Source organism: Vipera berus, assembly GCF_964194415.1.
Source record: "Vipera berus genome assembly, chromosome: 13".
NCBI lineage: Eukaryota > Metazoa > Chordata > Lepidosauria > Squamata > Viperidae > Vipera > Vipera berus.
Window position 1 is genome coordinate 16477713 of NC_138216.1, and position 228634 is coordinate 16706346.

At 46.3% G+C, this 228634-nt stretch overlaps 5 protein-coding genes across 10 annotated transcripts; 2 read left to right on the forward strand and 3 right to left on the reverse strand.

Moving 5' to 3' along the window:
- Positions 1–17660: 17660 nt before the first annotated feature.
- Positions 17661–39327, forward strand: CARHSP1 (calcium regulated heat stable protein 1). 5 transcript variants are annotated; one of them, XM_081337926.1, is made up of 4 exons: positions 17661–17755; positions 30140–30319; positions 34678–34800; positions 37986–39327. In XM_081337926.1, the coding sequence occupies exons 2-4, from the start codon at positions 30162–30164 to the stop codon at positions 38146–38148; spliced, it is 444 nt and encodes a 147-aa protein (XP_081194052.1). In that variant the 5' UTR covers positions 17661–17755; positions 30140–30161; the 3' UTR covers positions 38149–39327. The 5 variants fall into 5 exon arrangements, with proteins under 5 accessions (XP_081194052.1, XP_081194051.1, XP_081194054.1 ...); XM_081337925.1 differs by having other exon boundaries at positions 17700–17812; XM_081337928.1 differs by having other exon boundaries at positions 17749–17787.
- Positions 39328–47973: 8646 nt separating this feature from the next.
- PMM2 (phosphomannomutase 2) lies at positions 47974–64801 on the reverse strand. 2 transcript variants are annotated; one of them, XM_081338634.1, is made up of 8 exons: positions 64692–64801; positions 62747–62858; positions 60674–60750; positions 58749–58840; positions 56612–56711; positions 54391–54466; positions 50912–51027; positions 47974–48116 (listed from the first exon to the last, which is right to left on the reverse strand). In XM_081338634.1, the coding sequence occupies exons 1-8, from the start codon at positions 64761–64763 to the stop codon at positions 48081–48083; spliced, it is 681 nt and encodes a 226-aa protein (XP_081194760.1). In that variant the 5' UTR covers positions 64764–64801; the 3' UTR covers positions 47974–48080. The 2 variants fall into 2 exon arrangements, with proteins under 2 accessions (XP_081194760.1, XP_081194759.1); XM_081338633.1 differs by having other exon boundaries at positions 47974–49141.
- Positions 64802–65561: 760 nt separating this feature from the next.
- Positions 65562–69021, forward strand: TMEM186 (transmembrane protein 186). The gene is made up of 2 exons (XM_081337847.1): positions 65562–65619; positions 67425–69021. The coding sequence occupies exon 2, from the start codon at positions 67425–67427 to the stop codon at positions 68139–68141; it is 717 nt and encodes a 238-aa protein (XP_081193973.1). The 5' UTR covers positions 65562–65619; the 3' UTR covers positions 68142–69021.
- A 9770-nt stretch (positions 69022–78791) lies between these two features.
- On the reverse strand, positions 78792–121661 carry SLC5A11 (solute carrier family 5 member 11). Its single transcript, XM_081338121.1, has 16 exons — positions 121436–121661; positions 120400–120585; positions 117279–117350; positions 115879–115983; positions 114870–114929; positions 108975–109079; positions 103466–103571; positions 100917–100997; positions 100603–100808; positions 98740–98875; positions 97384–97491; positions 94454–94604; positions 93373–93541; positions 92617–92832; positions 87864–88029; positions 78792–80736 (listed from the first exon to the last, which is right to left on the reverse strand). Exons 2-16 carry the CDS (start codon positions 120532–120534, stop codon positions 80513–80515), a joined length of 2040 nt encoding a protein of 679 aa, XP_081194247.1. The 5' UTR covers positions 120535–120585; positions 121436–121661; the 3' UTR covers positions 78792–80512.
- An 11977-nt stretch (positions 121662–133638) lies between these two features.
- GRID2IP (Grid2 interacting protein) lies at positions 133639–215456 on the reverse strand (the record flags this gene model as incomplete). Its single annotated transcript, XM_081337978.1, has 22 exons — positions 133639–133710; positions 136050–136214; positions 137264–137385; positions 138154–138283; positions 141028–141114; positions 144926–145081; positions 145595–145791; positions 146530–146619; positions 148213–148300; positions 149132–149536; positions 153293–153600; positions 154669–154777; positions 154880–154977; positions 156263–156370; positions 161402–161574; positions 163434–163617; positions 165724–165818; positions 165990–166059; positions 167270–167355; positions 168007–168261; positions 193594–193748; positions 214872–215456. 22 exons carry the CDS (start codon positions 215454–215456, stop codon positions 133639–133641), a joined length of 3738 nt encoding a protein of 1245 aa, XP_081194104.1.
- Positions 215457–228634: the final 13178 nt, after the last annotated feature.

A 228634-nucleotide genomic window follows, 5' to 3' on the forward strand; every position in this document is an offset into this window, starting at 1 on the left:
CTGGAATGGATCAATCCAGGGGTGTCCAGCCTTGGCACCTTTTAAGACTTCAGTTCCCAGAATCCCCTAGCTAGCTAGGGAATTCTGGGAGTTGAAGTCCACAGGTCTTAAAATTTGCCAAGGTTGGACACCTGTGCCTCAGGTCATTGCAGGTAGTCCTCCACTTACCACCACAATTGAGCCCCAAATTTATGTTGTTATGTGAGGCATTTGTTAAGTGAGTTTTGTCCCATTTTACGAACTTTCTTGCCTCAGTTGTTAAGAGAATCACTGCAGTTGTTAAGCTAGTAACAAGGTTGTTAAGTGAATCTGGCTTCCCCGTTGACTTTGTTTGTCGGAAGGTCGCAAAAGGGGATCACGTGACACATACACACCCCCGGGACACTGCAACCGTCGTAAATATGAACCAGTTGCCAGGTGTCTGAATTTGGATCACATGACCATGGGGATGCTGCAACAGTCGGAAGTGTGGAAAACGGTCATGTCGCTTTTTCAGTGCCATTGTAACTTTGAACAGTCACTAAACAAACTGTTGTAAATCGAGGACTTACCTGTATTTGTTTATCGACCATTCAAACAACACGGAAAAAAGTGACCTTGCACTTATGACTGCTACATCATTATTATGTGATCAAACGTTGGGATCTTGGCAACTGGCATGAATGTGTGACAGCTGCAGCATCCCGGAGTGATGCTATTTGTGACCTTCCCAGCTGGCTTTTGACCAGCACAGTTAATGAGAGCTGTAGGATCCACTTAACAACTGGATGATTCACTTAGCAACTGAAGTGATGTGCTTAATAGCTGTTGCAAAAAAACCCAACGGCTGTAAATTGGGCATGGCTCACTTAGCAACCCACTTATCGATGGAAAGGCTGGTTGTGTTCGTCTGTCAAGGAGTGCCTGTAGGTCTGTTGCCTTAAGCTGCATAGAATAAAGGTGTGAAATAAAGCTAGGAAACCTAAGCCCTCGTTTTATTGACCTCAGAAGGATGGAAGGCTGAGTCAACCTTGAGCCAGTCAGAATTGAACTCCTCGCTGTGGGCAGAGTCAGCCTGCAATGCTGCATTCTAACAGGAAGGAAGGAAGGAAGGAAGGAAGGAAGGAAGGAAGGAAGGAAGGAAGGAAGGAAGGAAGGAAGGAAGGAAGGAAGGAAGGAAGGAAGGAAGGAAGGAAGGAAGGAAGGAAGGAAGATAGCAATAGCACTTAGCCTTATATACTGCCTCATACTACTTTTCAGCCCTCTATCAGCACTCGTATCGTGACCTTTTCCCCATTACCGGCAATGGGGTGGGTGCGGTTTCAGCATGACGCATCCAGCCCGTGAGCTGGGAGTTTGACATGCCTGCTCTAAGCGGTTAACAGTGTCAGCCTATTGCCCCGAACAATCTGGGTCCTCATTTTAACAACCTCGGAAGGATGGAAGGCTGAGTCCACCTTGAGCCAATCAGAATTGAACTGATCGCTGTGGGCAGAGTCAGCCTGCAATGCTGCATTCTAACCACCATGGGCCTCATGATAGCAGCCTTCCAGTATTTGAGGAGCTGCCACAAAGAAGATGGGGGTCAACCTGTTTTCCAAAGCACCAGAAGATAGGATGAGAAGCAATCAATGGAAACTGATCAAGAAGAGAAGCTACCTAGAAGCTACCTTATAAATTATAAGATACCTATCTGGACAATACCTAAACACGCAATAGAAAATATAAATGTGGGATTTAAACATGATGTGACTACATATAAGGAAATTTTAAGTTTAGAGAGGAATGTATGGCAATTAAAGCCATATAATATTTTAAAAGAAGAAAAGATTGTACAAACTTGGTTTCAGTATGGGCAATTACAGGCTAGATGGAAAGAGGACCAGAAAACTGGTTTTTCGATTACTGATGAAAACTTGGTAAAGCAAATTAGAGATCAAGGTCAAGCACATATAAAAAGGATATATATTTATGACAGTCACAGTGTCCCAGGGTGATGTGATCCCCTTTTGCAAAGTCAATGGGGGAAGCCAGATTCACTTAACCGTGTTATTAACTTAACAACTGGAGTGATTCACTTAATAGCTGTGGCAAGAAATGCTGTAAAATGGGGCAAAACTCACTTAACAAATGTCTGACTTAGCAACAAAAATTTGGGGCTCAATTGTGGTGGTAAGTTGAGGACCACCTGCAGATTGTTCACTAGGCAGAGAAGTCAAGGGATAAATTTCATTTCTTCTATCAGATGGTCTGCCCAATACAACATGTTCTCTATCCAAATGTTGCTTAGCAGCTATGAGAATACATGCTCAAGTTTAATTTACAGCAACAAAAATCATAATGAACACCCTAGGCATTTGCAACAGGCAGCTTTACGTGGAACAGCTACCGTAATATCCTGCCGTGATATCTTTAATACCATCAAACGACATCTGCCTGTCCCAGATCCTTGGGAAAGGCTCGACAGGTGGATGGAAGGGCCAAATCCAGTTTAAACACATGGCTGACTGTAGGATGAGCATAACCTAAACACCATCCACACTGACAAAATCATCATCGGTCAATTGCAAAAGGCGGCTTGACTCGGAACAGCTCACATCCCGAGTGTAAACGATCCCTTTAGCACCATCAAACAACAATATCTGCCTATCTCAGGTCCTTGGGAAGGACTCAGTCAGTAAACAAAATTGCAAAATCCATCTGGCTAACTGTGGGATGAATCAATGGCAATCACCACCACCGCTAAATTTGAAGTCCAGGTTGCAGAGGTGAAAATTGGTTTGGACCAAATTAATTAATAATTAACACCCTGACGTTACCTATTTGGTAATGAAACACTTGCAGGAAAATCACCAGTCAGAGACAATTCAAGCCTGAGCTACACATTTTCTCTTCTGCGGGTAGACCAAATTAAGTTATTGATAGTGAATTATTTAGTTAATGAAATTTTCTTCTCCCCTTTGGTGCTTCTGTCACTTCTCTTTTTATTTTACTGTTATTTTTTATTTTCTAGTATGTATTTTGGGTGAAGCGGTTGAAAGCAGTGAACAGGTAGAATACAGAACATAGGATAGTAGGGTGAGAAATGACCTTGGAGGTCATCTAGTCCAACCCACTGCTCAAGCAGGAAACCCTCTATCAATCTGGCCAAATTTATTTATTTATTATTTATTATTTAAACTTGTATACCACCCTATTCCCGTAGGACTCAGGGCGGTTTACAGGGAAAAATTAAAAATACATAACATACAAAGTTAAAATCGATTAAAACTAAGATTAAATTAAGTCCCTGAATTTAAACTAAAACCCCATTAATAAATAATTAAAACCCCTCAGTCTGGCTGTCCAGTGTCTTCTTGAAAACCTCCTGTGATGGAGCAGCCACAACTTCTGAAGTTGAGCAGTTGAGAGACTCTGAGTTCTAGTCCTGCCTTAGGCATGAGGCCAGCTGGGGGACTTGATGCCAGCCATTCTCTCTCTGTCCCAGGAAGGAGGCAATGGGAAACCACTTCCACATAAATCTTGCCAAAAATACTTCACGTACTTGTTCCTGTGGTCACCAGTAGTCAGGATTAATTTAATGAACCATAATAAAAACAGGATGTTTGTTGTATTTTTCTATGTCGTATCTGATTGTCACAGATTATAAATAAAAATATTGCTCTTATTAGCTGATGGGCCGTGACACAAAAATTGAGAGTGTATACCACCCTATTCCCGTAGGACTCAGGGCGGTTTACAGGGAAAAATTAAAAATACATAACATACAAAGTTAAAATCGATTAAAACTAAGATTAAATTAAGTCCCTGAATTTAAACTAAAACGGACGGATGTGTTCGGTGAAAGGCCGTGACCAGACGATCTGCCTGGACATCCCCTTTCCACACCCATGAAGCGTCTGCCAACGGGTATCCTTTCCATAACACGAGATACTGTATCTGGCCCCTCCGTACCCGAGAGTCCAGGATTGCCTGTATCTCGTACCGATCCCCGTGAACAGGCCCCGGAGCGATCCCACTCGTCCTCCCTGTTATCTCCATAGCGGGCTTTAGTAGGCTACAATGGAAGACGGGGTGGATCTTCCCTAGGAATTTAGGCAATCGTAAACGGACAGTCACGGGGTTGATTAAACCTGATTGCCATCTGAAACAGAGAATGCTTTTTTCTCGCAGAGCTTACACCCATCTTTAACGGCCACTTAGCAAATTTAGAAAAGCAAAATAACTGAGGTGTGGAGATTGGTGCTAATCTGCTCTGAAGCATCAGTTCATTTCAATCTGATGCAAAGACTGTAATTGAATCAGAGTTGATTCCTTTCAACCTTTCAAGGCGAAACATCATATCAGGTGGAGTTAATTCTGTTCTCCAAACTGGTTCGAAGCTATGTGAGGTTTTCAGTTCAGGAGAAAGAATGGATATAAATTTAGCTGATAAATATTCAGTTCCGACACAGTTCAGTTTGTTGAAGTTTCAAGCTAACTTCAATGGGAAAAGACTGTCAGGAAATCATACCAATGACAGGTAGTCCTCAGGTTACAACCATTCATTTAGTAGCCAAAGTTACAACAGTACTGAAGAAAGTGACTTAGAATCAGTTGTTAAACTTATGACCATCACAGCAACCCTGTGGTCACATAATCCAAATTCAGACATTTGGAAACCGGGACATGTTTGTGATGTTTGCAACATCCCGAGCAAACATGATCATCATTTGCAACCTTCTGACAAGCCAGTTCAATGCAGGGAGTTGGATTTGCTTAATCACCCCACTATTCACAACAACTGCAGTGATTCACGTAGTGACAGCGGCACAAAAGGTCATAGAACTGGGTGTGACTCACTTAACAACTTAACAACTTTCCACTGCTTTGCTTAGCAGTGGAAAGGGTGCTCATATATCAAAGATGACCGCTAGAACAGAATAGGAGCTGGAAGGGACCTTGGAGGTCTTCTAGTCCAGCCCCCCACTTGAGCAGGAGAACCTACACCATTTCAGATAAGTGACTGTCCAGTCTCTTCTTAAAAACCTCCAGTGATGGAGCACCCACAACTTCTGGAGGCAAGCTGTTCCCCTGGTTAATTGTCCTCACTATTAGTTTCTCCTTAATTCCAGGTTGCTTCTCTCTTTGGTCAGTTTCCAACCACTGTTTCTTGTCCTACCCTCTGGTGCTTTGGAGAATAATTTGACCCCCCTCTTCTTCGTGGCAGCCCCTCAAATACTGGAATACTGCTATCATGTCACCCCTGTTTCTTCTTTTCTTTAGACTAGCCAAACCTGCAGCCGTTCTTCATATGTTTCAGTCTCCAGGCTTTTGATCATCTTAGTTGCTTGTCCCTTGCATTGGATTTGATGCTAAGCCATAAATCAGTCCAGAAAGCCTCTTAGTTTCAGCAGGTTGATTGAAGGCTTTGAACAGCATCACCTGAATGAAACCATCATGAATTGTGGGCAAGTCAGGGCCAAAAGTGGGTGCCCTGAAGCGCTGATCACTCACCTCTCTATGTTGCTAAGAGCCTGAATCACCTCAGTCTGCTCTGAACAGTGATGAATCTCATTCTCTTACATATCAGCCTCCCCTGGATTATGAATGAGCCCTTAGAACAGGGGTGTCAGACTCAATTTCATTGAGAGCCGCATCAGCATTGCGGTTGCCCTCAGGGGGCTGGGTGGGTATGGCCAGGGTGGGCGTGGCCTACTGGGTAGGTGTGGCTAGAGTGCTATGGCCTACTGGGTGGGCGTGGCCAGCTCTACATCGTTCGCATCAAGGGTGCCTGTGGGGGCCTGGGCAGGAGTGGGACAGATCTGAGGGTCTCTGGCAGGAGGAGGGTCTCTGGGCCAGGGCCAAGGCAGTGGGGGCCGTTCCCTCACTGTTTCCAGAATGGCTTCGTGGGCCACATGAAACCACTTCGCAGGCTGCATCCGGCCCCCGGGCCTTGTGTTTGACATGTCTGCCTTAGAACCTCAAAAGGTCTTAGCTCTGATTTGGTCTTTGCCATTCATTTTGGGTGAGGTTCAGGGCATCACGGAGCCACCACTTCCTGGTCACTATCTTTGCAGAAAGGGGAGGAAGAACCAGATCTCTGGAAGGGACAGCAAGAAGGCAGAAGAAATTTACTGAATCTCAGTCTGAAAATCTAGCCTTCCCCAATCTGAGATTCTATCCCATGTGACCTCTGAAAACCAGTATGAAAACAAATATATCACAAAAACAAGGGACGGGAAAACTGGCTCCCCTCTTTAAAACAGGGCCTGGAAGTCCTTTAAGAAGGGCACAAACCAGAAGGAGGCACCAAGGATTTCAATATTTTTTTATATAAATGGGGCTTGATCTTGAAACACAGCAGCGGTTAGAACTCTTTCCTTATGGCTTCCTTGCTTTTCTTCAATAAAAGTTACTTATCAGGAGTTCTTGTCTTGAATTTTTGTGGATTTATCAAGTGGCTCCGGCCCTGCCTGTTGTTTGCATCTTGACACCCAAGCTGGTTATTGCCAAATGTCCATACTCATTAACTAATCAGAGCTGCCATCCAACATATTTTGGAAGATCAGGTTGGGGAAGGCTGGTTTTGTTTCTTTTAAACCAGAACAAGAAAACACTTCGCATTTCACCGAAGCAAAGAAGGATGCCCTTATAATAGATGGTACACCTCTTATTCTACCATATGTAGGCTGCCCAAGCCTACATGCATGCCTTTGTATTTATTAGTAAACTGATCGGCACTTTACTGATTATTTACAGAATCACCTCAATTGCCTGTTATTAAAAAAAATATTTGTAACATTTTTCTTACGCCTTTCTTTTTTCTTCTTACACCTCAACGATAAATTTATTTTATCACATTCTGAAATCACCCAGCTCCATCACAGAGGGACTCTGGGCGGTGTACAATTAGAAACAGAGTAAAACAAGTCCTAACTAGTTAAGGAAATCTGTAAACTATGATTCAGAGCATCCAGAAGACTCCAGGTTCTCTTCTCCTAGCTGAAATACCATTCAGAAATCATTCAGTCAGTCAAATGTTATCGAAGAGGGTCACAGGGTCAGAATCTCTCCCCTTGCTTGCCTTTACTTCTCAGAGAACCAGGGAGGGGTCCCTGTGAGATGTTCCCTCCATCCTTTTTGGCCTCCGGACTGAGTCCTCTCCTTTCTGGCCATTGTCTAGGCTGTGGCTCTTCCTGCTGCTCTCACACCCATTAGACAAAGCGGAGAGTTGCCTGAGAGAAATTAAGATGGCAGATGTTTGTTCCTGCCGTCATTTGGACACTTACACTTCTTTTGACTGAATTAGTGAGGCTAATGATAGAGCATGCAAAGCAAGCACACATCAAAAGGTAGATGAAATTAATGCTAAGGGCTTTTGCTGTTTGGTTGGCCATGCCAAGCAATAAAGGGTAATACTTATATAGGCGCCGGCAGAAAGGATGCAAAGCAAAGAGACAGGCAATTGTTTGTTTGGGATTAAAAGGTCAAACTAGCACAGGCTTACACTCATACAACAAGCTAAACCCTAATCCGTTTGGCTTGCTTGTAGCTTAGTATGTTGTGTGAACTCAGTCATCATGATTTGCTGTGTTGTTTTGGGCATCCAGCCATCATTCAACAAAAGAAACATAGTTAAGGAAGCCATGCTTTCATGCATCAAATGAATGAAGCTGGTCAATCCCAGATGGAACTGAGAATGTTGTCGCTTCTTCTGATCAAGAAAATGATTTACAGCGAAATTCTGCTTTTTAATCAGTTAGCCAAGGGGGGGGGGAATGAACTCCTTCTCTTCCAGCGGTCATGGGAGGAGGGGGTGGGCTAGCATTTGAAGGACAAACATTAGGCTGTTTTTAAAATTGAATAAATGTTTAATTGGGTCTAATGTTTCCTTTACATGCTCTAGTCATCCTTTGGCTATGGAGGCTTCTCCAAGGCTTGGGAAGGATCACTGGGAAGACCGTCTTCCCTCTTCCTGTGAGTGGGAGAATCGGCCAGATGCCCGCTGACCAAAAATGGGGCCCGTTTGGGAAGAGGCAGACACTCTCAGCCAGACTGCTCCACACCTTGCCTGATGTTTCTCCAGCTTGCCATGACTCAGCTGGGAGCTGCAAATGATCCTGTCCTCTGCAGTGAGCAGACACCTGGTGTGAGTCAGTCTTTGTGCCAGTGGGATGAATCAACCTGGCCCTCTATGACTAGGCAGGATCTGTTTCACAAACTGATCCAGATAAGCCAGCAGCAGCAGCTGGGTGGGCTTCCGGGTCCCTTCTAGCCGGGAGATGACCAGACATCAAGATGGAGGAGCAGCAGAAGTCAGGCGAGGAGGTTAGGGTATTGTCCTCAAATTTGTCTGGGACCCCCAAATGTCCTGCTGAAATGGTAGCACTGGCTCCTAGCAACAGGCACCCTATGCTTTAGCTACCCCCCAAGACTGTTGGGCCTCTGGTTTTCCCTCTTTGTATGTTCTTTCCCCAATCGTTTATTTTTCTGAGTTTCAGATAGTTTCCAAAATAAACCACATTTAATGAGTTCCAAGAATAAATGACAGCTGTTTCTCCCAAATTGAAAGACAGACTCAGTGCACACAGGCTAAGCCATGGTTTGTTGAAGAAACTGGAATGGCTGGACTCCTTGCAGGCAACCCATTTCGGAGATCACTGAGGTAAGCCATAAACTCTGGGTTACAAACCATAAGAACTGGGGCTGTTGTGAGCCCAAACCAACAATCCGCCACATGGCTTAATAGGCTGTAGGATCACAACCGACTACAATGGGGGCTATGGCTATGGCAAGTCTATGGTGGAGGTGGGGGGAAAGCAGATCGGGAAGCATGTCATAGCAGAGGTGATTGGTTTCCGTTTAAAATGTCCCTTTGCCTATACAGTCACACCCAACGTACAGCTGATTTCTCTACGACTTTGATTGTGTCTCAATAGAAAAGGAAGAAATTATTTTAATGGGGAAGATTGTAATCAGGTGAATCACAATCCGGTGATTCCTTCCGGTCTGATGCACAACAGGGCTGGTGTCACTAATCCGTGTGTGTGTGCGCGCGCGTGCGCCTATGTATGTAGATTGTGGGCTTCAAGCCTCTTTCTGCCTCTACCACCCTCTGCTCTTCCAATTGTCTCTTCTTGGTTTCTGGTTTATAAGAAGCCAAAGACTCCATAAACCACGGTTGAGGCATTTGCTCTTGATTTTCTGATAAGGCTTATTGCTGAGGTTGGATGTCTCAAGAGGGATTTGAGAATCGCCTCCTTTCCAGGACAAGCCACTATCTGATTATTTTTTTAACTTTCAACATGAAGGATAAACACCCCAACGTGAACGCTGCACAGTCCACGCCAGTCAAGGATGGCTAAGCCTTCGCATCCTGAAATATGTGGCTAAGATCCAAGTTTTTACGGACCTTCAGAAGCTCAGGAAGACAGAGGAAGGGCGGGGCTCAGGGATAAACTATCCCGGAGAAGCTGGAGTATCGCCAAGAAGGCTCATCTCCCATATCTCATAGATGACATTCTCTCAAAGAAGACCTGCTCTTTCTCACTGGGCAGGTAAATTCAATCCAGAGAAGGAGACAGAGGAATTCAGGTGCTGCTCCATGAAGAACTGTAAAAATGAGAACTAGTTTGAATTGCACCAGAAGCCAACTGGCAGCAAATTAGCAATGCCACAAACTTTTACCATCCCTGTTGTGAATTTTGACATCCCCACAAGAACGTGGAAGCTACTTTGATGTGGGGAGAGGAGTGGCATCTGTTATTGTGTAAAATATTGCATGCATTAATGTTGCTGGTTTTGTGACTTCTGTTCTGGAGTTGTCCAGGAAAGAGTCTGATCACATCTCAGCAGGGGGAGACATCTAAGTCATTAAGAAGTCCTAGTTTTTAGAACTTAGAATAACAGACCTGGAAGGGACCTTGTAGGTCATCTAGTCCAGCCCCCCCCCCAGCCGAGCAGGAGACCCTACACCAATTCTGACAGATGGCATTCCAGTCTCTTCTGAAAGCTTCTGGTGATGAAGCTCCCACAACATCTGAAGGCAATCTGTTCCACTGGTTGATTGTTCTCCCTGTCAGGAAATTTCTCCCTACTTCTAGGTTGAAGGGTAGGCTAGTATGCTAGATAGGGAAGTATAAAGAAGAATTCCTGGGGAAAGCAAGGGCAGATCACTCCTATGCTGCATGGGAGAACAACGGCAGGTGCATGGAGCTGAGCACTGCTCCAGGGAGACCGTAACTATTCTGCAAAAATGCAAGAGGGGCCCTCCCTGGAGTTCTTAGTGCTCTCTGAGCTTGCAAGCAAACGATCATGCTTAGAAGATACCAAGAACTCCACAATTCAACTCAGAGCTGCAGATATTCTCTTCTCTTCGGACCTTCTTTATTATTCTCTATTGAACCTTAGCACTGAAGATGATGTAACTTTCCACCCAAAGTGAATGTCCTGGGCTGGACTGCATGTTGCTGCCATCTACAGATCTTGAAAAATGTCTCAATCTGATTTTAGAAGCACAGGAGTGTCCGGAAGAGGGCAGAACTCGGGGGGGGGGCTTATTCTGCCCCACCTGACTGACTCTTGACCATTTCTAATTTCTCAGGATTTAATATATGGGTGGTATACACAGATATTTATTATGCTACGTTTAAAATTAAATGGTGAACATCTCTCTCTCTCTCCCTCCCCCCCTTCCTATTTCCCTTTTAGTGTTCTGGAGGCTACTAAAGACAGAGCTTCTTCTGGCTTTCTAGAATTTATTTTACTTTGAACTGCTTACTTTGATTTAATTATTGATATTGTTTTATTTGATCTTGTTCTGATTTTTTTTCTTTTTCATTATTGATTTTATTACAAATTCACCTTGTTGCAAGATTGATTAGTTAAATTTTTCTATTTGCTATGGACATTGTAACTGTTAGGGATGTTTTGGGAAGGGAGAGAGGGAGGAGGGGAATGAAGAAAGGAAGAAGGGAGGGAGGAAGAGGGGAAGAAAAGAAGGAGGCGGGGAGGAGGAAGAGGAAAGGGAGGGAGGGAGGGAGGGAGAAAAGGTAAGATGGGAGGAAAGGAAAGGAAAGACATAACATTTTGGGGGAGTTTTGCAGTGTAATAAAATGAAGACTAAAATGTATCAATGACAACTTAAACTGTATGACTATGAGAAGAGAGACCAAGTCCATCCTTAGCCTGGACGTTGGTGCTCTCAGCATGAACTCTCAGCCCAGCCTACCTTGCAAGATGCTTGTTGTGTAGGAAGTTGGACAAGGAGCTGGGAGACCATCAGTTCTAGGGCCGCCTTGGGCACGAAGCCAACTGACCATCTTGGCCCACTCATTCTCTCTCGGCCTTGGGAAGAACAAACCAGCAAGCATTCCCAAACACTGTGCCAAATGTTTGTAGTCGCCAGGAATCAGGGGTGACCCAATGGACTTATACCAACAACAATGCAGGGAAATTCCACCGGCAACTTAAGTAGCAAAAAGTGCTGGGCAGTCAGTCCCTTTTGCAGGCCGAAACCTCGCTCTCTTTTTAATCCTCAGTTTGCCAAGGGCTTTGCCAGACCCCTCGGCACAAGGGGAACAATAAAAGGATATCAACAAACAAAGCAGAACAGAGGTCACTGGGAGCAATTGAAACAAGGCTCTTCTCCCATTTGTGCTGACACCGGGGCTCCCCGGAAGCCAAACAAGGCATTAGGGGAGGGGGTGGGTGGGGAGGGAGGGAGGGAGGGGGCACACATCTGGCAGGTCTTGGGGATCAGTATATGAAGGGCTGGTCCATGAAGTATGATCGGGAGGGAGAAGGACAAAAAAACAGAGCCCCACATTTAACAGAGTAACAGAGTTGGAAGATCTTCTAGTCCAACCCCTGCTTGAGCAGGAGACCTTACACCATTCCGGACAAACGGCTGCCCAATCTTTGCTTGAAAGCCTCCAGTGATGGAGCACCCACAACTTCTGAAGGCAAGCCGTTCCACCGATTAATTGTTCTCACTGTCAGGAAATTCCTTCTTACTTCTAGGTTGCTTCTCTCCCTGATTAGTTTTCCATCCATTGCTTCTTCTTTTGCCTTCAGGCGCTTTGGAGAATAGCTTGACCCCCTCTTTTTGGGGGCAGCCCCTCAAATATTGGAACACCGCTATCATGTCATTCTTAGTCCTTCTTTTCCCTAGACTAGACAAACCCAGTTTCTGCAACCGTTCTTCACGTTAAGTTGTTAAGCAAATTTGGCTTCCTCCATTGACTTTACTTGTCAGAAGCTGGCTGGGAAGTTCACAATCGGAGGGATCATGTGACCCCAGGACAGTACAACTGTCATAAATACATGCCAGTTGCCAAGCATCTGAATTTTGATCACATGACCCTGGGGATGCTGCAGCAGTCATAAATCTGAAAAAATATTTTTTCCAGTGCCCTTGTAATTTTGAACATTCACTAAATGAACTGTTGTAAGTCGAGGACTAATAAGTAAATAAATAAATCCTGTCCCTTTCTAGTACTTCTAAAAAAATTATTCAACTGATTTTATCTCCCTTTTCTGCTTTTATGCAGATATTTCATTTCCTACATTTTCCCTTCCAGTTTCCATTTAATAAAAGCCACATTAATTTAACCCAGCCTTCTTTTTCCCTTTTCCATGGCATCGGGCACTTTGTTTGGGCTCCTTCTAAAATCACAGGTTTCTTTGATTTCCCTGGTACACTGCAGAGATGCTTTGGATAAATTTTCTAGAATTTGCTTCTAAAGATGTCTGGGAGAAGCCCTGCAAACAAACAGGCGGAGATGTTCAAAACAACATGTTTTTTTTTCTTTCTGCAAAGGGACAGACTGTTTAGTTTGTGGAACTGGCCTGAACTAGCCCCACTGGCTGTTTGAACAAGGGGTTCACAATCAGAAATGGATTCTGGTGCGGTGATAGAATCCAGATGAAAGATTTAATTACATCGGAACATTTGCAGAGTAGAACCAAAAGCTCTGATTCTCTGCACTGCTAAATTTCATTCTGATGGATAAATTGAAGAGCACAGTGTGGTTGTCTAGCAGACAGCCCCTAGCTGCACTTTGCAGGATCAGTCTGTTTTTGAAAGGCAGATGTTTCTTGCCCTTTTAAGGAATACTTCTGAAGAATTAAGCCTGCATTAATCAAGCTCATGATAGACATTCCTTCCTTCCTTCCTTCCTTCCTTTGTTCTTTTTCCTTCCTCCTTTCCCTTTCCCCCACTCTTTGCCCCTCCTCCCCTCTCCCTCCCCCTCCCCTCCCAACTGAAGCAGTCCAGCTTTTCCATCCATTGTGTGATACACTGCCTTTGAACAAGAGGCTCCACTTAGCACAGGACTACTAACTATTAATTAAGTTTTTCACCTCACGAATGTCCACTTTCCCCTTTGATGTCCTCTAAGTGGTTACAGCTACATCTTTCAGTGGATATGAAAGATGCACAGCAAAACAAACCCAACAGTTTGAACTGAGTTTTTATCAAGTCAGTTTCACAGCAAGGTTGAGAGCTCAGGGGAAAACATTTCTCTCTGCTTTTCCAATACAATGTATAATCTATTTTTATACAAAATTCCTAAAATGCCATTCCTTGTATAGAAAATACAAGGAGAAGAGGAGCTAGGCTAAACGAAGTGGGCTGCGATCCGTCAATGCTGATGTGATGATAATCTTTTATTTTTTTGAGGGAAGTCATCCCCACCAGAGAAGGAAATATTAAAAGGGCAGAATATTATATTTCCTCAAAGGATCTTAAAGAGGCAGAAAAGCATGCCCAGTTTTTTCTTAATAGCCCCAAGTCTCTCTTCCCCCAAGCAGAAACCAGCTCTGTAGAAATGCAGAGGTGATAATCCATTCAGGAAGGTTGGAGCCCTCCAGCTAGAATCTTAGGAAGACAAAGACACCTAAAATCTACACACCCCACCCAAACTCTAAGGCAGGACATAACCCACAGATGCCAAAGGACACACCCAGACTCAGGTCAGAATACATGACACAGGAAATACAAAGCCTCAAACAGGAACAGGAAACAACTCCAAACAAAAGCCCAAGAGGGTGTAAAAACCCTACTAAATGTGCTCTCACTCTTTTCTTCCAGAGCCATCTTCCTGTCTGGCTCTCTTCTTCAATAAACTGCAACCTTCTTTCTAAAGCAGTCACCATGCTGTTTATTCCTGGCTTGGACTGAACCATGATGAAGATTTTTCCTTCAACAGTTTATAATCTGTTATTGTTAGCACCAGAAAACACAACTGTTTTAGCTTTCCTGCCTGACCCTTGTACTTTCTCCAGCAAATTCAGGATTGTATTTTAGCTTCTCAGCAACGGTGTGAAGCAGGGTGGGGATAAACCTCTGAGAGATCCACACCATAATCCAGGACCAATTAGGGTTAATATTTCAGATGATTTTGGACTGAAGCTGTGGTAAATTTCCTAGGAGTTGATTACAATAAGAGTTTGTTAATAGAGAGTTTTGGAATTTCAATCTTGTCTTTCTCTGATTATTGTTCACAATTTTTATTATTTTTATGCTTTTATATATCTGTTATTGCTCTTACTGTTACCTGTTTTGTTATTAATATAGTTTATAGATAACAGGCTAACAATTTGTAAGTAGATTTAGTGGTGTAATAGTTTAAAATTCTTTGGGTCTGGTTTGCAAGAGATAAGAAACTAACATTATATATGATGATTATTATATTAATCAGCATTCAACTTTTTCTTAAACATTTTTTCTTTTTAATGATTTTTGTTGGGTTTCTTTTTATTCTTTTGTCCTTTTTGAATATTTTGTATTTTAACCTTGAGTAAACTAAAGATCTAAATTTTAAAAAAAGAGACCCATTCCGTGGACAAGGTTATTCAAAAGGGCTGGTGAAAATTTAAGTTCTGTCTACATCATGAGTTTTGCGGAGCAATTAGAAATGTTTTTCTCTCTCTTTCTCTCTTTGTTTGCAAGGCTGACCCTGTTAATCGGGTGATGGCTGACCGCTATGCTTTGCAGACTAAGGTTTATGCAACATGCTGAGTTATCAATCATGCTTTAGAAATCAGGATAGCCGGCTTCACAAACAATGTTATACAAAACCACCCCATCCGGTGGCTGTGGGCACAGCAAGGCCTGCAGCTGATCTGTCCCAGCACACAGCGGACTAAGAATATGTTCCTCTGTGTGGATCACGTCAGATGCAATATGTACAACCAACCGTTGGCTTTGATTTGTCTCCCTTCTTCCTATCCTCTGACTACACAAACTTTTGTGAAAGCAAGAACGTGTGAAAAAGGAACGATGCTTTAACTACTGAGCACAGATCAAGTGTGTTTCACTTTCAAATACACAATACACAAGCAGTTTCCCCAGGATCAACCTATTCTCCAAAGCACCTGAAGGCAGGACAAGAAGCAATGGATGGAAACTAATCAAGCAGAGAAGCAACCTAGAACTAAGGGGAAATTTCCTGACAGTGAGAACAACTAACCAGTGGAACAACCTGCCTCCAGAAGTTGTGGATGCTTCATTACTGGAGGCTTTCAAGAAGAGACTGGACAGCCACTTGTCTGGAATGGTGTAGGGAAGGGGTCTTCAAATTTGGCCCTTTTATGACTTGTGGACTTCAACTCCCAGAATTCCTCAGCCAGGCACAAGTCATAAAAGGGCCAAGTTTGAATACCCCTGATTTAGGGTTTACTGCCTGAGCAGGGGATTGGACTAGACCACCACCAAAGTCCCTTCCAGATGTAGTTAAGAAAATTCAGATGTAGTTAAGAACATTTATCAAACAAATTTGAAGGGAGGTAAAAGAGTCAACCTGCTATAAACGACTACTGGGAAGGCCAGATCTATTTGCAAAAGGATGGAGGGCCACTTGGCAAGAGCAGAGAGACAGAGGATCTGTTTGTTTACTGCCATCTAGAGGTCATCTAGTGCACTGTAGGTCTGAGAAGGACATGGCCCATTTTTCTCAGGGCATTTAGCAGTGAGTAAAATGGACCTTCCAGAAAAATCGACTATGTTAAAGCCTTTGATTGTGTGGATCACAACAAACTGTGGCAAGTTCTTAAAGAGATGGGAGTACCAGACCATCTTATTTGTCTCTTGAGAAACCTATATGCAGGTCAAGAAGCAACAGTGAGAACTGGACACGGAACCACTGACTGGTTCAAAATTGGGAAAGGAGTCCGGCAAGGCTGTATACTGTCGCCTTGCCTATTTAACTTATATGCAGAGCACATCATGAGAAAGGCAGGGCTAGATGAATCAAAAGTTGGAATTAAGATTGCCGGAAGAAATATCAACAACCTAAGATATGCAGATGATACCACTCTAATGGCAGAAAGTGAAGAGGAACTGAAGAGCCTCTTGTTGCGAGTGAAGAAGGAGAGTGCAAAAGTTGGGTTGAAACTAAACATTAAGAAAACCAAGATCATGGCATCCGGCCCTCTCAATTCCTGGCAAATAGATGGGGAAGAAATGGAGGTAGTGACAGATTTTATTTTCCTGGGCTCCAAGATCACTGCAGATGGGGACTGTAGCCAAGAAATTAAAAGACGCTTGCTCCTGGGGAGGAAAGCCATGACAAATCTAGACAGCACACTAAAAAGCAGAGACATCACCCTGTCAACAAAAGTGCGTATAGTCAAGGCTATGGTCTTCCCAGTTGCAATGTATGGCAGTGAAAGTTGGACCATAAGAAAGGCTGAGCGCCAAAGAATTGAGGCCTTTGAACTATGGTGCTGGAGAAGACTCCTGCGAGTCCCTTGGACTGCAAGGCGATCAAACCGGTCAGTCCTAGAGGAGATCAACCCTGACTGCTCTTTAGAAGGCCAGATCCTGAAGCTAAAAGTCAAATACTTTGGCCACCTAATGAGAAGGAAGGACTCACTGGAGAAGAGCCTCATGCTGGGAAAGATCGAGGGCAATAGAAGAAGGGGACGACAGAGAATGAGGTGGCTGGATGGAGTCACTGAAGCACGAGGCGTGAGCTTAAATGGACTCCAGAAGATGGTAGAGGACAGGAAGGCCTGGAGGAACGTGGTCAACGTGGTCGCGATGGGTCGGACATGACATTGCAACTAACAAAACATGAATGAATAAATATACGTATGAATATTAGGGGCTCTTGATTGGAGAATGAGCTTATTTAGCCACATCACCAGCGTGCAGCAAACATTCTGCTTACAAGTATTAGGAGCCCAGAGGCACTTCTAACCTCACGGTCTCCCAGCCTCGGCACGCTTTCCTCCCAACCCTTCCTCTGCCACCAACCCTAACCCCCCCCCCCCAATAGCCCAGCCCGAAGACGCTTCACTTTGCAACTGTCTCTGCAGATTCTCGATCATACCAGTTTTCCAAAGGTGCTTTTTTCACGATGCAGCCGGACTTTCTTGTCTTTCTTTGAAGACGTTTTGCTTCTCACCCAAGAAGCTTCTTCAGCTCTTCAGTTCTGGTGGAATTCCCCACCATCCAGTCAGAAACTGAATAAGCCTCTTGGATGAGAAGCGAAGCGTCTTCAAGAAAGTCCGGTTGCCCCGTGGGGGGGGGGGGGAAACACCTTTGGATTCGCTTTGCAACCTCGATGGCTCCAGTCCCAGCAACGTCCTCGGGGCGGAGCCTCCTTCAGGCGCCTCGCGCCCTCTGCCGGCCGAGGCCGGGCTTTCCCTGCAAGCTCCACCCACTGGCGGGGGGCGGAGCTTGGACGGGGAGGGCAGGGCGGCGCAGCAGCGGCAGCGAGAGTCGTCTGGGCGGAGGGAGTCGGGGCTGCTCTTCTTGGCGACCCGGGAGCCCCTCGAGCAGGACTCGGTGAGCTGTCGGGGCTCCTTGCTCCGGCGAAGGTCCTGTCGGGCCGCAGCTGCAGAGGCAAGGGCGCGGGGAGGGGAGAGGAAAGGGGCGCTCCTCTGCTCGGAAGCTCAGGCTTCGGGTTGCGGGAGGCGGCGGCGGGTCGTCCAGGCAAACTTGCGGGAGCGGACCAAGGAAGCGGAGGGGAGGGGGCTAAAGTTTGCAAAAGGGGGAGAACGAGAACCCCCCCCACACCCGCAGCCCCCGAGTTGAACAGCGTGGCAGCCGGAGACAAAGAATCGAGGGGCGCGGAGTTCGTGGGTGGCGAGGCGCTGGGGGGGGAATGGTTGGAATTCCTCGTGGGGCTGGGACCCCCCCTCGCCCTGGGCAGCGAGGAACTCCGTCGCCCGCTGGCTTTGACACACACACACCCCCCCGCAGTTCCCTTTCTGGGAGGGGGGTGGGCTGGCCTGGCCCGGCTTCCTTTCCGCCCCCCCCTGGAGAAGAGGGGGAAACGGGGGGCGGCCTTGGGGCGGCCACCCCCGGCTGGCTCTAGGGCAGCGTTTCCCAACCTTAGGAACTTGAAGATGCGTGGACTTCAACTCCCAGAATTCCCCAGCCAGCTATGCTGGCTGGGGAATTCTGGGAGTTGAAGTCCACGCATCTTCAAGTTCCTAAGGTTGGGAAACGCTGCTCTAGGGGTCCCTGGCCTTGGGGGGGGGGGCACCGGGATGCTTTGCAAGAGGGAGCATCATCTAGAAAAGTGGGGCACCCGGAGATTTGTTCCTTTGCGGATGTCTGCCCTCTCCCGGAGTCCGGCAGCCCCTTTTCTCCAGTCATGTGCCCACCACAGCCCTGCAAGGTAGGCTGGCAAGTTAGTCATAAAATGCAGACCCTTGGCAATTGACTCATATTTATGACGGTTGCAGTGTCCCGGGGTCACATGAGCCCCTTTCTGTGACTAACTTAACAACTGCAGCGATTCACTTAGCGACTGTGGAAAGAAAGCTCGTAAAATGGGGCCAAATTCACTTAATAAGTGTTTCACTTAGCAACATAAATTTTGGACTCAGTTGTGGTCATAAGGCAAGAACTAACTATTATCCTTGTAAGTTATCATTCTTATTATTTAAGGCAGCAGACGTAAATATCAGGGAAAAGAATGGACGTCTTGATTAAAACCACCTGTGAAGTGGGGGGTTGGGGGGGAGTAGACAGGTTTACTTACAAAACCTCGTGGGGGGGGGAGGTTCATTTTGCGACGAGCCCCCATTTGCCCAGCAGTTGGCAAAGTGCCCTGAGCTTGCTTTATGACAGGTCTATCCAATCTTGGCAACTACTGTAAGACCGTGAGACTTCAACTCCCAGAATACCCCAGCCAGCATAGCTGGGAGTTGAAGTCCACAGCACAGCTGTGCTACGGAATTCTGGGAGTTGAAGTCCACAGGTCTTAAAGTTGGACAGATCTGATTTACAGGCTTCTTCCTTAAGCACCTCTTCTCTTCTTCTCCTGGTGGGGCTCCAAGCAACCATGCAGACCCAGGCCCTCTTCGACAAAGGGTTTGTGTGTTTGTGTGTGTGCGCACAAAACTCCAGCTCTTTTTCTAAGGCAACTTAAAAACCTGGGGGCGGGGGGGAGTTGGCTTTTCAGCTGGCAACAAGTTGCTTTTTTATTCCCCCCCCCCCCCCCGTCTTTTCTTGTCCGTCTGTCTGGCCTGGCTGCGTGCATGTGGGGTGGAGGAGGGCTTGTCTTCTGGATTGCAGCTGGCAGACGGAGGGGGTGGAGTTGCAATGGCTGTTTGGAGGAATAAGGCAGGATCTTGGCTTGGCTTCTCCGTGGGAGGAAGAGGAAGAGGCCCGCCTTGCCTTTCCGCCCCAACTTTCTTTTCTCCCCAGAGGTTTACGGTTTGGTGCTGGGGTTATTTCGGGGGCTCTTCTAAGAGCTAAAATTTTAACTTTTCCCTGCCTGGAATGGGACAGCTTGGGAGGCTCCATCTGCTGCCTTTCTGCCCTGTGGGTGGGGTGGGGTGGGGGAGGGGGGAGGAGACTACAATCTACAGGTAGTCCTTGAGTTACGACAACAATCGAGCCTGACATTTCTGTTGTTAAGTGTGACATTTGTTTAGTGACTTTGGCCCCATTTTGCGAACTTTCTTGCTGGAGTTGTTAAGTGAATCACTGAAGCTGTTAAGTTACTAAGCCGGTTGTTAAGTGAATCTGGCTTTCCCCATTGACTCTGATAGTCAGAAGGTCACACAGGGGATCGTGTGACCCCAGGACCCTGCAATCGTCATAAATATGAGTCGGTTGCCAGACATCCTAATTTTGATCATGTGGCCACAGGGATGCTGCAACGGTCATAAGTGTGAAAACTGTCATAAGTCGCTTTCTTCAATCCCGTTGTAACTTGGAATGGTCACTAAATGAACTGTTGTAAGTCGGGGACTAGCTGTATTGCATTGTAGTGTTTTCCGAGCAACCTCATATGATGGCTCTCCTCCTCGCCCCCTTCCCCCCCCCCGCAGGGCTGTCTGATGCTTTGGATGTGATGACAAAATTCATTTATTGGATTGTTAAATTGATTTGCTGCCTATCTCGCTGTACATGTGGAGCATCTGCACCAGAGACAAATTTCCTGTGTGTATAATCACACTTGGCCAATAAACCTATCCCTCTCCTATCCCTTTCCACATCGATATGATAATCAAAAACTTGTTGGGGGGGAGGGGGAGGTGAAATCTGCCATCAGTCTAGCGTCCACCTCCAGCGGGGGCTTTGGAGCCGTGAAAGCAGACGTGGAGCCCTGCTTGCTACTCTTTAAAGCAGCCGTGTCTTTTCCAGCAGGAAAAGCGGTAGCTGCTTTAAGCAGCTGCAGATGGGTGAAGCACGTTGGCTGCGTGGTTTTGCTCTGTGCCACACAGCCTTGGGACCTTGGTGGCCTTCCCCAGTTCCTGCAACAACCTTAGGTCCGGTAGTAACTTAAGTCAGCTTTGCCAGGAGCCTGCAGTGTCGACCAATATGCTCACATGCAGACCGGAGGAAGGTATGAGAGACAGAAGAGAGAGCTTGCTAGAGATTTTTGAAATTTGCCCCGGAGTGATTTTTTTTAAAAAATGAATTCTTTCTTTCCCTGCAAGGATTTAAGGACAGTTAGCAGAGGTTTTTTGTTTTGTTTTTAAACTCCTTTTGAGTTTATTGTCATTTAAGCAAAGGAGGCTAAGATGATATGTACTGTCACGTATAGCACATATAGATAAAGTTCTGGACTTATGATCACAGTGGGGACCAGAATTTCTGTCACTTAAGCAAGGTGGTAGCTAAGTGGATCGTGCCCCATTTTACAACCTTTTACCGCTGTAATTAAGTACATCATTGTAGCTGTTAATTTCCCCATTGATTTTGCTTGTCAGGAGCCGGGAGGACACTGCAACCATCGTAAACACATGCTGGTTGCCAGCCGAAATTTTAATTATGGAGGAGATGCTGTGGAACTACCGTGATGGTTGTAAGGGCGAGGACCACCAGTCACTTTTTCAGTGCCATTGTAACTTTGAATGGCCACTAAATGAATGATTGTAAATAGAGGATTACCTGTATGGAGAATATACACTATAGCTGTCAAGATGTATAGTTGATCTTATACTATACTCCAGTATGCTGGCTGGGGAATTCTGGGAGTTGAAGTCTACACATCTTAAAGTTGACAAGGTTGAGAAACACTGGTATACAATGTATTACATTTTACAAGGTATGTAATATTGTGCAGGATATTGCACATCAGGTATCAAGCTGCAGCTTGTTGAATGAAGCAAGAAAATCTGGTTGTAGTTGGTTCTCTTTCTCGTAACAGTTTTTGTATTGCAAGATCCAGTCTGGGTCAGTCACACACAGTAAACCCCTGATCCTGGTGACCGACCCAGATTGGATCTTGCAACATTATCCAGTGGGAGACATAGATTTGCCTTCATGTGTGAGTTTTTGTATTCTTATTACTGTTGAGGGTAAATCATTTGCCCCAGCTTTCAGCACATAACTTTCAAAATTAACATTTAAAAACAAATATCCGTAATTAAACTTCAGATCAAATCCTTTATGCAGATCAGCAAAGCAGACTAAATAAAACTGACTAAATAAAACCTGCAAAGTGGAGCCACAAAATAGAACAGACAAAATAAGGCATACAAGATTAATATATGTGTGTATACACAACAGAGAGGCAATCGTATTTGCAGGGCTTTGCGATCATTAATATAAAAACCATTTGCAGCCAATCAATAATGATAGGCAGTAAAATCAGGTTGGCAGCCCTGAGAGTTTGCTCAAAAGAAGCAGTTTTAAGAAAGTTTGCTTTGAGAGATTGAATCTTTTGAGGAGTGTCTAATGCAGTTGGTGGTTGATACAGAGAAGGCCGAGTCATCAGCTGGAAATAGGAGTATTCAGGTCCGTCTCCTCCTGGCTGAACTTAGAATTATAAAATATGCGAGCTGGAACGGATCTTAGAGATCATCTAGTCCAACCCGCTGCTCTATGCTGGAAACCTTTGAGAGGGGGCCAACCAACTCCTGCTTGATATTCTCCAGAAAATACTCATCAGTGGTACTCCTGACTCATTGTTCAGTGCTTTAAAGCTCTTTTTCCCCCTTTTTGTTTGACTGTTAGACTTCGCTTTTAACAAGAGGATCAAGATGTGTTTGACATGAGCTGGGTATCATTAAATATGTCTTAATTGTCAGGGGGGAAAAATCCCAGGACAGCTTCTTTGATTCGTGGCTGATGAATCACTGATAAGCATATTCCCCCAGAAAGGCAGGGAGCAGTGCCAAGCTTGTTTTGATGGAGAGAGGACCAAAATTAAGATGTTGAGGGGTGTGTTACGGGTTCTGGGAATTGCCTCTCCTTGCAAGTAGAAAGCGAATCTCTCAGGACAGCTCTGCCTTTCTGGGCAGTGATGGAAGTAACCGTGACTGGGAACCGACAGAATCAGAGTTCTTTCGCTGTCCCCTCTCGTGTGGACTGCAGTTGCCCAGTCTGTCCAAGGTTAGATTGTCCAGCCCTGGCCTGCCAAAACCGACAGTGGGGAAATGAGTGGGAAATCGAAAAGAGGGATTGTGAGGTTAAGAAACACAAAGCTGGAGTTTTGTCCTGCTTGGTGTGACCTGAATGGTGACTTTTCCTTCTTTCTTGAACTGCCCAAAAATTGAAATTGAACGATGGAGATGAGAAGATCAGAGAGTATTCAGTTAGGACCAGAGAGGTCTTCATAACAACCCTGTAAGGCAGGCCAGGTCGAGGAAGAATGGCTGAGCTCTTGTTATCTTGGTCCAGCCTTAAGGGTGGTGCTGAGCATCACCTGGGAAAGAGAACAGACACACAGCTCTATTTTTAAAAACTACCTTGCTTGACAAACTTCATAGTTGGGATTATGAACTGGTCCACCACATTTCTAATTCAGTTACTCTATCAATACTTATCTAATCTGTATATATCATCTGTATATCTATTCCCCATGCTGGCTGGGGAATTCTGGGAGTTGAGGTCCACACATCTTAAAAGTAGCCAATGTTGAGAAACACAGGTTTACATGGTGGTTTCCTCACATTGGCAGCTTTAAGATGTGTGGATTCAACTGATGTAAACTATGTCTAATTATGTCATTCATATCTGTGTCTATATCTAATCTATATATCATCTCTCTCTCTGTGTGTGTATATAATATTATATATTATTTATATATAATTTATATACCATCTGTATCCATTCCTATATCAATATTTCTTTCTCTTTTCTCTGTCTTGTGCTGGACTTGAGCAAAAACCAAAACCACAGTTTCTTGAGCAAGCTATTGATTGCACATCATACTGAGCCATAAACCAGGATTTATAAACCACATATCACCCTTCACCCCAAACTCAGCATATCACTAGTGTAAACTTTGCAATTCAGATCTCACTCCGACGTGTTGGTTTTTTGCCCCTGAAAAGAAGAGGAAAAAATGGAAAGCAAGCAAATATTGAAATGAGAAGACGGCTTTTTCACACTGTGGTTTAATAAGCCATGATTATGCCATGACTTTAACTGATGGCTGAAGCAGTTGTAATAGCCTTGTTTTCTCCTCTTTTCCGGAAAGAGGTTGATGCCAGCATTTAAAGGCTGCTATTTCAGTTCATCAGATAAATAAAGTGGGTGGAGGAATCATTTAACAACAGAATTGTATTCCGCTCCATGTAATTGATCTCTCCTGCAGCTCTGATGCTGCCAGATTCTTATTTACTTAAATAAAACTCTTGAACTTCATGGAAAGATCAACATTTTTGTTCAGAGGTGCCCATGTTTGTCCTGACTCAGACTTTGGATTTTTTTGTTTTTAGTAGAGATCCTGAGCAGCATCAGCAAGCAGAATAACCTGTTTAAAATAATTTTATGGTTTTGTTTAGTGGGTTGTCATTATTTCTCAAAATATAACTAAAACACTTAGGGTTTTATGGGTTCACCCAATTTAAATTGCTTGTTTATTTAAATAGCTATTGCTTTTCTTCCTGGCCTTTCCCAACAATTATAAACCTGCACAATTAAGGAGGTAGAATCAAATTGCTCTCTCTTTATTTTTTTAAACATGCAATTAAGCTTCTAGCTCTTATGGTTAGGCAATATGCTGGAAAATCTCTGCGAAACACACAAAAACACTGGGTGAAAATTCTTGAAATTAAAGAAAAAATGATTTATTTCTTTAATATGTTTTTCTGTACTCATCTGTGTTGGAAAAATTCCTAATCTCTGATTCCCCCAACTTTATCCAGGGTAAAATCTGGAGTTTTGTCATCATTTTGAAACTGTTTTCTTTGGGGTTTCAAGAAACTACGTAGTTCTGGTGCCATTTCTCTGCAATTTCCTTTTCCAGTGCTGAGGAACAGATTGCAACATAAATTTGAGCCTGGAAGGAGCGGAAGACAGCAAGATCTTTCAGTATTTCCATGACAAAACTCTTTCTCTCCTCGGTTGCGCAGAGACCATTGGCTTGCCAGAAACCCCGAGGGGATTTGCAAGGCACAGCTGCCTTTCCCAGGCTTGCCCTGGGTTTACCCGTGGGGTGATTAAGGCCTTGGGGCAGTGAAATAGGGGAGGGCAATCGGCAGGGCAACTGAACCCCAGTGGAACAGCTTGCCTCCCAGAGTTAGAACACAGAACACAGAACACAGAATAAAAGAGTTGGAAGGGACCTCGGAGGTCTTCTAGTCCAACCCCCTGCTCGAGCAGCAGACCCTATACCATTTCAGACAAGTGACTGCCTAGTCCCTTCTTAAAACCCTCCAGTGATGGAGCACCCCCAACTTCTGAAGGCAAGCCCTTCCACTGGTTAATTGCTCTCACCATTAGGAAATTTCTCCTTCGTTCTAGGTTGCTTCTCTCCTTAATTAGTCTCCATCCATTGCTTCTTGTCTTGCCTTTTGGTGCTTTGGGAAATGGTCTGAACCCCTCGTCTTTCTAGGAGCTCCTCAAATATTGGAGCACTGCTATCATGTCCCCCCTAGTCCTTTTCATTAAACTAGCTATACCCAATTCCTGCAAGCCTGCTTGATGTGTTTCAGCCTCCAGTCCCCTAACCATCTTTGTTGCTCTTCTCTGCACTCTTTCTAGAGTTTCAACAAGTGATGGGTGCTCCATCATTTGAGGTGTTCAAGAAGAGACTGGACAACCATTTGTCTAGGATTGTGTAAGGACTCTTGCCTTGAGCAGGGGTTGCAGTAGAAGACCTCCGAGGACCTTTCCAGGGCTATGATTCTATGATTCATCCTGGCTTAAAAGGTGTCGATATAATCTTGGATCATAGAGAAGCTGCTTAAAATAGGTCGGGTGCATATATTATTTTAGACCTATGTACATCTCTTCAACAAATTCTTCTTGTTTTTTTTAAATAAACACATTAAAGGAAAGGCCAAGTATCCTGTTTTAATAGGCTGCCTTTTTTCCCCAGGCCTGGCCTCTGCTACTGACCCAGTATTGTATATGTTTGTTTCCTGGCACGCCTCTTCCTCTTGTGGCGTAATATGACAACCTCGTTTTCTCACCACAAGGTTCATAAGAGCGGAAGGGGCAGATTTGCCTAACAGCCAGGCTGCTTCCAGAATTACAGGGCTGGCTCTTCTGTTCAAAGGAGTTCTCTTTATGGTAGTAGCAGCACGTAGTAGCAGAGTGAGATTGATCTCCCTGCAAGTAGAAAGCTAGCTCAGCATGGAGAAGCAGCTTTTTCCCCCCTGTGAACGTTTTACTTGCACGCGCTGTAACTGTATAATGTGTCTACGTGTGATGTACACATTGCATAAAACACACATTATGCAATTTATGTTCCAAAATAAAGCAGTATCCCACCTTCAGTTTGAAATGGTGCCGTCTGTTAGGACGGTTCATTTGACTGCTTCAAGAGATTTAGCAGCTGGAATTTTATTTAAAGGAGGTGGGATGGAAACTTGGCAGACAATGCAAGTGACATAGGGGCAATTTTGTCTTGCAGGCCGATGCACTCTAGGAAAAGCAGACCTTCCTTATTGTCCAGGCCACTGTTTGCTACATCCACAAAATCAGAGACTCCAGAAGGCTTGAGAACCTGTAGCAATAGCACACAGACTTATATACCGCTTCACAGTGCTTTACAGCCTCTCTAAGCATTTTACAGGGTCAGCCTGTTGCCCCCAACAATTTGGGTCCTCCTTTTACTGACCTCAAAAGGATGGAAGGCTGAGTCAACCTTGAGCCGGTCAGGATCAAACTCCAGGCAGTGGGCAGAGTTAGTCTGCAGTACTGCATTCTAATGACTGTGACACCATGGCTTGCTTGCTTGCTTGCTTGCTTGCTTGCTTGCTTGCTTGCTTCCTTATAGCACACAGACTTATATACTACTTCATAATGCTTTACAGCCCCTCTCTAAGCAATTTACAGAGTCAGCCTGTTGCCCCCAACAATCTCGGTCCTCATTTTACCAACCTCGGAAGGACAGAAGGCTGAGTCAACCTTGAGCTGGTGAGAATCGAACTGCAGGCATTTGGTAGTCAGCAGAATTAGCCTGCAATACTACATTCTAACCACTGCGCCACCACGGCTCATCCTAAAAAGGGAGGGCCAATATTGATTCCGAATTGCAGGGGTGGCTTGCAGGCATTCAAAAAAGTCAAGATGGCAGCCACTGCCTGTTTATGGTCTTTTTTTACAGGCAGTGTCATTTTAAAGGCAACAGAAGGAGGGTTCCTATTCAATATACTGTAGGAACGGCCTTCTGCTTTTATGGAATGTAAATCACACACAGTACACATACATATGTACACATACAGTGCCACTGAATTTCCACAAAAGATGAAATATAAGGAAATAAATGAAAGGACTAGTGAGAGAAAAGTGCAAGGAAGGGAAATAGAAAAAGGAACTTCCAACCTCCTTTGATACAGTTACAAATATATGTTTTTTAAAAAACTACCTTTCTATAATCATAAACACTCCTCATTGTCAAATTCCAATTCTTCCATTGGAGGAGAGCTGACATTTGGTTTAGTTTTGACCTGCCTGTTATTTTGAGCACCCAGCCAAAAAACGACCACGTGGCTCTTTGGCTCAGAAAAGGCCCGGTGGGTGGGTGGGTTCACATAGCGTGCTGGGCCCAGTCAAACCAGCAGTGCCTGCAGTGACCACACAGCCTTTCTTGGTTCAGATATTTCATTTTCTAAGTCTTTTAAATAGATTTTTCCATTTGTTTTCGATACAACCTCTTCCTTCCTTGATGCTCCTGGGTATTGGTCAAGAGTTGCCAGCTGAGCTTCTACCCACGGGGGGGGGGGAGTGTCAGACGGAGAATGTTGGCTTCAAGTTGGCTTCACGGTGTAGAAAAAGATGTCGAGACTCTAGAAAGGGTACAGAGAAGAGCAACAAAGATGATCAGGGGACTGGAGGCTAAAATATATCAGGAACGGTTGCTGGAATTGGGTATGTCTAGTCTAATGAAGAGAACGATGAGGGGTGACATGATAGCAGTCTTCCAGTATCTCAGGGGCTGCCCCAAAGAAGAGGGAGTCAAGCTATTCTCCAAAGCGCCTGAAGGCAGGACAAGAAGCAACGGATGGAAACTAGTCAAGGAGAGAAGCAACCTAGAACTAAGGAGAAACTTCCTGACAGTTAGAACAATTAACCGGTGGAACAACCTGCCTCCAGAAGCGGTGAATGCTCCAACACTGGAGGTTTTTAAAAAGAGACTGGACACTCATTTGTCTGAAATGGTATAGGGTTTCCTGCCTGAGCAGGGGGTTGGACTAGATGACCTCCAAGGTCTCTATCATCATCATCATTATTATTATTATTATTATTATTATTATTATTATTATTATTATTATTATTATTATTATTATTATTATTATTATTATTATTATTATTATTATTTTGCTTTGTGCCATTTGCCCAAATCCTTGGGTGGGAATGACGGCTTAGTTTCGTTCCACAGATTGGGGCTTGTAACTTGACAGAACAGAGGGCTACAGTTAACACACACCTCCTGAGTCGTTTTCTGCCCGTCCGCCCACAATGGTTGGAGGGAAGTAGTTTTCTCCTGTGGAAAAGTCTGACTGATCCCCTGTATCAGGGTTTCTGAACCTCAGCAACTTTCAGATGTGCAGACGTCAACTCCCAGAGTTCCCCATCCAACATGGCTGGCTGGGAATTTCTGGGAATCGAATTCTGCCCATCTTAAAGTTGCCGAGGTTGAGAGACATTCTCTGGATAGAGCAAAAGACTCCAGGACAGGGATTGCCTTAAATGCTACTTTTTCACTCTTGAAAACAGAATGGAAAATTTTCACATGCCTCCCCTTCCTTTCTTCTTTTGACTTACTGAGATGCCATGGAAAACATTGCGTCAATAATGGGTTTCTGTGTACATCATGGGAAGAATGGAGAGGGTGCAACACTTTTCTTTTGTGAGGATTTGACATTTTCTGATTGTCTTGATTCATGTTCAGTTTTAAACAGGTTTTTTTTTTACACACACACACCCCAAAGAAAGAATCCTGGCAAGAGTCTTACTATTCTCTGTTGGTTTTTGAAAGAATGGCTTGCATAACGCTGTAAGCTGTGGTTGGTTAAACCAGGGCTCTCCAAACTTGGCAACTTTAAAACTTGTGGACTTCAACTCCCAGAATTCCCTAGCCAACATGGGGACCTTACTTTTCTCCGTAAGGTCCCCATGAATTTCATTTTGTAATTTAAAACAGTAAACACTAAACAATGACATGGCTGGCTGAGGGATTCTGGGAGTTGAAGTCCACAAGACTGAAAGTTGCCAAGTTTGGAGATCCCTGGTTTACATCAACATTGCTGGCTGGGGAATTCTGGGAATTGAAGTCCACACATCTTAAAAGAGGCCCAGGTGGAGAAATCTTGACCCCCTCCCTAAAGCTCTTGGGGTACAGTACTCCCACTCCTTTGTTTTTCAGGAATGCCATGTGTCCAGAAACATCCCTGAAACCAAGACAATGTTGGTTGCTATCTGGCTTTGCATCAGATTGTTTCATTTTTACTTTTAATTTTAGTGCAAAAGACCCCTCGGCTCCTACTGACACAGGAGTTGCCTGTTCTTTGCTCTGGATGATGTTCACATCATTGGTTTGACTCAAGTGTACTCAAAAAGGGCATTTTCTGTAGCTAGGAAAGTGAGATAAAATGCACCAGTAAGAAGTTACTAATAGTTTTATATACAATTTCTTTGTTGCAATTTTAGATGTTATTATAGTTACTGTAATTTTAATGTTTACAGTTTTACTTTTTTATATTATACTGTAATTTAATATAGCCTGTATCTTGGACCTCACTTATAGATGTTAGATTGTTTTACAACTTAATTCCGTCTTAAACTTTATTTTGCTTATTATCTGAACTGGTCTATGACCATAACTTGAATTGAATTGATTTAACCTGGGTGCAAATTGTGCCTCTTGAGCCGAAAGCCTATTTTGTTTTCATTACATTTTTGGACGGTGAGGCCTTCATTTAACCAGTGAAAATTTGATTTTCTCCTTCAGAGAAAGGCAGGTTCCTTCAAGAGCAGCAGGTTGCAATGGGGTCCCCAGGAGCGGGGTTGCCAAGGGCTGTCCGTGAATTTTGCAGAGAAATTTTGCTAGGGAGCCTACGAAAAAGTATGATTTTCTTGAGAGACACTCTAGTTTCTTTGCTGGCTTCAGCAGCTGAAGGCTATCCTGCCTTTGTGTGACCAAAGGTTCCATATTTTTTACAACTGCTGAGAAAATGAATGTATAGCTCTTTTCTGGTGTTCTCATCTGGTGCAGAATCCTGCTTGGGGCCAAGCAACCTCAACAAGAGAGCAAAGTGTCATGGAATGGATTCAGGTGGCCTAACGTGTTGTCTTCTTTCTTTTCAGCTTCCCACTGGCTGTCCCCAAAATGTCTTCAGAGTCATCTTCAGCCCACCAACGGTCCCCATCTCCAAAGACACTCCGTCTACCAGAAGGGCGCCGGACCAGAGAACGTTCTCCTTCCCCCATGAGAGGTTATCTTATCCCAAGCCCACTTCCCACTCGGAGGAACCGCACGTTTTCAGCGTGAGTAGGGAGGCGAGGAGGGGAGATCATGGGTGGGGAGCATGAGGAAGTATCTAGGGAGTCCTTGCCCATCGCGAAATAGTATAGTTTGTCAGAAGTATAATTTGGGGTTCCAACGCGAGACAGGGCGGTGCAAGAATAAATAAAAACGAGGTCCAGACAGCTGTGAGGAAAGAAGAAGTATTTGTTCTTAAAAGCAAAACAAGTTTGTCTTTAGGGGCAGCTGCAGACTTTTATAGGGGGAGCTTGTGCAGAGTATAGACGTGTCTACTACGTGCTGATTCTAGGGTGACACTTGAGGGGCGTCTGTGTATGTGTAAGTGTGTATTCTTGTGAACGTGCAGTTCCTCTGGAAAACCTAATTTAATTAACTCTATTTGTGTTTGCAGCCATTCTCTTTTGATATGTGGATTAGGTCTGGGTAATTTATTTGGGGGTTTGAGGAAGTTTGAGTAAGAGCTATTTTTACTTGATTAATTTAGTTTCAGCTTGATTTATCAATTATCTAGTGGAGATGCTGATTCTCAGACCGTTGTGGATTCTGTTAATGTTTTAAGGGAAGATGGAAACAGGATAAAATATATTTTGATATAAAACTTCTCACACGTTTCAGTGGGCACCGTATTTTCCTAACAACTGAAGTACACCCTGGATGCTCTTCCGTTGAAGGGCTCCGCAGATATGACGTGCATTAAGGAGGGCACCTTAAGAACGATGAGTTTGTGGCCTGCAGTTTGAAATTAAAAGGCTGTTCTTTCATATTAAACTGGACACCATCTAGAACAGGGGTGTCAAACTGCCGGCCCACGGGCCGGATGCGTCATGCCAAAATTGCACCCACCCCATTGCTGGCAATGAAAAAAAAGTCACAATATATTGCGACCGGTCACGTGACGTTGCGAGTTTGACACCCCTGATCTACAATGTTTCACAAAGGATGGACAAATGATTGTTGATGCTCGTGTTGCAAGAAATTGGAGAGGTGTTTAACATCTGTTGTGGTCATGTTCTTTCTTGGACCCCTTTTGGAGAGCGGGTAATCCTCGACTTACAACAGTATGTTTAGTGACGGTTCAAAGTTACAATGGCACTGAAAAAGTGACTTATGACATTTTTTCACAGTTACAACCATTGCAGAATCCCCACTGTCATGTGATCAAAATTTAGATGATTGGCAATTGATTCGTATTTATGAGAGTCGCAGCATCCCGGGGTCATGTGATTGCCTTTTGTGTCCTTCTGACGTGCAAAGTCAATGGAGAAGACTTAACAGCTGTGTTACTAACTCAACAACTGCAGTGATTCACGTAACTGTGGCAAGAAAAGTCATAAAATGGACAAAATTCACTTAACTATCTCATTTAACAACAGAAATTTTGGGCTTAATTGTGATCTTAAGTTGAAGACTACCTGTATTATTATGCAATATCTTGACAAAAACAGTGAAAAAAACCCTGGTTTTTAAAGAGAGACAAATTGTCCTGGATACCGACTGCTTGGAATTTAACATCTTCACAATAAAGATGGATTTTTCATGATACAACAATAGCAAAAAAAAACCCAATCCTTAAGAGATGGAAAAATACTATAATTCTAAATATAAAAGATTGATCTGCAGAGATGGGTGATTTTGCCATTTTTGAGAACTTTATATATTTGGTTAATCAAAAAAATGTCACATCTCTCCATTTGGAAAAGATTTGTGAACAAACTTGGTTAAGGCGAAAGGTTATTTTTTCTTTTTAAAGACTTACAAAATCGGGTGAAGTTGGGAAATTGTTGTAATTACAGTTTTTGTAGTTTATTTTATGCATATTCTTGTGTAATGTTCCTTTTGTATATGATAAGTTGTCCACTTTTATATTATTTTAGGCATTTAAAAATGAATTAATAAAACCTACTTAGTTTTGGGTGGGAGGGGCTTGCATTTTCAACTTCGGGAGGGGTCCATCCTGTGTCTACCTGATGTCTTGAGGGTGGGGCATTTAGGGGCATTCTGACATTGCAGAATGGGTGTGGTTAAAATTGGCAGAGTCAGTGGGGAATAGATAGGATGAGGTGTCACTAACAGCTGACTTTGACACCCACCGAATGCCATGTTCTTCCTGAAATGTCTTAAACGTGGACCATAAATTCTGGTCCACCTAACTCAATGCACTTGAAGAGGAGGAATCAGAAGCTGGAAGGCGACTGCTGGTGGGGAATTCTGGGAGTTGAAGTCCACACGTCTTACAGTAGCCAAGATAGAGAAACCCTATTGTACTCCCTTTTGCACCATTTTGGTTGGTCCAAATCAAGGCATCATCTTATGTCCAACCTAGTTACGATTCATTTGCTAGTGCTCCGAAAGGGATTAGCACCCACCAGTGACTGTGACATCAGACCAGGTGAGAAGCACACATGACTCAGCCACAGGTGGTTGTGTCACAATTGCATCCAGGCCAGAAGCTCAAAAGATGTGCAAGGGAGAGAGGTGGCGAGCAGGAGGGAAGGAGAAGGACATGGGAGTCAAGCTGTTCCCAGCTTCTCCCACTCCTAGTTGGTAGGAAAGGTGTGCAACCACCCTGGAAATCTCCATGGCATCAGAACCACTTCGGTCCAGTAAGTCAAGGTGAGAGAGAAGCTCAGCCAAGTGTAGCCACAAGTCCAAACGAGAGCTCGTAACTCAAAGTTCCCCCTTGTTTCCCCCTTAATCAGTGGAACAGCTTGCCTCCAGAAGTTGTGGGTGCTTCATTACTGGAGGGTTTTAAGAAGACAGCCACTTGTCTGGAATGGTAGAGGGTCTCCTGCTTGAGCAGAGTGTTGGACTAGAAGACCTCCAAGGTCCCTTCTAAGTCTGTTATTCTGTTAATTCTGAATGATGAGCCAACAGTTGCCAGCCAGCTTCTGATTCTTTCTTTTCAAGCTGCATTGAGTTAGGTAGACCAGAATTTGTAGTCCACGTATGCAACATTTCAGGAAGAACATGGAACTCGGTGGGCGTCAAAGCCAGATGTTAGTGACAAAGAATGGATTGGACAATTGATTCTAAGTTTTTTTCCCCTTTCTCATTTTCTGATTTTAATGCTTTAAATTTAAATTTAAATGCTATACATTTAATTTGAGATATTTTTTAAGGTTGCAATAATGTTTGCAGGCTTTTCTTCACATTTCTATACTGTGTTTATGCTCAAGTTTTATTTATTTACATATTTATTAAACAAATTTATAGAGCTGTCAACTCATGGCCAGGAGGTCTGGATGGTACAGCATTAAAATCCAGTTAAATACCCACAATTTAAAACCCACCATATCTCTTTACTTCTGGCTTCCATTAAAAAACGGCCCATAGAAACAATGGGTTCACTTAACAAACATGGTGTCCAGTTAATGACTGCCACAAAAAAGGTTGCAAAATGAGCAACATGACTTACGACTGTAACTACCGGGCCTGTCAGCTGAGGATTACGTCTATCTGCCCTACTGTGAGAATCTCTGAACTGGTTTTGTGATGGAACACACCTTTGCTCTTCTATGTCATCCATGCAAGCCCCTTATAAAAGTGTGTGTTTCTGCCTTAAAACCCCAAAAACCCAAATCTTTTTTCAGTCTAAACCAGGGGTCAGCAACCTGAAACAGTGAAAGAGCCACTCGGAACCGGTTCCCTCACAAAAGGAAAAACTGGGAGCCGCAAAAAAATGTGTGGACATGCACGTACATGCGCACATGCGCAGAACAGGGTTTGACTGAAGAGTGGAGCCAAGGCGAGATATGCACCTACCCTGCATATTTGAATTGATTGGTTGAACTTTTTTAGTCCCACTTTTTTTTTGGACTACACATAGCAGAAGACTGGGAGCCGCAGGAGATGGCTGAAAGAGCCGCATGCGGCTCCGGAGCCGCGGGTTGCAGACCTGTGGTCTAAACTTATCTGGAACCAGCTTCTCTATCATTCAGTATACAAAATCTGGCTTCTGCAGCCCATTTTTAGAATTCTTCCTCCTCGGGTAGAATTCTCTTCCTTGGCTAAATCCCGCAGAAGTCCATGTTGTGCCTCCTGTCTCTCTGTTGATCTTCAGGGTTTCTGCCTGCCCATTTTCAAGGCCAAGGATGAGATACTTGACTTTTAAAAAACAATTCCCCAGACATTTAGGAAGCCAGCTTTTGCCCTTGTAAAAGCCACTGAATGGGGATGGCTTTTATCTAAAACTAAAGCTAAATTTCGGAGAGCAGAAGTTTTGAAACTGGTAGGAAGGAAGCCTAGCCAGCTTAGAACAAAACGATGGGGTTAGAACTTCCTTTAAACAAAATATGATCTCCCCACCCCAAGCTGATTGCTCTTTTCCGATTTTCTGAACAAAGTTTGTCTTTCTCTGTAGGACGACACGAGCCGCTGAAGGGCCCACCTACAGTGGGGTGTGTAAGTGCTTCTGCCGATCCAAGGGCCACGGTTTCATCACCCCTGGCGATGGAGGACCAGAGATCTTCGTCCATATTTCTGAGTAAGCAAACCTCCTTTAGGAAACAGGGTGTTAGTCCTCTTGCTTTCTAGCTGTTGCATAATTCAAATGCAGGTAGTCTTCAACTTAGGTAAAGAAAGGTAAAGGAGTCGCTGCAGATTTTACTCCACTAATCGTCGCCTATAGGGGCGCTGCTAATCTCCAGTCTTTAAGGCCATTGAGCCAGACCTGGCCAGAGTGTCAGAATCCAGTTATATTTCATTTCTATCTATCTTCTCTTATATAAAAACCAATTCTTACTATCTCCTGGATTCCATCATACTACTAAGGGGGAGGGGGATATGCATGGAGGTTTTAGTACTTTCACTTCCTCTATTCACTACAAAGTAACCTTTTGTTGATTCACTTCGGGTCTGCTAACCATAACAATGTGGCCATCTGCCTTTCATCCTATGCCCCTTTGAAATTCTCCTCTTTACCGACAGTGAGGGAAAAAGGGAGGGGGAAAGATGCAACAACTGGGATCTGGGTAAAAGAGGATTGAACAATTGTGCCCAAGGAGCAGGACTGATGTTATCTTTCCTGAAGTTAACACCTAGAAATCTGCCGGTTTGAATCACCCGGAAGAACTACGGGGTGTGGGGGCTTGCTTGGGAACACTTTAAAACATCGAATGGTGGGGGGATCCCTCAGATCCTGTCTAGCATGCCTACAATTTCTCTTAATAAAAATTCCTGTTGGAAGAGACCATTTCCAAGAGTTCTGTTTTTCTTAAGATGTAGATTGAAGTGGGTCCTTACATTAGACAGGAACTGAGGGATCCCCGCACCATTCAGTGTTTCCACAGCATGATGTCACAGAGCTCTGTTTCCTTCCCACTGAAGTGGTACCTATTTATCTACTCGCATTTGCATTCTTTTGAACTGCTAAGTGGGCAGGAGCTGGAATGAGGACAGGAACTCGGCCCATTTTGTGGTGCTCGGGTCTTGAACCTGGGCTGCCAGCTTTCCGTCTTCGCCACTGGACCACCGTGCTGCCCTTCAACTTAGGACCATTTCTTTAATTACCATTCAAAGTTATGATGATGATTTTAAAAAGTGACCTACAACTAATCCTCACTCTTTACAGCCATTGCAGCATCTTGTGGTCACGTGATGGCCATTTGTGACTTCTCCGGGGGGGGGGCTTCCAACAAGCGAAGTCAATGGTGGAAGCCAGATTCGCTTAACAACCATGGCCCAAAAAGATTGTAAAATTGGGTGTGACTCACTTAATGGCCACATCACTTAACGATGGAAGTTTTGATCCTAAATGTGGCCGTAGGGAAACTTAGTTGGAAAAGAGCAATGATACCAGAGGGATGGATTGGTGGGCTTCAAACTCAGTATGTTTTCATTTCATTGGTGGAATCTGAGCTGTTGGGAACAATCAGGATTCAGTCTTGAAATCACATTGAAGAGGTCAGTGCAAAAGTCATCCAAGGTAAAGTTAGGAAGTGGGTTGAAAATAAACCGCCTTTCTCTAAATCTCATCACGTGCCCCTAGAAGGAATACAGAGGATAATTTGGGTTGTTTCTCCAGCAAAACAAGGAGAAATGAGGGAAGAGAAGAAAAAAGAAGCAATCAAAATAATAAGCAGGTTCAGAGCAGATCCTCTGTGGAAAAAAGTGCTGGTGCTTTGTAATTTACATCAAAAGTACAAGGGAGTTAAAGATAAATAAATCTACGCACACAGTAGGACACGTGGATAGAAATGTATTCCCTGTTCCAGTGTTAGAACAACATGCTTGGCTGCTGGAAATCATTTTGGGAGCCAATAAAAGGAAGTTGTTCCCTACGAGGGTCCAAGTCAAGAGCAAATGTGCTGTCAGCAAGACAGTTTTTAAAAAGGTCAAGAAATGGCCAGGAAGAAGGCTTGGTGGCTGTTCCCGATTAGCATGCAAGGGACTTTGAGTGCCAGTCTCTGAGGGTATGTTTTGCCAAGTGTCAGGGCAGCAATCAGGTGCCCAGCCAATTACTTCTTTTGGCTCCAGAAACAACGAACCCTCCAGCAAACAAAGGGATTTTGAACTTCATTATTAGCTGAAGCAAACCATTGAAAATCATAGTATGTATGTTACAATACCCAAATCTCTTACAAGCTGCCAGGAGCTCCTTAATAACAAGAGCAGAAATATGCCATGGATGATCAGTTTCCACAGCACCTAATGCTAGGTTCCTTGTAGATGCTCTCACTACTAACAACAACCCTGCAATTTTTTTTAATCAAAACCTGGCACCGGGATTTCATGGTCCAAGGTCTGATCAGCAGACTGCAAAACCTGATCTTGACTTGCTGGCTCATGAGTCTGGAATGGGAATCAAAAGTGTGAGACTTCCTCAGTGAGAAAAACTTTGAAGCTATGTGAAGATTCCCCCTCCCCCTCTTTTATTCAGGGAGCAAAAGTGAAAAACAAGCAGAGTAGCTCAAAATTAGCTCTAAAAGTCTTTACTTTTCATCAAATGAAGGGGAAATCTAAACATGTCACTATGTTCCTTGAAATAACAATAGTTTCCTCATTGCCACTACAGGGCAACAGTGAATAAAATAATCATATTCCCGTCAATGTTTCTGGGGTTTCTGAATAACCCTGGTTGATCACTTCAAGGCAAAGAATGAGGCGTAGGCTATTTGGGATCCTCCAAAAGTTTGGATCACAACTTCCACACTTCTTTGTCATTGACTATGTGGGCTGGGCTAGCTGGGAAAACCCAAAACTTCTGTGGACACCAAGTTGCCTATCCTTGGAGCAGTTGGTCTTATGGCCTTAACCCAGCTTCAGAGCTCTTCATATTCTGGTGTTCAGATTGGGCCAGAAGATTGATCTTAGTTAGTGGTACATTGCGTGGATTGGATGGTGGATGAGACAAAGCTAAACCTAATGGAGGTGTCCCAACGGTGCTTTTCAAGGGGCAACTGGACTTGTTTTTCCTTGAAGACATTTCACTTCTCATCCAAGAAGCTTCTTCAGTTCTCTTTCAGTCAGAACAGAAGAAGCTTCTTGGATGAGAAGCAGAACATCTTTAAGGAAAAACAAAGAAAGTCCAATTGCCTCTTAAAAAAACACCTTTGGGACAACCATGACCTGGATGACTGAGAATCTCCTTGGACCTGATGGAGGTGGTGGATTGGGACAGCTGATTCCCTCCCATTAAAGTAGTTACAATCTTCTTTCCTTTTCTTACAGTATTGAAGGAGAATATGTCCCGGTAGCTGGTGATGAGGTCACCTACAAGGTGTGCACAATTCCGCCAAAAAATGAGAAGCTCCAAGCTGTAGAGGTCAACATCACTCACCTAGCTCCGGGCACGAAACATGAGACGTGGTCGGGACACGTGGTCAACTCCTAGAGGGAGTTCTAAAGCCATGTTGACTGAAGAGGACTATTGGATCGTGTTCAACAACTTAAGAGTAGCCAAGCCCGATGAGTTTTCTGCAGATTGTGTAATTGAAAACAGGGTTCCAAAGTGGCCAGATTAAACCTTTTTTAAAAAAATAATAATAGCACCATGATTTTCAAAGTATACAAATTAGTAAGTGGAAAAGTCGTAGTGTTTGGGCTAGCAAGAAAGCAGATGTTTAGGTCTTGATTTACAATTTGATTTTTTTTTATTGAGTGGGATACTCAAAGTTTCTTAGATCTCATCAAAAGAGGAAGAAGTCGGAATTGGTCCATCTCCTCAAAAGAGGGGACCCTCTGGGTGGTCCTTCCTCAATCTGAAACCCCTCAGAACTTGAACTTCCCACTCAGAAGGCTTGGCCGGCTGTGCAGCATCGTGTTTGAAGTCCCAACACATCTGAATAGATAGATTGAAGAAGGCAGCAGCCAATTAGTTAAAGAGGTTTAGGGGCAAACAATTTAGGAGAATGTTTTTTTGCTTTATAGCAGAAAATTACTGATTTTGCTGGTTATTTTTTTGCCTTGCTTTTGGAATGACGGAAGCCAAGGTCTTAGCTTGAGGAAATACCTCCAGAGGATTTGTGTCCTATAATTTGATGTTCTTCTCCATTGTTTTTAGAGTAGCTAAAAAAGCAACAAAAAGCTGCCTTTTCACATAGAAATTTTTACTACATGGATGTAGTCCCTGATGCTTGGGTTGAATATTTGTGTGTGTAGTTGCTTTTATTTTTATTTTTTCCAAAAATATACACGTCAGCATTTTTTGGCAGTGGCTTGCTTGCATGTACTCTAACCTCACACCCCCAGCCCTGACTCACACTTTGAAATCATTGTCGGCTTCCTCAGCTGACAATCTCTGCTCTTACAACTGTTGTATGCACACAGAGGTTTAAAGGTTTGAGGTTTGTAGTTTGCAGCCAATTTTGTGTTCATATTTGTCTCAAACGCTTCTGATCTTTGTCCAGCAAAAAAAATGTCTTGAACAGTATTTAACTTAGAAACTTTTAGGGAGAGTGGAGGAAAATAAGATGTTTGGAATGAATTCCCTTTGGGGGTGGGAATGGTGTGTGAAAGTATTACAGTCACTGACAAATGACAGATAAAATATGACAAATAAAATACTTGCAGTTGAACTGTCCATGCTGTTTCTTGAACAAAACTCATTACGTTTAGTGCAATGTTGCAAAATTATCTCTTAATTTTCTCCTGCCATTTCTCAGTTTGAAGGGGAGGGGGAAATCTCTTGTCAGATTTTGTTTCAGAGGTAAGCGCATTTCGGCCTTTCAGAGGTGGACTGGGCCATGTCTGGATTGATTTAATTGGAGGGTGCCTGGGAGGGGTGTGAGATGCAGGTGATTCTTGACACAACAACAACGACGATGATGATGATGATGATGTTGGAAGGGACCTTGCAGGTCATCTTGTCCAACCCCCTGCTCAAGCAGGAAACCCTATACCAGTGGTGGCGAACCTATGGCACGGGTGCCACAGGTGGCACGCAGAGACCTCTCTGTGGGCACGCATGCCGTCACCCCAGTCTTAGGCCTTCAGCTGGGTTTTATAAAACCTTTTTGCTTTAGGCCTCTGCTGCCATGTACCCCCCAAAAAGGTTCTATTAATCAATTTCAACTTCTCCTGGGGAAAAAAAGTTCTTGCAAAGTTGGAATTGATTGATTGAACTTTTTAGTCCCACCCAGTCTGCAGTTACCACTGCAGCCACGCCCACCCAATGGGCCACGCCCACCCAGCACCCGATGATACATAAGTGGGTTTTGGGTTGCAGTTTGGGTACTCGGTCTCTAAAAGGTTTGCCATCACTGCCCTATACCATTTCAGACAAATGGCAGTCAAGTCTCTTCTTTAAAACTCCCAGTGTTGGAGCATTCACCACCTCTGGAGGCAGGTTGTTCCACCGGTTAATTGTTCTAACTGTCAGGAAGTTTCTCCTTAGTTCTAGGTTGCTTCTCTCCTTGACTAGTTTCCATCCGTTGCTTCTTGTCCTGCCTTCAGGGGCTTTGGACAATAGCTTGACTCCCTCTTCTTTGGGGCAGCCCCTGAGATATTGGAACACTGCTATCATGTCACCCCTCACCCTTCTCTTCATTAAACTACACATACCCAATTCCAGCAACCGTTCCTTATATGTTTTAGCCTCCAGTCCCCTAATCATCTTTGTTGCTGTTCTCTGTACCCTTTCTAGAGTCTTGACATCTTTTTTACATCGTGGTGACCAAAACTGGATGCAATATTCCAGGTGTGGCCTTACCCAAGGCATTTTAAAGTGGTATTAGTACTTGACTTGATCTTGATTCTATCCCTCTGTTAATGCAGCCCAGCACGGTGTTGGCTTTTTTGGCAGCTGCAACACACGGCTGGCTCATATTTAAGTGATTGTCCACTAGGACTCCGAAATCCCCCTCACAGTTACTACTATACTAGACCTGTGCATTTGGTTTTTCCTGCCTAAATGTAGAACCTTGCTTTTTTCACCATTGAATTTCATTTTACAACCATTTGTTTTCAAAGTTACAATGGCACTGAAAAAAGTGGCCAGTCCACACACTTATGACCATTGCAGTATCGCCAGTCATGAGATCAGACTTTGGGCTCTTGGCAACCAGCATGTACGGGTAGTCCTTGACTTAAAACGTCATTTAGTGACTGTTCAAAGTTACAAAGGCACTGAAAAAAGTGACTTATGACCGTTTTTCACACTTACGACCATTGCACCATCCCCATGGTCATGTGATCAAAATTCAGACACCTGGCAACTGGCACATATTTATGACGGCTGCAGCATCCCGGAGTCACGTGATCCCCTTTTGTGACCTTCTGACAAGCAAAGTTAATGGGGAAGCTGGATTCACTTAACAATTGCAGTGATTCTGTCAGAATCCATTTATATTTCATTTCTAACAGTGCAAATCTAAATCTCACCCCTTTACTGGATTCTGCCATTTTCCAAGGAGGGGAAGAGAAGGCAGGATGTTAACTGGCCATCTCTATCCCTTGGATGCAAGGTTTGTGTATTCAGCCTGCCTGGAGGCCATCACAAAAGACCAGGGAAGAAACCCTTTGAACTAAGAAGAACAAAAAAAGGGGGTGGGGGATGGGGATTCTGGTTTGTATCTTGGACTGGAATGTGAAGGGGAGGAAGTACTAATGTTGCAAATGTACTGGTGTTTCTCTTTTCCCACTAGGGTTTTGACACCTGAAACTTGACTGATCCGGGACTGACCAAATGGACTGAGGAGAGGGGTTTTACTCGGGGACACTTTAAAGCAGTGGTGGCGAATCTATGGCACGTGTGCCAGAGGCAGCATTCAGAGCCCTCTCTGTGGGCACACACGCCGTTGCCCCAGCAGAGTTCACCAGAGTAGCAAGTATGTGGTGTTTGGAAGAGAGGGGGCAGGAAGTCAGCGGCGTTGGCCCCCTGAGGATGCCATGGAGATGGCAAGGGATTGGCCCCCACCACCCTAGTCCCGGCCCACCCACCCCGGCCACACCCACCCACTCTGCCGTGAAGACCGCAGCTGTGACCACCGCAGCTATGCCCACCGGCAGCCATCCCCCCCCCCGCTGTCCCTGAGAGCACCACAATGCTGATGCAGCCCTGGCACTTTGCAATAAATAAATGGGTTTTGGGTTGCAGTTTGGGCACTTGGTCTCTAAAAGGTTCGCCATCTCTGCTTTAAAGTATCGACCTGCGAGACAGTTTCCAGATCCTGTCTAGATTATCCACTATCAACCATGTTTTAGTAAAAGTTCCTGTTTGGACAATCCTGTCTCCAAGAGTTCTTCTTTCCTAAGATGTGGATTGGGGTGGGTCCTGACAGATTCACTTAATAACTGTGGCCAGAAAAGTTGTAAAATGGGGCAAAACTCACTTAACAAATGTCTCACTTGCAAAAGAAATTTTGGGCTCAGTTGTGGTCTTAATTTCAGGGTTATCTATATTTACAACAGTTGTAGGATGATGTGGTCATGTGATCGCCACTTGTGTCCTTCCCAGCTGGCTTCAGACAAGCAGAGTTAGTGGGAGAAGATGCATTCATTTAATGACCACATGATTCACTTATTGACTATACTGATCCACTTAACAATCATGGCAAAAAAAAATCTTAAAATGAGGTGTAACTCACTTAAGTTGAACCTTAATTTGCTTAACTCACTCACTTCCTTGCTTAGCAATGGAAATTCTGCTTCGGATTGTGTCTTTTGTACAGTATTGAATCCAGTTTTGGTCATCACAATATAAAAAAGATGTTGAGACCCTGGAAAGAGCGCAGAGAAGACCAGCAAAGATGATCAGGAGGCTGAAACATAGGAAGAACGGTTGCAGGAATTGGACACATCCAGCCTAATGAAGAGAAGGATGAGGGGGGACATGATAGCAGTCTTCCAATATCTGAGGGGCTCCTACAAAGGTGAGGGGGTCGAGCTATTCTCCAAAGCACCTGAAGGCAGGACAAGAAACAATGGATGGAAACAGTGAGAACAATCAACCAGTTGTGGGTGCTCCAACACTGGAGGTTTTTAAGAAGAGAGTGGACAGCCACTTGTCTGGAATGGTAAAAGAGTTGAACTAGAAGACCTCCAAGGTCTCTTCCAAATCTTATTCTGTCATAAGTCGAGGACTGCCTGTGCTGTTTTCCGATGGCCCCATCTTTCCAGCCTCCCTGGCTTAGTCCTTGAATTGAATCTCAAGGAAAAGTATTCAAAGTTTTTTTTTTCAGATTAGCAAGTGTGGAACCCAGAAGGAATGCAAAGTTGTGTCACAGGAAACACAACAGTTACACCCTCAGCATCTCCAACAAAGTCTGGTAAAAAATGCTGCCAAGAAAAATTCTCAGGCATCCTTGAGAAGGTAGAAAAATAGAAAGCCTCTTTCGCAAGGCAGAGCAGGGTGGATAAATTGCCCAGGTGGATTTGGGCATAGCTTTCATTGCAGCTGATAATTTCAAGTTCAATTAGCAGCAAAAGCCCCTGGATGCCAAGCATGCTGCTTCTTGGCAGGGAGGGCAGTGTGATCTTTGCACAGATCAGGAACACATTTACACACTGAGGTGCTCTCGAGTTTGAATTTGGTGACGAACCCTCACCCGACTGGATGGCTTTGTTCTTCATCTTGATATTCCTGAGTTTTTGCTTGGTCATTCAGGTTCTGTTCAGGAATTTCCAGGACAGGTTGCAATAAAAATGCTGCTTAAAATAGCACCACCCAAAGCCACATTAATTTTTATTTGTATGTATACTGTATGTGTATAGTCCCGAGAAGGGTGTGGGGGAGAGTTTTCTTTAAATTGAGTCAATTAATTAATGGAAGTCTGAAAGCCCTTGGGAGACTATGAAAATCAAAGTGAAAAGCACTTTATGAATTCAGTATCCTGGTTAGCTCCTGCTGCTGATCCAAAACTGGAAGCCTGAATCTTGCAAAGCCAAGCTACAAACTTCAAGGGTTTTTTTTCCCTTTCCCATGGAGACTGTATCCAGTTGTTTTTAATAATTTACTAATCTTATCATTCCAGCCCACCTTTGCAGCTCTCTGCTAGCTCTGCTGTTTACTTTCATGCATACATACTACAACCCAGAAATCTGCCAGAATCAGTGAGCATAGAAATTGCAGCATAGAAATTTAATAAATCATTACTATAGGTGGTCACAATTGGCCAGATGTTTAGACTGAATTTGGCATTTTCACCTAGGGAGTCTTTCCCAAGGACTTGGGATAGGCAGATCTTGTTGTTTGGTGGTGTTACAGATATTGTTGCAAGATGTAACATGTTCCATGTGAAATTTACTTTTGCAATTGACTGATTGGGATTTTGTCAATGCTGGTGTTGTTCAAGGGATACTCCAGATGTTTTGGGATTGCACCCATGGCACCTATGACTATCAGGACTACCTTTGCTTTCTTTTGCCAAAGTTGTCCTATTTCGGTTTGCAGGACTTTGTATTTTGTCATTTTCTCTGGTTTTTTCTCTTCTTTTGTCTTGGGGCACTACCACATCCACTATCCAGCTGTTTTGTCTTTCTTATTGATAATTGTTGAGTCTAGGGTGTTTATTATTCTTATTAGGGTCTTAAGTACTCCAAGAATAACACATTTCAGGTGTCAATAAGAAATTGAACTTCCTATTCTGTAACCGTAAAAAGTTGCATTTTCACTACAAGTCCTTTGAGAATGAAGCTCCCAAATTCCTCCTTGGAGCACCCAACTGCTAGGGATAACAGAGTTGGAAGGAAACTTGGAGGACTTCTAGTCCAACCCCCTGCCTAAACAGGAGACCCTAGACAATTCCAGACAAATGGTTCTCCAGTTTCTTTTTTTAAAACTTCTGTGATGGAGCATTCACAACTTCTGAAGGCAAGCCATTCCACTGTCAGGAAATTTCTCCTTAGTTCTAGGTTACTGTTCTCCTTGATTAGTTTCCATCGTATCTTGTCTTGCTTTCTGGTGCTTTGGACAATAGGTTAACCCCCTCCTCTTTGCGGCAGCCCCTCAAATATTGGAACACTGCTATTCCTAGTCCTTCTTTTCAATATACTAGACATACCCAGTTCCGTTCTTCATATATTTTAGCCTCCAGTCCCCTAATCATCTTTGTTGCTCTTCTCTGCACTCTTTCCAGAGTCTCAACATCTTTTTTTGTATTGTGGTGACCAGAACTGGATGAAGTGTTCCAGTTGTGGTCTTAATAAGGCGCTGTAAAGTGGTACTAGAACTTCATGTGATCTTGATTCTATCCCTCTGTTAATTGGCTTTTTTGGCTCCTGCCACACATTGCTGGCTCATATTTAAGTGATGGTCCGCTGGAATTCCAAGATCCCTCTTGCAGTCACTGCTTTTGATGGATTGTGAGAGCCTTTGACGTAACTGAGCCTTTGTTTCCCTTATTATCTGTGGCAGTTTGCAAAAAGAGGAAATTAAAATCTCTTCTGGCTCATTATACCTCCGAAGCAAGTGGAGATGATATCCCTGAGTATTTTTTTCCTTATTTCCAATTTTTACAATTGGTGCCATGTTGGTGCTGGCAGACAGAACCAGTAAACAAATAAAATTGTGAATGAACCACATCTGATTTTAAACCTCTTCAGACTGGGTTTTAAATGCCTGTTGGGGTTTAGTATCTTCCTAATTTACCCTCACAACTGGCCAGTGGGACATTAATGTCCAAAATTAATAGGCAGAAGGGGAAGAATTTTAGCAAACCCTCCTGCTAAAATAGACCAGCCCCCCCTTTTACACCCATTTTCAATTTGGCAATAAATGGTTCATTTGGTCATCAGCAAATAAAGTAGTGGAGCTTCCCAGTTTTTAAAATCTCAGCCAATTTGGCATTTGCATGGTAGGAAATGTCTAAGCTTAGGGAAATAATAATAATGATGGTGATGATGATGGTGATGATGATGATGCCACCAAATTGCAAACAAGATCATATAGAAAGATTTAAATGACACACCAAACCAGGAAGAAAAGAATAGAAATAGAAAACAGCAACGACAGGGAAATACTGAAAGTTTAAATCTTGTAAGGTTCCAGTAGATTCACAAATGGGAGGTGATTTTGCACCTCAGTCCTGAAGCCATCATGCTGGTCTTTGAGTTACAATTCGTTTACTAACCATCTGAAGTAACAACAGCACTGAAAAAAGTGACTTCCGACCGTCTTTCACACTTAGGACCGTTGCAGCATCCTTGTGGTCATGCGATCAAAATTGGACGCTTGGCACTGGGCTCGTATTTACGATGGTGACAGTGTCGTGACTCATATCTGTGACCGTTGCTGTGTCCCAAACTCACGGGATCCCCTTTTGCGACCTTTCAACAAGCCAAGTCAATGGGGGGGGGGGAAGCCAGATTCACTTAACAGCCACATTACTAACTTAGCTGCAGGGATTCACTTAACAATTGTGGCAATAAAGGTCATGAAATGGGGCAAAACTCACTTAACAACTGTCCTGCTTAGCAAGGGCTCAATTGTGGTCGTAGGTCCAGGACTACCTTTTTAAGTCCTCTTTAACACCTTTGCAACTTCAGAGGTTTATTAGTGGAAGAACAATTCCATATTTCTGGTAACTCTGTGCTGTTTATTCCTCTTTTGCCGCTCTCCTCCTTTAACTGGCAGGAAATACATTCCATGGACTTGCTGGCTGGTTTAAGAAAACAACTGTGGGAGTTCACAACTTCCCACTTCTCTCTATGCAATGCTGAAATATTTTATTTATGGTATCTCTTGGCTTACATTTCCTTCTTCCTGAATTGGGGACATTCTTGCTACATTCCTCTACTTTGCCTAATTGAGATTAATTACACGCTCCTGGAAATGGGAAGGATGCAGAAGCCCACCCCACCCACTCCCCAACTTCTACACCCTGAGATTTTAGTAAGGAGTTTTCTGCAAGGAGTCACAAAGATGCCATTTTGACATTACGTATTTTTAAAAAATGCTCAAGTGTAGTGCAGTTCACCAACAGTTTTGCTTTTTGATAAAATGTGTTTCTCAACCTTCACGGCTTTAAGATGGGTGGACTTCAACTCTGCCAAAATTCTGGGAGTTGAAGTCCACCCATTTTAAAGGTGCCAATTTGAGAAAGAGAGGTTCCCGGTGTTAAAAGAGACTCCTGGTTTTTGCTACTAACCTGGCTCTCCTCCCACAACAGTTAAATATTTCAAGTAAAGATTGAAAAGTAAGTTGTAAGTTTACCAGGTATTCCTGTATCTTAATTACAGAGCTATGATTACGGTAAATCATGCTTACAGTATATGCTTCCTGAGGCATAACTGTGCTGCAGGATGCTAGAAACCTAAAACTACAACTTTAAATTGATAAAATCTGAACGTGTATTGTAAATCAGTGGTTTCCAACATTTCGACACCAGGGACCAGTTTTGTTGAAAAGTTTTTCCACAAACCAGTTTGTGTGTGTGTGTGTGTGTGTGTGTGTGTGTAGGGGGGAATGGTTTCATGTGCAACTTAGATCCCAGACATGTGCAGATGAAGCTTTGCTCGTTTGTGTGGCCCGGTTCCTAACAGGCCATGGACCGGTACCGGTCTTAGACTTATATACCGCCCCATAAATAAGATCATATTTATGTTTCTGCAGGAAGGTATAGAGCAGGGGTAGGAAACCTTGGCTCTTTTATGACTCATGGACTTCAATTCCCACGAGTCATAAAAGAGCCAAAGTTGCCTACCCTTGCTATTGAGACTGCCTAAAAATATGAGAATGATGACAGCACAATAGGGCAAAATTAATGATTTTTCCTGGCACACGTGGCTTTTTAAAAAATGGTCTTTTGTTTTATATATAAAGCAAATATTTTGTGACTGGGAAGGAAGGAGCACCATTTAGTTTCCCTTGAGATCCTGAACTAAACCGATATCACAGAAGTTTGAACGAACCAAATCCTAGTTTGCTCCCAACAAGGGAACAAATCCAACTTCCTGTGGTTTATTCAGGAACCGTCAATGTTTTGAGTGTGATGAATTTGGTTCTCCTCCTTTCAAAGGGTCAGTTAGGTTAATTAAGTAGGGTCTTAATTTTAAAGCCAACTTTGCATAAAAGTTTTCCCCCTTCCAGTTTGATTAAAAGGCAGACTCCAAACCTCTCAAAAGGCAGCATAATGCCGATCCTAATTTTTAAAGTCAGGTTCAAGAGTTTTTCAGGGTCCTCATGGTTCCAGTCATCTCAAAACCTCAGGAAGTGCAACATCTGTTTCTGGATTCAGGGGTGGAAAGAGAAGCCCCTGGAGATCAAACACTGGGCAGAAAATGCAAACGATTCACAGAGATTTTAATGAGAGAGGATCCAGCTTGATCCAGAAATGCAGTACAGTACAGTTTCCAGAAATCTCATTGCAGATCAACCTTGCTGATTTTTTAGACTCGAAAACCTTCCAGTCTTTGTCCAGTGCACTAAATTCAAAAAACATAAAAGGGAGGTATCGAACACTGTCCCGGATTCAAGAAGGGTTCAGAACGAAGGTGGACTCAGGGAAAAGTAAGGGCACCTTTCTAAACCTGGCTTCCCAAGTGACATTCTCCAGATGTTTTGGACTACTTTTCCAAAAAAAAAAAGGCTATGCAAAAAAAAGGCATGGCATGAGAATGGAAGGCATAAGCCTAGGGTCAGCCAGATTCGTTCAGAAGGCATCATTGGAACAAGAATATTCTTTTTCTGTAGGAATAAAACTGAATCATGACCCAACAGTAGAGTTTAAGAATTACTCAGCAGTAGAAAGTCATAACACCCTGGATTGCGTATTTTTGGCCAGTGGAGTATTTCTTACCCAACAGGCACATGTGAAGCTGTGCAAGTCACAAATAGATGGGGGGATGAGGACCATCTGAAGAAAGGGGCCTTGGGAGACAGAGCAAATCCTGCAGGTGCGTCCACGCTGAGAAAAAGTCTCTGTGATTAGGACTTGTCCCCCCAAGACTCCCAAACAAGATTCTGAGTGACTTTGCTCATAAAACGTCCCCTCCTTTCCACGGGGAAAACGGCTGTTTCCTTCTCAAGACGGAACTGATCCACAAACTGCACTAAGCCATCAAACTGGCTGTTTTATTCTGAGGAATCAAGTTTGTGCAAAGATGAATTAGGAATCCTGGTTTAGGGCGGATTGCATGGTTGCGTCCCTTCCTTAAATGGAGGGAAAGAAAGCGTAGCCTTGTGCAATGGCTCAGAGCAGCCAAGGGGACGAAGGGGATAACGGGAGCTCCCCACAACCCCATTTCTGAAGCTGCCCTAACCTTCCCCCGATTTCCATGATTTGGATTCAAATCGTGGTCCTGAACCCGGCTTGCGTCCCTTCGGTGCAAAGGCAGTCCGTGATCTACTTGAAAAACAAGGCTTCGCATATCTCTCTCGTCTGCTCGGGCGAAGAGACGCTGTGCCCGAGGGTTCTGGGGTCCGTGTAAATTTCATAGTCGTTCCCACCCTGCGAAGGAGACCAACAATGGAAGAAATTGATCCCAAGAAATGGCCGAAGAAGCCCTCTTTGCCCAGGAAATGTGCTTCTCTGTTGCCCTTGAACAAGCAGCCCAGGAATATTGCTGTTAAAAATTCCGCTGATTTTCAGCAGCTATGTTCCAGAGGGAAAAGTTCTATACAAGTAGTCCTCAGCTTACAACCTTTAGATTAGTGACCATCTGAAGTTAAAACAGCACTGAAAAAGTGACTTCTGACCGTTTTCCACACTTATGACCCTGATGATCACCTGATCAAAATTCACACGCTTGGCAGCTGACGGTCGCAGTGTCCTGGGGTCACGTGACCCCCTTCTTATAAGCAAAGTCAATGGGGAAGCCAGATTCTGTTTGATTAACTGCAGTGATTCACTTAACAACTGGGGCAAGAAACGTTGGAAAATGGGGCAACACTCCCCCGACAACTTTCTCGCTTAGCAACAGAAATTTTGGGCTCAATTGTGGTTGTAAGTCAAGGATCATCAGTGCAAGTAGTCCTTGACTTACAGCGCTATGTTTAGCAACTGTTCAAAGTTACAACAGTGCTGAAAAAGGGGCAAGACCGGTCCTCACACTTTTGACCATCAAAGTTACATGATCCAAATCTGAGCACCTGACATCCGTCACAGGTTTACGCTCATTGCGGTGTCCCCGGATCAAGTGTTCACATTTGCGACCTTCCCAGCTGGCTTCCGAGGAATCTGGATTTGCTCAATGGCCACGTGATTCATCTCATCTGCACTGATTTGCTTAACCGTGGGAAAAGGTCTAAAATGGGTTGCAATTCACTTAACAACCACCTAGCTTAGCGACTGAAATCCTGGCCCCAATTGTGGTTGGCAAGTAGAGGACTAGGTGTGGAAGAGAAGTTTTCCCCCTTTGATGGGCTCATAAAAGATTGCAGTGGTTTACTTGCAAAAAAAAACCCCACCAGGTTTCCTTTTCATTATTTCAAAAGTTTCATCGGAATAAGGAGGCCATCCCTTGCCACTCTGCTTAACTGCCGCCATTTGTAATCAGTTCAGTTTGCAAAAAGAGAGAGAGAAGGCTGTACATTTAGGTCTGGCCGTGGCTGACGTTAAGAAGCTAGACAAGGCCTGGATGGCAGGAGAACTCACGTCTGAAGGGTAGATTTGGAAACTGGAAGCCGCCCCCCCCCCGCCCCCCAGATGCTGTGGCACCAAAGCAGCACAAGGCTGTGCAATAGCAATAGCACTTAGACTTATATACCTCCCCATAATGCTTTACAGCCCTCTGTAAGCAGTTTACACCAGAGTCAGCCTTTTGCCTCCCAATAATCTGGGTCCTCACTTTACTGACCTCAGAAGGATGGAAGGCTGAGTCCACCTTGAGTGGTCAGGATCGAACTTCTGACTGTGGTCAGAGTCAGCCTGCAATATTGCATTCTAACAGGAAGGAAGGAAGGAAGGAAGGAAGGAAGGAAGGAAGGAAGGAAGGAAGGAAGGAAGGAAGGAAGGAAGGAGGGAGGGAGGAAGGAAGGAAGGAAGGAAGGAAGGAAGGAAGGGCCTTAGCACTTAGACTTATATACTGCTTTACAGTGGTTTACAGCCCTCTCCAAGCAGTTTACAGAGTCAGCCTTTTGCCCCCAACAATCTGGCTCCTCATTTTACTGACCTCCGAAGGATGGAAGGCTGAGTCAACCTTGAGCCGGTCAGGATTGAGCTGCCGGCAGTCAGCAGCCTGCAATGCTGCATTCTAACCTCTTATGGTCCCTTACTCACCGGCATGGTCTTATCTCCAAAGAAATAGATCTGCTCGAACTTGTCCTGGGCAACAATTCCTAAGCAGTACCGCTTGTCCCAACCATTGGGGAAGACATCAAAGCTGATCTGCCCTCCTGCAGAGACAAGAGAGGAGAGGAGTGCGATGGGATGGGTGGGCCGAGCAACAGAAGTGACGGAGCTGATCTGAGCAAGGGTACCGTGAATGGAACAAAAATCCGAAGATGCAGAATGCAGGAACCCAAGAGAATGTTCAGTCCCAACCATAAATAGTGGCATCCCTGGTTCAAATGTCCCTCCAATGGGGCAATGCTAGCTCTAATGGGGGGAATTCCAGGGTTTCAAAACTCCAAGAAGAAACCCTCAGTGGGACATCTCTGGTCAGTTATGAAGCTGTGGTAGATTATAGGTAGCCCTTGATTTACGATCATTTGTTTAGCGACCATTCGTAGTTACAACAGCACTGAAAAAGGGACTTGTTGCACTTACAACCGCTGCAGCCCCCCCTCCCCCCACACAGCCAGGGGACCAAAATTAGGGCACTTGGCCACTGGCATGCACCTATGACGGCTGCAGGGTCCCGGGCTCACGGGGTCATTTGTGATCTTCCCAGACAGCTTCCCACAAGCAGAGTTAATGGGGGGAAGCCAGATTCACTTCATGACCATGTGATTCACTTAACAACTGCAGTGATTCACTTAACAGCCGTGCATAAAAGGCTGTAAAATTAGGTGAGACTCACTTAAACAATCACTTTGCTTAGCAATGTAAATTGTGGCCATAAATCAAGGTGTCCCAAAGATGTTTTTTCAGGAGGCAACTGGACTTTCTTGTTCCTCTTTGAAGACATTTCGCTTCTCATCCAAGAAGCTTCTTCAGCTCTGACTGGAGGGTGGGGATTGGAGCTTCAGTCAGATGAGAAGCGAAACGTCTTCAAAGAGGAACAAGGAAGTCCAGTTGCCTCCCAAAAAGCATCTTTGGGACAACTGTGACCTGGATGACGGAGAATCTCCCGTGTCATAAATCAAGGGCTACCTTTATATATATTTCTGGGCACGTCTCTGGGGAACCTCTGCACCTCACAGTAAACCTGATCAATTATGGGGTGCTGGTGTGTTGCTTCACCCTCTTATGTAAACTTTTCAGCTGTGAAAGAGCCCACCTGGAAGGCTAGCAATGGGGTCTGTGTGTGTGTGTGATACCAGATTGACGCTGGAGCTTCAGTGGAGGAGGCCCAATGGGGAAATGCCACCAGCTCTCAGCTTGTCAATTAAATGTGCTGCTTTAAGGTCAGCATTTGTTCAGTGCTTTCTGAGCTAAATTTATCGGATAGTTGAAACTCCGCTGTTCTATTTTGTGCTACATATTGTTAAAGGAGAATAACAACAACATCTGCTTATCCCAAGTCTTTGGGAAGGACTTGGTAGGTGGGCAAAAATGCCATATCCAGTCTGAACAGCTGGCTGGCTGTTACAACTACAACAATGTTACACCTGAATATCCTGACTTTGCAAAAAAACACCTTACTCAGAACTGCCTATGTACTCAGAAGCTACTTTAACAGCTGTTAGGTCCTTGGTTAGGACTTGAACTGTTAAATTTTTACCAGTCCCAGATTTTGAATCAAACTGAAAATTAAATCTTAAATAATAATTAATTTCTACACAATTGCAGGCTAAGACCGCAGTCCTTTGGTGGATGGGGGGGGGGTGTCATCATCTCTGCAACTCTTGAGTTGTCACATCCCTCAACAATCTTAGTTTTAATCAGCAAATCCACAGCAAATATTAGTTGCATCTTCCAAAACTCAGCATCTCAGTTGACACCAACACTTTTTTGTTTTGTTTGCGAAAGAGGCAACAATTTGCATTCTGCTAGAGGTGCTCCTCACTTACCGACCATTAGTATAGCAACTGTTCAATGTTACGATGACACTGAACAAAGAGACTTACAAACAGTCCTTGAAGTTCCATCCACTGCAACATCCCTGTCGTCACATGAAAATATTCAGGAGCTTGGCAACCAGTTCTTCTGGCTGGTTGCAGCATCCAATGGTTACATGATTCACCCTTTTGTGATCTTCCCTGCCAGCTTCCCACAAGCAAAGTCATTGGGGAGGCCGGCAGGAAAGGTCCCATGTCACTTGATTTAAGTCTCCCCCAGGCCTTACCGGGCTCATCCTCTGCCTCCCTGGGCAGGTGCAAATTCAGCTGCCACCACTTTTCCAGCCACTGGCCTGCTTGCAAAGCTGCCTGGCACCTGAAACTTTTTCAATCAGAATAGAGCTGGAAGGGACCTTGGAGGTCTTCTAGTCCAGCCCCCTGCTCGAGCAGGAGAACCTATACCATTTCAGACAAATGGCTGTCCAGTCTCTTCTTAAAAACCTCCAGTGATGGAGCGCCCACGATTTCTGGAGGCAAGTTGTTCCACTGGTTAATTGTTCTCACTGTTAGGAATTTTCTCCTTAATTCCAGGTTGCTTCTCTCTCTGGTCAGTATCCAACCATTGTTTCTCGTCCTGCCCTCTGGTGCTTTGGAGAATAATTTGATGCCCTTTTCTCTGTGGCAGCCCCTCAGGTAGTGGAATACCGCTATCATGTCACCCCTATTTCTTCTTTAGACCAGCCAAACCCAAGTCCTGCAGCCGTTCTTTAGTCTCCAAGCGTTTAATCATCTTAGTTGCTCTTCTTTGCACTTTTTCCAAAGTCTCAACATCTTTTTTGTAATGTGGTGATCAAACCGGGGTACAGTATTCAAGATGTGGCCTTACTAAGATGTGGTACGTGATTTTGATTCTATGCCTCTGTTTATACAACCGAGGATTGTATTAACTTTTTTAGCTGCTGACTCGTGTTTAAATAATCGTCCACTAGGACTCCACGGTCCCTCTCACAGTTACTGTTTACGAGCCAGGTTTTGCCTAATCCGTACTTGTACCTTTGGTTTTTCCTGCCCAGGTGCTGGCCCCCCCTCACTGACTTTGCTTGTTGAAAGCAACAGGACCTTGTGAGGAGGTCCTCACTGTATGGCCCACAATGCTTGCCGACATATAAAAAGGAGGAGGCAGCAACGTAGACTGCAGGGATTGCTACTGCTAAGCAATGTGGTCATGTGACATTATGCTTTTCAACCACATTGTCTGTGAATGGAAATTCTGGCCCCCAATTGCCGTCGTAAGTTGAGGACCACCTGCACTGCCAAGTCAGCCTGGTTTTATGCAACTCGGTGACCTCCACCTGAAATGGGTTTTAAATCCCAGCAGGATTCTGAGCACCCTGGAAAACAGCAAATGGTAGAAAAGAGACAGGCTGTTGTTCCCTTCCGACTGGCTGGGAAACAATGGAGCTTTTTCCTCCGAAAACAGACCATCCACTAGGCTGGCACAGAAGAGAAGAAGGTCTTCCCTTAATATTTTTTGGATCTTCAGGCAATTAGGATACTTTCTGAATGCAGCTGTTTCTGTTCTTTAAAAAGTGGTACCTATGGAAAACGTAAGGCCTCTTCCTGCAAAGTCACGCCGTAAATCAGCGACAAATCTCTCCCGGATCTGTTCCCTCTGTTCAAGAAATTAAAAAAGAAAATCCATCAGTTTAGGAAAAACGATGATTTCCCAATAGCCTGGTGCCACAATCACAAAATAATTTACACCGAGATAACTTTCTATGTCATTGTAGAGCAGCGGCCCCCAACCTTTTCTATACCCCACGCCCCTAGAATGCTTCTGATATATTCTTGCACCCCTTACAAAGGTGCGAAATAACGGCAACCAATTATGTATAGACACTATAATTTTGAAAACCCATTTTCGAACCCCCTGGAATATCATCTCGCACCCCCAGGAGGGGCGAGCACCCCCATTTGAGAACCCCTGTTGAAGAGAGCAAAGAAGGTGGCCTTGATGGAAATATGCAAAAACTCTTTCCTAGGCAAAGGGGCAAAACATTTTTTAAATCAGAACAAGGAGATAACATTTGTGGCTCAGACGAAGGCCTTCCTGATTCATGGGTTTCTCATCCTCAGCCACTAGACTTCAAATCCCAGAATGTCTGGCTGGGGAATTCTGGGAAGTGAAGTCCACCCATCTTCAAGTGGCTGAGGCTGAAACACAGTGGACTGAAATATATAAAAAGGAGGAGGCAGGGCAACACGGACTGGCAAGATACTGTTATTTCAGCCAACCTCAATAAATATAAATTTTAGCCTTCTTGTGGAACTGATTTCCTAGTCTAGTCTGGTGGAACGAGTTGGTGGGACTGACAATCATCAACATAACTAATAAATAGCTAGCACAAATGTAGTTACTTTAGTGTAATTCAACCGAATTCAAAGGAAACTACTTCTGAGCACACAAGATTTGCACTGTAATCCCACAATTCCATGTCTGTGCCCCACAGACCAGCTTCAGAAATGGTACTATGAGGCCCTCAACCTATAGACAGTCCTTGTCTTATGACCATAATCAAGCGCAAAATTTCTGTCGTTAAGTGAGACAATTGTTAAGTGAGTTTTTACGACCTTTCTGGCCACAGTTGTTAAGTGAATCACTGCAGTTGTTAAGTGAGTAACACGGTCGCAAAGTGAATAGGGCTCCCCCATTGATTTTATTTGTCAAAAGGTTGCAAAAGGTGATCACATGATCCCGGGACACATAAGTGTCACGTGACTCAGAATTTTGATCATGTGGGGATACTACAATGATTGTAAGTGCGAGTCACTTTTTTCAGTGTTGTTGTAACTTCGAACGGTCATTAAACATACTGTTGTAAATCAAGGACCACCTGTATTTGCAGTTCCCAGAAAAGTCTAGTCAATTTCTAGGAGTTTGGGTAGATGTTTGAATGGTGAAATAACTGATTTTGTCCACCCATCACATCTCTTAAAATACCCCAATACAGGCAATCCTCAACTTATGACTGTTCGCTTAGTGACTGTTTGAAATTCCAATGGACCTACCTGGTGGATACTTGTGACCCAGATCTGAAGTCCCAATGGCTGGGCACCCTGCGGTCACATGACAGAAGTTCAGGGCTTTGGCAATCAATCAGGCAATCACGTGACCTCATTTTACAAGTTATTTTTTTTCAACTTATGGTTTTCGGTGAAACTGCAGTGGGCTAATGCCTCCCTAAGTAACACCAGCTGCCTGCAATTAGTGCAGGTTCGAGTCCCACCAGGCTCAAGGTTGACTCAGCCTTTCATCCTTCCGAGGTAGGTAAAATGAGGACCCAGATTGTTGGGGGCAATTAAGCTGACTTTGTAATAATGCCGCTTGGGGGGTGTGTGTGAAAGCCCTAATAAGCAGGCATATAGATAGAATGAAGGCTACTGCTAAGCTTGTAAGCCGCCCTGAGTCTTCGGAGAAGGGCGGGATATAAATGGAATAAAAATAAAAATAAATAAAATAAAATAATAAACCATTGGTTCACTTAAGAATGGCAGCATTTGCTTAACAACTGTGGATTCGCTTAATGACTGCCACAAAAATGTCGTAAAATTGGGTGAGTCACCGCCCCACTCTACAACCATCACGAGTTCCAATCATGATGGGCGGGTCCCATTACGGTTGTAACACAAGGACTTCCTGCTTAGCTACGGTTCAGTGAAACCTAAAACCTGACTCAATTCCTGCCTCCTCTCCCTTGAAACACTCCAGATCAGTAAGAAGGCACCGGAAGGATCAGACACGAGCCCCATCACCTGCCTTATCGAGCTCAAAAAACTCCATCCGTTCCACTTGGCTACAGCTTCTGCCGACGGGGGAAACGTTCAGCATCCCATTTCGGAATTCAATGAAAGTGCCCCTAAAAAGTGGGGGGAAACCCATGTATATGTAGTTGGAGAACAGAATAAACCAAGCCCACTGGGCGAGGGGACAGCAGAGATAAATGACTTTTTCCTGCCTTTATTACTTTTACAAATAATTCAAGGCAGTGAACACACACACACACATTTTTTCCCCTTCTCTTTCCTCCTATTTTCCACACAACAACCCTGTGAGGTGGCTTAGGCTGAGAGAGAGGGACTGGCCTAAATCCTCTGTGGTTGTTGGAACCACACGCCCAGGGCTTTCAGCTAGAATGATTTGATTTGAGCAACTAGGATGATTAAAGGCCTGGAGACAAAAATATATGAAGGGCGATTACAGGAACTGGGTATCGCCAGTTTAGAGAAAAGAAGGACTATGGGGGACATGATAGCAGTATTCCAGAATTTGAGGGGCTGCCACAAGAAGAGGGGCTCAATCTATTCTCCAAAGCACCTAAAGGCAGGAGAACAAGCAACGGATGGAAACTAGTCAAGGAGAGAAGCAACCTGGAACTAAGGAGAAACTTCCTGACAGTGAGAACAATTAACCAGTGGAACAACCTGCCTCCAGAAGCGGTGAATGCTCCAACACTGGAAGTTTTTAAGAGGAGACTGGACAGCCATTTGTCTGAAATGGTATAAGGGTTTCCTGCCTGAGCAGGGGGTTGGACTAGATGACCTCCAAGGTCTCTTCCAGCTCTGATTGATTCTGATTGAGCCACACTCCACCAGAGTAACTGCATAATAACCAAAGGGAAACTATCCATTTGTGGGGTGTTTCTACCACAAACTATAATGTTCAAGAGCCATATCGCACAAAAAGGACCAGGAAGGCAGTGTTCTCCTTGTTTATTGTAGCTGTAGGATTGCATTTTCTCCATACAGGTGCCTTGCAATAGAAAGCTAGCATTAAGGAAGTATTTATCGGGGTTCCTTCCCTATTTGCTAGTTTATTATATACTGGGAGGGGTTTTTTTACATAAATCCAGACTCACATGTTTATTCTGCATGGAGGAACACATCTGATATTGGTTAATTATTTTGTCAAGGAGCAGAAAGTGACACACTCTTTTCTTGACTCGCTGTGTAACAAAAGCCAGAGAAGGCTCTAACTTTCATGCTGTGGCTTGCCCAGGGTGCTGTGTTCAAAACACTGTGGTCTGATGTTGCAGAGTTCTCAGGAAATACTAAACAAAATAGTTACCATGCGCCTTCTCCAAGGAAGAATTGCATATGGGTAGTCTCAACTTACAATTGTAATGGAGCCTGACCATTACGGTCATATATTGTGACTGTTGCAAAGCAGAGACCCAATCTTATGACCTTTTCTGCAGTGTTTGTTAAGTGACCACCACAGTTGTAAAGCAAATCAATTGTTTCCTCTGGGCTGGTTTTGCTGAAAAACTGAAGTAAATGTCAATTTTCAGCAAAAACATTCTAAAATGCTGTTGTTATGTGACCATAGGATGCTGCAAATGGTTGTAAATAGTAAGGTTTTACCTGTAAATGACTTTTTTTAGTATTAATCATAACACAATGCATGTAATTGCTTTATATTTAATGTAATCCACTTTAAACCTGACTGCAAACATTAGATTTCTTTGTCAGTTGTCAAAGTCTGGAACATGTTACCCCATTCAGTTGTCTCAGCTACTAACTTTTGCAGTTTTAATTCTAATTTAACTTCTGCAGACCTCACATTTAAGATGTTCCTAATGGGGCACCCATAAGTAAGTGCACTGACATGCCTATTGCCCCTGTCACATTTTAATCACCCCTGTCACATTTTACAAATTCGTTTGAATTTGTAATTTTCATGTGACAAGTTAAAAAATTTAATTTAGATTTTTTTAAAAAATTAAATGCAGGCTAGTTGCCAAGTGCCCTAAATGCAGTGATACGACCATGCTGCTGCTATTGTAACTTTGGAATTGGTTCATAAGTACCCCTGGGGAGGTCAGTCGTAACTCTGAACTGCCACTAAGTGGCCAGTCATAAGCTGAGGACTATCTACAAAGCACAAATGCACATACCTTTTCCTGGGGAGCTTAATTTTTGCAATGTAGCTCAGGCAGTAGTTAATCAAATCCTGGAGCAGCTCTTCCCCCAGATGGTCTTGGATGCTCTGCCCAGAAGACGCAAAGAAGAATCACACCAGAGTCCCAAACCCCAAGAAGCAACTCTCAAGACATCAAAACACAGCAAAATACTTTCTGGGTTCTACTTCTCAAAGCTTTGAAGGCCTGTTTCTTCCTGAATCTGGAGGATTCTTACTGACCAGGCATGGATCAGATGGGAAAGGTCCCCACAGGGTGATTTTTACACGGGTTCAGCAGCCATGATTAGGCTAAAGGTCCTTGTTTCTCACCACAGCTAAACATCTTTTGTTTTCTTTTTTTTTTGCAAAAGAACAGTATACCTTTCACCATTCACCATTGTTGCCAAAGTAAGTGACAAATGGGGATGTCCAATACACCAAAACAGGCAATTAAGCTGTCAAATAAAGGCAAATTATCATAAATTAATTACGTTAAATTAACCTAAGGGGCAATCCAAAGAGCCCCTGTGAAGCCCAGAAAAGACCAAGGATGCTCCAGGTGGCCTTCAGGAGCGGGAGAGCTGAAGGATGAACAGACCGTTTCTTGGAAAGGCAAACAGAATATTCTCCATGCTGCAACCTTTCCTTCAGGTCCCCAATAAGTAGCCACTCACCCTCCGGGACTTAATTGATTTTAAATCCACCTATACGTGAGCCATTCTCACATCTTTGGGCCAACCATTTCACAGGTTAATTCTGCCCTGGTTGAAGAGGCATTTCTGTTGATGTGTTCTGTGGAGCAGGCCGTGAAGCAGAGCCAGAGTTAGAGATGTGCAAAAACCTTTCAAGGTTGACATGTTCTGAACCCCAAAAGAGGCTCTTCTGAGGCCAGAGTGACCCCTTGCCTTGTAGATTTGGAGAAGCCCCAAATGTGAGTCTGGACTGTTTCAATCCCAAAGTATTTTAGTTAGCTAGTTAGCTGTCCAATTTATCAGCCGCCCATCTCATCAAGCAAGTGACTGGTGCCGTACAACAAAGCTAAAGTCAAAAAATACCTAAATATTATAATTTATTAAAAACAGCTGTAGGTTGAAGACTAACTATAATTGAACAAATGAAGGAAACCTTCTTTCTGAGGGGCGTACAAAGCCTGTAATCTATAGGTGAAGGAGTGATAGAATTTGGGGGCAAAGTTAAAAGAGAAATCAGAATTCCCTTGACTCTTATCGAACCCCAAGCAAGGGCTAACCGCTAGTTAAGGAGATTCCTGCACGATTAGCCATAAATCAGTTTCAGCGGATTTTCACGTGACTGAAACAATCCCTGAAAATGGAACACTCCACTTCTTTTTCACACTGCACCAAGATTAATTTGAGAAAAACTACCAGAAAAGTAGGGTTTAGAGAAAAAGGAACGGAATGTTCTGGACTTCTCCAGAACATTCTGTTCCAAGAAAGATTTGTCCATCGTTTTCTTCCTTATCACTTTTAGAATCCCCCCCCCTTTTTTTTGATTTCAGGTCTCTGATATTTATCCTGGTAACAGACAATCTCTCAGTATGATATGCTGTACTCAGACATTATATCCTTCTCCATTTGAATTCCATGCATTTTTAAATGAAAATGAGGACTGGTTAAAGATTGTGAGAATTTATAAAATAAAATGTTCATTTGTACTCTCTTTTAGTCCTCTCTTTTTGTCTCTTTTGAGCTCTCTTTTAGTCCTTGACTTACAACCATTTATTCAGTGACTGAAGTTCTGGCAGTGCTGCAGGAAGGGTTTTATGATTAGTCTTCAAAGTTCAAGAAGTGGCTTTGGGTAATGAGGAAAAAGTTGGGAAGCACTGCTTAAGTTCTATCCTGCATTAATATCAAAATATCAGACATTACATGATATGTCAGTTGATCTTAACTTACAAACCTGTATATGAAGAAGTTTTCCATCTTTGTATGATACCAGGCCATTTTCTGGGAAAACATAGTCATATTTTCCAACCACTGCCCTCCAGAAAAAAAGAGGAAAAAAACAAAGGAGCTTTAATTTTTATTTATTCAGAGAAAATTTCCATAAAATTAACAGAAAATCTTCTTTCCTATTCCCTCCTCTGAATTCATAAAGTACCTGATTATTATTATTTTTTTTAAAAAGTCTATACAGCCACCTCAAACCAATTGGGTAAATTGATTACATGACGATGTGCAGTAAATATGCCCAAGAATAACTGACAATCTCTGTATCTCCAGATGACAAAAATTACATAGAGAACTGGTGTGTTACAAAGCAGAGTGACAGTTTCTAACATCATGTTTATTTACTGTACAAAAATGCCTCCGGGCCTGAAATAGACCAAACAGTATCTTTAAAAACGAAGCTGGCAGGGTGGGTGCCACCCCCTCTTTAGAATAGGTTCAAATCAATGTTCGCTTTGAGCTGGTCTGTATCTCTCAGCCAACCTCCCTCAAAGGGTTGCTGTGAAGACAAACTGTCTGGAGGAAAGGGGATGGGGCAGAGGGAGTTGTGCAGTAGCAAAAGTGAAGGCAAGAATGTGCTTTGTAGCCCTTAATATCAGCTATCAGCAGACCCTTAAACTAAACTAGACAATCCGTGCCCCACCGAGTCATGGTTTCAGAGATATTGTCTTACTTAAACAGGGAAACAGAATGACAAAGGATGGGCAAAAAAGCAAGAGGGACCTTCGACTTCCTGCTGTCTTCCCCACTGAGTTTCCTTGTGGAAATGTGATGGACAACATCAGAAATTTTCCTTCCTCCCTCCCTCCCTCCCTCCCCTTCGTAGTAGGCAGGCAAGTGCCTGCTGCTGGGTAAGGGAGGGGCAAGGGATTGCAAGACTGGCTGGGAAACTGTCACAGAAAGTTGGAAATGAAGATCACATGACCGTAGCAGCAGTTAGTAGCACTGAAGGACCGCAACTTCCCCAAATTTCATACCCTCAGGAGTCATGGGTCCCAGATTTTGGATACATTCTGTAAGTTTGAGACCTTGGCTCAAAAACTGTTCCCCTATGATTCACCGTTTTGCCCACGTAAAGGTCAGGGAAACAAGAATGTTAGTAGCGGATAGATACATCTTTTTCTCAGATTATATTGCCAATTCTGGTAAAAGGGATGGCTGTTTTAAGGAGTCTGCACCTTAAAATACCAAAGGATGATCTGAAGATTGTCTTCAAATCTAAAGCACTTGAAAGATTGAATAAATGTAATAAGCCACTAAACAAAGGAAGCTGAGGAACGTCCTCACTGGGGGTTCTTTTGGCACCCTTGTCCCCCCCCTCAAAACCAAACCTAACATCCAACTTGGTGCATTTTTGGCATTACGTCAAGAGGTTTCTCTTCTGCCAGGTATTTCTACAACTTGATTCTAAGTGCCATTTCTATATTGGAATAATGGATCCCCCTTCCAATGCCTTTTATTAATTGCATGTTATTTCTACTCTTCTTTTTGTAAAGCTGAAAACCATTTTTGAATACCTCTTTTAGACTCTGTATTCTGCTGATGGTGTAAATTTCTTCTCCTGGTTAGCGACAAGCCTTTGTAATAAAGTCACCATTAAATAATAATGACTCCCAAACTGTGACTTTGGGTGCAACACAAACTGTTTATCCAATCAGCAGCTCTGCTGTTTTCTCTTAAGGCTTCTTTCTCAGAAAGATAGTCTCTCTAAATTCACAGATGCTAATTAGCCATAGGGATGAAAAGTTGTGGAGAGATTTCCTGCCCTGATTTCAAGCCACATGGTTTTTCCAATCTGAAAGTAGGAATGGACTTTTAATTCAATTTAAGGCATGCCCACTGCCACGTGGCACGTTCTTCGATCTGCTTGGCTGACAGGCAAACATGGTATTTGAACCAGCTGACCTCAGAAGCGAATGCAATAAAGAAGGTGAGAACAGCTGCCCAACCCAGAATGGCGATTCATCAACTTTGCCACTCCTGGATCGGCTTCCCACACCTTCACCTTCTCCTTTCTACTTACCGTCCTCGCCCAGTTGTTCTTGAATCTTTTCGAAGTCTGAGCCTCCCACCACGCCGACTTTCACCTTTTGCCGCAAAGCCTGTAGGAAATCCGCCATCTCAGAAGTGATTTTCTGGATCGGTTGAAAAGAGAGAAATCAGCGGAGAAATCAGTGTGCCAATCCAATCAAGCAGGGATTATACTCACAAGCTCTCTTGGTGATCTCCCTTATTACTTCCACACCATTCATTCATAATGTGGATTTCTTTCCATCTTGTTCTGTGAGGTAGGAGGGGAGGCCGTGAAGTGATCCAACAGGGTTGAATGAGCACACCTTAAGCCCAACTTTCAAACTCTCTTAACAGAGTTAGAAGGGACCCAGGAGGTCTTTTACAAGGTAGGGCAGTGTATTTACAGTATATAATGAAAGTGAATCAATCAATCAAATTCTCACAGCCTACATAACTGCAGGTGAAGAAATGGAGAAACGGCTTTAATAACTTTTTCTACCTTGGCCACAAGGAAATAAAATGTCTAGCTTATCAAATCAGGAAGTGGCCTTGAATTAGAGACAATTTTGTCACCATAACTACATTTTTATTCTACTCTAATCATGGTCCTTATCATTAATTCCTTTTAAAAATGGTAACTTTCATCTGTGATGAAAGTAAGGTGAGGAGTTAAGAAATGAGTTAAGAAATCAGAACTGCTCACAAAAACCAAGGTGCTAGTAATCAAATGCCCCCAAACTACAAAGTTCAACAAACTCACAACTAAGTTGGGATAAATCACTCCAAGCAAGGAACCATCAAGAGTTAAACAAGAAACAGGGCTCCTCCATCTAGGCTGCCACGACTGAGGATGCTGTTTATTCATTCCCATCCAGGTTTACTTGCTTCTCATTACAAAGAGAGTATCAACCATTAATTGCAACTATCTATTAAAACTGTAGCCAGGACGCGGTGGCTCAGTGGGTTAGGACGCTGAGCTTGTCGATCAGAAGGACGGCAGTTTGGCGGGTCGAATCCCGAGCGCCGCGTAACAGAGTGAGCGCCTGTTACTTGTCCCAGCTTCTGCCCACCTAGCAGTTCGAAAGCACGTAAAAAATGCAAGTAGAAAAATAGGGACCACAACGGTGGGAAGGTAACAGCGTTCTGTGTGCCTTTGGCGCCTACTCATGCCGGCCACATGACCACGGAGACGTCCTCGGACAAGCGCTGGCTCTTCGGCTTTGAAACAGAGATGAGCACTGGCCCCTAGAGTCGGAAACGACTAGCACGCATGTGCGGGGGAACCTTTACCTTTACTATTAAAACTGTGATTAAAGATTAAATTCTGAAGAGGAGCAACCCAAGATGTAATGGAATACTATGTAATGCATTAAAAGCCTGGCCAGCAGGCAGCTTTCAGCTATTAATCAGAGAACAATTAATAATAATACAGGTAAGTCCTCCACTTACAACAATTTGTTTAGTGACTGCTCAAAGTTGCAATGTCACTGAAAAAAGTGATGACCGTTTGCAGCATCCCCACGGTCACGTGATCAAAATTCAGATACTGGTCACATAGCGTCTCGGAGTCACGTGATCCTTTCTTGTGACCTTCTGACAAGCAAAGTCAATGGGGAAGCCAGATCCACTTAGCAACTGTGTTACTAACTTAACAACTGCAGCGATCCGCTTAACAACTGGGGCAAGAAAGGTTGTAAAATGGGGCAAAACTCACTTAACGACTGTCTCGCTTAGCAACAGAAATGTAGTCGCAAGTCGAGGACCACCTGTAACTGCCACCACCTAATTGCCAGGCAGTTGTGTAAACGGCAAAGACAGCTGCACTACTCGCTTGTAGCAGTTTTTAGGCGAGGCACTGACTGCACAGCCCTCTTCCCTAACAGGTTGGTCCCGAACTTAAAGCACTCTGCCCACGCTCGGAGGCACCCTTCTGCTCGCCATCCCCCGAGTCCCACCTGCCGAGGCGCGGTCAAGGTGCCGTCCACGTCGAAGAGGCAGAGAACCGAGCCGCCGCCCTCGCCCTCCATGGCTCTGCCCGCCGCCAGCTCAGCGCCGCGGCTCCTTCGAACGGGATACGCGGAGCAAAAACTACAGGCCCCAGCATGCCTCTCGGCCGAGGCGACTCTACGCACGCGCGCCCCTCCCCTGCAAGCACGGCGGGAGGCCTACGCAGACGCGTAGAGATGGGAGGAGCGGGCGGCGCTCGTCGCTTCCGGTTTTCCTTCGGCTGCCGCCCAATGCGGGGCGGAAGAGTAGTGGGGGAAGCTACGTGGCTCGCCGGGATGTGTTAGGTGCGGTTAGGGCAGAGTTTCTGCATCCTCTGCAGCTTCAGGAAGGGGGGACTCCAACGGCCAGAATCCACGAGCCACCATGACTAGCCCCTCCCCCCCATTTGAAGTTAGAGGTTGAGAAGCGCCGATTTACCTCAAAGTAGCACCTGCAAGCTTAGCTCCTGGCACTCGAGGGGAGGATCCGAACGAAAAGAGAAAGACCCCCCCCCGGGTTCTTCCTCCAGACATTCCCCCATGCTAAGAACAGCTCCCACTTTTGCATTTTTTTGCATTACTAAAAAAGAGGAAAACCTCGTGCTTCTCCAGCCACACGCCTGAACGGCGGAGTGTACTTTGACAATAAAGATTCGTTCGTTACGTTTTGCTCCCAGCTCGCCTTTTTCCCTCGCGGACCAGACTCGGAGCACCGAAAGGGGCTGCAAACCCCGGGAGTTCTTTGCTGCCATCTGGTGGCTGCGCGAGGTCCGGCAGCCCCGGGAATCCCAGCCCGCAGGTGACGCGCGGACACCACAACTCCCAGCAGGCACTGCGCCGCCCCGCCTCCCGGGCTGTCTGCACGAGCTCCCGGCGCATTCGGAGCGTCCGCGGGAAGGTGATCGGCGCCTTGGACTGCGGGGCCCATCTTCCCCAGAGAGGAGGGGTGGTGGGCTTTATGGGATTGCCTTGCACGGGGGGGGGCGGGGGCGGCGGTCACGTGTGCAAAGCGAGGCTTCTTGCGTGGTGCATCGGGCGTGGGGTTGACTCCTGGCGGAGTGGAGACCACCCAGCGAGACCACTCGGGTGCGGGAAGGGCGGTCCTGGCAGATCTCCAAACAGCCAGGTTGGGTCTGGGGGCCGGTTTGGAGAGGAGACCACCAGGAATAGTGGGCACCTTGACCTCTTTATCACAGCATGTCGTTTTCTGTGACAATACAGGCAGTCCTCAACCTATGCCACAATGGAGCCCAACATTTCAGTTGCTAAGTGAGACATTTGTTTTGCCCCATTTTACAACCTTTCTTGTCCCAGTTGTTAAGTAAATCACTGCAGCTGTTAAATTAGCACGGTTGTTAAGTGAATCTGGCTTCCCCATTGACTTGGCTTGTCAGATGGTCCCAAAAGGGGATCACGTGACCCCCGGGGACACTGTGACCATCATAAATATGAACAGGTTGCCAAGCAATTTTGATCACATGGTCATAGGAATAATGGAAAGGTCGGAACTGTGAAAAGCAGTCGTAAGTCACTTTTTTCAGTGCTGTTGTATCTTTGAATGGTCACTAAACTGACCTGAATTGTTGTAAGCCGAGGGCTATCCATATGCTTCCATCAGGCACTGAATTGTAAGCTCTGTGTCTGGTTTTTGCTGCTGCTTCCTTCTAGGGTGTGCATGGGGCCTGCTAGTCTGGCTGGCACCCCTGGCATTTCTTGGTGGTCTCCCCTCCACAGACTCAGTTGGGCTGAGCCTGCTATGGCCGGCCTCAGCAGAACAAATGAACTCTCTTTTGACATGGAAACAATTTTCTTGTCCGTATAACAATTATACTTTGCCTCGGTTTCCTCCCAAAATGTTCCAGGTTTTGCACTCTTGCCTAAGCTCTGGGAGTTGCTAATGGACTCTCATCCAGGTCCTAACTGGGTTTGTTTGCTTACTTTCCAAATCCAAGCTTGCTGCTGAGAGGCTGTTAAAATGGCACCTTCCAATAGTCCCATGGGGATGATGGTGGTTGTAGTCCAACACATCAAAGAAGAGCAGCCTCAAGACCTACGGAAGAGGCTGGAGGCCATGCTTTGGATGCAGAAGGCTGGAAAAAATCCCATAATATTACTGAGTCATTTTGGCTAGGAAGCCATTTCTTATCTTGGACAGACCAGCAGCATGTTGGGGAACCTGAGAGTCAGTCCCCACTGGTCACCTTGGCCCACCTCACATGGTTGTTGTGAAGACAAAAGCTAGGCATGTCCATGGAGATTCCCAATCATCCAGGTGACGGTTGTTGCAAAGGTCTTTTCTTCCAAGAGGCATCTGAACTTTCTTGGTTGTTTTTTTTTTTTTTTTGCAGAAGTTTCGCTTCTTATCCAAGAACCTTCTTCAGTTCTGAAGAACTGAACTGAAGAAGCTTCTTGGACGAGGAGGGAAACGTTTTCAAAGAAAACAACCAAGAAAGCTCAGTTGCCTTTTGGGAAAAAACAACTTAGGGACAAAAGCTAGGAATGGGAAATATAAAGAATCAAATCCTTGTAGCTACCTGGAGGAAAAACAAAATAAGATATTCTAGCCTTTAATTAAATTATAGCTTCTATTTTTTAATTTATGAGCCTGGTCACAAATGTGCTGCTTTCTGAAAAGACACACAATTGCTGTGAAAGTTCTACTCTGCTTTACAACTGGGTGAAAACCTATCTCTTTCATTCCAGATGAAGACCCTTGTTGGTTGCGCCCGTCGGTGTTTGGTCCTCTTCAGGCCCTGTTGTCTTCCAAACAGCTTTGTTCCTCGGTTGTGGAAAAGAGGCCACCAGGTGCTCCATTCTTTTCGAAGTTCTACAATTCTGCAACAGGGAGGTAGCCGGATGCCCATCCTTCGCTGTGGGCAGCCCCGCTGGCTGGGTAGCCTTGACTTGTCTCCACACGATCCGAAGCCACAGTCTAGCTTTGAAAGCTCAGAGAAATTTACCTTGATGTACCGATTCCCCGGCATCAGGTTGGTGAAACTCTTCTCGAGGCTGAAGGTGGTGCAGACGGGCCTCGCGCTGGTGGTCCTCCCTCCGCTCTGCTATCTCCACTGGATAAACCAGGTTACTTTGGCTGAGGACTTCTACGCCACAGGCCTCTTCTCCTTCACCCTCGTCTTCCTGTACGCCATCAGCTTCTTTCTGCAACGGGTCATCGGCTTCATGTATCTGAGCGAAAGCGGGACTCTCTTGAAAATCTCCCACTTGACATTTTGGGGGAAGAGGAGGGATTTCTGCTGTCCGGTCGAGTCTGTTGTGACCTTGGGAGACGGGGAGAGCAACAGGCACCTCCTGGAGTTCAGACAGCAGGACCAGAAAAAAGTCTTGTATTTTTCACTTCTTTGGGGGCAGGTTGTGAATCACGAAGCCTTTGGCAAAGTGTTTGGTGTTATTCCTAAGTGAGGGGGAGGGGGGAAGAGAAATTTTAACATCCACAATGTCCCAAAGATGCTTTTTCACGAGGCAACCGGACTTTCTTGCTTTTCCTTTGAAGATGTTTCGCTTTCCATCCAAGAAGTTTCTTCAGTTCTGACTGTGTGGTGGGGAATGGAAGGATCCACCATCCACTCAGAGCTGAAGAAGCTTCTTGGATGAGAAGAGAAACGTCTTCAGAGAATAAAACAAGAAAGTCCGGTTGCCTCGTGACAAAAGCACCTTGGGGACCACCACGATCTGGATGATGGAGAAACTCCATAGACATTTAATATCCAGAATATGTTGCACTGAGGATTCATAACCTTGTTAGCTAAAATATAAGTAGTCCTCAACTTACATGGGTGCCCAAAATTTATGTTGCTAAGTGAGACATTTGTTAAGTGAGTTTTGCCTCATTTAACCACCTTTCTTACCACAGTTGCCAAGTCTGCAATTGGCATTAAACCCCTCCAGTTACTTTCAGTTGTGAGAAATCAACAATTGCCACCCTACTCTGCCTTCTAGTGTTTTGTTTCTTACATCTGCTGGAGAATTTCAGCACTTCTACGCCGGAATAAATTCTCTGCTGCTGCAAAAACTGAATGTGGTGGCGTTCTTCATTCTCAGTGTCCATTTCTTGTGTTGTAAGAAATGCCAGACTCTAAAATCCAATGCTGGTGTTTATTTATATATTTTCTGTGTTTAAAGTGTAAACTTACTAGGATTAGACAAAGATTTGAAGGGATGTTTCCATTTGATGAAGCTTTGATTATTTCGTGATAAAGAGTCATGAATTAAACTATGTGAACATTAAGAATCAACATGAGCTTGATGGCTGGTAATTTATCAAGATAAGAAACAGTAAATAATTACAAAATACGTTTCAGAGGTCATTCTGGAGACAGTATCTAAGTGTTTGTGGGGTGTATATAACATGAGTAAGTCCTTTGGAACCGGGCCACAGAAGTGGCAGGCGAGTGCACGCCCACATCCCCACTTGCACAAGCAGCAGGCAAGTACATAGGCGCATGCTCCATTTGCGTGACCGGTGTGTGTGTGTGCCCACTGCTCGTGCAAATGGAGCTGTGTGCACTTGCCATCCCCTCCACACACACACACCCTATGGCCGGTCTGCAAAGCCGGAAAAATGGGGGAACTCTGCTTTAGGGTATTTGTGTCCTATATTTCAATACAGAACTAGTTACCATAATATATATTATAATTGATGATATGGAGTATCCTTTAATCAGATATATAAAGGTGAACACACACACAGTATTTTCTTTTTAATCTAACTTATTTCAGTATGAATTAATTTGAGAAATTCCCTTAAAACTCCTAGGATATTAAAGAATTCAGTTTGGCTTGCATTTAAACTAGTTATCAGGCTATAATGACTGCCCCAAGGTAAACTTTGATACTTGGTGGATGGACGTGACACAAAAAGGGAGAACCCTGGACGACTGAAAGGAAATCTTTCCAATAAGAAAGTGCACCTCATAAAGGCATTTTCAGCTATGCAAGATTGATATAAATTTCCGGTCCGTGGCTTTCTGCAGCTCTTCTTCCAGCCATTTTGTTTTTGTGGGAAGACTCTGAAGATGTCAAAATACATTAAGAGTGAGAAATATATATCAGCTACCCCACCACTCATACCGGGCTTCTACACCTCTTACAAGGACAAGAGATCAGGCCCACCCAAAGTGGAACACAATTCCTTTCTAAAAACTAATCAGTCAGGTATGAAACTCCTTTGTATTTTATGGCAATGCACACTCAACAGACTGCTTATCCAAGTAGGAAATTTTACGTAATGTCATTCAGAGCTTTTCAACCTGTGGTACATGTACCACCAGTGGTACTTTAGCACCTGGCTGGTGGTACGCAAGCCCTAGCTAATTGTAGTGGGGGAGGGAACCAGTTAAAGCGGAGCCACACAGACCTGGAGCAGATCAGCTGGAGCTGCAGAGCTGGCAGAATCCCCAGGATTTGCCGGATGGCGACATGCCAATTGGAGCTTCTGGCGCACCCAGAAGAGAGAAGGAGGAGGAGGGCGGAGAGAAGGTATAAAAGGGGCAGACTGAGAACAGGAGACACTTTTCTTACCAAAGCAGTGAAGAGAGACAGAGCAGGCTTCCAGTTTGCCAAGTCAGCCGGCATAGATGTGTGGAGGACGGCTCTCATCTTCCATGTCCAGTTTGGCATTGCTGGGGGGGGGGTCCTAAAAGGGCCAAAGAGTCTCCTTGGAGGGGCGACCAGATAGAAGGGGCTTTTGCAGAAATGCGGGGGAGCCGCAACCCCCCCGTTAGTGCCTGCATTCCCTTTGTACCGGCAGACGAAAGACTGGCCATAGTAATATGGCCAGGCTGCAGACAGCCAAAGTCAAACTTACCATCAGGCAACATTAAAGCAGTGTGGAAGAGACAGGGGTAAGATTCCTCTTTTATACCTTAATCTTCTTCTTTTCACCTATATAAGCTGCTAAGTATCTTCCCCCCTGTGGAGAGGGAGGGGGGAATTCAACCCTCCCTTCAAATAAGCAGCAAGCAAGCCCAGTGGTGTTTTTTTTTAAAAAGTTGAAAAAAACGGACTAAAAGAAAAGAATTTTCAACTACTTGGGGGACACCCAGTGGTTAAACCTGAAATTGCAATCTGACTTTCTCTTTAAAAAAATCAAGTAAATGTTTAAGAAAAACAAGATAAGATTAACCTTGAACACCAGATGTGAAACTTCACTATGGAAGAGTTTCAAAAACAAATCTATGCTATTGGGAAATATCTTACCAAACTTATAAGTTCCTTTCTTCAGCTGGCGATGAAATAAGAGCTTTTGGAAAAGAACTAGAAAGCATCTCGAAGAAACAAACTCAAACTGTGACTACAACTAATATTTTATTGGGACAGAACTTAACAGAAGAAATTGAACAATCAAATACATTGGCAGAAGAATTAAATATTCAACAAATACAGACTTTTGAAGATTATAATGGAAAAAAGGTGGGGAAAAAAATCTATTCAGACCAGGACAATTATATCAAGAGGCGAAAATAATGAGAAGATTTGGTGCTGTTAACAGACTCCTCAATCCTTCAAAAGTGGAGACTGGAGGGCCACTTCAATATGATATAACAACACAAGAATGCTTTGATGATCCTGAGGCAAAGAAGCGAAAAATGACATGGCAAAGGAAGAAAGAAAGAATAAGATTGAAGAAATATGGACATTCTTAAGAGGGCTGAAATAGATAATACCAAAATAGACAGGATTGTACTTGGATTACAAGAGATTGTTTTGATGAGTAGATAAAAATACTAATTAAAAAAAATAAAAATAAAACACAGATGTATGAATACTAACATTGAAATATTGAGTTCCTTAAATGATATGGATTAAGATGTATATATGTTAAAAATGATAGAATCTAACTAATATACTTGGATGTAGTGACATGAGAGGATGTATTAAATGTTGAAATGGAAGAAATTTTGGTTAATTTTTAATATGTGGAAACTATAAATGAGAAACAAGAATATTATATTGTCCTCCTCCTCTTTCTCCTCCTTTCAATTGGTATTCTAATGACTACTATTCTAATAAGGTAAAGGTTCCCCCGCACATGCGTGCTAGTCATTTCCAACTCTCATCTCTCATCTCCGTTTCAAAGCCGAAGAGCCAGCGCTTGTCCAAGGACGTCTCCGTGGTCATCATGTGGCCGGCATGACTAGACGCCAAAGGCGCACGGAACGCTGTTACCTTCCCACCGTAGTGATCCCTATTTTTCTACTTGCATTTTTACGTGCTTTCAAACTGCTAGGTTGGCAGAAGCTGGGACAAGTAACAGGCACTTACTCTGCTACGCGGCACTCGGGATTCGACCCGCCAAACTGCCGACCTTCTGATTGACAAGCTCACCGCATCCCTACTATTCTAATATTGTACTACTAATATTGATATGGAAATGAGATAAATAAGAAGTATATTACATTACTACGTATTGGAGAAAATTGTGTAAAGGGAAAGGAGATTATTTAGCAATATGAAAATGAGAAATTTTAAATGTTTAATTTTAATATCAATGTAAAATTAAAGCTAAAAAAATATATAAGGCATTTGATGTTTTAAAGATGGAATGTTAAAATATAAAATATACTAAAGTATTGATAAATATAAGAAAACTATTAAATGACTGATGGATAGCAATGAGAATATGTTAATTTAGATAAGAGATAGTATGTATTAAAGGAAAAGAGAGAGAGGAAGTATTGGTTACAAGAATTTGGAGATTTGTAATAATATGTTTTTGTCTGAAATGGAACTATTGTAACCCAGACACCACGTTGCTTTTTAAAGATATTATTGTAATATTGGAAAACTAAGAGAGAGAGAGAGAGAGAGAGAGAGAGAGAGCAAGCGGCCTGTTTTCAGAGGAATAGTGAGCGAGTGCCTGTTTTCAGAGGAAGGGTGAATGAGCGAGCAGCATGTTTTTGGGGGAAGGGCAACCAAGCAAGCAAGCGGTGTGTTTATCAAGCATGTGTTTTCAGGCAAAAGTTGAGTTAGTGAGTGAGCTGGGCAGGAGCCCAGGAGAGCAGCTACAGCTGATCTGCGCTTCTGCGGAGCCACCCAGAAGTGCAGATCAGCTGTAGCCCAGCACTGATCCTGGAGCTTCTGCTAAATTAGCAAGCAGCATGTTTTCCGGCGTGAGCAAGTGAGCTGGGCAGGAGCCCAGGATTGGTGCGCACAGCTACAGCTGGAAATTAGCTGAAGCATCAGACATGCATTTGCACAGCAGATGCCTTAGTTGTTTTGGTACAGCAATTAAGTCAGACAGGTACAGTGTCAAGACTGACTTCTGCTTTCACCTGTATTCCACTTTGCTCACAGCTTGACAAAGAAAAGAGAGGTGAGATGGAATGCAAGGGTGGGGGGATTTGCGTCAGAGCATTGCCAGTTCCCATCAGACCATGCTCCCCCCCCCTCAAGGACACATCGAGCAGGTGGGCTAGCTTGGTTCGCTGGCTTCCCATAACAAACGAACAGAAGTAATTGGTGGACATAATGGATTGCAGGTGTCCCACAAGGAAAGGGGGGAATTAACTATGCTAGGTTTTGCATGAGAAACCCAGAGCTGGTTTTGCTTCATCTATGCCAGGGGTCGGCAACCTGAAACACTGAAAGAGCCACTTGGACCCGTTTCCCTCACAAAAGAAAAAACTGGGAGCCACAAAATGCGTGTGTGCATGTGCGCATGCGCGGAATGGGGTTTGATTGAAGAGTGGAGCCTAAGGTGAGACATGCACCGGCCCTGCCCCCGTTCAGCTCTGGTATGGACGGCTCTGCCGTCCTGGCTTCTCCTCCCCTCGGAAAAGACTGCTCTCCCCCCACCCCGCGCTCTCCCTCCCTGGGACTTTCTCTGGGAGGAATTGGAGTGTGAGGAATTTTTCTTCACAGCTCGCACCTCCTTCTTCAGGAAATCCTTTGGCAAGCCAAGCCTGCAAGTAAGCACGCCCTATTGTTGCGGCCAAAATATGGATGCTCTAATATCAATAGTACTCTTATTACTCCTTGCAGTGGGACTTCTTTGCAGCTCAACACGACATAAGACCTCTCCAAAGTCACTGCATCTGAGGTCGAAGAGTTGCCTCTGGCTTAGCATCTTCTGCGACTTCACATGCACAACCACTTGCTCTTTCACGCCCTGCCACCGCCCAGCAACCGGGGCAACCAAGGTGGGAATCTCCCTGGTATTTTGGTGTTCGCCTGCCTCCCCTCCCTTGCCTGCAAACTCCCGCCACCCCTGCCTCTCCTTCAGGTAACACCTGCCAGCCCCCAGATGCCTTGTGAGTCACCCTCCTGACTCGGTCCACTCAGGAATGGTGCAAACCCGCTGCTCCTCTCTCGGTCCCCTTTTCGCTGCTCTCCTCCCAGCTATCGCTTCGGCACGTGCCCAGCCTGCCCAGCTCCCTTTTCCACAGCGCTCACTTTGTTCCCCGATGAACTTCCAACTCCGCCCACGCCAGACTCTTGGGGCACCGCTCGCAGCAGAGCAGCCGCCTGGCACCTCTTGCCAGGGGGTGCCTCCGGACAGTGGTACCCCAGGATCGTGACCTTTTGGTAGCGCACGAACAGCATTGCCCAGCAGCAGCTCCAAGGCCAGCCGTACTCAGGGGGAGAAGAGTAGTAGTATGGAGGGGGAGAGGAAAGGGTTACCACAAGACGGGCGGGCCAAGCAATAAATAGCCCGCCCGAGTATTTTATTTATTTATTTATTTTATTGGATTTATATACCGCCCTTTCCCGAAGGACTCAGGGCAGTTTACAGGATATTTAAAACAGGAATACAAAAGTTAAAAACAATTTAAAAAATTACATCAATCCCTAAAAAAATAAAAACCCCAATTAAAATTAAAAATAAAATTCTCAGCCTGGGCCAGAGAGCTCGAAGAGCCAGGTCTTCAGGTCCCGGCGAAATGAACGGAGGTCGGGGGCAGCCCTAAGCTCCACGGGCAGCTGGTTCCAGAGGGCAGGTGCACCCACAGAGAAGGCCCTCCCCCTGGGTGTTATCCGCCGGCAATCCTTTACCGGCGGCACCCTGAGAAGACCCTCCCTGTGGGAGCGCACTGGACGAAGGGAACTTGATGTCGGCAGCAGGTGTTCCCTCAAATATCCCGGACCCAAGCCATTTAGGGCTTTATAGGTCATCACCAGCACCTTGAATCTCACCCGGAGGGCAACTGGAAGCCAATGCAGCTTGCGGAGCAGAGGTGTTACATGGGAGTATCGGGAAACCCCCATCACAACTCGCGCGGCCGCATTCTGCACCAGCTGAAGCCTCCGAGTGGTCCTCAAGGGCAGCCCCATGTAGAGAGCGTTGCAGTAGTCTAAACAGGAGGTCACGAGCGCATGAGTGACTGTGCGTAGGGCATCTCGGTCCAGGTAGGGTCGCAACTGGCGCACCAGGCGAACCTGGGCAAAAGCCCCCCTGGTCACGGCTCCTATATGGTCTTCAAAATTGAGCCGTGAATCCAGGAGGACGCCCAAGTTGCGAGCCCTATCATAGAGCTGGGGACACCACAACTACAAACGCCCATGTGACCAAAACACTGGCCTAGAGCCGTCGCTTCTGATTGGCCCAGGGCAGAGAGGCACGTGCACTTTGCGGACTTCTCCATTCCATTCATGAAAAGTACGAGTGGCTAGGATGGAGCATGTGGGTTCGAAACATACAACTGCGTGTAAGTGCACGCCCTGGGTGCCTGGCTGCCCTTTATTTTGCTTCTCAGGTGGAGGAAAAGGCCTCAGAAGTGTTTTTGCTAAGCTTGGTTCCTCTTGTGGCTTCGATTACGGTACCGTGCACAAATGTCCTGCTTGGGCGTGAACATCGCTGAACGTATGTGAAATTTAATTCCCAAATAAAAACAACATCTCTCAAGTAATGAAAGTCCCTCTCTGGGAAGAATCGGAGTGCGAGGAGTTTTTCTTCACAGCTCGCACCTCCTTCTTCAGGAAATCCTTCGGCAAGCCAAGCCTGCAAGTAGGCAATTGTTGGCATCCCTCGAGGTTGCTCCCGGGGTGCCAGCTGGGCAGGAATCTTCGGGCCAAGGCCTGCACCCTACCCTGGCCTGACCCATTGCAGGCTGCGCCTACGTCTGCAGTCCCACTTGCTCTTTCCAGCTCCAGAGCTAGAACTTATCTCACCCAGAGCTCCCACGTTTCCCTTCCTCCGTACATAAATTCTACCAAGGATCCATGTGAACCAGGAGTCTTGGAAGACCCAAGTGCAGAAGAGGTAGTGAGATAACTGGAGGGTTTTTTTGCCCAGCAGAGCTGGCAAGGAGAAAGAGGTCAGTGGGCCAGGCAGGCACCACGGAGGAATCTCTCAGAAGAGGCCCCAGAGATCCGCCGCCCACAGGACGGCTGAAAGGCAGGGACTGAGAGGGGAAGCTTCCGAGACCCCCAGCGACCCCCCCCCGGGCTAGCAGAGGCAGCGGTGGAGCAGGGCAAGGGGAGACCCGCTAGGCAGGGAAGAGGCGGGCCGGGGGCACCCCGAGACTGGCCACCCCCAGCAGCACAGCAGGTAGAAAAAGGGTCCACACACCTTTCCAGTCCTCCCGTCTCTTCCACTGCTGCCACCACGTGCAGTCCGAAGAAGCAAAGAGGTTTATGGGCAATCCCACAAACCAAAGAAGTTCAACCACTCAATTCAAACTTCGCGAGGTGTTTTTTTTTCATGAGAAGTTTGAAAATTGATTGGTTGAACTTTTTTAGTCCCGCTTTTATTTGGACTTCACATGGCGGAGGAGGACTAGGAGCTGCAGGAGACGGCTGAAAGAGCCGCATGCGGCTCCGGAGCTGCGGGTTGCCGACCCGTGGTCTATGCCAATATGGTTTATTCAGTAAAGTTTATAGTCTTGGTAAAATAATGTCCAAAGAGTTTCTTTTTCTGTAACTACCAACTGGACAGTTGACATACCGACTCCAATGCATAGTTAAGAGTGCAGGAAAAACAATTGCCACCAGCCTGCTTTTCATTGAAGACCTGGATATTGTGCGGGTCAGAAAGAGGGTTGAGAAAATATCTACAAACCCCTCACATCCTGGACATAAACTGCTGCAACTCCTTCGCTTGGGACACCACTATGGAGCATTGATTGCCAAAACAACTAAACACAAGGACAGTTTTTTCTCCCTTGCCATCACTCCGCTAAAGACTTAATTCCCACAGCACTGTCTCATGCCTAAGGATATTTACCCATGTACAGTAAGGCTGTATTGCTGTTGGTATCTTATGACACTCACTTTGTTGCTTGTACCTTATGCTTTATGATTGTACCTTATGATTTATTTTATCACTTTGTTGCTTGTATGTATACTGAGTGTTTATGCACCAGGAACAAATTCCTCATGTGTCCAATGATATTTGGCCAATAAAGAATATTCTGTCTATAAGGAAGCTATTCTGTTAGGATCCCAAAGGTGCTTTTCCAAAAGACTGTTGGACTTTCTTTGTATTTTTCCTTGAAAACGTTTCTTCAGTTCTTGGATGAGAAGAGAAACATCTTCAAGGAAAAACCAAGAAAATCCAGTTGACTTTTAGAAAAGCACCTTTGGGACAACCATTAATTTAATTTAATTATTTAATTTAATTTAATTTAATTTAATTTAATTTAATTTAATTTAATTTAATTTAATTTAATAATTTGATTTAATATGATCACCATGATCCGGATGATGGAGAATCTCCATGGACATTTATTTGCTTAGGAAGCAGCCAGCACTGTTGCGTAGTCACATGATAGTCATTTCCAGCCAGAGTCCTTCTGTATGTGACGAACTTCAACTCCCATCATTCTCAGCCATTGTGGCCTCTGGATTAGTCCTCTGGTAAGGAATGATGGAAGTTGCTGCAGCCAACTCATGGGGGGGGGCACCAGATTTGGAAAGAGTCTTGTTGAAATTGAGGGTACAGGACATGCTTTTCAGGACTATCTTGGGGAAAACCAATACAGATACAGAAATGAGAGCTCTGGAAGATTGGGGGGGGAACCCAGTGTTTTCGAAGAACTGAGATCTCTGGGCTATCCGAATGTTCCTTTCAAGACTAAAATAAGATCCAGAACCATGGGAAACATTAGTGCTTTTACTGGATCCTTAACTTTGTTCCTGTGATGCACGGGGCACCCAACTTCTGTGTGTTTGTGGTTCCTTTAGGGAATGCTTGTGTAAGAAGCCACTTTTACATCACCTACTGATATTTAAAGGAAGTGACATGGAATAAACCCTTCACTCAGAAAGCGGCATGCAGACATCCCCAAGCTACCAGAACAAAGTTATTGCCGGTCAGTTTCTTTCTGTGAAAACTCACACGAGAATCACACTGTTGAAATGCATATATTTATTGTTAAAGAGCTCCTCCTGCAACAGCCAGAGGAAAAAGGATGGCATCCAGAGGCCTGCAAAGCTCAGACAGGCTATTTTCCAGGCAGTCTTTGTGCAGGACATCCAATCTGGTAAACATAGACTTAAAGTAGGCTTATTGGTGCCTCAAGAAGAAAACGGACCCCAGGAGAACCAGATCCCAGGGACAGAGCGGGCTGTTGGCAGAGGCCCCTCACTCTGTTCAGAATAATAAATAGCAACACATGTGTTGGTCTTTTTTAAACATTATGAAAAACGTCATTACTTACAAAGTACTCTGAAAACAATACAGTCTGCATTTTAGAATAGAATAGAATAGAATAGAATAGAATAGAATAGAATAGAATAGAATAGAATAGAATAGAATAGAATAGAATAGAATAGAATAGAATAGAATAGAATAGAATAGAATATGGAATGGAATGGAATGGAATAGAAAATGGAATGGAATAGAATAGAATAGAATAGAATAGAATAGAATAGAATAGAATAGAATAGAATAGAATAGAATAGAATAGAATAGAATAGAATAGAATAGAATAGAATATGGAATGGAATGGAATGGAATAGAAAATGGAATGGAATAGAATAGAATAGAATAGAATAGAATAGAATAGAATAGAATAGAATAGAATAGAATAGAATAGAATAGAATAGAATAGAATAGAATAGAATAGAATAGAATAGAAAATATGGAATGGAATGGAAGGGAATGGAATGGAATAGAGCTGGAAGGGACCTTGGAGGTCTTCTAGTCTAACCCCCTGCTCAAGCAGGAGAACCTATACCATCTCAGACTAGACTATCTAGTCTTTTCTTTAAAATCCCCAGTGATGGAGCGCCCACAATTTCTGGAGACAACTTCTGTTCCACTGGTTAATTGTCCTCACTGTTAGGACCTTTCTCCTTAATTCCAGGTTGTTTCTCTCTTTGGTCAGTTTCCATCCAATGTTTCTTGTCACCGATCCTCTGCTGAACACGAGGGAACCACCATCCTTTCTGGTGCTGCCGGCAGAAATGTGGTGGTGGAGAAGCTCTTCGGGTTTCTCAGCCTCCCTCCCGTAGCTTCGTTTTTCCGGTTAAAGATCCAGCTTCTCCCGCATATTCCTAAGTGATATTTTTATCAGGGCCTAGTACTGTTTGTCATCAGCATGACATCCTTCCCCTGACAAAATGTCTTTGCATCAAACACAAATGAAGTGATGTTTGGTCCTTCTTGTGACCAAGAGCCTCAAAGCCGGGTGCGCGGCCAGACTCATTGGACCAAGGAAAGCTGCTGTTCTCAACACTTTTGCACTTAGCCACAAACCATGGTTTATGTGTCTGGATTTGGAAAGCCCAAATTAATCACACTCTATTGGGCCTGGCCCCGATGATCATTGCAACCATGCTACAATTAACATGTGGGTTTAAGCAGTCCAGTCCAGTGGTTGAAAGGACTGAGGTCCATAAATATGGAATGGGATTTCCTGCCCAAGGTGGGACCTTCAGATGGCCGGCCCTGGGAGAGGCTCTTAGGTCGCTGAACTGTAGGGAGTGCTGCAGGCCAATGTGCTGGCAGCTGAGTGCCGGGGGATACTCCGCCTAACGGAGCAAGGGGTCTTCATGTCAATTGCACCAGCCCAGCAAAATGTCGTCAGGATATAGTTGCACCTACAAATCCCTTTCCTTTGGGGTTTTGAGATTCCTCAAAGTGTCCTCAGAGAAGATGTCCATGAAGAGAACTGGCCTAAGAAACAGATCCCAACCTGACACTGCAACAATGTTGTCCTCCATATTAGAGGGAGGTGAGGAGTGACTTGCATCTTTTCCTTGCTCCTACACAACAGGCAGCCTCTGAAGACCCACCAAATGGCAAAACAGTAGACACAGAGCTTCAAAACAGAATTAGGGCAAAATTCATCACTAAGCCCATGTTACTGTAAGGAAAAACTTAGCAACAACACTGGCATTCTTAAAATAACATTCTGCCATCAAGCCAACTTGCAGAAGAATTTTGCATGCAATTCCATCCAGATCAGATTTTATCAAATATTTTTCCGTATTCCAAGAAGACAAAGGCAAGTTGACTAAAATACGCTGCTGCTGTCACCACTGGCTTTTTTTTTGTCTGAGCTCCATAAATCCCGGAATGCTCTTTGTTTATGATTCTGGTCCAAGAGCATCCACAGGGGAATAAAACAGTCAAAAGTGCAAAGTCCTGCTGGGTTTTTTTTCATATGCGCTGAATGTGCAACGTTTATAATGAAGGGCTTCAGTTTTTCTTTGCTACCCTGGTCCAGCCAAAACTGAATTCTTCACATAATTCTACCATTTTTCCTATGGAATACAAAAAATATATAACATCATCTTATCTTTGATGCTCTTCGTTCTGGTTGGCATCCCCAGGTGTGGAAGCACGGAAGCAATAAGAGTGTCTCTGCAATGGCTGGCCTGGTCCAATGCTATGCAAAGTAGGCCCAGAGGAAGACCCCAGCGCTCATGCACAAGACCAGGTTGATGTTGAGGATGTGCTTCACCAGAGGTGGTTCATCAAGTGAAGCCGTGACTCCAGCTTTGGGTTCAGCAGGCATCGCAGGTGAGTCCTTATCTCTGCTCTCCATCCCACAGACCCACAAAAACAGGCTCATTAATTTAGACTCCTCCTTCTTCTTTGTGTCCAAGGGACCTGCAGGCAAGACAATCAGCGGTAAGAACGCCATGAGGCACTCAAAATCTCCCCATTTGGACCTCTGGAATTTGCTGGCATGTTCTGGGACCAATCCAGACAGTCGCTAGGAGTCAACGCTGACTCAAAGGCACCAAAACCAAAAGCAGATTAGCTGCCGGTCCCAGAATTTGTCATTATAAATCTTAAATCTCAGATGAGTAAGATTTATTTTCCTAATTTGACTTTTACAACTTTTGTAAGCCGCCCTGAGTCTTCGGAGAAGGGCGGGATATAAATGGAATTAAAATAAAATAAATAAATAAATCTCCTGGGCTTTGCCAAGGTTCGCCTCTAGGGGTCACTACAAGACCGTGAAATCCCCTTCCTCCCTTGGGAGAAAAAGGCAGCCCTGGGATTCTCCTCTGGGTATCTCAGATGTTGGGGCTTCTAACATCAGTATGATTTTCCAACCTCTTTGCTGCTGGGGTGGGGAGCGCACCCAGGATTTTGTAGCCCGGATGTGGGATGCCCAGAATTGCTTTGGAGCCAAGTAATTGCTTCATCCCCAGAAAACTGCATCTCAGCCTCCCTTAAAGCAATGGAAATGCCCCACCCCCACCCCGTCTAAGGGTTTGGAGACCTGTTAGACAACTGAGCAAACAGGAGAATCTTCCTGGACGAGAAGCAAAATGTTTTCAAGGAAAAACCCAAGGAATTCCAGTTGCCTTTTGGAAAAAGCACCTTTGCCATAACCACGACCTGGATGAATCTCCTTAGACAACAGAGCAAACCAGCTCTGGTGGCCACAGGGGATTCTGCTCCTGCCCAGCCTGCGTTCACAAGTCCTCCTGGCTTCCTGATTCACATGCAAGAAACCCGCCCCCCCAATCAGAATTTGGGAGACAGAAACTCAGCTGATCAAGGCTACTTGGGGTTGGGAGGGAGGAGATACGTTTGAACCCTCCCCTTTTCACTGTATTAGGATCAATGTTTTTTCTCTTCCCTTTCATTGTGGACAATGAGGGGGGCACAGTGCTAACCCCCCCCCTCAGAGATTAGAATGGCCCCAATCCTGATTGTTAGGCATATGGTGTTAGCCTACAATGTTGGGTTGAAAATATATTAACCATAATGCTATGTCTTTAAGAAGTTAATTGGCCAATGGGTGTGTAAGTGTTCTCATGGCCATAAGAGGAAGCTAGTAACGTAGCTTCTCTCTCTCTCTGAATTCACTGATCTCTACTATTACTGTTTTTGCTCTGCTGTTGGTTTACTACTGTTGTAACCTGAACTGTGTATTTGACCTCTGGACCGGTAAGAAGACTTTGTAGCTTGGACTGTTTATTTTTGACTGTGCATTTTTGTTTTTACACCACCTCAAAAGTAAAATACTTTTTGCTTTTTATAACTCAGTGTATTCTTGTGTGACTTTACTGCTCTCAGTACCATTCCTTGTCTGTGCAAACTCTTTGGTAGCACAAGGAGACCTCTGCACAAACTAAATTCCTTAACACTGGTTATGGGCCCAGGCCTGTACTGAGAGTTAGTACACACAGTATTCCTAGCTGAGTTTGTATTTGGTGTAAAATGGCACAAGAACAGTTGTCAGGCAGCTCCTGGATAACCCGGTTGGATGGGACAAACTATGTTTCCTGGTCCACAAAATGCTGCTTGCTTTTGCGCAAGGAAGGACTATGGGCTGTTGTAAATAACCCACCAGATACTACTGCTTGGGATCCAGATGACGAAGAGGATGTAAAGAAGTTAGACAACTTTAAACGTAGCAACGAGAAAGCTCTTTGCATTATTGGACTAACACTGAATGACCAGCAGCTTGTCCATATTCGTGGTGAGGAGTCTGCTGCTAGGTGTTGGGGCGTTTTGCGAAGGCTTTATGTTCGAGACAGTGTGGGTGCACATATACACCTTACACGTAAGCTGTTTAGGGCTCGTCTGCAGAAGAATGGAGATATGCTGACCCATTTAAATTACATGAAGGCAGTTTTTCAAGAGCTTCATGAAAAGGAGCTGATTTTTTCAGAGTTGCATCAGGTCTACATTATTCTGTCATCTTTGGATGAGAGTTATGATGGGTATGTTTCTTCTTTGGAAGTCCTGACCAGAGAGGAACTGACATTGACTAACATTACTGGGAGACTGCTGGAAGAGTCCAGAAGGAGGCGTGACAGAGACCAGCTGAGAGAGACACAGCCACGAGAGGAGCAGCAATTTACTACTGCTTACAACATCAAGAAATGTTATTCTTGTGGGGCTAGAGGGCATATAGCCAAATTCTGTAGAAAGGGTAGAAAACAGAATGTGAATAGCAGTGGGAAGGCAAAGAAGGGCGTTGGTTTGGCTGTTTCTGGTGAATCAACATCCAGAAATAATGAATTGTGGGTTGTTGATAGTGGGGCTTCACAATGCATTACTAAAGTGAAAGAGAGGTTTGTTAATATGAAAAACAGCAACCAACATGTTTCACTGGCAAACGGTTGGAAGATGAAGGCCTCTGGTGAAGGTAATTCCTATTGTCCATGCATTGATGAACAGTTACCTATGTTATATATACCTAAACTAAGATTCAACTTGTTATCTGTAAGGGAATTGGTTAAGGTTGGGTTTGTGGTAACATTCAGAGGGGAGCAATGCACTATTGAGAGGAATGGAACCTGTGTAACTGCTAATTTGAAAAATGGTTTATTCGTTCTCACAAGTAACCAGGTTAGTACAGTTAAAGCTAACTCGATATGTGAGAACAAGAAGCCACATGATGAATGTATACATTTATTGCATAGGCGGTTAGGGCATGTAAACTTTAACTCACTACGTAAAACAGTGGAATTAGTAGAAGGAGTTAAACTGAAGCCATGTAGTAAGTATTTGAATTGCAATGCCTGTAATCAGGAAAAGAGTAAGGCAAGTCCGGCAAACAGGGTAAACAGCTTCAAAACAACTGTTCCTTTGGAAGTTGTGTTTGCTGATTTAATTGGACCCATGAAACCAAGTTTAGGAGGGTCATGTTATATTTTAAGTATCCTTGACCACTACTCTCGTTATGGATTTTGTTATCTGCTTAAGTCAAAAGCAGACACTTTCCAACAATTTGCAAACTGGCTGAAGTTCGTGGAGAGAAAAACAAAGAGAAAGGTTCAGTGCATAATTACTGATAATGGTACTGAATTTACAAATAAGCATTTTGTTGATATGCTACAATCAGCTGGCATTGAGCATAAACGTTCAGCCCCTTATAGGCCACAACATAATGCATTTGTTGAGAGACGTGGGCAAACGTTACAAGCCATGATGAGAACCATGTTAAGAGATTCAGGCTTAACAGATAGACTGTGGGGGGAGGCAGCAAAATGTGCAAACCATGTTCTGAATTTAGTTGTTAATACTTCTACTGGTAAAATACCATACACAATATGGCATGGTAGAAGACCAAACCTTGATTACCTGCACACGTTTGGCACCCCAGCTTGGGTCCACATTCCTGCACAACTCAGGAGTAAAGGCCAACATAGGGCTAGGCAATTATACTTCGTAGGTTACGAAGCTAACCACAGATCCTATCGTTTCTGGGAACGAGGCACAACTAATGTATATAACAGTGCAAATGCAAAATTCCTTGAGCATGTTGGTTGGGATAGGTTAGAGCAAGTAACTGTTAATACTGATCCTCTAGTGTTTGAGGACTCCTCTGATAACGTAACTAGTAATGATAATACATCTCCTGTAAATATAAAAGATGAAGAGGAGATAGGGGAGATAATAGATGAATCAGAGGAAGGAAAGGAGACAGAAATTCAAAGCCCTGTAATTCCTTGGCGTTCAACGCGCATCAGACATCCACCTGATCGCTATGAAGCTAGTATAGTATGTCAAGTTAGTGTAGAGCCATCTAACTATGATGAGATCAGGATGTATCCTGAAAAGGAACAGGCATCATGGAAAGCTGCAATGAACAGGGAGTTGAAGTCTTTGCAGAATCTTAAGGTTTATGTAAAAGCTAAACTGCCACCTGGTGAGCAAGCTATAGGTTGTAAATGGATATATAAGTTAAAGAAGGGTGTAGACGGGACTGTAACCCATAAGGCACGTTTGGTTGCACAAGGTTTTGCCCAAACTACTGAGGATTATGACGAAGTGTTTGCACCCAGTCTAAGGGCAACTACTTTAAGAGCAGCTTTAGTATGGGCGGCTAAAAACCAATATATGGTTACCCATGTAGATGTTGAAACTGCATATTTACATGCTCCATTGCAACATACTATTTATTTAAGAATACCACCAGGATTGACCAGTGATAGAGACCATGATTGTTGGGAGTTAAAGAAAAGCCTCTATGGATTGAAACAATCAGGCTATGAGTGGAACAAATGTATAGTTAATGAGTTAAGTGCATTAGGTTTTGTAGCCAGTAATGCTGATCCTTGTTTGTTTAGAAGAGAACACAACGGAGCATTATCTTTTCTTTTATTATTCACAGATGATATTGCAATAATAACAAAAACTGAGTTAGAAGCACAAACTATCATTTCAAGATTGCAAAATAAATTCACAATTAGAAATCTTGGAGAAATTAGCCACTATTTGGGGTTAGATATTGTGAAAACGAATAGGGGTTTTAAGGTGTCGCAAGCCAGTAAAATATCTCAGTTATTAAAGAGATACAATATGGAAATGTGTAAACCAGCTAAAACTCCGATGGCTATGGATTTTAAGGACACTAATGTTGAGAGTCCTGTATTTGATAAGACTATGTACCAATCTTTGATAGGAAGTCTTATGTATCTGAGTAATTGGACTAGACCTGATATTTCTTACTGTGTAAATCAATTGGCTAGGTACAACAATAATCCAACTGTTAGACACTGGCAATCAGCTAAGCGAGTATTAAGGTATTTGAAGCAAACTATTCACTACTCGTTATATTTAGAGCCAAATCGTGAGTTAATCCTTACTGCATATGCAGATGCGAGTTTTGCCTCTGATACAAACACTCGTAAATCTACATCAGGGTTGGCTATAATGTTGGGTGATTCTTTAATTGGATGGAAGTCTATTAGACAAAAACACATAAGCTTATCTACAATGGAGGCTGAATTTTCATGTCTATCAGTGTTATGTACAGAACTGCTAGTGTACAAACAATTATTGTTAGATATGGGCTTAAATGTAAATGATCCATTCATTGTGTATGAGGACAATCAAGCTGCAATAAAGATGGCTTATAATGCTGCAGTAAGAACAAGATCTAAACATACTGATCTTCGTTATTTAAATGTTAGACAATGTGTCAAAGATAAATTAATACAGCTAGAGTATTGTTCATCTGATGTAAATATTGCAGACCATTTTACGAAGGTACAAAGTGCTGTGAAACACAATGCTAATTGTGAAAGAATGTGCATAAGATTGTAAGAGTTATATATTATTCTACCCAAAGGGGAGAATGTTAGGCATATGGTGTTAGCCTACAATGTTGGGTTGAAAATATATTAACCATAATGCTATGTCTTTAAGAAGTTAATTGGCCAATGGGTGTGTAAGTGTTCTCATGGCCATAAGAGGAAGCTAGTAACGTAGCTTCTCTCTCTCTCTGAATTCACTGATCTCTACTATTACTGTTTTTGCTCTGCTGTTGGTTTACTACTGTTGTAACCTGAACTGTGTATTTGACCTCTGGACCGGTAAGAAGACTTTGTAGCTTGGACTGTTTATTTTTGACTGTGCATTTTTGTTTTTACACCACCTCAAAAGTAAAATACTTTTTGCTTTTTATAACTCAGTGTATTCTTGTGTGACTTTACTGCTCTCAGTACCATTCCTTGTCTGTGCAAACTCTTTGGTAGCACAAGGAGACCTCTGCACAAACAAATTTCTTAACACTGATGACTTTTCATAAGGCTTTAAAAACTTCTGTGGAGCCGTGTATAGTCTCCGCATACGTTGTATGGGCCCTGTTGCTTGGACTTCACATTAACTACAGTAGTTAATTATCTCAGCTGCTGTGTATATTTATTTTGGATGATTTGGTGTTTTAAATGTTTTTATAGTTTTAGAATTGCCACCTAGGGTCATTGGTTGAGATGGGCAGCTACAGAAATTGAATGAATGAATGAATGAATGAATGAATGAATGAATGAATGAATGAATGAATGATAGAGATGATAGACATAGATGATAAATGGATGGATGGATGGATAGATAGATAGATAGAGAGAGAGAGATGGATGGATGGATGGATGGATGGACAGATGGATGGATGGATATATAGAGAGATAAAGAGATGATAGACATAAATGATGGATGGATGGATGGATGGATGGATAGATAATGATAGATGACAGAGAGATGATAGAGAGATAAAGAGATGATAGATAGATGATAGATAGATAGATAGATAGATAGATAGATAGATAGATAGATAGATAGATAGTGTCAGAATCCATTTATATCATATTCATAAATGGAATGTTTCAAACATTATTCCATGGATTCTGCCATCTCCCGAAGAGAAGAGGATAGATATGTATTGAACCAGTATTAGGCATTTCAAAGGAAAGGAGAAGCCTTTTGAACTGGGGAAACAAAAGGGGGGGCTAGCATCTGGCTTTTGTCACGGAAGACAGCAATAAACATGAAGGGTCCTAAGTTCCTTTTTCCCACGAGAGGGATGATACGAGATAAAGGATGGGGGACTGACCAAATGGGGTTAAGGGGGGTTAAACCGGGAACTCTTTATAAGGGTTTACTCCGTGGAATAATATTAAGTCCTGTCTCGTTTCCTACAACCAAGCATGTCATAGTAAAGATTCTTTTTGGAATAGATTTGACTCCAAGAATTTTGTCTTCCTAAGACGTGGTTTGGGGTGGGTCCTGACAGATAGATAGGCAGGCAGGCAGGCAGTAACTTGGGATTGTTATTTCAATCAGTCAGTTTGCTGCCCTGATTCAAAATGGTGGCTCCACCTGATCAGTTCAAAGACTGGAACCTACTTTAGACTGGGGGCTCCGGCCAATTTGTCCTCTGCTCCGTCCCTTTGAAGAAGGAGGTCAAGGCACAACCTCTCCACAGCCCAAACTCGTGGTCTACATCAGGGGAAAGGTTCTGCTCCTCTCCCAGATGGGCTGCTTACCTGAATGGTTTTTGCAAGTGTTTTCTGGACCATCCATGATTTCCAGTTGCCCCGGAGGAGAAGGAACAGCCTCGTGGTTTCCTTTGACCGGAACGGACAACGATGCAGTTGGAACATCATTTTTTCTTGGAACATCCTTGCGGGTGAACCAGGTGAGGCGGCTAACCTGTTTGGACAAAAAATCAGGGTTCAGCAGAATGGCTTCCTTTCTTTCGGAGATCCAATCCACACGCGAAGGGCACCACAATCGGAGTTCGGTGCCATTCTTAAGTAAGCCTGACAAGTTCATCATCGGCACAACTCCTGCTCCGAAAGACCAGCTCCACCAAGAGTTTTATAGGAGCAACCAGGCAAGGGAGCCTCCCATTGCCAGCAACTGGGACTGGCTCCATTATTGCCATTCCAAGCACCGGGCCTGGCAGTGTGGATGGCCGGCGTGGCTTGGATGGTGAGGTAAGCGTGCAGGTGGGGAAGAGTCCCAAGGGTCTTTACAGCCAAGCTAAAACGGAGAAAACCTAAACATTCTGCATACTTCCTGGCCTCTGCTAACATAGGTATCTGTGGAACTAGCAAGGTTGCACCATAGTTTTTGCCTCTCTATAGACAATCAACCAGTGGAACTGCTTTGCCCCCAGAAATGGTGGGCGCTCCATCACTGGAGGTTTTTAAGAAGAGACTAGACATTCACCTGTCTGAGATGGTATAGGTTCTCCTGCTTGAGCAGGGGGCTGGACTAGAAGACCTTCAAGGTCCCTTCCAGCTCTATTTCTCTTACTGTCTTTGGAAGAAGACCTCACTGCAAAACAGGCAACTCCAAACAACCTATTTCTGCTATTTAATGGAGCTTAATTCAGAAAAAAAAGTACAGCTAGTCTCAATTTACAACACTTCTTTTAGTGACTGTTCAAAGTTACAACCACACTGGAAAAAGTGACTCATGACTGTTTTTCACACTTACGACCACTGCAGCATCCCCAGGGTCACGTGATCAAAATTCAGATGCTTGGCCACTGACTCACATTTGTGACGGTTGCAATGTCCCCAGGGTCACGTGATCCCCTTTTGCGACCTTCTGATAAGCACAGTCAATGGGGAAGCCAGATTCACTTAACAACCGTGTCCCTAACTTAATGACTTCAGTGATTCACTTAACAACTGCAGCAAGTAAGGTCGTAAAATGGGGCAAAACTCATTAAACAAACGTCTCAGCAACAGAAATTTGGGGCTCAGTTGGGGTCATAAGCCAAGGACTGCCTGCATTTCTGTTGAGACGGGCATTTATTCTGGCCAGGCAGGGTCAGGGGCCTTCATCACAAGACCAACAAGAGGCCCCTGGTTAAGTTTCTAGTCAAGTTTTTTGTCGGGTTAGGGAGGGGGGCGGGAAAAGAATACGGTTGCTCGGGAAAGGCAGGCCTTCCAGCTACCATAACGCAGGCCAGGCCTACGACCATTCGCGATGGTGAAAAACGAGGACCAGTCACCGACAAAACCCAGTGGCGAACTGACGAACAGCCTATTCCCAGGATGGTGGGGAACGGCAAAAGGTGCACAAACAGAGGGCCGTATCGTCACCGGGAGTGTCATCTCCGCTCTGTACAAGCGGTGAGACGCTCCGACCCTCTGTACTTCCCCGGAGGACCCGGGAGCGAAGGTGTGCAGCCTCCTATGCTAAGGCTGGTCTACCTGAATGCCAGGTCCGTAGCTAACAAGGCTCACCTCGTTCGTGACCTAGTGGAGAGCGAGCATGCGGACCTGGCTTGCATCATGGAAACCTGGCTGGGCCCAGAGGGTGGTGTCCCTCTGGTTGACCTCTGCCCGCCAGGTTTCCAGGTGCTACACCAGCCTCGGACCCATGGGAGGGGCGGGGGAGTGGCAGTTATCATCAGGGAATCCCTTAGCCCGCGAGAGACCACCGTCCCTCAGATGGTCGGGTGTGAGTCTCTCCTACTGAGATATGGCCCGGGGGCGCAGTTGGGCCTGCTGCTGGCGTACCTACCACCTAATCGTACAGCGGCAGCCCTGCCCGAGCTACTCGATGTCCTCTCAGGGTTGGTGGTTGAATTCCCAAAACTCATGGTCTTGGGCGACTTTAACCTACCGTCCCTGGGAGGATCGTCCGAACTGGCTCGGGAGTTCATGGCTTCCATGGCGGCCATGGACCTGTCGCAAATAATCTCTGGACCGACTCATGAGAGAGGCCACACCCCAGACTTGGTGTTCTTGTCTGGACGGTGGCGTGATGATATCGGTGGGGGTGCCACGACTGTTACGCCCCTGTCATGGACCGATCATCACCTCCTACGGCTAGACTTCCCCTTTGCCACCCCTTTGCCAACCAGATGGTACCGCCCTAGGCGCCTAATGGACCCTGATAGGTTCCAGGCAGCGCTTGGGGACGCACATGCACTCCCTGCTCACAGCTCGGCGGATGCCTTAGTGGAAGCCTGGGAAAAGGCAGCCACGGAGGCTCTGGACCGAGTTGTACCCCTGCGGCCTCTGACCCGGCGCAGATCCCAGCGAGCCCCATGGTTCACCGCGGAGCTCCGGGAGATGAAGCGTCGGAGACGGGGCCTAGAGAGCCGTTGGAGATCCAGTCGATCCGAATCCGACCGATTGAGATTAAGAATCCTCACCAGGTCTTATCTCGCTGCGATAGGGTGGCAAAATCCAACTACTTTTCCACCCTCATCGCGTCCGCAGATAATCGCCCGGCTGCCTTGTTCAAGGTGACTCGCTCCCTACTGAACCAAGAGGTGAGGGAGGAACCCTTGCAGGGTCGAGCCGAGGAATTCGGTCAATATCTGCTGGATAAAATTGCTCGGATTCGAACCGGTCTGGACTCCAACTGGGCTGAGTTGGAAGAACAAGACATGGACAGTCTTGTCGACGTCATCTGGGAGGAATTTGATCCTGTGACTCCTAAGGAAGTGGACAGGATTATGAGGAGGTTGAGCTCCTCCACATGCTTACTGGACCCGTGCCCTTCCTGGCTGGCTTATGCAGCTCGAGAGGGGACACGAGGCTGGTTCCTGGCGGTCATCTCTGCTTCTCTGAGTGAGGGTCACTTCCCCACCGCCTTGAAGGAGGCGGTGGTGAGACCTCTCCTCAAGAAGCCCACCTTGGACCCATCCTCATTGAATAACTTTCGTCCAGTCTCCAATCTTCGCTTCCTTGCGAAGGTTGTTGAGAGCGTGGTGGCGCACCAACTTCCTCAGGTCCTGGATGAAGCGGTTTATCTAGACCCGTGCCAATCGGGCTTCAGGCCAGGCTACAGCACGGAGACGGCATTGGTCGCTCTGATGAATGATCTCTGGAGAGCCCGGGACAGGGGCCATTCCTCTGTCCTAGTCTTATTAGACCTTTCGGTGGCTTTCGATACCATCGACCATGGTATCTTGCTGCGACGCCTCAGGGGACTGGGAGTGGGAGGCACGGTTCTGCGTTGGTTCTCCTCCTTTCTCCAGGGTCGCTCGCAGTCGGTGCTGGCAGGGGGACAGAGGTCGACCCCGAGGCCTCTCGTTTGCGGAGTCCCTCAGGGGTCGGTCCTCTCGCCTCTCCTGTTCAACATCTACATGAAACCGCTGGGTGAGATCATTCGCAGCTTTGGAGTAGGGTACCATCAGTATGCTGATGACACCCAGCTTTTCATCTCAACTCCAAACAACATCAGTGATGCCATGACGTGATGTCCCGCTGCCTGAAAGCGGTCCGGGAATGGATGGGGAGGAACAGGCTTCAACTGAACCCGGACAAGACTGAATGGCTGTACGTACCGGCAAGCCAGGATACTCAGAGCATCCCATTCCTTAACATCGGGGATGAGTTACTACCCCCTGTTGATAGGGCCCGCAACCTGGGTGTCCTCCTAGACTCACAGCTCTCCCTGGAAGATCACATAGGAGCTGTGACCAAGGGGGCCTTCTCCCGGGTTCGACTGGTGCGCCAACTACGGCCTTATCTGGACCTGGATGCCTTACGTACAGTCACCCATGCCCTTGTGACCTCTCTACATGGGGCTGCCCTTGAGATCCACTCGGAAGCTTCAACTGGTGCAAAGTGCAGCGGCACGGACACTTTTGGGAGCCTCCCGATACTCCCATATCACACCTCTCCTCCGTGCGCTGCACTGGCTTCCGGTTGCCTTCCGAGTGAAGTTCAAGGTGCTAACAATGACATACAAAGCCCTACATGGCATGGGTCCGGACTACCTATGGGAGCACCTTCTGCCAATGTCAACACCCCACCGCCCTGTGCGCTCCCACAGAGAGGGCCTCCTCAGGGTGCCACCGCTCAAGGAATGTCGGCTGGTGGCCCCCAGGAGGAGGGCATTCTCAGTGGGTGCACCAGCCCTCTGGAACTGCTTACCAACTGAAATCCGGATGGCCCCCGACCTCCGCACCTTCCAGCGCGACTTAAAGACTTACCTATTCCAGCAGTCCGGCCTGGCCTGATAGCTCTGATAGCTCTAATTGGGGTCCCAGTTTGTTTTGTTTTGATTATTGTTTTCAATACTGTTTCATTATGTTGCCTATCTTACTCTGTACACCGCCCCGAGTCCCTCGGGAGAAGGGCGGTTTATAAAAACAAATAAATAAATAAATAAATAAATTTATTCTACCCATCTGGCCGACTGTCTTTCTCTATGCAACTCTTAAGTCAATTCCTTCTGACTGATTTTACTCCAGGTAGCCAGATCACCCTAAGCAGTTCATGAGAGTGAAAGCAGCCAGCGCCCCTCTCAATGTGCATATACCATTTCCTCCAGGGGGGGCTCCGTCAAGAGGCTGACAGCCACCACCACGATGAGCGTGATCACCCCCAGGATCATGGAGAAGTAGAGATAATGCACGTATTTCACCACAGCTGGACGGTCATCTGACTCTCCACAGCCTGGCTGCAGGTAGACGAAATCCAAAACCATCCGGATTAGGCCTATCACCATGCCAACTGAAAGACCACAAAATGCCCCCTGAAGGAAAATCAAGAAAAGAAACCAGGTTAGTTCCTGCCCCGAAACCAGCTGCCCTCTTTTTAGAATCACAAGAGTTTGCAGGCCTCCTGTCAGCTGCCACCTTACGTTTGCATGTGTGCTTTGCTACCATGCAGGGACAGCCTGCCATGAACTCTGAGGAAGGTGGATGGGAGGGGGAATGCTTGGGGGAAAGCAAAAGTAACCATTGTATCTCCCCAAGACGCTGCTTCAAGGTCAGCCAGCTGGAAGAAGAAGGCAGCTGCATACCAACAATGCTTGAACTGTCCGTTCTGAAAACATCTTGCCTGAATCCGATTAGTCATGGGGGTGGGGGGGTCAGTGATGGGAGGCAGTGAAGAGACGGAAAAGTTGAACTTTGGGGATTTTGGAGTGTGATTCTCAGTTCTGGTTATGCATTGCTGCAATACAATTAACTTCTAATAAAATTACACCTGTGTCAACAAATGGAGCCAAAGATTGTTTCTAGAGGTTTAAGTGGTGGCAGGTCTGACCCCACCCAAAAGTGCTCGGAGTTACCTTCTCGTTTGTCCGCTTCCAGAAGCATCCGAGGATAAACACGATGGCCACAGGAGGCTGCAGGTAAGAGCTGATGGTCTGGATGTAGATGAACAGCTGCCCACCCTGGCTGGCTTGCACCAGTGGGATCCACAAGATGGAAATGATTATAAGGAGCAGAACAAATACCCTGTGTGCAAAAGAAAGGCTGGGTCATTTGGATTTCAAGCTCTTCCAACTGGGGGTGAGCAGATCATGGCAGTGAGCGAAGCCCTTCCCATCGGGAGCTTTGGAATGGTGGATTTGAACTGAGCTCGGCTGGGAAAAGCGCTCTGGCCTTCCAGAAGCAAAGCCCTTATCTGCCGTTCATTAAAGGATCCTGAGCTTTTTCAGGCTTCTGGATGAGTCTGAGAAAAAGTTACGTCAGGCCTGCCATCTTCAGCATACCTTGCCTCGCTGGCATCCTGCCATAAAAGGGAAGGGGAGAGGAGGATGGGGAAATAGGGAATGGGCAAAAGGAGGAAGGGAAGGGATGACAGGATTGACAGAGGTATCGATCTGGAATGAGCCAACCGATCAAGGACGAACCATGAAAGTGGAATGCAAAAGTACACTAAAGAAGCACCAAATCTCAAAGCCATTCCCCAAACACCTAAGACGAATACGACTGGACCCTGATGGACTGGTCAAGGGAGAGGGAACCCAGAGACAGGAGAAAACACAGGCTTTGCATGGGATTATTCAGATCCAGCTTTGCTTATCCTGTAATCACTTGAACTTAGTAGAAGTGAAACTTTCTCTTCAATCATGGAGTCGAGGGTCTAACCTTCCTAAGGACCAAATCAGGACAATTCTGACAAGTTGCTTTTACAGAACCCACTCATGAACATTGAGATGCAAGTTGAATCCCTGGAAAAGGTCAGGCTCCTTGAATGACCATCAGAGAGGTGCCACGCGCACATACAAAGTCCAAAGCATTTCCTTCAAATGATCTTCAGAATAAGCTCAGCCCTTAAAGGTCTTCTTTGGTCATTTGTTTGGCTACTGCTTGCCTCCTAAGGGTACTCCTGGGGCTCTTCCTAGATGTGTCCCATGGGCTTACCTGCCAACGATCATGAGCTCCCATTCAGAAGACAGAGGTCGAAGATGTCGCCAAAGGTCCATGGTGAAAATGGTGCTTGCGCTATTGAAGATTGAAGTCAAAGAGGACATCAATGCTGCAATCATGACTGACATCATAAGCCCCCTTAGTCCTGGAAGCAAAAAGAGGGGCCGTTGGTGAGTCTGGATGAGAATATTCCTTACCAGTGTCCTCCTCAGGAATCAAAAGAAGTTTGCAGTTTACTCAGAAAGTTCTTACTATTTGCTAAGTCATAGCTTGCAATCCAACTTCAGAAAAAAAGAATAAAATCAGGAATTGTTTCCTTTGACAAAGAGAAAAAAATCTAATTTACTTTTCATAGAAGTATAGAATCACAGAATAGAATGGAACAGAACAGAAAAGGACAGGACAGCACAGAAAAGAACAGAATACTTTATTGGCCAAGTCTAATTTATCAAGGAATTTATCTCGTGTGCAGAAGCTCTGAGTGTACATACAAACAATAATCATAAATCATAAGATATAATCATAAATCATAAGATACAATTGATAAATCGTAATATACCAATAGGAGAAGGTAGTGGGAAAGATGACAGGTGAGAAAGATGAGAAGATGCTATTCCATCTAGTTTTATGTTATCTGCAAATGTAATTATTTCCTCCACCATTAATCTAAGTACTGAATGAAAAAAATAGCATACCAGACCCTCCTAAAGCAGCTCATTTGCTCTAGCAAGATAAGGAACTTTTGGACAGTACTCCTAGTACCCATTACAAGCCAGCTAAGGATCCATCTAACAGACAAGTAATCCAGCCCACATTTCAGCTTGCTAGCTAGATTGTCATGTGGTACTTTATTAAATGCATTACTAAAACCAAGATAAATTATAACCACAGCATTCCCCCAATCTACTAAAGAGATTTCCACATCAGGAAAATGAAATAAGATTTCACGGTTCATAAAACAGAAACCAATTTCCTATGAGGAACAGTAGAGGATTTCTTTGCATACAAAACGTTATCTGCGGGGAAAGAAAGTTGTAGTCTGAAAAGATGGCCAAAAAGAAGAATTAGTCTTACTTTCTATTGCCCAGAGAGGACAGGACCAGAATCAATGGGTTAAAACTACAATGAAAGAGATTCTCGGCTAGACATCAGAAGGATCGCTCTCGCTATATAAACTCTCTTCCACAACTGGCAGGCTGGAATGAAAAACTCTTCCAGAAGTTCTGCCTTTTCCATGCTTGTTATTCTTTAGCTATATTTCCCTAGCATGTGTATCATATTTTATCTACCTTTTTATTCTGAAGATAACATAGGAGCCCCTTTTGCTGTTCTTAGCATCCTTTGTCAACCCCAAATCATTCTGAGTAGCCAGCAAAGCTATGACTAGAAGCCAACTTGACTTTGTCCAAAACAGATCATGCCAAACAAATCTTATTGCATTCGTTGACAAAGTGACTAAATTAGTGGTCCGGCAAAATGCTGTGGATATAATTTACTTGGACTTCAGTAAGGCATTTGATAAAATAGATCAGGGCTTTTCAACCTTCTCACCCATTGTACCACTTTTAGGATATGGCAACATCCGAGTACCACCAGTCGCCTAGCAAGGTGTCAAAAACTTGATGACCAAAAAAAAAAAGGAAAAAAGTGATGAAGTACAGGTAGTCCTCGACTTACAACAGTTCGCTTAGTGACTGTTTGAAGTTACAATGGCACTGAAAAAACTGCCCCCCAAGCCACAGCTGAGCAAGACACCTGCCTGCCCGCCCGGCAGCGCTCTTTCTCCTGTCCGAGGTTTTCATTGTTGTGAGCATTTCTGTTGAGGATTGGCAGTGGGGATGGGGTGGGGGGTGTTTGGTTTTTATTCCCCCCCCCTCTGCTGGGTGGTTGCAGCAGGTTTTGCTCACTTCACATGACCCTGGGACACTGTGACCATCATAAATATGAATCAGTTGCCAAGTATCTGAATGTAAATCACAAGACCCTGGAGATGCTGCAACGTTCCAGCTGATCGGCGCTTCTTCTGGGCTCAGAAGCGCCAGGATCAGCACCGAGCTCCAGCTGGAGTCTGGCACTGATCCTGGCGCTTCCACTGAGTCCTGACAGCCCCAAAGAAGCGCTGATCCTAGAATTTTTGCTGAGCCCTGACAACCCTGCAGCTCCAGCCGTCTCTCACTCAGGCTTCTGCAGTGCTGCCACCGGTTCAGCTCATTCCCCTCCCCAGCTACCACTTTTCTAGGATGGTTGCGTACCACCTGCCAGGTGCCAATGTACCACAGGTGGTATCCGTACCCCTGGTTGAAAAGCCCTGAAGTAGATTGCAACCTGCTACTTGATAAGATAGAAAAAGTGGGATAAACACAGTGATGGGATTCAAATATGTGAACAACCGGTTCTCTGTGTGGATGCCACTTCCAGAAGTCCATTCTAGGCCTGGGCAACCAAAAATCAGCTACTGGTTCTGCCAAAGTGGTGCGAACTGGCTGAATCCCACCACTGGATAGACAGCATCACGCCAGATGGATCTCTAAGCGGCTGAAAACCCGCACTCAATGTGTAGTCCTCAGTGGAATTATATCTACATGGAGAGAAGCAAGCAGTAGGGTACCCCACATTTCTGTCTTAGGCCCAGTACTTTTCAACAACTTCATAAACAATTGAGATAAGGGAATAGAAGGAGAATTCATCAGATTTGCAGATGACACCAAGCTGGGGGGGGAATAGCCAACACCTCAGAAGCTAGGCTGAAGATTCTGAAGGCAGACTTGAACACTGGGCCCAATACAACAAAATACAATTCAGTTGTGAGAAAAGTAAAGCAATAGTCTGCTTATGAAGGCAAAAATGCCTTGGGCTCCCATCAGTCCTACTGCAATTCTGCCTGTCGGCCATGCCCCTCATCAGATTAATGAGAAGCCCCTTACCCAGTGGCAGAAGCTCAATGACAAGTTTGGGGTACGCAATATCTGAACATCCAGATGGGTTGCCACAGATCTCTTTACAGGATTTGGGATCAGCACAGGCCACTAGATCTGCAACAAAACAGAACCAAAAGAAGTTATGAAAGGTGAGAGAAAGGCTGGACAATTCGAAAAGTTTTTTTAAAAAAGGATTAGAAATCAGATTCAGGACCGCCATTTTGAAATCAGAATGGGGCCTGTAAGATGAAAGTCTAGGGGTCCCAACCTCAACTTCTGGAAGCCCTGCCCCCTCCTCGAATCGCTACCACACCTACCTTCCCAGAAGAATGTCACCTAGATTTCAGCATATTTGAAAGATCAATCGCAACAGAGATATATTGTGGAATGGAGAAGATGGATTGAATATATTCAGAATAAATATGGGACTAAAAAGTTTCATTTAGCATTTGAATAAGTAGTGGATTTTTATGACGTATAATTAGTTAGTAGTTATTTCGTTAATATTATGACTATGGAGAGTTAAAGTGCGATAGAATTTAATGTTTTATTTTTGTTGTTAGCATATTTTAGATTATGCTTGTTTGTATTATTATACCCTGTATTCAGCTCTGGGAAGTCGGGGAGGGGGAGGGGAGGGTAGGGGAGGGTTGGGGAGAGGAGAGGGGGAGGAGGGGGGTTTTTTGTATTCAAAAATGTATTGTAAAACTTTTCAATTAAAAAAAAAGAAAAAAAGAATGTCACCTGAATTTACCATATCAAATGCTGCTGTAAGGTCTATGAAAGCAGCAAACAGGATAACTATCACAACTGTGCAGAGAGGAATAGAAAATTGTTCACTTCCCAGAAAAAATAATTCTAAATTTTTTTAAAAAATCATGTAGAAAAGAAGAACCATACAGTATATATATTTGAGAACCACACTTCCCTTTGTATCCTGATTTGGTTTTGGTTTTAGCCCAGTCACGGTGAACTGAGAAAGAAAGAGTCTGAAAACACAGCCTTATTATATATTATTAAATAAAATATTAAATATTAAAATATTGTAATAATTTATTAAATACTATAATAATAATTATTAAATAATAATAAATAATAAGGCTGTCTTCTCAGACACTTTCTTTCTCAGTTCTTCCAGACTAAGCTAGAACCAAACCGAAGGGAAGCGTAATTCTCAAAAAAAAAGAAAGAAAGAGAGAGAGAGAAAGAAAGAAAGAAAAAAAGAAAGAAAGAAAGAAAGAAAGAAAGAAAGAAAGAAAGAAAGAAAGAAAGAAAGAAAGAAAGAAAGAAAGAAAGAAAGAAAGAAAGAAGAACTGGCTTCTTCTTTTCTAAATGATTTTTAGGCCACCACTCCACTCCTACCTGGAAAGAGGACACGGCTGATCATGCCAGGCAAGACCATCATGAAGAGAGGCAGGATCTTCAAGTAGGAGGCCAGCAGGGCACCGCCCTTGGCATGAGAGAGAGACTTTGCTGCCAGAGACCTTTGGACAATGACCTTCAAAGGAAAAAGGAGATGGACAGTGTTCATTTTCCCTTCTTCACCTAGAACAGCCTCCCACATCACCCCAACTTCAAACTCCAGGCAGGGCGTAGTCTATAAAGTCAAGATGAAGGTCACAATAGTCCAGTCAAAGTTTCAATCAAGTGTCATTGTCCTTGTCCCTCCCTCACTTTATCTTTGTGTGAATTGGGGGGAAGGGGGAGAGCTTGTCTGAGAATTTTTCTCACATTGTTTTCTCTGCAGGGGAACTCAAGGCTGGCTTATCTGACTGTTGCCTTGGAAGCAGCTCTTCCTTCTGTCTGTCAAGGCCATTTGCTCTGTCCTCTACACCAAATAGATAGTGGTTGTTGAGATGCTGGTGTGTGGTGCATTCTGAAGGCAGACGGTGCTGCCCTTGAACGTGGGAAGCCTGGATTGAAATCTTTGCATAGTGAGGAGAGAAAGGGGGTGTCCCCTCTCTCCAAATGCTGCTCATTCAGAACATCCACTAATGGTGGATCATAGTGAGGAGCCAACCATATGAGTTATTTATTTACCAAATTTATTTTCCAAATTACCAGAAGGCAAGACAAGAAGCAAGGGATGGAAACTAACCAAGGAGAGAAGCAACCTAGCACTAAGGAGAAATTTCCTGACAGTGAGAACAATTTACCAGTGGAACAACCTGCCTCCAGAAGTTGTGGGTTCACCATCACTGTAGGTTTTTAAGATGAGATTGGACAGCTGTCTAAAATGGTATAGGGTCTCCAGCTTGAGCAGGAGATTGGACTAGAAGACCAGGTCCCTTCCAACTCTATTATTCTATGTTCTATACAGTATAGTCGCTCATCTCACAAAATGTGACTCTGGGCACTCCCAAACATGTTTCATGATTATAGGTAATTCCCAGTTTAAGGATGAATTCTATACCCAAGGTCTGTCCTTAAGTCAAATTGTATGTAAGCCGGAACAATGTTATATAATACTGTACAAATAACATTGTGTAATGAACTTGAACCAGTGTGTATTTAACTTGAATCATTGTGTATTTCAATCAAATTTTGCAACAATAGACTCCATTCATAACCATGGGTCATCCTTAAATCAGGGCATTCTTAACCCAGAGACTTACTGTATTACCATGACAGCACATGATGATGTGGGCAGATTACAGTGTTGTTCTCATAATGCCAGACATTTCAGTTGCCACACTTGAGAAGTGATTCAGAGGAAGTTGTGTAAATTTTCTCAATCCACATCTTTTTCTACTCCTTTGTGTGAGCCATGCTGCAAGTTCTCCCTTAAAGCAATGCTATCACTTCCTGGCATACGGTGGCAATTTCTCTTCCTTTAAAACTCTCCCTCTTTAGAGGGCACAATGGCTGACTGGTTAAAGATGCTGAGCTTGTCAGCTGGAAGCTTACAGCCCGGGTTTGAGACCCAAGTGGCATGCAATGGGGTGAGTTCCTATTAGTTGCCCCAGCTCCTGCCCACCTAGCAGTTCGAAAACATGCAACTGCGAGTAGATTAATAGGTATCATTTCAGTGGGAAGGTAAACAGTATTTTGTGCATTTTGGCCACATGACCACAGAAAATGTCTTCAGACAACGCTGGCTCCCTCGGCTAAGAAACAGAGATGAACACCACCCCTTAGAATCGGATACAAATGGACAAGGGAAGCCTTTACCTTTTAAAACTCTTCCTCAGCCAGAAGACAAACACAACTGATGAGATAAATTACCTGGTCAGTGCACCAGTACCACAGAGATGGGATGGTCATTCCCACTATGATTCCTGGCCAAGGAAAGTCGGATGTGACAGGGTCCCGGAATATGTGGAAGGCATCCTCCCTTGGCAAGCCACAGCTGGTGTTTCCATGGTGGTTGCTTGCGATGGCCTTGAAGTATCTGTTCTTCAGGTCCTCAAGGCCTCCAACTTTGGCAAAGCCTAGAGAGGTTGAAATGGACCAGTTCAGCTGCCTCCCACAGACAGCAGGCTAAGGAACAGCAATTCTGAAACACACACACACACACACACACACCGCCCAGTACTCACTGAAGCCCATCAGGGTGAGGGCGCCAGCCAGCATGATGACCGTCTGCAGGGCGTCTGTGTAGATGACTGCTGCCAGGCCCCCTGTACAAAGCAGCAAGAGCTGGATTGGGGTCCAGTTTCCGCCCAAAAATCTGGACTAGCCTCAAAAAAGCCCTTTCCTGATATTGAAAGTGTATTACTGCTTTATTTGTTAAATTTGCAAGTCACCCCTCTCACTATCAAATGATTCTCGGTAGCTAAAGTTAACTTTATACCAAACAAATTAGAGATTTAAATCGTGCGCATATAAAGAGGATATATAATGTTTTAATTGAATTGGATTCGGAAACGGAATTAGTTAAAGATTGTATGATAAAGTGGGCACAAAACATACAGGAACCAATTCCGTTGGATATTTGGGAGGTAATCTGAGTCAGAAATGTTAAATTTACTCAGGCTCAAAATTTAAGAGAAAATTTTTATAAAATGTTTTATAGATGGCATTTGGATTCTAAAAAGTTGTCTAACGTATCCTAATTTACAGTCTAAATGCTGGAGATGCGGTAGTTTAGATGCTACTTATTTTCATATGTGGTGGACTTGTAGAAATATAAAAGCTTTTTGGATTAAAATTTGGTGGAACATTCAAAAGATTTTTAAGAGAAAGATAAAGTTCTCTCCACAATTGTTTTTATTGGGTATTGAAACCAATCTGATGTTGAATTTGATAACAGCAGCACGGTTACTGGTGGGACAATACTGGAAGAAGGATAGTTTGCCTACTATAGAAGAATGGGTACTTAAAGTATCGAATCTTGCAGAAATATCTAAGATTTCTGCTTATTTGAAGGATCAAATAAGTTCCACTTAGCTTATGAGTAGATTTTAGAGGGATATTGTTATTAATTTTAGTATTAGTATTGATTATATTTTTGTTTAAGTTATTATTATTAGGTTTTTAATAATTTGAATGTATCTATGTTAAAGGGGAGTTAAAGCACATTATGAATTTGGTTAATTTTATAATGGATAATTTTAGTTAGAATATGATTATTATATCTATAACCCTGTATTCAGCTCTGGGAAGTGTGGGGGGGAAGGGTGGGTGGGTGGGTGGGTTTTGGGGATATGTATTGTAATTTTTTTTTGTAAAACTCTTTAATAAAAAAAAGTTAACTTTATACCTATCAGAAAATTGATGTTTTAATTCAGGTGTGATGAAATATTGGGAGACTTCTTGGAAGGTTTGCTGTTGGCATTTCTAACTAGAAATCCAAGTAAAAAATACCATGCATCTGATTATTTGCATCCCAAGTACCTATCCTACGTTTGGTTTTGCTATTTTTAATATAACAAGACTTTCCCGACGGGGATGATGTGCCAGAGAAGAAACAATTTTGTGATGCTGGCTGAGATGGCAAAACTGACCTTTTGATTAGAGAAAAGAAACTGATTAATATGAAAATATGGCTGGAAAACCCTTCTCCATGAAACAGGAAAAAATAAATAAAATTGTGGCAAGTGTGTTTGATGATTAGAAAAAAAACAGTAGATTGGAGGAAAAATGAAATTGATGTAACTTTAGAGCAAGAGGTCAAATTTAAATTCATGCTTCTATCTGTTATAAAAGACAATCAAAAATCATTTTTCTGTCTTTTTCTCTTCTTTCTGCACTTTTGGCTTTGCTCTTTCTTTTTTTCTATCTGAACGATTAGTTGTTGTTAGTTTTTATATTTCTAGTTTAAACAATCTGGTAAAGTTATCACACAATTTTATTGCCTTTTGCATAGAGTGGAATGTGTGTGTGGAGTGTCTGCCCTTCCCATCATGACTGGCCTTTCCCCATGTGGTTTGATTCCCCTTGTTTTTCTCTTCCTTGTTAACAAGTAGTTCCCTGGGCAGTATACAAAAGTCTGCAGGTGAACACCACCGTGTCTTTTTAACGTTTTTCAAAAGTAGTTTAAAAAAGGAAGCTTTGAGGACATTATTTAACAGAAGTTCAAAGCAAAGGAAGATGAAAAGGGGTGAGATTTTCTAAAGAAAGCCAGGACGTGACAATCTTTGCTTTGGAAATTTCAAGCTGTTCCTTCTCTGTAGGTCAACATATCTAATATTTTCTTTCTTGCAAAGCACTTCTGTGTATCCAAGTTATTTTTTACAAAGCATGCAATGTGAGTGTTTACTTATTTGCAAATGCTACCCCCTCACTATATTTTTTCAGTTGGCAGTGGGGCAAAATGAGGTCTAAGAAAAAGCAACAAAAGTCAGGCAGCACCTGAAGCCCCAAGAAGTACTTGGTGGTCACAAAGCAGAAATTAACCAATGTTCCAGGTATCTTAGGGTGAGTTATGTAACCACATGCTACATATTCATCATGTAGACTTCCACAGGTCGCTAAATCTTCTAAGGAAACGTGCTTTCTCTCCATACACATTGGTGAAACCTCAACTGCCTGAAGCTGGATGATGGAACAGCCAAACAATCCCAGCTATTCTCTTAAATTCCTTCCCTGGAGCTCATGGTCCAGAAATAACTGCAAAAAGATCCACTCTTACAGCGTTAACATCTACCTGCCACAGTGTAAATTGCAGTGATGACCAGCAAACCGATGACCGCTATGTAGAGGTCCCAGTGCAGGGCCTGTTGGATGAAGAGAGCCCCAGCATACATGTCAACCTGGAGGAGAGAGAAACATCTAACATTGCAGCCTCAATAACCATCTTGTCTGGGCTGACTCAAATTAGAAGGCAGTTGGCCAAATGTTGTGTTGTATCCCCTACAGTACTAATGGTTGCATTTGGGTGTCTAGATAGATAGTAGTCTCTCTTAGAATCCTAGGGCTGAAGGGACCTTCAAAGTCTTCTAATCCAAACCTTATTGCATCCCAAAGAAATGAATGTCCAATTTTTTCTTGAAGACCTCCAGTGATGGAACACCCACAACTCCAGGAGCAAGTTGTTCCATTGATTAACTGTTGTCATTGTCAGGAAATTCCTCCTTATTTCTAGGTTGGATTTCCCTCTTGTGAGCTTCCACCCATTGCTTCTTGTCCTCCCTCAATCCTACCATGAGCACCATTTTGCTGAAAGGTGACGCCCCTCTTTGCTGTATGCAGACTTTATGCCAATTTTCTCCATAGGAAAATTGCTGCCTCTGGTCATGCCCTAAGAGCAAGATTAGGAAGAATTACCTGGCCCAACAGGCCTAGGGCTTAAAGCCTAACTAATGACTCTTCTCAATTATTGTCTAAAAGGGTATTATGTCTGACCTTTGTTTCAAGCACAGTAATTATTAATTGGCTGGTCAATATTTGAACTATTGATTAAGATAGCCCCCTTCTCTTTTTCTGCTTCAGCCTGGCAGTTGCAAATTAGAGGTAGTCCTTATGACCGTAATTGAGCCCAAAATTTCTGAGACATTTGTTAAGTGAGTTTTACGACTTTTCTTGCCACAGTTGCTAAGTGAATCACTGCAGTTAGTAACCCAGTTGTTAAGTGAATCTGGCTTACCCAGAAGGTCACACAAGGGAATCACATGATCTTGGGATGCAGCAACCTTCATAGATAGAGGCAGTTGCAAAGCATTTTAACTTTGATCAGGTGAACCATAGAGATGCTGCAAAGGTCGTAACTGTGAAAAACAGTCACAAGTCACATTTTTCAATGCCATTGTAACTTTGAACGGTCACTAAACAGACTGTTATAAGTCGAGGATTACCTGTATAAAGCTAAATGCCCAAACACACTTTAGATTTGCAAATACTTTTTCAAGGTATTAAAGGTAGTCCCTGCGGATTTTACTCTGCTAGTCTCTGCCGACTCTACAGGGTGCTGTTCGTCTCCGTTTTGAGGCCACTGAGGCAATGCTCTCCAAAGACATTTCCGCGGTCACGTGGCCAGCATGATGTCACGGGGTGCTGTTCCCTTCCCACCCAAGTGGCACCCATTTACTGTGTTTCCATGAAAATAAGACGCGGTCTTTTTTAAAAAAAAATGCCTCCAAAAGAGGCACCGCGCCTCTTTTTTTGGGGTGGTGGTGGTTTCTTTTCCACTCACCTCATTGCAGCAGCACCTACATCCCCGCCCAGCTGGCCCACGTCTTCTGCGGCTGAAGGAGCAGCTTCACTCTGCCACTGAGAATGGAGCTCCGGCCTGCATTTTGCCGTCAGAGGCCTTTCCGGAAAGGCCTCTGATGGTGAAATGCAGGCTGGGGGGCGCCGCAGAAGAAGTGGGCTGGTGAGGAGAGGCAGGTGTCAATTCATGGGAGGCCTGGTAAGCGGGTGCAGGGCACTCCTCCACTCCTGCACCCCCACCCTAGCTTAATTTCTAGGCCTGTGCCTTGCCCCAAAACTAGGGCTTATTTCGGGGGGAGGGCTTATATTAGGCCCACCCTCAAAAATCAAGCTAGGGCTTATCTTCTGGGTAGGTCTTACTTTCGGGGAAACATGGTATCTACTTGCATTTGCATGCTTTCAAACTGCTAGGCTGGCAGGAGGTGAGGTGAGGTGGGGAGCTCACCTGTCATGGGATGCTGGGTCTTGAACCTGGGCTGCTGGCTCTCCAGCATCCTAACCGTGAGCCACTCTGCCACCCACAGTTCCTATTAAACTTTTTAATACTACTGAATTGATTGCTGTTGTTACCAAAACTAAAAGATATTTCTACACTGATGCATTTAGAAGTGGCTTAAGCATTTGAACTTGTTTTTTTTTCCTTTTACATCACAACTAAGATAGATTTACATAGAAAGTTAAAAAAAATTCTTGAGATTCCTTGGTACATGAGTTGCAAACAATAAATTACAAGAAAAAACTTCCAGTTATTCAGCGTCCCATTATTTTCAAGCTGGGACTAAGAATGTGTGTGGGTGCAATTCAGTGGTACAAAACTGGCACAAAATATTGTCACTGGGTGAACAGAATAAGGCTAGATGTTTTTAAATGTTTCCTCTGAAGCTGATTAGAAATGTCTTAAACTCTTAACTATGTGAGTAGAAAATGGAGTCACAGTGCAGCAAAGCCGTTGAGGAGAATTATTTAAGGACATGGCGCCTGCCATTGAGCTTGGTCAAATAGAACTGGTAAAAAGCAGTTCAGAACTTTGGCACAGATTTGGGGTGAATGTAACAACCCTGATTTTATGGGGGGGGGGGAATCTTTTGCTGCCCTAGAATGACACAGCTGTCCTCTTTCAGTGGGTTTGTAGTCATTTACTCTTTTTTGTAATGTGGTGACCAGTTTGGGTCACCACATTACAAAAAGGATGTTGAGACTTTGGGGGGAAAATGTGCAGAGAAGAGCAACTAAGATGATTAAAGGCCTGGAGACTAAAACATACGAGGAACGGTTGCAGGAACTGGGTATGGCCAGTTTAGAGAAAAGAAGAACTAGGGGTGACATGACAGCAGCGTTCCAGTATCTGCAAAGAAGAGGGGGTCAACTTATTTTCCAAAGCACCAGAAGGCAGGACAAGAAACAATGGATGGAAACTAATCAAGGAGAGAAGCAACCTGGAATTAAGGAGAAACTTAATTAACAATTAACCAGTGGAACAACTTGCTTCCAGAAATTGTGGGTGCTCCATCACTGGAAGTTTTTAAAAAGAGACTGGACAGCCACTTGTCTGAAACGGTTAGTGTCTCCTGCTGGAGTAGGGGGTTGGACTAGAAGACCTCCAAGATCCCTTCCAGCTCTATTCTGAAAGCCCAGTTTGAAAAGACTGCATCCTCTTAACTATCAGAGTTTAAAACTTGGGCAGAAGTTGTAACATTTTGGATAGAAACCAAATGTTGGGATTCATACCCAACCCAGCTGAAGTAGCATCTTTCTCTTGATGGGATTGAGTGTCTTCTGTGGTTAATAAGTGACTGAAGTAAAAGGTTAGCCAGTTACTCATTAAATGTGAGTAGTCAAACACAAGAGTCAACGACTAGATGATAGAACTGGGCATCTTCTGTGCCTGCCTGTCCACACACGCAACACGTTCCATTGGCGTGAGCATTTCCCTTACATCTCTATCTGGGAAATAAATTTTCAGTTAAGAACAAAACAAATAGATGGATACCAGCACTAGAAAAGCAGCAACAAACAAATCAGATAAGGAGGGAGATTCTGGACTCGGGCCCACAAATTTGGACATCTCCTTAATATTAAAAGCTTTAACTCCGGTGCTTTGTGATTTTATTTTAAAGCAATGCTTTTAATCCATTTTTTTTCTTGAGTGGTTGTATGATGCTACTACACAAGCCAGCCAAAGTAATGGTGTGACTATTAGCATGCTTAGAGCTTCTCCCTGTGTTGTCTCCAGAGTCAGTTTTAGAACTCTTGGGAAACAGTTCTTGGTGGAAATGTTATGAGTGGTTCTACCCTCCCTGCAAACTTTCTGGAATGGATCTGTGATCCAAATCCTAGATTCCTTTCGTATCCTGATCAAGGACATGACTCTGGAAGACTTGTAAAACACGTAGTCCTCGACTTACAACACTTCATTTAGTGACCATTCAAAGTTACAACGGCACTGAAAAAAGTGACTGATGACCGCTTTTCACACTTATGACTGCTGAAGTGTCCCCAGGGTTACGTGATTAAAATTCATATGCTTTGACAACTGACTCATATTTAAGATGGTCGCAATGTCCCGGGATCATGTGATCCCCTTTTGCGACATTCTCACAAGCAAAGCCAATGGGGAAGGCAGATTCTCTTCACAACTGTGTTGCCAGCTGAACAACCACAGTGATTCACTTAGCAACTGTGGCAAGAAAGGTCATAAAAATGGGGCAAAATTCATTTAACAAATGTCTCATTTAGCAACAGAAAGTTTAGGCTCCACTGTGGCCGTAAATCGAGGACTACCTGTACTGAAATCCTTATGTTTGGTAATCAAAATGTTGCCCTGGGGAAGCATGTCTATATACATTAAAGTCATTTGTGGTACCTGTAGTTTGCCAGCGGTCCTCAACCAGTCTGCTTATTTCTAGCCTGCCACAAGACTGGCTCTCCTCTCCTAAATCCTAACTATATCTTAATAAAAGCAGCATAGCTTCAAACCTTGTCTCCCACTTTTGAAAATATGTATATATAATTAATAAAGTTCCAGTGTGCCACAGAACTACAGCTAGTCCTGGAACCAGGATTTCTGTGGTTAAGCGAGGCACACCTGATTTTACAACCTTTTTTTTCCTGCCAAGATGGTTGTTAAGTGAACCAGCCAGTCATGACATGTGAATCCAGCTCCCGCTGTTGACCTTGCCTGTCAGAAGTCGGCTGGGAAGCTCTCAAACCTCAATCACTTGAGCCAGGGATGCTGCAGCCCTCGTGAATACACAGGCTGGTGGCCAAATGCCTAAATCCTGATCACATGACCGCAGAGTTGCTACGACAGTTGTACGTGTGAGGACTGGTCACGAGTCACTTTTTTTTCAGCACTGATGTAACTTTGAACAGTTGCTAAACGAACGCTGCTACGGTTACTGTTGTGCCGGTCATTCAAAAAGGTTGAGAACCCCTGAAGTAGGCACAGCATGTCTTGCCAAAGCCACAAGGGAGGCAGCCAAAAATCTCCTCCCAGAAGCTGACCTTGCACTGGGGGGGGGAGAAGCTGGGGGGGCACCCCAGCTGCTTCAGAGTTGTAGGCAAGCTAATCGCCATGTTCAGAAACGTTTCTTCTAGGGATGTGCTGCATTTTGCATCTAAATTGCCAAAATGGGACTTTTGAGCAGGAGTGGGCGTGCGTTCCAGGGAGATCCATGTTTTGCTTAACAGGGAGGGCCATCAGGGCACCCCCACTCCCTCTGAAGCCCCTTGTTCTCTCGCCGACGTTTCCTTAGCTCACAGGCGCATTCCTGAGGATAGTGAGCCTGCGGAGTGAGCCTTCGGAAAGAAGCTGCCTACAGATGCGGCTTCCATGCCCACATCGGCCCTGGACGCAGCACCTCCCCAGTTCCCTCCTGTATCTGTTGGTTTGCCGCTCTACTGGCTGCCACAATGCACGAGAAACATCAAAAGTCACTTAGGAAGCCTATGTTGACCTACTCTTTCCAAGCCAGTTCTGTTCTGTCTCCTCTCGTCTCCTTACTTACTGAAATTTTGGTGAATATATAGATAAACAAGTAGAGAATTGCAAGGAAGATCTGAATCCTTTTGCCACCAAACCGTCTCTGCAAATACTCTGGCATGGTTGTAACCTGGGAAAGATGAAAAGGAGGAAGTCTTTACCAAACAAAAGCCTTGATGTTTTGGTGATTGCTGGAATTTATGCAAAACCGTCTGGGAGATTAATTATTTCACAGCCCTCACCCTTCACCTCTCCAATCTGCAACTTCCCCAGCAACAGAAGACCTCTTTAGCCCCTAGCGAGTGCCTGCTAAAGACCCTTTTATTCCCTACTACAAGCTTACTAAAGACCTCTTTAGCCTCTATTAAGAGCCATGGTGGCACAGTGGTTAGAATGCAGTATTGCAGGCAAACTCTGCCCACTGCTAGTAGTACAATCCTGACCGGCTCAAGATTGACTCAGCCTTCCAGCCTTTCCAGGTCGGTAAAATGAGGATGCAGATTGCTGGCGGCAATAGGCTGACGCTGTAAACCACTTTGAGTGGGCTGAAAAGCACTGTGCAGTGGTATATAAGTCTAAGTATTATTGCTATTTGGCTTGGCTTTTAATCTCTTGCTAGCTGCTCAGAGTCACTCTGGCAAGAAGATGGCCACTTAAATTGATTAAAATAATTACAGAAAGTCCTCGACTTGCAAAAGTTCAAAGTTACAACGGCGCTGAAAAAAGTGACCTTTGACATTTTTTCACATTTATGACAGTTGCAGCATCCCCAGGGTCACCTGATGAAAATGGCAATGCACGGCAACTGGCTCCTATTTATGACAATCGCAGGGTCTCCCAGGGTCACATGATCGATCCCCTTTTGCGACATTCTGGCAAGCAGAATCAGCGGGGAAGCCAAATTCACTTCACAAGCGTGTTACTAACTTAAGACTTGCAGGGACTCACTGAACAACCGTGGCAGGAAAGATTGTAAAATGAGGCAAAGCTCACTGAACAAATGCTTCACTTAGCAACATAAAGTTTGGGCTCCGTTGTGGTTGTAAGCCGAGGACTACCTGTAATTGAAGACCAGTCCCTATCAGGGGCTTCCTGGAGGTCTGGAAAAGAGAAAGTGTGTGTGTGTGTGGGGGGAAAAGTATGTTGTGGACGTGTTCCTAGTAGGCTTTCTATGCCACTGACTATGCCAGCCACTGCCCCTTCCCCCCCAGCCCCCCACCCCAGCTGCAAAGCAGCCTGCCGAAAACACAGTCCTATAAATCCAATCTAAGCCTCTTTATGCAAGGAGAAAGACCCCTTGTGAAATTAGGAGCTAACCCCCACCCCACCCCTCGGTTAGGCGCACAACTAGCAATTCTCAAATGAATTCAGGCTAAAAGGCTCTTCCTCTGTTTTGCAACCCATTTGCTCTCTGTAGGAAATTTGAAGTACCTATTTTTCCCTACCCCTTCATGGATTACTGCCTTGTCGTGGCGAAGGGGCTTGCGTAATTCAATGAAGCTATGAGCTATGCCGTGCAGGGCCACCCAAGACGGAAAGGTCATAGCAGAGAGTTCTGACAAAACGTGATCCACTGGAGAAGGAAATGGCAACCCACTCCAGTATCTTTGCCATGAAAACCCTATGGACAGTACCAAAAGGCAAAACGATATGACGCTGGAAGATGAGCCCCTCAGGTTGGAAGGCGTCCAATATGCTACTGGGGAAGAGCAGAGGACTAGTACTAGTAGCGCCAGAAAGAATGAAGCGACTGGGCCAAAGCCGAAAGGACGCTCAGCTGTGGATATGTCTGGTGGTGAAAGGAAAGTCCGATGCTGTAAAGATTTTTTCTCCATAGGAACCTGGAATGTAAGATCCATGAATCAAGGAAAGCTGGACGTGGTCAAACAAGAGATGACAAGACTAAACATCGACATCTTAGGTATCAGCGAACTAAAATGGACAGGAATGGGTGAATTTAATTCAGATGACCATCAGGTATACTACTGCGGGCAAGAATCCCTCAGAAGAAATGGAGTAGCCTTCATAGTCAATAAAAAAAATAGGAAAAGCAGTACTGGGATACAATCCTCAAAATGACAGAATGATCTCAGTTCGAATCCAAGGCAAACCATTCAATATCACAGTAGTCCAAGTCTATGCCCCAACCACCAGTGCTGAAGAGGATGAAATTGACCGGTTCTATGAAGCCCTACAGCACCTTATAGAACTAACACCCAAAAATGATGTCCTTATCATCATGGGGGATTGGAATGCTAAAGTAGGAAGCCAAAAGATAACGGGAATAACAGGCAAGTTTGGCCTTGGAGTACAAAATGAAGCAGGGCACAGGCTGATAGAATTTTGTCAAGAGAATACGATGGTCATAGCAAACACTCTTTTCCAACAACCCAAGAGACGGCTTTACACATGGACATCACCAGACGGTCAACACAGAAATCAGATTGACTATATGCTCTGCAGCCAAAGATGGAGAAGCTCTATACAGTCAGTAAAAACAAGACCAGGAGCTGACTGTGGCTCAGACCATGAGCTTCTTGTTGCAAAGTTTAGGCTTAAATTAAAGAAAGTAGGGAAAAGTGCTAGGCCAGTCAGGTATGAATTAAATCATATCCCTGTTGAATATACAGTAGAGGTGACAAATAGATTTAAGGAATTAGATCTGATAGACAGAGTGCCTGAAGAACTATGGACAGAGGTTTGCAACGTTGCACAACAGGTAGCAACCAAAACCATCCCAAAGAAAAAGAAATGCAAGAAAGCAAAATGGCTGTCTGAGGAAGCTTTGCAAATAGCTGAGGAAAGGAGGGAAGCGAAAGGCAAGGGAGAAAAAGAAAGATACGCCCAATTAAATGCAGAATTCCAAAGAATAGCTAGAAGAGATAAGAATGCCTTCTTAAATGAACAATGCAAAGAAATAGAAGAAAACAATAGAATAGGGAGGACCAGAGATCTTTTCAAGAAAATTGGAGAGATGAAAGGAACGTTTCATGCAAAAATCGGCATGATAAAGGACCAAAATGGCAGGGACCTAACAGAGGCAGAAGAGATTAAGAAGAGGTGGCAAAATTACACAGAAGAACTATACAAGAATGAGCTTAACGTCCCTGATAATCACAATGAGGTGGTCACTGACCTCGAGCCAGACATCCTAGAATGTGAAGTGAAGTGGGCCTTAGAAAAGCTGAGCAACAACAAAGCTAGTGGAGGTGACAGTATTCCAGCTGAGCTATTCAAAATCTTAAAAGACGATGCAGTAAAAGTGCTACACTCAATTTGCCAGCAAATTTGGAAAACTCAACAGTGGCCACAGGATTGGAAAAGATCAGTTTACATTCCAATTCCAAAGAAAGGCAGTGCCAAAGAATGTTCAAACTATCGCACCATTGCACTCATTTCTCACGCTAGTAAAGTTATGCTTAAAATTCTACAAGCTAGACTCCAGCAGTATGTGGATCGAGAACTACCAGAAGTACAGGCAGGATTTCGAAGAGGCAGAGGAACTAGAGATCAAATTGCTAACATACGCTGGATCATGGAGAAAGCTAGAGAGTTCCAGAAAAACATCTACTTCTGCTTCATTGACTATGCTAAAGCCTTTGATTGTGTGGATCATAACAAACTGTGGCAAGTCCTTAAAGAGATGGGCATACCAGACCATCTTATTTGTCTCTTGAGAAATCTATATGCGGGCCAAGAAGCAACAGTGAGAACTGGACACGGAACCACTGATTGGTTCAAAATTGGGAAAGGAGTCCGGCAAGGCTGTATACTGTCGCCTTGCCTATTTAACTTATATGTAGAGCACATCATGAGAAAGGCAGGGCTAGATGAATCAAATGTTGGAATTAAGATTGCCGGAAGAAACATCAACAACCTAAGATATGCAGATGATACCACTCTAATGGCAGAAAGTGAAGAAGAACTAAAGAGTCTCTTGTTGCAGGTGAAGAAGGAGAGTGCAAAAGTTGGGTTGAAACTAAACATTAAGAAAACCAAGATCATGGCATCCGGCCCTCTCAACTCCTGGCAAATAGATGGGGAAGAAATGGAGGTAGTGACAGATTTTATTTTCCTGGGCTCCAAGATCACTGCAGATGGGGACTGTAGCCAAGAAATTAAAAGACGCTTGCTCCTCGGGAGGAAAGCCATGGCAAATCTAGACAGCACACTAAAAAGCAGAGACATCACCCTGCCAACAAAAGTGCGTATAGTCAAGGCTATGGTCTTCCCAGTTGCAATGTATGGCAGTGAAAGTTGGACCATCAGAAAGGCTGAGCGCCAAAGAATTGAGGCCTTTGAACTATGGTGCTGGAGAAGACTCCTGCGAGTCCCTTGGACTGCAAGGCGATCAAACCGGTCAGTCCTAGAGGAGATCAACCCTGACTGCTCTTTAGAAGGCCAGATCCTGAAGCTAAAACTCAAATACTTTGGCCACCTAATGAGAAGGAAGGACTCACTGGAGAAGAGCCTAATGCTGGGAAAGATTGAGGGCAATAGAAGAAGGGGACGACAGAGAATGAGGTGGCTGGATGGAGTCACTGAAGCAGTAGGTGTGAGCCTAGATGGACTCCAGAAGATGGTAGAGGACAGGAAGGCCTGGAGGAACATTGTCCATAGGGTCGCGATGGGTCGGACACGACTTCGCAACTAACAACAACAACAACAACATTTTCCCCTCCTTGTGCACCGGCCCTCAGCACCCTCCAGCATTTAGCTCAGCTTTCCCAATCTAGTGAGAGGTTCACTGGGTTCTCCATCATCCCCAGTCCAGGTGTGAAGGATTGTAGTGCGAGAAGCCCCCCCCCCTCGCTTCCCTCTGGGCTAAGGCTTCTCAACGCTGGCAACTTTAAGCTGTATGAAGTTGAACTCCCACTTGGGGAATTCTGAGAGTTGAACTCCATACAGCTTAAAGTCGCCAAAGTTAAGAAACTCTGCTCTGGGCTACCATGAAACAATTCTGACTACACAAAGGCTACATCCACACGGCTGCTTTGCCAGTTTTCCTTCCCCTCCCCAAACCAGCAGGAAATTGCAAAATGCCCACCGCACACCCCCCCCCCCATATGCCACTATGGCATACTTGGAAGGGGTCTGCGCAGCACCGCCCTCCGTAGGGCTTTAAGGCACAACTTTCCACTGGCCGAGCTTGGGGATTGCCCCGACTGAAGTGCCAGCCGCCTCCAAGTGCCCAGCTCTGGGTAACTCCATGCCTGCAGCTCCTTTCTTTTCCTTTCCCATTGTACTTTTTTTTTTAAAAAAAATATCAAAGTCAACCACTTGATCATTTGACCTAATGACAGCCAGGAAATGAACATTTCTTGGCTGTCATCTAGCAAACTGTCTTGGCGCCATCTTTGCAGCCAGGACATCAATGCCCAGAGCCAGCCAGTTGGCCAGCAGGGTTTAGCTGTGGCTAGTTAGAAACTGCAGGAGGAGAGGAAGCCAGGCAGGCAGCAGCCACTGGGCCGGAGGGTCCCTGCCACACAGGCCCCAGGATTTCAGGGACTGAGGAATGAGGAGTGGGAGGGGGATGACAGAAACCATCAAATCCAGACCAGCAGCATGGACCAGCTCCACCTGCCCTCCGTTGCCTGCATGAGCATCTTGAAATAGGATACTATGGGATACAAGCCACCTTGGAGGCCTCTAAAGATGCTAAGACCCAGGGATGCTTGCAGATGGGCGCAACAGGGCAAAGAGAGAGAGAGACGGGCTTGCTCCAAGCGCTTCAAGAAAGGAAGGAAGGCATTTCTAGCCCCTTTGGAAAGGGAGCAAAATCCCAGAGGCTCTGCCATATGGCTGGGTTGCACATGGCCCTTCTCAGGTGAAGGTGAAGGTGGAAGAAAGCAGGTGTGATCAAGAAGGACGTGACTCTGCAGGAGAGCAGAGGAGGCATTCTGAGTGCTGACTTACTCACCCCACTTGCAAGGTAGATGGGAACAAACAGCCATGCCAGCACCAGGACACAAAACATTCCCTAGGAGAGACCACAGAGCCATTAGAAAAATGGAAGCCCCCTCCCCTCAAAAACCAGCAGACCTACGGGGCACCTCACCCACTATCCGTTGGCAGGGCAGGCCAACAGCTGCTGGCCGAGGGTTTCCACAAGCAAATTCAGCTTCATTTTACGTCTCCAGCTGTAGACTTCTAGCAGCCCCCCCCCCAATCAATGTGGTCCATTTTAGGAGGATTTGAAAAGGGAGCCAAAGATGACTCAGGTGACAGAGTCCCAAAAGCTCAACTGGATGCAACTGACCTACCAAACCCGACCCTGCTGGGATAGGCCTGCAAGCTCTCCAGGTGTGACTAAGTCAGAATAACAGAATAACAGAGTTGGAAGGGACCTTGGAGGTCTTCTAGTCCAACCTTTGACCCAAGCAGGAGACCCTACGCTGTTCTGGACAAATAGCTGTCCAGACATAGAACACAGAACATAGAATAATAGAGTGGGAAGGGACCTTGGAGATCCTCTAGTCCAGGGGTAGGCAACCTTGTCTCTGTTATGACTGGTGGACTTCAACTCCCAGAATTCCTGAGCCAGCCATGCTGAGGGGAAAGAGAGAGGTTTCCAAGCTGAGCCATGCTGGCTCAGGAATTCTGGGAGTTGAAGTCCACCAGTCATAAAAGAGCCAAGGTGGCCTACCCCTGGTCTAGTCCAACCCCTTGCTCAAGCAGAAGCAGTCTCTTCTTGGAAACCTCCAGTGATGGAGCACAGGGTACAACATTCACACCTCCTTTCCCCCCTCAACCCTAAGGAGCAGTACAGTTATAATCCTGCACTGGGATTGCAGAATAAACTGGAGAATAGAACCACTGTGGGGTGGGTGATGCAAAGCAACTGGTCAGAGGAAGAGGCCTTCCCTCACCCTGGGACTGCTGCTGTTAACACTCAATGCTGGCAGGAGGACCATAAAAGCGATACTCACATTCCATTCATAGGCCGTGGCAGCAATTCCAGAGGCCGCACCAGAGCCAGCCAAGCCAATGAAATGCCCGCTGCCAACATTACTGGCAAACAGGGAGGCCCCCACCTGTGAAAAGAAGCCAGGGATCAGTTCGGTGGGAATCTCAGGTACCATCTAAACCTGCCTTGAGTGCAAAGTCTGTCATCACATGGAGAGGACTGAAGGGTTTCTGGATCACTTGTCCTGACCCAAGTCCCAGTTTCTCCTTTGGGATGCTTCTCTTGACACTTTAACGACAAGGGTCTCCAAACTTGGCAACTTTAAGACTTGTGTCTGTGGAGGTGCTCAGTCAGTCCAGGTCAGGGTTGTCCCAAAGGTTTTTTTTCAGGAGACAACTGGACTTTCTTGTTTTTCTTTGAAGACGTTTCGCTTCTCATCCAAGAAGCTTCTTCAGCTCTGACTGGATGGTGGGGAATGGAAGGATATTTATACTCCTTGCAAGTCATTTGCATTCTTTTAGAAAGTCATTGAGGCCACTTGAAGGCTTGTCTGTCCTCAGGGTCACCTGAGTGGTGCAAATGTGTGTGGAGCCTTCTTGGCTGCAGGGTGTTCTCTGCCCTGGGTCCCTTCCCTGCTGAAGGCAGGCACAGGCAAATGGCCCCAATGACTCTCTAAACGAATGCAAATGACCAGCTGTCTGCAAGCAATATAAATCCCTCCACTTCCCACCATCTAGTAGTAGTCAGAGCTGAAGAAGCTTCTTGGATGAGAAGCGAAACATCTTCAAAGAAAAACAAGGAAGTCCAGTTGCCTCCTGAAAAAGCACCTTTAAGACTTGTGGACTTCAGCTCCCAGAATTCAAGTCTCAATTCTTAAAGTTGCCAGGTTTGGAGACTCCTGCTAGAGAAGCGGACACTCTGACCGCTCTTCCTGGTTTGTACAGGTTCAGACAACCTGGCCTTTAGCAACATCTGGTCTATCAGCTAGAGAGGCTTGTCCGGCTCCTTCAGACTTAGGTCTGGGTGTGGAAGTTGGTTCTCGGTGGCTCGAACCACAAACCAGTTGACACTTTCAAAGTAGAGAAAACAGGGAACGAAAGGACAGCTCTATCTCTTGTATCAGGAGTCACTTTGTTGTGGTGAAGGCAGCTGGCTAGAAACCGGGAGATGGTGAGTTCTAGTTCTGTCTCAGCTAGGTGACTTTGGGCCAGTCCCTCTCTCTCGGCCCTAGGCAGAAGAAGACAATGATAGGCAACCATTTCTGAAAATGTTGCCCAGAAAACTTCAGCAACTAGTCCAGGCAGGGGCCTCAGCAAAAGATTACACAAATGTTTTGTGTAATTCCCCCCCCCCCCCACACACACACACAAATCTCTCAGGAAGCAAAACATTTCGGACAAGCTGAAATTGGAGATAACCTACCGGCCACCAGGCCATCTCGCCCCCAGCTAGGAAGTAACCCTTAACGGTGCTTCGTTTTGTCTTCCACATTGACTGAAATATTAAAAGACAATGAGTTCATTTGCTGAGAATATGGACGGTGCCATAAATTACAATTCCCCCACCCATAAAAAACAGGCAAGTAGGAGTGAATATGGAAAGGGTCCCATTTGACTCTGGGGTAATTCCTGGGGCTTCCTGTTTCAGGATCTTGAAAGAGACACAAAGGAGGAAGAAAGCCTTCCCTCAGTCGAGGGAGGAACCTGTTTTAGACCTTCAGCTTGCTGCTTGAGCATTTCCAATGGAATCTTGGAATGGAATCTTGGAATGGAATCTTGGAATGGAATCTTGGAATGGAATCTTGGAATGGAATAGAATAGAATAGAATAGAATAGAATAGAATAGAATAGAATAGAATAGAATAGAATAGAATAGAATAGAATAGAATAGAATAGAATAGAATAGAGAATGGGATGGGAATAGAGTAGAGTAGAGTGGAATAGAATAGAATAGAATAGAATAGAATAGAATAGAATAGAATAGAATAGAATAGAATAGAATAGAATAGAATAGAATAGAATAGAATAGGATAGGATAGGATAGGATAGGATAGGATAGGATAGGATAGGATAGGATAGGATAGGATAGGATAGGATAGCATAGCATAGCATAGCATAGGATAGGATAGGATAGCATAGGAGCTGGAAGGGACTTGGAGGTCTTCTAGTCTAGCCCCCTGCTCAGGCAGGAGGACATATACCATTTCAGACAAATGATTATCCAGTCTCTTCTTCAAACCTTCTAGTGTTGGAGCAGTCACAACTTCTGGAGGCAAGCTATTCCACTGATTAATTGTTCTGTCAGGAAATTCCTCCTTAGTTCCAGGTTGCTTCTCTCCTTGGTTAGTTTGCATGTCAAGCACAATATCCAGTGTTGAGACTGGTGATTATAATTCATGGAAAAGCGCCCATCACAGAACCAGTTTGCCTTAGACGTTGGGCCCAGATGGGCCACAGAGCCACAGCTGAGAGGTAGGGAGGGGCGCCTGGCACTTTGCAGGTGTCCTTGCAGAGACAGTCAGAGTTCTTTGGAAGGGGAATCCCTTAGAATACATTTGAGGCAGGATGCAGCCCTCTTGGTAGGCCAGCTGTGCACCAAAGTGCCATGAAGTTGGCAGCTTAGCAGAGCCTGAACAGAGTAGCCTTGGCTTGGCCCGTTGTGCAAACAAGTGAGCCGGGAGCCATGAAACTATATGTCATAATCTGACTGCTGGCTTTGCATAGGCTCCAGGCCAAGGGGGTGGCACTCTGACCTGGCAGAGGGTGCCAGGAGAAAAGAAAGAGTTCCTGGATTCCATTGATCAAGGGCAAGGATCCTCTTTCACTTAACTTGGCAACATCTACAGTTGAACTACAAGGCTCGTCAGACGATGAACAATGCCACAAGAATGACAAAGCCTGCCTTTCACAGCAGGAATTGTGACATGTTTAGCAAGTGTTAATCTCTGCAAACCATGTGGGATGGGAAAAGGCTTTACTTGACCCAGGATCTGGCCACAAAACTTGTGAAGTGGGACACTAATGCATTTACAGAAGGTATTTTGCTTAATGGGATAGATATTTGTGGAATTTGGGTAATTCTAGTCACAGGTTAAGCCGCACTTTATTCTTGGCCTGATCCAGAAGAACAGCAGCTGTTGTGATGTGCCCTCCAGAACAGGAACAAACCACAGATTTAATCCCTGAGCTACGTGACGTTTGTCCACCATCATCTGCTCCAAAAAAGAGCCACCTCAGGTGAACATGTAGAAGAGGGAGGGACATCCCAGGGTGCACAGCTCTTCTGCAGACCTTAATGGCCCCAGAGGACTTTGGCCCCAGAGCTGGCACTAAAAGGGACAGAAGAGAAAGACTGCTAAGCACATTGAGAGCAATCCAACGAATTACACTCCGTTTAGTTGACTGAGAACTGAGATCAATTAATTTGCACTTCAATTTTGTCCTGCCTTGGCCCATCTCTGTGTTTGGAATGTTGCCTCTGCTCAATGTCAACAACAGCTCCAGAGCAAAGCTAGATTTGTTCCCCCAACTGAGGAGTAGGAACTGAGGCTTCTCTGGGGAGGTCAAAAAAGTCAAGCTGGCAGCTGCAGTTGCAGCTACCATCCACAAATGCCCCGAGTTGGGCAAAAAGAAATCCCCAGCTTAGGTGATGTTATGATGCCACTGCCTCCCACCCACCACAGGGCTGCACAGCCGAGAAAGGGCAAAGAAACAGTTGCAGGATTTGGGTACTGCCAGTTGAGAGAAAAGAAGGACCAAGGGTGACATGATAGCAGAACTACAGTATTTGAGGGGATGCCACAAAGAAGAATTGGGGGCGTCAACCTATTTTCCAAGCCACCAGAAGACAAGAAACAATGGATGGAAACTAATCAAGGAGAGAAGCAACCTAGAATTAAGGAGGAGTTTCCTGACAGTGAGAACAATTAACCAGTGGAACAGCTTGCCTCCAGAAGTTGTGAATATTCCAGCAATGGAGGGTTTTTAAGAAGAGATTGGACAACCATTTGTCTGAGATGGTGCAGGTTCTCCTGCTTGAGCAGGGGGCTGGACTAGAAGACCTCCAAGGTCCCTTCCAGCTTCTCTTCTCCTCTCCTCTCCTCTCCTCTCCTCTCCTCTCCTCTCCTCTCCTCTCCTATTCTATTCTATTCTATTCTATTCTATTCTATTCTATTCTATTCTATTCTATTCTATTCTATTCTATTCTATTCTATTCTATTCTATTCTATTCTATTCTATTCTATTCTATTCTATTCTATTCCCATGAAAAGGTTGCCCTGACTGTCGTTAGAAGACACAGCTGGGTTGGGTCTTAAGACAGGAGTGTTTGCTTTTGGATATCAGCTGAATTTATGACTAATAAAAACTGACCGAAACATTGGATGCTGTGTTCCCAGGAAGACCCTCCCCCCCCCGCTATGGCGCCTAAGGAGAACTAGTGATCACATTTGGAAGCTCTCCCTAAAAAACACTTGCAGAGTCCAACAGAGTCTTCAGCTTCGCTTGCCCAGCCGATCCCCCAGAGGCAGCCCTCCTTTGCTTACCCACAGGCCCACAGCCAAAACAAAGACGAAGTACAAAACCAGAACAACAATATCAACGGCCTCCAAGGTCTGCTGGGGGAAGGCAGTCCAGCTGTTGGAGGGGGGAGACGTTGGGCTGGTACCGCTAGGCTCCATCACTGCTGCTTGCCCTGGCTGCCAGCTGCCTCGTCTGCCCAGCACGTGGATCTGCGGGACAAAAAGGCGAGCGAAGTCAGGCCCACCCTTGCGGAGAGCCAACTCTGCCCATTAGTCCGGCACTCTTGCTCTGGGTTTGATCCAGCAGGAGTTCTGTTTATTCGCGACGGCAGGTAAAAAAAAGTTATTGTGACCAATTCTAAATTAGACCGACTGGCTAACATGATGCAAAGGTCAATTTATTTGCTTTTGGCCAACTTTATTTGCTTTTCAATTCTGCGAGAGAGAGAGAGAGAGAGAGAGAGAGCGGGAAAAAATAACAGCGCTGGGAGAATGGGCCAATTGTTGGCATGTTGAGACAGAATGCCTCGGTTCTAATGTTCATACTCCTGGAGCTCAGTTGCACTATATCAAATGCAATCTGTAGATCGAGCTATGTGGCAAGTAGCCGAGGCTACCGTATCTGCAGGAAGCCACAGAAACTTCTCTGCTCTGTCTCGACCGACAACCAAAACACAGTTAATCTTCTGAGTTAGCCAAGTCTTCGGAGTTGGCTTTTTAGATGCAATGAGCAGCTGGAACCTAGAACCCTCCCGTTGGATGGGGATCTAGAGTCCGTCAGGTGCAACCGCTTCTCAGGGCAGGAATTTAAACACCCCCCAACCTCCAATTCAAGGGACTTCATCCACTCACCCCTCTGGGCCATTGGCCCCTTTCTTGAATTGCTGTAACTAATAAGAAAGTAGGCAATAGTGGAGTAACAAACCCAGGTCTGTTTCTCAGGGATGACATCATACAAAGGAGTCCCAGGGCTTTGGTGCAGAGTCAGCCCTCAAACATTTGAAGCAATAACAAAAACTTCCTCCACAAATTTAGCACATTTCTTCTCTTACTGACTTACCTTAAATTAGGTACAGGAAAACAGGGATCCTTTCTCTAAAGTAAATAATTTGCAAAGATTTTGGGATCCAGTGAGAAGGTCTAGTTGTTGAGATACCTACTTTCCTTCTTTGTGCTGGAGTCTGGTGAAACTGCAGGAAGAGAGGTCCCACCACAAGCAGAGGTCTTATCTGCTGAGTCCAAGGCTGGGAACAGAGTCCCAGAAAATAAGTTTTTGGAGGCTACTCCTGTTCCCGTCACCTTGTGTTGTGTTGGGTTGGGTTGTGTGGGAGTTTTCTGAGAGCAGACAAACAAGTTTCTCTCTGTGGCTTAAGGAGGCACTTGGAGGTTGAGGCTGAGAGCCAACTCATCACCTTGCACGTTGACACAATTTTCTTTATCTCTCTGTGGCCTGCCTGGAACTGGAAGAAGTGCCAGCTCTGTTACTCTGGAAGATTCTGGAGGCTTTGCACTGCAGGGCTGATCTGGAAATATTCAGGAAGGGGGCCAAGGAACACCAGAGCGTCAGGCACACTGCCGGCTGCTATGACAGAGGACAGACAAATAGGTCCCTTTCACTTGGGTCCCACTGAGGAAAATTACTGGCACAACCCTTCAGGATGCAGCTTTCCTGGGGCCAGAGACTGGGACCAGCAAGGGGTGCCCCAGCTGTTGGGGGGAAAGACAGACTGATCTAGCTGGATCCTTTGAGAGGTTGGAATGGAATAATGCAAGATCATTGTTCTGTAAAATCATCTCGTATCCTCAAAAGTTTATGCCGCGTAACTTCAACAATAATAGAAAGCATTCTTCCATTCGAAGCTACTTTTAAGAATGAAGTTCTGCTATTTCACTGTTTTTCACCTCTGTCCAACAGCGATGTGTTTTAAAGGCTACGTCCTTGCCTGCAGCTGTTTTTGCAGCTATTTGGCAACGAAGAGGAAGGGAATGGGGCAGAGTGAAGCCACTCCTGCCTGGGATTCTAACACGAGGAAAAATGGATTTAACTCAGCCTTACAATTCGCAAAGATTAGCCCCGCTTGCCAACACCAACGGCAGTCAATTCCAGGGGAAGGGGGGGGTATTTCTGCAGCTGGAGGGGAATGGCGTTGGAGGGTGAGTGGCAATGCCTGTCCACCTGGCCCCACACCTGCCCTCTTGAAGAACATCTGGGCATCCTCCCTGTCCTTTGACTCAGCACAGAGGAAGTTGAGGAGGGCCCCAAGTTTGATCAGCCATTTCTTCTCCCATCTGCTGCCTAGACTGAGTCGCAGAGGGACACGCTGTGCGAGGGCCAACCAGGCATTGAAAGGAATCCCCTGGACTGAGAGAGCCAGCCGTCCCATGCGGCCGCTGTTCTTGCCACTCACTTTAGGCTTTCCTACCAGCGGCACCCCTGGGCCTGGCAGTCAGCCCCCCCGGGCCTTTTGAGATGCACCCCGAGTGTTCAAGTGCTCCCACAGATCCAAGCCAGGAGCGAAGACTTACCATGCTCCTCGGGGCTCCCTCCTGCCTCATGCTCCAGGCGACCAGCCTCCTGCCAGTCCGCAGGGTGGCTTCCAGATTCCAGCGGAGAGGATTCAATAAGGCTCTTTCACCAGTTCACAGGCGTGAAAGGGGGAATTTATATGCAGGGCTCTTGGATTCATTGGTCCTGCCTTTGATGCCGCTGAGGAGTCGGGCTGAGCTGCTTCCTTATCAGCCTTTCAGGGGTCAAACTCCAAAGTATCTTATCCCCCCCCCTCCAAATAATCATGACACAGAGACCCAAAGTGAGTGAGTAAGTGAGAGAGAGAAAGACAGAGAAACACAAACAGGGAGAATGGAAGTGTTGTAGAAACTCCAAAGACAAGGGAGGAACTTTCTCCCAACAGATGTCTGCATGATCTCAAGCAGGAAGGGAACTCCTATGGTTTGAGAGGATCACTTGTCCAGATCCTTGTGCTTAAAGCAGCAGTGAGTTACTTTGATTTCTGCTTGCAAGCCACTCAACCTCAAACTTCATTAGGTCATGCAAAAAAAAGGGGGGGGAAGGGGAAAGGAAGTTGTTACAGATCTCTATTCTGTCATTGCTAGCAAACTAGCAAGGACATAACAGCAGCTTTATCTTGGGTTGCTTAAATATTGCTTATAAAATGATTTGTTGCAGTAACAGCAGAAGTTTGTAATTGTATCTGGGTATTATGTAAGCTGCTCCTGCACTGAATGGCAGCTGGTTCCACCTTTTTGTAGACATCAGTCCAGTGCAAAGTCACATTCACATGGCCCAGTCCTTGACTGCACACTCAAATGGCTTGCACAACTCACCACCATGTTGGCATCTAAAGAATGGTGTGTTGGCCTCTTGCCAGCCACGCCCAGGCCTCCACTTTGAAGATTATTCTGCTCTAGACCCAGTTTTAAGTATGGAGGGGGTGTTATCAACTTCAGGAAGTTGTAGCATGGAACCTGTGGGCACCCACAGGACATGGCCAGAAAAGCCAAGATAGCAAAATCAAAACCTGGAGTGGTTTTTATGCAGATCGTGTGTGCAGCAGACATAAAAACCATGGCTCTTTGGCCACACCATTGCATCTGCCCTCATGAATATTGACCATACTCAGCCCAAAATGAGGAGAAAATGTGGCAAAAATACTTTCTGCGCAAAAATGGATACTTTGATTCCCACAATGGATGAATAGCTGCAGAAGTTGATGGCATTGGCAGAGATGGCTAAACTGACTGCTTTGATTAAAGAACAGAATACAATTAATTTTGTTTCTACTTGGAAACCGCTTCTGGATTTTGTGCTTGAGGTGGGAAAAAAATGAAACTTTGATTTGAGGGTTTGCTCAATAGATAGGCTTGTTGTTGTAGAAACGGCCAGTACATATGATCATTTAAAGTCAAAAGTTGAAGTTTTATGTTACTACCTTGTTCTACTGCACCAGAAGGAGTCGGAGGTCAACGCTTTTCTTTTTCTTTTCTCCTTGACCCTACACTTTCTCCTCTTCCCCTTTTCCTCCCCTGTTTTCCCATTATTTTCATTTTTCTTTGTATTTCTGTATTTTATGTTTTGGTAAACTAATAAAATATTTGAACCAGAAGATGCCGCTCCCGCTATAGTCTTATTTTCTGGATGCAGCTCTAGGGCTTTCAGCTCAGCAGCAATGAACTAAATGGAGGCAGCTTCTCGGTAGCCGCCAACGGCCCTTGAGCACGCTGGGGAAGAAGACGGCCCAGGGCCGCATGCCTTGGCAACCTGCACGGCTTCCTGTCCTTCCGTTTGCCTTGCTTATTTTAAGCATCAACTCGTAAGTGATGGAAAAAGACCGAGAGGGAACTCTGCCATCCTTTCAGTCATAAGATTTCGGCAAACATTGGCCAACCTTTCAGACATGCACTTGCAGTCGCAGAGATAAACACAGGCTTTGCCAGATGCTGAAAGTTTCAACATCTGCCTTTAACACACTGCCAACTGGGTCACCTTCGCAGATAGGTGGATTATAACAAACAACTCTACCCTGAGCCCACGTACAGCCTGGCCGTGGACCACCTGAAAAATAGGCCATAGATGCTGGTTAAGGCAAGAAAATGTGTTCTCACTTCACACTTAAGTTGTAAAGTGTGCTTTGCAAACTGCAATGGCAGGGGATGTGCGAAAGGCAAACAAATCACATTATACTTTAGCAAGAGGTGTAAGCACAGCCCATGTTTGTGCCACAACCTTCTTTATAGACAGGGGTGTCCAACCTCGGCAACTTTATGCCTGGCTGGGAAACTGTGGGAGTCCAGAGGTCTTAAAAGTTGCCCACGTTGGTTCCCATGTTTTAGATCAAACTTTCCATGTGAGGCGTAGGGCTGCCCACACATCCTGCCCACTAATGCACAGAGGCACCCCACTAACCATTGGATAGAGGCCATGACCTCACCTCGCTTCTTCAACGGCTGAGGTGACCCAAGTTACCTGGGGCTACCTGCATGAAAGTGGCGTTTTCCCCGTGCCATCAGGTTTGCCTGGAGGAGTCTCCGATGACCTAGCTAGGATGGCCGTCTCTCTGGTTTCTGTATACCCGGTGCCCCCAGGGCCCTATTGCTGCCTTGCAAGAGATCTGAGACGCCTGGCACCCACTGCCCATTTCTTCCGGTGAAGTTGGGAGACTAGAAGATGCTGCAGCTCTTACAGGAGATTCATATTCTCACTACTGGAGCAGAAGAAACGGGGAAAGAATGAGTGTCTTAAATGGCTCCAGAGGACTGGAATGTGTCAGCGGATTGTAAAGACACACACATACACAAACATGCACACACACACACACACACGAGCAAAAGAGAAGCCTCTGTTGTGATTCAGGGTCAGCCTGTGGGTTCGGCAGTTGGGTCGGACGACTCAGAGGAGGAGGAGGAGGGGGGTGTTGAAGAGCTTGCTGAGGGGGTTGGACAGCTTGATGAGAGCCCTCAGCCACGCCCCTCTCATCTGGTCACGACGCAGACCCAGCTGTGTGAGCCTGACAGCGTGGATGAAGATGACCCACAGCTGGCCCTGTTCAAGGACGCCCGACGCAGGAGGTAGTCAATCAGGAGTAAACAGAGGAAGGCAATGGGGCTCCTCGGAAGGAGGCAGAGAGAAGCCACGCCCTGAACTGTATTTAAGGGGGAATGCGTGGGAGGGCTGGTTTGCTGAAGGCAACCGCTTGAAAAGCTCCTGTTTCTTGGTTCGTGTCTTGTTCTATTTGTTTTTGTAGCAATAAATTTGGCAGGCGTAATTCCAGCCTCTTGCCTTCTTGTAAAAGGGGTTGTCCCTGCCTTTTCTGCAGGGCCGGTAGCAGGCTGGTACAGAACAGTTTGCCTTCAGCCTCCCACCCCTTACTAATATTATGGAGCAGCTACGTGCTGAGAATGCCCAGCTCACCCAGCAACTCACTTTGCTGGCAGCTCAGGTGGCTCAACTGCAAGCTCAGGTCCATGCTGCACCCCCACCATCACCCCCACCCAGGAGAAAATGCCAAGTTGCAATGCCGGATAAATTTACTGGCAATCCAGAACTGTTTCCTGCTTTCCTGGGACAATGCCAGCTCTTTATCAGCGTGAGAGCAGCTGATTTCCCCACTGACCGGGATAAGGTGGGGTTTGTGTTAAGCCTTCTTTCGGGTGATGCAGCTCGTTTGGGCACGCCTCTGCTGGCTCAACCTAGTCCATTGTTGGACAACTTTGTGGAGTTTTGTGATCATATGCGTCTGATGTATGAGGACCCTATAAAGTCGCAGACTGCTACTCGTCGCCTGAAAGCTCTGAGGCAGGGTCAACGCCCCCTACAGGGCTATATCAGTGATTTTCGGCTGCTTAGCCAGGATTCTGCCTGGAATGAGGCTGCACTCGTGGATGCATTCCAGGATGGATTGTCGGAGGAGATGTTGGATGAGCTGGCCCGTGTGGATATTCCCTCAGACCTGAATGGGCTGATCCATCTCTGCCTGCGGATCGATGCTCGGTTGCAGCAGCGAAGGAGTCGCCGTGCCACCCCACAGACCCCTGCAGCCCCTGTTGTGCGTGAGCCCCCAGTTCAAAGGAAGGAGCCAATGGAGCTGGGTGCCACCAGGTCTCGTCTATCGGTGACTGAAATGAACAGACGACGATCGGAGGGGTTGTGTTTTTACTGCGGGGACCCTGGACATTTGGCTGCTTTTTGCCCAAAGAAGCAACAGTGGGCATCAGTGACCGAGTCTGCCCCGAGAAAGTCCCCTACTTTTCTGTCGGGAAACGCCCCGAGCCTGATCTAGACGGTGTGATAGATCAGGCGTCCCACAACAACACTGAGCGACGTCTTTCCGATGCTGCCTGTGGACCTCCACGGCATCTGATATTGGAGGCACGTCTGATCCTTCCTGGCAAGCCAGAGGGGATTCCAGTCCATGCCTTAATTGACTCTGGGGCCACCACAAATTTTATGGACTCAGCATTTGTGGCCAAATGGGCTGTTCCCCAGTGCCCGGTGGATCCGCCCATGTTAGTGGAGACTATTGATGGTCGAGTGCTCCTGTCTGGGCCAATTACGGCCGCCACACAACCATTATGTATGGCCATCAGTTCCCATGTAGAGGCCATCCAGTTCTATATCACCTCGGATCTGCATTTCCCCGTGGTCTTGGGACTGGCGTGGCTCCAGGCGCATGACCCACAGATCTATTGGTCACAGAACGTGGCACCTTCCCAAGCTTGCAGTGCGTGGACCACTCCCGCCATATATGTGCCGGCCAGGTGGAGGGTTCCCCAGGGGTTTCCTTGCCTCCCGAACTGTCCGACTTTGCTGATGTGTTCAGCGAGACAGAGGCGGATCAATTACCCCCGCACAGGCCCTATGACTGCCCCATTGATTTAGTCCCTGATGCGCCTCTCGGGGCGTTTGTACTCCATGTCGGACCCCGAGTTGGCTGCATTGCGGGACTTTCTGGAGAAGAATTTGGCTCGCGGTTTCATCCAGCCCTCGTCCTCGCCAGTGTCTGCACCCGTGCTCTTCGTCAAAAAGAAGTCGGGCGAATTGCGGCTTTGCTGCGATTATAGGAAACTCAACGCCATCACGGTGCGCAATCGTTACCCGCTGCCCCTCATCCCCGAACTCTTGGACTGACTCCGGGAGGCTAAGATCTTCACGAAACTGGACCTGCGTGGAGCTTACAACCTCGTCAGGGTTCGGCCGGGTGATGAGTGGAAGACGGCATTTGGTACTCACTATGGACATTTTGAGTACACGGTGATGCCGTTTGGCCTGACCAACGCCCCCGCTGTGTTTCAGCATTTCATGAACGACATTTTCCGGGATTTGTTGGATCAGTTTGTCGTGATCTACTTGGATGACATCCTGATCTACTCCCCGTCGCGTGAGGTGCACCATCAGCATCTCCATCAGGTCCTGCAGTCACTCCGAGAACATCGGCTGTTTGCCAAGTTGGGGAAGTGCCAGTTCTACCGGGTGACCATCGATTTCCTGGGTCACCGCATTTCTCCTGAGGGCATCGCCATGGAGCCGAGTAAGGTTGAGTCTTTGCAGACTTGGCAACCCCCGCGTCGCGTGAAGGATGTTCAGCGACTTCTTGGGTTCGCCAACTATTACCGAACTTTCATCCCTGGGTTTGCTGCCTTGACAGCCCCCCTCACCCAGCTCCTGCAGAAGAAGACTCGGTTCCAGTGGAACGCTCCAGAACAACGGGCTTTCCAGACTTTGAAGGAAGCCTTCATGAAGGAGCCCATCTTGAAGCATCCTGACCCGCAATGGCCGTTTGTCGTGGAGGCGGACGCCTCCGACATTGCCATTGGGGCGGTGTTACTCCAGGCAACGACGCCCAGCGGTACCCTCTTCCCTTGCGCGTACCATTCACGAAAACTGAATCCTTCGGAGCGCAATTATACAATCTGGGAGAAGGAGCTGCTGGCCATCAAAGTGGTGTTCGAGGCCTGGAGGCATCATCTGGAGGGAGCGCGGCATCAAATCGAGGTCCGGACGGACCATAAGAATTTGGAAAGCCTGCAGACCGCTCGGAATTTGAACCAACGCCAGATCGGTGGTCTCTTTTCTTTGCGAGGTTCGACTTCCGAGTTCGGTACATACCTAGCGGGCACAATCAAAGAGCGGATGCTCTGTCCAGGAAGCCCGAATATTCCCGAGTGGAAGACAAGCTTCTGCCCAGGACAGTGATCCCCGTCGAGTCTTTTGCTGCGGTGCGGGAGCCGGTTGATATACGGGCTCGGATCCGGGAGGCACAGCAGCAGGAGGTGTGGGTGGCTCAGCGGAAGGAGGAGGTGGGGCCAGATTCTCCTTGGACGGTCACGAATGGACTCTTTTTTTTTTTTATTACATTTATATCCCGCCCTTCTCCAAAGACTCAGGGCGGCTTACAAGCTTAGCAGTAGCCTTCATTCTATGTATATGCCTGCTTGTTAGGGCTTTCACACACACCCCCAAGCGGCATTATTACAAAGTCAGCTTAATTGCCCCCAACAATCTGGGTCCTCATTTTACCTACCTCGGAAGGATGGAAGGCTGAGTCGACCTTGAGCCTGGTGGGATGCGAACCTGCACTAATTGCAGGCAGCTGGTGTTACTTAAGGAGGCATTAGCCCACTGCTCCACCAAGGCTTGTATTATCGTGACCGGCTCTACGTTCCGGGAGGGCCACTCAGGGGACTCATCCTCAGCCAGTGTCACGATAACCCGGCGGCAGGGCATTTTGGCATGTTCAAGACCCTGAACCTGGTCTCCCGTACCTTCTGGTGGCCCCGAGTCCGACACGACGTCCAGTCCTATGTCACTTCCTGCATCCCATGCAGGCAGGCCAAGTCAGCGACAGGGGCCCCGCCTGGATTACTGCAGCCCTTGCCGACACCCAAAAGACTCTGGGGGGCTGTGTCCATGGACTTTCTGACGGATTTACCCCCATCCTCTGGTTTTACAACAGTGTATGTGGTGGTGGACATGCTGACCAAGATGGCGCACTTCATTCCCTGTTGCGGCTTACCATCAGCCGGCGCCACTAGTCGTATGTTCATTCAGCAGGTGTTTCGGCTGCACGGCCTCCCTCATCGGTATCCTGGAACAATATCTGCGCTGCTACATTAATCTGCAGCAAAACAATTGGGTGGACTATCTGGCCATAGCTGAGTTTGCATTTAACAATTCACAGCACACCTCCACACAAATGACACCGTTCTTGGCCAATGTGGGATATCACCCCCGGTTTTTCCCCCTTTCTCCCGTGGACTCACCGGAGCCGGCAGCGAACAACTTCATGGCAGAGTTACAGGCGATCCATCGATTGGTGCGACGTCAGTTAGAGAAGGCCAAAGCCGATTACAAAAGGTTTGCTGATCGGTCAAGATGGGATACGCCTCCACTATCGGTGGGAGATCGGGTCTGGTTGTCCACCAGGAATCTACCGTCAACACGGCCGGTGAGAAAGTTAGATCACCGATATTTAGGACCGTTCCCAGTCGAGGCTGTCATCAATCTGGTCGCCTATCGCTTAACTCTGCCACGTTCCCTGCGCGTGCACCCAGTCTTTCATCGGTCTCTGTTGGTCCCCGAGCAACCGGCCTGTCCACTCCACCGAGCGGAACCTCCCCCATCAGGACCTCGTGATGGAGGCAGCACCCCCGAGTACGAGGTCACCAGCATCAGGGATTCCCATTGGCTGAAAGGTCGTTTCCAGTACCTGATTGAATGGAAAGGTTACGGACCAGAGGACTTCACCTGGGAAGACGCGACCGCCATTCATGCCCCTGCGTTGGTGACCGCTTTTCATGAACAATTTCCATCCCGACCACATCCGGATCGGCAGACCCGGGGGAAGGGCCCTGCGGTGCGGGATAGTGTTGTGATTCAGGGTCAGCCTGTGGGTTCGGCAGTTGGGTCGGACGACTCAGAGGAGGAGGAGGAGGGGGGTGTTGAAGAGCTTGCTGAGGGGGTTGGAGAGCTTGATGAGAGCCCTCAGCCAGGCCCCTCTCATCTGGTCACGACGCAGACCCAGCTGTGTGAGCCTGACAGCGTGGATGAAGATGACCCACAGCTGGCCCTGTTCAAGGACGCCCGACGCAGGAGGCAGTCAATCAGGAGTAAACAGAGGAAGGCAATGGGGCTCCTCGGAAGGAGGCAGAGAGAAGCCACACCCTGAACTGTATTTAAGGGGGAATGCGTGGGAGGGCTGGTTTGCTGAAGGCAACCGCTTGAAAAGCTCCTGTTTCTTGGTTCGTGTCTTGTTCTATTTGTTTTTGTAGCAATAAATTTGGCAGGCGTAATTCCAGCCTCTTGCCTTCTTGTAAAAGGGGTTGTCCCTGCCTTTTCTGCAGGGCCGGTAGCAGGCTGGTACAGAAAAGCCTCTTTGCCTGATCAAAAACTGTTTCACTGAGAAAAAAAATAATCCAGGAACATGGACAGCTCTCTAGTTTGAGCTTCTCTGATGCTTATTTCAAATCAGCTTTTTTTTTGGGGGGGGTTGTTTGACAAGAATATTAAAATTCCATTTTTCCCGCTGTTTCACAAGTGCTTCCATCTAGAGGTAGTTGGGATTACTTTAGGTTCAAACTTAAATATCTGAATCCCACCTTCAATTATCTGAGCATCTTCTAAATGCATTTTTAGCATTGTTTCATGATCTCCAGCATACGGTAAATAATATTAAAGCTAAATAAATAATAAATAAGCCTTGATCTCCTCCTCCTCCTCCTCCCCCCAGGCATATTTTTGGAAAATTGATAAATGGTTTGTTTTCCCACCAGTAGCTGTTACTGGGTGGCCTGGGAAAAGGTGGATGGGAATCCACCAGCCGGCAGTGCTATATTTTGTCTGAGGACAGCAACTCTGTCTGATGATGCTACAGAAGCACATCAAGATTGACTGCAGGGTAGTGCAATTTATGCCACAAGGACAGGAGAAAAGCACAACTGCGGCTAGAAGGAAGAGCCCATAAACCATCCTCTTATTCTGTAGATGGCTGGATTGGATCAGGTGTAAAAGGACATGATTGCCAAAGGGATGCCATTTTCATCTTACAGCTGTGGCTACCGAGAGAGTATTTCTTTATTACACGATAGCATCATAAAGATTTGTACAGAGACACGTTTCTCATGTCTATACACAATTCTCGGGGCAATCTCCAACCTTGGAAAAACATCACAAGAAAATAGTGCCCGGAAATGAACAGTTTTGCCCCTCCGCACGGCCTTGCAAAGTTACTAAGAAGAGCAGAAGGGGAACAATAATCGCCATCATTATCATAAAATAACCTTAAAATTGCAGCTCTTTGAGAATATGAGCTGAGCTCCCTACAGACCCCCCAGAACAAGACGGGCCAACGTGAGAGGGGCATCAAAATAAACTGCAAAGGAAGAGCCCTTATATCTACCTGCTCACGGAAGAGCACTCTGCAAGAAGTGGCTGGCTTGGGATTTTTCTTTGATCAAGAAGAGTGGTGGGTCAGAGACCACTAAGGCCCAGCATTATTGAGGGTCACAATTTTTCCCATGCCAGGCCAAAGTTGCTGCTACTGATCACAAGGGGAGGCAAGGGGGGGGGGGCTGGACATGGGGCTTCTGCCATGGTGGACAGGCAATTAGATGCTGGACTTATATCTGAGGAGGCCTTTTCTTCATTTCCAGTTCCAAGTTTCTCCACTAGGGGGCTAAGGGAAAGATTAGGCCAGGCGCCCCTGGTGGGGACCAAATGGACTGGAGCATCTCACTGGCTTGCTGGTTTCCTGGGGCAATGAGCTTGCTCTCTGCTAGGGAAGCTTGCCACAATGCAGATCTGATGGGCTCGGCTAGGACTGGGGAGATGCCGGGTCAAGTCCACCCTTTATCCATGAAGACTCATGGGCTTCTTGGAATCTGTCACTCTTCTACTCCACATCCATCTCAGGGTCACTGCTTGGGGATAAAAAGAATGGGGTTCCTCTTGCCTCAAACTCCTCAAGGCATTCCGAGATAGCAACCTAACAAATCCAGTAAGCAAAACACAAATACGAACTACTCTGCTCCCATATATTTGACCAAGCTCTGGAATGGGTACCAGAGCTTCTGCTGAGCAGGTGCTGGGCTGGGCAAAGAGGGGACTTCTCTGCTTTTGCTGCCCTTCAGCTCTAGAGAGGCGGCTTCAGCACCATCCCGCCAGCATGGATCACTCCCTTTAGGAATCTGTTTTCCCAAGGGAACCGACTGGAACGAAAGACTCGCTGGCTATGTTTGCAACCCCCGGAAAGGACGCCTGGAGAGCAGGGGGCAGAAGAGGGAGCAAATCAGTTCCTTTGGGGGCGAAGGGACCTTGTCACACCACCTTTCCTTTGGGGCACTAGGCAGCCCCTGAGCAGGAGGACTGTTCCCAAATGCCACCCGCAGACGTGGTAAGACCTCTCTGAAATAAAAAGAGTTCTCGGAAAGGCCATAAAAAGTGAGGAAAGCCAGGGCAGTTTGCCCATGCCTCTTTACCCCTCGGATTCTAGCACTCAGGTTTAGCAACCACAGAATATCCCTGTGAAAAAAGAAATGTCTCTGATGCGGAGAAGTCTGTAGAAATCTGCAGCGAGCCCCCCCTCTCTTTTTTTGAAGACAGTTTCCATAGCAATGGGCACAGACGTGTCCTCTGCAACGCCTCTTCCATGCTGAGAGACGACTGCTTTGCACCGACCGCCAGACTGGACCCAAAGCAGCCAAACTGTGGGCAAGAAAGCACCGTGCTGCAGTTTTCCTTGAACTCTCTGGTCACCAGGCAAGTGGGGGGATCATCTTCGGGCTGCACAGGGGCTCACTGGCCTGCACATCGTTGAAGGCCCGCTATGGAGAGAAGAGTATCACAGAATCATTAGGGCTGGAAGGGACCTTGGAGGCCTTCTAGCCCAACCCCTGCCCAAGATAGACAAGGGCATTCTAGGCCATTAATTTAAAATCTCAACGCCACCTTTCCAGGTCTTAAGGATGGGGAGGCCCAGAAGGAGACAACTCAACACACCCCAGTTCACTGCACAGCAGGTGTGTGCAGAGAAAACAGAGGCAATTTTGATGAGCAGCTTGAGCCACAGACAGCCCTCTGCTTCTGGGTTCTCCAGCCTGAGGCTTGTGGAGGTGGTTGTGCCAGGTTCTTGCTACCTTCTGCCACATGCCACAACTTGCACAAAATAGTGTGGAAGCTGCAGTTACGAATGTGACAGTTTATAGGACATGAGGAGAGAGAGCTGAAGTGCCAGCAGACCAGAACAGCTTCATACCAGTTCAAATTTCTTTGCTTGCTTGACTGGGTCCACCAGCCCACTGTTCTTTTTCTTACAATATGCTTCCCTCCCCATGGCAATGTCCACACACAAGGACACTGCAAATATTTGGGGAGTTGTGATTTTATGATCAAAGAAGTTGAATGTGTTGCTGGCGTAGAGATTTGATGCTCTCATCCTGTCTGGTCTGGGCGATTAGGCATCTTCTTTGGGGGGGGGCAGAACCATTTCCCCCCAATCCTCTAGTACAGGGGTCTCCAAACTTAGCAACTTTGTGGACTTAAAGTCTGGCTTGGTCAAGGAATTCTGGGAGTTGAAGTTTTCAACTTGCCGAGTTTTGGAGATCCTTGCTCTAGTATAATCTGCTATATCAAACTGTTATCAAGTCAAAGACAGCTCAAGCTGGTGATGAATGAATCAGGGGGCCAATCTGCACCAAACTGGAGGAAACCCACGCTCAATTCCAGAAGACCTACCCTCATCATCCAGTCCCCTGCCACCCCTGATGGTCTTTGGAGTTCTTGTTCCCTGAAAAGGGACATGACTTTCCCGTTTCTTTCACCAGCAGCAAAAGAATTTTCAAGAAACAAACTTGAACTGGGGAGTGGCGGAAAGAGGCAGCTAAATTATCTAGGATCCAAGCCAATGGGATCAAGTTACAAACACTGAAAGCGAATGTCCCCAAAGTTAGGGATTGGGGAGCTCCTTTTGGAAGCTGCTGAGGTATTAATGGTCTGTTTCTCAGGCTACGCATTCTCAACTCCATCAACCCCATCGCCCAAAGCCGCAGCTTTCCCCCCTGTCTAGGATTGCTAGACACAGTGGCATAAGTCTGGGATATTCCTTTCTCCAGCCTTGTCTCTCAAAGAGTGGCCACGTGATCCACAGGACATTCCTTGCAAGAGAACACAGGAGGGGGGAATGCCAGGAGAAGCATGTGCAAAGTCCTTCCCAAAGGGCTCTTCCCCCTCAACCTTCCCCCAGTTTTCCCCACCGGATTCTTTTTCGGGCTACGAAACAAGCCTGAATGTGCAACTGATCAGCACAGATGGAAAAACACAACCCACATCCTGCCAGCTTCTCCTCTCTCTGGACAGCTTCTAAGTGACAGTCGCCAACCAAGGCCCTTCAAGTGGGCAACGGGGTCTTTAAAAAGGCCACAAGCTCAAATTGGTGGAGTCAAATCTGTTTGGGTTTTCTCAAAGAAAAATAACAGCGCCGTGTTCCAGGCCATGTGGGGATCGGTCTACCCACTACCCCTATCCTCCAGGAGCAGTCATGTCTCTGGAGATCCTCAGCCATCCAGGTCGTGGTTGTCCCAAGGTGCTGTTTCAGGAGGCAACTGGGCTTTCTTGTTTTCTTTGAAGATGTTTCGCTTCTCTTCCAAGAAGCTTCTTCAGCTCTGACTGGACAATGGGAAGTAGGAACGGATTTCCAGAAAACACTGCAGACTACAGGAACCATTTGTGCTTCAGTTTGAGATGCCAGCAGCAGAGACTCATCCCCAACGGCCTGCGCCTGCCTTCAACAGGGAAGGGACCCAGGGCAGAAAACATCCTGCAGCCAAGAAGGCTCCACACCCATTTGCAGCACTCGGGTGACCCTGAGGACACAGAAAATCTCCAAGTGGCCTCAACGGCTCTCTAAAAAGGATGCAAACGACCAGCTGTCGGCAAGGAGTATAAATCCTGCTATTCCCCACTGTCCAGCCAGAGCTGAAGAAGCTTCTTGGACGAGAAGCGAAACATCTTCAAAGAAAAACAAGAAAGTCCAGTTGCCTCGTGACAAAAGCACCTTGGGGAGTCCAGGAGCAAACAATAAAACAAAATCCACACGGTCGACCAGCGCTGCAAAGCCCCAACGACGATGTAACCAAAAGAAGAATAAAAAAAGCCCAATACTCACCTCAAATTTGCTCATGAACTCAGCAAAAATACCAAAAAAATCCTCAGAGGTTGTGACTTTGGAGTCTTCCCCAAAGAAAGACAAGGCTTTCCTGAACTCTTCCGTGGCTTTATGCTGGAGATCATCCAGGGATTGGACGGTGGGATCTGCGCTCTCCAGGAAGGCCTGCAGCAGAGGGCTAAGGATGGACAAACAAGGCCTGCTTGCTTTTTTTCCATCCAGAAAAACCTGACTCTACAAATGCACGGCAGCCCACACCTTCTTACACCCTCAATGGTCCAGGCAGAAAAAGAGAGATGGTTTGGTACAGTGATTACAAGGCAGCTGGCTAGAAACTGGGAGACTTTGAGCTCCAGTCTCACCTGGGGCGTGAAGCCAGCCAGTCACTCTTTCCCAGCCCTAGGAAGGAGGCAATGGCAAAGCACGTCCGTAAACACCTTGCCAAGGAAACTGCAGGGATTAACCCGGGCAGCTCAAAACTGACTCGAAGACAGACATGCAAAGTTAAGCAAAGTACCCAGCTCCGAAGCTGTGCTTCTTTAGAGAGACCTCTCTGCTACTGCACAAACGTACATGGGGACCCACAGCTACGAGCCAGGGGTTACTCCATCGTCTGGGGTGGGGGGCAAAGGCACCAGTCTCTCCCGGGGGAGATAAGGAGGAGGGAATAGCAGAGATTCTAAACCTAAGCGGGGACACTTTCAACTCTCCTCCAGAACCCAATTTGTGGCACACACACACACACACACCACTATTCACACCACCATAATTTGGCTACAAAATTACTGAATCTGGGCAACATTCACCTACACCCCCGCTTCCAATGTAGGACAGATATTTTCAATGCCAGCCTGAAAGACAAAGAAATTCACCCCAGATGTGTTTTAGAAGACATTTAGTGGCGTTGAGTAGCAAGGGGAGCAGAAGGCTTCTAGGAGATTATTTTTTCTGTTTCCAGACATAAAAATGCTGGGAAAACATCAGTTTTATAACAGGAACGAGTAGGGTTAGGGCTAAAGCCCGCAGAAGCCCCCTAACCCTGGGCCCGTCCGTTCCAGTGACGCCATCAGCCAACTGCCTCCGGAAGATTCCCAAGATGTTTTAACGTTCTTAGACATTCCTCCCCCGCCGCCCCATCTCCCAGTCTAGCGGCTTTTGCTTTTTTGGGGGTGGGGGGCTTCATTTGTGGAATCCATGCTTCAACCAAAAGATACATCCATCACTGGCACAAATCTGTCCTCAGGTGAAGAAGGCACCATGTTCTGGCAGGCGACTGCAATCTCGTGGACAGTGCGGTGAAGGTCACTGAGGTCAGCTGTTAATGTTCTCTGATTCACTGGGGGAAGAGAAATGGCAGAAGTCCAGAATTTCAACAGCCTCCTTCGTGAAGCAAGGGAAGGAAGGGCTCTCTGCACTGGCGTTGCGCAAAAAGGGACAAACCCAAAGGCGTCCTACTTCCGAGGAGGCTGCACAGGCAGTCCTCGACTTACAACAATTCACTTAGCGACCGTTCAAAGTTACAACAGCACTGAAAAAAGTGACCTACGGCTATTTTTCACACCTACGACTGTGGCAGCCTCCCCATGGTCACGTGATCAAAATTCAGATAGTTGGCAACTGATTCACATTTATGACGGTCGCAGTGTCCCGGGTTACGTAATGCCCTTTAGTGACCTTCTGTCAAGCAAAGTCAACGAGGAATCCAGATTCACTTCGCAACCGGGTCACTAGCTGAACAACTGCAGTGATTCATTTAACCGTGGTAAAAAAGAGTAAAATGGAGCAAAGCTCACTTAACAACCGTCTTGCTTAGCAACAGAAATCTTGGGCTCAGTGGTGGTCATAAGTTGAGGACTACCTGTACCCACTTTGCCCTTGGCAAAGACTCCTAGATTCTCTCTGCCCATCAGGGGCTGGTGGTGAGTGCCCATCCCTAGCTCGGGGCAGGCAGAGTCCAAATGATTTCCTCCGTTAAGGGTTGTGGGAACAGGAGTTTTAGCAGGGTGCAAATGGGCAGAGCTGGGAGGCCCACAGATTGTTTCCATCCCTGTTTCCCTATAAACCAAGTAATGTCGGAAAATAAGCCCCATCCTTTGTGATTTACCTTTGGCAGCATGTGGCACTGTGGGCAAATCCGTGGCAAAGCCCAGGAGCTCTGGGAAATGTTGGCTAAGCGATTTGGCAAGAATATGCAGAAAAGTGGACTTCCCATCAACGGTTTTCGTTGTGTTCAGCTAGAATAAAGCCGAAAGAGAAGAGGAACATTTATCAGTGACAAGAGTAATTATAGTCCCTAAAGTGCTTGTGGCTGGCCAGCCCCAAAATGTGTTCCGTTACGGTAGCAGAAAAGTTCTCCAGAAAATGAATTTGATTGTTCACAACTGTTGGGTTAACACAACAAAGCTGAACCAGCCACATCATTTTCATGGCCCACCTAACTCAGTTGTTACCCTGGTCAACTTTCTCTGCCCCCAGTTTGGGGTTCACAAAGTGGGTTCTGTAACAGCAATCCTCAAAAGCTCTTTGCAAAGCAGAGCAGCTCTCTGGGGGGGGGCGTTTCCCATGACACCAAGAGAGCTGGTGGAGCCTAAATATGACTTATTTGGTTTAAGCTCCTGAGATTCATTAGATTTAATGGCTGCCCATCTCACGTAGAGTGACTCTGAATAACAGAGTTGGAAGGGACCTTGGAGGTCTTCTAGTCCAACCCCCTGCTCAAGCAGGAGGCCCTATACCAATTCAGACAGGTATATCTGTCCAGTCTCTCCTTCAAAGCCTCCAGTGATGGAGCAGCCACGACCTCTGGAGGCATAGCCCTAATGTTGAGGGCCTGAAGGGGAGACTGCCAGGAAATACTGGGGTTGCAGCTTAAACTGTGAAGGAAAAGAATATTCCAACCACTTCTCCACAGTTCTGGGTGGCTAATACAAGAAAAACATCAGCAGAAAACAAAATACTAAAAGAAAGAAAAATGACTACAAGTTCCTGCAACTCGGGAACATAACAAGCCCAAGAGAAAAGCCAGGCTTTGCGGATTCTGTGAAGGTCAGCGGGATTAAGGCACGTCTAATTTCAATGGGCAGCTCAGCTGTACCCAAGGACAACTGAGGGCACTCTGTCCCCCCACCCCATGAAGGGGATCAAGGTAAAACCCTGCACAGAGCCTCTTTTAGGTATTCTCAGAGAGCATTAACCCCTCTGCTAGCCATTCCATCGTTGATGGAGTTTGGGGGATTTTCCATCGATGGATATTTGACATAGACGTCAAAACGGGCACCATTTTGGTTTTGTATATGGAACGCTCCAATTTCCTATTCCATGTTTCTAACTTACTTTGTGCATTCTAACCATGGGCTGAAATAGAATTGTTGTCATCGGTCCGTGCTATGTAAGAGCATCTAGGAATAACAGAATGACAGAGCTGGAAGGGAACCTTGGAGGTCTTCTAGTCCAACCCTCTGCTCAAGCAGGAAACCCTATACCATTTCAGACAAGTGGCTGTCCGGTCTCTTCTTAAAAACCTCCCGCACTGGAGCACCCACAATTTCTGTAGGGAAACCATTCCACTGATTAATTGTTCTCATTGTCAGGAAATGTCTTAGTTCTAGGCTGCTTCTCCCCTTGTCTCCTTAGTTCTGGCTTCTAGGGTTTTATAGCTGGCTGGATCCAGGGGCCAAATACCACTTTGGCAGGCAGACGATATGGCCACTGTGCAGTTTTTGGCAAACGATAATTAGGGGAAACTTTTTAAATAACAAAAAATTATCTTTAGTCCTAGACCCAAGAATACATTGCTTTGGTATTGGGGAGAACAGATCCCTCCATCAGGCTGACTGAGCAGGCGAACAGGGATCCAAACCCCGATGGCCCCCTCCTCCTGCCATGATGGCTACTATGGGGAGCAGCACTTTCGGTGCTTTCCAAGGCAGCCGGACCCAATGTCCAAAAAGGGACAGACACATCTGCAAGATGACCCCTTGAGGGCAAATCTCCCTATAGGCAGTTTGCCAGAAATTGCCCCAAGAAGAAAGATCTTTTTGAGGCAGAAACCTGGGAAATTAAAGCCTTCCTCACTCACTGACAAATTCCTTTTCCCTGAGTTAAAAAAAAACAATCAAGGTTTTCTTCAAGCTGCTAAGAACATGCATTCAGTTTCCACAAACCATTTTGCAAATCCGGAGAGGAACACTGTCTATAATGTAAATCACCAGGCAGTAATCCAGCAATTTGGAAATGATTTGGAAAACGTGCTTTGGACCTGTTGAGAGTCCAGCGCCTGCCTAGATCATTCATTAAAGCCGTCCGATTTTCTTTAGGCTGAAGGAGGCTAAAAGAGGATGCAGAGGCTTTAAGAGCTGCATTCACATTTGTAGCATTTGAAGCTACGAGATTAAGTCAGAAAGTCCAGCAGCAGCCGCCACTCCTAATCAAAGGTAGCATCTTGATGTTTTCAACAGGAACCCCCGTGCTGGAGTCACCCTTGAATCCTACAGGATGATTGAACTTGTGGTAGTTTCCCAGATTAGTTAGCAAGAACCCCAGATAGCATTCTAAGCTCTATAACGATTAATGAAATAGACCAGTAAGTAGCACCCTGTGTCTGGATCTTGCACAGACATCTGGGTCTGGTCCAGGCATCAGAGGAATATAAATATTAATAAAAGCAGAGGGCTTGAGAGAAATTTAACCTGTTTGGTTCACTTCATTTTGCATCCTTATGCAAAGACCTTGCTTGCTCTCTGGAGAAAACCCTAAAGGTGGAAGGAAAGAGAAGAGGACAACCGGCAGCAGAGGAGATGGTCTGGATCACAACAGTGATGGGCGCACCATTGGGAGACCTGAAGGATCAGGTTGCGGAGGAGATCATCTGGAGAAGACCTATCTGTGTGGTTGCTACAGGGCTTGATGACACACAGATCAAAGTTCCCTCTTTAGCCCAAGGAGAGCATCCATCTAGCCAGGTTTGGAGGCCACCTACCTCTGTGAGGAAGTTGATTTTAAAGCTGGTTGTCTTGTTGCTTTGAGGTTGCCCATGGTTTAGGTAGTTGCCCATGGCCAGCACAAACTGCAAAGAGAGTTTCTGGTGAATCACAGATCAGAGAAAACCACCCCATTACCTCTCTTCCCGTTTCTGCCTGATCTGTTGGTGCTGAATTAACAGGTTTCAGTCCTGGTTCACACAACAGGCAGAGATACGGCAGGTAAAGACTTACCGTACACACTGCACACGCAGGATTTATGCCTGTCCTAGAGCCCTGCCTACTCAAAGCCCAGCCAGAAGAGGCAATGTCTGGGTTGAGTTTTCCACACTAGAAATGAGGCAGCTGGGATGATTCCATGTCCCAGAAAAGCCAGAACTGTAAAGGGACTTGGTGGCCATCTAGCCTATCCCCTGCCTCTTGCTCACTCCAGACCGTGCGGTGCCTTTCCTTTTTGCCTGGTGGTGCTTCACATGTGCAAAGGAAGAGGGAAATACTGTGAATTTCCACAAAATCAGTCAATCATGACTTACACAATCAAACTGTCAGAGTTTGCACGACACACCAAGCCATAAACACACCATACAAGCTATGTTTCTACAACGTGCAGGCTGAAATACAGGTTGGATTATATGAGGCTGAACACATCCACACATCCCTGGTGTGTTTGTTTGAGGACAAGATTGCATAGCGTTACCCTCCCTCACCCACAACTGTAGGAGGAGGCAGGGATAGTGAAGACTATTAATAGATAAAAGTACAGGTAGTCTAGTCCTCAATTTAAAACCGTTCACTTAGCAACTGTTTGAAATTACGACAGTGCAGAAAAAAGTGTCTTAAGACTAGCCCTTACACTTACGACTGTCACAACATCCCTGCAGTCACGCAATTACAATTTGGGTGCTTGGCAATTGGCAAGTAGTTCAACAGTTGCAGCATCTCATTTGCAAACTTCCCAGCCAGCTTCCAACAAGCACAGGCAATAGGGAAGCTAGATTCCCTTAACACAGGGGTCTCCAACCTTGGTAACTTTAAGACTTGTGGACTTCAACTCCCAGAATTCCTCAGCCAGCTTGGCTGGCTGAGGAATTCTGGGAGTTGAAGTCCACAAGTCTTAAAGTTGCCAAGGTTGGGGGACATCTGACTTAACAACCGTGGCAAAAAAGATTGTAAAATCGTGCGCAACTCACACAGACTGCATCCCTAAGGGAAAGTTGGCACAGCTTCCCAGTATTTCCGCTGTTCTCACCCCTGTAATGCCACTCTGCCATCTTCAATGGGGGTGCACTGAGTGACAGGGAAGCAAACTGGTTTTTCCAGGGTGGAGAGAGGGGCCTCAACCCCCCCCCCCAACACTCACACACATTTGGCCTTTGGCCACTGGGAGGGAAGCAGAGAACATGGTCCTTGGTGACTAGTTCTCTGAGTCACCCTCTTGGATCGAGGCTGGCAGCGGGAGAGGCCCAGTCCTGGCATGGTCCCGGAGTCGACCGTTTCTCTCCTCTCCCTCCACTTCTGGTGTGGGCAGAGTCCTCATTTGCTTTGTTCCCAAGGCAGAAGAGGGTCAGCAGTGCAAGCAGCCCTTCTTAGTTTTGCCAGGGCAGCATATTTTGGTGCTGTCATGCAGAACAGCCCTCCAGAGGTTGTGTGAACCCAGCCAGTCGCTCAAGTGAAGCGCCCACAGCTCTCCAGATCAGAAGAGTTTGGAAGGCCTGGTAGATCATTCATAGAGGAGCTTGGGGGGGGGGGGGTTGAAGGAGCAGCCCCCAATGCTTCTCTACATCCAGAGGGCCCCAAAGGTAGGTTGCCCTCCTTCTCACTTCCGTAGCAAGCCTCCAAAGAACATAATCACTCTCTGGGAATCCTCAGAAGTTGGCCCAGCTTCAGAGGCATCAAAGAAGTACCAGATCAGGAACCCCTGCACGGAGTCCACCGCTAGAGAGCCTTCCATGCCGGGCATGGGAACTGGGTCAGGGGAGCACCATATCTGCTGAACTGATGGGGACAGAGGGCTCCAGGGCTGGCCAGGCAGCACATCTCCTCCTAAGCCTGAGTTAATTGATAGCCAGCAAAGGAGGGAGCTGTTAACCAGGTGTTCTTTATGGCACTTTGAGTGGGTGCAAGGTGCCATTTGGAATCCTTCTGCGTGCCGCTGCTTGTTTTGCTCCTGGGGGCCAACTCCTGTCGCAGGTTAATGCATGTTCTGAAGCTCCAGGGTGGCTTCTCTTCAAAGGAAGACAGCTTCTGAAAGCAAGCCATTCCACTGATTAACGGTTCTCATGGTCAGGAAGTTTCTCCTGAAATCCAGGTTGCTTCTTTCCTTGATTAGTTTCCATCCACTGTTTTTTTGTCTTTTAATTTTAATTTAATAACATTTATATACCGCCCTTCTCCCTGAGGACTCAGGGCGGTTCACAGGGCAGAATAAAATAGCAAATACAAACATTAAAAAAAAGATTAAACAATTGCCCTAATTAAAAACAATGGAAATACAGTGCTAAAAACCCCAAGAAAAATTAAAAGACCAAAGATAAAACAACCCCAACAATCCCCATCAGGCTAGGCCAGCTTGTACAAACAGAAATGTCTTAAGATCTTAAGATTGCCTTTGTCTTTGGAAAATAGGCTGACACACGCACCCCTTCTTTGTGACAGCCCCTCAAATATTGGAACACTGCTATCATGTCCCCCCCCCCAAGTCCTTCTTTTCTCCAGACTGGCCGTACTTAGTTGCTGCAACCATTCTTCATATGTTTTAATCTCCAGGCCTTTAATCATCTTCGTTGCTCTTCTCTGCACTCTTTCCAAAGCCTCAACATCCTTTTTGTAACGTGGTGACCAAACCTGGATGCTGTATTCCAGAAATGGCCTTATAAAGATAAAGGGGTACTAATATTTCATGTGATTTTGCTTCTGTGCCTCTGTTTATGCAACAGAGGCAACAGCTCAAGGAGAGGAGAAGCAGACGCCCCTCTGTGCTTTTGGCTCCAAAGGGTGTTTGCAAGCCATTTGGCCTCTGGGGCTGTGGTTTTTCTTGCACGTTGGAGGGAGCAGACAGACTTTAGTCCAGGGGTCTTCAAACTTGGCGACTTTAACTGGATTCAACTCCCAGAATTCCTCAGCACAGCCAAAGTACCCTTTTACTTTGTAGGTAGCATCTCTGGACACTGCAGGGATCGCCCAACATGCAGGACTAAAACACAGGACCCATAACTGTAGTGACTGCAGGCAGGGAAAAACCAGAAACATAGGAAAACCCCTACCCAGAATTCTATCCTTCCATGCTCCCCTCCTTGTGGGGAAGGGCCATGCTCTCCACCTAAGCAACCTCTCAGTATCTCCTCCATTGCCATGGAGGCCGTCCAAAGCACATCTGAAGGACACCACAGGGCTGAGCTACAGGGGGCTCAGCTTCCAACTGGCACCATCCCAACCAGCATGGCCCCTGCTGGAGACGGTAGGAGTTGAAGACCAAGTGATTAGGGGGGCTTCCCTGAAGAAGGCTCTGTAAGAATGTCCCTCTCGAAAGAAAGACAGAGGCAGAAATAAATAAATAAATAAATAAATAAATAAATAAATAAATAAATAAATAAATAAAGACACAGACAGAGAGAAGGAAGGAAGGAAGGAAGGAAGGAAGGAAGGAAGGAAGGAAGGAAGGAAGGAAGGAAGGAAGGAAGAAAGAAAGAAAGAAAGAAAGAAAGAAAGAAAGAAAGAAAGAAAGAAAGAAAGAAAGAAAGAAAGAAAGAAAGAAAGAAAGAAAGTTAGAGACAGAAGAAGAGGCAGCCGATGGGAGTCTTTGCACCCTGAAAGTCTGGGAACTGCCAACGGGTGGCTGAGTAGAAGGGAGTGGTGGCCCTCTGGTGGCCACTACTAGGAACAGGAATTTTGACCGACCTCCAAGATTTTGGCCAGTTTCTTGCTATTCTTCAGTTCCAGGGAAGCATTGTAGATGCACTCATAGCTGGCCGTAATCTCCTCCACCTTCTCCTGCAGGGTCGTCTTGAAGTGAAGGCTGCACAGGCGGATTTTATATTCAGGCACCAAAAGCATCTGGAAGGGAAGGAAGAGAAGGGCCAAAGGAAGACCATCACACCTGAGGCCGCCGTCCTAAAGTACAGGAGGGAGGAGGGCAAAAATGAAATACACCGCCTTGCCTGAGACCCCACCCATCGTTCTGCTGATAAAAAATGGCTCCCGGCACATGGGGCCTCTGGCTTCAGAGCAGGAGTGGGAAAAGGCCACGTGAAAAGGAGGAAGCAAGATAGGGCAAGATGAGGACTGCCATTGAGCACGCCGACGTTTCTTTATAGGCCAGCAGAAGTGTCCGTGCTTCAACACACACACAGAGACTCAGCCACATTTGCCAGAGCCCCACATTCATCTTGGTTTATCCTTAGTCGGTGAGTTGTGTTACTCCCGACACCAATCACCAACCAAGAGGTTTTCCACGGACAATGCACCCGTCCCCAGGCTTTTGGGGGGCTGCTAAAAAAATCCACATAGCCCCCAACCCTTAGTCAGACCCCTCCCGTCCCTCCCCAGCAGCAGACTTCCCTCACTCACCTGCAGGACAAACTGGTCCGGCTCGCTCAGCTTGCTGCGGTCGCCCTGGTAGCTGTGGAAGCGCTGCACCTCCTCGGCGTCAGGCGCGAAGAGCAGCAGCTGCTTGAGGTGAGAGGCTTCCAGGCGGTCGCTCTCCATGCTCAGGAGGATCTGGCGCAGCTCGATGTGGGAGAGCTTGAGGTGTGCAATCAAGATGGCTGGCCGGAGGAGGAGAAGGCATCAGCAGGGAGGCTGGACGTGCCTTGCCAAAGCGGCTTTGGTTTCGGGCCAGGAGCAGCCAGGACCACGTGGATGCCCTGACCCTCCAGCAGGGTAGCACCAAGTCTTGCTCTCCCCCCAGTGACCTTTGAGCGAGGGTGGTGGCACTTTCTGCCACAGACCTGTTTATTCTTTATCTTTATCATCGAAGGTTTTCAAGAAACGACTGGGGGGGGCCCATTGTCCAGAGTGGCCTGAGGATCCTGCACTGGGCAGGAGGATGGTCTAGACCAGGGGTAGGCAACCTCGGCTCTTTTATGACTCATGGACTTCAACTCCCAGAATTCCTGGGAGGTTGGCACCAAGCAGAGGTTGGCACCAAGGCCTATGCTGACTCAGGAATTCTGGGAGTTGAAGTCCATGAGTCATAAAAGAGCCGAGGTTGCCTACCCCTGGTCTAGAAGACCTGCAAGGTCCCTTCCAATCCTCTGACTGATCTCTTACCTTTCTTCCAGGAGTTTGGGATGGTGTTGGTAACTGCAGGACGTAGTCAAAAAGATCAAGGTGGTGGCCGCAATGGGGCAATCCAAACACCCCGTTTTTTTAATGTTCAGCACATCCCCTTGATCTTTTTAACCACACTTGTAGACACCCCCAGCTTGGGCAAATGTTTCATCTACCTGTCCAGTGCCCCGAGGCCTTCTCCACACCCTCCTGGCCTGCTAGCTGTTACTCACCTGTGTTGTAGGCCTTTTTGTGGGACAGAATCTCAACCAGGTGCTTTTTTTTAAGGGGCTCCGGCAAGGGGCTTGGCTCTGGAAGAGAAACTGAAAGATTTAATCTGAGATAAGGAGAGGGTTCAAGAGGCCTTGGGAAAGAGAAAAATGAAGCTGGGGACTGGCATGACATGTGCTGGGCATCCTGGAAGCTCCTGGCGGGCAGCCACAGCATTTCCGAGTCAAAGGCATGAACCCTCTTAGCTCCCCATTGCTTCTTGTGTGTGTGGGGGGGTAAGACTCCTCATCTTCACTGCTCACAGCCTAAACCTCTTCACTTGGCTTCCCCAACTGGCTCACCCAGTTGGCTTCTGCCCAAGATCTCCCTGGCATGACCAGCCCCAGTCCCAGGCTCACAAGGAGAATTTGCTTCTCCCTGTTGAGAAACTCAGCACCAGGCAAAATAATCTGCCTCCAAGCTCAGAGGCAGTCTACCTTCGGAAATCAGCTCTGGACGGCAACGGTGAGGATGGTTGTGGTCTCTGTGAGCTTCCGAGAGCTATAAGGAGAAGACCAAGCACTGCTAGCTTGGGGGGGGGGGGGAGAGATATCCCTAAATTTGTGAGCCACAAGCTTCCCAACGGCCATAAGTCAGTCTCTTTCAGCTTCGAGGTCCCTCTTCGTATGGGAATAATGATTACAGCCAAACATATTTATTTGTTTATTAGTTAGTCAGAGAACCAGTTTAGTACAGTGGTTACAAGGCACTCTCCTCCCCCAGGAAGGAAGCAGTGGCAAAAAAAAAACACGCCTGAAAAACCTTGACAAAGAAACTGAAGGCAGTCACCAGGAGTCAAACAAGGCCCAAACAAGAAGTTAGTGATTTCCTGGAGCTCAAGGCATTATACTTTTGATCCCCATTTTTCTTTAAACAGCCACCCTGTCAGGTCGGTTGGGTGGAGAGAGAGCGTGACTGGCCAACGTGGCCCCATCAGCTTCTCTGGCCACAGGTGGGCTCGACCCTGAGCCACCTGCCTCTTCATCTAACCTGCAACTTGCAAGATCCTGTAAGGGTCACCGCCGTTCGCTGAACGACGGAAAGGAGCTCTCCCGACCTCTCCTCGTCAGACTCCGTATCACTCCAGCCACATCCAGCGTGGCCAGAGCAAAAGCCGGGCATTATGGGGGCTGAAGTTTGCATCATAGCTGGAGAGCCTGGCTGGCCTCGCAGAAGAGAGGCGGGGGGAGGACTTCAGAATCCACCTGCTTTGCCGATGTGTGGATGGCTCCCCCCCTCCTCCCTCCCCCTGGAAACCCTGGAGCAAAGGCTTGGCAATTCTCCTGCCTGCCCACTCTCTGCCCAGCTGTGACCCACCTACCAGTGCTGGCCTGGATCTGGGGAGCGATGGGGTAAGAGGAAGTGATTGTGAGCCAGGAAAGCTCCAACAGAACGCAAAGAGCACCCCAGGAGCAGCGGGGAGCCCCAAGCCACCAAGCAAAGGGTCTGTGGGGAAGCATGTGGAGCAGCACAGAGACAGGAGGAGCCCCACAGAGCGAAGCAAATCCACCATGTGCGCAGGCCCCACCCCAGGCTGGGTAAGAGTCGGCTGCGGCCCCACCAAACGCCAAGGCGAGCTGCTTCTACTACCCCCTCCCCACTAACGTAAGCCTCCTTCCCTGCTGTGGCAGAGACCACCGACTCACTCGCTGGCTTCTGAGTTCCAAAATGCAGCTCAAGGTCCAGGTACTTGACCATGTCGCTCAGCTTGTCATAGTCAGAATCCTCCCCGAGCTAGGAAAGGAGGAAGAAGCCGTCAGGCCAAGAGCCAGACCCACCCTTGGCTCTTCAAAGGGACCTTGGTGCTGGGCCCTTGCCCTGGCCGATGCCCACTCGGTCCAACGGCCGGCTGCCCAGCACTTTGCATTAACAGACACACACCCCGACCAAGCAGACGTTGTCACCAAGGCCACAAAGGAAGGACATCGAGGGAACCCGAAGGAGGAGCCACTGACAAGCTCACCCGCCTCTCCCCAAGTGGCCAGGCATGCACGAGAAACAAGCAGTTCTCTCTGGGGGCCAAATATCGCTTACTGACCTCTCAAGGCAACAAGAGGACAGACAATCTGCAGAAAAGGGTGGGGCATCTCCCTGCCCAAACAGCTGTACACTCGAGACCCCTAGGTTTGACAGTGCCCAAAGTACAGCTCGTGTGCTCTTTTTGTAACCAAAGAAATATACACGGAAGGAATAGGGAAAGCTTAGCACAGCATTCAAAATAATGTCACTAGCTGGCATAGGGTGTTGCAAGGGGTGCACCCTTCAGGCTTTTCATCTGGCAGAGTGGAAAGCTTAGAGGGTTTCAACAAAGCAAGGGCCAGGGTGGGACAAGGTGGGGAGGAGCTGTCAGGCAGGAAAGACCAGGTCCGCACATGATTTATTGCCAATGCACAGGAATCTTCTCAGCACCTGGATAAGGGTCAACGGCACTTAAGGGGGATTGACCTAGTTGGCTTGTGGCTATGTAGGGATTCTAGGCTGATCCCTCTTTTCACTCCGCCCTCTCCCCGGCTCCTGTCATTCCTGCTCCTACACATGTGCCTCCATTGGGGGTTCTGATCCTACCTGACCCCAGATGGTGCCTTCCGAGTTCTCCACCTGCTCCCAGCGCAGCCGCTTAACACTCATGTGGTTGGACTCGCTCCTGCGGTGAATACTTCCTTGCAGCAATGGAGGGGGCACACAGGGCATTGGGGGCGGAGGGGGTGGGGGAGGAGGGGGAGGAGGCAGGGGGAGCTGGGCTGTGGGATGGGGGCCGGAGGGAGCACTCTGGGCCGCTTCCGTGGACCTGGGCTCTTTCTGGGGGTCACAGAACTGTGGAGGTCTGGGGGGTGGGCTGATTGGAGGCGGGGGGAGGTGGTCTGACAAGATGGAGTAGGTCAGGGAACTCCCTTCGCTGCTGCTCAAGCCCTCGCTGGCACTGCTGCGGTCATTGGCCATGTAGCTGCCCTGGTCATCGTGGAAACTCATCTGGGGAGAGAACAGCAGGGGTGGTAGGTAAGGCACAGGGCATCCCAACTTCACAAGCACATTGCATTATTTGTGGACAGGTTCAGAGGGGGCACCGTTTTACCAGGAAAAGGGAGCAACACATTCAATAGACCAGGGCTTTTCAACCAGTGGTACAGGTACCACCTGTGGTACATTGGCACCTGACAGGTGGTACACGACCATCCTAGAAAAGTGGGGGGGGGGGAATGAGCTGAACCGGTGGCAGCACCACACAAGCCTGAGCAAGAGATGGCTGGAGCTGCAGGGCTGTCAGGGCTCAGCGGAAGCACCAGGATCAGCGCCAGGCTCCAGCTGGAGCTCAGCACTGATCCCAGCGCATCTCCTGAGCCCTGAAGAAGCGCCGATCAGCTGGAATATTGCAGCATCCCCAGGGTCTTTTGGTTTACATTCAGATGCTTGGCAACTGATTCATATTTATGACGGTCAGAGTGTCCCAGGGTCATGTGAAGTGACCAAAACCTGCTGCAACCACCCAGCAGACGGGGGGAATAAAAACCAAACACCCCCACCCCACCCCGAATGGGCGGAGCTGCGCGCGCACCTCCCCAAACCTTTGGAGAGGTGCGCGCGTACCTCCGGGCGAACGGGCAGCGGTGCCGCTCTTTGAGGAAGCTGCCGCGGCCCGTCTGCAAAGCTGCCGAAAGCGGCAGCTTTGCAGACGGGCCGTCGCCGTCGGGCAACCGGGAACCGGTTCCATCTCACTTTTTAAAAAAATGGCAACCGCGTGTGTCCGCGCATGCGCAAAACATTTTTTGTGCATGCGCGTGCATGGACACACGCACGCGGCTCCCAGTTTTTTTAATTTGTGATGGAACCGGTTCCCGGTGGCTCTTTTCCTTTTTTAGGTTGCCGACCCCTGGTCTAGGGCAGGGGTAGGCAGCCTCGGCTCTTTTATGACTCGTGGACTTCAACTCCCAGAATTCCTCAGGAATTCTGGGAGTTGAAGTCCACGAGTCATAAAAGAGCCAAGGTTGCCTACCCCTGGTCTAGGGTCTCCTGCTTGAGCAGAGGATCGGATTAGGTCCCTTCCAGCTCTATTCTGATACCTGCTTAATTCCTCCTGAGGTTCCCACAGTCTAAGGTCAGAAAGTCAGGATGGTGACTATAATGGTGTGTTTGAAACTCTGCTTGCTTTTCATGTGTCTTCCATGCTTCAGTCATAGTTGTGGCCGCCATCTTGACTTTTGACCACATCCGGTGGGCACCTCTTATTCACCCTGGAGAGGAGCTGCTGTTTTCCCGGGGGGGGGGGGACACACAGCGGCATCTTCTAGCCTTTAGAATGGGAAGAGCCATTCCAGTTATTATTGGAAGGTGAAGGAGACAAAAAAAAGTTTGTAGCTGCTTAAGACACCCACTTCAGGTTTGCAAAACTCCTTTTTGAAATAGGCCCCAGTCCTTTCACATTCAAAGGGTGGCCCCCAATAGACAACTCAACACCTAAGAGGCCAAGTTTACACTCTGCTCCTTTAGACCAAGAGTCTCCAATCTTATTTATTTATTTATTTATTTATTTATTTATTTATTTATTTATTTATTTATTTATTTATTTATTTATTTATTTATTTATTTGGGACGTATATGCCCCCTATCACCCGAAGGACTCAGGGCGGCTAACAACAATAAAAAACAACAATACAAAAATTAAAAAAGAATTAAATAGCCCCAAAATAAATTAACTACACAGTTAAAAAATTAAAAATTAAAACATATCAAACAACAATCTTGGCAGTTGGCTGGGAAATTCTGGGAGTTGAAGTCCACAAGTCTTAAATATTGCCAAGATCGGAGACCTCTGCTTTAGAGGATTATTTTGGCCTGCAAAGACTTCCAATTTGGCTGGTGAAATCTTTCAGTTTTGTGTCTGTTTTAACTCTCTTTCCATCTGTTAAGCACACAGCCTTTCAAGTGGCATTTTATGTTTCAGTAAACAAAATAAAGACACATTTGGCTTCCCCCCAAGCCTGTTGTTTTTCTCTTCCTTTTGATGTTTACTAGCACACAGATGGCTCCAAATTGTCAAACTGAAAAGTTGTTACAACCGGTCCCATAAATACGTTGCCGTAAGAAGAATCCTGACAAATGCATCTGCATAAAAACTGATTTGCCTCTCATATACAACCCTCTACCAAAGCAGGAAATCCTACACCATTCCAGAGAAATAGCTGTCCAGACATAGAACACAAAATAGAACAATAGAGTTAGGAAGGGTCTTCTAGTCCAGTCCCCTACTTGAGCAGGAGACCCTATACTGTTTCAGACAAATGGCTATTTAGTCTCTTCTTGAAAGCCTCTAGTGATGGAGCACCCACAACTTCTGGAGGCAAATTATTTGTTCTCACTGTTAGGAAATTGATTGTCCTCACTGTTAGGAAATTTTTTAGTTCTAGGTTGCTTCTCTACTTGAATAGTTTCCATCCATTGCTTCTTGTCTTGCCTTTTGGTACTTTGGAAAATAGTTTGATCCCCCTGACCCAGAGCCTTTGGGTTCTTTGCCTGGATTGGCATTAGTCAGAATTGAGCAAAATCTGTCACATCAACTGGGACCGTTTGGAACCCAAAGATCTTTAAAAAGCTCCAAAGAAAAGTCCCCTCCAAGTTGAACGAGTGACCCCAGAGCCACAACTCTGCAGATCTTGGGGCTGCCTATGGAAAGATGGACTCCCGGAATACTTTTTTTCTTCCTAGATTCACTTCCAGGTCTTGGATTCCTCAGTGGCCTCCCATCCCAGCACTAACTAGGCAGGAGATCAGCCAAGGCTTGCAAGAGGCTTCCATTCTGCCCTCATACGGGAATTTGCGCTCAGGAGAGAACCGAGGTCTCTGTGGAATGGTCTTTTGGAGTTTTAGCAAACATTCTTTTTTCTGCAATAGCGTCTGAAGGGCAGTGCATGGGTGTGGAACTTGTGGGTGGTTCCTAGGAGCTGAGAAATCAGAAAGCCAGACACAAAGGCACCATCTGCCTATTCCCGGTGCAATAATGCTGGAGTGCAAGAATGATAAGAGATAAGCAGGGCCTGCCTCGCTTTCCAGCCTGGGAAGGCATCGCGCTGCATTTGTGCGGTTTGCAAGAAAAGACCGGAAGACCCTCTGTGCAGAATGGCATGAGGCTTCCTGTAGTAGGCAGCGGGCTGGACTGGAAGACCTCCAAGGTCCCTTCCAAATCTAGGATTCTAGGCTATCCAGTAGTTCGTTCCAGTTACTTTTTAGTAATATTACAGGTAGACCTCGACTTATGACCACAATTGAGTTTTTGTTGCTAAGCGAGATGATTATTAAGTGAATTTTGCCCCATTTTATGACCGTTCTTGCCACAGTTGTAAAGTGAATCACTCCTGTAGTTATGTTAGCAACCCCGTTGTTAAGTGAATCTGGCTTCCCCATTGCTTGTTAGGTCACAAAAGATAATCACATGACCTTGGGACACTAGAACCGTCATAACTATGAGTCGGTTGCCAAGGGGCTGGATTTTGATCATGTGACCACGGGAATGCCGCAGTGCTCGTAAGAATGAAAAAATGTTATTAGTTGCTTTTTTCAATGCCGTAGTAACTTCAAAGAGTCACTAAACGAACTGCTGTAAGTCAAGGACTACCTGCACCTATTTAGACATAAGAAACAAGTGGGGAAAACATTGGGAATTTTGCCTTGGGTGGTTTTCCATCCCTGCAGACCCTTCCATGCTGGCCCCTTCACTGGAGAAAAACCTCCCACCTCCTCGTAATCGTTCTCAGACGCCAGGAAGTCGTCCACCAGCGTGATGCGATGGCCCAGCTGCTCGCTCAGCGCATCAAGGAAGCGGTCCGTATCCCGGCTGCGTGGCGGCCGTGAGAAGGTGAAGAGCTTCCTCCGGCGAGACAGGGGGCTCAGCTTGGGCGACAAGGCCGGGCTGCTGTCCAGGCTGACATAGGGGTTTGAGTCTGTGCTGCAGGGGGAAGGGAGGCCACCAGGCGAGCGGTAATAGCAAGGCTGCAGGGTGGGATCATTCTGCCAGGAAATAGTCAATCCTGATTTTCGGCTACCTGCAGAAAATAGAGAAAGAGACACACAACCATATGCAGCACAATGGGGGGGTGGACTAGATGACCTACAACATCCCTTCCAACTCTGTTTTCTACTCTATTCTGTTCTGTTCCATTCTATTCTATGCTACAATGCCTGACAGTTAGAACAATTATTCAGTGGAACAACTTGCCACCAGAAATCGTGGGCGCTCCATCACTGGAGATTTTTAAGAAGAGGCCGCTAGACAGTCACTTGTCTGAGATGGTATAGGTTCTCCTGCTTGAGCAGGGGCTGGACTGGAAGACCTCCAAGGTCCCTTCCAGCTCTATTATTCTATTCTATTCTATTCTATTCTATTCTATTCTATTCTATTCTATTCTATTCTATTCTATTCTATTCTATTCTATTCTATTCTATTCTATTCTATTCTATTCTATTCTATTCTATTCTATTCTATTCTATTCTATTCTATTCTATTCTATTCTATTCTATTCTATTCTATTCACAAAAGTGAATTTCATTTCCTTGAAACAAAAGACCAAGGGCTGAGAATGAGGCATATTCACCCTTCACTTAACAGAGGAAAAGAAGAAATATCAGAATATTAGCTGCCCCTGAACTGACATTAGGCAATTTGGAGAATCTAGTGTGAAGCACCCAATGCATTTTTGGGGAAATGGGAGGAAGAGAAAAAGCTTTTCAAATGACCAACTTTTCCCCCCAAATACTATTTGATGTTCAGTTGGGGAAGGGGATAACAGAAAGAGAAGCCATTTCGTTCTGACTTCCAGAGTTATCTTTTGGGGGGAAAGGATGGTTCTTACTGTCTACTGGGTGAACCTCACCACATTTATGATGAACCTGTTTGCATTGAACTAAATTTTAAAGAGAGAGATTCTACAAATCAGTATTTATTTGGACCTTATGGCATCACAAAGTCAACAGTTGCAAGTTCCCTCAGCTCTGATCTTGGATCTCAACCAAGCAGGGAGAAAAGCTCCGGTTTTCCCGAACAAATTCCAAGTCCATCCCAAATAAATCCCCAAAAGTTGTCTACTGTACCCCCTCAAGACCGGAGGAGTTACCTGCAGGCTCTGAAGCCCGAGAGGAAGTCCAGCACGCAGGCAGGCGGCCCACCTTCCCTCCCAAGCCAGCGGTCAGGCGGCTTTCCAGTTCGGCATAGACTGCCGACATCTGCGAGCAGAAGGAAGGGAGCAACGGGTGGGAGCCAGTTCGCTGCTGACCCTTCTCCCCCGCCCCCTTCTTAGCCTGGGCCCACAAGAGGGCGGCTCTCACCATTTGGGGGTTGGGGGTCTCTGGAAGAGACGTTCCATCTCCCGCTTGGCGCTCTCCGGGAGCTAAACGGCTGGGCACCTCAGCGGCTTCACTGCAACCTGGGGAAAAGACGGGGGATTCTTGCAGGGAAGGCCATGACTACTTCGTCTGAATTTAGGGTTGGGTTTTTTTATGGGCAATGTTTGGATTTGGAATTGAGTTTGCTATTGGGGGGTGGGGTGGGTGGGAGGTCATCCTTTCCAAAGGATATTTGGGCGTAGCTGAGGTTGAGGGCTTCCACGGGTCTAGGAAGCTGCCTCCACTTTTAGTAAATAATGAAGAAAATTAATTCAGGTAGTCCTGGACTTATGATCATACCCAAGCCCAAAATTTATGATGCTAAGTGAGACATTTGCTAAGTGAGTTTTGCTCCATTTTACGACCTTCCTTGCCACCGTTAAGTGAACCACTGCAGTTGTTAAGTTAGTAACACAGTTGTGAAGCGAGTCTGGCTTCCCCACTGACTTTGCTGTCGCGAAAGGGGATCACGTGACCCTGGGATGCTGCGACCGCCATAAATATGAGTCAGGGTCTGCCAAGTGCCTGAATTTTGATCATGTGACCACGAGGATGCTGCAACGGTCATAAGCTGACACATGGTCATCAGTCACTTTTTTCAGTGCTGTTATAACTTTGAACAGTCACTAAACAGACTCTTGTAAGCTGAGGACTTACCTGTAATAAGCAGTCAGGGGGTGGAGCAGAGCAAAGGCCCATTTTGATCCAGAGGAGGAAGCAAAGGGATCAGTGGCCACAGCAGAGTTATTTGCAATGTGGCTCAGAGAGTCGGCCTGAAGCCAACCAGCACCAGGGAAGCGGAGCTGGAGAGAGCCAAGGCCAGGCACGGGAATGATCAAATCGGAATCCAGAATTTGACTGGAATCTCTGTGATTGTCTTGCCTAACCCCCCACTGATTAAGGCAAATCCAGAGCCCCTCCTGGGTAATCCTTTGATTGCTCGGATTAAGGAAGAGGAGGGAAAGGGGGGGGCTGTGCATGAGAAAGTCCAGGTGGCCAAGTGAAAGTTCAAGATGTTCTCCACAAAGACGAGTGGCAGCACCTGTTAAGCCCCTCGAGATATGGTAAGTACAATGCATGCAATCTCAACATTTGTAGAGGAGGGGGACGCGGTCAACGCTTCGGTCATTGCAAGACAAGTGAGCAAGCAGACGGTGGTTGTGGGGTCATTGTGTCTGATCAATGTTCCCCAAAACCTCTAACTACAGAGAAGGGATATGGCCACCCTCCCCTACCGCTAGAAGGTGGGGAGAAAACAATGGAAGTTGCTGGACAAAGGTGGGGAAAGAAGCCAAAGATCACCACTGGCGCAGCCCCACAACCTACCCCGGGCTTCACTCTCCTTGGGGCTATGACCACGCAGACTCTTCCGACGCCCTGGGCCAGTCCGTAGGGAACTCTGAGGCTGTTCGTCCACTTCGACTTCAGCTACAGCTGGGAAGAATAAGCCAGTATCTTTGCTTTAGACCCCCATCATAATCCCATTGTCTGTCTGAAGGAAACCCAGTGTCAGCGCTGCGACTGAGCATGGCTATAGCCATTTTCCTGCTTGTTCTGGGTTGCCACATAGAACGGAGGGAGGGGGGCTGCCCAGGTGGTTCGCTAGTCATAATAATCTTTTGTCCCGTGGGAACCAAGGTCATCGGCTGCTCCCAAGCCTGCAGGCTGGGCGTTGTGAAAAAAGCCCGCCAAATGATTGCACTGGGGAACGTAGTCGCTTGCATAGCTTTATGGGTGGGATTTTTAACTTTGTATTGGGGAATTGTTACGTGTGTATCTAGACTGGGTTTACTTTGTAACTAATAAACAAGTTCTTTGAGGAATTTGCAAGCCTCGGAGTTCTGCTTTATTCGCCTCTGTCTGTCGGAACCTTGACACCCAGTTTGGGAGGTTGCTGGTAACTTGAGACTTCAGCAATAATACAACCAGGTGATCTGATTTGCAGAAGAGAGACAGACACATCTCACTTAGAGTAGAATACAGGTTCAGTTCATTTGTTGTTGTTAGCTGCGAAGTCGTGTCCGACCCATCGCGACCCTATGGACAATGTTCCTCCAGGCCTTCCTGTCCTCTACCATCAGTTCATTTAGTGACCGCTTAAAGTTACAACTAAAAAAAAAAGGGACTTATGACCGTTTTTCACACTTATGATCATTGCAGCATCCCCAGGGTCAGGTGATCAAAACTCAGACGGTTGGCAGCTGGTTCATATTTATGATGATTGCAGTGTCCTGGGGTCACGTGGTCCCCTTTTACGACCTTCGGCCAAGCCAAGTCAGATTCACTTAAGCCAAGCCAGATTCACTTAACAACCGTGTTACTAATTGAACAACTGCAGTGATTCACTTAACAACTGTGGCAAGAAAGGTCACAAAATGGGGACAAAACTGACTTAACAAATGTCTCACTTAGCCACAGAAATGTTGGGCTGAGTTGTTGTCGTAAGTAAGACGTCAATGATCTCTGCAACCAGTTAACAGATCTATTAATGCAATAATTCAGTGTATCTCAACCTTGGCAATTTTAAGATGTCTGGACTTCAACTCCCAAATTCCCCAACCAGCTATGCTGACTGGGGAATTCTGGGAGTTGAAGTCCAGACATCTTAAAATTGCTAAGGTTGACAAACACAGCAATAACTGAATAATGCTTTACAACTCCACCTAGAATACAAAGTGCGACGGGGAATTCTGGAGCCCTGAGGCAGGGCAGCTGAGGAGTTCGTGAAACTGGGAGCCTCATGCTGCAAAGAAGCAACAAGTAGCTCAAAACAGCAATCAGAACTGCAGGGTGAGGATCCCCAAGCTCTGCTATTACACCTTTTGAGTAGCACCGGTCTTGGGCCTGGCCAGGCAGGAACCCAAATCTCTCAGGCTGCAGAGAGCCATTATGTAAACCTCTCACCAGCCTCTGCAGGCTGCTTGCCAAGGCATCAAGTACCCTTAATTTGGAAGGAGGGAGGCCTACCTTTCTCGCCATGGTTGTTAAGTGAATCACTGCAGTTGTTAAGTTAGTCACATAGTTGGTAAGTGAATCTGGCTTCCCCATGGGCTTTGCTTGTCAGAAAGTCGCAAAAGGGGATCACAGGAGCCCGGGACACTGCAACTGTCATAACTATGATTCAGTAGCCTGAATTCTGATCACCTGACCACGGGGATGCTGCAATTGTCATAACTATGAGTCAGTTGCCAAGCATCTGAATTTTGATCACCTGACCACGGGGATGTTGCAACCGTCATAAGTGTGAAAAATGTCATAAGTCACCTTTTTCAGTGCCATTGTAACTTCACGGCAAAAAGGGTCACAAAATTGGGTGTGACTCACTTAATGAGCACCTTGCTTAGCAACAGAAATGCTGGTCCCAGTTGAGGGCCATCTGTACAGCCCTACAGCCCAGTCTCCTGGGTTACAGCTCTGCCTGCTTGGCTGCAAACCCCCCCCCCCACCCATCTTCCACAATCTTGGACTTTGGCCAGAACAGCAAAGATCTGAGAGCTCCATTTTCCAGCACATCTGGAGGACACCTGGTTGAGGAAGAAGGTTCTTGCTCAGATGCATCCAGATGTGTCTGTTTGTCCATCCTCTCCTTGGAATGGAACCACTTGCCACAGCCAACTCGCTGCGGCCAATTCACCATAGGGCAACTGGCTGCAGAACAATTCAACAATTTTATTTAATTATTTAAAATATTTTTAAAAAATATTTTATTTTTGGTTATTCATATTTCATTTTATCCCTCCTTTGGCATCTTTTCTTTAAAGATTCTATTCCACTATTTCTTCGATATTAGAGTAACCCTTATCCCATGGCGAGTTGTCCCGCGGCAAGTTGGCCATGATGAGTTGACTGCTCTGCTCCCTCCATAGATACATGCCTCTTACATACATACACATGCATACATACATACATACATACATACATACATACATACATACATACCTCTTCCCGCCCTCTCCCCGCAGACCTGCCCCTCCTCCCGGGCATCTGGGCTGCTCTCTGGCTTAATAATAATCTCCTTGGAAGCAACACAGGCCTTCGCCTGTAAATAACAACTCCCAAGCTGAAGATTAAAACCTTTCATTCTAAATTTACTCTGATGAGATGAATTGCCCACCATCCCTGAAAACATGCAGCTGGTGCCGAGGTTGCCACGGCAACTCAAGGAAATACCCTGCTCGAAGGAGTAGGTGCGAGTCGTTCATGATGCGCTAATAGCCCCCTGCCAGGCTACCCTGTTGCCTTGGCAGCCGCTCTCTTCAGGGGCTGGACGGATCCTGCGCAGACCCAGGAGAGCAGAGGCACCCGACGGGGCCCTGGCGCGTCTTGCAGCCATGCTGTGAGGATCGGGCCCACTGCCCGTGAGGAGGACCTGAAGCTCCTGGGTGGGCGGAGGTGCCTGGCTCCCTCCCTTCCCTCCTCCGGCGCCTTCCTAGCTTCTGACGGCTTATTGCGACCTCAAACCTGCGCCTGGCAAACTTGACCAAATGTCTTTCGGGGAGAACAGGAGGCTGGCTTTCGGGAACTGCCTGTGCTTCTTCCCCTGGCCACATCTGGGTCTCAGTGGGCAAGTGACAGGCCCATGAGCCACGCTGGGTCCCCCAGATGCCCAGGCCACCTCCCCAGCAAAGGATGAGTGCCAGCTTTTTTCACAGAGGGAGGTGGGCTAATATTATGCCTTCCTCTCCTCATGAGATGAAATACAAAAGGATCCTCCAGACTTCCTCAACTGGGCAGCCTTGGTGCTCTCTGAGCTTGGTTGCTGGCTTGCAGGCTTTTCATTATCCTGCTGAGTAACAACTTCAGTGCCAGAAGAGTGAGGCACTGAAGATGTTACCTAACCAGGTAACAAAATGTCTACAAGCAAACAACTCAGTTCAGAGAGCACCAAGAACTCCACAGTTCTTCTTCACAACCATTACTGCTTTGATCATTCTTTGACTAAACTTTGGGAGGGGCATGATAAATCTTGCGAGAATCTATACGAAATGGTGGCTTGGTAGCTACAGAGGAATTATTGAGTCTGTCATTTGTACCTCTATAACTGTCGGATTTGATACAGCAACTAAGCTGGACAGCTACAGACTTCAACAGATGGTTAAGACTGTAGAAGGAATAATTGCAACCACCCTGCCTTCCATAGAAGACCTGTATATTGTGCAGGTCAGAAGAACAGCTAAGAAAATATCTACAGACTCCTCCTATCCTGGACATAAACCGTGTCGACTTCTCCTTTTGGGATGCCACTATAGGGCATTGTGTGTCAAAACAACTAGACAAAAAGACAGTTCCCCCCACCCCCATGTCATCACTGCTGAACACCTAATTCCCACAGCACTATCTTATGTCTAAGCATATTTCCCCATGTAGTAGGGCTCTATTGCTATTATGCTTCTCATCTTCTCAGTATTGTAGGCTAATTCTGCCAACTGTCAGCAGTTTGATCCTCACCGGCTCCAGGTTGACTCAGCCTTCTATCCTTCCGAGGTCGGTAAAATGAGGACCCAGTTTGTTGGGGGCTACAGGCTGACTCTGTAAACTGCTTAGAGAGGGCTGTAAAGCACTATGAAGTGGTATATAAGTCTAAGTGCTATTCCTATTTCTCATCTTCTCATCTTTCCTACTAACTTCTTCTATTGGTATCATGTTTTATCACTTGTTTATATCTTATGAATTATGAATTGTATTTTACGATTTATGATCTATGACTTATCATGTTGTTGTTTGTATGTACACTGAGAGTTTGTGCACTGGAGACAAATTCCTTGTGTGTCCAATCACACTTGGCCAATAAAGAATATTCCTATTCCTATTTGAAAGTATTTTTGTCTTTTACTTTTGGAAATTAAGAGATCTGGTTTCCTGGGGGGAAAAGCTCCAGGCCATCCCTCCTGCCTCTCTTCCTAACACCCAGAACCTTTGTACGAGCTTCCTCTTCTTAGCAAAGTGCTAAGGATTCCTGTTACCCGTCCCAGCTTCTGCCAACCTAGCAGTTCGAAAGCACGTAAAAATGCAAGTAGAAAAATAGGGACCACCATGGTGGGAAGGTAACAGCGTTCCGTGCGCCTTTGGCGTCTAGTCATGCCAGCCACATGACCACGGAGACGTCCTCGGACAAGCGCTGGCTCTTCGGCTTTGAAACGGAGATGAGCACCGGCCCCTAGAGTTGGAAACGACTAGCACGCATGTGCGGGGGAACCTTTACCTTTACCTTTAAGGATTCCTGAACCGTTCCTTGGAGAGTTTCCCTTACCCTCCTTTCCAAAAAACCATCTGTGCCCACTTACCTTTTTTAACTTTGTGTAATATTTTGTTGTTAGTTTGGAGAATATGGACAGGCATATGCGTCTTTTTCACAAATTAAAAATCTGCGCACACAAACGCACATTGCAATCCACAGTTCACGCACCATGAGGGCACAAACAGCTGCTGGGCAGTCCAGAACTGGCACCAGTGGTTGAGACTCACCAGCATCGGATGTCCCACTTGCCAAGGACTTGTAGCCAAGGAACCTGGCGATTTTCTGCTGGCAGTGGGCCTGCTCCTCATAGGTTAGCAACTGGTAGATGAACTGCCAGATCACCTGCTTGGAGGGCGTGTCCAGCACAGGGTAGACATCCACAATCAGGGTGTCGATGTTCCTGAGTGGACAAGGAAGGAAGCAAAGACTTCTTTAGGGCAGAGAGAGCGAGAAAGAAAATCCAAATCCCAGGATTAGAGAAGAGCTGGAAGGGGCCTGAGGACAGGCTCAGTCCATGAACACGAACGGAAGCCCCCAAACATCCAACGCTCGGCTTGGACACACTGAATGGAGAGGAGACGCTCCTCCTCCGGTCTCTGGAATTGCACTTCGGTTTGGGAAACTTTTCCTACTGTTCAGCAGGAATCTGCCTTCCTGCCACTTGAGATTATCAGAGCCAATTTAAAGAATTTGTTTTTGGTTTTTTTTGGTGGGGGGTGGTGGGAAATACAATGACACGTTTGGAATCACCCCCCTCTCTAATACCGGACTAATACTGCAGATGGATCCCTGAAGACTAAGATGTGTTCAAAAATGAAATAGCGGCAAAACTGAACGAAAGAGTCACCTTACAAAGTAGATGGGTGGCATAAAACTTTAATTAATAAATAAAAATGCCTAAATAAACAAAACATCTGAAAGAATTCTGGGCATCAGAGACACCCTGCAATAAAGGTTGGGGGCTCCCCTGTCTTTCTTTTCCTCCCCACTGAACAAATGTGATCTGCCGGTCATGTTTTTCAAACAGGGAATGGGGGAAGGGCTGGCGGCAAAGGTTGACCGATGGCTGGATTATGGGTTCCACCCGTGTTTTATTGTTTGCTTACTTTTGTTTATTATTTAGTTAACTCAGTACACTACAAAACTTCACAATGATTTATAGGAAAGCAAATTTACTTTACAATGCAAACGTGAGGCATTAAAAACATAACATAGCAGCTTAAACAGCAAATAGTAATATGACAATGGCATAATTATTAAGAAAAATGTACAGTTAAAATAAATAGTTGAAATCAAAACTTAGATAACAAAGTCAGTGGTGGCAACAAAGAAGGCAAACTTTCTCAGATAATGGTATAGACTCCTGCTCATGCAGGGAATTGGACTAGATGACCTTCAGGGTCCCTGCCAACTCTGTTATTCTATGTTCTATGTTCAACTTCTGGGAGAACAGATATTTGTACCGAAAGAGATGTTCTCTCTCTTGAGACTAAACTGCAGGGTTGTTTTTTTAAAAGTAAAGGTTTTAAAAGGTTTCCATATTTCGCCTTGAAGTGAATTGGCAGTCAGCATAATGCCTTACAACACAGAGATAATATGGTCTCTGTGGACATATCAACTGATAAAAAGTATGTCTGTGTAATAGTAGGTGGAAACCACCTTGGGAGACAGGAGGAAGAGCTGCAGACTAGACAACCATCGTACAAAATGTAGCTCAGCCCACAGAAGGAAAAAGGGCATGGGAAGCAATTCAGAAGACATCCTCCCTAGTTTTCCAGAAGAAAAATATTGTCCATTACTGTAACCTTAGAACAAAAATAGGGCTAGTCCTTCTTGTCTGGACCACCTCAAGGACCTAAATCTGGCACGATGTGTAAAGGCAGCTTCCAGAACTTCTGCTGCAAAACTGTTTTGCAGGACACTTTTCAGCTGTGGCTCTTCTTCCTGTCTCCCAAGGCCATTCCCACACGTTACACCCTGGATGTTGCCTCAATCTTTGAAACCAAAGGCCTAGGCAAGCTTTTCACTTTACCTCCATGCCAAAGAAAAGCTTTGCTGAAGCAGACTCAGACATTCTGCTGTGAATGGAGCCTCGTCATCAGCTCTGGGCTCCTGCCCTTAACTGCAAGCCCCACAGTTCATCCCCAAAACTGGGTGGTGTTCGGTCCAAAGGCAGAGCCCAAGCAAGAAGGAGCAGAAAAGAGCAGAATCTTGCGAATTTTCCACCTGGACAAATGGATGGAGTCACCATCACTTCACCTGTGCTGGAAGAAGCTCTCCAGTGCTTTGCATACTGTGTAACGCTCTGCTGGAGTGAGCAGATGTTCCAGCTGCTGGTGGAAGGTCCTTCCCTGGATCTTGATGCTGGAAGGCAGGATCTCAGCAACCCACTGCAAGGAGGTGAGGGCTGAGGAGGAGCTGGGTGCTTCCGAAGATTCACCATCTAGACACAGAAAGCAAATCTCTCTTATGAAACAGAAGACAAAGCTGACTCCAAGCTATTTGGAGCCTATTGGTATGATCTGATTTTAAATCAGAATAAATATGTCTTTGAGTCTGTGTGAAATATACAGATTGTTTCTTAAGAAATTGCAGAGGAAACCTTACTATTATTCTCGTGCTGAGTGCAGGTAGTCCTCAACTTATGACCACAATTGACCCCAGATTTTCTGTTGTTAAGTGAGACGTCTGTTAAGTGGTTTTTGCCCCATTTTACAACTTTTCTTGCCACAGTTGTTAACTGAATCACTGCAGTTGATAAGTTAGTAGCCCAGTTGTTCAGTGACTCTGGCTTCCCCATTGATTATGTTTGTCAGAAGGTCGCAAAAGGGGATTACGTGACCACAGGAAACAGCAACAGTCATAAGTGTGAACTAGTTGCCAATCATCTGAATTTTGATCTCGTGATCATGGGGTTGCTGCAAAGATCGTAAGGCACTTTTTTCACTGCTGTTGTAACTTTGAATAGTCACTAAATGAATTGTTGTAAGTCGGGGACTACCTGTACATGCTTAACACTGAAAATATATGCTTTTTTAGTAAGGATTACTTAGGATATGTATGATAATGCTCTCTATTTCTTCAGTGCTCAAATATATCCCTCACATTATGCTGTAATGTTCCATTATGCTGCTTTATGATAATAACAACAACGTTGGAAGGGACCTTGGAGGTCATCTAGTCCAACCCCCTGCTCAGGCAGGAAACCCTATACCACTCCAGAGAAATGGCTGTCCAGTCTCTTCTTAAAAACGTCCAGTGATGGAGCATTCACAGCTTCTGGAGGCAAGTTGTTCCACTGGTTAATTGTTCTAGCTGCTAGGAAGTTTCTGGGCCCAGAACAAAGCCCTGGGGCACCCCACTACACACTTCCCTCCAGGTAGACGCAGGTCCATTGAGGACCACACGGTGAGTACAGCTGGTCAGCCAACTACGAATCCGTCTGGGGGTGATGCTGTCTAACCCACATTTTTCTATCTTACCAAGTAGTAGGCTGTGGTCTATTTTATCAAATGCCTTACTGAAGTCCAAGTAAATTATATCTACAGCATTCCTCTGGTCCACTAATTTTGTCACTTGGTCAAAGAATGCAATAAAATTTGTCTGGCATGATCTGTTTTTGACAAACCCATGTTGGCTTTTAGTGATGACTTTGTTTGTATCAAAGTGTTCGCTGATTCGTTGTTTAATTATCTTTTCCAGAATCTTCCCAGGTATTGAGGTCAGGCTGATAGGTCTGTAGTTTCCTGGATCTATTTTTTCCCCTTTTTTGAAGATAGGAACTACATCAGCTCTTTTCCAGTCTTCTGGTAGTTCCCCAGTGCTCCAGGATCTTTGAAAAATATAGTTCAGTGGTTCTGAGATCACATCTGCCAGTTCCTTGAGAACCTTGGGGTGTAATTCATCTGGTCCTGGTGATTTGAACTTGTCTAGGCTGGACAGGTGCTCACTTACCATTTTCTTGCCTATCTTAACTTGTGTTTCTATTCTGTTTTTTACAGTACTGTTTTTGATAGGTTGGACTGTTTTTTCCCTTCGTGTAAATACGGATGTTTCTCAGCTTTTCTTAAGCCTCAGTTCTGGTCCATTTTTTTTATTGTTCAAACACTATTATGATCTCTATTCCTTGTTCATCCTTTTATTTTTCCCATGGGATGAAACAATCTTTCCTGATTGTTATAAAGAATATATATAAAGAAAATTGGGCCTAGTGACATGTAGGCTGCTTCATTTATAAGAATCATTATAACAATAATTGGCATGTTTGCAAACAGAACCTGTGAAGCCATTCCCATTTTGTAACTATGAAGTGGGAACAGAAATTCAGGAAGAATCTCTTGCTGTGTGGCCTCAACCACCAACTGAAGATGGCTGAACTATCGTGCAACGTCCTGGTGTTTTCAAAGGTCCCGAGTACCCTGAGCATGGGCTTTAAACTCTCCGAGGAACTAGTTAAGGAAAGGGGGGGAAACACCTGAGGAAAGAGAGCATGGAGAAAGATGAAGACAGCAAACTATCCTTCCAAGATTACGACCAAAACTTTGCTTACCACTGGAAAAGCTAACAATGCCTTCTTCAACCACAAGGGTGGGCATTGCCCCGCTGCCTTGGAGCATGGAGACCACCTTCTCATGGGAACAGTTCCTGCAGAACAGAACGCAGGATCAATCGGGGACAGAAGCAGCACCAGGAGGGCTCCGCAGACAGGACAGCCATTGGCGAGAGTTGAAAAGATGTGTCCGAGCCAGCTAAGGGTTAGAAGGACACCAAACCCCAGAGATAATCATGGGGAAAACAAAGAAACTGCTAATTCACCTCATATCCAGGCCATTCAGGAACAGGATTCTGTCGCCAGCTTTCAGGGATGCTTTGTCAGCTGGACTCCCTGCAAAGACAAAACAACAACAACAACAACCCACTACTCTTGGAGGACTCTAACGCTGCTCTGTTTGCAGAATCTGCTGGGGTCACAAAGGCATATCTCTCCTTTTGGCTGATGCCTCCACGCCCAAGGCAATTCCAGCAATTCCAGCACCATCATTTTTGCATAAAATCACAAGATACCGGAAGGAGCACTGTCACTAGACTCCATTTTGTAACGTAATAGAAACATCTAGAAGAATCCAGCTTAGTCTGTGACATGTGTTCTTCTGAAGACAAAATCTATACTCCATACATAGCATCGATGTTTCACCTCATCCTGTTTTTAAATAAAGCATCAAGATCTATGTGGATGGTCTGGTTTATTAAAGTATAGGAGGGTTTAGCTGCATGTCGAGCTACACACCGGGCAACATGTAGTGAGGACAGAGCATTCACAGTCCCAGAGGAGGAGACTTCTCCAGTATTCATGCCTCGCTCAGGTTGGGAAACAGCCCCAAAGTGGCAATACACTCTCACACCTAGGATGTTGGAACATCTGGATGAGTCCACCAATTTTGCTCATAGATTTCATGACCCCTGGCCTCATTCAGAGACATGGGTGGCCTGAGTCCAGAGGGATGAAATGGTCTCACCAGGGAGGAATTCCTACTCCGTGTTCCCACCTAGTGCAAATATACACAACCTGAATCTGTAGCTACCAAAAGTGATCACAGCAGATAGTGTAGATTTATTTGTGTAGAGCAGGAAAAGGGTGAAATTCCTAGGAGATCATGATAGGATTACTTAAACTTAATTAAAACTAACAAGATTTCACTTGGATAAAATTAAAATTGAATTAAATCACATTTTGTTTTTGTTCTGCTTTTACCCATTCTCCTGCCCTGGGCTGCATTTCCTTTGCAGAGATTGGTAGATGAGGAGGACAGGTTCAAAAAGTCAAGATGGTGGCCATCACCATGGAAACGAATCTGTTTTTTCACTTGCTGGAGTCACACCTGGATTTTGTTCAAAGCACAAGCGCATCCCTAAAACACAGTTGCCTGCTTCTGAACAAGATACTTGGTCAAGTAGTCAGTTTGGTGAAGAATTCACCAATCGTCAGGAACCCAAAGTCATTTCTAAAATATCTGACTCCAAACGAGGTTTGGGCAACCTTGCCAGGTTTGCCCTGTAAATGGAAGTCTTTGCCAAGAAATGAGGGTTCGTCTTACCAGGCGAGATGGACTCGATCCACACAGGAGCATGGCCACGTAACGTAAACCCGAAACTTCTACTGCCCTTGTAGACACGGACAGTTCTGGGGAAGAAGAGCAGATTGTAGTCCCTACACCAAACAGGGAATCCAAAAGGAGCAACCCAGAACTTTCCCCGTTAGGCTGTCTGCAGAGGAGTGATCCTTGAGCCCCTTCCCTGCCTCTCTTGACATGAGTGTTTCTCAACCTTGGCCACTTTAAGACGGGTGGACTTCAACTCCCAGAATTCTGGCTGGCTGGAGAATTCTGGGAGTTGAAGTCCATCGGTCTTAAAGTGGCCAAGGCTGAGATACACCGCTTTACATATAAAAATCCTTTCAAACTGAGAATCTTTGGAATTTTGTCTTCGACTGGCATGTTACGCTGATCTCTTATTTAGCAGCCATTTTTTTAAAAAAATCCCCAACAATCCCTTTCACGTGCAGTGGGATTTCGTCCTACATGTTTCCACATCACGTTCAACTCTACAGGTTCAGGTTTCCTAGTCTGCCCCTTCTCACAATATCCCAAGTACATATGAGGTCTCCACCGATTATACATAAATATATCCAGTAAGCTTTCTTCTCCTCTCCTTCCCAAAATGGCCTAAAAATAAGCTCTCTACGTGATGGCACAGACTCTTTAGGACTTTTGGGGGGAGACAGGCTCCACTCTAGAATCTGCATCTTGGGGAGGGGGTCTTCGCAGATCCTTGCCTGCAAGCTGCCCCCGTCCCCACATTGCTGCCAATCAGAGCGGTGGACCTCCTCAAGCTCTGGCAATTCTCCTCCTGGCACCGGGGCACTGAGCTGGCCCGGGTGGAGACCAACAGGCGCTCATGGTGGTCCTCGCTGCGGCTGCGTCTCAGACGGTTGGCCGGCTGCTCTCTCTTGGCTCGGCACAGCTTGCTGATGAGACTCTGGGACACCACCTCATCGAAGCGCTGCCGGTGTTTCCTGGGGATGAAGATCCTGGAAACAATGAAAAGAGACCCAGGTTAGGGAAGGGGCATGGGGGTTGGGGCCAGCCTGCTTGGCTGCTGCTCTCAAAAAGGCACGTGTTGCATAAGCCAAAGCAGCTCTTAGAGAAACTCAGAAGTCTGAGAGGAACATACAAGGAAGGGCTAGAGGAACAAGTCTAATGAAGAGAAGGACTAGGGGGGACATGATAGCAGTGTTCCAATATTTGAGGACAAAGACGAGGGGTTCAAACCATTTTCCAAAGCACCAAGAGGCAAGACAAGAAGCAATGGATGGAAACTAATCAAGGAGAGAAGCAACCTAGAACTAAGGAGAAATTTCCTAATGGTTGAGAGCAATTAACCAGTGGAACGACTTGCCTCCAGAAGTTGTGGGTGCTCCATCACTGGAGGCTTTTAAGAAGAGATTGGACAGCCATTTGTCTGAAATGATATAGGGTCTCCTACTCAAGCAGAAGGTTGGACTAATTTAATTTAATTTTAATTTAATAATATTTATATACCGCCCTTCTCCCTGAGGACTCAGGGCGGTTCACAGGGCAGAATAAAATACTAAATACAAACGTTAAAACAAGATTAAATAATTGCCCATATTAAAACAGTTGGAATAAAATTCTAAAACACCAAGTTAAAATTAAAGCACAAAATTAAAAAAACCCACCAATCCCCATCAGGCTAGGCCGGCTTGAACAAACAGAAACGTCTTGAGATCGCGACGAAAGGAGCGAAGATCGGGCGCCATCCGGAGCTGTACCGGTAGCTGGTTCCACAGCTCCGGAGCGCCCACAGAGAAGGATCTCCCCCTGGGGGCCACCAATCGACATTCTCTGATCGGTGATCTAGAAGATCTATTATTTTATGTCCTTTCTTGTCTTGGACACCAGCACTCTCCAACCTCCAGGAGCACTGCCTGCATGTTGATCTGGCCACTGGCTGGATGTGTCCCTCAAGGCTAGCAAAGGGAGATAAGAGGAGCTAGCTGCTGGCACAGAGATCCGGGACAATCGTGAGCCTTGGGCTGTTCTCAATATCAAACAGGAAGCACAGAGAGCTTGTGTATCGGCCCATGTGGGTGACATTGTACTTTGCAAGATGGCTGCAGAACGTGGCTGAACTCCCAGATGGTGGGTGGGTTTTTTGGTTGTTGTTTTTTGTCATTACAACCTGACAGCAAAATCAGTTCTTCAGGCCCTCAATCCATCCCATCCCTGAAGGCGTTTTTGTTGGTTTTGCTGCCAGGGGTGCAGACGCCCACCCAGCCCTTCCCTTTATGCAGAGCAGCTGAGCACACGGTGCTGGTCTCTTCGTGGCTGGGCTGGGGATGTTCAGGACACCCATCAATCACAGCCCTGGCAGGTGAGCAAAGCCCTTAGTGTCTGTCCCCAAGAGATGCTCTCAAGGGAACCAGAGCCCAAGCCACCCCTGCAGGACGGAATGGGACAACTCGCCGACAGCCAATGGCCAGGTGGGATGGCTGCCGCAGCCAACTCACCACGGGACAACTTCTCATGGCCAATTCACCAAAGGACAACTCAGTGTGGGACAATCAATTATTTGATTTAATTATTTAAAATAATTTTAAAAAGTATTTTATTTTTTGTCATTCACATTTCATTTTGTACCTCCTTTCTTTAAGGATTCTACTCACTATTTCTTTAATATTAGTGTAATTCTTGTCCCTCGGTGAGTTCTCCCGTGGTGAGTTGGCTGTGGCGAGTTGGCTGCGGTACCCCACCCCACGCCACCCCTAGACATGCCTCTGCAAGCTTTAGAGAGTCAAGCCACTTCACCAACACCTCCGGATATTGATAAAGGCCCACCAACTAAAACCCAGCTAAGGGCTTAGCTTAGCTTATTGTGAAAACTACCACCTGGAGTCATAATATGGTTTCTCTGGATATGCAGACATACTATATTAGATTAACCTGGGTTTAGTGTTCTGCATGTTACTACTAGTCGTTGGATAATGCACACAACTGAGAGGAGCAAGCAAAAATACTTTGTATTTTAATACTTCAATAGGCTTGCTGTTAAAACACCAAAGGTCCCTTCAGCAGCCAAACAAAAATCCACTTACAGCTCACTAAGCCCCCTACCCCGTCCCCAGCAAGGTGTTTTCCTCCATTCCTCAGACGGAAGCAAAGAGTGCCACACTTGGAAAGCCACCAACCCTCCACACTCCTCTCGTGGCACTGCCAAGATGAGGCTGGCAGAGTTGTGCTGGAGTTAAGCTGGGAGGAGGTCCTCTAGCTCTGGGACCACAAAGCTCATTCTCCTCACTCGGCATGGGTCTAAGTAAGTTCCAGAGGTGAAAGAGAGGCCAGTCCTTTGAAGACCTGGCAGTTCTGAACAGGGGCAAAAGCTGAGGCCAAGCGATGGAATGGCAGAGGCCATCTGGTTCCAAGTTTGCCCTGGTTTGGGTTTTGACTTAATAGTGGCCTGCTGACAGTGTGACAGTGTGATTCCTCCCCTCCTCTAATTTTGCTCTCAGAGCTGGGGCAGAGCAATCCGAAGGGGGGCCTGTCATGGCTGGAGAGAAAGAAGCCCTCTCTGCACCCCCTGCTCCCAGCTGATAGGGGCAAGAGGAGGGCAAGGCTGCCCAGTGGCACCACCCAGGAGGCTTTGGGGAAGAAGCCCGTCTCCCCCCTCCCAGCAGCAGGATCCAGCCAAGTATGTCTCCCACCCCGGATGAGATTCAGGCCTGGGAGGCAACCCTCTCTTGCCCTCCAGCCCCAGGACGGCACCCGGGCAGCCCTTAAGCCACCAGGCAAGCTTTGTGGGCACTTCCTCTGGCGGTTGCCGGGGCAGGGAGGGCAACCTTGGGCAGGGCTCCAGGGAACAAAGGAGGGAGGGCCAGGAGAGTGCCGAGGCCCGGGTCCAGCTCAGAGGGGGAACCTGCAAAGGCCATGGCTGCTCTGAGTCCTACAAGTCACTGGCCTCTCTCCAGGTCCTCCTCCACGCAAATCTGGATTCTATCTGGGGAGGAATTGTCCCATTTCCAATGGAAAATGCCCTTTTCTTGCCTTGATATGGCTTGGCATATCGAGATGAAAGCTGCATTGACAAGTCCTCAATAAACAGGGAGCAGGTCATGCTGGGCCCCAGGCACGGACACCTCGTCTATGTGCCTTTAACCTAGCCAGAGATCTGAGGGAAAACTCAGACACGGAGACCTTTGCATCTGAAGAGGGGCCCCGGGCCTTCTCAATTTTCGGCCCCAAAGAGGAGTTTGCTTTGCTGCAATCTCTCACTGGAATGTAAGACTTGCCCTCTGTTTGCCCCCCTGCCAACCTCCAAGGCTCAGACAAATTATTTGAAAGACGAACATCTGGACCGACTCCTTTACCTACACAGAGAGCCTCCCAGCAGACTGAATACTCCCACATCCACCCATATGTTTGTCAATGACTATATCCTCCATAAAGACTTCCACATGAGAAAATTCCCCCTCCGGCTTCAGAACCAATGTTGCAAAAAAAAAAGTGCTGCAAAACCAGAGGAACGAGGCCCAGATCATCACGGGGGACAGGGGTGGCACCCTGCTCTTGGGTCAGCCCAGGAATTATGTGGAGAAGCCGCCTCGGCATTATCCCTCCTCTGCCACTTTCTGAAAACGGAACATGGAATAACGGAGTTGGAAGAGACCTCGGAGGTCTTCAACCCCCTCCTTGAGCAGGAGAGTCTACACAATTACAGACAAATGGCTGTCCAGTCTCTTCTTAAAAGCCTCCAGGGAGGGAGCACCCACAACGTCTAAAGGCAAGCCGTTCCACTGGTTGATTGTTCTTGGGAAGTTTCTCCTTAGTTCCAGGTTGCTTCTCTCCTTGATGAGTTTCCATCCACTGTTTCTTGTCTGGCCTTCTGGTGCTTTGAAAATAGTTTACCCCCTCATCTTTGTGGCAGCCCCTCAAATTCTGGAACACTGCTATCATGTCCCCCGTAGTCCTTCTTTTCGCTAGACTGGCCATACCCGTTTCCTGCAACCTTTCTTCATATGTTTTATTCTCCAGCCCCCTAATCATTCTAGTTGCTCCTTTCTGCAAAAAATCTTGCCTTTAACTCTCTCTGCATTGCCACTCATTCCACATTTCCCACTTCCAGTTTAATATTTATTACCATGCCCATGATTGAAATATCTGCCAGCCTGGAAGCTGCCTGATCAAGCACTCAGCCTAGCCTACTTTACGAGTCGGCTGTAAAGACACCAGGATCCAATAATCCCTTTACGAATCACTTTAAACACTCCGAGATGTAACAGAGGTTGGGGGAAATGCTTGGCCTGCACAATACATCCATTTCCTTCAGCAAAGAAGGCAGCACAATTTTACCTGCTTCTGCACTGATCAAACACTGAGGAAAGGAAGGAAATCCTTGACAGAAGAGAAAAGGTCTTTTGAATTTTTAATTATGATCCCCTTACTTCTCTGAAGAATAACGGCTCCAGTGCAAAACGGTCCTCTTTCTTCAGTGCAAAGGGTGGGGTGGGGGACTCTCAATATGTGTGTGGTATCTATAGAAGCAAATGGATTTCTGAAACTGACCTTGCACTCAGGCCTCCTGACCAGTACTGTTGGCCTCTCAGACCCCCCCCCCCCGCCCTCTCCATACCTCAGTTCCCTCCAGCAGGAAGCTCCACTCTCCCCATATCTCTAGGTCACTTTCAGGTTCCTGCAAACTTTTCCTGCCATTCGGAAGGAGAAGGTACCTTCCTGCAACTGCGGATGGGAGAGGGCCACACAAGGCATTCTGTTCCACAGGCACTCTCTGCTTTTAGGGACAAGATAACAAGCTTTCCCAAATTAGAATGCAGAATAGTAGAATAAGAGTTGGAAGGGACCTTGGAGGTCTTCTAGTCCAACTCCTTGCTCAAGCAAGAAACCTTGTACTGTCCAGTCTCTTCTTAAAAGCCTCCAGTGATGGAGCACCCAGAACTTCTGGTGGCAAGCTGTTCCACTGGTTAATTGTTCTCACGGTCAGGAATTTCTCCTCAGTTCTAGGTTGCTTCTCTCCTTGATTAGTTTCCATTCATCGTTTCTTCTCTTGCCTCTTTAATTATTTATACAATTATGTTTTAAATGAATTGTAGCCACACAGAATCCCCAAGCAGCCAAATACTGTCCTGGTCCTTTTTCAAACCTGCAGCTGAGAAGATGGAAGGTGCTCTCCAGTCCACTGAGCATTTCCTCCAACCTCTCTGCGTGCCTTCTTCACATCCAACATGGCTCCCCAGGATGTGACCAAGGACCTCTTCTTCGCCTGGTGCTCAGGCAAGATGTGAGGAGCACCTCGGAAAAAGCCCCTCACACTCATTTCTTTCTTTCCCCTTCCCTGCTCTCTTAGGACAGGCATCGTTTATCTCACGCTCCCAGACCCAGACTCTTCTTTGTCCCGTTCCTTTTTTTCTAGTGACTTTCTAAACAGCTGCAGAATAACAGAGCTGGAAGGGGCTTTGGAGATCTTCTAGTCCAACCCCTGCTCAAGCAGCAAATCCTATACAATTTCAGACAAATGCTTGTCCAATCTCTTCTTTTAAAGAAACCTCCAGTGATGAAGCACCCACAACTTCTGAAGGCAAGCCGTTCCACTGATTAATTGTTCTAAGTGTCAGGAAATTTCTCCCTAATTCTAGTTTGCTTCTCCACCTTCCTGCAGTTCTCCATCCTCCTTGCCAAGCATGTTCTTGGGGCATTCTTCTGACAATTCCCAATTCTCGGATTCAAGTTCTATCCTCTCATAATGGGAAGAAATGTGATTTAAGTACCAGAATGGCGAGATGTGCTCGGGTAGCTTTAGGTACTCTATCCATCAATCGGCAGAATTTTACTCAAGATCACACAAAGTATTAGCATCGCTTTAAAAAACCCTAGTAAGACCACACCTGGAATACTGCAACCAATTCTGGTCACCAAACTACAAAAAAGATGTTGAGACTTTGGAAAAAGTTCCGAAAAGAGCAGCTAAGATGATCAAAGGCCTGGAGACTAAAACATACGAGGAACGGCTGCGGGACTTGGGTCTGGCTAGTCTAAAGAAAAGAAGAAATAGGGATGACATGATAGCAGTATTCCAGTATCTGAGAGGCTGCCACAAAGAAGAGGGGGTCAAATTATTCTCCAAAGTACCAGAATGAAGGACGAGAAACAATGGTTGGAAACTAACCAAAGAGAGAAGCAACCTGGAATTAAGGAGAAAATTCTTAACAGTGAGGACAATTAACCAGTGGAACAGCTGGCCTTCAGAAATTGTGTGCACTCCATCACTGCAGATTATTAAGTAGAGGCTAGACAAGGGGTAGGGAACCTTGGATATTTTATGAATTGTGGACTTCAACTCCCAGAATTCCTGAGTCAGCCATGCTGACTCAGGAATTCTGGGAGTTGAAGTCCACAATTCATAAAATATCCAAGGTTGCCTACCCCTGGTATAGGTTATCCTGCTTGAGCAGGGGGCTGGACTAGAAGACCTCCAAGGTCTCTTCCAGCTCTATTCTATTCTATTCTATTCTATTCTATTCTATTCTATTCTATTCTATTCTATTCTATTCTATTCTATTCTATTCTATTCTATTCTATTATTTTATTTGTCACTATTCTATTCTATTCTATTCTATTCTATTCTATTCTATTCTATTCTATTCTATTCTATTCTATTCTATTCTATTCTATTCTATTCTATTCTATTCTATTCTATTCTATTCTATTCTATTCTATTCTTCTATTCTATACCTGAGCCAGTAGAAGAGCTGCTCCTCTGGACCTTTTTTTGTTTTGGCTGGACTTCCTTCTTCCTGTCCTGCTGTGCTAAGAGAACTGAGACATTAATCCATTTTGCTCACATAAATGCCTTCACTACTTCCAGTTTTGGAAGAGTGCTGAATGAACCCCCAACAATGCAGCAGAATCACAGAATTGGGACAGGACCATCCAATTCAAGCCCTGCTCAACACAGGAATCCAAATTAAAACATCCTGGACTGGATGCTATCTAGTTTCTGCTTCAATGCTTCCAGGAAAAACGAGATGCCCACCACTGGCTCCACTGTCACATTTTCCTATTACTAGGATTTTTTTTTCAAAAATTCAAATAGAGTCTGCTTTTCTGTCATTGATATTCATTCCATTTCTGGCACTGTGGAATGTTTTTTGTTTTTTTTACTTTCTAGGTGACCTCCTTTCAGCATTTCAGATTCCTTCTCAGTCTTCTCCTCTAATGAAAAGAAGGCCTAGATAGCACTGTTCCAATATCTGAGGGGCTCCTACAAAGATGAGGGGGTCAATCTGTTTTCCAAAGCAACAAAAGGCAAACAAGAAAGAATGGATGAAAACTAACCAAGGAGAGAAGCAAAGTAGAACTAAGGAGAAATTTCCTAATAATAAGAACAATTAACCAATGGAACCGCTGTCCTTCAGAAGTTGTGGGTGCTCCATCACTGGAGGCTTTCAAGAAGAGACTGGACAACCATTTGTCTGAAATGGTATAGGGTTTCCTGCCTGAGCAGGGGTTGGACTAGAAGACCTCCAAGGTCCCTTCCAACTCTATTATTCTATGTTCTATGTTCAGACCAAGCTCCTTCAACCTCTCTTCAATATTTCTCCCCACTTTTATGTGGTAATAATGATGAACATGCTTTGATTTTTGAGCCAGGTGTTGTCATGCCACCAGCCCACATTTAACTCACTTGCTAATCAGCATGTGCTCTCTCAAATGTTTTGATGAAGGCATATTATGTCTGTCCACATTCTGATAATCTATTACATAAATTAGCCAAGCAGAAAATGAAGTAATTCTTATGAAATCTATGCTGATAGGGTAATTTTCTCCTTGTTTTCAAGGAAATCATATACCAATCTCTTCATGATCTGTTCTAGAATTTTCCTGGTACAGATGTCTGATTCCTTGGACTATAACTCCTCGGATCTTCCTCCCCCCCCCCTTTTGGAAATAGGGATATAATCACTGCAGTGGTTAAGTTAGTAACCTGGTTGTTAAGTGAATTTGACTGCCCCATTGACTTTACTTGTCAAAAGGTCACAGATTGTGGTCACATGACCCCGGGACACTGCAATTGTCATAAATATGGGTCAGTTGTCAGGACTTTGAGTAGTCACTAAACAGTAACTGTTGTAAGTTGAGGAGTACCTGTATCTCCTTTTTTAGGAATTCCCAACCATCTTGAGATCCTTTTCTTGTTAGTTTCTACTTACCTTTTGCTGCTCTTGAATTTATTAAAATCTACTTTTTTTGAAGTCCAAGGTACATGCCGTAAATGCTAGTGTCATCTTCCGGTGGGCGGGGGGGGTGCAGCATCTCCCAATCGTCTCCAGGTCTGGGTCTCTTCCCTTTAAAGTTGCCAAGGCTTCTTTCCCAAGCCAGGCCTCCCTGGCTCAGAATGGACTTTCGAAAATGGCATCCATGTAGAGAACCAGTGGTTCAGATATTTGAATCCCGCCACTGGCTGGAAGGGACCTTGGAGGTCTTCTAGTCCAGCCCCTTGCTCAAGCAGGAGACCCTATACTATTTCAGACAAGTGGCTGTCCAGTCTCGTCTTAAAAACCTCCAGTGATGGAGCACCCACAACTTCTTAAGGCAAGCTGTTCCCCTGGTTAATTTTCCTCACTGTTAGGAACTTTCTCCTTAATTCCAGGTTGCTTCTCTCTTTGGTCAGGTTCCAACCATTGTTTCTTGTCCTGCCCTCTGGTGCTTTGGAGAATAGTTTGACCCCCTCCTCTTTGTGGCAGCCCCTCAAATATTGGGATACTAGATTGTTGCAGGCCACCTGGAATCATTATTTGAGATGGGATTGGGGGGGGGGGGCTAAATAAATCTGTAAATAAATAAATCTCCAATCCCAGCGGGTGCAGGCAGTTGTAATCTCCTCCCTGGCTTAATCCCATCTGTGTGCACAGCCAGCTGCCATCTGCTTGAAATGCCATCGTTCCTTGCACTTGGGGTAAAGGCCAAGCAGAGATGGAGGGAAAGTTGGCGGGGGGGGGGGGAAGTCAATTCCCTGCCAGTCAGAGTAACCCTCCTTATGGACAGGCAGCAGCTCAGCCCTGGTGCTCTCCCTAAAAGCCCTGCCTGGAATGGGGAGAGGGAGAGACTGCAGTGCACCTCTTGGGAATCAGAGAAGCAAGCGGGGGGGGCTGCAGGGTGCAGTCAAAAAAGTCAAGATGGCCCCAGAGGGTAGAATTGAATCTCTGCCTACTTTTGAAATGTTGCATGCATGGGCACCCCTAAAAAGAATACAACCCCTTTCCATTCTCAATAATTCTCTATATGTTGGTCAAGTGGTGCTTGTCTTTCCAAAGGCTGATTGTGCATGGGAAGCATGAGAGAAAGAGGGAGGGAGGAAGAGAAAGAGAGAGAGAGAGAGATAAAGTGAAAGAGGGAGAGAAAGTGAAAGAGGGAGAGAGGGGGGGAAACTTCCAGTGTTCCTCCCAACTTCCTCCTTGGCCCCCTTAACAGTGTCCCATGCAAGGGTCCTTGTTGGGGAAATCAAGCACTCCCAGGGAGGTGGGGGCTCTGCCTACTCCGGGTCTGCCAAGATGAGGAATCTGACTGACCCAGGCCCGTCAGCCAGCCAGATATTAACCCATGACAGAAGCTGCCCCACCAGCCTGACTTTCCTTCTGTCCCACTGGTCCTTGGCTCTCGTAAGACTTCTCAGCGCTTGCAGCATCTAGCCTAGAGAGAGACCCACTGCAAATCCAGATGTAGGGGATGACCAGGCTAAGATTGAGGAAGGGGTCAAAAGCATCATCAGTCTCGAGTCCCTTCGCGCCCACCTTGAAATCTGAGTCCAGACCACCTTGAATTCCATTGACTCTTATCTATCACCAATTTGTTAGTAGTTCAAATTCTTGTAGGGAGAGCTTAATCTTGCAATATATCCTTATATTAATTTGAACTGCCTGGATTTTCTGATCTCCCTGGAGCTTAACACCGAGGAGGGGGAGGGGCACAAGGCCCAGCTGTTTCAGAAAGCATAAATCACCTCTGTTAACGCTTAACATAGACTAGTGTCAGGTCTCAAGAACTAAGAAAGACAAGTGGAGTTACTTCTGAGCAGTTTCTGTACTGTATTGCTCATCACTTACAGACAGAATCTTCCCAGATTAAAGCAACTGTCTGCATCACTACAGATATACTCTGGGAATCGCTAGAGGGGACCCGTTTTAATCCATTTCCTCCCAACCAAACTTTCTCTGCATCGTTCTTTCTTTGCCGTCTGTAAAGCAGCCGCTCCCTCCTGGGAATCCAGATTCAACAAGTAGTCCTCAACGGCACTACATCCACATGGAGAGAAGTAAGCAGTGGGGTACCACAAGGTTCCATCTTAGGCCCAGTACTCTTCAACATCTCCATTAATGACTTAGATGAAGGAATTGAAGGGGAAATCAAATTTGCAGATGACACCAAGCTGTCAGAAGTAGCCAACACCCCAGAAGACAAACTAAGGATCCAAAAAAGTCTTGACAAACTCAAACAATGGGCCCTATCCAACAAAATGAGTTTCAACGTGGAGAAAAGCAAAGTCTTACACTTAGGCAGGAAAAACCAAAGGTACGAATACAGATTGGGTGAGACCTGGCTTAAATACAGTAACTGTGAGAGGGACCTTGGAGTCCTACTGGACGATCACTTAACTATGAGCCAGCAGTGTGCAGCAGCAGCCAAAAAGCTAATACAATCCTGGGTTGTATAAACAGAGGCATAGAATCAAGATCATGCAATGTACTAGTACCACTTTACAAAGCCCTAGTAAGACCACACCTGGAATACTGCAGCCAATTTTGGTCACCATATCACAAAAAAGATGTTGAGACTTTGGGGAAAAATCAGAGAAGAGCAACTAAGATGATCAAAGGCCTGGAGGCTAAAACATACGAAGAATGGCTGTGGGATTTGGGTCTGGCTAGTCTAAAGAAAAGAAGAAATAGGGGAGACATGATAGCAGTGTTCTAGTATCTGAGGGGCTGCCACAAGGCAGAAGGGGTCAGCTTGTTCACCAGAGCACCAGAATGAAGGACGAGAAACAATGGTTGGAAACTGATCAAGGAGAGAAGCAACCTGGAATTAAGGAGAAACTTCCTGACAGTGAGGACAATCAACCAGTGGAACAGTTTACCCCCAAAATCGTGGGCACTCCATCACTGGAGATTTTTAAGAAGAGACTAGACCACGGGTCGGCAACCCGCGGCTCCCAGCCGCCCGGTGCGCGCGCACCTCTTCGAACGGGCAGTGGTGCGCGCGCACCTCTCCAAATGGAGAGTGGCACCGCCCGTTTGGAGAGGTGCGCGCGGACCTCCCCGAATGGGCGGAGGTGCGCGCGCACCTCCCCAAACCTTTGGAGAGGTACGCGCGTACCTCCGCGCGAACGGGCCGCGGCGTCGTTCTTTGAGGAAGCTGCCGCGGCCCGTCTGCAAAGCTGCCGAAAGCGGCAGCTTTGCAGATGGGCCACGGCAGCTTCCTGAAAGAGCGACGCCGCGGCCCGTTCCGAGAGGTGCGCGCGCACCTCCCCGAATGGGCAGAGGTGCGCGCGTACCTCTGCGCGAACGGGCCGCGGCGTCGTTCTTTGAGGAAGCTGCCGCGGCCCGTCTGCAAAGCTGCCGAAAGCGGCAGCTTTGCAGATGGGCCACGGCAGCTTCCTGAAAGAGCGACGCCGCGGCCCGTTCCGAGAGGTGCGCGCGCACCTCCCCGAATGGGCGGAGCTGCGCGCGCACCTCCCCAAACCTTTGGAGTGGTGCGCGCGTACCTCCGCGCGAACGGGCCGCGGCGGCGTTCTTTGATGAAGCTGCCGCGGCCCGTCTGCAAAGCTGCCGAAAGCGGCAGCTTTGCAGACGGGCCGTCGCCGTCGGGCAACCGGGAACCGGTTCCATCTGACTTTTTTAAAAAAATGGCGACCGCGTGCGTCCGCGCATGCGCAAAAAACTGTTTTGCGCATGCGCAAAACGTTTTTTGCGCATGCGCGTGCATGGACACACGCACGCGGCTCCCAGTTTTTTTAATTTGTGATGGAACCGGTTCCCGGTAGCTCTTTTACTTTTTTAGGTTGCCGACCCCTGGACTAGACAATCACCTGTCCAAGATGGTGTAAGTTCTCCTGCTTAAACCGGGGCCTGGACTGGAAGACCCTCAGGGTCCTGTCCAGCTCTATACTATTCTATTCTACATTCCATCACAGCTAGTGTGTCGTGAGAATCCACTCATCTTGCTGTGGCTGTCAAGGGTCAGCTTTGACCCCAAATGGTACCAGGGCCATTTTGAATCAAGCTACCCTACCCCGTTGGTAAAAGGGAAGGGCAAATCTCCCTGAACCCCATCCAGGTCCTTCTCAAGCTCATTGTCAACCAAGGAAGGACTTCTTTCCCTGCCCCATGAAGGGGCACATAGGCACCCCAGCCACATCTGCTCTGCCCGATGGCTGAGCCCCCTCTGGCCTCGGTAACAGGGTCCGGGCAGGTTTAATACTGGACAAGTTAAGGCCATTGGTGAGTTTGTGGGTGGCAGAGAAAGCAACCGGGTTGGGGCTGTGGCTGGGGAAAGGGAAGGGGAAGGGAGTGAATTCTGACAGACAGATTAACCTGAGTTTGGCCATCTGTCAGCACTGGAACTGCAGAGTGGAGGGGCTTTCTGCTTCTTTCGCTTTATCAGGAAGCCCCCCCCCCTAAGCAGATCACAGATTATCTCTTTCTCTCTCTGCCTCTCACTTGTTACTTAACCTTTCTATTGCTTTCTCTCCTGCTTGGCGGCTTCCATTTTTTAATGAAAAGAAGGAGGTGACATGATAGCAGCGTTCCAATATCTCAGGGGCTGCCACAAAGAAGAGGGAGCCAAGCTATTCTCCAAAGCACCTGAAGGCAGGACAAGAAGCAACGGATGGAAACTAACCAAGGAGAGAAGCAACCTCGAATTAAGGAGGAATTTCCTAACAGTGAGAATAATTAACCAGTGGAACGGCTTGCCTTCATAAGTTGTGGGTGCTCCATCACTGGAGGCTTTTAAGAAGAAATTGGACAGCCTGTCAGAATCCATTTATATTTCATTTCTAACCCTCTTTCTGTGCAAACCCAAATCTTACCACCCCTCCCCCCTTGGATTCTGCCATTCCCAAGGAGGAAGGGGAATAAACATGGGAGTTTATTGCCTCAATTTCCTCTCCTTAGATGTAACTTTTTGTTTATCTAGCCTGTTGGCCATCGCAATAAGATCGATGTTAGGCATTCTCTCTCTCTGATCTTACAAGCAACTAAGAAAGCAGGTGGGGGAATTCTGGTTTGTGTCTCCAGATGGAACGTGAAGGGGAGGAGTGATTGTGCTGTGAATGGACTGATGGTTCTCCCTTTCCCACGAGGAGCTTGCACCTGAAACTTGACCGATCCGGAACTGACCAAATGAACTGAGGGGTGTAGTTTTGCTTGGAGACACTATAAAAATATCCATCTGTGAGGGGATTCTTCAGATCCTGTCTATTTTACCTTCTATCATCCATGTCTTAGTAAAAGTTCCTGCTTGGACAATCTTGCCTCCAAGAGTCTTTCTTTCTTAAGATGTGGATTGGAGCGGGTTCTGACACAGCCATTTGTCCAGAATGGTATAGGATCTCCTGTTCGAGCAGGGGGTTGGACTTGAAGACCTTCAAGGTCCCTTCCAACGCTGTTATTCTATTCTATCCATTCTATTGCACACTCCTTCATTCGCTCTCACTCACTCTTTTATTCTTATTCTCTTTTATTTGCTGTCTGTCTCAAAGCAGCACTTCCCTAACCCACCAGCCCTGCCCTGCAGCCTGTCCTTCCTATTGTGCCTGTTCCGAAACAGCAATCAGAAGCTGCAGTACCGGTCATTTTGCACGGGGGAATTTTCATTCCTGCCATGGCCTATAAATAGCATGCTTCTGATTCTGTGATTGAAGAGATGAGAAGGGGAACATTTATCCAGACAGCCTCCCTTTGGGAAGGATAAACCCACCACACTTGCCAGGCCAGAAAAGTGTAGGGGTGCCCCCGGGGCATGACCCATAAGCCTGGGCACCGCTTCGATCACAGCATCATGGCCACCATCTTTTGACCCTTTTGGCCACACACTGTAGACATACATCTAGAATATCAAACAAGGCTGGAAAAAACAGAGGAAGACTTCACATTCATAAAATATTGACATATTCTTAACATGATAACATATTATTCTGTTATACTGTTCTGTTATTCTGTTATTCATATTCCTCAAAAGAGCAAGTCCAGCGATGGTTAGTATAATTTGTGCTGCCGGGGTTGAAAGGGCAGAGGCATTGTGCCACTGACTTTATTAAACAGGTTACACACAACCCGAGCCCTAGATTCTCATCTACATACACACACACACACACACACACACACACACACGCACACACACGGAAAAAAAGCCGTGCCACACTCTGAACCTCTCCACTTCTCCATAAGCCTCTCTCTCTTTCCCACCAATGGCTACCTTCTTCAGTGTAAAAACATTTCAGAACAGGAAAACCCAGTTTTAACACAACACACTGCACGTACACATTTAATATACTATCTGCGGGGAAGGACTCTATTAAATGAGTCTCTGATTTTGCAAGGATAGGACTGAGGATTTGAGCATAAATGTAGCTATTAAGGACCTTGGAAATGCTCTGTGGGGTTTGTGCACACCCCCGGCTGTGCAGACTCACATCTCCACTAGCAGACAATCCCAGGTTTTTCAGAAATTGATTCAGTTTCAGGCCATCTTACATTTAATGAAATGAAGGACTAGGGGAGACATGATAGCAGTGCTCCAGTATTTAAGGGGCTGCCACAAAGAAGAGGGAGCCAAGCTATTCTCCAAAGTACCAGAAGGCAGGGCAAGAAGCAGCCCAAGGAAACTAATCCAGGAGAGAAACAACCTCGAACTAAGGAGGAATTTCCTGACAGTGAGAACAATCAACCAGTGGAGCAGATTGCCTTCAGAAGTTGTGGGTGCTTCATCACCGGAGACTTTAAGAAGAAATTGGACAGCCTTTGTCTGAAATGGTATAGGGTCTTCTGCTTGAGCAGGGGGCTGGACAAGAACAGGGGTCTCCAATCCCCGGGCTGTGAACTGATACTGGTCCGTGGCCTGTTAGGAACCAGGCAAGTTTCATTTGCGCACAGGAGGGATCTAGGCTGCACATGAAACCATGCCCCTCACCCCATGGAAACTGGTCCCTAGTGGCAGAATGATTGGGGACCCTGAACTAGAAGACTTGCAAGGTCCTTTCCAACTCTGTTATTCTGTTAAGTTATAATCTGAGGTGAGGGTCAAGGCAGAGGGGTGAGAACAGGGAAGGCTGAATACTCATCGTGCCTTAGGCACAAGGCCAGTCACTCATCCTCAGCCCTTGGGGAAAGGCAGTCACAAACCACTCCTGAAAAACACTGCCAAGGGTCTTTTCCGCTGACTTAATGGAACACAAGTTTGGAAATGGTCTTTTGCATCCAAAAATAACCAGCTAGATCATCTTTTCCCTGAAAGCTGTTTCTGCCAGCCAGTAGTTTCCTTGACTTCCCTGCCCTGCCAGTTATGCCAAAAATACGAAAGTGAATTTTATCCTTCTCTCAAATGGAAATGCTTCAAGTGGCAAAATGATCCCTTTGTTTATTTACACGCATCACCCTGATCAAAAACACTTCAGAGCAGATTGCATTCCTCATTCAAATAATAAAGATAAAATATAGTTTGATTAATAATAGCACACCACACAGCAGTCACCATCCTTGCAGGCGCTTGTTTTTGCCCAAATTGCCCAGCATTCACCATCCTTCTTAATCCATTTCTAGAAAAGCAACCAGCATGGGCCTGAGCTCCCCTCCAAAGCCAAAGAGAGTAGGGGGGCTTCTTGGGGCTCCATCCCCCAGGGGGTCTTGGGGCAGGCAGGAAGGGATGGGGGGGAAATTAGGATGCTAAGTTTTTGCCTGATCCTGATTTAAAAGCAGTTCATCAACTCCCACACAGATGGATGGACCCTTTCATTACTGGCAGAGTCACAGCAAGAATTTCTGTTGACATCAAGCATCCAAGCTAAATTAAAGACAGGGAACAGAGAGGGGAGGCCGCTATCATTTCTCATATGGTAAAAATAAACACCAGATTTATTTTATTTTATTCTAGGGCAGGGAGCCCCCCCCCCCAGCAATCCACTATTTCGGAGCAGCTGAAGGCAATCTGGTTGAAAGGTTACGCCACCCTTTGCCTCCTCCCTGGAAAGGAGAAGGCTGGGCTGATATTAGGAAGGGATCCAACCAACCAGCCTTTAACACACGGTGGAGAAAACCTTACTACACCAATTTGAAGGAAGTCAGCGTGGGGAGGAAAATGTTCCTCCAAGACCAGGGAGTTTCAAAATGTAACTCACTAGGAAAGACGCTAAGAAAAAAATAATTGTGGCTCGCTTGATTTTTAAAAAAATAGAATTGATGATATAGATATAGGAAGCACGATGCCAAGTGTCTGCAAATCCTGACTTAAAAGCAGCTGATCAGCTGCATCAGCGCTTTCTTGCCAGATGCTCTGAGGGCTGACCAGTATAAGTGCCAGATCAAGGGAACTGAGGCCATCACTGTGACACTGTCGTATTTTAACCCAGTTGTGCTGGGAAGATGTTTTAGAGGGCTATAAAGACCACTCCAATCTTACTGGCTGTGTGTGAGGGGAGCTGCAATCTGAAAGGCTTCAACTTGATACCACCTGGAGCAATGAGATGTTTCTAAAAGCCACAGAGATGGTAATCTGAAGATTTTCTAGGTCCAGGAGAGTCCATGGGCAATCCATCCCGAAGCAATGATGGGCAAGGAAACGCCCCTCCACCTACCAAATTCACGTTGATAGTGAGTAGAAAGGAGTTTAAGGCCAGAGCTGGGTAGCCTGTTCCTCACAGGGCACAAGCATTTTCTCCCTGAAATATCAGCAACCCACGAGGGTGGGTCACACCTGCATAACCATCTCTCCATTGCCACTTTAGACTCCATAATTGTGCAAGACCACTGTGTCCAAGAACCGTGTTTTCTCAGCACCCTGGAATCTCAGGCTGTCCTTCCCCAGAGTGATGTTGTCGATCCCTCCTAGACTGGAGGTGCAGTGACTGAACATACATTTCTCCTGAGCACAGAAGAAAGCGATTGCCGCCCTCAACAATGCCCCTCTCTGTGAAACTTCCTGGCCTCCATTACTGGATCATCCACTCCATACAGGACTTTCAAAGAACTCTGAAATCACAGCTGGTCAAGAAAGCATCTGGGGACAAGGCAGAGTCTTTGATGCTCTTTGAATTGTCGTTTTCTTGCAGATGTTTCATTACCCAAACTAGGTAACATCATCAGGCACTGATGATGTTACCTAGTTTGGGTATCAAAAGGTCTGCAAGAAAACAATCAAACTCAGAGAGCACCAAGAAGCTACAAACATTCTCCTTAGGGACTGTTATTAAATTGTTCTGGTTTTAATGTGGTTGCTTGAGCTAAAAACCTCTGAGAACTGAGAGTCATTGAAAATTTCACTGCATACATGCCAACATAAACCAGCTAACTAAATTAAACAAACAACTGCTTCCTTATAACCCTAATTCATAAATCATACAATACAACTGTAAAATATAAGCACTGGAAGGGACTAAGGAGACCATCAGAAAAAGTTGTCTGTAACGCTTGCATTTGTAAGCAATACAATTTGGCTTTAAAACAAGAGACACGGTAAAGCTGTCAGTGAGTTCAGTTAGAAGAGAGAGGCTAATAAATTATTACTATTATGGTTTCCCAGTCAGCCAGGTGTTTAGACTGGACCTGGCATTTTTATCCACCTATATCAAGCCCTTTAAAACTTGTACGTTGCCGGACTCTCAATGACTCTGGGCGGCTAATATAAATAAAAATCCGGTAAGATTAATATTTTTATATCAGTGAATGATTATGCAGGGTTTTGCATTTCATCGAAATTTACAATGAAATGAAATGCAGCTTATTTCACGGACGTGAACAAGGCACTGTTAAAAAAGACTAGAGAAGATTTGCATTGTTGACATGCACAACAACAGAGCGAGACCCCCTCGATCATTTAGGGCACACTGTTTGCAAAAGGCATTCCGAAAGCGCAAAGGTTTTCCGGTTACTTGAATGCAGCAAAGTGTCTCTAGCAACCTCTTTTTCATTCTATAAGCAGAGGAATTCCACAAAAATTAAAAAACCTATATATTCAATACATCCGAGGTCAACTTCTTTCTTTTTTCCACTCTCTCTCGAGGCCTTGTAAAGAAAAAGTTTGGGGCGGGGGGTGGTGAAGGCAAGGGAGCGTAAGTGCCAATACACTCTGAAAGTGCAAGTACCACTAATACTCTTTTTCTCAACCCCAGGAAAAGCCAAGGGAGAGAAAGAAAGGGGAGCCCTGTCCTTTCCATTTCCCCCCCCCAAAGACCCCAAATTCCAAAGTGTGGACCTCAGGTACTTCTAGCACCCCAGCACTCGGTAATCCAAGCTGACCCAGCACTTTGTAGCCCCCCCTGCCTGACCTTGGCCAGTGTGACAGGAACCCCTGGGGGGCAGGTTTCTGAGCAAAGGACTCTCCCCTCCTGGGTCAAACTGCAGCAGAAATAACGTCTAAATCCCACATTTCCTGCCACTGTCTATCCTCCTCTCTCTCACCAGCGCTGGGTTCCCATCCACAAAAGCTGCTCCGGGCTCCAGAAGATGCTCAGAAGCAGCAGAATTCAGTGGCCCAGGTGGAAACCCAAGCCCCATTTCCCAGGGACCCTTCACCCACTCAAGAAAGGGCGGCTTTGTCACTTACCCGAGGCAGCTCATTTTTCTCTCCTGTTGCCGAGTCCCCACATCCTTGAAGGGGAGAGTCAAACTGGGCACTTCCCCAAGGTCTGCAAAGCGTATGGCACCGATGGGGCTGTGGGTCTGGGGAGAGGGGACGGAAGTGGCCAGCCAAATGGCCAAAGGCACGTGCTCGCTCCCCACCGCCAAAGGGATGAAGAAAATGTCAGCAAATTAGAACGCTTAATTCTGGCTAAGTGGGTCGCAATCCACTGGAGCTGCCCAAAGGAAAAAGGAGGGGAGGAACGGTAAACAAGGAAACAAGGAAACAAGGATAATGATTACAGCAGAGTCAGCTAACCCAGCCCTGGGAACAGGAGGGAGAGGATGTGTTTATCCCGCAAAGGGGATTTCAAAAGTGCCACATCCAGGCTAGTCCCAAGCAGGGCGGCCAAGAAAAGTGTTGCAAGAAAAATACCTCCTCTTGTGCCAGAGGAGAAGGAGACTCAGTGGCCACCGTGCAACGGCTTGTCCAGAAGGATAATGGGGTCCTGCTCCCACCCACCCCCGAAAAGCAGCAAGGAATAGCCGTCCAGTCAGGCATCTGCAGAAGCTCCACGGCTTTGCGAGGGATTTCTGTGCTGCATTGCTGGGTACCGAAAACGCACCAGCCGCCAAGGCTGTGCGCTAAGGGAGGCAGAACCTGATTAACGCTCACCCTCCTATGCATGCACACTCTGAGACTGATACCGACACCCCCTCCCTCCCCCCCACCACAGAAGCAGCAGGGAAGTGTCCCAGTTCTTCGGCACAGAAAGCAGGCATGACAGCAAGGTTGCAAAGCAGCCTCAGAGCCGATCAAAGGGCTAGGTAGATGCAAATACTCAGACAGGCAGATCAGCAGGTAGGCAGACAGACAGAGACAAGTGCTCGGCTCCCAAGGGCCAAGGCTACATTCCTCTATGAACCATGCCCCATTCCCCCGGAGGGAAAGACGTGGCCTGATGCCAAGAGTGGTTTAAAAGCTTGAAACTGAGAAAATGTTGCCTGCTTTTTTAAAAACGTGCTGGCGCAAGTCTAAGGGAGGAAGTTAAAGTCAATCAATAAATCCATCAGAATAGAGCTGGAAGGGAGGTCTTGGAGGTCTTCTAGCTCAACCCCCTGCTCCAGCAGGAGACCCTACACAATTGGAGACAAGTGGCTGTCCAGTCACTTCTTAAAAACCTCCAGGGATGAAGCACCTACAACTTCTGAAGGCAAACCGTTCCATGGGTTAATTGTCCTCACTGTTACGAAGTTTCTACTTAATTCCAGGTTGCTTCTCTCCTTGAGTAGTGTCCATCCATTGTTTCTTGTCTTGCCTTCAGGTGCTTTGGAAAATAAATCGACCCCCTCCTCTTCTTTGTGGCAGCCCCTCAAATACTGGAACAGTGCCAGCATGTCACCCCTGTTTCTTTTTTTCTCTAGACTATCCATACCCAGTTACTGCAACCATTCTCCGGTTATTGTTTGTCTCTTTGCTGCTCTTCTCTGCACCTTTCCCAAAATCTCAACCTCTTTACTGTAATGTGGTGACCAAAACTGGATGCAGTATTCCTGGCGTGGTCTTACTAAAGTTTTATAAAGTTTAGTGTCTGCATCTTCTGAAACATTTTGCATACAGAAGGCAGGATATCTGTCTGGAGTCCTTTTGGTCCCAGAAGACTAGAAGGAACTAACACAAATTCCTGAACACCCATGAAAATAATAGACCATATCTGGCATCTTCCTCTATAGTGACTTCCACGCCTTCACTTGAAGAGCCATTATTTCTTGCCAGTACTGAAGATCCAAAGGTTTCTTATTTTGTAGGGCTTAGCATCTCTTTCAAGGCTCAGGCTTTTGATAATTTGGTCTCAAATTATCCAGCTCCTATATACAACGCTTAGATGAGTGTGCTTGGTTCTTGGGCAGGGCAAATATTTTTGGGATCCTGCTACCGTTGGCAGAACATAATGGAGCCCACTGAGTTAAAGGACCTTATTTTCAAGGTCTATCCATAAAGATGCATTGATCGAAAGAGATCTTTCAGACATTTTGTGAAGTCTTGCCTGGTGAGATCACATATAATATAATTTTAACTGTTCAGTTGTGTCCAATTCATGGCGACTTTGCTCTCTAGGCTACCCTGTCAAGCACAGCTTCTGTCAGTCACATATCACATATACTTTAGTAACTTTATGGAAAGCAGAACTGACTCAGGCTTCTCAACATCTTCCCCCTTCTCAACATGGGTATAATTCTCAGGTGCTGGGAGTAATTAAAATAAAAGGAAGACAATTGGGACGCATTAAGGAATTCAGAATGAATCTGATTCATCACGGGCTAAGTACTACTCATCTTACAACCTGCTACGATGATGGTAACAGCAAAGTAAAACGACTTCCTGTCTATTCAGCCTGGCCAGCAACGGTCTTCAAATCAGTGAAAGATGTTTTAATATCTGGTCAACAAATTGAAAGCTTCCATTTTTAGCATGATCACTTAATGGAGTGTTGGACAAAATATGGCGGCTGTATAACTGAGGTTAATAAAACGCTATTTGTTCCCCCTGACATACTAGTGCCAAACAAATAACCCACAGAGGCTGACTCAACACAGTGAGTTGATGGCTGCATTCCCACAACATGCTGAATCACAACCCCATTCAGCTTTGTCAAGCAGGTGTTTCAGCAATCTGTCTCTCACAGGCAACTGCAGGTGGGCCTCTGGGATGCGTTCTGTGATCTGCTGGTCTTTAAAAGAGTCCAGAAACTTCATTTGGTCCACAGTGCAACAGATGGATTTGAGGGAGCTGTCTGCAAAGCTCCAAATGTATGGCAAGTGGATTGATTCAGTTTTATTAAGGTTTGCGGTGCTCGTGCTGACCTTTAAATCCTAACTGTCCTGAGACTGTGGATGCCTGTTTGGGGTTTGAAAATAGCTAGAAATGAAATTCAATATAGATAAAAGTCAGGTTTTATGCTTAGGCAAGAAAAACCAACAAACTAGGCGAGGCTTGACTCAACTCCAGGAACTGTGAGAGGGGTCTTGGAGTCCTAGTGGACAATCACTTAAATATGAACCAACAGTGTGGGGCAGCAGCCAAAAAAGTCAATACAACCCTCGGCTGCATTAATAAAGGGACAGAGTCAAAATCACGTGAAGTTCTAGTACTGCTTTACAAACTCTTAGTAAGACCACACTTGGAATAAAGGTAAAGGTAAAGGTTCCCCCGCACATGCGTGCTAGTCGTTTCCGACTCTAGGGGCCGGTGCTCATCTCCGTTTCAAAGCCGAAGAGCCAGCGCTTGTCCGAGGACGTCTCCGTGGTCATGTGGCCGGCATGACTGGACGCCAAAGGCGCACGGAACGCTGTTACCTTCCCACCGTAGTGGTCCCTATTTTTCTACTTGCATTTTTACGTGCTTTTGAACTGCTAGGTTGGCAGAAGCTGGGACGAGTAACAGGCGCTCACTCTGCTACGCGGCACTCGGGATTCGACCCGCCAAACTGCCGACCTTCCGATCGACAAGCTCAGCGTCCTAACCCACTGAGCCACCGCGTCCCTTGGAATACTGCATCCAAAAATGCTGAGACTCTGGAAAGATGCAGAGAAGGGCAACAAGAATGATCAGGGGACTGGAGGCTAAAACATACGAAGAACGGCTATAGGAACTGAGAATGTCCAGTCCAATTGAAAGAAGGACTGGGGAGACATGATAGAAGTGGTCCAATATTTGAGGGCTTCTACACAGATGAGGGGGTCAAACTATTTTCCAAAGCACCAAAAGGCAAGACAAAAAACAATGGTTGGAAACTAACCAAGGAGAGAAGCAACCTAGGATTAAGGAGAAAATTTCTAAAGCTTAGGGCAGTCAATTAATGCAATAGCTTGCCTTCAGAGGTTGTGGATGCTCCATCACTGGAAGCTTTTCAGAAAGAGACTGGACAGCCACTTCTCTGAAATAGTATAGGGTCTCCTGCTTGAGAAGAGGGTTGGTCTAGAAGACCTCCAATGTCATTCTATTCTATTCCATTCCATTCCATTCCATTCTAATTCTATTATTATTAATTTTTTCTACTTCATTCCAGCCTTAGGGAGGCATCGTTCTTGATGGACCTTTGGACCACTGAAACACAGCTTTCCACCAAAGGACCCCCCCCCCAACCAGGACTCCTCTCAAATCTCCTGAGTCTGAGAATGATTAGGTTTGGCAGGCTTTTAGTTTAAAGTCAGCTTTGCTGCAGCACGTTTGTTCTGGTTCTTTGCAATCGGCTCTTCCCAGCTGCAGTGCTAACTGTGCCGTACAGCAGAGGAGAAGATGGTTGCACACAAAACCTGTACCGCAAATCTTTAATAGGGTTTGTCTTTCAAAATTCTAGTTGATGTATGATCTAAGCCACTGTGAATACAATTCTAATGGAACTGGATTTTCTAGAAGGCTGGCTGAGATCAGGACCCACTCAGGACAGAGATGTCCATACGAGGGAGTCAAAAGAGTCAAGATGGTGGCCACATCCACTCAGTCAAAGTCCCAGCTCTTTTTTAGATGAGCTGTGCACAATTAACAGCACGATTGTGGATGCCATCTGCCCTCCCACCTTGCCTCAATGCTACCTGGACAAATTCAGAGCAGAAGTTTAATCCTGCTGAAGATCTCACTGACCTGCATCTGTTCCTAGACCAAAGGCTCTTCTTCAACCTTCTCCATAGAATCCCTTGCCCATTTGGGGAAATACATGAGTCTTGGTTTCATTCATCTTGTACCAATTTCCAGGAGCTTTTTCAGCTGATGGGTAGGTCTACCCACCCCTCATGATCCTAAAGAGCTACTGGCAAGCTCTGCCCAACTCATTGGGCAACCGTTGGTAGCAGCCCATCAGCCAGGGGTGTCCCCAGGGTTCAGCCAAAAAAGCCAAGATGGTGGCCACAAGAGACTGAAAAACAGGTGGAGCTTCAATTGCTGTGTCATGGCTGCCATCTTGATTTTTTTGCCTGTCATCCTGCAGACACCCCTACCATCGGCTGTTTGGATACCCCACCATGCAGATGTCCCCCTCTGACAAATGCACATGGATTGGGCTCCCCAGAAATTCACTGCCTGACTATCAAGTGCAGGAAAGTGGCTCTGTTTCCGAATGGTTGGGAGGACCCGGATTGGTGTTCATGCTGACCATGACTCAACCAAGAGTTACATGCATGTCTGAATGGGCTGGCTTGAGGACAAACACTGTGAGGTCATTGATGCTCTGCCATATAAACCCCCCTCTCCCTCCCCCCCCCCCCGGTACCATTCCTCTGCTCGTTCCTGCTGATACCTCAAAGCTGTTTCCCACTTATGGGTGGAAGCGAGGCAGGTTGAGCACATGGTGGCCCTTGAGGTTTCAAGAGCTATTCGTGGTCTTTGGTTCTGTGGTTTGCCGTAGTAAAAACTGTGCTGAAAGCTTTCTCTGCACAGGCCCCTTACAGACAGGCTCTCCTGAGAAGCTGCCAGCTCCGTGCTTACTCTGGGACTGAAGTGAACCATACACATTTTCCCCTCTCCATCAGAGCCCGTCTATCTTTAGAATGGATGGGTGAGACAGTCCACCTTCCTGTCTGGAGCTCTCCAACCTGAACACCCAGTCAGCTGAAGGAAAGGGGAGGGGCTGCTATTAAGGGGGACTGCAGCTGGCGAGGAGGGTATGCTGCAGGCCAGCCTGGTGGCTGAGATTGCTGGCTAATCTTTGCTCACATCCCATTCCATCCTATCCCACCGCTCTGGTCTGGACAGGCTCCTTTCCCATCCTGTTTTCAGGCACCCACCGGCTTTCGTCCAAAGTATTCTGGGGTGGCCACAGCTGGGCCGGCTTTGCCCTGCCTTTGCCAGGTCCTCCTGTTAAGACAGCATGCCTGGTGGCCCCTCTTCCTGGCTGTGGGGCAGAGCACCTGCATCCCAGAGTCCATTTCCAGCAATACCAACAAGTATCAGTCAAAGCATTAATTCTCTCTCTCCTCTCTCTCTCCTCTCTCTCAATAAATATTTTATTATGGTCATCGACCAGCAAATTAAAGACTTGACTTCATAAAAAAGAATAAAATTACAAGGCACAGGACGCCGTGTCACAGGAAAGAAAGCGAAGGACCATAACAACGCCTTCACGTCTAAGACATGATCTTCAGCCACAGGAGCTCCCTCGAAGACTCTGGACCAGCCCCCTCCCCTTTCAGCCTGAGAAGCATCTAATCTAGTGGAGAAGGAGCTGGACTACAAGGCCTCTGTGGGGGCTTAAAGGTGGGGGGGATATGAGGCACCTGTGAAGACAGGCGCCCAACTGATGCAAGAGGACAGAGCGAGCCGAGGAGGGGGGTGTTCACAAGGTATGGTAGAAAAGATCAAGGGCGGAGCTTTGACCAACCATCTTGATCATTCTGCCCATGTGGCTCCCTTGTCAAGGAGAGAGTAGAGCCACCACACAACATTTTGATGCTGGCGTCTGTCTGTGGGCTGCACACAGGATGCCCGTGAAGAAGCAGCCATACCTGATGTGGTCCAGGAGCAGCCGGTGGGAATCCTCAGTGAGGATCAGGGAAAGCGCATGAGCCAAGTAGTCCACTTTCCGCTCAGCAGCAAACTGCTTGAGAGAGGTGAACATCTTCTCTCTCACTTCAGGCTGGTCGCCCAGGATCTCCTGCACCTGCAGAGAAAGCAACCCATGAGAAACGGTGGCGTTCCCAGGCTATCTTGCCCGGCCATCAGCCTCTCACCTCACTCCAACTTGTGAGGGGACATTCAGGAAGAAAAGAAACAAGGGACGGAAACTCATCAAAGAGAGAAGAAACCTGGAATTAAGGAGCAACGTCCTAACAGTGAGGACAATGAACCAGTGGAACGGCTTGCCTCCAGACTGTCAGGACCCACCCCAAACCACGTCTTAGGAAGACAAAAACTCTTGGAGTCAGGTTTTTAGTCCAAAAGAAATCTTTACTATGACATGCTCGGTTGTAGGAAATGAGACAGGGCTTAATGGTTCCACGATGTAAATCCTTATAAAGAGTTCCCGGTTTAACCCCCCTTAATCCCCATTTGGTCAGTCCCCCCCATCCTTCCTCTCGTATCATCCATCTCGTGGGAAAGAGGAAGTTAGGACCCTTTTGTTTATTGCTGTCTTCCGTGACAAAAGCCAGATGCTAGCCCCCCCTTTTGTTTCCCCAGTTCAAAAGGCTTCTCCTTTCCTTTGAAATGCCTATTGCCGGTTCAATACACATCTATCCTCTTCTCTTCGGGAGATGGCAGAATCCATAGGATATGTTTGAAACATTCCATTTATGAATATGATATAAATGGATTCTGACAGTCCGCTCTCCTTAGAAGAAAGATGTGTCCATCTGTAGGGGGAGAAAAGAAAAGAGAAGAAAAAAAAACATGTGTAAATGTTAACTCGGTTTGTTTGGATATTCTGTATGAAATCTCTTAAGCAGCTTTGGTGCTTTAACGTGGTGTTTGCTGACCCATTCATTTTCTGAGGAGGGGAGGTGTTTCCAAGCCACTAGATATTGAGTTGTTCCATGATGTCTCCTGGAATCCAGAATTTCCTTCACCTCGAAATGTTGTTCTCCTTCCACCATGATGGGAGGTGGTGGTGGTGGAATTTTTGTTCGTAGGGGAGATTGTTGTTCTCTCTTTATTAGACTGCAGTGAAAGATTGGGTGTATTCGTCTAAGATTTTTAGGTAGTTCTAATTCAACTGTTACTGGGTTTATGATTCTTTTAATTGGAAAAGGTCCAATGTATTTTGGTCCTAGTTTTTTACAGGGTTGGAGAGACTTAAGGTATTTTGTAGACAGATATACCATCTCTCCCACCTTGAACGGTGTGGGATCAGATCTTTTCTTGTCTGCCTGTGTCTTGTGTGCTAATCTAGCCTCTGTTAATGCTTTTCTGACAATAGGCCAGGTGTATTGTAACTGAGCAATCCATTCCTTTAGTTCTGGAATTACCGGTTCTTTTGGAGTTAGATCAGGTATGGGGTTGAAGCTCTGGCCTGTGGCTACTTGAAAAGGAGTGTAACCTGTGCTGGAGTGAATTGCGTTGTTATATGCCACTTCTGCGAAGGGCAGCAGGTCTGTCCAATTGTTCTGCTGAAAATGTACATAACATCTTAAATATTGTTCAAGTACAGAGTTAGCCCTTTCCGATTGCCCATTACCCTGAGGGTGATGACTAGATGTCAGTCCTTGGGTGGTTCCTAACAGAGATAAAAATTCCTTCCAGAATGCTGAGGTAAATTGCACCCCCCTGTCAGATATGATGCGTTGTGGTGCCCCATGCAATCTGTAAATATGTTGTACAAAAAGTTTTGCTAATGTTTTTGCAGTAGGAATTTTTGGGCAAGGTATGAAATGGACTTGCTTAGAGAACAGATCAGTAACAGTCCAGATAACGGTGTTTCCGTTGCTTTCTGGTAGTTCCACAATAAAATCCATGGCTATTTCTTTCCATGGGGCTGAGGGATTCGCCACTGGTTGTAACAGTCCTGGCGATTTCCCTTGTAACCTCTTGGCCATTGCGCAAATTTGACAGCTACCCACATAGCTTTCTATGTCCTTTTTCATAGATGGCCACCAAAATTGCCTTTTAGTTAAGTGTAAGGTTTTTACAAAGCCAAAGTGTCCTGCTGATTTTGTATCATGGCACAGTTGCATGAAATTGATTCTCTGTGTGGCAGGTATATATAGCTTCTCCCCCACCCACGGCAGTCCATCTTTAATTGTGCACACATGTTTATTTTTCTGGAACCATTCATCACTTTCCAAAGATTTCCTGAATTCTATTCCAGTTTGGCTATCTACCTTCGGCTTCATTTTTTCTTGTGCCCTGGTGGTGACTGGTGCTGCCAGTTGTTGTTCCGGTACAAGTGGTTTAAAGTCAGTAACTCTTGTGCTGTTATATTGGGGCATGCGGGATAATGCATCTGCCAGGAAGTTCTTCCCCCCCGGTAAGTGTTTGAGTGTGAAATTGAATCGGTGAAAGTGTTGGGACCAGCGGGCTTGCTTAGGAGTGAGCTTCCTGGGCGTTTTTAGTGCTTCTAAATTTTTGTGGTCAGTCCAGACTTGGAAAGGTATTTTATTTCCTTCCAAAAATTGACGCCAAGTTAATAATGACCACCTTAATGAGAATGCTTCCTTCTCCCATATTGGCCATCGTTGTTCAGTTTCTGTAAGTTTCCTGGATGTATATGCGCAAGGTTGCAACGCCCCCTCATCATTTTCTTGTAGTAATACGGCTCCGACTGCTACGTCGCTCGCATCTGCCTGTATTACAAAAGGTTTGTTGGGATCTGGGTGTTTAAGTACAGGTTCCGCAGAAAAGAGTCTCTTTAGCCTCTCAAATGCTGCTTGACATTCCATTGACCATTTCAGAGGCTGGCTGGGTTTCACGGGTGACCCCCCCTTCGTTTTCAACAAATTTGTGAGGGGCATGGCTATTTGGCCAAATGCAGGGATGAATTGGCGGTAGAAATTTGCAAACCCCAGGAAACTTTGCAATTGCTTCTGTGTGCGGGGGGGTGCCCACTCTAGTACTGCCCTGACCTTCTCTAGGTCCATTTCGATGCCCTCTGGGGATATGCGATATCCCAGGTAGTCGATTTTTTCCTGATGAAATTCACACTTCGATAATTTAGCATATAAATGGGCAGCTCGCAATTTCTTCAGGACTGCTCTGACTAGTTTGATATGTTCCTCTTTGGTTTCTGTGAAGATAAGGATGTCATCGAGGTAAACCAGGACCCCCTTATATAGGTGCTCTCTCAGTACGTCATTAATTAATTGCATAAAGACTGCGGGGGCCCCTTGCAGTCCAAATGGCAATACTTTGAATTGATAGCACCCCATTGGGCAGTTGAATGCAGTTTTCCATTCGTCTCCTTCCTTAATCCTAATACGGTAGTATGCTTCCCTCAGGTCTAGTTTGGTAAAAATCTTTCCTTTCGATAGGTGGGATAGCATATCCTTCATTAGGGGAAGGGGGTATAGATTACATTCATTAATTGTATTTAGGTTCCGGTAATCCACAACCAAACGAAAGGAACCATCCTTCTTCTCCCTGAACAGAACCGGGGCGGCTACTTTGGGTTTGGCGGGCTCAATAAATCCTCTTTCTAAGTTTTTCTTTATGAATCTTTCCATTTCTGCCATTTCCCTTGGGCTCATGGCATACATCCTGGGTTTTGGGAGTTTTGCCCCAGGTTTGAATTCTATGGTGCAGTCTGTGGGGCGGTGGGGGGGGAGCTCATCTGCTCTTTCCTCACTGAAAACCTCAGCCAGGTCCCTGTATTCCTCCGGTATCTCTGTTAGCCCCTTCTCTTCCCCCACTGCTGCTTTTTCCTCCCTCTGGGTTGGGGGGGGTGTTTGGGGGTTTTACGTTTTCCTGTTCCCCTTTTGGGAAGTTGAGTTCTGCAGTCCTCCAGTTTATCCCGGGGTTCCATTTCTTCAGCCATTCCAGTCCTAAAATCATTGGGCATGCCATGCCTGGGGCCACTATAAATGTTATGTCTTCCTCATGGGACCCCAGGGACATGTGGAGTGGTAGAGTGGCTAGGGTAGCTGGTCCCCCCCCTGCTATAGACCCGTCTAATTGACTGAAGGAGATTGGTTGTTTTAGCCTCCTCACTGGGATGCTCAGTTCCTCCACCAGCGTTGGGCTGATGAGGCAGCGGATGCAGCCAGAGTCTATCAAAGCTTTTATTTCATTGGCTTTTGGTGCAGAGGAAGCTAATATAGTTACTGTCTTAAGTATGGGTGGAAGAGGTCCACTTACCAAAGGTTCTCCCTCTGAGCTGTCTTCCGAGGTGTCCACCGCCCCTGCAGTGTAGGCCGGAGTCCAATCCCAGGTTTTGGCAGAAATTGTGGACTCTACAGCCTCTGTCCCCTTCATGGAAGATTCTTTTGGGTTGCCTTGAGACTTCCCCAGCTTTTTGGAAGATGGTGCCTCTGTTTTGCGTGGAGGGGCTTTCGAACGACATTCTGCAGCACGGTGGCCCTCTCTCCCGCAATTGAAACATCCCTTTGATTTTTTAGCCGTGGCCGGTGGGTTTTCCCCCTCACGTGTTTGCTCGAGTGGCGGGCGGCCCCATGGTTTTCCTCTGCTTTGTCTTTTCAATAGGTCTATTTCCACTTCCTCTGCCAGGACATACCAGTCATCGAGATGGTAGGGGTCTCCCCGAGGCAGGCAAGCGTCATACAGGTCGTAGTTTAGACCGTCTTTGAAATGGCTGAGGAGGATGTCTTCTGGCCAGTTCAGCTTGCTGGCGATGGCTCGGAATTCTTGGGTATATTCGGCCACTGTTCTCCTGCCCTGCCTCACCGTCTTGATTCTCTCCCGGGCCTTCCGGTCAGCCAAAGGGTCCTCAAATCGTCGCCTCAAGGATGACATGAATCAGTTGAAGTCGTTGAGTTCTGGGGCGTTGGAGTCATGCAGGTTCACCACCCAGTCTGCGGCCGTCCCGTCCAGGGCAGATTGCACAATTCGGATGCGTGTTTTGTCACTGGGGATGTCCCGTCCGTACTCTTCCATGTAGCTGAGGACTTGGGTTAGGAAAAATCCCAGTCGTGATGGCTCCCCCTTGAATTTTGCTTCCAGGGGTGGGAATCTTTGGCTGGATCGTTGTCTGCGCCGCAGAGTGTATCGCTCCTCATCTCGATCCCCATCTGTGGGTCTGGGGGGGGGTGGGTATCGCTGAGTCAGCGGCTCCTGTTCCATTGGACAGCCCTGGGGTTTCAGGTGTTGGATTCCTTCCGTTACCCCTCCAGTTGCGACCCCAGGTGTTGTGGTTTCCAGCTCTCTCCTCCCTTAGTGAGCTCAGGGTTGTTTTCATCAAGTCAATAGCTTTTTCCAGAATCCGCTCTTCCTCACTGGCGTGCAGGGAGTTCTCCATCTCTTGTTTCCATTCCGGTTGGTGGTCGCTCCATCTCAGGGTCACTTCTCTCGAAGCCTTTTCCCACTCACTTTTCCTTCCAACGCCCATCGACCACCGGGGTTTTTCTTCGTGCTGCTCCGCTGTTTCCTCCCAGGAGGAATATGATGCCTCAGCTTCCCAATGTTTCTGGGAGTTCGGCTGGGGGGAAGGCTCCTTCTCCGTGGGGCTTTCTTCCCTTCTTGCTTCATCGTCAGACATCATAATTATTTGCAAAGTCCCCCGGTAAGGTTCTTCTTCCCGGGTTGACTTTCGTTGCAAGCCCTGTCTAATGTCAGGACCCACCCCAAACCACGTCTTAGGAAGACAAAAACTCTTGGAGTCAGGTTTTTAGTCCAAAAGAAATCTTTACTATGACATGCTCGGTTGTAGGAAATGAGACAGGGCTTAATGGTTCCACGATGTAAATCCTTATAAAGAGTTCCCGGTTTAACCCCCCTTAATCCCCATTTGGTCAGTCCCCCCCATCCTTCCTCTCGTATCATCCATCTCGTGGGAAAGAGGAAGTTAGGACCCTTTTGTTTATTGCTGTCTTCCGTGACAAAAGCCAGATGCTAGCCCCCCCTTTTGTTTCCCCAGTTCAAAAGGCTTCTCCTTTCCTTTGAAATGCCTATTGCCGGTTCAATACACATCTATCCTCTTCTCTTCGGGAGATGGCAGAATCCATAGGATATGTTTGAAACATTCCATTTATGAATATGATATAAATGGATTCTGATGGGGTGTCCCATCACTTTCGAGACTGGACAGCCACTTGTCTGGAATGGTATAGGATCTCCTGCTCATGCAGGGGGTTGGACCAGAAGACCTCCAAGGTCCCTTCCAGCTCTATTCTGATTCGCTAAGCCAACTGGACTCAGCCGTGCTGAAATGCAAGTGTGCCAGCAGTGGGTGAGGGGGGGCAAGGAAGGTCCAGGGAAGGACACTGGACGGCTCCCCCGGAGAAGGCGGAGAGCCCCCCCCGGTTTGCTATGGCCCCAAATCAGACCCATTTAGGTTTCCCAGCTTTTAGCTGGGCTGAAATGCAACACATCTGGAATGGCTGGGGCAAACGTCCAAGACATTGTGTGGCAAAATATTTCCCATTTCACGCAGTGCACAATTGAAAACAGCAAAGAACGCTCCAGAAGGACTAGGAGAAGGAGAGCTGAACCCTGCCTGTCCCTATCCAAACAGGGGCTGCTTTCTCTCTCTCTAGCCATCTTCTCTGCAGTGAATCATGGAACCCAGATCTTCCTGAAAGAAGCAATGAGCCACTGGTTTAACTAGGATAAAATATCGATTCTATCCAGAATTCTCTTCTTTTCGCTCCTTTGCTCAGCGTCCCTTTTTAGAGCTGGAAAGTTGCTTTCCGTTTTAATAAGGTACAATTCTCTTTTAAAAAAATTCCCCCCATGAAAGTCTGTGCAACTCCACAGCCCCTCCGTGTGTTTCAGGATTAGCACCAGATTTGTTCGATTATTCCTGGGCTTTGAGCTAGAAGCTCCAAAGCGGCTCCCTTCTGATTTCCCTGGAGCCAGGCTGGAGAAGGAAGCCCTGGCAGAAGGCTACGAACTCCCCTCCAGTCGGACCCTGGGGACAGGGGCGGTCAGGAGGCTGGGCCTGACTGCGGCAGCCTTGACTGGGACCATAGGAAAATGGCCTCTGCTGGCAAGGTCACCAGTTATGCCCCAAAATTGGCACTTCCTTCTGGTTTTCAGCAAAACCGTGTCCACAACAAAACACTCGTTAATGGGCTGTCAAAAGAAAAATCTTCATCAGGGTCCAGTCCAAGCTGGGGAATAATCAAAATGGAGACTGCTTTAGAAAGAAGGTTGTAGTTTTTTGAAGAGGAGAGCCAGACAGAAAGATGGCTCTGGGAAAAGTGACCACATGTAGCTGGGAGTGGTGGGTTTTTATACCTTCTTGGGCTTTTGTTCGGAGTTCTTCCTGTTTGAGGCTTTGTATTTCCTGTGTCATGTACTTTGACCTGAGTCTGAGTGTGCCCTTTTGGTATTGGTGGGTTAATCCTATTATGTTTGCTGTCCTTAGAATTTGGGTGGAGGTATGTAGATTTTAGGGGTCTTTGTTTTCCTAATTTCTTCAGTTTCTAGCTGGAAGGCTCAAACCTTTCTGAAAGAATGATTGAATTTGCATTTTTGAAAGCTGGCCTCTGCTGAGTTTTCTGCTTGGGGGAGAGGGGCTGGGGCTGGTTTCTGTCTTTTTAAAAAGATTTTCTCCACTATTCCTTTGGGGAAATATCTCCCGCCTTTTTAATATTCCCCAAAATATTTCTTTCTCTGGATTCTTCCCACAGGGCTTAATGACCACTGCAAAAAATGACATAAAATTGGGTTGGTCATATGATCAACATGACCAATACGACCATTCTGACCATTAATACGTAATGGACAGGCTCCATTATGGTCATAACCTGTACTTTCCTCTGCACCTATTCCAGTTTTTCTAAATCTCTTGAACCAAGAACCTCAACTGCAATTGGATCAGTGCAGATGAATTTCCCATGATTTACAAGCTACACTTCTACTTGCGCAGTTTCAAAACGAGTTTGCCTTTTTAGCAGCGATGTCACTCTGCTGATTCACAGCTGGGTTGCATTTGCTTGTTTTGAATTTCAGTGTTTTGTTTTCAGCCCACCTCTTAAACCTCTCAAGATTGCCTGGGATTTTGCTTCTATTACCTATCACCCCCAGTTCTGTGTCATCCACACGTTTGATAATCAGACCCTTGCCTCTGCATTTGAGTCATGAAGAGAGAGAGAGGTTGACCTACAACATAGAATAACAGATCTTGGAGGCCTTCTAGTCCAACCCCCTGCTCAAGCAGGACAACTGTCCTAGGCCAGAGACAAACTTGTTCACACCCCACATGCACACATACACTTACACCCCAGTTTAAATCCAGCATTGTGACAATCAGTCAGTCAGTCTGTCTGTCTGTCTGTCTATCTTCTATCTATCTATCTATCTATCTATCTATCTATCTATCTATCTATCTATCTATCTATCTATGTCTGTCTATTTGTCTATCTATCTCCCCCACACACATAAGGCTTGCCCCACTTTGATGCTCTCCAAAGGGAATTCTAGCCTAGATCTTGAAACCACAAGACCCTCCCTTTAAAGCACGGGAACATGACTGGGACTGAAGCCCAGGGAAGACCCAGAAATTTCAAGGTTGCTGCATCTGGAGCAAGGACTGCCTGGCACTCTTCCCAACGGCAGAGATGGGAGAAACTTTTCTTTGAAGGAGAAAATGACATCGATCGTTTCATCCCGAGAACAAGATAAGGAGGCTTCAGCCTCACACACTGGCTCTTTGTTCAGCTCAAGAGCCCTTGCGGAGCTCTGCCCCCAAGCCAAGCATGATTCACCCAGGCTCGGCCCCGTTCGGCTTGGATTGCTAGATACAGTGGAGAACAAATCTTTGGGTGGGAGAGTCTTCGGTTGCAGAGCCCAATGATGGCCCGCACCCCTCTGCCAGGGTGGAAGGCAAGCAGGGAAATGCCCTTGAAGCAACCAGAGGTCTGTGAGATTCTCAGCCATCCAGGTCGTGGTTGTCTCAAAGGCACTTTTTCACAAGGCAACTGGACTGGGTTTTTTTCCCTTGAGGAAGACGTTTTGCTTCTCATCCAAAAAGCTTCATCGGTTCTGGAAGGAGGGGGAGGGAGGGGGATTGGAAGGATCCTATTTCTTTGCAGTCATCTGGTCATTAGCACTCTCCCTGAGAGCTCTCGACGTCACTTGGGGGTTTATCTGTGCCCTCAGTGTTAGGGTTCTCCTACCACCCCACTATCCCACCCCACTAACCCCCAAGTGGCTTCAAGAGCTCTCAGGGAGAGTGCTAACGACCCGATGACTGCAAAGAAATAGGATCCTTCCAAACCCCACTCCCCCATTACTGTCAGAACCAATCCTTACATTCCCCACCACCACCCTGCCAGAACTGATGAAGCTCTGTGAACGAGAAGCGAAACGTCTTCCGCAAAGAACAAAAGGGGGAAACCCCAGCTCAGTTACCTTTTGAAAAAGCACCTTTGGGATAATGAGAAGCAAGGGCGTCCATAAGTCAGGAAAGGTCAAGAAAGTCAAGATGGCAGCCACAGGAGTGCAGCTGAGCTCCTCCTGCTTGTTATCTGAGCTGTGTTTGCCGGCAGTTGCCTCTTTTGACCACAGCCCATCCTTGAGAGGAAGGCATTTAAATGAACGGCATTGTTGTGACTCAGGGCCAGCCTGTGGGTCCGACAGCTGGCTCCGATGTATCGGATGACTCAGATGAGGGGGAGGAGGGAGACGAACCGGCTGATGATGGTTTGGAGGCTTTGCAGAGCCCTCAGCCGGGGACCTCTTCTCAGCTGCGTGAGCCCGATAGTGCGGAGGATGATGACCCACAGCTGGCCCTGTTCAAGGACGCCCGACGCAGGAGGCAGTCGAGCAGGAACAAACAAAGAAAGGCTGTGGGACTCCTCGGGAGGAGGCACAGGGAGACCACGCCCTGAGCTCTCAATAAAAGGAGTGTTTGGGGAGGGGCTGGTTGCTGAAAGCAACCCTTCCGCTTGAGGATTCAAGTTCCTGTGTTTTTGTTTCTTGTTTTGTTAATTGACTAATAAATCTTGGCAGACGCTTTTCAGCCTTGGACGCTCTCCAGTCTCTTCTGTTAGAATAGGGGTTTGCCTTACTACAAGGCCGGAAGAGGGCTGGTTCAGAACAGTTTGCTTTCAGCCTCCCACCCCTTACTACTACGATGGAGCAGCTTCTTGCCGAGAATGCTCAGCTCACCCAGCAACTCACTTTGCTGGCAGCTCAGGTGGCTCAACTGCAAGCTCAGGTACATGCTGCACCCCCACCCAGGAGAAAATGTCAGATAGCTATGCCGGATAAATTTGCTGGCAATCCAGAACTGTTTCCTGCCTTCCTGGGACAATGCCAGCTTTTTATCAGCGTGAGAGCAGCTGATTTTCCCACTGACCGAGATAAGGTGGGATTTGTGTTGAGCCTTCTGTCGGGGGATGCAGCTCGTTGGGGCACGCCTCTGCTGGCACAGCCTAGCCCTTTGTTGGATAACTTTGGGGGGTTTTGTGACCATATGCGCCTCATGTACAAGGACCCGATTAAGGCGCAGACCGCCACCCGACGTCTGAAAGCTTTGAGGCAGGGTCAGCGCCCCCTACAGGCCTATATCAGCGATTTCCGGCTGCTTAGCCAGGATTCCGCCTGGAATGAGGCTGCGCTCGTGGATGCCTTCCAGGATGGCTTGTCAGAGGAGATGTTGGATGAAACTGGACCTGCGTGGAGCATATAACCTCGTCAGGGTTCGGTCGGGTGATGAGTGGAAGACGGCGTTTGGTACTCGCTATGGACATTTCGAGTACACGGTGATGCCGTTTGGCCTGACCAACGCCCCCGCTGTGTTTCAGCATTTTATGAACGACATCTTTCAGGATCTGTTGGACCAGTTTGTCGTAATTTACCTGGACGACATCCTGATTTACTCCCCGTCGCGTGAAGCGCATCATCAGCATCTCCGTCAGGTCCTGCAGCGCCTCCGGAAACATCGGCTGTTTGCCAAGTTGGAGAAGTGCCAGTTCTACCAGGTGACCATCGATTTCCTGGGTCACCGCATTTCTCCTGAGGGCATCGCCATGGACCCGAGTAAAGTTGAGTCGTTGCAGAGTTGGCAACCCCCGCGTCGCGTGAAGGATGTTCAGCGACTTCTTGGATTTGCCAACTACTATCGAACATTCATCCCTGGCTTTGCTGCCTTGACAGCCCCCCTCACCCGGCTCCTGCAGAAGAAGACTCGGTTCCAGTGGAACGCCCCCGAACAACAGGCGTTCCAAGCTTTGAAGGACGCCTTCATGAAGGAGCCCATCTTGAAGCATCCCGACCCGCAACGGCCGTTTGTCGTGGAGGCGGACGCCTCCGACATTGCCATTGGGGCCGTGTTACTCCAGGCAGCGACGCCCAATGGTACCCTTTTCCCTTGCGCGTATCACTCGCGGAAATTGAACCCCTCGGAGCGCAACTATACCATCTGGGAGAAGGAGCTGCTGGCCATCAAGGCGGCGTTCGAGGCTTGGAGGCATCATCTGGAGGGGGCGCGGCATCAAATCGAGGTCCGGACGGACCACAAGAATCTGGAAAGCCTGCAGACCGCTCGGAATTTGAACCAACGCCAGATCCGGTGGTCCCTCTTCTTTGCGAGGTTTGACTTCCGGGTGCGGTACATACCAAGCGGGCACAACCAGAGAGCGGATGCTCTGTCCAGGAAGCCCGAGTACACCCGAGCGGAAGACAAGCTTCCGCCCAGGACCGTGATCCCCGTCGAGTCTTTTGCTGCGGTGCGGGAGCCGGTGGATATACGGGCTCGGATCCGGGAGGCGCAGCAGCAGGAGGTGTGGGTGGCTCAGCGGAAGGAAGAGGTGGGGCCAGATTCGCCTTGGTCGGTCACGGATGGACTCCTGTATTATCGTGACCGGCTCTATGTTCCGGGAGGGCCACTCAGGGGACTCGTCCTCAGCCAGTGTCATGATAACCCGGCTGCGGGGCATTTTGGCCTGTTCAAGACTCTGAACCTGGTCTCCCGTACCTTCTGGTGGCCCCGAGTCCGACACGATGTCCAGTCTTATGTCACCTCCTGCGTCCCATGCAGGCAGGCCAAGTCAGCGACAGGGGCCCCGCCTGGTTTACTGCAGCCTTTGCCAACGCCCAAGAGACCCTGGGGGGCTGTGTCCATGGACTTTTTGACGGATCTACCCCCATCCTCCGGCTTCACGACAGTGTTTGTGGTGGTGGACATGTTGACCAAGATGGCGCACTTCATCCCCTGTCGCGGCTTACCGTCAGCTCGCGCCACTAGTCGCATGTTCATCCAACAGGTGTTCCGGCTGCACGGCCTTCCCGATAGGGTCGTCTCCGATAGGGGGGCCCAGTTTACAGCCCGCTTCTGGCAGGAGTTGATGCGGGCGTTGGACATCAAGGTTTGCCTCTCGTCCGCGCATCATCCTCAGACCGACGGGGGTACCGAGAAGGTCATCGGCATCTTAGAGCAGTATCTGCGCTGCTACGTTAACCTGCAGCAGGACAATTGGGTGGACTATTTGGCCATAGCCGAGTTTGCCTTTAACAACTCGCAGCACACCTCCACGCAGATGACACCGTTCTTGGCCAACGTGGGTTATCACCCCAGGTTTTTCCCCCTTTCTCCCGTGGACTCACCGGAGCCGGCAGCGAACGAATTCATGGCGGAATTACAGGCGATCCATCGGTTGGTGCGACGGCAGCTGGAGAAGGCCAAGGCCGACTACAAGAGGTTCGCCGATCGGTCGAGAAGGGATACGCCTCCATTATCGGTGGGGGATCGGGTCTGGCTGTCCACCAGGAACCTACCATCCACTCGGCCGGCGAGGAAGCTGGACCACCGTTACCTTGGACCGTTCCCAGTCGAGGCCGTCATCAACCCGGTCGCCTATCGTTTAACTCTGCCACGTTCCCTGCGCGTGCACCCCGTCTTCCATCGGTCCTTGTTGGTCCCCGAACAACCGGCTTGTCCACTTCGCCAAGCGGAACCTCCCCCATCAGGACCTCGTGATGGCGACAGCACCCCCGAGTACGAGGTCGCCAGCATCAGGGATTCCCGCTGGCTGAAAGGTCGCTTCCAGTACCTGATCGAGTGGAAAGGGTACGGGCCGGAGGACTTCACATGGGAAGACGCGACCGCCGTTCATGCCCCTGCGTTGGTGACTGCTTTTCACGAACAGTTCCCATCCCGACCGCATCCGGATCGGCAGACCCGGGGGAAGGGCCCTGCGGTGCGGGTGTTCTGAACCAGCCCTCTTCTAGCAAACCCCTATTCAAAAGAAGAGACTGGAGAGCGTCCAAGGCTAAAAGGCTTCTGCCAAGATTTAATTACGCAGTTAACAAAAACACTAGAGCTTGTCTTCTCAAGCGGAAAAGTTGCTTTCAGCAACCAGCCCCTCCCCAAACACTCCTTTTATAGAGAGCTCAGGGCGTGGTCTCCCTGTGCCTCCTCCCGAGGAGTCCCACATTCTTTCTTTGTTCCTGCTCGACTGCCTCCTGCGTCGGGCGTCCTTGAACAGGGCCAGCTGTGGGTCATCATCTTCCGCACTATCGGGCTCACGCAGCTGAGAAGAGGGCCCCGGCTGGGAACTCTGCCAAGCCTCCACGCCATCATCAACCGGTTCGTCTCCCACACGGTCCTCCTCCCCCTCATCTGAGTCCTCCGACACGTCTGAGCCGGCTGCCGAAACCACAGGCTGGCCCTGAGTCACAACACTATCCCGCACCGCAGGGCCCTTCCCCCGGGTCTGCCGATCCGGATGCGGTCGGGATGGGAACTGTTCGTGAAACGCAGTCACCAACGCAGGGGCATGAACGGCGGTCGCGTCTTCCCATGTGAAGTCCTCCGGCCCGTACCCTTTCCACTCGATCAGGTACTGGAAGCGACCTTTCAGCCAGCGGGAATCCCTGATGCTGGCGACCTCGTACTCGGGGGTGCTGCCTCCATCACGAGTTCCTGATGGGGGAGGTTCCGCTTGGCGAAGTGGACAGGCCGGTTGTTCGGGGACCAACAAGGACCGATGGAAGACGGGGTGCACGCGCAGGGAACGTGGCAGAGTTAAACGATAGGCGACCGGATTGATGACGGCCTCGACTGGGAACGGTCCAAGGTAACGGTGGTCCAGCTTCCTCGCCGGCCGAGTGGATGGTAGGTTCCTGGTGGACAGCCAGACCCGATCCCCCACCGATAGTGGAGGCGTATCCCTTCTCGACCGATCGGCGAACCTCTTGTAGTCGGCCTTGGCCTTCTCCAGCTGCCGTCGCACCAACCGATGGATCGCCTGTAACTCCGCCATAAATTCGTTCGCTGCCGGCTCCGATGAGTCCACGGGAGAAAGGGGGAAAAACCGGGGGTGATAACCCACGTTGGCCAAGAACGGTGTCATCTGCGTGGAGGTGTGCTGCGAGTTGTTAAAGGCAAACTCGGCTATGGCCAAATAGTCCACCCAATTGTCCTGCTGCAGGTTAACGTAGCAGCGCAGATACTGCTCTAAGATGCCGATGACCTTCTCGGTACCCCCGTCGGTCTGAGGATGATGCGCGGACGAGAGGCAAACCTTAATGTCCAACGCCCGCATCAACTCCTGCCAGAAGCGGGCTGTAAACTGGGCCCCCCTATCGGAGACGACTCTATCGGGAAGGCCGTGCAGCCGGAACACCTGTTGGATGAACATGCGACTAGTGGCGCGAGCTGACGGTAAGCCGCGACAGGGGATGAAGTGCGCCATCTTGGTCAACATGTCCACCACCACAAACACTGTCGTGAAGCCGGAGGATGGGGGTAGATCCGTCAGAAAGTCCATGGACACAGCCCCCCAGGGTCTCTTGGGTGTTGGCAAGGGCTGCAGTAAACCAGGCGGGGCCCCTGTCGCTGACTTGGCCTGCCTGCAAGGAATGCAGGAGGTGACATAAGACTGGACATCGTGTCGGACTCGGGGCCACCAGAAGGTACGGGAGACCAGGTTCAGAGTCTTGAACAGGCCAAAATGCCCCGCAGCCGGGTTATCATGACACTGGCTGAGGACGAGTCCCCTGAGTGGCCCTCCTGGAACATAGAGCCGGTCACGATAATACAGGAGTCCATCCGCGACCGACCAAGGCGAATCTGGCCCCACCTCTTCCTTCCGCTGAGCCACCCACGCCTCCTGCTGCTGCGCCTCCCGGATCCGAGCCCGTATATCCACCGGCTCCCGCACCGCAGCAAAAGACTCGACGGGGATCACTGTCCTGGGCGGAAGCTTGTCTTCCGCTCGGGTGTATTCGGGCTTTCTGGACAGAGCATCCGCTCTCTGGTTGTGCCCGCTTGGTATGTACCGCACCCGGAAGTCAAACCTCGCAAAGAAGAGGGACCACCGGATCTGGCGTTGATTCAAATTCCGAGCGGTCTGCAGGCTTTCCAGATTCTTGTGGTCCGTCCGGACCTCGATCTGATGCCGCGCCCCCTCCAGATGATGCCTCCAAGCCTCGAACGCCGCCTTGATGGCCAGCAGCTCCTTCTCCCAGATGGTATAGTTGCGCTCCGAGGGGTTCAATTTCCGAGAGTGATACGCGCAAGGGAAAAGGGTACCGCTGGGCGTCGTTGCCTGGAGTAACACGGCCCCAATGGCAATGTCGGAGGCGTCCGCCTCCACGACAAACGGCCGTTGCGGGTCGGGATGTTTCAAGATGGGCTCCTTCATGAAGGCGTCCTTCAAAGCCTGGAACGCCTGTTGTTCGGGGGCGTTCCACTGGAACCGAGTCTTCTTCTGCAGGAGCCGGGTGAGGGGGGCTGTCAAGGCAGCAAAGCCAGGGATGAATGTCCGATAGTAGTTGGCAAATCCAAGGAGTCGCTGAACGTCCTTCACGCGACGCGGGGGTTGCCAACTCTGCAACGACTCGACTTTACTCGGCTCCATGGCGATGCCCTCAGGAGAAATGCGGTGACCCAGGAAATCGATGGTCACCTGGTAGAACTGGCACTTCTCCAACTTGGCAAACAGCCGATGTTCCCGGAGGCGCTGCAGGACCTGACGGAGATGCTGATGATGCGCTTCACGCGACGGGGAGTAGATCAGGATGTCGTCCAGGTAAATCACGACAAACTGGTCCAACAGATCCCGAAAGATATCGTTCATAAAATGCTGAAACACAGCGGGGGCGTTGGTCAGGCCAAACGGCATCACCGTGTACTCGAAATGTCCATAGCGAGTACCAAACGCCGTCTTCCACTCATCACCCGGCCGAACCCTGACGAGGTTGTAAGCTCCACGCAGGTCCAGTTTCGTGAAGATCTTAGCCTCCCGGAGTCGGTCCAAGAGCTCGGGGATGAGGGGCAGCGGGTAGCGGTTACGCACCGTGATGGCGTTGAGTTTCCGGTAGTCACAGCAAAGCCGTAACTCGCCCGACTTCTTTTTGACGAAGAGCACGGGCGCAGACACTGGCGAGGACGAGGGCCGGATGAAACCACGAGCCAAATTCTTTGTCAGGAAGTCCCGCAATGCAGCCAACTCGGGCTCCGACATGGAGTACAAACGCCCCACTGGGAGAGGCGCATCAGGGACTAGATCAATGGAACAGTCATAGGGCCTGTGCGGGGGTAATTGGTCCGCCTCTGACTCGCTGAACACATCAGCAAAGTCGGACAGTTCGGGAGGCAAGGAAACCCCTGAGGAACCCTCCACCTGGCCGGCACAGATATGGCGGGTGTGGTCCACGCACTGCAAACTTGGGAAGGTGACCAAGTTCTGAGACCAATAGATCTGTGGATCATGCGCCCGGAGCCACGCCAGTCCCAAGACCACGGGGAAGTGCAGATCCGAAGTGACGTAAAACTGAATGGCCTCCACATGGGTACTGATGGCCATACACACGGGTTGCGTGGCGGCCGTAATAGGCCCGGACAGGAGCACTCGACCATCGATGGTCTCCACAAGCATGGGCGGATCCACTGGACACTGGGGAACAGCCCATTTGGCCACAAAGGCCGAATCCATAAAGTTAGTGGTAGCCCCAGAGTCAATTAAGGCATGGACCAGAATCCCCTCTGGCTTGCCAGGAAGGATCAGTCGTGCCTCCAGAATCAAATGCCGTGGAGGTTCACAGGCACCGTCGGAACGGCGTCGCTCGGCGTGGTCATTGTGGGTCGCCCGATCTTTCACACCGTCTAGATCGGGCTCGGGCCGTTTCCCGATAGCAAAGCAGGGGACTTTCTCGGGGCAGGCTTGGTCACTGACGCCCGCTGACGCTTCTTCGGGCAAGAAGCAGCCAAATGTCCAGGGTCCCCACAGTAAAAACACAACCCCTCCGATCGTCGTCTGTCCATTTCCGTCACCGATAGACGGGACCTGGCGGCACCCAGATCCATTGGCTCCTCCCTCTGGACTGGGGGCTCACGCACAACAGGGGCGGCAGGGGTCTGTGGGGTGGCACGGCGACTCTTACGCTGCTGCAGCCGGGCATCGATCCGCAGACAAAGATGGATCAGCCCATTCAGGTCTGAGGGAATGTCCACGCGGGCCAGCTCATCCAACATCTCCTCTGACAAGCCATCCTGAAAGGCATCCACGAGCGCAGCCTCATTCCAGGCAGAATCCTGGCTAAGCAGCCGGAAATCGCTGATATAGGCCTGTAGAGGGCGCTGACCCTGCCTCAAAGCTTTCAGGCGTCGGGTGGCAGTCTGCGCCTTAATCGGGTCCTCGTACATGAGGCGCATATGGTCACAAAACCCCCCAAAGTTATCCAACAAAGGGCTAGGCTGTGCCAACAGAGGCGTGCCCCAACGAGCTGCATCTCCCGACAGAAGGCTCAACACGAATCCCACCTTATCTCGGTCAGTGGGGAAATCAGCTGCTCTCACGCTGATATAAAGCTGGCATTGTCCCAGGAAGGCAGGAAACAGTTCTGGTTTACCAGCAAATTTATCCGGCATAGCTATCTGACATTTCCTCCTGGGTGGGGGTGCAGCATGTACCTGAGCTTGCAGTTGTGCCACCTGAGCTGCCAGCAAAGTGAGTTGCTGGGTGAGCTGGGCATTCTCGGCAAGAAGCTGCTCCATCGTAGTGATAAGGGGTGGGTGGCTGAAAGCAAACTGTTCTGAACCAGCCCTCTTCTAGCAAACCCCTATTCAAAAGAAGAGACTGGAGAGCGTCCAAGGCTAAAAGGCTTCTGCCAAGATTTAATTACGCAGTTAACAAAAACACTAGAGCTTGTCTTCTCAAGCGGAAAAGTTGCTTTCAGCAACCAGCCCCTCCCCAAACACTCCTTTTATAGAGAGCTCAGGGCGTGGTCTCCCTGTGCCTCCTCCCGAGGAGTCCCACATTCTTTCTTTGTTTGTTCCTGCTCGACTGCCTCCTGCGTCGGGCGTCCTTGAACAGGGCCAGCTGTGGGTCATCATCTTCCGCACTATCGGGCTCACGCAGCTGAGAAGAGGGCCCCGGCTGGGAACTCTGCCAAGCCTCCACGCCATCATCAACCGGTTCGTCTCCCACACGGTCCTCCTCCCCCTCATCTGAGTCCTCCGACACGTCTGAGCCGGCTGCCGAAACCACAGGCTGGCCCTGAGTCACAACAGCGGGATAGTGTTGTGACTCAGGGCCAGCCTGTGGGTCCGACAGCCGGCTCCGATGTATCGGATGACTCAGATGAGGGGGAGGAGGGAGACGAACCGGCTGATGATGGTTTGGAGGCTTTGCAGAGCCCTCAGCCGGGGACCTCTTCTCAGCTGCGTGAGCCCGATAGTGCGGAGGATGATGACCCACAGCTGGCCCTGTTCAAGGACGCCCGACGCAGGAGGCAGTCGAGCAGGAACAAACAAAGAAAGGCTGTGGGACTCCTCGGGAGGAGGCACAGGGAGACCACGCCCTGAGCTCTCAATAAAAGGAGTGTTTGGGGAGGGGCTGGTTGCTGAAAGCAACCCTTCCGCTTGAGGATTCAAGTTCCTGTGTTTTTGTTTCTTGTTTTGTTAATTGACTAATAAATCTTGGCAGACGCTTTTCAGCCTTGGACGCTCTCCAGTCTCTTCTGTTAGAATAGGGGTTTGCCTTACTACAAGGCCGGAAGAGGGCTGGTTCAGAACAGGCATCTGGCGTGTGTTTGCTTCCTGTTCAGTTTAAAGCTTTGTGGCTGTTCTCACATGGAAACGTCGACGGGTTCTAAACATTTCACTTGAAACTAATGTGTGAGTTTGTTTCTTCGGGTTGGACTTGAGAAAGGCAGACAGGAAAATGAGCTATGTCTTGCATTTGCTTTTGTGTGATTTGCTTGCTCCAGGCTCTCTGGCCTCTGCGGCTGACAACTAGACAGCCTCCGTTCTAATCTGGGAGCAGCAAAAGGGAGGCCATGAGGGGGTCCTCTGAAGCTCCCAGACTGTTATGCATAAAACAGGTGGGGCTTCACTTGCACCACTGTGGCTGCCATCTTCAGCTTTGAGGGTCCTGTGCATACCCTCCTGGGGACAGCAGGCCGTGCAGCATGGCCGAGACACTAAACGCCGTCTCGAGAAGTGGAACGTGCAAAGGCAATCCCGGCCTGCCCGTCCTCAATTTGGATCAAAAGACCCGCCTTCCACTTGCCAGCACCCGCCATGCCAGGCAGTCCCTGTGGCACATCTCATTTCACGGTATGGAAGGCCACCCCTCCCACTGGCTAGCGGGCACCGTCACTCTTCCCACCACAGCCGCTGCCTTTTTAGCAGTCGCTGGTTGCTGGCTCTTGGTTGCCCTGTGCTCAGCATGGGCACCAATCTCCCATCCGCAGCTGGCCTCTGCTGACAGAATGGGACAAACTCGCTGCAGCCAATTCGCCGCGGGGCAACTGGACACAGCCAAACTTGCCACAGGACAACTCGCTGCGGGACAATTCAACAACTCAATTGAATGATTTAAAATAAATAAAAAAATTAATTGCTGCCATTCCCATTTCATTTGGTCTCTCCTTTGGCATCCTTCAATGATTCTATTCCAGTATTTCTTTGATATTAGTGTAATTCTTGTCCCGCAGTGAGCTGGCCATGGTGAGCTGTCATAGACCCTCTGTTGATGCCTTTCACTTTTTCCTCCCCAGCTGGAGGTCTTCATGCTCCTCTCATTAAATTTCACCTTGATCTGTTTCTGCTCAATGTTTAAGGGCCCCCCCCTCCTAGTTTTTATCCTTGCAGTTCTGATTTTTTTTTCTACCTTCCTTCTTATTTTGTGTCCTTTGCAAGAAAATCAGGCCCCGAAAGCAGTTTCCTTTGCCTCCTTATCTTCATTGACCGATGGCATGATTTATCACCAAAGCTCTTCAGTCTCCTAAAGAGGATAAACCGTCAGTCTCGGTGCAGAAAGTTCAACAGTCACATTTTACATTAAAAAGAGTGATTTTCACTGATGAAATGAGACTTCAGTTCCCCTAAGTGCTACTGATCTAAAAAGAGAAATTAATCTCTTACATAGTAATATTAAAAGAAGATTGCAGTGGGGAATTGCACAATTAGAAATTATCAGGGTTTTTTTTACTCTATTACTTTGGGGACTGAACAAAGATAGTTTCTCCATCACACTAAGGCTGTGCTGACCGGCATGCAATGGCATGCAACAAAGTCCTAATTGCATTGTCACAGTCTGTGCTGCCTGAGTTTCATTTATCCCCAACTTTAATAATTCTGCAACCTGCTAAAATTAAGTCCATACATTGTAGATCTGCCACGTGACTCCAATCCATAAAAGAGGTCCTATAGAGGATAGACCTCTCAGCAGCTGTCAGGATCATCAACCACGGATCCTTCTGGACCGCCTATGGGAGTTGGGGATTGGGAAGCTTGCAATACAGAGGTTCTGATCCTTTCTTGGTGGTCAGTTCTAGTTGGGAGAATGAGTGGTGGGCTCAGTGGCTACTCCACAACTGGCTCAAATTTATGACAGTCGCCGTGTCCTGGGGTCATGTGATCCCCTTTTGCAACCTTCTGACAAGCAAAGTCCATGGGGAAGCCAGACTCACTGTGCAATTGTTTTCCTAATTTAACAACTGTGGTGACTGATTTAACAAGTGTGGCAAGAAAGGTCATAAAATGCTGCAAAATCCACTTAACAATGTCTCACTTAACAACAAAAATTTTGGGCTCAACTGTGGTCATAAGTCGAGGACCACCTGTAGGGAAGGCAGGCAACAGAACCTTTCACACACACACACACACACACTCTGAGCCCCAAAGCAGGGTACATAGTCAAGTTTTCAAAGCTTTGCGAGGATCCTTGGGTCCTGATCCCCGCTGCCCCACATCCTGCCCCGGATTTCACCTTCGACTTACCTTCTGGCTGAACTCCCAAGCTTTCTGCCTCCTTTCCTGATGCACGGCCTCTGCCCTCCGGATAAACTCCTCCACGCTGCTGCTAGCCCATCGCCGGAGCCGCCCCAACCGCAGCAGTCCCAGCCTGAGGCTTTCATCCTGGCAGGATCGCATTGCGGCAGCCGCATCCTCATAACGCTGGACGTGAATGCCATGCACTTCCAGGATGTAGTCACCCACTTTGATGCCCGCTTTGGCAGCAGGTGAGTCCTGAGCCACGCTTTCCACCTGCACGGGATTGCCTTCGTTGCAAGTCAAGGTGAAGCCAAAGTGTCCCTGTGACCCGGGGGGAAGGTCCACCTTCTGGAGGCGGGAGACCACGCCGATGCTCGGGGGGACATTCTCACACTGCCTGGCCAGGATCGCTAGGGTCTCAGCATTCATGGAGGAAACAGGCTGCCCCTCGATCTCCAAAACCTGGTCTCCGGGCTGGAGGCCAGCCACCTGGGCACTGCTGCCTTCCTCCACAGCCACGATGTAGCATGGACCACTTCCACAGATCTTAAAGCCAAACTCGTCCGGCCACCCAGCATTGGTGGCAGGCATGGCTGCAAAGGAAAAGGGGCCACACAGAACAGTCAGCCTTTCACCCCAAGCGAAAGAACAGTGGGTGACTGCATGCACACTGTATCAGGGGTCACCAACCTAGGCAACTTTAAGACTTGTGGACTTCAACTTCCAGAATTGTGGAAGCTGAAATCTACAAGTTGCCAAGGTTACAAGCCCCACACTAGGAATGGGACAACTTGCTGCAGCCGACTCACCATGGCCAACTCTCTGTACGACAACTCACCAGAAGGTAGTTAACTAACCATGGGCCAACTTGACACAGGGCATTCAACAATTTAATTATTTAAAATAATTAAGATTATTTTAGTTTCTGCCATTCACATTTCATTTTGTCCCTCCTTCGGTATCCTTTCTTTAATGATTCTATTCCACCATTTCTTCAATATGAGTGTTTCCCGCGGCGGGTTGTCCCACAGCAAGCTGGCTGTTGCGAGTTGTCCCTCAGCAAGTTGTTGAGAGCAAGTTGGCCACGGCAAGTTGTCCTAGACCCCCTTTACTATATTAAAACTTGCTTTGCCGGGCATGAAACTCTGCACCGCCCCTCCAGGCACCCACCCTCCTTTTCTCCCCCTTGTTCTTTTGCTCTCTTCCCACAGTGGGGGCCTTGGGAGGTTCTTGCACTGGCAAAACAAAGTGGCCCCATCTCTGGCATCTCATCTTCAGGAGAGGGAGAGGATTGAGCTGGACAAGAAGCAATGGATGAAAACCAGTGCTGGGATTCAAATACGTGAACCACTGGTTCTCTGTGTGGATGCCGCTTCCAGAAGTCCATTCTGGGTCTGGGCAACAAAAAATTAGCTACCGGTTCTGCCGAAGTGGTGCAAACTGGCTGAATCCCACCACTGATAGAAACTAATCAAGGGATGAACCAACCTAGGCTTTTTAGTCACAAGTAATACTACATTAGGGGAGCCCCTCGCTGTGGGGTGCAGAGCCTGGGCTTCTAGCATCACCATCAATGACATGAAGATTACAATTGATAAATCAGAGATGTGGAACCAAAAAAGCCAATGCAATGCCAGATTGCCTTAACAGAGGGCTAGAATCAAGATCCTGTTTGGATTGTTTATCAAGATTTATTAAGATATGTATAAGCAAAAAAAGTGTATTCATAAATGTGATAATGAAGCTTTTACTGAGTTTGATACAATTAGAAATTTACTAACTTAAATACGAAATAGCAAATGTTAAGGGAAACAGAGAAGAAATATTTGATGATGTAACCTGAGATATCTACTAAAGATTTTGTTACTGAACTATTGATGAACCCAATCAGCACATTGCCTTCTAAATACTCAAATGTAAAACTGGAAAACCAATAAAATATTATAAAAAAAAGATCATGTGAAATATTAGTACCGCTTTATAAAGCCTTAGTAAGACCAAACTTAGAATACTGCATCCAGTTTTGGTCACCATATTATAAAAAGATGTTGAGACTGTGCAAAGAGCGTAGAGAAGAGCAACAAAGATGATTAGGGGGCTGGAGGCTAAAACATGTGAAGAACAGTTGCAGGAATTGGGTATGTCTAATTTAATTAGAAGAAGGATTAGGGGGGACATGATAGCAGTCTTCCAATATCTGAGAGGCTGCCCCAAAGAAGCGAGGGGTCAACCTATTCTCCAAAGCACCGGAAGGCAGGACAAGAAACAACGGATGGAAACTAATCAAGGAGAGAAGCAACTAGAACTAAGGAGAAACTTCCTGACAGTTAGAACAATCAATCAGTGGAATCACTTGCCTCCAGAAGTTGTGGGTACTCCATCACTGGAAGTTTTCAAGAAGAGATTGCACAACCACTGTCTGAAATAGCATAGGGCTTCCTACTTGAGCAGAAGGGTTAGACTACTAGAAGATCTCCACGGTCCCTTCCAAGTCTTCTTTTGATTAATCAGACCTGGAGAACCTTCCTGCAGCACATTTTACGTCCTGGATTACACTTCTTTTTTTTTTTTATTGAAAAGTTTTAAAATACAGTTTTCCTTTAAGAATCCCCCCTTCCCCCTCCCTCCTCCCCCCTCCCTACCTCCCCCCCTCCCCCCCCCGACTTCCCAGAGCTAAATACAAGGTATATATATAAAAAGCAATCATAAACAATCATATACTAACAATTATAAACTCTAAAATCCATCACTCTCTAGCTTATATAAGATGAAACAAATAATAATAATATTGAATATGTATAAAAAGAAACTAAGATAATAAAAGGAAAAAAAACGAAAGAAGACTCATTCAAATGCTACATAAAACTTCTTAACCCTATACTTGTTCTGGATAAAATCAATCCATTTTTTCCATTCCATAATATAGCGTTCTTGCGAATGATCTTTCAAATAGGCCGAAATCTTCGCCATCTCTGCCAGGTCGGAAACCTTTAAAGTCCACTCCTCTATGGTCGGCAGTTCCTCTTTCTTCCAGTATTGGCCTATCAAAAGTCTTGCCGCCGTAATTAAATTCAACATCAACTTGATGTCCACAACTGTGGCATCTGTAATTATTCCCAACAAAAAAAATTGCGGACAAAACTTTAACCTCTGTTTAAAAATCTTCTGCATGTTCCACCAGACTTTTATCCAAAAAGCCTTAACCTTTTTACAAGTCCACCATATGTGAAAATATGTTGCATCTTCATCACCGCACCTCCAACATTTAGGCTGATAATTCGGATACATACTTGCAAGCTTTTTAGGATCTAAATGCCATCTATAAAACATTTTGTAAAAATTCTCTCTTAAATTTTGAGCTTGTGTAAATTTTACGTTCCTCACCCAAATCTTTTCCCACGTGTCCATTGTGATGACTTCCTGAATATTTTGGGCCCATTTTATCATACAATCCTTAACAAGCTCTGTTTCTGAGTCAATCTCTATCAATGCAAGATATATCCGTTTGATATGTGCTGGTCCCTGATTCCTAATTTGCTTTATCAAATTTTCATCAGTCATTGTAAATCCATTTTTCTGGTCTTCTTTCCACCTGGCCCGTAACTGAGTATATTGAAACCAATTTTGAACAACCTTCTCTTCTCGCAAGAGGCTATATGATTTCAAACACCAAACGTTTCTTTCCAAACTAAGAATCTCCTTATACGTAGTCAAATCATGTTTAAAGCCAGCATGTATATTTTGTATTGCGTGTTTTGGAATTGCCCACAATGGTATCTTGCAACTTAACTTATGTCTGTACTTCTTCCAAACTCTCAGCAATGCCTGTCTTAAAATATGCACCCTAAACACGTTGTCTACCTTCTTATCATACAACAAATATGCATGCCAGCCAAACAACAAATCGTGGCCCTCAAGATTTAATAACCTCCCTTGCGTCAAATTAATCCAGTCACTTATTCCTGCTAATGCAGCAGCTTCATAATATAATTTAAAATTAGGCAATTTAAGGCCACCTCTCTCACGAGTATCCTGCATAATCTTAAGTTTAACTCGTGGTTTTTTCCCTGCCCACACAAATTTATTGATACCTCGCTGCCATTCCTCCAGATTAGAATCTTTCTTAAGAATCGGTATCATTTGAAATAAAAATAAAAATTTAGGCAGGACATTCATTTTTACTGCTGCAATCCGTCCCAACAAAGACAATTGCAATTTTTTCCAACTCTCCAATTCTTTTTGAATTTTCCCCCATAATTTTTCATAATTATTTTTATATAGCTTTGTATTAGAGGGCGACAAAATCACCCCCAAATATTTAACCCTTTTAACGATCTCAAATCCAGTTAATCCTTCTAAAAGGGCCTTTTGCGGTATTGTCATATTTTTGGCCAAAATTTTTGTTTTTTGTACATTAACCTTAAATCCAGAAACCTTCCCATATTGTGTTATTATCTCCATCAGGTCCACAACAGAGTTCTCTGGCTGGGTCACTGTAACAACCAGGTCGTCTGCGAATGCTCTCAATCTGTAGTCCTGATCTCCAATTTGAATCCCCTTAATTTTTTCTGAATTCCGAATTTTAACCAATAATATCTCTAATGTTAACACAAATAACAAGGGCGATAACGGACACCCTTGCCTTGTGCCCTTCTCAATATTACATGCTTCTGTCAAGCTATTATTAACTATAATTCGGGCAGTTTGTTTTTGATATAATGCCCTAATCGGTTGTAAAAAATTTTCCCCAAAATTTTGTCCTGGATTACACTTCTATTTGTTTTTGTGCCTTTGAGCCAGTGCTGACTCCTGGCACCACAGCTTTCTTGACAACACATTCAGAAGTGTTTTGCCCTCACTACCTCCTTCTCCCTAGGGCTGAGAGAGAGTGACAGCTCCAAGATCACCAGGCGTTTTTGTGCCTAGGGCGGGATGGCAACTCACAGCCTCTTGGTTTCTAGCCTGGTGTCTTAAGCACAGCCCCCAAATAGCTCTCAGAAGGCAGGTCCTAAGGACTTCTGAAGCAAGAATTCCTTGGCCGTTTTGGAGCATATGAAGATAAGGCCTTCTTATTCCTTTAGATGGGTAAATTCTTTGTTGTAAGAATGTCTGTGTGCTTCGTTTTGGCCTCTTTTATAGCAGCAGAAGGCAGCACTGGGAGAATGAAGGCTGCCACTCAATCTGGGGGCAGAGGATAATGGGGCAGATGATTCTTTGGGATGCCCATTTTATGTTTTTGAAAATTTTAAAAGTAGGGATTGGAGTAGATTCCCCCACCCCAATTCACACCGAAAGGCTCCAGTATCATGGAGTCGAGAGTCATTGACTGCTGTCTCTTCTTTTTCCTTTCCTATTAACCTCTGTTGGCTGGCTTTTTCTTTCTTCCCCTCCTCCTCCTCTTCCTTTTCTTCCTCTTCCTCATCCTCTTCCTCCTCCTTCTTCCTCCTCCTTCTCTTCTCCTTCTCCTCCTCCTTCTTCCTCCTCCTTCTCTTCTCCTTCTTCTTCTTCCATGTAAAATATTTTCTTAGGACAGTCCTTCATGCAACAATGAAATAGACTATCACTTCAGCTTATGCCACAATACTGGAAGTGTTAGTCTGAAAGTTGCCACAGCTCTTTTATCATTTACAGCCTTGACTGATGTTTTCCCACCTAACCTTCGCACGTCCAAGTATAGCTGTTAAGTTGCAGAATCTTGTAGCTAATTGAGAAGTTTTTTTCCCCTGTGTCCTGCTTCCTTCTCACTGACGCAGTTTTGTCAGTGAAGCATATCACATTATTGTGATGGCCCAATAAATTTGTAGATCCCCAAGAAATGCAAGGAACAGAAGGACATTTTCACTCCGTTTCGTGGAAGCTGCTCAAAGATAACATAAAAGAAAACTGTCTCTGGTCTCCCAATGTGGCTATTTCATTACTTCATTATTTGATTCCTCTCTCACTTTTGAATCCAAAAGGTTCTTTTTTTAAAAAAAACATGTTTTATTGGTTTTTCAATTAAAATCTACATATTTAGAAAGCATCATGATGACTGGGTAATCAGAGATTCAGTAACAGAGTTTTCAGTACATAATTCAGGTTACATTATCAAAGCAACCTTCTCAATTTCCCTTAACGTTTCATACAACCAGTTTAAACTAATAAATTTCTAGAAATAGCATGGTCAGTTGAAAAATTTGTCAATTCAATTTCATTGAGATATATCTATGTCCTGTTATTAAAGTTTACCTAATTTTAATTGTAGTTATATTATTCAAATTTAGCCTTTAACATCCCAAATAATATTCACAACCCAAATTTCCCTTATTTCATTACAGCAAAAACTATAGCATCTAACATGTACACAGTGGCTGAGTAGCTATGTTCTATCTAATAAACATCGTCTGTTTCACATCCTAATACATCACACATTATTGACAGGACCACAGCCTATGTTTATCAATCTAGAACTATTTATACACAACCAGATTCTGTTTTAAATTTTAGCTAATTCTTAACTCCTGAATAGAATAATCGAACGTCTTTTAACATCAAACGTGGGATCTATAAACCAAATTTCCATTATGTCAGTGCACAAATTATAATATCTAAAATAAGCCTAATAAATTTATTTTATTTATTTATTTATTTATTTTAATTCCATTTATATCCCGCCCTTCTCCGAAGACTCAGGGCGGCTTACAAGCTTAGCAGTAGCCTTCATTCTATGTATATGCCTGCTTATTAGGGCTTTCATACACCCCCCAAGCGGCATTATTACAAAGTCAGCTTAATTGCCCCCAACAATCTGGGTCCTCATTTTACCTACCTCGGAAGGATGGAAGGCTGAGTCAACCTTGAGCCTGGTGGGATGCGAACCTGCACTAATTGCAGGCAGCTGGTGTTACTTAAGGAGGCATTAGCCCACTGCTCCACCAAGGCATAAACATAAACACATTCTAGTTCTATCTCATAAACATTTTCTATTTTAGATCCTGATAGATCACTGATTACTAAAAGGATAACCTTTAATGGTTCTCTAAGAACTCACTTTTTAAATCTAATTTGGGCTTTCTTTTTTTGCCAATCAGGTTTCCAAACCAAGGCCTTTGAATTGCCAGATAGGTCTCCTTTCGCTCCAATACATATTATTTGAATCGAAGGAGGCCATCTAGCCATCAGTGGTCCACAAAAACCAAACCATTTGTAATCATTATGTTGTTGCCCTGTTTGTTCTAGTCTCTGTATTTGGTCTACAAACTTTATCTTCAGTTCGGTCTGGATTCCTCTTCCGTCTGGGTTCATATGCTTTAAATAGTCTTATCCAATTTTGTAATTAACGCTTGGCTATCCAGGCTTTCAGGAAACTGTCTTTGTTGATCTTTGTTGATCTTCCACGTCCTCTATGTTAACATCACTATCTTGCACATTAAATTTTCCCATAGTATGTTGTTGGTCCTTAAGGTTATTTGCCATAGTGATAGTTCCTTGTACTTTTAAAGTTCTCAATTCTTTGGATAGTTGTTGCTTATATTCCTCTGTCTCAATAGTAATATCTTCCAATTTTATTATATTCTGAAGTGTAAATTCTTTAGTTGCAGTCTGGGTTTCAATTTGTGACTTAAGGTTGGCATGTAAATTATTAAATCTGGAGATAGACATCTCAGTGACTCTGTAGATTGTTTCAAATATGAGGTTATAATCAAGCAAGGTTTGTGGCTGATCCTTCTCCATTTTGTAATAATTATAAATAGTCCTTGGTGGAGGCTATTTTCCAAACAAAAATCAGTAAGAGTCCACCTCCACAAGTCTAAGCCAAATTCATCTCCAGCTGTTTCAGGTTTTTATCTTAATGTCAAGGTCAGTCCAAAATGTAAGCAAGCTTGTTTGCCAATAGTATTCACTAGATATCCTCAGAGTATTTCAAAAGACAGTGTCTTTTTATTTATTTCTTTTTTTGTTCCCTTTTTTAGACTAATAGGTAGTATAGTCCTTTTCTGTAAATATAGGAACTTTGGGCCAAAAGTAGAAAGGCAGTAAATCCAATAAATCAGTATAATTTAGTAGAAGGCTGTTTCTTTTCTCTTCCAATGTAGACAAAGGCCACTCTTGAGGAGGGTGGGGAAAAAAATCCCTTCACTCTCTCCTCTCCATTCCAGTTTTCAAGTGCTTTCAAGTGCTTTCTTGTGCTTTTGGCTTCGGCAGGAAACGGCTAAATGATGGGCAATGGGAGTGGCAGATCCTTTCTTCTTCGGTTTGGAGAGTAGCTCCAAGCTGATGGGAGGGCCGCCGCCCTTCTACCGCCGACTGGAGAGACCTCTCCCCCTCTCATCGCCCCTCCAGGGCAACTTTCAACCCCTTTACAGGGCCCCCCGATGAAGAAATCCAGGAGACACGAGGAGTGAATCCCTCGCACGTCTGGGAGCACAGAAATTCCGGAACCGGAAGCCGAATCCAAAAGGTTCTTAAAGAGAGTGGTTTAATATAAGGGAGGGGGCACTTTTCTGCTGGTGGCTTCGTCTCATCAGCCCTGTACTGCTCATTCTGGGGTGGCACACACATCTCCCCAAAGCCCCTGTTCCCACCCACCAGACCAGCCTACAAAACCAATGTGTTAGAGGTGTAGAAACACTTTTGGTGGAACACCTGTAGTAACAGAATCTGGCAAGTCTGGATATGCTTCTCCCTCCTTCTCTTGACCTTCATTGGTGAGGGGCCTGTCTGAGACGGTGACTCCAATTAGTTACTTGGCCACCCTTGTGTGATTGTTGCTTTGTCTGCAAGTCTTCCATCTGTCCTTCAAGAGTGGAATGCAGGCCAGGATCTGAGCAAATTCTTGGCCATGGATACAGCACCTGATCCTAGCCAAAAACCAAGATATACAATCAAAGGTCCCTTCTGTGGTGTCCCCCAGTCAGTTTGGAAAGGCTCCCACTGCACCCCTGCAGAGCAACTGCTAATGGGAAGTTGACCATACTGAGCACCAGAACCCTGATCTGGCTCAGCATAAAGACAGGTACCTCAACTCTAAAGTCGGGATCACAGATCTTCTCCCACGTGTGCACGAACATGCACGTTTAGGGACAGATTTAGAAGAGTTACAAAGACATATACAAGAGCTACACAAAGCAAGAGAACCATTTGGCTTAAAAATAAACCTGAAAAAGAGCCAGGTTATGTTTAATAAATTCACCAAAGAAAGAAAAATCTTTGTATGTAGAGAAGAACTAGACGTAGCAGACCACTACATATACCTTGACCAACTGATCTCAATAGAAGGTGATGCGATAAAGGAAATTGAACGGCAGGTTAAATGTGGTTGGCAAGCATTGGGCAAGCTAAGCATAATTTTCAAGAACAACCTCCCTCTATGCCTGAAAAGAAAAGTTTTCGATCGGTATGTGTGCTACCTGCTCTAACTTATGCGGGTGACAGTAATTTTACAATTGGTACAAAAGCTACAAGTGGAGCAAAGAGCCATGGAAAGAGACATGCTCGGCATCACAAGACAAGATAGAAAGACCCACACATGGATTAGAGCACAAATTAAAATATATGAGTCCATCAAGAAAACAAAAGAATGGAAATGGAAATGGGCTGGTCACATGGCAAGAAGAACTGATGGCAAGTGGACCAAGGCAGTCGTAGAATGGATCCCACTTAATAATAATAATAACTTTGAATGTACACCAATCGGCATACGTCAAAATGAAATTTCATTGCATACAGCTCTCAAAGGGTCACCACCTCCGATATCCACTCTTTGTTTGTGGCCAGCTCAAGTTACAGATTGCCCATTTTAGTCTCTAGGGAGCAAACGATAGCAAAGAGGACAGATGGAAAAGGGGCTCCATGTAGATTAGCCCTCAAATTAGCTTGTATTTCTGCACGACAACCTCTCCTCCTTTCCTTTTTCTGATCCTGACTCTTCCACCTTTTCCTTAAAGAAGCCTTGCTTCTTTTCGCCCCTGGAGCACTCTGCCACCGCCACCAACTCCTCCAAAAGCCTCTCTCTCTTCCTCTGGGCCTGCCGACAGCCTCATCCAGTTCCTTCGCTCCATAAGCCCCGGGACCTCTCCGCCTCTGCCTCCTTTGCAAACAGCCCCGATTTGCAATAGAATTCGTCGCTGGGCCAGCAGTCAGAACTTGCTGCTGGCAGAACAAATTCAAACAGCGCCAATGACTTTTAACGGTCTCACCAACAGTTCCGAAACAGCTTGATCAAAAGTGTCCACAAAAAAGACCTAAAACAAGATAGAGCAACGGCATCAGCCAGTATTGGGGACCCAACTGGCAAAGGGAAGCTCAGGACTGTATTGGTGGGAAACATGCGGAAGAGGCCTTCATCCTGCAGTGGATAGACCATGGCTAGAATGATGATGATGATGTACCATCTATACCACTCCATTCGAAGATGCACATACACGAATTGTCAGCACTCAGGATCTCACAGACGGAGGCCTCTCCACACTCCAAGTCATTTATCATGTTTTTTTCACCTTTGGCTCTCATGGGCAGCTTCCCCCCCCCCCCAAAGCTCAGCTTTATCCCAGAAAGGAGCATTTACCTGAGGTGGGCTTTTAGGCCACAATCCTATCTTCTCTCATGTGGGTATCAAAGTCAACAGAGAGATTTGTCCAATTTGGGGAGGAGGACTAAATGCCCAGATGTCACTTTCTTGCTGCCTGAAAATGGAAGGATTTTCCTGCTTTGTCAGGTACGTCAAGTCCTCTTCTCATCTTTTGGGCAGATTTCAGGGGAATATTTCCAAAACAGAAAGGACAAGATGGAGTCCAAGTGCCCAATCACTTAAATATGAGCCCGCAGTGCGCAGCCGCCGCCAAAAAAGCTAATACAATCCTTCATTGTATAAACAGAGGCATAGAATCAAAATCATGTGAAGTATTAGTACCGCTTCATAAAGCCTTAAGTAAGGCCACACCTGCAATTTTACATCCAGTTTTGGTCACCATATTATAAAAAAGATGTTGAGACTTTGGAAAAAGTGCAGAGAAGAACAACTAAGATGATGAAAGGCCTGGAGACTAAAACATATGAAGAACGGCTGCGGGACGTGGGTTTGGCTAGTCTAAAGAAAAGAAGAAACAGGGGCGACATGATAGCAGTATCCCAGTATTTGAGGGGCTGCCACAAAGAAGAGGGGGTCACGTTATTCACCAAAGCACCAGAGGAAAGGACAAGAAACAATGGTTGGAAACTGATCAAGGAGAGAAGCAACCTGGAATTAAGGAGAAATTTCCCAACAGCGAGGACAATCAAACAGTGGAACAGCTTGCTGTCAGAAGTTGTGGGCACTTCCTCACTGGAAGTTTTTAAAAAGATACTGGACAGCCACTTGTCTAGAATAGTACAGGGCCTCCTGGTGGAGCAGGGGGTTGGACTACAAGACCTATTCTATTCTATTCTATTCTATTATTCTATTCTATTCTATTCTATTCTATTCTATTCTATTCTATTCTATTCTATTCTATTCTATTCTATTCTATTCTATTCTATTCTATTCTTCTATTATTCTGTTCCATTCCATTCCATTCTAATTTGCTTTCTTCTTCTGTTTATGAAACATTACAATTTGAAATCCAAGCACAAAGGCGGCCAGCCCGTGTAGGGGACTTCCTATCTGAAGGAGGTGTACTGGACTCAAAGCCAAAGTCTCAGAGCACCAGATCAATACTTGCTAGTAAATTAATAATGCCAGTGGAGGGGGCTTCAGTATTTAGGAATGCATGTCGAGAGGGTTTCAGAATTTTGAAGGAGGAATGTAAGACAATACACCTTCCTGCTACAAAGATGGGTTTGATGGGTGTAACGTAACCCTTGATTATCTTGCAAATGGAGCTTATGCTTGATTAAAAGATGATTCATCTCTGAAGTCTCTGGAACAAGGTCACTGTGAAACATTTCAAGAAGGATGGCAGAAATGAGACAAATCATAAAACTCTGGAATTGGAAGGGCCACCAAAGTCAACCTGTCTCCTTCTCTGCATCTGGAGATCCTCATGCCCACCAAGGTGCAACTGGCCACTGACAGACTAAGGCATAGGGACCAGAAGAAGGTATCTGACATTTGGTCCTTCTGGTCCAGCCCTTCTCCAGGATCATCAGTTGAGAAAGTTATCCTCCATCAGTTACTTCTCTGCACTAGAAACAGACAATGGCGAGGACTGAACCCATACAGGCTAACACAACGGTTCTGCAGGTTTTATTTCATTTATAAATGTGTTCAATAGCCAAGGTCATTAATCAGACTTTCAGGAGTACTCATTGTTTGGATGCAAGAAGCAAGATTTGTTTTTCAGAAAGCAGCAAGATATCTCTTCCATACTAATTGGGCAGTAATTTTCATATTACAAAAAAAACAAAGCCTAATTTAAAATCTGTCAACTAATTAATTAGGAATGCTGATTAAGCCAGCTGCATTTATTTTCCCCAATTATTGCCGTTTGGGCCAGTTTGGGTTGGGAGGGGGAGCAATCCCCTGAACGCAACGGCCACTGAGGAGGCTCAGCAGCAAGAGGTCCCTAACCTTGACCACTTGAAGACTTGTGGACTGTGCCAACTGGGGGATTCTGGGAGTTGAAATCCAGAAGTCTTAAAGTGGTCGAAGTTGGAGACATTTCTCAACAGGATGTGCCCCAGAGTTAAAACTGAACTCTGGGAACTGAATTATATTCTGAAATCTACACTGCTATCTAATTATTTGGTTTTTTATTATTATTTGGTATTATGGTGTTAAAGTCAAGTTTAAGGCTGATTTCTACCCTGGAAAGGATTTTACAAACCACTGGAAGCATCAAGAGCTTTGGGGTTGTACATATCTAATAAATACACACATGCACAGATACACATCCAAACATTGCTAAGAAGCAGCTAGAAAAAGAAAAGCAATGGAAGGAACTGCACAAATATTCCTTGATTTACGACCACAACTGAACCCAAAATTTCTGTTGCTAAGCAAGTTATTTGTTAAGTGAATTTTGCTCCATTTTATGACCTTTCTTGCCAGTGAATCGCTGCAGTTGTTAAGTTAGTAACATGGTTGTTAAGTAAATCTGGTTTTCCCATTGACTTTGCTTGTCAGAAGGTCCCAAAAGGGGATCATGTGACCCCGGGACCCTGCGACTGTCATAAATATGAGTCAGTTGCCAAGTGTCTGAATTTCGATCATGTGACCATGGGGATGCTGCAAGAGTCATAAGTGTGAAAAACAGTCATAAGTCACTTTTTTCAATGAGGTTTGTAACTTTGAATGGTCACTAAACAAAGTGTAAGTTTTATAAGTTGAGGACTACCTGTGCACACCTTTGCAAAATGGTGTCTCTGCCTAAAGGGCCATCAGAGCAGCCATCCTGCACATATTCCACTCAAATGAAGTAGTGCAAGTGCATTAACACAATTTTTCGGCAATCTCTGCTCATTTCAGCAGGGCTGTGCAACACTGCATCCAGTCAGAGCTGAAGAAGCTTCTTGGATGAGAAGCAAAACGTCTTCAAAGAAAAACAAGAAAGTCCAGTTGCCTCGTGAAAAAGCATCTTTGGGATAACTATGACCTGTCGGATGACTGATAATCTCCATGGACTGTATCTTTTGGGCCAGATCTGTCTTCATACAACCCAAACACGAAAACCTGACCCACTCTCTTGCCAGGCCTCTGAAATTTATTTATTTATTTTATTTTAATTCCATTTATATCCCGCCCTTCTCCAAAGACTCAGGGCGGCTTACAAGCTTAGCAGAAATGCTAAAAAGGAGGCTATTACACGCCAATA

Bases quoted from the DNA above. Each gene is read 5' to 3' on its own strand.
- CARHSP1 (XM_081337926.1), top strand. From the start codon at position 30,162: ATGTCTTCAGAGTCATCTTCAGCCCACCAACGGTCCCCATCTCCAAAG. The intron at 30,320-34,677 runs GTGAGTAGGGAG...CTTTCTCTGTAG, and splicing joins AGGAACCGCACGTTTTCAGC to GACGACACGAGCCGCTGAAG. The intron at 34,801-37,985 runs GTAAGCAAACCT...CTTTTCTTACAG, and splicing joins ATCTTCGTCCATATTTCTGA to TATTGAAGGAGAATATGTCC.
- PMM2 (XM_081338633.1), bottom strand. From the start codon at position 64,763: ATGGAGGGCGAGGGCGGCGGCTCGGTTCTCTGCCTCTTCGACGTGGAC. The intron at 62,859-64,691 runs GTGGGACTCGGG...CAACCGATCCAG, and splicing joins CCTTGACCGCGCCTCGGCAG to AAAATCACTTCTGAGATGGC. The intron at 54,467-56,611 runs GCAGGTGATGGG...TTTCTTGAACAG, and splicing joins AGTTTTTTGAGCTCGATAAG to AGGGAACAGATCCGGGAGAG.
- TMEM186 (XM_081337847.1), top strand. From the start codon at position 67,425: ATGAAGACCCTTGTTGGTTGCGCCCGTCGGTGTTTGGTCCTCTTCAGG.
- SLC5A11 (XM_081338121.1), bottom strand. From the start codon at position 120,534: ATGGAGCCTAGCGGTACCAGCCCAACGTCTCCCCCCTCCAACAGCTGG. The intron at 114,930-115,878 runs GTGAGTATCGCT...GGTCTCTCCTAG, and splicing joins CCACGGCCTATGAATGGAAT to GGAATGTTTTGTGTCCTGGT. The intron at 109,080-114,869 runs GTGAGTAAGTCA...CATCTTTCCCAG, and splicing joins CCATCTACCTTGCAAGTGGG to GTTACAACCATGCCAGAGTA.